The 243,073-nt window shown below is 41.5% G+C and overlaps 6 protein-coding genes and 1 long non-coding RNA gene across 8 annotated transcripts; 4 read left to right on the top strand and 3 right to left on the bottom strand.

Moving 5' to 3' along the window:
• The first annotated feature begins 3,267 nt into the window (after window positions 1-3,267).
• LOC149976664 (uncharacterized) lies at window positions 3,268-4,645 on the top strand. Its single transcript, XR_016487241.1, has 3 exons — window positions 3,268-3,404; window positions 3,576-3,823; window positions 4,322-4,645. It is a non-coding gene; the product is annotated as an uncharacterized LOC149976664 (long non-coding RNA).
• A 9,780-nt stretch (window positions 4,646-14,425) lies between these two features.
• Window positions 14,426-133,565, bottom strand: LOC110491049 (espin). Its single transcript, XM_090201597.1, has 15 exons — window positions 132,646-133,565; window positions 126,486-126,679; window positions 111,761-111,947; window positions 104,326-104,508; window positions 98,362-98,493; window positions 91,367-91,616; window positions 90,343-90,617; window positions 85,413-85,574; window positions 77,418-77,637; window positions 59,834-59,979; window positions 48,443-48,796; window positions 22,728-22,807; window positions 22,559-22,562; window positions 22,366-22,457; window positions 14,426-18,184 (listed from the first exon to the last, which is right to left on the bottom strand). The coding sequence occupies exons 1-15, from the start codon at window positions 132,937-132,939 to the stop codon at window positions 18,037-18,039; spliced, it is 2,721 nt and encodes a 906-aa protein (XP_090057723.1). The 5' UTR covers window positions 132,940-133,565; the 3' UTR covers window positions 14,426-18,036.
• LOC149976663 (espin-like protein) lies at window positions 44,474-45,138 on the bottom strand. Its single transcript, XM_090202614.1, has one exon. It carries the CDS (start codon window positions 45,057-45,059, stop codon window positions 44,556-44,558), a length of 504 nt encoding a protein of 167 aa, XP_090058740.1. The 5' UTR covers window positions 45,060-45,138; the 3' UTR covers window positions 44,474-44,555.
• A 25,027-nt stretch (window positions 133,566-158,592) lies between the features above and the next one.
• LOC110492898 (transcription factor HES-2-like) lies at window positions 158,593-159,937 on the top strand. The gene is made up of 3 exons (XM_021567364.3): window positions 158,593-158,747; window positions 158,862-159,045; window positions 159,166-159,937. The coding sequence occupies exons 1-3, from the start codon at window positions 158,658-158,660 to the stop codon at window positions 159,480-159,482; spliced, it is 591 nt and encodes a 196-aa protein (XP_021423039.3). The 5' UTR covers window positions 158,593-158,657; the 3' UTR covers window positions 159,483-159,937.
• Window positions 159,938-168,192: 8,255 nt separating this feature from the next.
• Window positions 168,193-169,592, top strand: LOC110492897 (transcription factor HES-2-like). Its single transcript, XM_021567363.3, has 3 exons — window positions 168,193-168,340; window positions 168,448-168,543; window positions 168,679-169,592. The coding sequence occupies exons 1-3, from the start codon at window positions 168,245-168,247 to the stop codon at window positions 169,108-169,110; spliced, it is 624 nt and encodes a 207-aa protein (XP_021423038.3). The 5' UTR covers window positions 168,193-168,244; the 3' UTR covers window positions 169,111-169,592.
• A 7,753-nt stretch (window positions 169,593-177,345) lies between these two features.
• Window positions 177,346-188,640, top strand: LOC149976662 (uncharacterized). Its single transcript, XM_090201596.1, has 5 exons — window positions 177,346-177,426; window positions 180,774-180,954; window positions 185,905-185,987; window positions 186,478-187,341; window positions 188,590-188,640. The coding sequence occupies exons 1-5, from the start codon at window positions 177,346-177,348 to the stop codon at window positions 188,638-188,640; spliced, it is 1,260 nt and encodes a 419-aa protein (XP_090057722.1).
• Window positions 188,641-204,321: 15,681 nt separating this feature from the next.
• LOC100301728 (RER1 retention in endoplasmic reticulum 1 homolog (S. cerevisiae)) lies at window positions 204,322-220,265 on the bottom strand. Of its 2 annotated transcripts, NM_001160557.2 has the most exon segments (8): window positions 204,327-204,775; window positions 206,188-206,242; window positions 206,472-206,607; window positions 207,321-207,399; window positions 216,028-216,124; window positions 216,916-217,020; window positions 217,279-217,364; window positions 220,073-220,128. In NM_001160557.2, coding segments are annotated over 7 exon segments (564 nt in total). In that variant the 5' UTR covers window positions 217,360-217,364; window positions 220,073-220,128; the 3' UTR covers window positions 204,327-204,764.
• Window positions 220,266-243,073: the final 22,808 nt, after the last annotated feature.

Below are 243,073 nucleotides of genomic sequence, written 5' to 3'. Positions count from 1 at the left end.
TGCTGTGTCAGCTAGTTAAGATGCGGGAGGGGTTCACCAACACAGCTGATATAACCTAGAGGATTTAGGGAGAATGGGGAGAGGGATGATGTGAAGGAGAGAGACTTATTAAGAAAATAAGGTAGTTAGAGAGACTGTGTTCAACAAATCTGTGTGTGTGTAGTCTCACCTGGTCTCTGTGGTCTTCCTCCATGAATAGTGAACACTGAAGTGGGTCCGAGGTTATAGAAATGCAAGTTGTGTGTGCCTCTGAGTGGTTACTGACTGTATGTGACGCAGACACCTATGAGTGTTATTTTTTTATTTAACTTTATTTAACTAGGCAAGTCAGTTAAGAACAATTTCTTATTTTCAATGACGGCCTAGGAACAGTGGGTTAACTGCCTTGTTCAGAGGCAGAACGACAGATTTTTACCTTGTCAGCTCGGGGATTCGATCTTGCATTCGGTTACAAGTCCAACGCTCTAACCACTAGGTTACCTGCCGCCTCTATCGGAGTGTATCTGAAACATTTAAATATAGAGGGCTATGTGTCTCACCACTTGGTTATTGCAAGGCTAACCCCCCAGGGAAATCATGACTTGGCATTAACAGATAGTCCAGTGAAAATGGCTGAGTTTATGTGGAGTAAATCTGAATATTAGCAGCTGACGAGGGTTTTTTAATTAATGCTTGTGAGACAGGTTCCATGTACAAGACAGGCAGAGAGGAAGAGAGAAAAAGATCACAGAACAGTTTAATTACCTCTGGTTATGGACACTTTTGCCAGCAATTAAACTTCCACGGCCTGTTCCTCGGACAGTGAACATCTGGCAATATCTACATTTGAATAACAGATGACCGTTCAATCTAAAGCAGCAGATGTCATTTTCAGGATACGTCAATACAGCCCAGAAAGATTAACACCAGACTGGTACTGTGGTTGTTCATCAAGTGATGGGAAATATTCAATATGTACACAAAATAATATACTCACCTTCCTTGAAAATCCAAGAAAGCCAATCGGGTGGAGAATGAGGCGTGGAATGGGAGATGGGAGGTAACAACAATTTGTTGCAAGTTGGGGAGGGGGGCTAATAGCTGAACAATAGACTATTCAACCTTTACTAAAGAATAGTCTCATAGCCGAGCTAGGTGTGAACCCTCATAGACCAGATTTTCCCTGACGGCCAAAGGGGAGTTACAGCACTGATTATGCTTCTGACTATGAATGGGCAGTATAAACCAAAGAATAAACTGATAATTGTGCACGACTTCAAATGAAACAGGAAGCAGGTTTTGAACCATCAGTCCAGCGCATTATCGGCAGTGCACAAACGCATGCTCAAGCCGCAGACTCGATAGAGCACGTCCTTGCAGTAGCTTGCTTCTTAATGCAATAAAAGTAATGACTTTTCAAATAAGTTACTTTACACGTTATGTTGGCTGACAATTTGTTAGCTACACTGTCCTTACAAACCACATAGCATATCATTACAGCAGTATGTACCGGTATATTAGCTATCTACCTAATGTTAGTAGTTATACATCAAACTTTCCAGTATATTAACTATAGGCTATACTACCCAACGTTTATTGACTTGATCATTCTTAGCTTAGCTAAATGGTATAGTCGTGTGCGTTCTCAATGGACATTCGGGTGCTTTCGTAAATTTGCTTTGGCTCTCTGATTTCAGAGCACGCTCGTCTGAGTGTACCAGAGCACAGAATCATGAATTTGCGAGCGCTCAACACCCGTTGAATATGGCCGGTGTCAGTAAACGTCGGCAAAAAAACATATATAAATGGAATAAAATCAAATATATATTTTCTTGGTAATATTTTCCGAATATTAGTTTTTCACATAAAAAAAAAAAATCTTCCCTTGTAGCCTCTGGGGACTTCCCACATACCCCTAGGGGTACACATACCCCCGGTTGGGAAACACTGTTCTAGACCAATAAACAACTACTGGGTGTGCAGGCTTTTGCTCCATCATAACACTCCTTATTCAACTACACTGAACAAAAATATGAAATGCAACATTCAACAATTAATGATTTTACTGTGTTACAGGAAATCAGTCAATATAAATAAATGCACTAGGCCCTATTCTATGGATTTCATATGACTGGGAATACAGATATGTATCTGTTGGTCACAGATACCTTAAAAAAAAGGTAGGGGGGTGGATCAGAACCAGTCACTATTTGGTGTGACCACTATTTGCCTCATGCAGCGTGGCACATCTCCTTCGCATAGAGTTGATCAGGCTGTTGATTGTGGCCTGTGGAATGTTGTCCCACTTCTTTTCAATGGCTGTGCAAAGTTACTGAATATTGGCGGGAGCTGGAAGAAGCTGTCGTACATGTCGATCCAGAGCATCCCTAACATGCTCAATGGTTGACATGTCTGGTGAGTATGCAGGCCATTCAGCTTCCAGGAATTGTGTACAGATCTTTTCAGGCAATCTCATCCCATCCTAAATTGGTTTAGACATGATTCTTAGCGCCCCCTGGCTGAGTATAGAGAGATATGTTCTATTGCCCTGGAAGAGGTGGTTTACATGATGCTAGCTCTTTCAGTGAATTGGCTAGCAGAGATGTGAACAACCAAACCCCCTCTCCTGTTAGGAGGGGAGGAGGGGCAGTTTTACAACTTAACACCCACGTCATACATTCCGTAAAGAGACTCTCCCTGGCCATGCAGTATGGAGAGAGAGTTTCACAGTAAGTATTGAGAATTTTCCAGAACATGTGTGGCCATTATACATTTCAGGATAGTCAGCAAAACGAGTGCTCTCTATGGGTGCTCTGGGTCATTAGACACCATTAAACATGTCTGGGAAGTGAACACGACTGGTTATTCCTGTAACAGTGTTATGGCCTAATATGTACTGTTGCTATGGTTACGTCTCTTGGGTGTTTTCCAGAACATGGGTGTCCCTTTCAGAGGAGTTAGCAGGATGACATGTCTGGTTATTTCTGTAAAGTGCCAAGGACTATTGCTATGGTCCTACATGCATGAACATGTCTTAGTTGAGAACATGTCTGTATTTTTGAACTATTGGTGTGGCTCTACAGGTTCCATGCCCTAATGTGAAACCAAACAAAAATTAGTGCAAGGCAATAGGATAACTGTGGATAAATGCCAGAAGGGATGAGTCATTAAGAGGAGTTACTGTGTGACGTCAGGAGGAAAAATGTATAAGAAGTATGTGCCAAGACTGGAAAGATAGTTGATTTCATGAACCAGCTCGGCTTGTATTATTGTAATAAAAGTCTATTTAAACTCACAGGCTCCGGTACTTGAGAAATATGATTGACTGAATATTTCCATGACATAAGACGAAGGGAGGCCCAATTCTACTACATCCCAGAATTTGAGAATGGAACAATATTCATATTTTGGAGAATGTGTAAACGGTCAGTGGAGAAGCCAGCTACGTCCGTTTTGTTTCATGTTTGTGACCTCATGAAAGACAATACAGCCACATTACCCTAACTCTGTTTATATAGGTGCCTCAGTTATGAGGTTTGCATCTAATTCTTGTATAAAAATAAATGAGTAAAGATGAAACTTTTTTAACCCTACAGGCTAGGAAGCGTGAGAGATTAAGCCACACTTGAAATGGTATGAACTCTGAACTATTGATCACCTAAAGAAGAAGTGCATACTGAACTAGCATATATCAGACTGTAGCTGAATATATGCGCAAATCTAGTACGAGAACACTGACTGACATGGATGAATCTCCAGAGTGAGATGAACCTCAGACCACACGACGACCCAGAAGATTCCACAAAGAACAGAGCAAACCAGAGCCTCACATCACCAGCTTCACGTAAATACAGTGCATTGCTTTTCCGAATGAGCCTGGCGGCATATGTATTTATGTAAGAATAGCTTCTCAGCTCCGATAAAGACAAATGTTCTTTATTCTTCCTTCCAAAACCCCCTTCTCTTCTCTCTGAATCTATCGTGTTATAGCCAAACTGTTTTTGTTTAGTCCACTAGGGAATCTTCCCTTCCATTGTTAGTAACCATTATATACTGTTTGTTTATGAATTTCTGTGATTATGTAGTTAGTTAGTGAATAAATAATTGAGCCAATTGGTGTATGGATGATTTATAGTAAAGGCTGAGTTCGTTCAGATAATCAACAATTTACGACGTTCAGATGAGACTGATGTGAGGTAAAGAATAAATAATTAATTAAAAGACTACTTGATCAGGAAAATTAAAAGATTATAACTTTGTAATTTGAAGATTTTCCGTGGTGCCCTGGGGTATTATTCAACTCTATAGTTATTTCTTACAGTTTTTTGTTGTTTATTTTTAGGGACAGTGTCACGACTCCCGCCGAAGTTGGCTCCCCTGCCTGTTCGGGCGGTGCTTGGCGGTCGTCGTCACCGGCCTACTAGCCGCCACCGATCCCTTTTCCTTTTTCTGTTTGTTTTGTCTTATTAGTTGCACCTGTGTCTAATTGTGTTTTCCTGATGTGCTTCCTTATTTAAGGCTAGTAAACCCGCCCTTGTTTTGTGCGGGATTAATTTTGTGTTACGTGCTGTGTCGTTGGGTGTGTTTGTGCTCTGGACCGTGTACCCTGTGTTTTGGGTTGGTCAGTATTTTGGTGCCATATTAAAGTGCACTTTTCCCTTTGGAACTCTGCTCTCTGCGCCTGATTCTTACCTCACACACCCAGTCCCGTGTGACAGACACCCTACACATAGATTTGATAAATCCATAGAGAAACATTGCTATAGTATTTCAACCAGCAATGTAGCCAGAGAAGATCGCAACAGAGTTCAACACCACAACCTATTTTTGGTAGTAGCATGAAAATCATAACAATTAATTGTTGACACTGTTCACAAGTGTAAGTCAGTAAATTCTTCCTGTTTCACTATGGCAAACATATCACAGGTCTCACAATTCATGGCTTCACCGTTCATCTCCAAATCTGACTCCAAACCAGAGGAATCCAACATGCTTATACATAGGTCAGAAACATTCGTCCTGTGACATAAGTTTTGCCGGTGACAGCCAGGTAACCTAGCTATTCGGAGCTAGCCGGGGCTAGCCTGCCAAAGTTAGCTCCAGGAGACGGTAAAATCCAACCAACATGATGTGTTCAGAACAGTACTAACACCGTTGTCCAGTGCTTTCAGAAAGTATTCACACCCCTTGACTTTTTAGAGAGATGGTAGGTACAGTGCTTTCAGAAAGTATTATTTACCTGACTTTTTAGAGAGATGGTAGGTACAGTGCTTTCAGAAAGTATTGTTTACCTGACTTTTTAGAGAGATGGTAGGTACTGTGCTTTCAGAAAGTATTATTTACCTGACTTTTTAGAGAAATGGTAGGTACAGTGCTATTACAGTAAAATTGGCATGCTGACTGCAGGAATGTCCCCCAGAGTTGTTGACAGAGAATTTAATGTTAATTTCTCTACCATTAACCGCCTCCAACATAGTTTTAGAGAATTTAGCTGTAGGTCCAACCGGCCTCACAACCACAGACGTATGGCAAGTGTGGGCAAGTGGTTTGCTGATGTCAACCTTGTGAATGCCTATGTGGGGTTATGGTATGGGTAGGCATAAGCTACAGACAATGAACCCAATTGCATTTTATCGATGGCAGTTTTATTGCACAGAGATACCGTGACGAAATCCTGAGGCCCATCGTCGTGCCATTCATCCGCCACCATCATCCACTGCTGTCACAGCACTATGTCGCAAGGATCTCTAAACAATTTGTGGCATCTGAAACCAGTTTTTCCATGGCCTACTTACTCACCAGACATTGAGCCTGTTTGGGGTCGACGTGTATGACAGCGTGTTCCAGTTCCCGCCAATATCCAGCAACTTCGTACAGCCATTGAGTGAGACAACATTCTACAGGCCACAATAAGCAGCCTGATCAACTCTATGTGGAGAAGTGTCCCGCTGGTGGCAAATGGTGGTCACACCAGATACTGACTGGTTTTCTGATCCATGACCTTTTTTTTAAAAGATCTTTGCAAACCTGGATTGTACAATTCTTCAAGCTCTGTCAAGTTGGTTGTTAATTTTCAAGTTTTACCATAGATTTAAGCCAAAACTAACTACGCCACTCAGGAACATTCAACGTCGTCTTGGAAAGTAACTTGTGTATATTTAGCCCTGCATTTTCTCCCTGTGTCTCTCCCAGTGTCTGGAAAGCAGACTGAACCAGGTTTTCCTCAAAGAATTTGCCTGTGCTTACTACCATTTTATTTTTATCCTTAAAAACTTCCTCGTCCGTGTCGATGACAAGCATACACATAACATGATGCAGCCACAACCATTCTTGAAAATATGAAGAGTGGTACTCAGAGATGTGTTGGATTTGCTCTAAACAAATACTTTGTATTCAGGACACAAAGTTAATTTCTTTGGCACATTTTTGCAGCATTACTTTAGTGCCTTATTGCAAACAGGATACATGTTTTGGAATATTTTTATTCTGTACAGGCTTCCACCTTTTCACTCTGTTATTTAGTTTAATATTGTGGAGTAAATACAATGTTGTTGATCTATCTTCAGTTTTTTCCTATCACAGCCATTAAACTCTAACTAAAATCACCATTGGCCTCATGGTGAAATCCCTGAGCGGTTACCTTCCTCTCCATCAATTGAGTTAGGAAGGACACCTGTATCTTTGTAGTGACTGGGTGTTTTACCGATAGGGGCCCTTCTATGTGCAGCATTGGAAAACCTCCCTGGTATTTGTCGTTGAATCTGTGCTTGAAATTCACTGCCCGACTGAGGGACCTTACAATTATCTGTATGTGTAGGGTACAGAGATGGGTAGTCATTAAAAATCATGTTGGCAGGACGGCGGAGCCGAGTGTACAGAACGGAGTCGTTTATCCCGCTTATACCACAGTTGCCAAATAAAACAATACTAAAGCAAACATTTGCCGTTACCAAAAAATAAATAAAATGTTTATATTTTATAAGCAAATTCATTCTTTCTCATCTTTTGGTTGCTATAGATGCAACCCAGTCGTTCATCCTTTATGTATCGTTTTATTGACAGACATTTCGATACATCCATAACAATGAGCTGATGATCCCCGATATTGCCTGGCATAGCTAGAAAAGTTTGTCTTCGTCAGGACGCTCGTCAACACTGACTGTTAACTAAGAGGAGATTGCATATCAAACACTAGACTAGAAGCTAGCTAAGTAGTATGTTGCTGGTGAACCTGCCAACATGACAACTAAATTCAAAATATGAATAGCTGAAAACAGCTGGTGAAACTAGAAACATGATTTGACAGCATAGCACGCCGCTATGCTGTCAAATCATGTTTCTAGTTTCACCAGGGGACCAGACAAATGCATTCTGCAAAAACAAATCAATGCTTACTAGTTACATTTTTTCTTAATTCGATCTGAATTTACAATGTATTCAGTTTGTGTGGTTGTTGGTTTAGCTTTCTGTAACTTTGCAGCAAGTACGGTCTGCATGTGTAGGCACATATTGCCTTATGATTGCAAGTGTCCTGTTATCTGGTTTTAATGTCCATTCTAGAACGTCCTTCTAGCCAATTAGAAATGAGTATTCAGCAACGCTGTGATATATTAGGAAGGTAATGTTAAGCTCAGCACAGACAATTTAACCAAACTTTTAAATTGTCAGTACTTCCTCAATTCCCGACTTGGAAGACAACATGTCTTCCAAAATGCCATGTCTAGTTGCAGTGGGTTCGTTTGAATTTAGAAAATGCTCCATTATGAAATAAATGTTTTGGTCCAAGAAATAATCCAACAATGTGTAAGCCACCATCTTGTCTTTTTAAAATATTATCTCGTGGATCGAGACAGGTGAGTGTCATGACATGCGGCAGTTTAGGGTGGACACCCGTCTCAATCAATGAGAGAAGATTTGAAATAGACAAGATTTCAGCGTACACATTGTTGAATTACTTCATGGAGCAAAACAATTATTTTATTTAATAATGGAGCACTTTCTAAATTCAAATGAACCCCCAGAAACTAGACATTGAAGTTTAGAAGACTAGATGACTTCCAAGTTGGGAATTGAGGAAGTATCGACAATTAAAATTCTCTGTACTACGCATGAAGGGCGACTGCAGAGCTTGGAGCTTGGATGCAAACATTTAATTACCAACGTTTCGACAGCCAAGCTGTCTTCATCAGGGTATAGTCACAAACACTGCGGGATGACTCGTTTATATAGTGTCAAAAGACACAGGCGTCTGTAATCATGACCAAGAGTGGCCTAATATCATTGGTTAATTATCAAATATTAAAATGGCATATAAAGAACACCATACAAACAACAAATGGATAGAATACGATCATAAATTAATGTTTGACTACACAAGCTTACAAACAATTACAATGGCAGTCTCAATAATCACAAGAATGGCTTCAGATCAAAGTCTACGTTGAGACCGAAGGGAGCAAGGGTCTTTAAGTTAAAGATCCAGGCAGCCTCTCGTTTTAACAATAAATTATCAAGGTCACCCCCTCTCCTAGGAATGGTGACATGTTCGATGCCAATATAACGCAGAGACGAAATCGAGTGGCCTGCCTCCAAGAAGTGGGCCGCAACTGGGTAAGACAGTTTTTTACACCTAATGGTGCTACGATGCTCTGAGATACGTACTTTTAATTCGAGCTTTGTTTTACCCACAATTTGTTACCACAAGGACAAGTTATAAGATAAATAACTGCCTTAGTGGAGCACGTAATAACACCTTTGATTGGGATCGATTTCCCTGTTTGTGGGTGTTTGAAGGATCTACATTTATAAGTGCCATTACATTGAGCACATTGTTCAGGAATATCTTGGGGTGGTAAATCAGAGTGTACCAATTGGTCTCAGATTTCTGCCCCGCGAGTATACGACCAAGGGAAGGTCCGAAAACACATTAGCGAGACTATTATCGGATTTTAGAATGTGCCAATGTTTGTGAACGATTCCCTTAATTTGTTCAGAACGCTTTGAATAGCGGGTAGTTAGAACACAAGAATGCGTCTTTTTGCGAGACTGACCTTGAAAAAGGTCATGTTTTGTTTTGAATTTTCTCAATAGCAATATTAATCTCATCATTTTTGTAGCCCTTCTCCTTGAACTTTCTTTGCGTCTCAGCCATATTTCTGTCGAAATCTGATTGTTTTTTGCAAATTCTTTTGATATGACAGAATTGGCTGTAGGGCAAACTATTTTTCAAGGGAAGTGGGTGACAACTATCATCCCTCAACAAACTGTTACGATCAGTAGGCTTCCTGTAAAGATCAGTGTATAGAACATTATCTTCACACAAGATCAGAAGATCAAGAAAACTGATTTGACGTGCATCAGATTGCATAGTAAATCTCAAATGATCAGAACAGGAGTTAAGAAAAGCATGGAATGCCTGGAGCTGTTTTGCATCACCCTCCATAGAACAAAAATATCATCACTATACCGTTTCCAAATAATGTTAGGCAAGAAAACAGTTAGGCACAAATACATGTTACCGTGGAACCGATATCAACTACTGCGAGTTGAATGCCCTTGGTCTTCAGTCAGCTCAGCTGTCCTAGAACAATATTATATAACTGGCTATAACTTATCCGTTGAGGTGTAGGCTACATGTGGACATTGCACAAATGCCGCCCAGCTTGATTCATTTTCTGCTGTACATATCATATTGATGTGCTTCTAAAGACAGCATGCCTACACTCTACCTAACAAATCAAAATCTGTTCTGTTTAGTGTACAACTTCAGCTGCCTAACCAGTGGCATTTCTATAGTCTATTTGCCCAAATCTAAAGATGTGGCTGTCTAACACACTGGCATGCACAGCTCTCTGAGTGAAGTTCTGTGTTCAAGTCTCCAGTGGGTGATGAAACCGCTTCCATCTGTGTAATGTATTACAGGTTATGAACATGTGCAGTCAGCGGGCAGGAGGGGTGGAGTACATCCATCCTGGATATGACAGTTTGCCTCACGGGTCCATTAGGCAGAATACAATAACTACAGTAAAATAACTAGTACCATTTGATTCAGTTATAAGACAATAAAAAGTAATATGAGTCTTGTTTAATGGTAATGTTGAGTACAAGGTCTTTCCCAATTCAGACATCAGTATCAAATGGTCTTTGTCAGAGGAATGCGTTTACAAGACATTCACTCTTTCACGTCATAGAAAAGCATTTTGCAACGGAAAATAAGTCCACTAAACGACAGAGTATGTTGTCCATTGAAGTTGTCTCTAGGTGCTTTGATATCAGATTCAGGATGAATAATAACTAGGTTTGAAAGGGTTTGATACACCTTAGGCCAGGAGTGTTTCCAATTCACATTACCCGACAATAAAAGCCCTAGCCCTAGGCTCATAGCTTACGAATAGGATCCAGAGTATGACCAGGTCATGAGATCAGTGCAGTCAGGTGTAATGTCCAGGGGCCTCATTTACGTGTGTACATACAAAATATACCCCAAAATGTGTGTGCGCCAGTTCACGCAAACAGGAATTTATCAATGTATAAAAAAGTAACTTGGCGTGAGAATGTGCTCACCTCCCTGCAACTTTAGACTATGCGTACGCACATCTGCTAGTGGCTGAAATATTCTGTTGCAAGCTGGCAAGTAAGTATTTTGTGCAAATCGAGGATATGATGAAAAGGTTATTTTTTAAAAACTGGAAAACATATGAACAAGAATGCACCCATTTGCTGTTAGGGAGAAGAGCGAAAATCTGTTATTTTTAGAATCTAAAATAATTCGACATAGGAATCTTTTTCCTATTTTGTATAACAAACTCCTCACCTTTTCTGGCTGTGATGGGTTCATATTAGAGGTCGACCGATTATGATTTTTCAACACTGAGACCAATTATTGGAGGACAAAAAAAAGCTGATGCCGATTTATATAAATATATTTGTAATAATGACAATACTGAATGAACACTTATTTTAACTTAATATAATACATCAATAAAATCAATTTAGTCTCAAATAATAATGAAACATGTTCAATTTGGTTTAAATAATGCAAAAACAAAGTGTTGGAGAAGAAAGTAAAAGTGCAGTATGTGCTATGTAAGAAAGCTAACGTTTCAGTTCCTTGCTCAGAACATGAGAACATATGAAAGCTGGTGGTTCCTTTTAACATGAGTCTTCAATATTCCCAGGTAAAACATTTTAGGTTGTAGTTATTATAGGAATTTTTCTCTCTCATTTGTACTTCATAGACCTTTGACTATTGGATGTTCTTTTAGGTACTTTAGTATTGCCAGCCTAATCTCGGGAGTTGATAGGCTTGAAGTCAAACAGCACAATGCTTGAAGCACAGCGAAGAGCTGCTGGCAAATGCAGGAAAGTGCTGTTTGAATGAATGCTTACGAGCCTGCTGCTGCCTACCACCACTCAGTCAGACTGCTCTATCAAATCATAGACTTTATTATAATACAATAACACACAGAAATACGAGCCTTAGGTCATTAATAAAGTCAGATTGATTGTTTTTTACAAGATACGTTTAATGCTAGTTAGCACCTTACCTTGGCTCCTTGCTGCACTCGCATAACAGGAAGTCAGCCTGCCACGCAGTCTCCTCATGGAGTGCAATGTAATCGGCCATAATCGGTGTCCCAAAATGCAGATTACCGATTGTTATGAAAACGGCCCTAATTAAATCAGCCATTCCAATTAATCGGTCGACCTCTAGTTCATATTCCCGAAGGAGTCATACAATAACTGACAGTCCTTTTCATACAGGAGTAAAAAAGGCACTAATTTTGTGAGATTTAAAAAAAACAAAAGCGTTTCACACTGATGTACAATGTAGAGAAAACAGCAATTCAAGAGGGTAACATTTGTCCATTTTTCTTTGCCCTATGTCATAAATTACATCGAATTCAGCGTCGGTTGGTGCCGTTTAAGATGAGGGAGGACGATATTTTTTTTTATGAGCATGTCAGTTCATGCTGCAAGAGTTCTGATCGGTTGGAGGATGTCCTCCGTAAATTGTCATAATTACTGTGTAAGTCTATGGAAGGGGGTGAGAACCATGAGCCTCCTTGGTTTTGTATTGAAGTTAATGTACCCAGAGGAGGACGGAAGCTACACCATGGTGTGCCACCTTATCGAGTGCTGTTGAGGTTACTGTAGACCTTCACTGCAAAACTGTATTTTAATACATTAGTTGGTGACGTGAATATATTTAACATAACTTTAATGTTTCACTATTTAGATTTTGTTCTGAAATTCACTGAGGATGGTCCTCCCCTTCCTCCTCTGAAGATCCTCCATTTATATAATTATTCATTAGATTGTTCTCCACAATATTATAACCTTAATATACTTGTACTTGATAGTATTGATGAAATAAGAATGGTCATTTGCTGTGACTGTTGCTAGTTTAGACTGTGCTGCTCTTGGTTGTATCTTTTCCATATTTGGCGTCGTGAGGTGGTACATGATACCAGATCCTTGGCTTTCATTGCCTATATTGGAGATCAATATGTGTTGAGAGGGGCCGTTTCTATGGCGGCACAAATACTCAATACAGGAACAGATTGTCTTCCCGGAGGGTGGATATTGAAATTCAGTCTCCTAGCTTTGTAAATAAATATATGGATGACAACCTTAAAAAAAAGCTCATTCTGATTCATCAGAGGCTGCTGCAGCCCCCCGTACTTCCTGCAGGTCCTTTTCCAGATACAGCATAAATTACTGCTAAAGATTTATCATCCTGTCAACAAAATAGACCGGTAGTTTATGTGAAATGTTTGATAGTATGGGTATGCTACAGTATTGGTGTGAGATAGTTGCATATTTAATCTGAGCCTATACCAAGCCAGGGTATAGAAACCCAATAATATATTGATAAACTAAATATGAAACAACAATTAGTCTTCTGCATGCCATGGCCTAATGCCAATAGTTCCACATTAGATAGCAAATAAGGGCATTATTGTCACCATAAAAAGTGAATGGAAGGTGTTTTTCAGACAGAGTTCTAATGCTCCTTCACGCAGTTTTATGACAAGGTCTGGTTTTTATAACAGGAAACTTGAGCTTGTATGGCGTGGGCAGACTTTCAGAAATGGCGCAGGCAGAAATTGTGTGAAATTTATGCAAGGTTTATAAATGAGGCCCCAGAAAATACATGTATGAATTTTGCAACACCACTTTTGAACCAGTGGTGCCACCTCTAAACAAAACAATTGCATATACCCACACTGAAAACGCCACCATTAAATCAATTAGAAAGGGGTGTGAGTGTAGCGCCCCACGGTCGACGACTGCTGTGTTATTCCCTCTTGACAAAACGTAATTAAAAACTATTCATAAAAGTACAGTACCTGTCCAACTCGAAGAAAGAGATTCTCTTGCAAACAACTTAGTGTGACATAACGTTCAGTTGTTCGGCAATTGTCCAGCAGAATTTCAGAGAAATTGTAGGCTCACAGGCTGACCATACCGCTCGTGAGTGTTGCAAAATAAATTTAGAAATCTGTTATTCAATTATTGCGCCAACGAGCGCCTGCGTTGAAAAAAAAAGCCTTGAACATTTATGGCAATTTAGCTAGTTAGCTTGCACTTGCTAACTAATTTGTCCTATTTAGCTAGCTTGCTGTTGCTAGCTAATTTGTCCTGGGATATAAACATCGAGTTGTTTTTTTACCTGAAATGCACAAGGTCCTTTATCCGCCAATTAATCCATAGATAAAACGGTCAACCGAATCGTTTCGAGTCATCTCTCTTCTTTCCAGGCTTTTTCTTCTCTTGACTATATTGCAATTGGCAACTTTCATAAATTAGGTACATTACCACCACTGAGCTTGTTCGTCTTTCAGTCACCCACGTGGGTATAACCAATGAGGAGATGGCACGTGGGTACCTGCTTCTGTAAACCAATGAGGAGCTGGGAGAGGCAGGACTTGCAGCGCAATCTGCATCAGAAATAGAACTGATTTCTATTTTAGCCCTTGGCAACGCAGACGCTCGTTGGCGCAATAATTGAATAACAGATTTCTAAATGTATTTTGCAACGCTCGCACAGCGAATGGTGTAGTCAGCCTTTTAACCCTTAAGGCACACCTGTTAATTTAAATGCATGAAGCTGGTTGAGAGAATTCCAAGTGTGCAAAGCTGTCATAAATGCAAAGGGTGGCTATTTGAATCTCAAATATAAAATATATTTTGATTTGTATAACACATTACATTGTAATGTTTTTAAAATTGTATTGCTGCCTTAATTTTGCCAGACCCGATAAGCAGTAGATAAATCAATTTACAAAAGGTCAAAGATTCCATTTGACAATCTGAAAATATAGTTTTACATTCATGAACCAACAATCTATGTAAGCAAGGCTGAGAACTATAATATGGGAACAATGAAACAACAAAGTATTGAGGGTTACTATATACTGTAATAAATGTATAGAAAATCTTCGAATGGCAATGACATTTACTTAGTTTTACATTTTCACATCAATATGCCATCCAATGAATTGAATATTTCCAAATAGTTTCTCAACAAGGACCATGAATTTCATTATATATTATGTTTGATACACTTGCAAAAATGTACACCCAATATATATGAAGTAAACCTGTAGCACATTTTCTGACATTGGGGATGCCCATATACTGTTTTATGTTTTATATACACATTCAGAAAGACACGTCTGGCACATTTCTGAGGACCAACAACTCCAGCCACAGCATTAGTGCACATCATCCTACGAAATCAACAATGTGTCAACGGTCATTTAAAAAAAAAGAGAATGCCCGAGTTACGTATAGTTTGGTCCCCTGACCAAAAAAAACCTACAACATTTACCTAGAAAAAAAAAACAGTAGGTGGATTGAAAATATAGTAAGTGAGAGAGAGAGAACTCTCCTCTAGTAAAAGGATCTGCTCATAAAATATTACATTCCAAGGTTTACTGGTGAAAGCCAGATAAAGGACACTGATATATTTGTGGGACTTTTGCAATATTCAGTGTGCTGATGAGACTTCTGTTATGATTGTGCTCCTAATATTTTATACATCGATAAAAAAAAACATGTTTGCTTGTTGAACTCATAGCGATTTGCTAAATATTATGTGTTTTTTAATTAGCATGATTGTGGAGTGTTCAATCCTCTTGAATAACAAGAGATGTGCTTTTGGTTGGACAACACAGTCAATTTTGACATCCATAAGACACATGCAACACAAACAATTCACCATGATCACAATAAGGGCGTTGAAAAGTAAAAAAAGAGTTAAATGCTCAAACTGAACAAAAGTTTGCCAAGACAATCCATCCACCTGACAGGTGTGGCATATCAAGAAGCTGATTAAACAGCATGGTCATTACACAGGTGCACCTTGTGCTGGGGACAATAAAAGGGCAATCTAAAATGTGCTGTTTTGTCACACAACGCCACAGATGTCTCAAGTTGAGGGAGTGTGCAATTGGCAGGCTGACTGCAGGAATGTCCATAGCTGTAGCCAGATACATTAAATTCTCTACCATAAGCCTCCTCCAATGTCGTTTTAGAGAATTTGGCAGTACATCCAACCGACCTCACAACCACTTGTAACCATGCCAGCCCAGGACCTGCACATCTGGCTTCTTTACCTGCAAGATCAAAGAATTTCTACACAAACTGTCAGAAACCTTTTTGGGGAAACTCATCTGCCTGCTCGTCGTCCACACCAGGGTCTTGACCTGATTGCAGTTCGACTTTGTAACTGACTTCAGTGGGCAAATGCTCACCTTCGATGGCCACTGGCATGCTGGAGAAGTGTACTCTTCCTGGATGAATCCCGGTTTCAACTGTACCGGGCAGATGGCAGACAGCATGCATGGCTTCGTGTGGGTGAACGGTTTGCTGATGTCAACGTTGTGAACAGAGTGCCCCATGGTGGCGGTGGGGTTATGGTATAGGCAGGCATAAGCTATGGACAACGAACACAATTGCATTTTAGATACCGTGACGAGATCCTGAGGCCCATTGTCGTGCCATTTATCCTCCTCCATCACCTCATGTTTCAGCATGATAATGCACGGCCACATGTCACAAGGATCTATACACAATTCCTGGAAGTTGAAAATATCCCAGTTCCATGGCCTGCATACTCAGACATGTCACCTCAATGAGCATGTTTGGGATGCTCTGGATTGGCGTGTACAGCGGTTTGTTTCCGCCAATATCTAGTAACTTCGCACCGCCATTGAAGAGGAGTGGGACATTCCACAGGCCACAATCAACAGCGTGAAGGAGATGTGTCACAATGCAAATGGTGGTCACACCAGATACGGACAGCTTTTCTGATCCACTACTTTTAAAAAAAGGTATCTGTGACCAGTCTGTATTCTCGGTCATGTGAAATCCAAAGATTAGGGCCTAATGAATTCATTTCAATTGACTGATTTCCTGATATGAACTGTAACTCAGTAACATCATTGAAATCATTACATGTTGCTTTTATATTTTTGTTCAGTGTTATTTTTTAAACTTTAATTACGTTATCCACAACTAACAATATTAATAAACCCATTTTAAATGACTTATGGTTGCAGTTACCCATATGATATTAATGTACAAAATAACAGATACAGGAGGGACTTTATCTATTTCCTGTTTCAACAATATCTCTGGAAGTTCAGATGGGCTCAATGAAAAATAGCATCATTAAATAGAATGGTCTGGTTCTATATAGGTCTTTGTGCAATACATGGAGATGATATATACAGTATCAAAATGCCATTGCTTATTATGTTGACCATGACATTTTCCATCCTAAAAGCAAACCTACAGTAGAATACAACAGTCTAGTTTTAGAGCTCAATTATCAATGTAAGTGTGGGTGAATCAAATGCAGAGAAAACAGATCGTGGACAGTTTTTCTATTTATGACAAACTGCTCAACCTATAGCAATGACAACTTTTCCCACAATGGCCAACAAGACAGACCAACAGATCAACATTGAGAAAGGTTGTTCAAGTGTGTGGAATTGTATGGGAAATTCCTACAGAGTCATGTTAAATAATGTAAAGTAAAGCTAGTGTATATGATTCAAGTCTAAGGTTCTCATACAGTTGCGATACGTACAGTAATTTAGCCAAATGTTTTGACAGGACAAAAAGGGGTAGGAGCATCTAATGTGCTCATGTTGTCCTTTGAATCAGACACCGCTAACGTTGCGATACGTACAGTTTTTGTCCACGGGACCTTGGTGCGGCCACACAATTTCAGGATGACAGAGCTGCAAAGCATGTTGGGAGGTGGCATGGTCCTGTTTGGTGGGTCGTCACTAGTTAACACAGCCACAAAGTCATAATTATTTTTTTATTTATCCGTTATTTTACCAGTTAAGTTGACTGAGAACACGTTCTCATTTGCAGCAACGACCTGGGGAATAGTTGCAGGGGAGAGGAGGGGGATAAATGAGCCAATTGTAAACTGGGATTATTAGGTGACCGTGATGGTTTGAGGGCCAGATTGGGAATTTAGCCAGGACACCGGGGTTAACACCCCTACTCTTACAATAAGTGCCATGGGCTCTTTATTGACCTCAGAGAGTCAGGACACCCGTTTAACGTCCCATCCTAAAGACGGCACCCAACACAGGGCAGTGTCCCCAATCACTGCCCTGGGGCATTGGGATATTTTTTAGACCAGAGGAAAGAGTGCCTCCTACTGGCCCTCCAACACCACTTCCAGCAGCATCTGATCTCCCATCCAGGGACTGACCAGGACCAACCCTGCTTAGCTTCAGAAGCAAGCCAGCAGTGGTATGCTGCTGGCATATGGCTAAACGCTGCCTATTTCTATGATTTCACGTTTATTTTCAACCTAACCCTAATAACCTTAAATTAACGCCAAAATGCACATTTTTGTAGCTAATTTTGCCTTGGTAGCTCTGGAACCTTACTTTGTGGCTGTGTTAGTGGAAACCTGGTTGGGGTGGGGTGCGATGAGGGTTGGGTATGGGAGGGGATTTTGGTAGTAGTTGGGTTGGGGGTTGGTTGGTTGACATTGAAGGGGGTTGGATGGGGAGGCTCTATCTACTGTTTCGCTATGTCTCCTTTCTTCAGGATGATCTGCCGTTGCCATGGCGCCAACTTGCTCTCGTTGTAACCCATGGTCCGTAGTCGCTCCTGCTCTTTCTTCTCCCCGCTCTCCTTTGCCTTGTTTGCAAGCTCCTCTTCTTTTCTGAGTGCACCAATAAGAGGGAAGGTGAATACAAGGTGTCAGTGTGATTCAATGTGTGACTGTTTCAGTTTGTATTAAGAAACAATTGCCTGATTCTGGGCCAACCCGAACTCTACTGTGGTGTCTCTGATATGTTATTTTTACATGGTAACTATGGTGCATGCGTTACCAGTATAGCTCGCTCGGTTTGGCCCTGTTGAGTAAATTAAAAAGGTCACTATTACCCTGGGCACCAGTCTGTTTAGCTCACCTCTCCTTGTCTGTCATGACACGGAGTACAATGAGTGGAATGTAAGCACAAAACAGATTCTGGATTTTAGGCTAGGTCACCACAGTCAAATGTAAATGTTTGAGATGGGCTTAAATTAGATGGGAGTTTAAACTTTTGGGACAATTCTATTGGTTCCACTGTACCGGGCAAACCAAAGCTCAAGTATTTGACCCTGGTCTGGTAACAATGAATACTTTTGGTACCTCCTATAACTGGTTACCACCTGGTAAACATACATTACGGTGTCATTTCTAAATACATACCAGGTAAAGAGACTTCTGCCTTATGGAGGATTTAACTCACTTTTAAACGTGTTGTATTACAATGAGCAGGATCAATGAGTTCGTTACCTAACGCTGATTGCTGATTGTTAATGACCGAGTCCTATTGTATCAAAAAGGCAGCAACATTTGAGGGCTGATACGTCAATATAATGCCATGCTTGCCTCTAGTTTATCAATTTTATGTGATGTCTTACGAATATTTATTATATGAGAGTTTGACTGCTTCATTATAACTCTGCAGGGGGATGTATGAAATGATGGGTGTTATTCTAATATTACTGACCAGTAGTTGGAAACCTTGATCTTTTCAGTCCATGTGAAACCAAAAATCTGCATGCTATATGGCATCACTACAGACCAGGATTCCCATGCAACCTTTTTATGTGAGTAAAGTACGTGTCGGATAAAGAATGTCACAACAGGGATAATGGAAAACAGCAAATTTTTTGGTAAACTTTCCAAATGTTGACAAAGCAAAACACGCTAGACAATGTGGGATCTTTTTGTCTAGGTAAAATGTATTATGAGAGAAATGGTGGTGTAAATGCGCAAATATTGATATAATAACCATCATATCGAAGTAAACATGGAGTCACGCAATGATATGTTGTGTGGACCTCCCACTACGACTCGGGAAAGCATGCTGTTTATTGGGCTACGGATTCAATCATTTGTATTTTATTATTGAACTCCGTAGAGTTCCGAAACAGGATTGTGTCGAGTCACAGATCTGTGGAAGGGTACGAAAACATTTTTGTAGCATTGAAGGTCCCCAAGAACACAGTGGCCTCCATCATTCTTAAATGGAAGAAGTTTGGAACCACCAAGACTCTTCCTAGAGTTGGCCGCTCGGCCAAACTGAGCAATAGGGGGAGAAGGGACTTGGTTAGGGAGGTGACCAAGAACCTGATGGTCACTCTGACAGAGCTCCAGAGTTATTCTGTGGAGATGAGAGAACCTTCCAGAAGCACAACCATCTCTGCAGCAATCCACCAAATCCGGCCTTTATAGTAGAGTGAACAGATGGAAGCCTTGAACCCAATCTAACATCTCTGGAGAGATCTGAAAATAGCTGTGCAGTGACACTCCCCATCCAACCTGACGGAGCTTGAGAGGATCTGCAGAGAAGAATGAGAGAAACTCCCCAAATACAGGTGTGCCAAGCTTGTAGCGTCACACCCAAGAAGATTCGAGGCTGTAATCGCTGCCAAACGTGCTTCAACAAAGTACTGAGTAAAGGGTCTGAATAATTATTTAAATGTGATATTTCAGTAAAAATTATTCTGAAATTTTTTAAAATGTCTGTCATTATGTGGTATTGTGCAGAGATTGATGAGAGAATCAAACAATTGAATCAATTTTAGATTAAGGCTGTAATGTAAAAAAAAAAAGTCAAGGGGTCTGAATACTCATTCCAGGGATGTTATTTTTACTATTTTTTTACATTGTAGAATAACAGTGAAGATGTCAAAATTATGAAATAACACATGGAATCATGTAGTAACCCAAAAAGTGTTTAACAAATCAAAATATTTATGAAAGCTTGGCACACTCTTGGCATTCTCTCAACCAGCTTCAGCTAGAATGCTTTTCCAACAGTCTTAAAGGAGTTCCCACATATGCTGAGCACTTGTTGGCTGCTTTTCCTTCACTCTGTGGTCCAACTCATCCCAAACCATCTCAATTGGGTTGAGGTTGGGTGATTGTGGAGGCCAGGTCATCTGATGCAGCATTCCATCGCTCTCCTTCTTGATAAAATAGCCCTTACACAGCCTGGAGGTGTGTTGGGTCAGTGTCCTGTTGAAAACAAATGATAGTCCCACTAACCCCAGATGCGATGACGTATCTTTGTAGAATGCTGTGGTAGCCATGCTGGTTAAGTGTAGCTTGATATCGAAATAAATCACTGACAGTGTCACCAGCAAAGCATCCCCACACCAACACACAACCTCCTCCATGCTTCACGGTGGGAATGAGATGTCTGTTACTTGAACTCTGTGACCTTATCCTCTGCAGCAGAGGTAATTCTGGGTCTTCCTTTCCTGTGGCGGTCCTCATGAAAGCCAGGTTCATCATAGTACTTGATGGTTTAAGTGACTGCAATTGAAGAAACTTTCTAAGTTCTTGAAATGTTCCATATTCACTGACCTTCATGTCTTAAAGTAATGATGGACTGTCATTTCTCTTATTTGACCTGTTCTTACCATAATATGGACTTGATATTTTACCAAATAGGGCCACCTTCTGTATGCCCCCCCCCCCCCCCCCCCCCCAACCTTGTCACAACACAACTGATGGGTTCAAACGCATTAAGAAGGAAATTAATTCCACAAATTAACTTAACAAGGCACACCTGTTAATTGAAATGCAGTCCAGGTGACTACCTCATGAAGCTGGTTGAGAGAATGCCAAGAGTGAGCAAAGCTGTTATCAAGGCAAAGGGTGGCTACTTTAAAGAATCTAAAATATATTTAGATTTGTTTCACACTTTTTTTGGTCACTTCATGATTCTATATGTTTCATAGTTTGGATGTAGAAAATAGTAAAAATAAAAACAAACCCTTGAATGAGTGTGTGTCCAAACTTTTGACTCGTGTGTGTGTGTGTGTATATATATACAATACTTATTTTATACTTATTTTCCACCATAATTTGCAAATAAATTCATAAAAAATCCTACAATGTGATTTTCTGGATTTTTTTTCTCATTTTGTCTGTCATAGTTGAAGTGTACCTATGATGAAAATTACAGGCCTCTCTCATCTTTTTAAGTGGGAGAACTTGCACAATTGGTGGCTGACTAAATACTTATTTTCCCCACTGTATATATACAGTGGGGAGAACAAGTACAGTATTTGATACACTGCCGATTTTGCAGTTTTTCCTATTTATTCCCTGCTGCAGTGTGTGCAAACCTGGTCAAGAACTACAGGAAACGTATGATCTCTGTAATTGCAAACAAAGGTTTCTTTACCAAATATTAAGTTATGCTTTTCTGATGTATCAAATACTTAAGTCATGCAATAAAATGCTAATTAATTACTTAAAAATCATACAATGTGATTTTCTGGATTTTTGTTTTAGATTCCGTCTCTCACAGTTGAAGTGTACCTATGATAAAAAATGACAGACCTCTACATGCTTTGTAAGTAGGAAAACCTGCAAAATCGGCAGTGTATCAAATACTTGTTCTCCCCACTGTGTGTGTGTGTATGTGTGTATATATATATATATAATATATATATATACACACACACACAAAAACACAGTCTGGGAAGCACAAATAAAACAAAAGTCACACAGAAAAACAGCTGCATTACTCCACAAAAAAAGCAATACTATAAATTGCCCAAACTGCATCAGAACATCAATTTTGATCCAAAAATACAGTGCACATTCTCTATTTAACACATTGTTATTCGGTACGTTGGAATTTAACTGCCAAAGTAGTTTTTTTCCCACAACACACACAACCTTTTGTAGGTTGTGGGAAAATGCACATGTTGTTTTTGTGTGGATTTTAGAATATTTGCATTTAAAATATGTTGCAAATTGGATGGAAACCAAGTTCATGATAATAGTTTGTGGCATATTATAAATGAACATTTTATAGAATGTTTTCTTACCTTTTTTGCCCCCTGTCCGACCCGGAGAAGTTAGGCACAAAAAGGAATTTAAGGAAATACAGTATTAATACATTAAAAACGTTACTTAACGACTACAGGAAATAATGTGTATAGTGGTTATACAGTAGGTAGCCAGCTATATGCTCTAAATATTTCAGGATCTACATGACTTTTTTTTATCAACCCACCCAACACAACTTGAGGGGGGAAAAGAGAAGATTAAAAAAAAACATTAACCAAGGCAAACAACCAGAGAAATTGACAGAAGGGAGGACAAATCAGAGACCATTGAAGAGATAATGGAGCAACAGTGTAAGCTCCTGATTGGAGTAATGGGATGGGTAGCACCGTCTCTCACTCACTTCTCTTCATCAAGCTTTTTCTTGATGATGTCCCTTCGCCATCCTGGCATGGACGCCAGGCGCGCCACCTCCTCATCCACCTGCAGAGGACCAAACGCACAAGAGCCCGTCACAATGGGGCCCACACTTTAAACACTGTCCCTGCCCAACTCCACTACTACAGTCTTCCCATTAGCCTCCAAGGAACTCAGACCTTTCCCATCCTTTGTTGTTTCTCCAATGATGTAGCTCACAAAGGTGAAGCACCTGATTATGGACCCTTTATAATGCTTACATTGTATGGCTGAACCATACACTGTAAAGAGCTGGCATCAAATACCATTTAAAAAACATTTCAAATACATTATCTGTTGCTTTGTTGAGCTTGCAAGGTATTAAATAGGCATTCCAGCCAAGCTAAAGCAATTTCTAATAAAATTTGAACCCAGGTCTAGACCTTATCAGCTGACTCTGGGCCCAAGAAAGTGAAGGTAACCTGCCTAAATGACTACCACCCTCGGTAGCCATGAAGTGCTTTGAAAGGCTGGTCATGGCTCACATCAACACCAGACCCACTCCAATTTGAATACCACACCAACAGATCCACAGATGATGCAATCGCACTCCACACAGCCCTTTCCTACCTGGACAAAAATAACACCTATGTGAGAATGCTGTTCGTTGACTACAGACACCCAAGTCATAGACTGTTCTCTCGGCTACCGCACGGCAAGCGATACCGGAGAGCCAAGTCTAGGTACAAAAGGCTCCTTAACAGATTCTACCCCCCAAGCCATAAGACTGCTGAACAATTAAACAAATGGCCACCCAGACTATTTACATTGACACCCCCCCCCCCTTTGTTTTTACACTGCTGCTACTTGCTGTTTATGATCTATGCAGTCACTTTACCCCTACTTTCAACTAACCTGAACCCCCTGAATATGGCTTCATTATTGTGTTGCTTTTTATTTTTGACTTCTGTTTATTTTGTAAATCTTTTCTTAACTCCATTTCTTGAACTGCATTGTTAGTTAAGGGCTCGTAAGTAAGCATTACACAGTAAGTTGTAGCATTACACAGTACCTGTTGTATTCGGCGCATGTGACAAATCAAATGAGATTTGGAGAGCCAGTTTTAAGTGACTGAAACCCAGCTCATTGCAGACAGGTTGTGGACAGTGCACACACACTGCCTGAAACCCGTCTCTTTCAGGTCCTAATTAGAGGATGGGAGCCATCTTGGATTTCTCATTTTCACCTGGCTACAGATCCATTATCCCTCGCATCCCTCTTACCCCACAGCGTTTCACTGGCCCTAGCCAAAAGTATCCGTGTAAGCTTAGCTCTCTACACATTGCATTTCTTATGGTTCCCCTGGGAACTCTAGAATGGGAGTAAAAATATGTGATGTAATTTGATAGACATGCAAAGAAAGTGAGACAAAGCCAGTTTAATGCTACCTATACAACAGCACAGCAGCCATTGTAGATTTACATGGTTGCATGCTAATTGCATCATATAAAAGGCCGCAGTCGGAAGGCATCCATTCATACCTGGACGAGTAACAAGAACGGTTGCTGTTTAGGGAATGCATGGAAATTCCTTGAAGTCTTCATGTTGCAAGGCAGTACTCTTGAGCTAATATACTATGAACTGATAGGCAAAGACCAATACTGTGTCTTATTGTATATACACGTGTGAGCTGAACTTGGTAAGAAATTGAAATATGGATTGTTAAATGGTCCTCTGAACATGGTGCCCTTTCTTGACATGATACAATATGGACATTTAGATTAGAGGTGATACAAAAACCAAATTGATAAAATCCACTCAGAGGGAGAATTTCTCATGTCAGCTCTCTTAAGATTCCTTCTCAAAACCCATTGGATGAGAAAGCCAGAGGTCCCACCCCTGTGACCTTCTCCTCCAATGGGTTTGAGAAGGAGGAGATGAGAGAGAGGACGTGAGGAGTATTCAATTAAGATTCTCCTAGAGCCTCAGACCTACTCATTCAATTCATTCAAGGGGCTTTATTGGCATGTCAAATGAACAGTAAATATTACACACAGATCCAAAAGAATAAAGACATTTCAAATGTCATTATGTCTATATACAGTGTTGTAACGTTGTGCAAATAGTTAAAGTAAAAAAGTAAAAATAAGTAAATATGTATTTACAATGGTGTTTGTTCTTCACTGGTTGCCCTTTTCTTGTGGCAACAGGTACCTTGCTCTTGTGATTGCACACTGTGGTATTTCACCCAATAGATATGGGAGTTTATCAAAATTGGATTTGTTTTCAAATTCTTTGTGGATCTGTGTAATCTGAGGGAAATATGTGTTTCTAATATGGTTATACATTTGGCAGGAGGTCAGGAAGTGCAGCTCAGTTTCCGCCTCATTTTGTGGGCAGTGAGCACATAGCTGGTCCGCTCGAGAGCCAGGTCTGCCTACGGCAAACTTTCTGAATAGCAAGGCTGTGCATAGTCAAAGCTTTCTTTAATTTTGGGTCAGTCACAGTGTTTCTGCCAATGTGTATTCTCTGTTAAGGGCCAAATAGCATTTTAGTTTGCTCAGTTTTTTTGTTAATTCTTTCCAGGGGGTCAAGTAATTATATTTTTGTTTTCCCATGATTTGGCGGAGTCTAATCACTACACATAATTTTCCTCCCATTGAATCTCTGGGTTGGTAAAGATAAAGCAGGTGGACTCGATTTAGCTCACCCAGCACACCAGATGTAGCTCACCCAGCACACCAGATGTAGCTCACCCAGCACACCAGATTTAGCTCACCCAGCACACCAGATGTAGCTCACCCAGCACACCAGATGTAGCTCACCCAGCACACCAGATGTAGCTCACCCAGCACACCAGATGTAGCTCACCCAGCACACCAGATGTAGCTCAACCCAGCACATCAGATTTAGCTCACCCAGCACACCAGATTTAGCTCACCCAGCACACCAGGTGGGCGGGATTCCCATATGGAAAAGATAAGAATTCTGTTAAATTATTCTATATGTTCTACCTGGAACTTGTAATTAAGTTTCATAAAATATTATTGTAATATCTGACTTGTATGGGTGGGTAACATTTAGACAGAACAGAAATGTATTGTATAAAAAACATACAAGACATAGAAGGCTTAGCTTACAAGGTCTCATATACATGGGACATACACATTTCAAAGCACTTGCACTGTCTGACATTGACGCACAAAATGTCACCCGTATTGAAAAAAGAAGCAAAGTCCGCCGTGAGGACGAGCAGGAGCTGGAATGCCGAAGGAGGGAGAACAGGGGAGAGGGCAGAGCAGCAGGAGGAGGAAGGGGAAAAGGAGGGAGAACAGGGGAGAGGGCGGAGCAGTAGGAGGAGGAAGGGGAAAAGGAGGGAGAACAGGGGAGAGGGCAGAGCAGCAGGAGGAGGAAGGGGAAAAGGAGGGAGAACAGGGGGAGAGGGCAGAGCAGCAGGAGGAGGAAGGGGAAAAGGAGGGAGAACAGGGGGAGAGGGCAGAGCAGCAGGAGGAGGAAGGGGAAAAGGAGGGAGAACAGGGGAGAGGGCGGAGCAGCAGGAGGAGGAAGGGGAAAAGGAGGGAGAACGGGAGAGAGGGCGGAGCAGCAGGAGGAGGAAGGGGAAAAGGAGGGAGAACAGGAGAGGGCGGAGCAGCAGGAGGAGGAAGGGGAAAAGGAGGGAGAACAGGAGAGGGCGGAGCAGCAGGAGGAGGAAGGGGAAAATGAGGGAGAACAGGGGAGAGGGCGGAGCAGCAGGAGGAGGAAGGGGAAAAGGAGGGAGAACACGGGAGAGGGCGGAGCAGCAGGAGGAGGAAGGGGAAAAGGAGGGAGAACACGGGAGAGGGCGGAGCAGCAGGAGGAGGAAGGGGAAAAGGAGGGAGAGGGAGGAGAAAAGCAGAAGGAGCAAGAGGAAGGGGGAAATCAGGAGGTGAAGAAGAGGGAAAGCAGTCTTGTCCCATCGCTGCAACTCCTGTACGGACTCGGGAGAGGCAAAGGTTGAGAGCCGTGCGGCCCCTGAAACACAACCCAGACAAGCTGCACTGCGTCTTGACACAATGCCCACTTAACCCGGAATCCAGCCGCACCAATGTGTCGGAGGAAACACCGTACACCTGGCGATAGTGTCGGCATGCATTGCGCCCAGGACAAGGATGTCCCTGTCGGCCAAACCCTCCCCTAACCCAGACGACGCTGGGCCAATTGTGTGCCGCCCCATGGGTCTCCTGGTCGCGGCCTGGAACCAGGATCTCTAGCGGCACATCTAGCACTGCCTTAGACCACTGCGCCCTTATATATTGAATGTGAAACTTATAAAGGAAAGCATTTATTTTGTATAGGTTATATTGTCAGAACGTATACCTTTTCTGTAATATTTATAGATGACTCATATTTTGTCTCATATATCATACCATATATATGTAGGAAATTAAATCATGCATGTCATATATGGCAAATAAGTTAACACATATACGCCACTGACACAAGGAAAAACTTGCCAGATACTTAGATTACTTCATCAATTTTTGTACTCATCTTCTGCCATACAAGATTCTTATCAGATTTTCACAATTCTTTACCATACGGGTTGGTACATTAGGACTGATGGAACGGACCCAAAAGTGAAAGACATGGCCAAACGATGCACTGGGTGAGTTAAATTGACAAAATCTAGTCATGCTAGCATTGAAAAGTCGTACTCTACGGATGTCATAGAGCATGAACCTGCAGGAATGAGTCACTGCTTTGATGTTTGCAGAGAACAATAGGGTGTTGTCCAGGGTCACGACAAGGTTCTTTGCACTCTGGGAGGGGACCACTGTGGAGTTGTCAACCGTGATGAAGAGGTCTTGGAGCAGACATGCCTTCCACGGGAGGCAGAGCAGCTGTTTGGTCGAGGTTGCGCAAAAGGTGGTGGGCCGATATCCAAGCCGAGATGTCTGCCAGGCACGCAGAGTTGCATGTTGCCACCTTGTGTGTCAGAAGGGGGGGAAGGAGAAGAATAGTTGAGTGTCATCCAAATAGTAATGATAGGAGAGACCATGTGAGGATATGACAGAGCAGAGTGACTTGGTGTGAAGAGAAAAGGGCCTAGAACCAAGCCCTTAGTGGACACCAGTAGTGAGAGCACATGATGAAGACACAGATCCTCTCCACACCACCTGTTAGGAGCAACCTTCCAGGTAGTGTGCAATCCTGGAGTGTGCAGAGCATGAGAGGGTGGAGAGGAGGATCTAATTGTTCACAGTGTCGAAGGCAGCGGAAAGATGTCGGAGGATGAGAACAGAGGAGAGAGAGTCAGCTTTGCAGAGCATCTGTGACACAGAGGAGAGCGGTCTCAGTTGAGTGAGCCGCCCTGAAGCCTGACTGGTTAGGGTCAAGAAGATCGTTCTTAGAGAGATAATGAGAGAGTTGGTCAGAGACAACACGCTAAAGTGTTTTGGAAACAAAAGAAAGGGACACGGGTCTGTAGTTTAACGTCAGAGCGGTCGAGTGTTAGTTTCTTGACAAGGGGAGCGACTGGCCATCTTGAAGTCAGAGGGGACGCAGCCAGTGGTCAGGGATGAGTTGATGAGGGAAGTGAGGTCTCCAGAGATGGTCTGGAGAAGGGAGGATGGGGTTAAGTTGGCAGGTTGTTGGGCGGCTGAACATCACTAGTCACAGGATGTCGTCTGGAGAGAGAGGGGAGAAAGAGGTCAAGGTGTAGGGTAGTTCTGTTTGAGTTGGATCAGTGGGTTCAGTAGGCAGAGTGAATGAGGTCGTCAACCTTTTTTCCAAAGTGGTTAACAAAGTCGTCAGCAGAGAGGGAGGTGGTGGATGGTTAATGAGGTATGGGAAAGTGGAGAATGGTTTCCCAGGGATGGAGGTTAGAGCAGCAGATACAGATGAAGAGAAGGTGGAGAGGGAGTGGAAGGATAATAGGCCCTCCAGAAGTTAAGTTTCAGCTCAGCTGCCCGCAGCCCTACTGTTAGCACGCAGTCGATCAGCCACGGAGTGGGAGGGGAAGGTCGCGGACGAAAGTGGACCGTGAGAAACAAAGGATGTGGAAAGTGAAGAGAGTACGGTTGAAGAGCCGGAGTCAGGAGACAGAAGGATTTAGCAGACGGGAGAGAGGATAGGATAGGAGAGGAGAGAGAACTGGATGAGAGAGAGCAAAGATTACGGTGGCACATGACCATCTGGGTAGGGGCTGAGTGGGTAGGGTTGGGGGAGAGAAAAGGAAACAAAGTAGTGATCAGAGACCTGGAGGGGGGTTGCAGTGAAAATAGTAGGTGAACAGCCTGTAGTGAAGATTAGGTCAAGCGTACTGCCTGCCTTGTGAGTGGGAGGTAGGGCTGACCACAATTAGTCGACTGGTTGATTGTTAGGCTGTTGGTCAACCGAGATTGTTTTAGTCGAGCAGTAACAAAAATATATACAGTACCAATCAAAAGTTTGGACACACCTACCCATTCCAGGGTTTTACTTTATTTTTTACTATTTTCTACATTGTATAATAATAGTGAAGACATCAAAACTATGAAATAACATATATGGAATCATGTAGTAACCAAAAAAGTGTTAAACAAACCAAAATAAATTTTATATTTGAGCAATCCTTTGTCTTGATGACAGCTTTGCACACATTTGGCATTCTCTCAACCAGCTTCATGAGGAAGTCACCTGGAATGCATTTCAATTAACAGGTGTGCTTCAGGAAACTAGGCGTATGTCGCAAGTCACGACTTCACAGGAGAGCCATTTTAACGTAACCATTTTTTAAATTTTATCAAAATGCATTTTTTTGGCAGAAATTCCTTGTGGAACATGTGAACTTTCATAATAACTTTCATAATAACAAACATGTATACCATCTGTAAATACAAATAAAATGGTTAAATTACAAGCCTAGTTGGTTTAGCCACAGAGAAAGAAGCAACCTTTCCACTAGCCATGATTGGCTGAGATAATTAGTTTATTTTTTATTTTACCTTTATTTAACTAGTCAAGTCAGTTAAGAACAAATTCTTATTTTCAATGACGGCTTAGGAACAGTTGGCTGCACATGCCGAGAGAGGAGTTCAGATTGGTCTGCCATATAGAGAACTTCTGTCTATTTGAGCTGGTCACTCTGTTGGTAATCCTGTCAAACGCAGCTTTAAAAATGTGTTGTGTAGTGGAGCTGCATAAGTGTTGCTCTCCACTTTCTGGAGGATCGAGTATTTTGAAATCAGTGGAATTGGAGTATGATAGCTAAAGAGATGGAAAAAACACCTGTCTCCGGATTACATCTTCAAACAAAGGGCAACCGTGGCATGGCATTCCTGACAGGGTGAGGCGTCCATCATGCATGATGTATATGGGTAAGATAGATATTACACACTTCTAATTTTGACAAAGTGGTTTCATTTCAAGCTGAAGTGTATGGTTCGCTAGCTAGCTATGTTACTGGCTGGCTCCCTAGCCAACGTTACGTGTATTATTTGTATCCCAGAACCGCTTGCTTTGCTAGTTAGAGCTTAATTGTTAGCCAGTTAACGTTGAACCTGGTTGGTTAGCTCCCAGCAGATTCACGCAGGGTAGTAAGAACATGATTTGGCATTTTGTTCATTGTTGTTTAACTAGCTAACGTTAGCTGGCTGGCTCGTTAGCTAACGTTACGTGTATGACGTTATTATTCGTATCCTAGAGCTGTTTGCTTTGCTAGTTAGAGGCTAATGTTAGCTAGCTTACATTGAACCTGGTTGGTTAACTCCCAGTAGATTCGGGGCAGTGTTGCAATCTACTGCAAGTATAGCCTGCAGAGTTCTGTATTACTATCCAAGTCTGTAACCAAATAATTCAAGCTTCTACTAAAAATTCACCTTTCCAGAAACAAGTCTCTCACTGTTGCTGCTTGCTACAGACCTCCCTCTACCCCCAGCTGTGCCCTCGATACCATATGTGAATTGATTGCCCCCCATCTATCTTCTGAGCTCGTGCTACTAGGTGACCTAAACTAGGACATGCTTAACACCCCGGCCATCCTACAATCAAAGCTTGATGCCCTCAATCTCAAAGAAATTATCAATGAACCTACCAGGTACAACTCCAAATCCGTAAACACGGGCACCCTCACAGATGTCATCCTAACTAACTCACCCTCCAAATACACCTCTGCTGTTTTCAATCAAGATCTCAGCGATTACTGCCTCATTGCCTGCATCCGTAATGGGTCTGCGACCAAACGAGCACCCCTCATCACTGTCAAACGCTCCCTAAAACACTTCTGCGAGCAGGCCTTTCTAATTGACCTGGCCGGGGTATCCTGGATTGACATTGACCTCATCCCGTCAGTAGATGATGCCTAGCTATTCTTTAAAAGTGCCTTCCTCACCATCTTAAATAAGCATGCCTCATTCAAAAAATGTAGAACTAGGAATATATATGGTCCTTGGTTCACTCCAGACCTGTCTGCCCTTGACCAGCACAAAAACATCCTGTGCCATTCTGCATTAGCATCGAATAGCCCCCGTAATATGCAACTTTTCAGGGAAGTTAGGAACAAATACACACAGGCAGTTAGGAAAACTAAGGCTAGATTTTTCAAACAGAAATTTGTATCCTTTAGTACTAACTCAAAAAGGTTCTGGGACACTGTAAAGTCCATGGAGAATAAGAGCACCTCCTCCCAGCTGCCCACTGCTCTGAGGCTAGGAAACACTGTCACCACCGATAAATCCACTATAATTGAGAAATTCAATAAGCATTTCTCTACGGCTGGCCATGCTTTCCACCTGGCTACCCCTACCCCGGGCAACTGCCCGGCACCCTCCACAGCAACCCGCCAAAGCCCCCACCATTTCTCCTTAACCAAATCCAGATAGCTGATATTCTGAAAGAGCTGCAAAGTCTGGACCCCTACAAATCAGCCGGGCTAGACAATCTGGATCCTTTCTTTCTAAAAATGACCTGCCGAAATTGTTGCAACCCCTATTACTAGCCTGTTCAACCTCTTTCGTATCGTTTGAGATTTCCCAAAGATTGGAAAGCTGCCGCGGTCATCCCCCTCTTTAAAGGGGGTGACACTCTAGACCCAAACTGCTACCGACTTATGTCTATCCTACCCTGTCTTTCCAAGGTCTTCGAAAGCCAAGTTAACAAACATATTACAGACCATTTCGAATCCCACCGTACCTTCTCCACTATGCAATCTGGTTTCAAAGCTGGTCATGGGTGCACCTCAGCCACGCTCAAGATCCTAAACGACATCATAACCACCATAAGAGACATTATTGTGCAGCCATATTCATCGACCTGGCCAAGGCTTTCGACTCTGTCAATCACCACATTCTTATTGGCAGACTCAAAAGCCTTGGTTTCTCAAATGATTCCCTCGCCTGGTTTACCAAGTACTTCTCTGATAGAGTTCAGTGTGTCAAATCGGAGGGCCTGTTGTCCGGACCTCTGTCAGTCTATGGGGGTACCACAGGGTTCAATCCTATGGCCGACACTCTTCTCTGTATACATCAATGTTGTTGCGCTTGCTGCTGGTGATTCTCTGGTACACCTCTACGCAGACGACACCATTCTGTATACCTCTGGCCCCTCTTTGGACACTGTGTTAACTAACCTCCAGACGAGCTTCAATGCCATACAACTCTCCTTCCGTGGCCTCCAACCACTCTTAAACGCAGGGAAAACAAAATGCATGCTATTCAACCGATCCCTGCCCGCACCTGCTAACCCGTCCAGCATCACTACTCTGGATGCGTGGACAACTACAAATACCTAGGTGTTTGGTTAGACTGTAAACTCTCCTTCCAAACTCACATCTCCAGTCCAAAATTAAATCTAGAATCGGCTTCCTTCACTCAAAGCATCCTTCACTCAAGTTGCCAAACATACCCTCGTAAAACTGACCATCCTTACAATCCTCGACTTCAGTGATGTCATCTATAAAATAGCCTCCAACACTCTACTCAACAAACTGGATGCAGTCTATCACAGTGCATTCCGTTTTGTCACCAAAGCCCCATACACTACCCACCATTGCGACCTGTACGCTCTCGTTGGTTGGCCCTCGCTTCATACTCGCCGCCAAACCCACTGGTTACAGGTTATCTACAAGTCTCTGCTAGGTAAAGCCCCGCCTTATCTCAGCTCACTGGTCACCATAGCAGCACCCATTCGTAGCACGCGCTCCAGCAGGTATATCTCACTGGTCACCCCCAAAGCCAATTCCTCCTTTGGTCGTCTTTCCTTCCAGTTCTCTGCTGCCAATGACTGGAACAAACTGCAAAAATCTCTCAAGCTGGAGACTCATAACTCCCTCACTAGCTTTAAGCACCAGCTGTCAGAGCAGCTCACAGATCACTGCACCTGTACATAGCCCACATGTAAACAGCCCATCTAGCTACCTCATCCCCATAATGTATTTATTTATGTCTTGCTCCTTTGCACCCCAGTATCTCTACTTGCACATTCATCTTCTGCACATCTACCATTCCAGTGTTTAATTGCTATATTGTAATTACTTCGCCACCATGGCCTATTTATTGCCTTAACGCCCTTATCTTACCTCATTTGCACTAATTGTATATAGACTTTTTGATTTATTTTGTTCTACTGTATTATTGACTATGTTTTGTTTATTCTATGTGTAACACTGTGTTGTTTGTGTCGAATTGCTATGCTTTCTCTTGGCCAGGTCGCAGTTGCAAATGAGAACTTGTTCTCAACTAGCCTACCTGGTTAAATAAAGTTTAATTTTTTTTTTAAGTAAAACATTTATGCAGTGTAGTAATTATTTGGCACTATGTTCATTGTTGTTTAACTAGCTAACATTAGATGGCTGGCTTGCTAGCGAACTTCACATGATAGGTGTACAACACAAACTCTTACATGTTGTTTACTTAGCTAGCTACATGTGTTAAGCTGTGTGTTAAGCTATGGTGTACAACACCTGTTGAATATGGCCGGTGTCAGTAAACGTCGGCCAAAAAGAGTAATGAAATTGTTGCCAGCAGAGCTGGTTAGGATGTTTTCATTTTATCCAGAGAGAAACAAATCGGCTAGAGCGTCAAGCGTGGGACTCTCCCAAGAGCGAAACGAGATGGGTGGGGGTAAAGCTTAAGAGGGTGTGAACAATGCTGAATGGGTGCAGACAAAAAAAAATAGCTCTTCACTAAAGGCCATTTTCTCAAAAGTGAGTTTACATGTTTATCAACTTTCAAAGCAGAATTACTTTCTCGTTGTTCCTCAAAAATGCAGTGCATTTCGTAGCTCTGAGTCTCTACTTTTATCTCATGTAAAAAAACACAATTTCAAACGTTGCTACATAAGACCAGATCCAGATGGCAAGAACAGCTCAAATAAGCAGAGAGAAACGACAGTCCATCATTACTTTAAGACATGAAGATCAGTCAATCCTGAACATTTCAAGAACTTTGAAAGCTAATTCAAGTGCAGTCTCAAAAACCATCAAGCACTATAATGAAACTAGCTCAAGAGGACTGCCACAGGAAAGGAAAACCCAGAGTTACCTTTGCTACAGAGGATACGTTTATTAGTTAACTGCACCTCAGATTGCAGCTCAAATAAACGATTCACAGAGTTCAAGTAACAGACACATCTCAACATCTTCTGTTCAGAGGAGACTGTGTCAATCAGGCCTTCATGGTTGAATTCATAAAATAAATCAAAAACACTACTAAAGGACACCAATAAGAAGAAGAGACTTGCTTGGGCCAAGAAACACAAGCAATGGACATTAGACTGGTGGAAATCTGTCCTTTTGTCAGATGAATCCAAATGTGAGATTTTTGGTTCCAACCGCCGTGTCTTTGTGAGACGCAGAGTAGGTGATCGGATAATCTCTGCATATGTGGTTCCCACCGTGAAGCATGGAGGTGGTGGTGTGATGGTGCTTTGCTGGTGACACTGTTAGTGATTTATTTAGAATTCAAGGAACACTTAGCATTCTACAGCGATACACCATCCCATCTGGTTTGCGCTTAGGACTATCATTTGTTTTTCAACAGGACAATGACCCAACACACCTCCAGGCTGTGTAAGAGCTATCTAACCAAGAAGGAGAGTGATGGAGTGCTGCATCAGATGACCTGGCCTCCACAATCACACTGACCTCAACCTGGTTTGGGGTGAGTTGGAACGCAGAGTGAAGGAAAAGCAGACAAGTGTTCAGCATCTGTGGGAACTCCTTCAAGACTGTTGGAAAAGCATTCCTCATGAAGCTAGTTGAGAGAATGCCAAGAGTGTGCAAAGCTGTCATCAAGGCAAAGGGTGGCTACTTTGAAGAATCCTAAATATATTTTGATTTGTTAAACACTTTTAGTTACTATATGATTCCATATGTGTTAATTCATCATCTTCAATATTATTCTACAATGTAGAAATAAAGAAAAACCCTGGAATGAGTAGGTGTGTCCAAACTTTTGATTGGTACTGTATGTGTGTGTGTCCATCTCAGTGAACTAATCCATTCTGGAGGCCTAGACTAAAAGTCAATTTATGCTTGAATCTAAAATGTGGTCGGAGGCTCCATATTGAGGGTATGGACGCAACTGTACCGCATCACCATGCGCCTCCCAAATGTTGTAACAATGCGGAAGGGTGTGTATAGCTTGACATGACTGGTTGGCAGTAGGTGGGGGCGGTACATCCTGTATAAAAACTTCCTGGTCCTGTCCTTCAAGTCCGTGAGTCAACACAGGAAGGAGTAATGGATGGATAGTTATTTTATTTTTAAAGCTGCAATCATGGGACACACAGTATGGATGAATGATTAGTAGTAGACGGGATATAAACAGCACTCCCACAGCAATTGACAAAAGAACATTGTCATCGTATAGTGGATTTAATAATATCTAATCATTCCTAATTTACTATAATAAAAATATATATTGTTTCCATGTAATCCCATTCACAACAGAATAAACTATCATCCATTTTAATATACAAAAGATATCAAATTTAACTGAAAAATGACTCAATGTCACTCTCTTGTGGCGAAGAAATATAATACACATAGAAAGTACCACATTTTCCTAAGCTAACAAAACCAGGCTAATACACTGCTAGCTGGTGCTCATACATTTACACATATACTTTACACATTTGTCAAAATACCTGCAATCATGGCCCACACACAGTATGGATGAGTTGTGAGCCGGGATATAAACAGCACTCCTAAAGATGCATTCTCGAGATAGCTACCAACTTCAGAGGGAACTTTAGCTAGCATAAAACCCACATGGCAAATAACATTTAAAGGATGGCTTATTTGACGCCAAACCAACAACATTAGTTACGAATAACATAAATTGCTAATGTATTATGTAAAATGTGGATTTTATGATGCAATGTCAACTTTATACATTTCTATCCCAGGACCATTCAATTTTCAACTCATCCATAAATCTGCAGTGGATTACCCAGAATTCCATACTTTTATCACTGTGTTAGACATTGTAAACACACTAATACACCAGGAGGTGGCATAACACCCATTTTATGCAGGAATTTAATCACACTGCTACACAGGCACGCATAGAAGTAGGCCTATAGGCTACCTGGACTGTGCGAAAATGTAGGCATAAAAATGTGCCCATTTGGGGCTGATAGTATTTCTGATTGGCTTAACTCATCACCACTAATGACCTGTGGAGCTTCTCAAAGTAATGTTTTCTTCACCTCAAACAGCAAGCAAACAAGGTCTGTTTTTACATCCATTGAGAATGACAATAGTTCCTCAATGTATTTGAAATATCTTTCCAGCTCTCTCACTTTCAATAACCACTCAGCGTGAAAGGGTAAATGAAAGGGGGAAATGTCATGCTCCGATACAGTGGATACATCATAAAATAGGCTTCTTATCAGTGCTTGACTTGGACTGAAATAGGTTCTGGTAATCATTTTGGGTGCTGGTACTGTTTACATTTAGGTGCAGGAGCTCCACAATACTTTTGAGCTAATATTCTATAAGAGGAACGGGGGCTCAAGCAGGAGAAAATTTGAGGTGCAGGTACTCTGCTCCGGTGAGCTCCTGTTCAAGTCAAGCACTGGTTCTTATCCCTTGCGCAAATAGCCTACAGCTGTGTCTGTCACAAGTTCACCGGAGCAGAATATTTTATACAATGTTGCAAGTTTGCTAGCGCAAGCTTCAGGCCGGAGCCAAGTTAATGGTTGATATAATATTTAAAATTCATTGCAGACAGGCCATGTGTAGCCAATATGATTTCTGAGTGTGTGGGTGTCTGTTGCAGTAGAGGAATGTTGGTTGACGAATGTTAATACCCACATCGACTGACTGGCTTTTTGTGGTGTGGTACTTTAGTAGTGCGACAAAGCAAAAAAAAATAAAAGTGTACTATACTATGTCTTACTGCATGGATCAAATTATGCTGTAGCTTGAATTAAAGGACTAATTGAGTATGGGGAGCCTTGCATAACCTTTGACCTTTTACAAAACCGTAGAGCGCCAATCATGAACAGTAGTGATGTGGGAAAAAATGGATAGTTACATATCGGGATAAATATTATTTTGGGCGATATATTGTATCGTTTTAACAATATCACATTATTATTTATGAGGTAGTTGGCTGTATCTCCACCAAAAGTCCAGTATTTTTCCTTCATAGCCTGTTCTCCATCTTCTTTTTAAATAGGGAGCCAATTTGTTTTCAGCACTTAATTCCATGACTGATCTAAACTAGTTCTCATGGCTTTCTCATCCCTCTGCAGACCAACTATCCCTTCAGTTCTGGAAAGAAATAACACCCTTTCGGGTCACGGCATCCCTCTACCTTCTTGGAGATGTCTCATCAGCCGACCTACCTCCCAAACATCATCAGTCCTTTTTAATCGCCTTAGCAATCAGCAAAAAAACAATATTACTCAACTGGAAAAACAGAAACCAATTTTCTGTTTTTCAATGGCCACTTCATAAAGGAATAAATTACAGCATCCACCAAAGACAAGATTAAAATCATTCAACATAAACTGCACCCCAGTACTCAACTCCCGATGAGCTGATCCCCACCTTAGTTTTTCCTCTAACTTGTTAGTACTATTTATTTGCTCATTATTATTATTATTATTATAAAAACAATGGTATCTGTGTCTAATCAGGTTGACATAACCAATTATAACCAATGTCAAATTTGTTATGAAATGTTATCTGCATGTCCGGTCCTGTCTGCCTGTCCCTACCAGTACCTGTTGAATAATTGTCTTGTGTGTCATGTTTGCTTCCTATTGTTGTTTTGGACTCACATCAGGTGAATAGGTAGGTCTGTAGATGTGTTGGCAAGTGGGTGGGTATGTTGGAGGGATGGAGACAGTGCAGAGAACAAACAGAGGGTTGTTGTTTTTGATTGGGGTATTCGGAGCGACTTCACTTTTATAAAAATGTATGCCCAAAACGTCCAATTAGAAAGAAAAATAACCCTTGAACTCATGTCAGGCTCTAAAGAAGATTCTTGAAGAACACGTTTTATGCTACAGGCAGAAAGTTAACACTGTTGATATCTAATGACGAAAGCAATCCAATGTCAAGATTGGCTACATCTGGGGGTAATTCAGGAGGGTGCCCCATGTTTACACATTGTTCAGACAATGCAATCTCCATAGACAAACCTTGTCAGTAGAATGGCCTTACTGAAGAGCTCAGTGACCTTCAACGTGGCACCGTTATAGGATGCCACCTTTCCAACAAGTCAGTTCATCAAATTTCAGCCCTGCTAGAGCTGCCCCAGTCAACTGTAAGTGCTGTTATTGTGAAATGGAAATGTCTAGGGGCAGTTTTTCAGGATACGGGCTAAGCCCCTTTGTTACAGTGAAGGGAAATGTCAACACTACAGCATACAATGACATTCTACACAATTCTGTGCTTCCCAACTTTCTGGCAACAGTTTGGGGAAGGCCCTTTCCTGTTTCAGCATGACAATACCCCGTGCACAAAGCGAGGTCCATACAGAAATGGTTTGTCGAGAACGGTGTGGAAGAACTTGACTGGCCTGCACAGAGCCCTGACCTCAACCCCATTGAACACCTTTGTGATGAATTGGAACGCCGACTGCTAGCCAGGTCTAATTGCCCAACATCAGTGCCTGACCTCACTAATGCTCTTGTGGCTGAATGGAAGCAAGTCCCCACAGCAATGTTCCAACATCTAGTGGAAAGCCTTCCCAGAAGATTGGAGGCTGTTGTAGCAGCAAAGGGGAGGAACAACTCCATTTTAATGTCCATGATTTTGTAATGAGATGTTCGACGAGGTGTCCACATACTTTTGGTTATGTAGTATATTAAAACATTTCAAAAGTGTGATGAGATATATATTGTATATATATATATATATATATAACTGTATGTATTATCAACAATCTAAAGGTTTATTTGATCATGTGAATATATGAACATGTGAAAGTGTAGATGCAAAACAACACAGTAACAAAAACCATGATTCATTTCCACTGAATACAATCCCGCTATCATTATTCAACAAGCTCCTAATCTGTTCTGAAAGGTGTGCATTGTTTACATTCTGATAAGGTCACAGACTGGGTAAAAATGATAGCGTGTAAGCCATTGCATAACCCAGTTGAAACTAACACTGGAGACCTACTTTCCTCATCGTAGAGCTCATGCAACAACCAGCACCATGTGAGGCCGAGGAAAATATGGCTCTGTTCTGGTTAACATTTTGTAGACGGCAAAGTGATCATCGTTCTTGATAATAAAGCCATCTTCATAGTCAAGAATTGTATATGTAAGGAGCAATTGGTTTGATAGTCCATTGTGAGTATCAGGGGAATATTTGTCAAACCTATGTGATGTTACTGTATGCGTATCTGACTAATGACAGCACAGTGCATTTCATGTAGAAGTTGAACTCATACAGAGGTGAAACAACACCCTAAAAATACACTAGTATAAATGTCATTAGAATGTTACTCCAGCATGCCAAGAGTGCAGTGTCTTGGGGGGTCAGGCGTAGGGCCAGGATGATATCAGTATAAATGTCATTAGAATGTTACTCCAGCATGCCAAGGGTGAAGTTTCTTGGGGGGGTCAGGCGTAGGGCCAGGATGATATCAGTATAAATGTAATTAGAATGTTACTCCAGCATTTCAAGGGTGCAGTTTCTTGGGGTTCAGGCTTAGGGCCAGGATGATATCAGTATTGCGATACTCGTTACTATCGTTGCAAGGAAACAAAACACAAAGCAGATTTTAACTTTAGGAAAATCTTTATTATTTATTTTCCAAGCTATACAATATAGAGCAGGTTTTTAACCTGTTGAGTCTCTAGGGGCAGTATTTTCATTTTTGGAAAAAAAACGTTCCCATTTTAAACGGGATATTTTGTCAGGACAAGATGCTAGAATATGCATATAATTGACAGCTTTGGATAGAAAACACTAACGTTTCCAAAACTGTAAAGATATTGTCTGTGAGTATAACAGAACTGATGTTGCAGGCGAAAGCCTGAGAAACATCCAATCCGGAAGTGCCCCAGGTTTTGAATGCGCTGCGTGCCAAAGAGTCCCCATTGAGCTGTGAATGTGCTATGAACCAGCTTATGCTTTCTACGTATTCCCCAAGGTGTCTCAAGCATTGTGACATAGTTTTATGCATTTATGTTGAAGAATACCCGTAGGGGGCTACATTGCGCAAGTGGTCACATGATGCTCCCGGAGAGAAAATCTTGCATAAAGTACAGAGGTAGCCATTATTCCAATCGCTTCTACTGAGAAACCATTGTCCCGGGGGATATATTATCGAATAGATATTTGAAAAACACCTTGAGGATTGATTCTAAGCAACGCTTGCCATGTTTCTGTCGATATTATGGAGCTAATTTGGAATATTTTTCGGCGTTGTTGTGACCGCAATTTCCGGTCGATTTCTCAGCCAAACATGAAGAACAAACGGAGCTATTTCGCCTACAAAAATAATATTTTGGGAAAAAATGAACTTTGGCTATCTACCTGGGAGTCTCGTGAGTGAAAACATCCGAAGTTCATCAAAGGTAAACTATTTAATTTGATTGCTTTTCTGATTTTCGTGACAAGGTTGCCTGCTGCTAGCAAGGCATAATGCTATGCTAGGCTATCGATAAACTTACACAAATGCTTGTCTAGCTTTGGCTGTAAAGCATATTTAGAAAATCTAAGATGACAGGGAGAATAACAAAAGGCTAAGCTGTGTTCCAATATATTTCACTTGTGATTTTCATGAATAGGAATATTTTCTAGGAAGATTTATGTCCGTTGCGTTATGCTAATTAGTGTCAGATGATGACAACGGTCCCGTTCACGGGATGGGGTGTCACTAGAGGTTAAAGGACCGAAGACTTTTGGTCTGCTTAACATTTTCATTTTTGCCATGGAAAAAATATTGCGATACTGGTATGTTCCTGGCCCTTGTCTGCACCCAACTGTTCTCTACAATATTTGACATTTTCAAAGTTTAAAACCTCTCTGGGATAGGCGGGACAGTCGCGTCCCACTTGGCCAATTGCCAGGGGAAATGCAGAGCGCCAAATTCAAATAAAATGCTATAAAAATCTAACTTTCATTAAATCACACATGTAAGATACCAAATTAAAGCTACACTCGTTGTGAATCCAGCCAACATGTCAGATTTCCAAAAAGGCTTTTCGGCGAAAGCATAAGATGCTATTATCTGATGATAGCACAACAGTAAACAAAAAGAGAGTAGCATATTTCAACCCTGCAGGCACCACACAAAACGCAGAAATGAAATATAAATCATGTCTTGCCTTTGACGAGATTCTTTTGTTGGCACTCCAATATGTCCCATAAACATCACAAATTAATTCCGTCAATATATATACAAAATATCCATTTATTTGGCGTGTTTGATCCAGAAAAACACTGGTTCCAACTTGCGAAACGTCAAAATATCTCAAAAGTTACCTGTAAACTTTGCCAAAACTTTTCAAACTACTTTTGTAATACAACTTTAGGTATTTTTAAACGTTAATAATCGATCAAATTGTAGACGGGACAATCTGTGTTTAATACAGGAAGACAACAAACTCACGCTACTTTTCTAGTCATGCGCCTTCTCAAAAAGTTCACTTCAAATGACACGCATTCAAAATGGCCGTACTTCTTCATTACACAAAGGAATAACCTCAACCAATTTCTAAAGACTGGTGATATCCAGTGGAAGCAGTAGGAACTGCAAACAAGTCCCTTCGAAATCTAGTTTCCCAATGAAACCTCATTGAATAGACAGTGACCTCAAAAAAAAGAAATCTGAATGCTTTGTCAGGGTTTTGCCTGCTACATAAGTTCTGTTATACTCACAGACATGATTCAAACAGTTTTAGAAACTTCAGAATGTTTTCTATCCAAATCTACTAATAATATGCATATCTTATATTCTGGGGATGAGCAGCAGGAAGTTGAATTTGGGCACGCTATTTATCCCCTATCCCTAAGAAGTTTTAAACATTTTCCGCAATACTCCGGTTTGATCAAATTATGTTACATAGCTTGCATTGCCTAAGTACTATGTGTTCTATAATGTTTTTAATGACAAACCACCTCCTACACTACATTCTCCAACATTAGGGTCGGTCTTTGGATTTCAAAGAAATACAAACCAATAACACATAAGAAACTTAAACAAAGCACCACTTGCTTTGGTAAACAGCTGAGGGATGGGGCTTGAGAAATACCACTCAAATTGAACCACTCAAATTCATAGACAAAGCTATGGATGCAAGGACTGACCATGTTTTGAAGCCACAGTATAGTGTTTGTTTGAATTTACTTTGTTTACAAACATTGGAGTAAAACAGGCTGAAAGTTTGGGTTCTGATGGGGTTCGACCATTTAAGCCAAAATTTACAAGCTTTATTCTTCAAGAATCAACGGCAATAACATTTATTTAACAGCCCAACAATTGATGAAGCAACTGCTTCAGAATTCAGGGAATCATTACTGGAAGCACATTTAGAGCCCTCTTCTATCATTACATTAGATTGTCTTGTCGACCACTGATATGCAAATAAAAAAGTGCATTGACAGCCGCACATCCAATCACACACTGGATGCTCCTTTCCTTACTAAAACCACGTGTTACCTGAGACCTCAAAGCTACAACCCAGATTAGCTTTCTCTCCCTAGCATACGCCACTGAAGTTAGTTTCCTTGACCACGTCCTTCGTGGCATTGCTGCCTGCTTTTAGCCTAACACTTTTGTGTAAAGAGTATTCCACATATCTTTAGCTTATCCAACTCTGATGGTCAGATAAAGAGTTCAGCCTTTTCCTTCCAGAAGGCAAAGATGAGCTTAATGTATCTGTTGATCTCCTCATTGCTGAACTTTTTCAGTTCATAGATCAGTTTGATTGAGTATTCATTGTGCTCTTCTCTGGGTGGAAATTCATGTACCGGTGTGACTATGGTAAATTGAACTACTCAATACTACTCTGTATTGTTGTCTCTACTGTCACTCACTGCCCTATACTCTGTATTGTCTCCTTTACTGTCACTCCCTGCCCTATACTCTGTATTGTTGTCTCTACTGTCACACCCTGTACTACACTCTGTATTGTTGTCTCTACTGTCACTCACTGCCCTATACTCTGTATTGTTGTCTCTACTGTCACTCACTGCCCTATACTCTGTATTGTCTCCTCTACTGTCACTCCCTGCCCTATACTCTGTATTGTTGTCTCTACTGTCACACCCTGTACTACACTCTGTATTGTTGTCTCTACTGTCACACCCTGTACTATACTCTGTATTGTTGTCTCTACTGTCACACCCTGTACTACACTCTGTATTGTTGTCTCTGTCACTCCTTGCCCTATACTCTGTATTGTCTCCTCTACTGTCACTCCCTGCCCTATACTCTGTATTGTTGTCTCTACTGTCACACCCTGTACTACACTCTGTATTGTTGTCTCTACTGTCACACCCTCTACTACACTATGTATTGTCTCCTCTGTCACACCCTGCCCTACACTCTGTATTGTTGTCTCTACTGTCACAACCTGCCCTACACTATGTCTTGTTGTCTCTACTGTCACTCCCTGTACTACACTCTGTATTGTTGTCTCTACTGTCACACCCTGTACTACACTCTGTATTGTTGTCTCTACTGTCACACCCTGTACTACACTATGTATTGTCTCCTCTACTGTCACACCCTGTACTACACTATGTATTGTTGTCTCTACTGTCACACCCTGTACTACACTCTGTATTGTTGTCTCTACTGTCACACCCTGCCCTACACTATGTATTGTTGTCTCTACTGTCACACCCTGCCCTACACTATGTATTGTTGTCTCTACTGTCACTCCCTGTACTACACTCTGTATTGTTGTCTCTACTGTCACACCCTGCCCTATACTCTGTATTGTTGTCTCTACTGTCACACCCTGTACTACACTCTGTATTGTTGTCTCTACTGTCACTCCCTGCCCTATACTCTGTATTGTTGTCTCTACTGTCACACCCTGTACTACACTCTGTATTGTTGTCTCTACTGTCACTCCCTGCCCTATACTCTGTATTGTTGTCTCTACTGTCACACCCTGTACTACACTATGTATTGTTGTCTCTACTGTCACTCCCTGTACTACACTCTGTATTGTTGTCTCTACTGTCACTCCCTGCCCTATACTCTGTATCGTTGTCTCTACTGTCACACCCTGTACTACACTCTGTATCGTTGTCTCTACTGTCACACCCTGTACTACACTATGTATTGTTGTCTCTACTGTCACAACCTGTACTACCGAGTCTTGCACAGCTTTATGAACAGTATTTTTCTTAATGTCTTCAAAGCTGTCCACCCAGTCCCGCTTCCCTCACTCAATGTCCAGGACCTTGCGGTGGAACTGGCGTTTCAGCTCCCAGCTGTAGCTGTCCGATGCGGTCGAACATCTCGCAGCACAGCAGGTGTCGGAACTTGCGCTCGCTGCGTGACATGGTCATCTCTAGGAGCTGGAAGTAAACCAGCATAAAGAGGTCTAGGGTCAGGGTTTCGTAACTGACCGATGCTTTATTCATGTGTGGAAGGAAGTGCTCTGACCAGTAGATCATCTGGGACTGGCTGAGCTGGCGGATCTGGCGTGTGGGCACCTGGCTCATGATTGTCCTCCAGTGGCCAATCAGCTTCACCACCACTTGCCTGGACTTCAGGAAGAGGAGTGTTTTGTCATCCTGTCTCTGCATGTCTCTGTCCATCTCAGGGGTAAACCAGTTATCGTCATCCAGACCAACCCCTAGACTTCCCCCGTCTGTGTACTTTGGCCTGTAGGACTCAGAGGGTGTACTTTCTCCAGTGTTCCAGCAACAGGAAGACGATAAGCTCATTCTTCATCTCTATGCACTCCCGGACGTAGCTCATGTCTGTCTGCACCTCCAGGCTCCGGATCAGCTGCTCGTTGGTCAGTATAAGGTCTGTAGACAGAACCTGGTTGAACTGATCTGACTAAGGGATCACTTTGTAAGACTGGTATGTAAGAGGAGCATGAGATGGTGTGATTACAGTTTCCTCCACTAGAGAGGTAGAGATTCCTGGACTGGAGGAAGGACTTTGTTGTTAGGAGACTGGAGCACAGAATCCAGTCCTTCTGAATAGTCTCTGGGTGATAACTGGACTTAATCACCACAGGGAGGAACCTCTTGCGCATGTATACCCGGTTTGTTTTGTCGTAGGCAAACTAGGACAGTTTCTGAATCTCATAGTTGGCCTTCAGTTCTTTCACAGAGACATCACACTGCTTGATCTCCTTCTCCACCTCCTCCCTGGTGGAGAACGACTGGGATTTACCAATGACACCAGCGGACCCTCTGGCCCATCCTATTATTACTCACTTCCTACTGAGCTTATCCGGGAGATATCAAAACCAAGAGGTCTATTGTCTTTCCTGCGAGAGTGGATTGGAGGATAACGCTGCTCAAGAGCATGGCTGAGATTTTGCTGCACCGGGCTGGTAGATCTTCCACCTGCTCGTGGACTTTGGGGTTAATGGAGAAGTACTCCTGGTTGAGGGCGGCAGACACGGGAAGGAGTGTTGAAGCTCTCGCTCCAGCTCTTCCAGCTCCTTCTCCCCCACGGTCATCTTGTGCATGACCTGCAGGTTCTCAATTTGCTTCTCAATGCGGATGAGGTCGTCCTCCATCATCAGCTCTCCAAAAGGGCCCAGGATGGCATTGTGGACGTGAGAGTAGTGTCACTCCTGTCCACTGGCCGCAAACTAGAACAGAGGTCAAGGGACAGCAAAGAATAACATAAAAGAGGAGGGAAGGGGGAGGTTCCTTCAGCTTGCACTTCCTGGTGTACTGTACACACACAGCGCATGGTTTAACTTCATCACAAATGATTTACATGGATTTAGTGGTGCACTGCCTCAGTACACACTTCACAACTCCTAGATTAGCTGAGATTCAGGGCACAGCCTTCTCCTTTATGAAAGCAGGGTGGCAAAATCACCAGCACACAACTGCTGCCTGAACATGGCTATGTGGGTTTATGGGATACACTTTTTTGGAGGTCTGCTTATAAACTGCTAACAAATAATTATTTATCAATATTAGTAAATACCCGTGTATGTAAAAATCAATTATGTCAAGAACAAAACAAAAATGTGTGCTGTTGGGGATAATCGAGGACTTGAGTTGGGAAACACTTTTAGAATGTACTCATTGATAAATGAGGAAATTGTTACATCAACATAACATGTATGGGTCCTTCATGGGCTTAATTAAGGCATCTGTCACTATCACTGTCACTTTTATATTATAGTAGCCAATGTCTACCATCTTGGATGGAACAAGTACTGACTGTTAAGACTCTGAAATCTTATTTAACATTCCAGTCAAAACAAAGCAACACGTTTACATCAAATATAGATTATATAAACACATTGCAAATTTCTGATAGGACTACCTTAGTAATAGCACTTAAAGAAGGGCAATGGCAAAGAAGCTCTCAAACTGCTTAAGGGGCATTTTCCCTGGGGAATACATAGGCTTCAGGGTTCTAACCTGTCAATCATGTTTATTGTTCAAGACTGTGACGTAGAAGTCCGTCACTGGCCGAGGGCAGCATCTCTGCAGCTTCCGGGTATGCTGGATAAGGACCAGAGCAAAGGGAATTGGGCTGACTTTGTAGTGCCTGTCCCAAATGGCTCATTGATGTAAATGGGCATATTAAATGGGCATATTAAAAGACACTGTCAGTAGTGATGTAATTTTGTAAATGTTATGTGGTGATATTGTTTAAAAACAGGTGTTGCAATGTATATCCTTTAGTATGTTTAGTTAATGGAAAATGTAGGTTTGACTAGGTAATTGCTTAATTAATTAGGGTTAATTGTTCTGAGTGGAGAGGCTAGCCCTACAAATGGAGCCTCTCTTTCAGTTCATAGAGAGGCCATTTTGGATTGAGATGTGAATGGGGCTGCATTGTTTTTAGCTGTCCCTTAAGGTATATGTTTGATGGCAGTACTGTTGTTTTTGTTCCAGAATCACTTTGTAAATAAACACCCAGAAGCACAGAAGACTATTTGCGGCTCCGCCATCTTTTTTATTTTGATAGAGGTTAAGTTTTCCAGTATAGCCTTCTGGCCTACTCTACGTGACAAAGACACAAGTGTGTTACTTGTATTATGATAGAACTGCTGCCAATGTACAGCATCCTTTATGTTCAAGCTCCTACAGGTAATAATATCAGATAATAAGGGCACAGATACTAGTAGCTAGCAGCCAGGTAGATCAGAGTTCAACTTTACATACCAACCTAATGATCATCAAAAAAATACATCATTAATTCTAATCACAAAACATGGATATAAAAGTGCTTAAAAGTGAAAAATTAAAGACTGCTCGCGTAAAACTCCTCAAAACCAACCAATCAATCATCTGACTACAACCTGTAGGCCGACTTCTTATGAGAGCCAGAAATAGATCAAATCAACAGTCAGATATTGCAACACCAATAAAACATGAAAAGCACTACAACTACAATGTTCTTACTCAAACCAAACCCAGGCATAATAAAAAAAAATCCATCAGGTATCAGGTTGCATTTCAATCCACTGCATCTGCCTATGTTGGCCTTTCATCATCTGCGGTGGAAGGTGGCCAAGCTACAGCGGTGTTTTTCAGACCATGAGACTTCCCAAAATGTGGTCCTCTCACAAAAACACCTAACTTCTGAATAGTTTACAAACTATTATGACCACTCAATGGAAAGGGGAGACTCTCACAAACACAATGATGTTTTACTCTGCGAACTCCATAAGTGCCATGGGACTCGTCTGAAGGTAACCCATACAACGAATGGAAGGATCGAGGTAGTTTTGTGCCAACAAAAATAAGAGGTTAAATATGTGTCCCAAAAAACTAAAATACTCCCTGAGCTTTCTTATTTCTCCTAGATTAGGACAGAAACTTAATTTGCCAATTTTGAATGTGTTATTATGTTTATCAAATGGGGGGGATCCCTTTTAGGGTACTTAAATTCAAAATAAAATAGCTAAATAAAAAAAGGTATGACCATCTTAAAACAATTCCATATGTTAGCTAAGTAAACCCGTTTAAAACACAAAACAAACCCACCAACCCACATTTCAGCCCCCTTGTTTTCCCCTCAGTGCCCATTCTGTGACAGCAGCACAAAAAAAAGAGCTGAAATTGTAAATGTTTATCATCACACTCCTTTCTCTCACACCTTCTCCATTTACGCCTACCTTGCGCCTGTGTTCATCCTCCTCCTGCATCTTCACCTGGAGCTTGCGCACCATCACCTGCCTTTTCCATTCAGGGATGGCTCGGCCCTGCTCGTCGTGTGTGGGCACTAGGGCCTCCACGTCCGCCAGGCTACCCTTCCGGGTCTGTCCCGTCAGGCTTGCTGCCCCGCTGACGTTCTTATTGAGGTGCTGCTCACTGCTCTTGGAGGTGGAGAGGGTCCGGGGCGTGCTGGTGCCCACAGGGCTGGGGGCGGCGGATGGGGAGGTGGCGCTGGCGGCGGAGGGCGGAGACTTGGGCTTGGCTGACGACGGGCTGACCGTGTGGGTCTGGGGCGGTGACATGGGGCTCTCTCCCTTGGGGGGTGGCAGAAAGAGGGGAATAAAGTTCAAAAGCTTCATTGTTCATTAAGGTCAAACAGGAATGTTTTTGGCTTTAACTAAATAGGCTCAGTTGCAATATACATGAACTACACAGGATGTGCAACATTGAGGAATGACAGAAACCAAGACACACTATATATACAAACGTATGTGGATTCAGCTATTTCAGCCACACCCGTTGTTGACAGATGTATAAAATCGAGCACACAGCCATACAATCGCCATAGACAAACATTGGCAGTAGAATGGCCTTTACTGAAGAGCTCAGTCGCTTTCAACGTGGCACCGCCATAGGAGGCCGTCCAACAAGTCAGTTTGTCAAATCAACGGTAAGTGCTGTAATGATGAAGTGGAAACCTCTAGGCGCAACGACGGCTCAGCTGTGAAGTGGTAGGCCCCACAATCTCACAGAACGGGACCGCTGAAACACGTAAAACTCGCCTTTCCTCGGTTGCAACACTCACTACCGAGGTTCAAACTGCCTGTGGAAGCAACGTCAGCACAATTAGTGTTTGTCGCAAGCTTTATGAAATGGGTGTCCATGGCCGAGCAGCCGCACACAAACCTAAGATCACCATGTGCAATGCCAAGTGTCGGCTAGAGTGGTGTAAAGATTGCCGCCATTGGACAATGGAGCAGTGGAAACGCCTGAATCATGCTTCACTATCTGGCTGCCAGGAGAACGCTACCTGTCCCAAATGTATAGTGTCAAATGTAAAGTTTGGTGGAGGAGGAATAATGATCTGTTTTTCATGGTTCGAGTGCGAGCCAGGTCTAATTGTCCAACATCAGTGCCCAACTAATGCTCGTGTCTGAATGGAAGCAAGTCCCTGCAGCAATTTTCAACTGGTGGAAAGCCTTCCCAGAGTGGAGGCTGTTATAGCAGCAAAGGATGGACCAACTCCTTATTAATGCCCATGATTTTGGAATGAGATGTTTTACGAGCAGGGGTCCATATACTTTTGCTTATGTACGTATGTATTTGAAACAAGACTGACTGCCTATAGAATAAAAGGAGAACCTAACAAGTTGCTTCGGTGTGTCACACGTTGCAAACAACAACCGCACAGAGCACCACTCATATTGAATTGCTTACTCATTGGTTTCACTGAGTGGAAGCTTTGGGCTAATTCAGTGTAATGCAACCAAGCGTGGCGGTGAAGGCCATGCCAGCGCTGAGGGGGAGAACAATGGGTTGAGTCATCAAGTTAGCACTCCTCACTTCTTCTCCACGATGACAGAGTGAACAGTCAAAAGCATTAAAAACCACCATGGAGTGACATGTTTGTTGTTAAATGGTCATATTGTGCAAATAAGTGCAAATGGCTGCGCAAAACTTTTGTACTTTTAAATGTTTTTCTTTGTTGGGCATAAAATACTGTAAAAACACCAGGAAATCAGCTCCAAGTGATTTTAATTTAAGAAAATCTGTTTTCGAGTATTCTTCCACATAATAAAGAGACCTGATCATATACCAGATGTAAGCTTGGTTTTATTTAAAAAAAAGTATATTCCAACATATCTGTTTGGGTTTCTTGTGGTGAATTTACAGTCTACAAATTATTTGTAATTGTGTTCCTAGATTGAGAACATAATTACATAATTATCTGCTCAAGAAAAATCAGCCCGCGGCTGAATCTAGTTGATGATCCCTGACATACAGTGTGTGTTGATCATGTGGGATGAAAGTCTCATGTTGCCGAGTGTGTCTCGTCACTTCAATGAGGTTTCACAGGTAAATGCACTGTTAGCACTCAATCTGGGATCCTTCTGATGCCTGAAAAACCCTTTGTTCCAGAATATAATCTTTTTATCAGAGGCCACTGACTGACATTACATACAGTGGGGCAAAAAAGTATTTAGTCAGCCACCAATTGTGCAAGTTCTCCCACTTAAAAATATGAGAGAGGCCTGTAATATTCATCATAGGTACACTTCAACTATGACAGACACAATGAGAAAAAAGAATCGAGAAAATCACATTGTAGGATTTTTTATTAATTTATTAGCAAATTATGGTGAAAAATAAGTATTTGGTCAATAACAAAAGTTTACCTCAATACTTTGTTATATACCCTTGGTTGGCAATGACAGAGGTCAAACATTTTCTGTAAGTCTTCACAAGGTTTTCACACACTGTTGCTGGTATTTTGGCCCATTCCTCCATGCAGATCTCCTCTAGAGCAGTGATGTTTTGGGGCTGTTGCTGGGCAACATGGACTTTCAACTCCCTCCAAAGATTTTCTATGGGGTTGAGATCTGGAGACTGGCTAGGCCACTCCAGGACCTTGAAATGCTTCTTACGAAGCCCAGCTCTCTGCAGGTCATTCACTAGGTCCCCCCGTGTGGTTCTGGGATTTTTGCTCACCGTTCTTGTGATGATTTTGACCCCACGGGGTGAGATTTTTTATTTTTTTTTATTTCACCTTTATTTAACCAGGTAGGCTAGTTGAGAACAAGTTCTCATTTGCAACTGCGACCTGGCCAAGATAAAGCATAGCAGTGTGAACAGACAACAGAGTTACACATGGAGTAAACAATTAACAAGTCAATAACACAGTAGAAAAAAAAGAGAGAGTCTATATACATTGTGTGCAAAAGGCATGAGGAGGTAGGCAGATTACTCCAGATTAACACTGGAGTGATAAATGATCAGATGGTCATGTACAGGTAGAGATATTGGTGTGCAAAAGAGCAGAAAAGTAAATAAATAAAAACAGTATGGGGATGAGGTAGGTAAAATTGGGTGGGCTATTTACCGATAGACTATTTACAGCTGCAGCGATCGGTTAGCTGCTCAGATAGCAGAAGTTTGAAGTTGGTGAAGGAGATAAAAGTCTCCAACTTCAGCGATTTTTGCAATTAGTTTCAGTCACAGGCAGCAGAGAACTGGAACGAAAGGCGGCCAAATGAGGTGTTGGCTTTAGGGATGATCAGTGAGATACACCTGCTGGAGCGCGTGCTACGGGTGGGTGTTGCCATCGTGACCAGTGAACTGAGATAAGGTGGAGCTTTACCTAGCATGGACTTGTAGATGACCTGGAACCAGTGGGTCTGGCGACGAATATGTAGCGAGGGCCAGCCGACTAGAGCATACAGATCGCAGTGGTGGGTGGTATAAGGTGCTTTAGTGACAAAACGGATGGCACTGTGATAAACTGCATCCAGTTTGCTGAGTAGAGTGTTATTTTGTAGATGACGTCGCCGAAGTCGAGGATCGGTAGGATAGTCAGTTTTACTAGGGTAAGTTTGGCGGCATGAGTGAAGGAGGCTTTGTTGCGGAATAGAAAGCCGACTCTAGATTTGATTTTCGTTTGGAGATGTTTGATATGAGTCTGGAAGGAGAGTTTACAGTCTAGCCAGACACCTAGGTACTTATAGATGTCCACATATTCAAGGTCGGAACCATCCAGGGTGGTGATACTAGTCAGGAGTGCGGGTGCAGGCAACGAACGGTTGAAAAGAACGCATTTGGTTTTACTAGCGTTTAAGAGCAGTTGGAGGCCACGGAAGGAGTGTTGTATGGCATTGAAGCTCGTTTGGAGGTTAGATAGCACAGTGTCCAAGGACGGGCCGGAAGTATATAGAATGGTGTCGTCTGCGTAGAGGTGGATCAGGGAATCGCCCGCAGCAAGAGCAACATCATTGAAATATACAGAGAAAAGAGTCGGCCCAAGAATTGAACCCTGTGGCACCCCCATAGAGACTGCCAGAGGACCGGACAGCATGCCCTCCGATTTGACACACTGAACTCTGTCTGCAAAGTAGTTGGTGAACCAGGCAAGACAGTCATCAGAAAAACCGAGGCTACTGAGTCTGCCGATAAGAATATGGTGATTGACAGAGTCGAAAGCCTTGGCAAGGTCGATGAAGACGGCTGCACAGTACTGTCTTTTATCGATGGCCGTTATGATATCGTTTAGTACCTTGAGCGTGGCTGAGGTGCACCCGTGACCGGCTCGGAAACCAGATTGCAAAGCGGAGAAGGTACGGTGTGATTCGAGATGGTCAGTGACCTGTTTGTTGACTTGGCTTTCGAAGACCTTAGATAGGCTGGGCAGGATGGATATAGGTCTGTAACAGTTTGGGTCCAGGGTGTCTCCCCCTTTGAAGAGGGGGATGACTGCGGCAGCTTTCCAATCCTTGGGGATCTCAGACGATATGAAAGAGAGGTTGAACAGGCTGCTAATAGGGGTTGCGACAATGGCGGCGGATAGTTTCAGAAATAGAGGGTCCAGATTGTCAAGCCCAGCTGATTTGTACGGGTCCAGGTTTTGCAGCTCTTTCAGAACATCTGTTATCTGGATTTGGGTAAAGGAGAACCTGGAGAAGCTTGGGCGAGTAGCTGCGGGAGGGGCGGAGTTGTTGGCCGAGGTTGGAGTAGCCAGGCGGAAGGCATGGCCAGCTGTTGAGAAATGCTTGTTGAAGTTTTCGATAATCATGGATTTATCGGTGGTGACCGTGTTACCTAGCCTCAGTGCAGTGGGCAGCTGGGAGGAGGTGCTCTTGTTCTCCATGGACTTCACAGTGTCCCAGAACTTTTTGGAGTTGGAGCTACAGGATGCAAATTTCTGCCTGAAGAAGCTGGCCTTGGCTCTCCTGACTGACTGTGTGTATTGGTTCCTGACTTCCCTGAATAGTTGCATATCGCGGGGACTATTCGATGCTATTGCAGTCCGCCACAGGATGTTTTTGTGCTGGTCGAGGGCAGTCAGGTCTGGAGTGAACCAAGGGCTATATCTGTTCTTAGTTCTGCATTTTTTGAACGGAGCATGCTTATCTAAAATGGTGAGGAAGTTACTTTTAAAGAATGACCAGGCATCCTCAACTGACGGGATGAGGTCAATGTCCTTCCAGGATACCCGGGCCAGGTCGATTAGAAAGGCCTGCTCACAGAAGTGTTTTAGGGAGCATTTGACAGTGATGAGGGGTGGTCGTTTGACTGCGGCTCCGTGGCGGATACAGGCAATGAGGCAGTGATCGCTGAGATCCTGGTTGAAGACGGCGGATGTGTATTTGGAGGGCCAGTTGGTCAGGATAACGTCTATGAGGGTTCCCTTGTTTACAGATTTAGGGTTGTACCTGGTGATGATTTGTATGAGATTGAGGGCATCTAGCTTAGATTGTAGGACTTCCAGGGTTTTAAGCATATCCCAGTTTAGGTCACCTAACAGAACAAACTCTGAAGCTAGATGGGGGGCGGGGAGCCCCAGATCGAGGGATGTCTTCCATTTCCTAATAATTGCTCCCACAGTTGATTTCTTCAAACCAAGCTGCTTACCTATTGCAGATTCAGTCTTCCCAGCCTGGTGCAGGTCTACAATTTTGTTTCTGGTGTCCTTTGACAGTTCTTTGGTCTTGTCCATAGTGGGGTTTGGAGTGTGACTGTTTGAGGTTGTGGACAGGTGTCTTTTATACTGATAACAAGTTCAAACAGGTGACATTAATACAGGTAACGAATGGAGGACAGAGGAGCCTCTCTAAAGAACAAGTTACAGGTCTGTGAGAGCCAGAAATCTTGCCTTTGTAGGTGACCAAATACTTACTTTCCACCATAATTTGCAAATAAATACATTTAAGATCCTACAATGTGATTTTCTGGATTTTTTTTCCTCATTTTGTCTGTCATAGTTGAAGTGTACCTATGATGAAAAGTACAGGCCTCTCTCATCTTCTTAAGTGGGAGAACGTGCACAATTGGTGGCTGACTAATTATTTTTTTGCCCCACTGTAATAGCAATATAAAACTCATCGCCACAGAAGCAATGAACGATATCATAGGCGTATTGTTTCTCATTGAAACCCAGAAGGGGATACAAATACTTGCCAACACAGCAGCCTTTACAATTTCAGATGAGACACCTTTGTGCCACTAACCTCTAGTCTTAGTTGTGGCTTGCAAAAGTATTCACCCCCCTTCACATTTTTCCTATTTTGTTGCCTTACAACCTGGAATTAAAACATGTTTTGGTGGGTTTGCATACTTTTATTTACACAACATGCCTACCACTTTAAAGATGCAAAATATGTTATATTGTGAAACAAGCAAGAAATAAGACCATCAAAAAAAACACACCGTAAAGTCAATACTTTGTAGAGGTACCTTTTGCAGCCATTACAGCTACAAGTCTCTTGCGGTATGTCTCTATAACCCTGGCACATCTAGCCACTGGGATTTTGCCCATTCTTCAAGGCAAAACTGCTCCAGCTCCTTCAAGTTGGATGGGCTCTGCTTGTGTACAGCAATCTTTAAGTCATACCACAGATTCTCAATTGGATTGAGGTCTGGGCTCTCACTAGCCCATCCCAAGACATTTAAATGTTCCCCTTAAACCACTTGAGTGTTACTTTAGCAGTATGTTTAGGGTCATTGTCCTGCTGGAAGGTGAACCTCCCATCCCAGTCTCAAATCTCTGGAAGTCTGAAACAGGTTTCCCCTCAAGAATTTCCCTGTATTTAGCGCCATCCATCATTCCTTAAATTCTGACCAGTTTCCCAGTTCCTGCCGATGAAAAACATCCCCACAGCATGATGCTGCCACCACCATGCTTCACTGTGGGGACGATGTTCTCGGGTTGATGAGGGGGGTTGGGTTTGTGCCAGATATTGCGTTTTCCTTGATGGCCAAAAAGCTCAATTTTAGTTTCATCTGACCAGAGTACCTTCTTCCCTATGTTTGGGGAGTCTCCCACATGACTTTTAGCGAACACCAAACGTGTTTGCCTATTTTTGTCTTTAACTTCATTGGGATAGGGGCAGCATTTTCGCCCAGAGTAAACAGCCTGCTACTCAGTCTCAGATGCTAATATATGCATATTATTAGTAGTATTGGATAGAAAACACTGAAGTTTCTAAAACTGTTTGAATGATGTCTGTGAGTATAACATAACTCATATGCCAGGCAAAAACCTGAGAAAAAAATCCAACCAGGAAGTGGGAAATCTGAGGTTTGTTGTTTTTCAGACCAGCCCCTATTGAAGAGTGGGATATTGGTCATCTTGCACTTCCTACGGCTTCTACTAGATGTCAACAGTCTTTAGAACGTTGTTTCAGGCTTCTACTGTGAAGGGGGGCGAATTAGAGGGGAATGAGTCAGAGGTCTGGCAGAGAGCCACGGGCTCGTGACGCGCGGTCATGTGAGAGTTAGCTCGCGTTCCATTGCTTTACTACAGACAAAGGAATTCTCTGGTTCGGAAAGATTTATGTTAAACATCCAAAATATTGATTCTATACTTTGTTTGATATGTTTCTACGACCAGTAATATAACTTTTTGGACTTTTCGTCCGACCCGCTGGTCTTGCACACGCGTTTGGATTTGTTTACCAAACGCCCTAACAAAAGGAGGTATATGGACATAAATGATAATGAACTTTATCGAACAAATCAAACATTTTTTTGTGGAACTGGGAATCCTGGGAGTGCATTCTGAAGAAGATCATCAAAGGTAAGTGAATATTTATAATGCTATTTCTGACTAATGTTGACTATACAACATGGCGGATATTTCTTTGGCTGGTTTGGGCTCTGAGCGCCATACTCAGATTATTGCTTGGTATGCTTTTTTCCGTAAAGTTTAAAAAGAAATCTGACACAGCGGTTGCATTAAGGAGAAGTTTATCTAAAGTTCCATGTATTATAGTTGTATCTATTATCAATGTTAATGATGAGTATTTCTGTGAATTCATGTGGCTCTCTGCAAAATCACTGCATGTTTTGGAGCTACTGAACATAACACGCCAATGTCAAATTAGATTTTTGCATATAAATATGCACTTTATCGAACAAAACATATATGTATTGTATAACATGAAGTCCTATGAGTGTCATCTGATGAAGATCATCAAAGGTTAGTGATTCATTTGATCAATATTTCTGATTTTTGTGACTCCTCTCTTTGGCTGGAAAAATGGCTGTGTTTTTCTGTGACTTGGTGGTGACCTAACAATCGTTTGTGGAGCTTTCGCTGTAAGGCCTTTTTGAAATCAGACACTTTGGCTGGATTAACGAGAATTTTATCTTTAAAATGGTGCCTAATACTTCTATGGACAGATACTCCAATCTCCACTGTGGAGCTTTGCAGCTCCTTCAGGGTAATTTTTGGTCTCATCGCTGCTCCTGATTAATGCCCTGCTTGCCAGGTATGTGAGTTTTGGTGGGTGGCCCTCAGTTGACAGTTTTGTGGTGCCATATTCCTTCCATTTTTTAATAATGGATTTAACATGGTGCTCAGTGGGCTGTTCAAAGTTTTGGATATTTTTTTATAACCCAACTCTAATCTGTACTTCTCCGCAACTTTGTCCCTGACCTGTTTGGAGAGCTCCTTGGTCTTCATGGTGCCACTTGCTTAGTGGTGTTGTAGACTCTGGGATCTTTCAGAACAGGTGTATATATACTGAGATCATGTGACAGATCATGTGACACTTATAGTCCACCTGTGTGCAATCTAACTAATTATGTGACATCAGAAGGTAATTGGTTGCACCAGATCGTATTTAGGGGCTTCATAGCAAAGGGGGTGAATACATCTGCACTCACCACTTTTCCGTTATATATTTTTTTAGAATTTATTGAAATAAGTAATTTTTTTCATTTCACTTACCCAAAATAGTCCAAATTGGTGATGTCCATTACATGAAATCCAAATAAAAATCCATTCAAATTACAGGTTGTAATGCAACAAAATAGTAAAGACGCCAAGGGGGATAAATACTTTTGAAGACACTGTAGATCCTGGTTATAATGACAACCTTTTCCCTCAGCTACCAGAAAACAATTACTATTTGTTGGTAGTCTACAAATGTCTACAAAGGTAGTCTCTCCTCAAACTCAGGTCTGACTACTTCTACTACTGTCTATGAGGTGAAATGTCACTGATATTAATATTTCTGTCCTCTGCCATTGATTCCCACAGTCAGTAGTAAGAGGAGAACTATTGGGCAATGTCAAAAGGGGTGTATACCACTGTTCTACATCTGCTAACTCCTGCTTTGGCAAGTAGATACAGTAGCATGGCACAGTTTGTTTGAAACTGTCTTATGGTCAACAGACCAAATAATAGGTTGTTGTAATGCCTCTTTAAGAAGGACCGGTGATCCCATATGACCTACAACACATATTACTGAATGAGTCAAACTGCTTTGCTAATACTACGGTATCCTCAGCAACATATATCAAAAAAACTTCTCTATATCACCAACCAAAACAGGACTTTGCATCTACACTCTTAGAAAAAAAGGGTACTATCTACAACCTAAAAGGGTTCTTCGGATGTCCCCATAGGCAAACCCTTTGAAGAACCCTTTTTGGTTTCAGGTAGAATCCTTTTTACATGGAACCAGGGTCCTATCTGGAACCAGAAAGGGTTCTACTATGGTGACAGGAGAATAACCCTTTTTTCAAAGTGTGTATGGCTCTGATGGCTGGAGCCGTTGGTTGGAGCCTGCTGCAGCTTATAACAGCACCAGTTTTCCTTGAATATGTACTTCAGTGGAAGTTATGATTCGCACCTAAGTCAAATTTTCACTTTGTCTCCTATTGACACCAAAGCATGACTAAGTGAAAATTCTACTTAAATTGGAGTTAAGATTTGACCCATTCAATATGATTGCATATTCTGTGGTGTGTGTATAAAAGTGTCTGCTACAATGACCATATCTATTTATATATCTAGTGTTGGTGTTGTCATGACTGCCCTTGGGGGAGGATCATAGGTGCCCCCCCTATCACTCTCTCTCCACAGTTATATGACTTAACGACAGGTCGTAAATTCCTTGAAGAGACCCTCTCCCCCTTTGGACATGCAGTATGGGGAGAGAGGATATCACAGTGGAACAGAGAAGCCATCAAAACGTCTATTTTTGAGAATGTGGAACCGGTCGGTGGGGAAGCAAAGAATGACCATGTTGAATTTGTTTCATTTGGTGACCTCATGAACGACAAGAGTCCACATTACTGTATCTTTGTTTGTATACACTTCCTAATTATGGGGTTTGTATCAATGTTGTATGAAATACATGATTAAGTATAAGAATACTTTTGGAAAGATGATAATGTGATCTTAGTCTTCTAAATGAGAATGGTTTTTCATAGTAACGTAGGATCAGTCAGTGGCCACGCCCCTATAAGCACAGACATTATACCCAAACGTCATGGAACACCCCTTTCCACAGAGTTAATAAAAGGACTTGTGACAAAAATGTACATTTAGTCAAGAGAACGCAGGAAGGGGGCCCCACGTTGAAATGGCTATTACTGTATTGACCAAGCAGACTAAGGCATGAGCCGGATGTTGCAAAATGGTTTAAACTACAACTCTAAAAAAAAAAAAGAAAAAAGACTGATCTCTGATGGACAAACCAGAGACTTTCTATCTACTGACTCACTAGCAGACGGACCGGCGATTAAAGAGAGGTACAACAAAGGCATACACTCATAAATATGTCAATTGCAATTTATTTTAGAATGAGTGGCTGTGCTTGTTCAAAGTATTAGCGAGTGTAGTTATCAACTGTATGTACGTGGGTCCACTGAGTTTCCCGCTCTTGAGCTGTCCCCACCCCTTTCCTTAGTCTACCAAGCTGTCATATCGGTTTCGTCTACTAGGGACTTTTCTTTGTATCATGTTAGTAAACAACGTATGACATATAGTGTGTGTGTTTATTTAGTTAGTAAATAAATAAGCCAATTTTAAATAAAGGTGAAATAAAATACATTTAAAAAATAGTTTATCCCTGATTCATGATTTATGTTAGGGTTTGTGCAGATATCCAAGGGTTTGCGACATTCAGAATATGACTGATGAGGTAATAATACATTAATAAGTGACTAAATCGATAATATATGAAAATATCTGAAGTTACATTTGGGAAATAGAGGCTCTTTAAACATTTTCCCGTGGTTCCCTGACTTCCTAGTTAATCACTATTCCGTGATTATACACAGAGAAATGATCACATAACAGTCTTCACATTTAATAATAGTCACGTTATGACAGTGTAGAAGCCACATACATTATTGCCCGGCAGGCCGCTGTTGGAGAAGACTGTTGTGTAGCCTTTACTGTGTAGGGTGGGCTTCAGGTTCTTCCCTGCTTTTATTTCAGCCAGCAACTCCGTGTTGTCTCCAGTGTGGGACATCATGTTGAAGGATTTGTTGCCTGGGGAGGACAAAGTGAGAGAGAGAGCGAGCGAGAAATACATTCATTAGATTTATCATAAAGCAGCCACAAAAGCACATTTATGCAATAGACAAAAAAAAAAAAAATCTAATTGGAAACCTCAAAAAGAGAAATGGTTGGATGGTAATTGTAAGCTCAAGGAAAAAATGTTAGATATTTATCCAAGACAAAACATTACCAACCACAAGATACAGGATGTTCGGCAAGAATAATTGTGACACATTGAAAGAATACAAACATAACCTAAGATGGAAGAAATGGAAACATTTTGAAAACACTGAAACTATTGATAGAAACCAGTTCTGGGAGAAATGGTCTGAATGGAGAATAGAAGAATGATCATTCAAAATGGCTACATTTGGAAAGATCATCTCTATGGAATAATAACATCTGAATTTAAACCAAATAAATATCCAGTAAAACTCAGCTCCCTAGAAAACACAATTAAACACTTCCAATTGACTATCAAATTACACAAGCTGAATTTTCCAATAAATTACAAAGCCTTAGGGTGGATTTACATGAGTAAAATACATCTAGTGAGATCTATCTCTTCAACATCAAATGTTCTACTTTTCTGTTTACACTAGCCTTGGAGGTGGTGTGGCCAAAGCCACATCCTTGCTTCATGAGTGCAGCTATTAGCATACCATAAATAACATAGTATATAGACAAACAAAATAAGGATAACAATTCAAACTATACAGGAGCTTCTCATCTAAACCATATTGTACATAGCGTTACACACTTGATTAATGTAATGATTCACAAATGTGTGGATATTTTAAAAGCCTTTCATTTTTTATTTGGCTAATGGTATTAAGGTAATTAAGGTTGTTCTTGCAGGGACATGTTGTGTGGGAGAGCCTTTTCCTTTACACTAACACTCAGAGGGTAGTGTGGGAGACGTCTCAGATTTTTTTAAGGTCGGTGCTGCAGTGGATAGCCGTAGTTTATGGGCTCCTGACCAATTCTGCTATTTTGTGTGATTTTTTAGATCTATCTTTATCTATCTTAATTATCTGAACAATTTTGTGCATAATGTCTCTGCCATCATTTCCTATGACGGAAAACAGCTTCTCGACATCAGCAATCACTAACCTCAGTTTGAGCACTGGCTTCATTAATAAGAGCATCAACAAAGTCATCCCCACAGTGATAGTACGTACATATCCCAACCAGAAGCCGTGGATTACAGGCAGCATCCGCATTGATCTAAAGGCTAAGGCAGCGTCTTTCAAGGAGCGGGACACCAATTGGGACTCTTATAAGGAAACAACCTACGACAAGTCATCAAACATCTAAGATCGACTCCTACTACCCAGGCTCTGACGCTCCTCGGATGTGGCAGGGCTTGCAAACAATCACAGGTTACAAAGGGAAACCCAAAAGCCTTCATGCCTTCTCTGCTTGCTTTAAGACAAGCAACACTGAACCATGCATGAGAGCACCAGCTGTTCTGGACATCTAATCTCGCTCTTAAAAGTCTGATTTGAGTAAAACCTTTAAACAGGTTAACATTCACAAGGCGGGGCCAGATAGATTACATGGCTCACAACACCATCATCCCAGACACCCTGGAGCACTAACAGTGCCTTCAGAAAGTATTCACACCCCTTGACTTTTTCCACATTTGTGACCCGAGTCAGGAAACTAGGCATATGTCGCAAGTCACGACTTCACAAAAGAGACGTTTGAACTTTTTTTTTTTTTTTGCAAAATGCGGTTTTTGGCAGAAATGCCTTCTCGAACATGTGAACTTTCATGTGCCTTAATAACAAACTTTTATGCCATCTGTAAATACGAATACAATTGTTACATTACGAGCCTTGTTGGTTAAGCCACAGAAAAAGGGGTGAATCTTCCCAGTAGCCATGATTGGCTGAGATAATGAGTGGGCTGGACATGTCAAGAGACAAGTTCGGATTGGTCTGCCATATTGAAGACATCTGTCTATTTGAGCTCGTCGGTCTGTTGGTAATCCTGTTAAACGTGGCTTTATAAAAAAATGTATTGCGTAGTGGAGCTACATAAGTGTTGCTCTCCACTTTCTGGAGGATCACATTTTTTGAAATCAGTGGAATTAGAGTATGAGAGTTAAAGAGATGGAGAAAACACCTGTCTCCGGATTACATCTTCAAACTAAGGGCAACCGTAGAATGGGATTCCTGACAGGGCAACGCGTCCATGATGCATGTTGATGTAAACAGGTAAGATAGTCTAACTACATTTTCAGATATTACACGTTTCTAAATTTGACAAAGCGGTTTCATTTCAAGCTAGTGTACTGTTAGCTAACATTAGCTGGCTGCCTAGCTGACGTTGTTATAGGTTTCCCAGAGCCGTTTGCTTTTCTAGTTAGAGCCTAATGTTAGCTAGCCTAATGTTTTATATTAATATGTAAAAATTACACTGACATTGTGGTAGTGTGTAAACCAGTGACAACATTTTTTAAAAATTGCAATTGAATACATTTTCAATTTCATTTTTTATTTAAACTTTATTTTACTAGGCAAGTCAGTTAAGAACAAATTCTTATTTACAATGATGGCCTAGGAACAGTGGGTTAATCTCCTTGTTCAGGGGCAGAATGACAGGGGCAGATTTTTACTTTGTCAACTCGGGAATTCAATCTAGCAACCTTTCGGTTACTGGCCCAACAGTCTAACCACTAGGCTACCTGCCGCCCCAATTCAGGCTGTAACAACAAAATGTGAAAAAGTCAAGGGTTGTGAATACTTTCTGAAGGCACTATATTTATGTATGTGAGAATGGTGTTCATTCACTACAGCTCAGTACTCAACACCATAGTGCCCTCCAAGCTCATCACTAAGCTCAGGACCCTGGGACTGAACACATGCCTCTGCAACTGGATCCTGGACTTCCTGACGGCCTCCCTCAAGTGGCCACACTGATCTTCAACACGGGAGACCCTCGGGTGCGTGCTTCGTCCCCTCCTGTACTCCCTGTTCACCCATGACTGCGTGGCCTCACACGTCTCCAACATCATCATTAAGCTTGCTGATGTCACAATGGTGGAAGGCCTGATCACTGATGACGAGACAGCCTATAGAGAGGAGGTCAGTGACCTGGCAATGTGATGCCAGGACAAGAATCTTTCCCTCAATGTCAGCAAGACAAAGGAGCTGATCATGGACTGCAGGATATGGAAGGCCGAGCACACCCCCATCCAGGGCTGTAGTGGAACGGGTCGAGAGCATCAAGTTTCTCTGTGTCGACATCACTAAGGAATTAACATGGTCCACACACACCAACACACTCATGAAGAAGGCAAGACAACGCCTCTTCCCCCTAAGGAGGCTGAAAAGATTTAGTATGGGCCCTCAGATCCTCAAAATTGTCTACAGCTGCACCATTGATAGCAGGCTGCGTCACCGCTTGGTATGGCAACTGCTTGGCATCCAATCGCAAGGTGCTACAGAGGGTACTGCATATGGCCCAGTACATCACTGGGACCAAGCTCCCTGCTATCCAGGAGCTCTATACCAGGTGGTGTCAGAAGAAGGCCCTAAAAATTGTCAAAGACTCCAGCCACCCAATCCAAACTGTTCTCTCTGCTACCGCATGGCAAGCACCAAGTCTGGTACCAACAGGACGCTGAACAGCTTCTACCACCAAGCCACAAGACTGCTAAATAGTTAACCAAATAGCTACCTGGACTATCTGCACTAACCTTTCTGACTCGTCACATATGCGGCTGCTTTTTATCATTATCATCACCTTACCCGTACCTATCTGTACATATCTATCTCAATTACCTCATACCCCTGCACATCGAATCAGTACTGGTTCCCCGGTGTACAGTATATAGCCACATTATCATTGTGTATTTATTCTTTGTGTTATCTATTATTTTATTTTTATTCTCTCTGCATTGCTGGGAAGGGCCCGTATGTAAGCATTTCACTGTTAGTCTACACCTGTTGTTTTCGAAGCATCTCTTTACACTACATAAGTATCTCTCCTGGACCTAGTTTGTGTCGTCAAAAAAGCCCCTTGAAGCTGGAAAGGCATGTGGCCCTGATAGCATCAGGAATGAAATGCTTAAACACAGTACTCCCGAGCTGTAGGATGTCTTCGGCCCTATTCCCTCTACGAGAGATGGAGAGTCTGAGGAGTGGAGTGACTAAACAGATGTCTACTTTTCAATTCACATGACATCCTCTCCTTACCTTTCGTGGCAACCTGACATTCTTGGTCCGCAGTTCAAGTTGACCGTAAATATCCCAGTAGCCACAAGCCAGTAAGTACAAACTATTTAACAACCCAAGCAACTTTTATTCTAAAACGTATTCCAAAATGCAATAATGCAACCAAACCATATTACACTCTTGATTAATGCAGACAATCCACAAGCATGTGCAGACAAAGGGTTAATTTTCCGGTCCATACACATTAAATTAGCTGACAATCCACAGCTAACTCCTGCTAGCTAGCTAACTAAGAAAGCTAATGAACAAACATGCTTCATGATCAAGTAACGTTAGCAAATCGATAAAGTTACCCCCCCCATACGAATATAAATGTTCAGTAAGTTATCATATTGTCATTCATATTACTGCATAAATTAGGCTACACAACTTGGTAAACAAAATAATTTCTGCATCCTCACATAAATGTGCTGACTGTAGCTACGTAAATGCTGATGTTTAACTCAGGGCACACCAACCCTGTTCCTGAAGAGCTACCGTCCTGTAGGCTTTTGAGCCAACCCTAATCTAGCGCACCAGATTCTAATAATTAGCTGGTTGATAATCTGAATCAGGTTAGTTACAACTGGGGTTGGAGTGAAAAACTACAGGAGGGTAGCTCTCCAGGAACAGGGTTGGAGAGCCCTGGTTTAGCTGAAAGGCGCTCTTAGGCTTACACTAGCTACCGTATTAAAGTTACCTTAGAACAAACCAGGCTTCATTTGATCAATATCATGGAAGTCATATGAGGTAAAAGCAAATTGCATTTTAAGAATGCTTTTGATTCCATTTGGCATGAACAACAGAGGGAAAGTATTTGCACGTTTTGTTGATTTTAAGAATGCTTTTGATTCCATTTGGCATGAATCAAAAGCATTCTTAAAATCAACAAAACGTGCAAATACTTTCCCTCTGTTGTTCTGATGAACATGCTGGTTTATTAGCATGTGAATGTTCTGTGTTTGGGTAGAAAGACCATTTTTGTTGCTTAGAGCGTTATGTTTTGTGAGGAAGGTCTGATTACAAAACCCTATAAAGCATCATTGGAGGTAGACTACACGACGTCATTAAATCCATTTATGTGAATAACAAATGTTGCATTAAACTATAAGAGAACAGATTTTTTTGCACAAGAGGGGCCAGGGGTGTGGGTAAGACAGCCGTGCAGTCCAACCCTGTTCAACGTCTACATCAACAAACTACCGATGTTGGACCAATCTACAACTATCGGGGACTAAAAATCGGTGCCTCGTCTGGCAAAACATTTTATTCCATAAAAATACAATTCTCCAAAATAAATATTCCAATCTAAATCTGGTGCAAAATACTCAATTGTGTCATTTTACCAATTTCACTATATTGAAGTGAGGTTTAGGGATCAACCTGCAATTATGATTATAAGCATTGGGAGGGAAAGAAAACAATAGAGAAAGTACCAAATAATGCGTGCAGAGCGGAAGACGGAATATTTGCTCTAATTGATAATATAAAGAAAAGGACACTAACATTTTGGCACTATTTAAAATGAAACCCCAAAACATCCCTTCAATTCAAAGCACTGGAAAGCCAAGAGCTGAACCTTGAAAAGAGTCCCCTATGTCAGTTGTTAAAAACACTAAACAATCAAACACACAGGAACATTAATTAGATTATTACAGAAATTAAAACTTCCTATTTTAAATTGGGAAAATGAAACAAAAACACAAAATGTGCTATTTGGCTCTAAAAAGATCATACAAATTGGCAGAATATCTCTACTCTGTCAGAGATACAAAACAGAGACAGATCCTGACCAAATACAGGCTTAGTGACCACCAATTGGCTATTGAAAAGGTAGACAAAAAAACAGTGCACTTCCTAATCCATTGCAAAAAATATTATTCAGCAAGAGTAATTCTTCTAAGAAATTACAAAAATGACTGTCCCATTGCGCTCTAGCGACTCCTTGTTGCGGGCTGGGTGCATACACGCTGACTCGTGTCGCCAGTTGTTTCCTCCGACACATTGGTGTGGCTGGCTTCCGGGTAGTGAGCAGTATGTCAAAAAGCTGTGCGGCTTGGCAGGGTCGTGTTTTGAAAGATGCATGGCTCTCAACATTTGCCTTTCCCGAGTCCGTACGGGAGTTGCAGCGATGGGAGAAGACTAACAACCAATTGGATATCACGAAATTGTGGAGAAAAAAGGGGTAAAAAGCACACAAAATTAATAGCAAAATGCTAATTTTGGTTTCAACCAGAGTGACTTAGAGAAGCAATTGATGATGATTAAATGCGTTGCTCAAGGGCACAGAGACTTTTCACCTGCAAACTTCTTCCACTAACAATAATAATAATAATAATAATAACAACAACAACACTTTCAGGCAGCTGAGACTACCTTTTCTAGTTATCAATATAATTATTGTTATTACTGACGGGAATACCAACTACATTTTCACTGTGGGACAATGTAAAAACGCACAATTTCGCCCGGTGCTGTCTAAATCCACCATTTTAGACTGCCAACACTCAAGTTTCTGTGGCTTAATGTTAATGACTTCCACATCTACTGACCACAACCACACAACTACTGACCACAACCACACAACTACTGACCACAACTACTGAACAAGTCCATACTATAGGGCCCAAAGAACCTGCAACACAACCACACAAGTACTGACCACAACCACACAACTACTGACAACACCCACTGAACAAGTCCATACTATAGGGCCCAAAGAACCTGCAACACAACCACACAAGTACTGACCACAACCACAGAACTACTGACCATAACTACTGACCACACCCACTGAACAAGTCCATACTATATGGCCCAAAGAACCTGCAACACAACCACACAAGTACTGACCACAACCACACAACTACTGACCATAACTACTGACCACAACCACTGAACAAGTCCATACTATAGGGCCCAAAGAACCTGCAACACAACCACACAAGTACTGACCACAACCACACAACTACTGACCATAACTACTGACCACAACCACACAACTACTGAACAAGTCCATACTATAGGGCCCAAAGAACCCGCAACACAACCACTGACCATAACTAATGACCACAACCACACAACTACTGACCCTAACTCGGCTACTGACCACACAACGACATTCTTATTTCTCTAGCTAGCTAGCACTGTGTTAACAAATATAGACTAACTTGCTAGCATGCCATCCTTCAATCTAATCTGGAAATGTAGCTAGCAAGGTAACTAGCAAGCCAGAAATATTCAACTACGTTTTCACTGTGACACAATGTAAAAACACACCATTTCGCCTGTTGCTCTCTAAATCCACCATTTAAGACTGCCAACACTCTCTGTGGCTCTGTGGCTTAATGGTAATGACAATGGCTTCCACCTCTATATACCAGGGTTTCAGTCCTGCTTGTGGCAAAATAATTATCATACCTTTTTAAGTATATAAATTACAATTACTGTTGGGTTAAGGTTTATTTACATATAGTAGATTGAAGACTACTCCCTCATTCCACTAATACCACAGGCTCTTTGCAATTCTTAGAAGCCCACTGCTCTTACACTGGTAGAGATAGGAACACCAACTTCCTGATAGGTCTAATGTTCAGAATACTCTAAATTAAGAACCCTGAAATGAAGGACCCTGACACTGGTAGACACCTGGCTGTTGAATATTTTCTCTTCGTCAGCAGATAATACTGACGTAAGGCATGTGTGAAACGCAAAAGGGGAGACGAGTGCAGAGAGGAATCTTTTGATGCCGGTTTTATTGTCTTTTTAGAGTACCTGCCTGGCTGCACTTGTAGTAAAATGACACTCTCGTGAAAGGACTATAGTGGGGCCTCCACTTTCCATTTAACTAATCGCCATATGGTTTAGAAACTAAAACAAAACAATTTTGGGCAGATGGGTCATGTGCACCGAATTATATATTTCAGCAAATCTGCAAATAATCTGTGAGTGCAGCATCAAGGGAAAAAACAGGACTTTGCACCACTCTAGAACCAATGGAGAGATAAGATTTACACACTGCCAATTTGCTGCTATTGAGAGAAAGGGGCAGCAAATTATTTCACATTACCAATTCGGAACACAATCAAAATGCACAGGTTGGGGATGCTCCGGCACAGCTCATTGTGTAAAACTAAGATTCAGACATAAAAGTGGAATCTTAGTTAAAACAAAAGGCTGCCACGAGCCCTAATCCCCTTACAACAGAACAGTGCCCTAAAATAGGGTCTGCTAATAATTGTGGTCTTTATTGTTAAATCCGGGAACAAAAGCACTTTGTTTGGAAATTGTAACAGTGTAAAGGACAGTAGAGAAACTACAGGGGGTTTCCATCTGGTAAAGTAATGAATAGGCTACACAACCTGCGATGCCAACAGGTGACAATGTCTATTACCACAATAACAGTTATAAAACAATTGTTATGTTACCTGGGAAAGATACTTATGCAATGCCTGCCATATTGAACAACTAAAGTGATTTATAAAAATGGAAAATGCACTTCGTAAAGTCAATGTAAAGAAATGAAGCGCAAACAACTCAATTTGATCAGATACCACAAACGTATTCAAATAACATTAACAATTAAAAAAAGGTACATTCAACAGGGCTGCCTGAACCCTCACAACAAAATCACCTGCTAAATGCCTCAGACTGACAGCTCAATCAGCAGGTGCAACTCTTACCTGTATGATAAAATGAACACGAGCAAATAACTACAGACTCATCATACCTTTTCTAAGACACCAAAAGGTCAAATCTTTAATATCCCAATGACAGACAAAGCATAAGTCTTGACACAAATAAATAAAACAGTAGGATAGATACATTACCTGCATTTATGTATGGAACTCCTTTGAATTTGACGACCCAGTTCACTTTAGACCATTCATTCATTCCTACCCGACTGAGGCAAAAACAAGACTGCTGCGAGGCAACAGAAACAGGAGGCAACGGCAACAGGCTGACTGAGCAACCGGGGCAAAGCTTCATGCAATCACCCACCCCTTCTTACTCCCTCTCCTCCCCCTCGCTCTCTCGCCCTCCTGCGCTCTCTCCATCTCTATCCTCAGAGAAAAGAGAGCAGCCATCTATAAAAGACCAGGGAGAAATATAAAGGAATCAGTGGTAATTGGCGCTGACAGCGAGCGGCTTGCCAAACTGGGCCTGGATTTAAGATCCAGCCTCACCCCCCCCTTCCCCTTCTCCCGTTTGCCTTACCCTGCCTGGTCCAGCAACACCACATGCTCAAAGAGGCTCTGAGGGTGGATTAGTGGGAGGGAGAGAGTGATCTCAGTCAGTCAAGCTAATGAGCAACCTGACCACCCGCCTACCCCGGCGCAGGCGCACAGAGCCAGTCTGACCATTGATATAAGGCGAGATCAAGAAGCAGGCACCTTTCAGCTCTTAGACACCATCCCGGACCATCATCCATTCAAAAACTAAAAGTTACACGTCACATTCACCAAATTTCTTTAAATTGGACTGATTAACTATGTTTCATACATATATTTACATATAAATCCTCAAAGACCATAGACAAAATATCCATAAAATAGAAACCCCTGACAACTGATGGTATTACTCTGGGCCTACTTTCTTCTAATTGGTCCTAGTAAATCTTCATTGAGGAGCACAAACTTTAGCAGTTCACAAATGCAGACAGGCTTAGGTTTGCATGGTGTGGTATTTTCTCTAGAGGCAAGAACGACGGGTGTGGATTGGTGTGTGTGTGCGAACACTATGTGCATGGTTGTGTTTAGGCTGAGGGTGTGGACATAGGACGTTTGCCAGAAAGGCAATAAGTAGGTGAAATAACTACTGACAGGTGCACTACTCAGTAAATAGCCGTCCACAATGGAACGGTAATGGGACCACAATGTAACAGCAATATGATCACAATGGGTCGGCAATGGGGACCAATGGCACCAGGTTTAGGGTTAATTTCTAAGGGTTATTGCTGCAGACTGCATCTGGGGGTGGTGATTTAACAGTCTTTAGTCTCGTTGACACCCCCCCACATTAAAGGGGAATTTCACCCAGGCTCTGCCACAACATATAGTCATTACTATATTACTATATTCTTGTTCTGAGAAATGAAGGTTATTCCATGTGAGAAATTGCCAAGAAACTGAAGATCTCGTACAATGCTGTGTACTAGTCAGAGTTCCTCTGTGTTCTTTTTCCCATCTTAATCTTTTCTTTTATTGGCCAGTCTGAGACATGGCTTCTTTGCAACTCTGCCTAGAAGGCCAGCATCCCGGAGTAGCCTCTTCACTGTTGATGTTGAGACTGGTGTTTTGCGGGTATTATTTAATGAAGTTGCCAGTTGAGGTTTTGTAAGGTGTCTGTTTCTCAAACTAGACACTAACATACTTGCTCAGTTGTGCACCGGGGCCTCCCACTCTTTCTATGCTTGTTAGAGCCTGTTTGTGCTGTTCTGTGAAGGGAGTAGTACACAGCGTTGTACGAGATCTTCAGTTTCTTGGCAATTTCTCACATGGAATTGCCTTCATTTCTCAGAACAAGAATAGTTTCAGAAAAAAGCTCTTTGTTTCTGGCCATTTTGATCCTGTAATCGAGCCCACAAATGCTGGCGCTCCAGATACTCAACTAGTCTGAAGGCCAGTTTTATTGCTTCTTTAAAATGAGGACAACAGTTTTCAGCTGTACTAACATAATTGCAAAAAGGTTTTCTAATGATCAATTAGCCTTTTAAAATGATCAACTTGGATTAGCTAACACAAAGTGCCACTGGAACACAGGAGTAATGGTTGCTGATAATGGGCCTCTGTACGCCTATGTAGATATTTAATTAAAAATCAGACGTTTCCAGCTATAATAGTAATTTACAATATTAATAATACCTACACTGTATTTCTGATCAACTTGATGTTATTTTAAATGGACAAAAAAAATGTGTTTTTCTTTCAAAAACAAGGACATTTCTACGTGACAGTATCTTGGTCACGTAATGTTTACATATCTTGCATTACTCATCTCATGTGTATATACTGTTTTCTATACTATTCTACGGTATTAGTCACTTAATAATGTTTACATATCTAGGCATTACTCATCTCATATGTATATACAGTTTTTCTATATTATTCTAATGCATATTAGTCTGTCCCGCTCTGACATCGCTCGTCCATATGTACAGTGCCTTGCGAAAGTATTCGGCCCCCTTGAACTTTGCAACCTTTTGCCACATTTCAGGCTTCAAACATAAATATATAAAACTGTATTTTTTTGTGAAGAATCAACAACAAGTGGGACACAATCATGAAGTGGAACGACATTTATTGGATATTTCAAACTTTTTTAACAAATCAAAAACTGAAAAATTGGGCGTGCAAAATTATTCATTATCAAGTCTCCGTATAAATGCACCTGCACTGTGATAGTCTCAGAGGTCCGTTAAAAGCGCAGAGAGCATCATGAAGAACAAGGAACACACCAGGCAGGTCTGAGATACTGTTGTGAAGAAGTTTAAAGCCGGATTTGGATACAAAAAGATTTCCCAAGCTTTAAACATCCCAAGGAGCACTGTGCAAGCGATAATATTGAAATGGAAGGAGTATCAGACCACTGCAAATCTACCAAGACCTGGCCGTCTCTCTAAACTTTCAGCTCATACAAGGAGAAGACTGATCAGAGATGCAGCCAAGAGGCCCATGATCACTCTGGATGAACTGCAGAGATCTACAGCTGAGGTGGGAGACTCTGTCCATAGGACAACAATCAGTCGTATATTGCACAAATCTGGCCTTTATGGAAGAGTGGCAAGAAGAAAGTCATTTCTTAAAGATATCCATAAAAAGTGTTGGTTAAAGTTTGCCACAAGCCACCTGGGAGACACACCAAACATGTGGAAGAAGGTGCTCTGGTCAGATGAAACCAAAATTGAACTTTTTGGCAACAATGCAAAACGTTATGTTTGGCGTAAAAGCAACACAGCTCATCACCCTGAACACACCATCCCCACTGTCAAACATGGTGGTGGCAGCATCATGGTTTGGGCCTTTTCCTCAGCAGGGACAGGGAAGATGGTTGAAATTTATGGGAAGATGGATGGAGCCAAATACAGGACCATTCTGGAAGAAAACCTGATGGAGTCTGCAAAAGACCTGAGACTGGGACGGAGATTTGTCTTCCAACAAGACAATGATCCAAAACATAAAGCAAAATCTACAATGGAATGGTTCAAAAATAAACATATCCAGGTGTTAGAATGGCCAAGTCAAAGTCCAGACCTGAATCCAATCGAGAATCTGTGCAAAGAACTGAAAACTGCTGTTCACAAATGCTCTCCATCCAACCTCACTGAGCTCGAGCTGTTTTGCAAGGAGGAATGGGAAAAAAATTCAGTCTCTCGATGTGCAAAACTGATAGAGACATACCCCAAGCGACTTACAGCTGTAATCGCAGCAAAAGGTGGCGCTACAAAGTATTAACTTAAGGGGGCTGAATAATTTTGCACGCCCAATTTTTCAGTTTTTGATTTGTTAAAAAAGTTTGAAATATCCAATAAATGTCGTTCCACTTCATGATTGTGTCCCACTTGTTGTTGATTCTTCACAAAAAAATACAGTTTTATATCTTTATGTTTGAAGTCTGAAATGTGGCAAAAGGTCGCAAAGTTCAAGGGGGCCGAATACTTTCGCAAGGCACTGTATATAGTCTTAATTCATTCCTACTTAGATTTGTGTGTATTGGGTATATGTTGTGTAGTTTGTTAGATATTATTTGTTAGATATTACTGCACTGTCAGAGCAAGAAGCAGTAGTGTTTGTATGGTTTGTGTTATGTGTTTACAGGTGGTTAGGTAGCCCGAGGACCACACAGTACCTTCCAGACCATGTAATCAATTTAGTCTACCCCTCTTCTCTTTTTACCTTTTCTTTTTGTAAAACTCAGGTTATCTGGAGTTATTCCACAGTGATCTGCTGACAAATACCCCAAAGTGGAGGCATTTTGGGCCCACAAACATTAGGGATCGAATACACCTTGCGGTTATGGAGCACAAGAAGATTGAGGGACAGAAACCGGCAAGGGACACAAATATATAAAAACAAGACTATAACAGTAATGACAACCACCTCATTCTTCTCTCTGCAGAATCTCAAAACATAAAAGACATGCCAAGGTCTACTATTGACAAGAACTACAGTGGGGCAAAAAAGTATTTAGTCAGCCACCAATTGTGCAAGTTCTCCCACTTAAAAAGATGAGGCCTGTAATTTTCATCATAGGTACACTTCAACTATGACAGATAAAATTAGAAAAAAAATACAGAAAATCACATTGTAGGATTTTTTATGAATTTATTTGCAAATTATGGTGGAAAATAAGTATTTGGTCACCTACAAACAAGCAAGATTTCTGGCTCTCACAGACCTGTAACTTCTTCTTTAAGAGGCTCCTCTGTCCTACACTCGTTACCTGTATTAATGGCACCTGTTTGAACTTGTTATCAGTATAAAAGACACCTGTCCACAACCTCAAACAGTCACACTCCAAACTTCACTATGGCCAAGACCAAAGAGCTGTCAAAGGACACCAGAAACAAAATTGTAGACCTGCACAAGGCTGGGAAGACTGAATCTGCAATAGGTAAGCAGCTTGGTTGAAGAAATCAACTGTGGGAGCAATTATTAAGAAATGGAAGACATACAAAACCACTGATAATCTCGCTCGATCTGGGGCTCCACGCAAGATCTCACCCCGTGGGGTCAAAATGATCACAAGAACGGTGAGCAAAAGTCCCAGAACCACACAGGGGGACCTAGTGAATGACCTGCAGAGAGCTGGGACCAAAGTAACAAAGCCTACCATCAGTAACACACTACGCCGCCAGGGACTCAAATCCTGCAGTGCCAGACGTGTCCCCCTGCTTAAGCCAGTACATGTCCAGGCCCGTCTGAAGTTTGCTAGAGAGCATTTGGATGATCCAGAAGAAGATTGGGAGAATGTCATATGTTCAGATGAAACCAAAATATAACTTTTTGATAAAAACTCAACTCGTCATGTTTGGAGGACAAAGAATGCTGAGTTGCATCCAAAGAACACCATACCTACTGTGAAGCATGGGCGTGGAAACATCATGCTTTGGGGCTGTTTTCCTGCAAAGGGACCAGGACGACTGATCCGTGTAAAGGAAAGAATGAATGGGGCCATATATCGTGAGATTTATAGTGAAAACCTCCTTCCATCAGCAAGGGCATTGAAGATGAAATGTGGCTGGGTCTTTCAGCATGACATTGATCCCAAACACACCCGCCCGGGCAACGATGGAGTGGCTTCGTAAGAAGCATTTCAAGGTCCTGGAGTGGTCTAGCCAGTCTCCAGATCTCAACCCTATAGAAAATCTTTGGAGGGAGTTGAAAGTCTGTGTTGCCCAGCAACAGCCCCAAAACATCACTGCTCTAGAGGAGATCTGCATGGAGGAATGGGCCAAAATACCGGAAACAGTGTGTGAAAACCTTGTGAAGAATTACAGAAAACGTTTGACCTCTTTCATTGCCAACAAAGAGTATATAACAAAGTATTGAGAAAAACTCAACTTATTGACCAAATACTTATTTTTCACCATAATTTGCAAATAAATTCATTAAAAATCCTACAATGTGATTTTCTGGATTTTTTTCCCTCATTTTGTCTGTCATAGTTGAAGTGTACCTCTGATGAAAATTACAGGCCTCTCTCGTCTTTTTTTTTTCAGGCTAACTAGTTAGCCAATTCCAGTCATGTGCTAATGTTTGCTAGTAAACCAAGTTTTAGATGGCTGGTTGTAACGTTGTAGTTTGCTATTTAGTAGCTAGCCATATCTACGACTAAAAAGAGAATAGGTTAAACAATAGAGACAAAAAAATTGCAGATTGTAAAACATTATTTTTGGTCATACCTATGGCTACCGGTAGTTGTTTAGCTAACTTAGTTAGCTAGCTACCTAGCTAGCGAAGTTAATAAACAGAAAAATTATTTTATTTCCCTCCCACAACAACACAGTAGTAAGATAGCCAGCAATACACAATATGGGCTTCAGTAGATAAACTAAAGTTAGCTAGATAGCTAGCTAGGTGGCTTGCAGGAAAAATATTTTACTTAGCTAGAAATCGGATTATGTCATCTGCCCTCATGCTGGCATCGGCCATAGCTGAGCTTCTAATGTTTGCTAAATCCAACCCTTTGATTCAAATCATCTTTGCTATATTCAGGTTGAAGCATGTATGGTTGAATGTCACCATGTAGCTAATAGTTGCTCCATCTTCGAATTTGTGTTGATGAGAGGAATCACTTGAAGCCATTGCATCTGGTCAGTTCATTCAGTTTTGCCCAAAGGATTGTTGTATATCCGTATCCGCCTCTTCGAAAAAGCCCAGAGGGACAGGGGCCAGAGCACAAAGCACCGCCCAAGACAAGTTATTTTTTTCAGTCTCTGAAAGACTACGTCTTCTCGTATATTTAACAATGAATCTGCTGATAGGAACGTCGCTGAAAGACGTCTCTCTATCGAACAAGGACAACCATATCTGAACCCACAAACAGTTTAACAGCCTTCGCAAAATGCCACAGAGCTGGACTTCATCAATACACCGCAAGCCGTCATAGGGTGCATCATTCTGCGGGGGAAGCCCTGACCTGCCTTCCTCCTGTGCAATTATGTGTGAAACATCTCACGGTAATAGAAATGCCTCAGACATGATGACCACAAGTCCAGATTCCCCAGGGTGAGATTCCCCTTCAACTCCCTCTCGCCAGGAGGAAACGTGTGTTGCTGGGCATATTGGGACTACTTCGGAAGATTCAGATAGAAATGTGTTGTGCAGAAAGGGTATGTTCAATGCTTCTCTGCCATGTTATTGACCAGAATCATGTCTGCTCTGTATTGTATGTCTTTCTGTGACGCTCTAAACTTTGCACACACCTAATTTGAATAAGCTCTCTAGTCTCTTTGTTCCACACCCATCTATAATTACAGCTTTAATTCACTCTTATTACCTCTTTATAACCCATGTATTGCCCATTTATTACATGCATCAACCAACCAGGGTACAGCCGCTGACCACTTATTTGTTTTGTAGTTTTCTGCCTAATCGACTGTGTCGCCAATGACAAACAGTCTCTAGCAGGCAGACGGTGAGAGAAGCACCATGGCAGGTGGATGTGAAAGAAAGGAGAGGAAGAAAATAAAGGAAATGGTTTGTATGGGTTAAAAGAGAAGTCTTCTGCCCAGAGGGACGACAAGGATGTTGATTTGAGACGCACCTTAATTGCCCATGAGGGGATAAATAAAGTTGAATTGAAGCCACTAGTACTTACTCTTTATCACCCTAAGTGGGCCGCCTTCAGGCTGAGGAGAGAGGGACAGAAACTCCACACCTTTAGAGAGAGAGAAGAGGAGGAGAGGGAGAAGGGGACAGACAGCAGGTGTTCCGGAGGGCAGGAGAGGAGAGGACAGAGGGATAGGACCATTGACACAATTGAAGGAGGAAAAAGAGAGCTTGTTAGTAGACAACCGTAATAGAAGACAGATGAGTGTCAAATTCAACAGGACAAATCAAATATGAGAACGTTTTATCTCTATGGTTTTGACTATAGAGCGGCTGACATCATAGTGCTGACGCAACGCCCCAATGCTCTGGAATGGAACAATTGAACATATTGCTAAAATCACATTTCCCCCAACCATAGAAAACAACCACGATTTTTTGTAACTAGAACAGAGGAGCAGACAGGGCAAAGTGCAACCATGTCAGGTAGTGCCAGTCAGTCAAGAGAGAGAGAGGGGGAAATTAAGGAAATTGCTGAACACTAAACCGGTTCTCAAGGTAATGATAGCCCTGAGCGAGGGCATACATTTGTAATCAGTTATCTGGGACGGTAAAGCCAGACTCATCTCTCGGGCTACAGAATGAGATAACATTGTTCTAGTTTTGCGCCTGCCGCAACTCAGCTTTCCAGGAATTAGTGCACCATCAGGGGTAGTGGAGAAGGAGTCTGTTGACACTGGTTTTGCCATCTGTGAAACTAGTAAATGTAACATGAAAAATAACATGTTCAGAATGGACTGCAGTTACAAGAGGAGAGAAGAAGCACAATGCCAGAAAGAAAGGAAGGGGTAGTAAAAAATAGAGAGAAAGTGAAAACGAGGAAAGAAAAAATAAGAAAAAGAAAAATCGAAAGATCGCAGGAGTGATGACTCACTTCCTGAAGAGGACGAGGGGCGTCGCTGGTTGGTGCTTGAGGAAGGGCTGTACTGGAAGGTGGGCATTTCTGAGGGCAATGGCGGGGGAGGAGGGGGTGCCGGGGTGGGATTGCTGATGGGGAGTGGGGGCAGGGGAGGAGGGAGGGGCAACTCTTCGGTGGTGCTGTTCTGTGGGCTGGGGCCGGGGCTGTCAGCTGACTCCTCCAATAACAGAGAACCCTGATTGGATCATAAAGAATAGAAAATGGTTAGTTCATATCCCACCAGCCAAAACATATAACATGAGGAAAATGATAAGGGTTGCCTGTCCATCTTAAATATAAAGGGCACCATTTTGACAGAGTTAAAATGCAGAGGTTTCAAATACTTGATCGAAAGCACATTTTTCCATTGAATTGCCTACACGGTACAGTTATCTTTAAACCCAAATCAATCCCTTGCCATGGACATTGTGAAAAGAATAAATGCAACTAAAATTGTGACTTTTGATAACATCTCCCCATTTTTGCACAGTCAAAACATCACCCATCCGGATCTTATTGTGATCTCATTCCTTGACAGCTGAGAGGAAGTTGTCATAATGGTAGGAGCCAATGAACCATATCACTCCTGTCTTCGCAGAAATACCTGCTAAGACAGTCCACAGTAGCTGTGCTTTGCTGGTCCAATAACATTATTATAGTGGGAGGAGAGGGGGAGTAATACTGTGACAGATGTATGGTACTATAGTTGACTCTGAAATGACGGCTCAATTAAACATTTGCTGTCTTAAATCTACACAAAGACATTACACCCAGTGGGAATAATAATTGAGTTAATCTAGTGTCCTTCTGGGGTGTGGGGGGCATCTGTTGCTGTGAGTAATAACCCCCCACCCCTCCGCACCACCCCCCACTACAGCTTGACAGTGACACTAACACAGCTGTTGCAGAGTTAATGGACCGTGCCATTTAACCCCCTTCCTCCTCCTCTTTTTACACGCGTGCCTGTTATTATGCCCCTCTTCCCCTATAATGAGGGGATGGGGTCATCCAGAGGGGGGGGGGGTCTCACGGGGGTCGCTCTCCAGCACGTGCCGGGCCCCAGCTGCCGATAATGATTAGCCGGGGGCGACGTGGGGCACCATCTGTCCTGTCCTTGGGGACGCGTAGGGGTTAGGAAGCCCCACGGAGGTCCTAATTGGCTCAATGTAGATTACACCAAACTGATACCCATGAGATTTTGGGCCGCTCCCTGGGGGGCCTGTTGACTGTGCGTGCAAGACCTGATTGATCCGTGTCTGTAGAACTATTTGTCTGCTCAATTGTTTCTTCTGTGTTGACCGCAAAAATTGACATTTAGCTTATTTTATTTGAGACAATATTCTTTAGGTTTAGTGAGTACAACAAAACCATAAAGCCAACATAGATTAGACCTGAAACAAGACATTACCTTTAAAAAGATAAAGCACAGGTTTATACAAATTCAAGTCTGCATTTAAAGCATTTATTTTCCCTGGTAGTGCAGTCAGCACAGTCAGTCCTGGTTAGCTTCACTTTGTATGATATGGAATTGTACTTCGTTTCTTTGGGTCTGTGTTCTGCAGGTGACTTTGCACAGTTAGTGAGTAGGCAACAGATGGTAAACAGGGGTACACAGAGTGAGACACAGGCAAACACTGCTGTCTGTGGTGACCATAGAAATAACATGACTTTCTATAACAATTCTATTTCTATGGTGGTGGCCCAAGGCTAACGAAACACGATGGCCACAGACAAAATACACCTAACTCTGTCTCGCCCTACGTAGTCACACATAGCCCCAGGTGCACAACTCCAGTCCTTGATGGCCAAAGTGTACACTAGTTGTCCTCCTTGCCTTTTCAAATCAGAGACTAAATTATACCCCTGGCCTATCAGTGACACGAAGGCATCCATTAAATGCCAGGGAACAATTCAAACTAGGGATGCACGATATATCGGTGAGCATATCGGAATTATCAAAAAATCCAACACATCGACCCAATGTCTAGTTTAACGCCGATGTCAAAGCTGATATAATGTAAGTAGATGACGTAATGACGCCACGAAAAATACAGCGCTACACAGAACAAAAGCAGAAAAATACTAAGCGCACACTTCCAACAACTAAACAAGTTCAAGTTGAGCAGTCATTTGAAAGAGTTGAGCGAGAAAACGCAAAGGTGAAATCCATTAACGCCACGATAATGGAATTCATTATGCTACTTGCTATGGGCGTCACGATGACATTTGGACCAGCGATGTCAGCCCCATCAGCATGCTGAGTCTGACAGCACAGTGGGTCGACAAGGATTTCGTACTGAGGAAGATTGTATTGCATGCTCAAGAATGTGCTGGTTCTCATACCGCTGCTGCCATTTCAATGGCATTTGAGAACATGTTTGAAACATGAACACACTTCTAGCGCCATTTGAACAACTGACTGGAGAAATAAGCTCATCAACTGCATCTGCAGCAGACGTGGTACCCTCTGTCATGGCATTGACACGCCTGCTCAACAAAACTGCCCACAGGCCGTGGGGGTAAAACCTACAAAAGTACACAAGGCTGTGAACAAGGGATTCAGTGGTGTTCTCTGAGCCTCTTTACTGTCGCCACCATGCTCAATGCTTGGCACAAGGACCGCTAATTCGATGCGGGCAAGAAACAGGGTTAACGTGAAGTGTTACATAGACAGCTGGACAAGATGGAAACGGACACAGTGACAGTGCGCACAGAGGAAGAGAGGCCACGGACAGACAGAGCTTAAACTTCACTACTTGACATGTATGATGAAATCCTGGTTGAGAATAAAAGGACTGAACAATGAAACAGCACAGCAAGTAAGTGAAAGAAATAGGTTTTGATTATGTTTCACTGGTAATGGGGACATACCTAAATGCAAACAAAATAACCTTTTGGTCAGTGTGGTGTGTGTAACCTTTATTTAACTAGGCAAATCAGTTATGAACAAATTCTTATTTACAATGACGGCCTACCCTCTGCCAAACCCGTACGACGCTGGGCCAATTGTGCGCCGCTGGGGACTCCCAATCACGTCCGGATGTGAAACAGCCTGGATTCGAACCAGGGACTGTAGTGATGCCTGTTGCATTGAGATAATAAAGGTTAAATAAATTATAATTTTAACCAGGAAGGGCACTGGCCAAGATAGGTAGCACCAAGTCATTACAAAAACATTACAGACAGACAACATGAAAAACTACAAGTAATCTAGTAAAAACCATTGAATTCACAAGAGAATAAAACAGCAAATTAAAAACATTGACAGGTCAGGGAAACAGCCTCAAAATCCTTCATCAGTGACTTAAAAACACCAATCGGGACAAGTTCTTCCAGTTTAAAAGTATTTTGTAAGGTGTTCCAAGACGATGGTGCAGAGTACATGAAAGCCCTTTTACCAAATTCAGTTTGGACATTTGGAACAGTTAGCAGGATAAAGTCCAGCGAACGAAGAGAGTACCCACCACATTTCTGAACAATAAAAATGCCCAAATTAAAAAGGTAGTAAACCCAAAATGGCTTTGTAAATAAAAGTATACCAGTGCCTGAGCTTAGGAGTGACTAGAGAAGGCCAGCCAACCCTGGTATAGAAAGTGCAGTGGTGCGTAAGGGTTTTGCAGTTTAAAATAAATCTCAAAGTGCCATGGTAAAGAGTATCAATTGATCTCAAAAACTGAGCGGAAGCATTCATATATAATATCCCCATAGTCTAGTAAAGGCATAAATGTAGCTGATTTACTAGCCTCTTTCTGGCTTCCAAAGAAAAACAGGCCTTATTCCTAAAATAAAATCCCAATTTCAGCTTCTATTTTTTTGTAAGTTGTTGAATATGCAATTTAAAAGAGAGGCCATCAATCAATTCAAATTCCAAGATATGAGGTTACAACCTCAATCTCCTTGCCCTGACAGGTAGTAATAGGTGAAAGGTTCAGAGGTCTATTTCTTGCATTAGAAAACACCATTAGTTTAGTTGTGTCAGTATTGAGGATAAGCTTCAATTGACACAAGGTATGTTGAACAGTATAAAAAGCAGTTTGCATGTTCTGGAAAGCTTTTCTAAGAGACAAGGCACAACAGTAAATAACAGTATCATCAGCATAAAAATGAAGTTGTGCATTTTGGACATTTTTGTCTAAATAATTTATATAAATAGTGAATAAGAGAAGACCAAGTACAGAGCCTTGGGGAACACCATTCAAGACAGACAATTTAACAGACATAAGCCCATCAAATTGAGTGCACTGAGTTCTATCAGACAGATAGTTAGGTAAACCATGCAACTGCATGCTCTGAAAGACCTACACTCGACAATCTCTGCCTTAGTATAACATGATCAACTGTATCAAAAGCCTTAGAGAAATCAATAAAAAGTGAGACACAGTGCTGTTTTTTGTCAATGGCTTCAGTGATATAATTTAAAACCTTCATGGCTGCTGTAATTGTGCTATGCTTCTTCCTGAAGCCCGATTGGTACATTGATAAAATAGAGTTAGTAAATAAAAACTATTTTAGCTGTTAACTTACAAGAGTTTCAAGTATTTTCACCAGGGGTGACAGCTTTGAGATTGGCCTATAATTATTTAAAAGAGTTGGATCTCCCCCTTTTAAAAGTGTTAGGACAAATGCTGATTTCCAGATCTTTGGAATTTCATTACATTCCAGGGTTAGATTGAACAGATATGTAAGTGGTTTAGCTATGAAATCAGCTGCCAGATTTAAAAAGCAGGGATCCAAAAGATCAGGACCTGCAGGCTTTATCTGATCTAAGGATTTCAGGGCTTCATGTACCACCTGCACTGAGAATGGCAAAAAGCTAAACGTTTGACTAGCTCTCACTGGTTCATCCACACAGGGTTGTACAGAGACAGAGGACACTGAATCAAACAGCCTACCAGATGATACAAAGTGCTCATTGAAACAATTCAGCATTTCAGTTTTGTCATATATAGCAACAGAGTCCTTCAAAACACATGACGGTAATTCATTAACATTACTGTTACCAGACATAGACTTAATAGCCTTCCAAAACTTTCTAGGGTCATTCAGGTTATCAGTGGTAACAGACATAAAATATTCAGACTTGGCCTTCCTGAGAAGAAAATAACACTTGTTTTGTCACTGCCTAAAAATAAGCCAATCAGCATCAGAACATGATTTCCTTGCTTTAGCCCAGGCTAGATTACGGTTGTGAATAATACAAGACAGCTCAGAAGAAAACCATGGTTTAACCCGCCCTTTAACTCTGAACCTGTGGAATGGGGCATGTTTGTTTACTATTTGGAAAAAAACATCATGAAAGAATTTCCAGGCAGTTTCCACATCAGGGTCAATCTGCTCCAGTCAAAATAAAACAAATCATGAAAGAAAGCCTGCTCATTAAAACACTTCAAATTTCTCTTACGAATAAAACATGGGTTTGTTTTAGGAACCTTAGTATTTCTAACAGCAACAACAGCACAATGGTCACTTAAATCATTACAAAAAACACCAACCGCAGAATATTTATTTGGAACATTTGTCAATATCAAATAAATCAGGGTAGATTGATCTGGGCATTTAAGATTTGGGAAAGTGGGTGAGTTAATCAACTGGGTAAGATTCATAGAATTACAAAACATTTTTAAATCATCAGACACCGGCTTTAACCAACACCAGTTGAGATCACCAATCAAGATCATTTCACTGAAGATTGATTTCAAAGAAGTTAAGACATAAGGTGCGTCAAAGAAGAAAATGCATCACCGAGAGCAGAGGTGGAGGGGAGGGGGGGGGGTCTATAACAGCCAATCACAGTTATAGAGAGGCCCTTTGAAACCTCAATATTCAAAGCAAGAAATTCCAACTGTTTACAAACAGTTTCAGACTTTGAAACACCTTTAGTTGGAATTTAGATTTTACATATATAGCCACACCCCCACCTTTCTTAACTCGATCAGTGCGATAAACATTGTAACCACTTATACAAATATCCTTATCAAAAACAGACTTGCTGAGCCAGGTTTCAGAAAACACAATTACATCAGCATCAGTTGATTTAGCCCAAATCCTAACCCCATCAATTTTTGACAACAGGCTGCGTACATTTAAATGAAAAATACCAAAACCAGATCTTGATTTAAAATCAGAGGGGGTTTGGAGACATTGCATATCAGGGCCAGGGTTAGGTTGCAAGTTACCTGATATCAACAAAAGAAGAATAACTAGGCACCTGGGTTTAATAACCTTGCACGGCTTCTCTTTTTTAAGAGACCTACCGCAAGCGAATTCTACAAGTGAGTTTCCAGACAATACAAAACAGTCATTTAAAACCATTAGACCTTGGTAGTGACACAAATTCGTACTGTTCACATCATGCCACAAATACATCGGCACTTGGACGAGTGGACCGAGTGAAAAAGAGCGAGTTCCTGCAGACAAAATGTCTAATGGACGGGAGAGCACATTGTCAGATGTCCTCACCCAGCGGCAATGTTCGTTTTCTCCAGAGTTCAGTAAAGTTAGTGCACAAAGCAACACCACGAAAATTGTCATTTTCTCTGACAAAAAAAAGAAAAAAATTAGAGGCCAACTCCCATACGGGGAGAGAGAGACAGCGTGTATGCATGAGTCAATGTGAGTGTTTGCGCATGTGAATAGATTGGGTGTTGAGGTCGATAGAGAGAACGTTGAGATTGTTGAGCTGCCACTGACAGCCAGGCGAAGAGCAAAAAGGAGTATCTTGGACAAGACACTCCGCAGACGAAGGAGGAACTCAGGCCAGCCAGAGATAGGGTTACTTTGGTAAACGTCAAGTAATGAAGTGCCGAGTTGGAGGACCCGTGATCTTTACACCAGCACAAACAAAATAGTTTGCACTACACAACAAGGAAGTTACGCAACCATAATTAATTAGGTTATTAGTAGGTTAAAATGTACTAGTCACAGACAAACGTCTTGACATGCTATCATCTTTGAAATGGATATATTTCAAAATCAATGATGTTATGGAAGATGACCAGGTGCCAGCGGGCAGTCATCCTCCTGCAGCTGTAAGTTCAAATCACCATGCAGTGTCTTAGACCGCTGTGTGTGTGTGTATGTGTGTGTGTTAACTATTTAAATGTGGCCTTCTGAGTGGCAGAGTGCATCGCAGTGCTAGCTGTGCCACTAGAGATTCTGGGTTTGAGTTTAGGCTCTGTTGCAGCCGGCCAGGACCGGGAGACCCATGGGGCGGCGCACAATTGGCCCAGCGTCGTCCGGGTTAGGGGAGGGTTTGGCCGACAGGGACATCCTTGTCCCATTGCGCACTAGCGACTCCTGTGGTGGCCCGGGCGCAGTGTACGCTGACACCGTTGCCAGGTGTATGGTGTTTCCTCCGACACATTGGTGTGGCTGGCTTCCGGGTTAAGTGGGCTGTTGGCGTGTTGGATGTGCTGTGTCAAAAAGCAGTGCGGCTTGGTTGGGTTGTGTTTTGGAGGATGCACGGCTCTCAACCTTCACCACTCCTGAGTCCGTATGGGAGTTGCATCGATGAGACAAGACTAACTACCAATTGGATACCACAAAATTGGGGCAAAAAAGGGGTAAAACATTTATTTTTTTAAAGAACTGTACTAGAATGCTCAAAAGGCCGCAAAAATGTAAAATAACAATATCGGGGTTTTTTTGGCAAGGAAAATATTGGATATCGGTATCGGCCAAAAATTTCATATCGGTGCATACCTAATTCAAATCATAGCAATATTGCAGCCTTTAAGCCCTTACTGCAGCCCCCAAAACAAATGTCTCCCTCTTCTACAGTGAAAACACTACGGTCCTGGAGAGGCTTGTGTTCCAGCCCAGTACACCTGTTGATCAACTAATCATGGTCTTAGGTCTGGACAACAATTAGTTTAATCAGGTCTATAGTGCTGGCCTGGAACAAAAGCCTGCACATCCAGTTTGCTCTGCAGGACTGAAGTTGGAGAAGCCTGGTTGTCTGGTCCTGTTTACCTCCTTGTTAGGCACCATGGTTCGGACACCACGGTAGTCAACCGTGTCGCTACCCAGGGCTTTGTAGTAGTCCCCCGTGCTGGGCTGCTTGTTGAAGTTTCGAGACTTTCTGTTGGAGTCCACCCGGTGCAGCCTATCCTGGTTCTCTTCTGGAGTCAGTTGCTGGGTAGAAACAAGGGAGGGGCCAATGAGCAGTGAGTAAATAAATATGTTTGGGTTTGCGTGTTGTTTTTTTTGGCTTGCCATTTGGATCTTTTGAAATACCGACAGTGTGGCCAAATGTGGGGTTTAGTAGCTGTGTGGAAGGAAGACTGAGCTATAAAAGCTACGCTAGTTCAAAAGTAGGAGTAAGATATTTTACGTGATCAGATAGTCTTTTGTTCTATATGATATATGTTTAGGCAAACAGTTGCAAAGCGTAGACCACAGAACATTCACAAAATAAAAATAAGTCTTCATCGCCTAACATGAAACCGATCTCCACAAAAACGACATTGTGTTTTGTCGACATTTGAGGGTAAAAAATATATTGTGTCACCTCTGGAGGATTCAGAGCAGAAGCAGCTTTAACAGCACCAGGAACAAAAAGTAGTTTCGTCTTTGCCTCTGGGTTAAAGCATCACCATTAATATTGCACAAAAGCCTTTGGGATCAAAGACAATAAGAATTCACATTTACACAGTTCCTGTTCGAGGTATGAGAGCCCCCTCGTGACCTCACAGGAAGGGACATAGATCAGTATAACATGGCCCTCTACTGCATCTCCGGGCTGCTCCCTTTCCCATTCCTAGCTCTCTAGGCCACCTGTTGAGAAGAAAGCTCAGACACCTGACAACAGTTTATCCGAAAGGACCCATGTTTCAAAGATAGCTAGGCCTTTTCATGATATTATGGTAGTCCAGGGTTGGGGACAATTCCATTTCAATTCAATCAGTTCAGGAAGTAAAAATGTAGTGCTTTTCCACCTGTGTCTTTTTAGGGGTAGAGTATTTACCTAATGCAAACTATTTCATTAAAACTATTTACATTGCAAGTTTGACTCTAGCAAAAGCTGGGATACGTCTGACTTTCTTTCCATCTCCTCAACTCAGTTAAGCCACTTTTGGCCAGGCTTACTCAATGTGGGGAGCCTAAGGTTGATTGCAGAAGTTATGCTCACAAAAACACAAAAATATGTTGCACTGTACAAAACACCACATGGCACCCGAGCAGCAGTTTGAGGTAAAAACAGTTTCTTCTTATGGGTTCTGTACTTATCACTATAGACAGTAATATATATATATATACACACACACACACACACACACACACACAGAGTATAACCAACCAGATACAGGATTATGCAATATTACTAAGTGTTATGCACATCATCTGCACATCTATCACTCCCGTGTTAATGCTAAATTGTAATTATTTTCACCTCTATGGCCTATTTATTGCCTTACCTCCCTACTCTTCTACATTTACACACACTGTATATAGATTTTTATATTGTGTTATTGACTGTATGTTTGTTTATTCCATGTGTAACTGTGTTGTTGAATGTGTCGCACTGCTTTGCTTTATCTTGGCCAGGTCTCAGTTGTAAATGAGAACTTGTTCTCAACTGTCCTACCTGGTTAAATAAAGGTGAAATAAAAAATACATATTTAAAAAAAAAATGGCTGTTGAGTAGATCATTGTCAAATGCCGTCGCCATTTAAATTGGCATTGCATTCATTTAGTTTTCAAAAGGAACCATGGCAAAAGCTAGAGAGACATTCAACAGATCAATAAATTGTCAAATCTAAGACCGGCAGAAATAATTGACCGACATCCCCAACGTCAGTGACCTCTTCCCTTTGTATTGTCCTGTTGTTTCTTCTTTTCTCTTGTCCTTTGTGGCTTCATGGGTGTTTCTGCATTGTTGGCTCACGTCTGTTGTCAAAGACAAGGTCCCCAAGCAGCACTTTGTGAAGTGTGGGTGTGCCCGTGCATACACACAGTGGGTAATGCATTTTTCATCATGAATCTTGTTCTGGGGCAGCTCTGCAGAGTGGTCACTATTTGCCATAGCCACAAAGTCATAAAACCTTATTTTAAACATAACCCTAACCACACTGCAAACCCTAATGCCTAACCCCAACAAAGTCTAAAGACCAAAAAGCTCATTTTTGTTTTGACATTTTTGAATTTGAATTGTTTATTTATTTAACTTTTATTTAACCAGGTAGGCAAGTTGAGAACAAGTTCTCATTTGCAACTGAGACCTGGCCAAGATAAAGCAAAGCAGTTCGACACATACAAGAACACAGAGTTACACATGTAATAAACCAACATACAGTCAATAATACAGTAGAAAACTCTATATACAGCATGTAAGGCAATAAATAGGCCATGGTGGCAAAGTAATTACAATATAGCAATTAAACACTGGAATGGTATGATGTGCAGAAGATGAATGTGCAAGTTGAGATACTGGGGTGCAAAGGAGCAAGATAAATGAATAAATACAGTATGGGGATGAGGTAGATTGGATGGGCTATTTACAGATGAGCTTTGTACAGGTGCAGTGATCTGTGAGCTCAGGTGAAGACCTTTTACAACATAGACCAGCTGCAAAGTCCAAATTGGCTATCTAAAGGGGTAATTGCTCAGTTCTGCGTCCAGGACAAGACTATAACCACCCTCAACCCCTCCCACCACACGGACAGACCCAGTTATCTGTGTTCATTTAGCTGTTTCAGTCTTTTGTCTTTACTGTGGTCAGCGTGGTCATGCTGTGGCATACATCTAGTTTGCATGGGCAACTACTAGATTAGATCTACGGTTGGCTTCTCATGGTTGCAGAAGCAATGGGCATTTAAGTGTCCCATCATACATTGTAAATAATTTAATATTAAAGATATGAGCAAGTATGGTCCCATGTTTCATGAGCTGAAATAAAAGATCCAAGAAATGTTACATACACAAAAAGCTTATTTTCTCAAACTTTGTGCACAAATTTCTTTATATCCCTGTTAGTGAGCATTTCTCCTTTGTCAAGATAATACATCCATCTGACAGGTGTGGCATATCAAGTAGCGGATTAAACAGCATGATCATTACACAGGTGCACCTTGTGCTGGGGACAATAAAAGGCCACTAAAATGTGCAGTTGTCACACAACACAATGCCACAGATGTCTCAAGTTGAGGGAGTGTGCAATTGGCATGCTGTCTGCAGGAATGTCCAAAAGTTGTTGCCAGATCATTTTGTTAATTTCTCTACCATAAAACACCTCTAACGTCATTATAGAGAATTTGGCAGTACGTCCAACTGGCCTCACCACAGCAGACCACGTATAACCACGCCAGCCAGGGACCTCCACATCAGGCGGGATGGGGATGGGATGGTCTGAGACCTGCCACTCGGACAGCTGATTAAACTGTGGGTTTGAACAACCAAGGAATTTCTGAACAAACTGTCAGAAACAGTCTCAGGGAAGCTCATCCGTGTGCTCGTTGTCCTCACCAGGGTCTTGACCTAACTGAAGTTCGGTGTCATAACCAACTTCAGTGGGCAAATGCTCACCTTCAATGGCCACTGGCATGCTGGAGAAGTGTGCGCTTCACGCACATCCAAACCTAACCTAGCCATTTCCAAGACAGCCATTTCCAAGTTCAAGACGATTTAAGTCAACTTTAACTCGGCCACTCAGGAACATTACATGTTGTCTTGGTAAGCAAGTCCATTGTAGATTTGTCCTTGTGTTTTAGGTTATTGTACTGTTGAAAGGTGAATTCGTCTCCCAGTGTCTGTTGGAAAGCAGACTGAACCTCTAGGATTTTACCTGTGCTTATAGCTATATTCTGTTTATTTTTATCCCCAAAAAACTCCCTAGTCCTTGCTGAAGACAAGGATACCCATTACATGATGCAGGCATCACCATGGTTTAAAATTTGAAGAGTGGTACTCAGTGATACGTTGTGTTGGATTTGCCCCAAACTTAATGCTTTGTATTCAGGACAAAAAGTTAATTTCTTTGCCACATTTTTTGCAGTATTACTTTAGTGGCTTGTTGCAAACAGGATGCATGTTTTGGAATATTTTTATTCTGTACAGTCTTCCTTCTTTTCACTGTCATTTAGGTTAGTATTGTGGAGTAACGACAATGTTGTTGACCCATCTTCAGTTCTCATACTCTTTAAAATCACCATTGGTGTCATGGTGAAATCCCTGAGCAGTTTCCTTTCTCTCCGGCAACTGAGTTAGGAAGGACGCCTGTATCTCTGTAGTGACTGTGTGTATTGATAAACTATCCAAAGCCTAATTAATAACTTCACCATGCTCAAAGGGAGATTCAGTGTCTTCTTGTAAAATGTTTACACATCCACCCTTCTTTGTAAGGCAAAAAACCTCCCTGGTCTTTGTGGTTTAATCTGTGCTTGAATTTCACTACTCGATTGAGGGACCTTATAGATAATTGTATGTGTGGGGTACAGAGATTGGGTAGTCATGAAAAATTCTGTTAACCACTAACTTATGTGATTTGTTAAGAGGACAGCCATTTTTAGACTGGGGGCTCAATGGCATCGAATGGTTAGGTTGAGAGGAAATTGATCTTCTTAATTCCTGATTACGGCATGTTCTCTCAATGGACACAGAAGTCTTCAAAAAAGCTTCTTAATTAATAGGACTGCATGTACAAGTGACTTAATAGTGTGTGTGTGAGTGAGTGAGTGAGTGAGTGAGTGAGTGAGTGAGTGAGTGAGAGAGAGAGAGATATTAGGGTTAGTGTGTGAGACAACATGAAGCCTTGTGTGTGTGCAAGTGAGAGCTTGACAGTGTGTGTGCGCATTTTAATCTCTACACCAGGGATTGGTTAATAAAAACAACAGGACTGTGTCCCTTGAGGAACCTGAGTTGTGCCCTTCTGCTTTTCACCAGTAAAGGAAGAGAGAATGCTCACCACCTCCTCCACGTGCCTCAGGTTGCTCTTCGCCTTCAGATAGATATCGGCTGAGTCCGCGGGGGGCTGTGGCAGAGGGTATTCGGGGGGAGGCAGGAGCGGTTGGGAGGGGGAGTCAGGGGGAAGGGGCATTGGCAAGGCCAGCAGGGGTGGGGGAGGCGGCTGAGCGGTGGCGGCGAGCTCCTTGCACTTGGGAGCTTCGGGCTCCACGTCAGGGTTGAGCATATCCGTGTAAGTATGCATGTCATTTATGTCCGACTCTGCTGGGCCTCCGCCTGCGACAAGGACACAATGGGTCAGGGGTGAGATGGATGAGGTAGCTATAGAAATAGCTAGAATTCCTTGAACAGACATCACCATTCAAGTCAATGGGTGGTTGATGGGTGGACTAACGGCTGTTCTAGGAGTTCTATTTCTAAGGACATAGAAACACCCAGGTTGGGTATTGCACATTATAGCTGTTGGAGGATTTTGTTTCATCTACATGCTTTGTGCACCTGGAAAAGCACTATAAAATCCATTACCTTTTTCAAATAATAGTGCAGGTGTGGAACAAAAGCCTGAACACCCAGTAGCTCTCCAGGATTGCATTTGGAGACACTTAGTTTGGATGCAGTGGTTGACTCACAGACAGATGATTTATCCTACCTGCCACTAGAGGGACGCACTAGTATGGAGCGCTGTTGTGGCATCATACAAAGGAATGCAAATTGTTACATGGAATTTGTTCCAGTCAGATGAGTTGAGGTAGTTCCCACAATTTTTCAATTTTTTCCCCCTGTGTAATCTTAACTATTGTCCTTAATTCAATTTTCCTATAGTTCAATCCAGCTAGTTCAGAAAGTTAATGTGTGTGAGGGAGCGTGTGTGTGTGTGCATGAGTGTGAAATCTGGGGTGTGTGCTGGGGTGTGTGTGGGGTGGGTGCGTGTGTGTGACATCTGGGGTGCGTGTGGGGTGGGGTGCGTGTGTGGTGCGTGTGTGTGTGTGGGGTGGGGTGCGTGTGGGGTGGGGTGCGTGACTAACCGGTGGGGGCTCGTGATGAAGGGGGTGAGCCGCTCCGCTTTTCTCCCATGCTACACTGGCTGGAGTTAGCTGAGTCATAGTTGGACAGGGTGCTGGAGGGCGAGCCCATGTCGAAGTGGGCCGGTTGCTGGGTCTGCCGCGACCCCGCTGGGGACATCGTGTTGTTGGGGGATGACAGGCCCATGTCGGGCTGCTTGCTGTACTCCAGGTCGGCCGATGGGTCCCTGGAAAGCACGCGGTGCGCCACACTCTGGATAAGACAACCACAACGAGGGGTTAACAAAACAAGGTCATCCAGGAACCTAAGGGAAAGGGCAACCTAACTTAGCCTGGGAGTGGGACTGAAAAGGTACATTTCCTGAAGAAAATTAGTGTGCTTGCTTGTCTTGGGGTGTGTTCAGTGAAGTCAAACATTTTGAATGTTATATATCGAAATGTAACAAATAGAGTTGACACGACTTCCTATTCTACACAACGATAATCTTATCTCTTACACATGATACATTTCTATCTTGCTCTACATACTCAAGTTGTACAACTTACTGTACAATGGTTCCTCCTTTAAAAGTTGCGTCACACTCCGGGACACCTTGCATGCTGCTGCAGCATTCTGTGGCACATTATCTATTTGTCAACCATTTCTTCTGTTACTGCAAATTATTGCAAGTTTGACCACCAGAGGGCATCTTTGAGAAGCATTTGATAGTATTCCGTATTGGCATTACCAGAGAATTTAAAACCTTTTTTTGTAATAACATAGTATATGGGATTGATTTGAAGAAATTTGACTTAATTAATTTGATTAATATTATGTTGTTTCTATTCAGAGATAAACGAAAAACGAAACCCTCAGGGGACAGATAGGATGGAATGGAAAATATGACGCTGTACAACGTAGGTTACAGGATTGGAAAATTCTAAGCCTTCATTATTTCTGTAAATCAGTGATATTTATTCCCATGGTAATTCGTTATGGGTCCATAACTAACTCAATATCTGCCATTTGAAATAATATTTTTTATCATTATTTTATTAATGAAATGTGTTTGTTTATTAGGCTACTGTGCAGTCTACAATACATACTGCAGTAAACATGGGAAAGTGCCTAATCCCTTACATAAGGGAGAGCAGGCCATGTCTGTACTACAAAATACGGGGCACGCGGGACACCAGTGTTATTTCATAGTTGTGATCCTGAAATTAGTAGGTGTCCAAACTTTTGACTGGTACTTGCTTAATTAATTTGCTTAATATTATGGTGTTTCAATTCCATGATAATTGAAAAACCCTCTGGGTCTCCGTTAGGATGGAACAGAAAATATGGCGCTGCACATTATCAGATTGTCAGTTTGTAAATTCAGACAGTTTCGCTCTCGTAGCACACACTGGACGTTCGGGCAGAGGAGTAGGGTTGATTTGAGCGTTCTGGCCTTACAACGGCAGTCAAGCACCCAAGCTAAAGTTTGCTAGCTACTTGCAGACACAAATGAGACTACTCTGACCATTTTACTCACCCTAGCAGAGCTGGTAAGGCAGTTTTCATGTTAACCGTTGGTTACTGTGCTGCTGGAAACAATTTAAATTACGCTTTTTGCTGACATTTACTGACCCCGGCCATATTCAACCTGTGTTGAGCGCTCGTAAATGATTTATTCTGCATTCTGGTACACTCAGACGAGCGCGCTTTGAAATTGGTGTAGATAGCCATAGCGAATTTACAAAAGCACCAGAATGTCCATTGGGAACACACAACAACTATACCATTTCGCTAAGCTAAGAATGACGGGAATAATCGTGTCAATTGACGTTGGGTATTTAGATAGCCTATAGTTAATATACAGGCAAGTTTGATGTATAACTACTAATGTTAGGTAGTTAGCTAACATACCGGTACATACTGCTGTAATGATACCCTATGTGATTCGTAAGGACAGCGTAGCGAACAAATTGTCAGCCAACATAACGTTTAAGGTAACTTATTTTAAAAGTCATGTCTTTATTACATTGAGTAGCAAGCTACCCCTTGGTCGTTAGGACAAATCTGGTCTGTGATAGGATGAGGGTTTTCACACCTAGCTCAGCTATTAGACAATTCTTTAGTAAAGGTTGAATAGTCTATTGTTCAGCTATTAGCCTCCCTCCCCAACTTGCAACAAATTCTTGTTGTTCCCATCTCATTCCTTTCCCTCTTCCACGCGTCATCATTCTCATTATGACGTTATAACTACTTACTTTTGGTTCCACTGTAATGTTTTTTCAGACAACTTCACCCAGGGACGGGTGGCTCGCGTCAAATTCGTCATTGGAACCACTCGATATGGTTGGTCATATGAAAACCTTGGGACCCAAAGTTATCTAACTCCCCCTTGTGGTGGTCTGGAACAATTAAGCCGTGACGCGGTGCAAGCTCGCAACTTTTAAAGGAGGAACCACTGTATCTACAATGCACAAAGGTTGTTATGCAACAGAGTTTATCTTTACAAAAGTAATTACACAACCCTATGGAGACACCGCATGATGGTTGTGTAAACACCAGGCAGTGGGGAGATTTAACCTCTTGAAGCTAGGGGGCACTATTTTTATGCTTGGAAAAATAACGTTCCCAAAGTAAACGGCCTATTTCTCAGGACCAGATGCTAGAATATGCATATAGAGTGGGGAGAACAAGTATTTGATAACCTGCAAAATCGGCAGTGTTTCCTACTTACAAAGCATGTAGAGGTCTGTAATTTTTATCATAGGTACATTTCAACCGTCAAAAATCCAGAAAATCACATTGTATGATTTTGAAGTAATTAATTTGCATTTTATTGCATGACATAAGTATTTGATCACCTACCAACCAGAAAGAATTCCGGCTCTCACAGACCTGTTAGTTTTTCTTTAAGAAGCCCTCCTGTTATCCACTCATTACCTGTATTAACTGCACCTGTTTGAACTCATTACCTGTATAAAAGATACCTGTCCACACACTCAAACAGACTCCAACCTCTCCACAATTGCCAAGACCAGAGAGCTGTGTAAGGACATCAGGGATAAATTGTAGATCTGCACAAGGCTGGGATGGGCTACAGGACAATAGGCAAGCAGCTTGGTGAGAAGGCAACAACTGTTGGCGCAATTATTAGAAAATGGAAGAAATTCAAGATGACGGTCAATCACCCTCGGTCTAGGGCTCCATGCAAGGTCTCACCTCGTGGGGCATCAATGATCATGAGGAAGGTGAGGGATCAGCCCAGAACTACACGGCAGGACCTGGTCAATGACCTGAAGAGAGCAGGGACCACAGTCTCAAAAAAAAACATTAGTAACACTACGCCGCCATGGATTAAAATTCTGCAGCGCACGCAAGGTCCCCTTGCTCAAGCCAGCGCATGTCCAGCCCCGTCTGAAGTTTGCCAATGACCATCTGGATGATCCAGAGGAGGAATGAGAGAAGGTCATGTGGTCTGATGAGACAAAAATAGAGCTTTTTGGTCTAAACTCCACTCGCCGTGTTTGGAGGAAGAAGGATGAGTACAACCCCAAGAACACCATCCCAACCGTGAAGCATGGAAGTGGAAACATCATTCTTTGGGTATGCTTTTCTGCAAAGGGGACAGGACGACTGCACCTTATTGAGGGGAAGATGGATGGGGCCATGTATCGCGACATCTTGGCCAACAACCTCCTTCCCTCAGTAAGAGCATTGAAGATGGGTCGTGGCTGGGTCTTCCAGCATGACAACGACCCGAAACACACAGCCAGGGCAACTAAGGAGTGGCTCCGTAAGAAGCATCTCAAGGTCCTGGAGTGGCCTAGCCAGTCTCCAGACCTGAATCCAATAGAAAATCTTTGGAGGGAGCTGAAAGTCCGTATTGCCCAGCGACAGCCCCGAAACCTGAAGGATCTGGAGAAGGTCTGTATGGAGGATTGGGCCAAAATCCCTGCTGCAGTGTGTGCAAAACTGGTCAAGAACTACAGGAAACGTATGATCTCTAATTGCAAGCAAAGGTTTCTGTACCAAATATTAAGTCTGATTTTCTGATGTATCAAATACTTATGTCATACAATAAAATGCAAATTAATTAGTTCAAAATCATACAATGTGATTTTCTGGATTTTTGTTTAGGATTCCGTCTCTCACAGTTGAAGTGTACCTATGATAAAAAATTACAGACCTAGGAAAACCTGCAAAATCCGCAGTGTATCAAATACTTTTTCTCCCCACTGTAATTGACAGATTAGGATATAAAACACTAAAGTGTCCAAAACGGTCAAAATATTGTCTGAGTATAACAACTGATATTGCAGGTGAAAACCTGAGGAAAATCCAATCAGGAAGTGCCTCTTATTTTGAAACCTCTGTTCCTATGCATGCCTATCCCCGATTTAAAGGGATATCAACCAGATTCCTTTTTATATGGCTTCCCTAAGGTGTCAGTGTTTAGACATATTTTTCAAAATAAAAGCCTGAAACTGAGCGTGAAAGATACCATTGCGTAAGTGGATAGGTGGGGGCTCCTAGAGTGAGTTTTGCGCAACAGAGTAAATCGGCCATTGTTTCTCCAGGTCCTATTGAAAAACCTACAATCCCGGTTGATATATTATCGAATTTATATTTTAAAAACAACCTGAGGATTGATTATAAAAAAGTTTGATTGACATGTTTCTGTGGACATTATGGATATTATTTGGAATTTGTCTGCGTTGTCGTGACCGCTCTTTCCTGTGGATTTCTGAACATAACGCGACAAACAAACGGAGGTATTTTAGATATAAAAATAATCTTTATGGAACAAAAGGAACATTTGTTGTTTAATAACTGGGAGTCTCGTGAGTGAAAACATCCGAAGATCAAAGGTAAACGATTAATTTGATTGCTTTTCTGATTTGTGACCAAGCTACCTGATGCGAAGTGTACTTAATGTTTTGTCATGCGATCGATAAACTTAAACACTTGGATTGCTTTCGCTGTAAAGCATAATTTCAAAATCTGAGACGACAGGTGGATTAACAAAAGGCTAAGCTGTGTTTTGCAATATTGCACTTATGATTTCATGAATATGAATATTTTTAAGTAATATTATTTGACTGTGGCGCTATGCTATTCAGCAGTTGCTGATGACAATTACCCCGCTTAAGGGATGGGTAGTGTCAATAAGTTTACCAGGCAGTGGGGAGATTTAACCAGGTAATTATGTTACAAGATGTTACACCCCATTCAGACACAGGTTGTACAACGCATTTGACACAATGGTTGTGATACATCTGATACTGATATTGAAGAGTGTTTGTCTGCACAAAAATGTTTACACAACCATCATGCGGTGTCTCCATAGGGTTGTGTAAACAAACCTTCTTGCCACAGCTCGCATTGATGTGCCATCCTGGATGAGCTGCACTACCTGAGCCACTTGTGTGGGTTGTAGACTCCGTCTCATGCTACCACTAGAGTGAAAGCACCGCCAGCATTCAAAAGTGACCAAAACATCAGCCAGGAAGCATAGGAACTGAGAAGTGGTCTGTGGATATCACCTGCAGAACCACTCCTTTATTGGGGGTGTCTTGCTAATTGCCTATAATTTCCACCGGTTGTCTATTCCATTCACACAACAGCATGTGAAATTTGTTGTCAATCAGTGTTGCTTCCTAAGTGGACAGTTTGATTTCACAGAAGTGTGATTGACTTGGAGTTACATTGTGTTGTTTAAGTGTTCGCTTTATTTTTTTGAGCAGTGTACTATCTTTACATTCAAGCTGGAATCAGGGCTCCCCCATTGTAACTAAAAATGTTGCTGTGCAACTAATATCTTTTATTTTGGGAGCACTGTGCGAGGAAAAAATTATCCAATCATTTATTTTTATAATTGCATAACAATATTACACCGCAACACTTCTCTTCACTGCTCAAACAAGACAGGCTGAAACATTGTGTACAAATCATAACGCTACAAATGTTTAAATGTAGCTAATTAAATCAAATCACATGCCAGGCACACAACCAATCCCTTTTCAAGCATACTTTCCCCAGAATTTTGCCGCCCCTTTCTGTCAGCTAAGTAATGGCATTAGCTAGCTAGCTAGCTAGCTAGCAAGAACAACAAAATGCTGCAGAATTGAAGCTTTCCTTAGCAAAAAACTCATTATGAAATTATCAACTACAACCAGATGATGGACAATGTTGGAAATGCTGCTACCGATCCAAGGAGGGATAAAACTACACACTGTCGTAAGTGTGGGGTAAAAGCAGCAGGGAAAACTTATTTTGCTTCTGGGTCCAACAACCTAAAACACAAGTCATTGCTAAAACATAACTTATGCCAAAAGCACATCAATTTCCTGGACAAGTCCATTGGGGGAAGGGGGCAGGAACAACATCACTACGCCTACTACCAGACAACCGTATTTGACAGGGAACAAGCCGGTGAACAGGCAGCTAACTCAGCTACAGATTAAATTGAACACCGCTTACTGCATTGCCAAAGAAGAGATGGCTTTTACCAAATTCAGACCCATGTTACTCATGCAGAAAAATTATGGATTACAAAATCAACCCAACATATGGAAATTAGGTATCCTGTCAAACAGTTTGCAAGGTTATTTAATTCACCTATATAAAATTGTTTGATGTTGCACTTTTGAATACTGTTATTAAAAAGTTGTTTTTATTCTGTCTTGCCCACTCTAGTGAGTTCTACATCAAGGTAACAGCTGATGACAATTAAGAATGATAGGACAGTAATTTGCAGTAAAAAATAAAATAAAAATCTACATTTTGTCTGGTGCTTCTTACTTTTGAAGTTCGGGGCAACAGTGCTACCAATGAAAAAAGTTAATTTAGTGCCCTGGCTGGAATAGACTTAATCTTCCTCTCATCTAGATATCCCAGCTACCTACAAATTTCACCTGGGTTGTATTCATTAGGCACCAGTGGAAGAAAACGGACTACATTTAATTTTCAGTTGAAACAATTTCACTACAGTGTGTCCTGTCTAATGCATCCTGTGTCTCACCATGTTCTCAACAGTGCACAGGTACTTGGCACACTGGACGTGCCCGTTGTACTCTGCCAAGTCGGCCGACGAGAAGCCGTCCTGGTCCCGTATGCCCAGGTCCACCCCATTCACCACCAGGATCTGACAGCACTAGGAGAGAAAGAGAGAGGAGAGGGACACACTGAACGGACAAAACTTTGTCCATTCTTTTTAGGAGTAAGCCAAATGTCATCGGTAGGTTTGGCCGTTATCCAGATTGTCAAACGTTCATTCCGACATGTTGCTAACCAGGGATATTCGGTAATACTGGCACTGAACACAAGGGCCACTATTTTCAAACCCCACTGAATCCAAAGGTTAGCAATGCTAACAAGTACATGTAAAATCCCACAGTGAATGCTAGCTAAATGCTAACAAGCACATTGCAAACATTTTATACAGTCTCTGGCAAACCACTTGCAGGACAGACATCCCCAGCTCATAAAGTTATACAAGTAACAACAACAAAAAATGCTACTCATACAAAATAAATGTTTGACAGAAGGTTCTTGATCCAGGAGGGGATTCTCTGCTGTCACAAAGAGAAGCGTGTTTTTGCAAGAAGCCAACTACTTACAGTGCCTTGCGAAAGTATTCGGCCCCCTTGAACTTTGCGACCTTGTGCCACATTTCAGGCTTCAAACATAAAGATATAAAACTGTATTTTTTTGTGAAGAATCAACAACAAGTGGGACACAATCATGAAGTGGAACGACATTTATTGGATATTTCAAACTTTTTTAACAAATCAAAAACTGAAAAATTGGGCGTGCAAAATTATTCAGCCCCCTTAAGTTAATACTTTGTAGCGCCACCTTTTGCTGCGATTACAGCTGTAAGTCGCTTGGGGTATGTCTCTATCAGTTTTGCACATCGAGAGACTGAATTTTTTTCCCATTCCTCCTTGCAAAACAGCTCGAGCTCAGTGAGGTTGGATGGAGAGCATTTGTGAACAGCAGTTTTCAGTTCTTTGCACAGATTCTCGATTGGATTCAGGTCTGGACTTTGACTTGGCCATTCTAACACCTGGATATGTTTATTTTTGAACCATTCCATTGTAGATTTTGCTTTATGTTTTGGATCATTGTCTTGTTGGAAGACAAATCTCCGTCCCAGTCTCAGGTCTTTTGCAGACTCCATCAGGTTTTCTTCCAGAATGGTCCTGTATTTGGCTCCATCCATCTTCCCATCAATTTTAACCATCTTCCCTGTCCCTACTGAAGAAAAGCAGGCCCAAACCATGATGCTGCCACCACCATGTTTGACAGTGGGGATGGTGCGTTCAGGGTGATGAGCTGTGTTGCTTTTACGCCAAACATAACGTTTTGCATTGCTGCCAAAAAGTTACATTTTGGTTTCATCTGACCAGAGCACCTTCTTCCACATGTTTGGTGTGTCTCCCAGGTGGCTTGTGGCAAACTTTAAACAACACTTTTTATGGATATCTTTAAGAAATGGCTTTCTTCTTGCCACTCTTCCATAAAGGCCAGATTTGTGCAATATACGACTGATTGTTGTCCTATGGACAGAGTCTCCCACCTCAGCTGTAGATCTCTGCAGTTCATCCAGAGTGATCATGGGCCTCTTGGCTGCATCTCTGATCAGTCTTCTCCTTGTACGAGCTGAAAGTTTAGAGGGACGGCCAGGTCTTGGTAGATTTGCAGTGGTCTGATACTCCTTCCATTTCAATATTATCGCTTGCACAGTGCTCCTTGGGATGTTTAAAGCTTGGGAAATATTTTTGTATCCAAATCCGGCTTTAAACTTCTTCACAACAGTATCTCGGACCTGCCTGGTGTGTTCCTTGTTCTTCATGATGCTCTCTGCGCTTTTAAGGGACCTCTGAGACTATCACAGTGCAGGTGCATTTATACGGAGACTTGATTACACACAGGTGGATTGTATTTATCATCATTAGTCATTTAGGTCAACATTGGATCATTCAGAGATCCTCACTGAACTTCTGGAGAGAGTTTGCTGCACTGAAAGTAAAGGGGCTGAATAATTTTGCACGCCCAATTTTTCAGTTTTTGATTTGTTAAAAAAGTTTGAAATATCCAATAAATGTCGTTCCACTTCATGATTGTGTCCCACTTGTTGTTGATTCTTCACAAAAAAAATACAGTTATATATATTTATGTTTGAAGCCTGAAATGTGGCAAAAGGTTGCAAAGTTCAAGGGGGCCGAATACTTTCGCAAGGCACTGTAGCTAGATAATTAGCTACTAAATTTGCTAACCAAATGCACAACTGCAGAGCATTTTGCACATTTTATACCATTAACTTCTTGCGACTAGGTGGTGCTATTAAAATTTTGGGATGAAAAACCTGTTCTAAACAAAATATTTTGTCACGAAAAGATGCTCGACTATGCATATAATTGACAGCTTTGGAAAGAAAACACTGACGTTTCCAAAACTGCAAAGATATTGTCTGTGAGTGCCACAGAACTGATGTTACAGGCGAAACCCAGATAAAAATCCAACCAGGAAGTGCCGCATTTTTTTAAACTGCCTCATGCCAATGACTCCTTATACGGCTGTGAATGAGTTACGGATGAGCTTACGTTTTCCACGTATTCCCCAAGGTGTCTACAGCATTGTGACGTCTTTTTAGGCATTTCCATTGAAGAATGGCCGTAAGGGACCATATATAGCATGTGGTCACATGGTGTCTCCCGCAGAAAATCTTGCGTAAAATACTGAGGTAGCCATTTTTCCAATCGCTTCTTATGAGAAACCAATTGCCTCGACGGATATATTATCGAATATATATCTTAAAAACACCTTGAGGATGGATCCTAAACAACGTTTGCCATGTTTCTGTCGATATTATGGAGCAAATTTTGAAAAAGGTTTGGCGTTATAGTTGTTGTTTCTCAGCCAAGCATGATGAAGAAACGGGAGCTATTTCGCCTACAAAAATAATATTTTTGGAAAAAAGGAACATTTGCTATCTAACTGGGAGTCTCCTGAGTGAAAGCATCTGAAGTTCTTCAAAGGTAAATGATTTAATTTGGTTGCTTTTCTTATTTTCGTGAAAATGTTGCCTGCTGCCAGCAGAGCCTAGCATAGCATTATGCCATGATAAACTTACACAAATGCTTGTCTAGCGTTGGCCGTAACGCATATTTAGAAAATCTGAGATGACAGTGTTGTTAACAAAAGCCTAAGCTTGTGTTTGAATATATGTATTTCATTTGCGATTTGCATGAATAGGAAAAGTTTAGGGGTATTTATGTCCGCTGAGTTATGCTAATGTGTTTGAGGCTATGATTACGCTCCCGGATACGGGATTGCTCGTAGAGCAGAGGTTAACTTAGTAATATCTGGCTAGCAAACCTTTAGTTGTGAATTCCATACTGTAACTAGATCTCCTGGAGTGCTGCAACAGTGAGTGATCCGGTCTGTGGCAGGTGAAATGAAGAGTCTGCCCTTATCTCTGTAACGGCATTCTTCCTCCTCTTCTGAGGAGGAGTAGCGAGAAGGATCGGAGGACCAATGCGCAGCGTGGTAAGAGTCCATAACATTTACTTTAAGATAAACTGAACACTATGAAATATAAAACAATAAACGTGAACATAACGAAAACCGAAACAGTACCGTGTGGCAACACTCACACAGAAACAAACACCCACAAACCAAAAGTGAAACCCAGGCTACCTAAGTAGGATTCTCAATCAGCGACAACTAACGACACCTGCCTCTGATTGAGAATCATACTAGGCTGAACTCAAAACCCCAACATAGAAAAACACAGACTGCCCACCCCAACTCACCCCCCGCCATACTAAATAAAAACAAAACAAAGGAAATAAAGGTCAGAACGTGACAATCTCCTAATGCAGGTGTTCCCACACTGGGATACGCGCAATGCCGTTGGGGCTACTCCAAATAAAAATGAGATTTGTAGTTTTTTTTCACATTTTCAAACAGTCCATTTATATTTTCCAACGAGGCTATACATTTGGGTGAGGTTTTTTTCCTGGCTTGAGTAGCCTCGTTTCACTGCCAAAAATAAAATTAAACCATCTAGTGTTCAGCGAAATAACAACAATGTCAAATACAGGTAGCCTAGTCAAATAATTAACATCCAATCACATTAACCGTTACCCTCTCGGGGGAATTCCACTAATGGTCCGTATGTATCCAAACATAGCTGCTGCTCATTCCATTTGCTCGAAAATGGATAAATGGTTAAAATAAAGTAAGGCCCGAGTCCATAGAGACACAGACCAGCTCTACTGGTAGTACTGCTACTACTACTAGGACATCATACTGCTACTACCAGCTCTACTGGTAGTACTGCTACTAGGACATCATACTGCTACTACCAGCTTTACTGGTAGTACTGCTACTAGGACATCATACTGCTACTACCAGCTATACTGGTAGTACTGCTACTAGGACATCATGCTGCTACTACCAGCAGTACTACACCTGCACTTGTTGATGACACACAAGTTGACCACATCCAATGCTAGCATCAGTAATTCTACATTTGTTGTTAGCCCAGCTAGCATGGACACTTGGCAGTTGGGAATATGATGCAGCTGAAGAGCTACTGCCCCCTTACCCGGGAAAGCACTGAACAGACAGGGACGTTGGACCATCGAAGAGGCGCACATATGATGAGAACTACAGTGATTTGGGGTTCACTTATATTGGGAGTATGCGTTACAGCTGGATGAGTCAACAGACGTGGCGGGCCTGGGACAGCTCCTGGTATATGTCTGTTACGTTTATGCAGGGTCAGTTAAGGAAGACATCCTCTTCTGAAAACCACTGGAAACCAGGACAACAGGAGAGGATATTTGTAAAGTACTGGACAGCTTTGTGACATCAAATGGACTTGGGTGGTCAAGATGTGTTGGTATCTGTACTGACGGCGCAAAAGCCATGACAGGGAGACATAGTGGAGTGGTAACGCACATGCAAGCAGTTGCTCCCGACACCAGGTGGGTACACTGCAGCATCCACCGAGAGGCTCTTGCTGCCAAGGGAATGCCTGACAACTTGAAATATGTTTTGGACACTACAGTGAAAATGGTTAACTTTGTGAAAACAAGGCCCCTGAACTCTCGTGTATTTTCTGCACTATGCAATGATATGGGCAGCGACGATGTAACGCTTTTACAACATACAGAAAAGTGCACTGGTTATCAAGCAGAAAAGTATTGACAGGCGCACAGTATTGCGTAGAGCCATGTCTACATGGAACTCTATTTCATATCAGGTAACTGATGCAAGCAGTATAAAAATACATCTTCTAGAACAGCGGGGACTGTGAAGAGACACGCTTACACATACACATGATAAGACATGCAATCTACACACACACACATGGATTTTGTATTGTAGATGTGTGGTAGTAGAGTAGTGGCATGAGGGCACACACAATGTGTTGTAAAAAGGGTTTTGAAATGTAATGTCATATTTTAAATTGTATATAACTGCCTTAATGTTGCTGGCCCCCATGAAGAGTAACTTGGGGATCCTTAATGAATACAAATACAGGCATGCGGCTCATATTCATAGCAAACATACAGAAACCAAAAACAGCAGGCGAACAAACTAACAACATCGTCAACGAGAGAGAGAGAGATGGGGAGAAGGAGAGAGTCAGAAAGGAAGAGAGAGACAGTGACAAAGACAGCAACACAGACGAATGTCAGCTCATTAAAAAAAATAGCTGTGCGTCTAACCTTAGGGAGACAATATCAACTTTCCGCTCTCACTCAAATGCATGGTGTAAATGGCTCCCTTGGCTATTTCTGGATTTGTATGAAGTTACCTGTTCGTAATTCCCATCCCCCTTGCTGTCTTGACTAGCCTCACACACAGCACTATACGGTGTCTAACCCCATTGAACCATTGTCATGTGTTCTCCTACAGATCCCTCTCTATGTACGGTTATAAACTGGCAACCCCCCACCACACACACCTCCAGCTCCCCGTTCTCCGCAGCATCGTGTAGCGGCGTTCCGCCCCAGCTATCGGTGATGATCTCGCCACCGTGCAGTAGCAGCCAGCTGAGCACCTTGGCATGGCCGCGGCTGGCGGCGAAGTGCATGGCCGTGGCACCGTCACCGTCCCGGTCTGACAGGCTGATCTCTGTGAAGCTCATCTGCAACGGACAATAGTAGAGGCTGAACAGTATGTAGCGCCAGCTGCCATTTGGTTCGGTAACACTTTGTTAGTTGGCTCCCCTTAGTTTATAGATGTTCAACTTCCCACCATCAAATTGGTATCCATTAACCCTAACATTAAGCATTCTCTATCAACCATTGGTAGTGGATGGGTGTTGCTCTGTAGACTAAAGAGCTTTAACTTCTTTGGTGTAGGGGCAGTATTTTCACGTCCGGATGAAAAGCGTGCCCAGAGTAAACTGCCTGCTACTCAGGCCCAGAGGCTAGGATATGCATACTATTAGTAGATTTGGATAGAAAACACTGAAGTTTCTGAAACTGTTTGAATGATGTCTGTGAGTATAACAGAACTCATATGGCAGGCGAAAACCTGAGAAAAATCCAACCAGGAAGTGGGAAATCTGAGGTTTGTAGTTTTTCAAGTGATTGCCTATCCAATATACTGTCTATGTGGTCATGTAAATCAAATGTGTTATTGTTGTGTATGCATGCATGCATGTATCTGGTGGTGAGCTGCTAATACACACACACACACACATACATACATACATACATACAAACAGTATATTTCACAGGTCACCCCCAAAGCCAATTCCTCATTTGGCTGCCTTTCCTTCCAGTTCTCTGCTGCCAATGACTGGAACGAATTGCAAAAATCACTGAAGCTGGAGACTTTTCATAATTTGCAAATAAATTCATAAAAAAATCCTACAATGTGACTTTCTGGATTTTTTTTCTCATTTTGTCTGTCATAGTTGAAGTGTAACTATGATGAAAATTACAGGCCTCTCATCTTTTTAAGTGGGAGAACTTGCACAATAGGTGGCTGACTAAATACTTTTTTGCCCCACTGTATCTCCCTCACTAACTTTAAGCACCAGCTGTCAGAGCAGCTCACAGCACCTGTACATAGCCCATCTGTAAATAGCCAATCCAACAACATCATCCCATTCATCTTCTGTACATCTATCACTCCAGTGTTGAATTGCTAAATTGTAAATATTTCGCCACTATGGCTAAAGATAAGGGAGGTAAGGTAAGAAACCTCATTTGCACACACTGAATATATACTTTTTTTCTAATTTGTTGTTGACTGTATGTTTGTTTATTTCATGTGTAACTCTGTGTTGTTGTTTGTGTCGCACTGCTTTGCTTTATCTTGGCCAGGTCGCAGTTGTAAATGAGAACTTGTTCTCAACTAGCCTACCTGGTTAATTAAATAAAAGGTGAAATATATATTTTTAATTAAAACGTACTTTGGTGCGAAAAGTGGAAATCAATCCGAAGCATGGAGGCCTACAAACCTGACTCAGTTACACCAGCTCTGTCAGGAGGAATGGGCAGAATTCACCTAACTTATTGTGGGATGCTTGTGGAAGGCTACACGAAACGTTTGACCCAAGTTTAAATTGTTTAAGGCAATGCTACCAAATACTAATTGAGTGTATGTAAACTTCACCACTGGGCATGTGATGAAAGAAATAAAACCTGAAATAAATCTCTACTATTGTTCTGATATTTCACATTAAAATAAAGTGGTGATCCCAACTGACCTAAGACAGGGAATTTTTACTAGGATTAAATGTCAGGAATTGGTAAAAACTGAGTTTAAATGTAGTTGGCTAAGGTGTATGTAAACTTCCGACTTCAACTGTATAAAAGGTCCCACAGTTGACAGTGCATGTCAGAGCAAAAACCAAGCCATGAGGTTGAAGGAATTGTCCATAGAGTTCCCAAGACAGACATGTGTCTAAGCACAGATCTGGCGATGGGCACCGACACATTTCTGCATTGTTGAAGGTCCCCAAGAACACAGTGGCCTCCATCTTTCTTAAATGAAAGAAGTTTAGAACCACTCAGACTCTTCCTAGAGCTGGCCGCCCAGTCAAACTGAGCAATGGGGTGAGAAGGGCCTTTGTCACAGATCTAGAGTTCCTCTGTGGAGATGGGAGAACCTTCCTGAAGGACAAAGATCTCTGCAGCACTCCACCAATCAGGCCGTTATGGTAGCGTGGCCAGACGAAAGGCACTCCTCAGTAAAAAAGCACATGACAGCCCGCTTGGAGTTTTACCATGAGAAACAAGATTCTCTGGTTTGATGAAACTAAGATCATGCTGTTGGGATGTTTTTCAGCAGCAAGGACTGGGAGACTAGTCAAGATTGAGGCAAAGATCAATGGAGCAAAGTACAGAGTTCCTTGATGAAAACTTGCTTCAGAGCGCTCAGGACATCAGACTGGGGTGAAGGTTCGCCTTCCAACAGGACAACGACCCTAAGCACACAGCCAAGACAACGCAGGAGTGGCTTCGGGACAAGTCTCTGAATGTCCTTGAGTAGCCCAGCCAGAGCCCAGACTTGAACTCGATCAAACATCTCTGGAGAGACCTGAAAATAGCTGTGCAGCAACGCTCCACATCCAACCTGACAGAGCTTGAGAGGATCTGCAGAGAAGAATTTAAGGAACTCACCAAATACAGGTATTGTCACACCCTGACCATAGTTTACTTTGTATATTTCTATGTTTTGGTTGGTCAGGGTGTGAGCTGAGTGGGCATTCTATGTTACATGTCTAGTTTTATGTTTGGCCTGATATGGTTCTCAATCAGAGGCAGGTGTTCGTCATTGTCTCTGATTGGGAACCATATTTAGGTAGCCTGTTTGGTGTTGGGTTTTGTGGGTGATTGTCCTTAGTGTCCTGATGTCCTTGTTCGGTGTTAGTTTACACAAGTATAGGCTGTTTCGGTTTTCATTAAGTTTATTGTTTTGGTAGTGTTAGTATTTAGATTCGTGTTTCTTTATTTAAATAAACATGGATTGCAATAGCCACGCTGCATTTTGGTCCGACTCTCCTTCTCACCAAGAAAACCGTGACAGGTATGCCAAGCTTGTAGCATCATACCCAAGAAGACTCAAGGCTGTAATTGCTGCCAAATGTGCTTCAACAAAGTACTGAGTAAAGGGCCTGAATACTTATGTAAATGTGATCAGTTATGTTATTTATTTTTTTAATTAGCAACAATTTCTAAAAAACAGTTTTTGCTTTGTCATTATGGGGTATTGTGTGTAGGTTGCTGAGGGGGAAAAACAATTTAATCAATTTTAGAATAAGGCTGTAACGTAACAAAATGTGTATAAAGTCAAGAGGTCTGAATACTTTCTGAAGGCACTGTATCTCTTTAATTTGACTAATAAGTAGACAATAGGCTGTTATGTAATGTGTAAAAAGTTAAGGGGTCTGACTACTTTGAAGGCACTGTATGTCCTTTATGGTTAAAAGGGTACTAAAGTACATGTAGGTCTGTGGCATCATGACATTTTGTCAGCTGATTGGCATGCAAAAAACTGACCCTTAATTAGCATAAACATGTTTAGCATCTCCAAGCCTCCACTCATTCAAGCCGCTGATGTGCCTTTTCTAACATCTACATTAAAAAATAAAAAGTATTTTAAAAAATGTATTTCATACACACCATTACAATGAACCCATTATTTTAGGCAGGTCTAAAGAAACATGACATAAATGTATTTCAGAAGAACAGAATATGAGCAGGCCTATTGTATGTTATCTGGCTATGGGCCATAGGCTGCAGGCTTGTTCAATTAGCAGACAAGATATTACTAATATATCAAATGAGTTGCGATTTAGAATGGCCCATTCTCAAAGGGTCAGGTGCAAAAAGACATGTCATCTGTATGCAGTCAATAGCGAATGGAGGCCGCTTTCCTACCAATTCACTTTTCAATCATGTTGGATAGTCTACTTCGGTTGTTTCACTCCACTGTTTGAGGAGCATGCAGCCTCTCGCTATGTGACAGGTGATATTCCGCTGAAAACCTACGGTCGTGAGTTATGATGTAGCTAAAAAGGTAAATGTGTGGGCCTATAAATAATGAAAATATAAAAAAACATCCCTTTTACTAGGTTTTTAAAAATCACATTCACTATAATGGTAGGCTAACTCTGTAAGCCACCCTGCACAATCAATGAACCAACAGCATTGCCTAGACCTATACGTTCTCTCCCAGACTCATGAATAGAATGTTAGGAGCATAGCATAACGTAACCAGTCCATCCAGTATAGGACTATCTATACGTTCTCTCCAAGACTCATGAATAGAAAGTTAGGAGCATAGCATAATGTAACCAGTCCATCCAGTATAGGACAATCTATACGTTCTCTCCCAGACTCATGAATAGAAAGTTAGGAGCATAGCATAATGTAACCAAGTCCATCCAGTATAGGACTATCTATACGTTCTCTCCCAGACTCATGAATAGAAAGTTAGGAGCATAGCATAATGTAACCAGTCCATCCAGTATACATAATAACGCAGTCGACACTAATGTGATTACTAAAATGTGTTCATTTTAGAATACAGGCTAGACCAATTATGTACCAAAGAAATCTTAAAATATAATTAAAATGTTTTTCTGCCCATGCATAGGCTATGTACTGTAAAAAAAGCACAATTATTTTAATTCAACTTTTTTTTTTCAGGCTTGAGGTATGCATAAGCTCTAATATGCAAATAGCATTTTCAATGAATCATGACCTTAGAAAGCGCTGTCCATTTCGTTGTCTAACATGTCTAACATGCGCCGCAAAATACATTTAGATATCCATGTTATTCAATTGTTACACCCACACTGCTTGCTTGTGCCCACGAGCGTCTGCGATGCCAAGGGCTAAAATAGAACTCCTTTCTATTTCTGACGCAGATTGCGCTGAAAGTCCTGCCTCTCCCATCTCCTCATTGGTTTATAGAAGAATGTGCCATCTCCTCATTGGTTATACCCACGTGGGTGATTGAAAGATGAACTGTTTTGCCGGTCTTCGTGGTGATACTATGAAAGTTCAAAGATGAAAAAGCCTGGAAGGAGGAGAGATGACTAGAAATGAGTCGGTTGACAGTTATGTGTGGATTAATTGTCGGAGTAGAGGACCTTGTGCATTTCAGGTAAAATAACAACCTAATGTTTACATCCCAGGACATATTAGCTAGCAACAGCAAGCTAGCTAAATAGGACAAATTAGCTAGCAAGTGCAAGCTAACTAGCTAAATTGCCATACATGTTTAATGCTTTTTGACCTGTCCCCAAATTAATGTCATTGGTTCAGAGTTTGTTTTGATATTTTAACATGCGTGTCGTGATCGTGTTTGGTGTAGGGGGACAAAATAAATGTGCGCACGATGGCGCACACGCACGCTGCCGGTTTGGGTTCCGTGTCAGGCATTGAAACAACATTCACACGTTTTCCACTCAGTTTCAACCGGCTGTTGAACTTTTTCAAATTGATCATCAGTGAGGTGAGTTTTAAAAGCATGATACTGTTTGATGATCAGTTTTTGATGTGATTTTCTATTGCATTTATGTCAGTGGTTAGAGGAAAAATAGAGCCCTGAATACCAGGCCATTAGGACCTGATGGAGGGACAGTAGATCCCTGAGTACCAGGCCATTAGGACCTGATGGAGGGACAGTAGATCACTGAGTACCAGGCCATTAGGACCTGATGGAGGGACAGTAGATCCCTGAGTACCAGCCCATTTGGACCTGATGGAGGGACAGTAGATCCTTGACTACCAGGCCATTAGGACCTGATGGAGGGACTGTAGATCCCCGAGTACCAGGCCATTAGGACCTGATGGAGGGACAGTAGATCCCCGAGTACCAGGCCATTAGGACCTGATGGAGGGACAATAGAGCCCTGAGTACCAGCCCATTAGAACCTGATGGAGGGACAAGAGCCCTGAGTACCAGCCCATTAGAACCTGATGGAGGGACAGTAGATCCTTGACTACCAGGCCATTAGGACCTGATGGAGGGACTGTAGATCCCCGAGTACCAGGCCATTAGGACCTGATGGAGGGACAGTAGATCCCCGAGTACCAGGCCATTAGGACCTGATGGAGGGACAATAGAGCCCTGAGTACCAGCCCATTAGAACCTGATGGAGGGACAAGAGCCCTGAGTACCAGCCCATTAGAACCCGATGGAGGGACAATAGAGCCCTGACTACCAGGCCATTAGGACCTGATGGAGGGACAATAGAGCCCTGACTACCAGGCCATTAGGACCTGATGGAGGGACGGTAGATCCCTGAGTACCAGGCCATTAGGACCTGATGGAGGGATGGTAGATCCCTGAGTACCAGGCCATTAGGACCTGATGGAGGGATGGTAGATCCCTGAGTACCAGGCCATTAGGACCTGATGGAGGGACAATAGAGCCCTGAGTACCAGCCCATTAGAACCTGATGGAGGGACAATAGAGCCCTGAGTACCAGCCCATTAGAACCTGATGGAGGGACAGTAGATCCCTGACTACCAGGCCATTAGGGATCTACTGTCCCTCCATCAGGTCCTAATGGCCTGGTAGTCAGGGATCTACTGCCCTCCATCAGGTCCTGACTACCAGGCCATTGGGACCCGATGGAGGGACAGTAGATCCCTGACTACCAGGCCATTAGGACCCGATGGAGGGACGGTAGATCCCTGAGTACCAGGCCATTAGGACCTGATGGAGGGATGGTAGATCCCTGAGTACCAGGCCATTAGGACCTTATGGAGGGATGGTAGATCCCTGACTACCAGGCCATTAGGACCTGATGGAGGGACAGTAGATCCCTGACCACCAGGCCATTAGGACCTGATGGAGGGACAATAGAGCCCTGAGTACCAGGCCATTAGGACCTGATGGAGGGACGGTAGATCCCTGAGTACCAGGCCATTAGGACCTGATGGCCGGATAATAGATCCCTGACTACCAGGCCATTAGGACCTGATGGAGGGACAGTAGAGCCCTGAGTACCAGGCCATTAGGACCTGATGGAGGGACAAGAGCCCTGAGTACCAGCCCATTAGAACCTGATGGAGGGACAGTAGATCCCTGACCACCAGGCCATTAGGACCTGATGGATGGATAATAGATCCCTGACTACCAGGCCATTAGGACCTGATGGTATTTAGAAAGTTGGGTACTACCAAAACATGTCCAGAGTGCATAGGAGGAGATTACCATGACTCAACGGTCACGTGGATTTTGACTGCGGTCAAGACTCATGACTGCCGCTGTGGCAGTAATACAGTCACTGCAACAGCCCTATGTACACCCACAGTGGATTAATGTAGTGCTTGTCTAGGACCCAAACACACAATACAATAGTACAACAAATACAGTAGAAGAAATGACAAAAGCAGACAGTATGAATCAGGACAATGACCTACCAGCCAGACAATGACAGTGTTATGGCCCATTTGGGCGGCAGCATGCAGAGGTGTCATCCCGTCATTGGCTCTGATGCTCGGCTCCGCCCCGCAGTCCTTCACCAGGTATTGGACGACCTCCAGGTGGCCCTCCTGGCAGGCCAGGTAGAGGGGTGTGGCACCATTCTTTGTTTGGGAATTGACAACGCTAAAAGAGGATTAACAGACCTGTATTCAACTTTATTGAATGAATTACCATGTAAAATTACATTGTGATTCTTGAACAACACCCAAAATAGTTGTAAGACAAGAAGAGTGTATAAACATGTATTCGGTTGCCAAAACTTGGGCATTAATGCTATTCGTGGGGGGGGGGGGGGGTTCTGAATACCTAAACTAATCTAATCACTGACAGGTCAACAATAACTTCATAACACCCTCAGATTGGGCTTGGTCAAAGTTGGAACCCTAAGTAGCCTTTCCATGAGGCTCCAGTCCAAGTCACCAAGACTGGGGGAGTATTCTGATTAGCACATCGAGCCAACTCCACCCCCTGGAGCCAAACTCCACCCTCAATGTTCTCACAGTTCCCCAAAGGCCAACAGGATATACCATCCGATGACAATTCCCACACTTGCCCCAGATCTCCTAGTCACAGCGGGAGGTCAAGCAGTGAACAAGTGCTTCCCCTCTAAATCCCATAAGGCCTTTCTTTATTTGGACACTGACTGACAAGCAGGCAATGAGCCCGTTAAGAGACTTACCGCCCCGCTGGTTCTGCTCCTCACTACCCCAGGATTAACCAGGCAGCAGTGTGGTGACAGGCCAGAAATGGAGGGAGGGACGGGGGACAGGTGGGGTGGGTAAGAGGGGGAGGGGTAAAGGACACCCCGTTTCACCTCACCGGACAGAGACAACATAGAACCCAAGCCAACAACTAACTTGACCGAGTAAGCCTCCCACTTTGTTTTGTGTCTCAAAAACATGACAAAACTCCAAACAGTAGGTGTGACCGAGGATTTGGATTTGGGGTGATGCTCCAGGTCAAAACAATCACCCCTTAAATATTTCACCACAGGAAAGGGACCTGCAGTTCTGTCATCAGGAAGTGGGCAGACAACTGCATTATTCAGGAGTGTAACTAAAGTGTAACTAAAGAGCTCTCCTGCATCCCGGGGTCTGGAGAGGGAGAACAACATAGGTTTATGGAAAGGGGCTGGTGCTTATATACTAACATTCACACAACCCCCCTCAAATACTACTGGAGAAAAAATGCACCAAGATGTCCATGTGCTCTTTTGAGATGCCTCATGACAAGGGGGACGACTGAGTTCTAGCCTAAACAGACTCAGGCACTCCTGTAAAGGAAGTGCTTTTGGAGTACAGGTGTAGATTTCAAAGGGCTTGTCCTTGTGAGAGGGTAGCAATACAAAGTGCAACAATAGATGACACCGTCCCACAAACGCACACACCTAATATATATCTATTTTTTTCAAGCTATCAATTAGTCAACTTGAAATTGCCTCCACTATTACTGGATGTACAGTGTACAAATACACACCCTTCTCCCCTTCAAGGCCAATCTTATCATTATTTCATAGATTATCTCACACACAGATCAACCTTTGTGTGAGAAAGATGGCTTTACATGGTCATACTAATGCAAAAATCACTTACATTTTTGACATTCTCAATTATTTAGGTGCTACTATTTCAGTTTAGCTTGCTGTGGCCTGCACCCTTAGTCTCAACAGGTACAGTTGCGGCCAAATACACTGCTCAAAAAAAATAGAACACTAAAATAACACATCCTAGATCTGAATGAATGAAATATTCTTATTAAATACTTTTTTCTTTACATAGTTGAATGTGCTGACATCAAAATCACACAAAACTTATCAATGGAAATCAAATGTATCAACCCATGGAGTCACACTCAAAATTAAAGTGGAAAACCACACTACAGGCTGATCCAACTTTGATGTAATGTCCTTAAAACAAGTCAAAATGAGGTCATTTTGCAGGTCTCTGGCAGTGCTCCTCCTTGCACAAAGGCGGAGGTAGCGGTCCTGCTGCTGGGTTGTTGCCCTACTACGGCTCTTCCACGTCTCCTGATGTACTGGCCTGTCTCCTGGTAGCGCCTCCATGCTCTGGACACTACGCTGACAGACACAGCAAACCTTCTTGCCACAGCTCGTATTGATATTCCATCCTGGATGAGCTGCACTACCTGAGCCACTTGTGTGGGTTGTAGACTCCGTCTCATGCTACCACTGTGCTAGTATTTAAAAAAATAAAAAAATGAAAATGGACATTCAGCATGTCAACACTTCTTACAAAAACAAGTATTGATGAAGTCAATCTCTCCTCCACTTTGAGCCATGAGAGATTTACATGCATATTATTAATGGCAGCTCTTTGTGTACATTTAGGGGCCAGCTGTTTTGCCTTGTTGTGAGCTAATTGTAATTTTCCAAGGTTCCTCTGTGGCACCTGACCACATGCCTGAACAGTAGTCCAAGTGAGACAAAACTCGGGGCTGTAGGCCTTTTGATACTGTTGTTAAAGAGCCAGATAAGCACTTTATTATGGACAGACTTCTCACCAACATGTTTTGACCATGCCAGGGTTACTCCAAACAGTTTAGTCACCTCAACTTGCTCAATTTCCACATGATTTATTACAAGATTTAGTTGAGGATTAGGGTCTAGTGAATGATTTGTCCCAAATATTCAAAGCCATTGGCATGTCATTCTTTTTTATTTAACTAGGCAAGTCAGTGAAGAACAAATTCTTATTTCCAATGATGGCCTACCACGGCCAAACTAACCCGGATGACGCTGGGCCAAATGTGCGCTGCTCTATTGGACTCCCAATCACGGCCGATTGTGACACAGCCTGGAATCAAACCAGGGTCTGCAGTGACGCCTCTAACACAGATGCAGTTTCTTAGACTGCAGCGGCACTCTGGAGAACAAGATTGTGAGAAAAATGTGTAAAGTAATTGGTAAAATTAGTAGTGACTGAGAAAAATAAAAAGGCATAGACAACTGCCCTGAGGAATTCATGATTGTAACTGGATTTTTATTTTTTATTTTACCAGGTAAATTAACTGAGAACACATTCTCATTTACAGCAACGACCTGGGGAATAGTTACAGGGGAGAGGAGGGGGATGAATGAGCCAATTGTAAGCTGGGGATGATTAGGTGACCATGATGGTATGAGGAACAGCTTGGGAATTTAGCCAGGACACCAGGGTTAACACCCCTACTCTTACAACTATGATAGCTGAGGTTCATAGATTGGTATGAATATTAGTTCAGGACCTAACGTTTTAGGGTCCATACACAGATCGGCTACATATTGTAGCTAGCTACACATCCATAGGCGTACAGTTATTTTTATCCTCCACTACACAATAAGTAAATAGCTAGCTAGCTATGTTACATCAGCTGCATTGCAAGGCAAGCTTACACAATTGTACATTACATTTGCAGTAAATGCTTTAGCTAACTAGATTCTTTACATCCACTGTTTCACAAGACGACAGCCTGGTTTACTGGTTCTCAGGAGTCCCTAAAACATTAAACACAAATGACAATTTCATACTCATATCATAACACTAGCTAGCTAGCTGGCTAATGTTAGCTAGTCAGATAAATCGCTATTTAGCAAGTTTCGTCAATTAACTTTATGCCCCAAAAAATATGCAAACGTCTGTCTCTACATTAACTAACATATTCCTCTCAATTATAAATGTTTTGCCTGACTCGTTATGATGTTATAACTACTTTCATTTGCTTCACCGTAATGTTTTGTCAGCCATCGTTGCTGAAGAAAGTCATCAGGGACAGATAGCTCGCGTCAAATTCATCATTGGAATCACTCGATATGATTGGTCATATAAAAACCTTGGGATCCAAATGCATAATGAGTGCTCCAACCCCTGCCCCCCCCCCCCCCCCCCTCCCTCGCAGTGGTCTGGAAGCCAGTGAAGCCGTGACGGAGTGTAAGCTCGCAACTTTTAAAGAAGGAACCACTATTTTTAACACCTTTATTTAACCAGGCAAGTCAGTTAAGAACAAATTCTTATTTTCTAATGAACCCGTGATGCTGGGTGCCTGAAAGTCCCGCGGTGTAAGCTTGCAACTTTTAAATGAGGAACAACTGTAAAAACAAATTCCTATTTACAATGAAGGCCTAAACCAGCCAAACCCGGATGACGCTGGGCCAATTGTACGCCGCCCTATGGCACTCCCAATCACGGCCCCAACCCTATGGCACTCCCATAATTGGCCCCAACCGCAATTAATACATTTGGGCACAGTCGATAGCGTGCTGGACTTTGGGATACAATGTTGAGGGTTTGAAACCTGCTCCATGTTGTTTCATTACATTATTATGCCGGTCTCAGAGCAAAGCCTGGATTGTTACTCGCATCTTGTTCCTCGCTCTCTTCCACACGTCATTTAACAAGATTGTGGGCATGCTGTACTGTTTTTTTCTGTATATATGAATTACAAAATAGCCTTAAATCATGTTTCTAGTCTATTGCAAAGTTACAATGTGTAATCATTGATGTCCCAGGAGTGGTAAACACTGTTGAAGTGAATAATTGTAATACATGCATGCAGACACAGCATCATTCAAAAGACTGGAGTTTGATACACCTGGTATTGGATATGAAATAGCATTTTTGTAAATTACCTTTATGACAAACATGTACAATCGTTTGTCTCTACATTAACTAACATATTTCTCTCAATTGTAAATGTTTTGCTTGACTCGTTATGACATAACTACTTACATTTGCTTCCAATGTAATGTTTTTTCAGCCATCTTCGTTGGAGAAAGTCACCAGGGACGTGGGCTCGCATCAAATTCACCATTAGAACCACTCTATATGATTGGTCGTATATAATCCTTGGGACCCAAAAGCATAATGAGTGCTCCAACCCCCCCACCCCCCCCCCCCCCCACCCCCAACTTTTAAAGAAGGAGCCACTATTTTTGAAAACATATTTACTTAACCAGGCAGTTAAGAACTCTTATTTTCAATGACAGCCTAGGGACAGTAGGTTAACTGCCTTGTTCAGGGGCAGAACCGATTTTTACCTCGTCGGCTCGGGGATTCAATCTTGCAACCTTTCGGTTACTAGTCCAAATGCTCTAACCTGCCGGTGTGCTCTAGTAGGAAGACCACTGTGTGCAGCTCACCCTGCACTAACATAAATAACATGAGCATGTCTACTTCTGCATGTTTTACTAGCAAGTTAGTGATTTCATGAACCTTGTTTCTTATGCTACATATGTTAACGTGGGCTATTTTTAGCACTTTTCTGGGATGCTTGATTGTTTTCATTGCTTTACTGGGAAGCTTAGCAGAAGTAGACATGCTCATGTTATTTATGTTAGTGCAGGGTGAGCTGCACACAGTGGTCTTCCTACTAAGGCCTCAATGCTAACAGTATAACTCTGGTTCATAAGCACATGATAACTGCATACAATAGCTGTTGGATCAGCAGAGGCATTCTCAGCAGTTAGAGGGACATCAAATTAGGTTACTTTGTGTCCACCAACAGCCCTGGCATAATGTACATTTACAATCATTATTACAATTCAGCAACACAATGGTCGGGCTTTGATTAGTCAGTGTCTCAACGCAGCCATATAATGCTGTGAAAGGATCTAGAAACCCTAAATATTTGGGTGGATTCCATCCTCCTACTATTTGGTTGTATAGCCTTTTGCCAAGATACAGTTGAAGTCGGAAGTTTACATAAACTGAGTTTAAATGTATTTGGCTAAGGTGTTTCACAATTCCTTACAGGTCTTGGCTTGGCTGATGTCTTTTACAGGTCTTGGCTGATTTCTTTTGATTTTCCCATGATGTCAAGCAAATTGCCACTGAGTCTGAAGGTGGGCCTTGAAATACATTCAAAGGTACACCTCCAATTGACTCAAATTATGTCAATTAGCCTAATCAGAAGCTTCTAAAGCCATGATGACATTTCTGGAATTTTCCAAGCGGTTTAAAGGCACAGTCAACTTAGTGTATGTAAACTTCTGACTGGAATTGTGATACAGTGAATTATAAGTGAAATAATCTGTCTGTAAACAATTGTTGGAAAAATTACTTGTCACGCACAAAGTAGATGTCCTAACCAACTTGCCAAAACTATAGTTTGTTAACAAGAAATTTGTGGAGTGGAAAATGAGTTAATGACTAACCTATGTGTATGTAAACTTCCGACTTCAACTGTAACTGCCAACAAATTCTTCTTGTAGCGATCAATGAGCTTACTGCAATGTTCTACTTTCAATTTGAACCACTCGTCAGCAGAAAACTGCTTTGATTCAATGTCGAGGTGTGCCCACCACAAACTGCTGTTTTCAGCTCACACCATAGGTTATGGATGTGACTAAAATCTAGACTCTTCACTGTTCACTCCAGAACAATCCAGCATTTTTACTTGAACCATTCCAGGGTGCTTTTTGATGTGTGTTTGGGGTTGTTGTCCTTTGGAAGATCCACAACCTTCAACAGAGACAGTTTTTGGACACTGGTTTGAAAATTGCACTTCAAAACACCTTGGTCTTGCACACATTCAAGGCCCCCAGTACCAGAGACAGCAAAGCAACCCCACAGCATTATCGAACCTCCCCCATATTTGAGGGAGGGTGTTCTTTTATTTGAACACTTCATTTGGGCATTGGTAAACATAGGAAGATCCCACTGCTGAGGGAGACACTCAAAATCCCACCAACAGTAAACAAGCCTACATTTTGGGGGGGGGGGGGGGGAATGTTCAGTGGACCATTGAAAACATTTGAGCTCTTTGGCAGTACAGATCAGCGGTGTGTTTACTGACAACCAAATTAAGCATTCCATAAAAAGACCCTACAATCAAAGATGGGGAGGTTTGATAAAGTTGTGTTGGTTTGCTGCCTCTGGTACTGGGGGCCTTGAACATGCGCAGGGCATGAAATCGGCACATTATCAGGTGTTTTGTAGTTCTATGTTCAACCCAGTGTCTAAAAATGGGGCTCCATTGAAGGTTGTGGGTCTTCCAGCAGGACAACGACCACAAACACACATCAAAAAGCACCCAGGAAGGGTTAAAAAAAGATGCTGTACTGTTCTGGAGTGGCCAGCAAAGAGTTAAGTTTTGGATGTGATTCAGATCTCATGTCGAGATCTGAAAACAGCAGTTGTTGGAGGGCACCCCTCAAATGTTGAAGAATTAGAGCAGTTTGCTGCTGAAAAGTGGGACAAATTGTCAGTAGAAAGGTGCTACAATATGCATTTTGTCTGTAGTTCTCTTGGCCAAAGACTGTGCAACCAGGCACTAGCTCCAGAATGACAATAATTCTGTCTTAATATTATTAAAATTGTAAACTTGTGTTTACAAAATAAAATCTGTGCTGCAATGTAGAAAATCCAATAAGGTGTGGTGACCAAAATGTTCAATTTCAAAAGATTTTTAGATGAACTAGGTAATTATTATTTGAGAAAACTGCAAGGGTGCCTATCTATTTGGCCAAAATGGTATATTTCATTTCAGTCATTCAGCAGACAATCTTATCCAGAGCGATTGAAAAGGTATTGATAAACATCAAGTGGTTAACAGACTTGGATAAACCCAGACAACAATACACCTTGTTAGAAAGTTGAAGTTGTAACAAAAAGCAATACAGAAAAGTGGGAGTGCATTAGGCTAATCCAAATCCTACACTTTAGACCCAGAGAGAGCGAGAGACACAGTTGAAAGTTCACCCACTGTCCCTTAGTCTAAAAGGTTTATTTTATGGCCCTGTCGCTGTGGCTCCCTTGACCACATTCTGCAATTAAGCTCTGGCAAAGCTCTTAATCTGCTCTAATTGATTGTGAAACATGTTCACTCTGTGTGTGACCATCTCGCAGAGGTTTATTGCCGGTTTTCCCCGTCCCTTATGTTCCAGTAGCACTATCAGCAGAGACTCATCCTGTTAGCTTTGTTGAGAGACAGGATGACAGTGGAGGACACATTCACTGATTCAGCCTTATGAGCCCAGGCCCATAAAAAGTAAATAAACATTTTTAAAAGATAAATGTTATTTTTGTATTTTCTCAAGCTCCCTCTCTGCAGCAGACCTACTGTATAGTGAGAAATATGTTTGGAACATCAAATCGCAATATCCAGTCATAATACATATTGTATAGGCATCCAACACGCTGACCAGCATTGTATGCAAAATAAATGTATACGTTATTCAACCATTTCATCCAAACTGCTCGTGTGCGTCAAGCGACATCTGTGTAGCCAAGAACTAAAATAGAACGTGGTTTCATTTCAGACGCTTGACGTGCTCCCTTCAACGCATTGGTTTATACAAGCATATAACCACGTGGGTGATTGAAAGATGAATGCACCTTAAAGTTGGTTGCCAACCACCATATATACAGTGGGGAGAACAAGTATTTGATAACCTGCAAAATCAGCAGTGTTTCCTACTTACAAAGCATGTAGAGAGAGGTCTGTAATTTTTATCATAGGTACACTTCAACTGTGAGAGAAGGAATCTAAAACAAAAATCCAGAAAATCACATTGTATGATTTTTAAGTAATTAATTTGCATTTTATAGCATGACATAAGTATTTGATCACCTACCAACCAGTAAGAATTCCAGCTCTCACAGACCTGTTTGTTTTTCTTTAAGAAGCCCTCCTGTTCTCCACTCCTTACCTGTATTAACTGCACCTGTTTGAACTCGTTACCTGTATAAAAGACACCTGTCCACACACTCAAACAGACTCCAACCTCTCCACAATGGCCAAGACCAGAGAGCTGTGTAAGAACATCAGGGTAAAATTGTAGGCCTGTAAGTAGGAAAACCTGCAAAATCGGCAGTGTATCAAATACTTGTTCTCCCCACTGTATATATATATATATATATATATATATATATATCAATCTATAGTCTACACAACCTTCCCAGCTCTGCAGATTTTGCTGCGAGGAGGCAGAATCATTAGATAATTTATTTTGGTACTGTCCACATGTATATGTAGCTCATTTTTTGGTCACAGGTCCAGGATTGGCTGAAGAGTTGCAACATTTACCTGGATCTAACGCTGCAGATAGCAATACTGAGTGATTTGAAAAGTTAGTCAATCGATCAATAATATAATAATTAATTTCAGCAAAAAAATCTTTCATTTAAAATCTGTAGAAACTATGAGAATATAAAAGGTTCAGAATTGAGGATTGACCACAAGTTCTCAATGAGATTAAGGTCTGGGGAGTTCCCTGGCCATGGACCCAAAATATTGATGTTTTGTTCCCCGAGCCACTTAGTTATCACTTTTGCCTTATGGCAAGGTGCTCCATCATGCTGGAAAAGGCATTGTTAGTCACGAACTGTTCCTGGATGGTTGGGATTAGTTGCTCTCGGAGGATGTGTTGGTACCATTCTTTATTCATGGCTGTGTTCCTAGGCAAAATTGTGAGTGATCCCACTCCCTTGGCTGAGAAGCAACCCCACACATGAATGGTCTCAGGATGCTTTACTGTTGGCATGACACGGGACTGATGGTAGCGCTCACCTCGTCTTCTCCGGACAAGCTTTTTTCCGGATGCCCCAAACAATCGGGAAGGAGATTCATCAGAGAAAATGACTTTACCCCAGTACTCAGCAGTCCAATCCCTGTACCTTTTGCAGAATATCAGTCTGTCCCTGATGTTTTTCCTGGCGAGAAGTGGATTCTTTGCTACCCTTCTTGACACCAGGCCATCCTCCAAAAGTCTTCACCTCACTGTGCGTGCAGATGCACTCACACCTGCCTGCTGACATTCCTGAGCAAGCTCTGTACTGGTGGTGCCCCGATCCCGCAGCTAAATCAACTTCAGGAGACAGTTCTGGCGCTTGCTGGACTTTCTTGGGCACCCTGAAGCCTTCTTCACAACAATTGAACCGCTCTCCTTGAAGTTCTTGATGATCCGATAAATGGTTGATTTAGGTGCAATCTTACTGGCAGCAATATCCTTGCCTGTGAAGCCCTTTTTGTGCAAAGCAATGGTGATGGCACGTGTTTCCTTGCAGGAAACCATGGTTGACAGGAAGAACAATGATTCCAAGCACCACCCTCCTTTTGAAGCTTTCAGTCTGTTATTCAAACTCAATCAGCTTGACAGAGTGATCTCCAGCCTTGTCCTCGTCAACATTCACACCTGTGTTAACGAGAGAATCACTGACATGATGTCAGCTGGTCCTTTTGTGGCAGTGCTGAAATGCAGTGGAAATGTTTTTGGGGATTCAGTTTATTTGCATGGCAAAGAGGGATTTTGTTATTAATTGCAAATCATCTGATCTCTCTTCATAACATTCTGGAGAATATGCAAATTGCCATCATACAAACTGAGGCAGCAGACTGAAAATTAATATGTGTGCCATTCTCAACTTTTGGCCACGACTGTACATAGGTTCAGAACTTTTGTGAAATAGCACAGTTATGTATGGCAAATATTAATCAAACTGGATGGACATCAGAAATAGAGGAAGGCCAGGACTAAAAACAAACAAAATATAACAATTGTAAAATAGATGTCCGTACACACACACACATATTTACACCCCAAAAATATATGGGGGATTGGAAATGATGCAGACAATGACAATGATGAAAGTTGCAATATTAAAGCTGAGCCACCTACTAGAAAAATAAAACAAATCAAATAAAGAAAGAACACTTCTCCCAGTACTTGATATGGGGATATAATCTACATGCATGCAACAGCCTCTGTTTTAAAACCTTTAGATTCAGTCTGTCATTCAGCACTGTGTTTTCAGCACTGTGTTTTCTCACTGGGGACAATTTTCATACACATCACTGCATTTCGTATAGTTCTGCTGGCTGGGAGTCTGCCTACCAGAAGGGCCCAGCATAAGCTACTTTTTGTATTGTTGGATACAGACTTAAGCCCGTTTCAATATAATTGTATAATTAGTCTAAAAGTAGTAATTGTGTTATGTGTTAGATGGAATGGTTTATGTGCATTGTATTTGGGCAGAGGTAAAGTACAAGAGTGGGCCCGTCTCTACGGGCAAGAATGATTCCATAACACGGAACCCAAACCGGCTGCACGTGTGCGCCATCGTGCACACATTTATTTTGTCCCTCCACACCAAACGCGATCACGACATGCAGGTTAAAATACCAAAACAAACTCTGAACTAATTACATTAATTTGGGGACAGGTCAAAAAGCATTAAACATATGGCATTTTAGCTAGCTAGCTTGCACTTGCTAGCTAATTTGTCCTATTTAGCTAGCTTGCTGTTTCTAGCTAATTTGTCCTGGGATATAAACATTGAGGTGTTATTTTACCTGAAACGCACAAGGTCCTCTACTCCAACAATTAATCCACACATAAAACTGTCAACCGACTCGTTTCTAGATATCTCTCCTCCTTCTAGGCTTTTTCTTCTCTGGACTTTATATTGGAATTGGCAACTTAAATAAATTAGGTGCATTACCACCACCGACCTCATTCATCTTTCAGTCACCCACGTGGGTATAACCAATGAGGAGATGACAATCTCAATGAGGTCGGTGGTACAATGAGTAGACGGGAGAGGCAGGACTTGTAGCGCGATCTGCGTCACAAATAGAACTGACTTCTATTTTCGCTCTTGGCGTTTGGGTGCAATAATTGAATAATATAGATATCTAAATTTATCTTGCAACACTCGCGCATGCGACGCAGTCAGCCTGTAAGGGTTGAATAGGAGCCTTAGCACTGTGTCTGGAGTTAGATCGTAATTACGGTCATATCTTCAATGTTTTATACCATTATATATTCTCGTAATATGAAAATACATTCTTAGGGATGGAAAGTGGTGTTAGGTTTAAGTTCTTTGTGTATGAGAATTATCTAGTGGACCGCGGTAGACTGCAAGAATGTGTACTACCTGTAACTTAAGGCTTCTCCTGACTGATAAGACCTGTGATGTGGAGGAGTACCTGACTCAAGCTGGGACGATAACTCCATCTGCCCAGAGATTGATTGTTCATCCTAGACACAGAAGGGGGGCCTAGTCAGAGATTATAAATATATGCGTTTGTGACTTTATATCATGTCTTGAAGCTATAACACCCAGTGTGGTGAATAAATCTAGCCTGAGCTTCCTTTGGCATCTGTCTGGATTATTGAAGCAGACTTTAACCGTATAGAAAACAGTTATTCAGAGACTCACTACCTGAGCTCACATATTATCTGGAGATCCAGTCATTTTCAGAGCCGCTCTCTTGTCTGGCTGGTTCTGGAGGTCCCACACTGACCGGGGGAAAAAAGCTTTTAGTTGTTATGACCCCAACTCATGGAATCACCTTCAGGCCACCTTGAAATTAGATTTGCTTGTTACCATTGAACAGTTTAGATGGAATTTAAGGGAGGTGATATGAGAGAGAGTTGTGTTTGGTTTAATAAATCTTAATGTATTGATATTATTTATTGTATGTTCATAGCGGTCCCTTGCAAACGAGACCCTGGTCTCAATGGTGACACACCCAGTATATAAAAAAATTAAATTGCACCTTGTGTACTTTACTACTCTAATCCTCAACAGTAAGTTAAGACTCAGATGGAGTTCCAAACCCTTTTTGGGGGGGGAAAAGCTGATTCACGGGCTTATAAAAGTGGAACAGTATGTTGTGCTGTCAGAACTGTGAATTAGATGGATGATGTCAACGTACAAGTTTTATAGTGGTTAGCCTAACTCAAATGTGTACAAATTAAAAACAACATAACAAAATGTGAGCACTATTGCACATGAATGTCTTGCCTTGAAGTCAAATGTCAAAACACTTGATCTGTGGAATGGATTTCAGTGGGAATATAGGGCCTTACATTTTTCCTGCACTGTAAATTGAACAAATGTTTAGCATGTAGATTTCCATGGCCTTGAAACCATCGGTCTGTAAATAACATGCTTTAGACAAATCCAATCCTCACCACGTACTGTGCAACTAGCTAAGTCTGGGGAAAAAAGGGAAACTATAAGGAGCAAACTCATGATGCTGAATGCAAAGCTTTTTACATTTCGCTATCTAGTGCTCAATAAAACAAATGAAGGAACGGTGTTGCATGATAAAGGAGACATGCTTCCTTGGGATTTCTGTCAAACAGGCCAATTACCCTTCGAAATCCATAAGATAACATTCTGTTCTACAGTATGTTGCATCATAAACCCTGACATAACAATACTATCTCCCCACAGCAAAAAGCTTTGGTTAAACAATGCCAGAGACAACTAGAAAGCGGTCCAGTTCTTCATGCCCATATTCGTTTCCCTCATTAGCATATCGCTAGTTCGCTACTAGGCTCATCCAAGATGGCGTAGCAGTCAGATGTCTTTGTCCTTCGTCTTGTCGTGTCCCCCCACGTCTGTCCCGAAGCAAGCATCAAAATTAGCCTGGAGCTAGCCCATGCTAGGCCCATTCTCCCGGCTAGCTGAAGAGGCCCATCAGCCACTCCTGGGCTACAATAACTGGGATCCCTCACGACTGGACTACCGATGTAACCTGCTCGAGGGGGTACTCAACTGGCCCCTACGCCACGACGTCCCCTTTACGCCCATCTGCTAGCCGCAGCCCGCTAGCTGTCTAGAGCATATTCGACTGTTAGCTGTATAGATCCATCGGCCAATTTATTGGGCCACTATACCTATTTTGCCAATTGGACTTGGACCCCTCTGCTACTCGGAACCCTACTAATCCATCACAACTGGTCTATTGATGTCACCACACGCAGAGGCTAAAACCGACTTTGTGTTGTGACGTCCTTCTAAGGCCCTTCTGCTAGCTGTCTGAATCGCTGTGTCTCCAGCCAGCCCAACCACTCACTGGACCCCTATGATCGCTTGGCTATGCATGCCTTTCCCTAATATCAATATGCCTTGTCCATTACTGTCCTGGTTAGTTATTATCTTATTTCACTGTAGAGCCTCTAGCCCTGCTCAATATGCCTTAACCTACCATTTAGTTCCACCTCCCACATAATGCGATGACATCACCTGGTTTATATGTCTCTAGAAACAATATCTCTCTCATCATTACTCAATGCCTAGGTTAAACTCCAATGTACTCACATCCTACCATCCCTTTGTCTGTACACTATGCCTTGAACCTATTCTATCACGCCCAGAAACCTGCTCCTTTAACTCCGTTCCGAACGTACTAGACGACCAGTTCCGTTAGCCTTTAGCTGTACCCTTATCCTACATCCCCAGAGGAACAGAGGAGAGTTTTTTTTAAATGTGATGACATTGAAGCAATGAAGAAAACTGGTTGGATTTGAAAAAAGTCCATGTAAAATAATTTTGTATTTATTTTCCACCCAAATTGCAAACTAAATCCAATGACATTGTGACTTTTGATATCACCATGCAGTAAAATGTGTTTATTGACAGAGTTAAAAACCTCTGCCAAGAACATCTAGGTTTTCAGTTTTCTGCTTCATACTCAGACCACTAAGAAAGTCCTAGCAAAATTCTTACTTCAGAAATGTTTTTTGGATAAAAATCTATTTGTGCATTTTAAAGGAAATATATTATGCTAAGGTACTTCATTGTTACCCAGAAATGATTTTAAAAATATATATTTAAACATCCCAAAATTCTGTCAGGGTTAGCCACATTAGCGCTGTTTGTGGATAATAGCTAGGTAAGTGGGTTAGCTTAGTATTAGCATTGGCGCTCTTACTTTGGGATGTGTCTCAACAGGAGTCGGAGGGAGGGCAGGTCTCCCTTGGCAGCAGCATAGTGGACAGCCAGGGCCCCAGTCTCTGTGGACACCCCGGCATCAGCCTCCCCGCTCTTCAGCAACCAATCAGTGATCTCGTGATGGCTGAACCGGGAGGCGAGGTGGAGAACGGTAGCTCCGGAACTATCACGGTCCTGAAAAAGATGAGAAACGTGGAAAATATCAGAAATAGGCGTCAGGGCTTATGTGCCGGGTTAGTTCAGTTACATCCTAGTAGTAGCCTAGATCAAGGACACGTGTTACATCACGTACGTACACAGGACTATTCAATGTCTGGTTTGTGCTAATGTATGCCTTGTATCGTCCAATCAATTCACTGGACTCACTTCACCTTTATGTCAGGAACAAGAGAGTACTATTTCTAAAACAACAAAATAGCTCCATACAGCATTAAAAAATATGACATCATTACTCTGCATTCAAGTAATTTAAAATCAGATATGAAACCATTATTAAAAAGAGATGGGGTGAACCTGAAATAATTTGAAAGATATTATCTGAATTGGGTAACACTGTGCCTGAAACCACTCATAAAAACAAGAGGTGTCAATGACAGAGTGGAAACGAACAAGGACGACCCACCGTGTCAAACTTAATCTAGACTACATTACTAATGGTAAGAGAGGCCATATACAGATGTTTGCCAATTTGCTTATCACTTGCACACTTTGTGGTGGCTGTATAGTCTGTCAACCATGTAAGCCTAGCATTGAATGGTGAACATGTAGCGGTAATGAAGGGAGCTCTTATTAGGCTGCTCCTGTTACTAGCACTAGTTTATTGAGCAGAAAACGGGCAAAATAATAGTAGTAGTTGTCGTCAGCAGTGTGTTTTCATGGACGCAAAGGGAAGCAATGTCTCTGTTTCATAATTTTCCTTCAAATCGCAAGAGGCCGAATGTATCTTACAGGAGAAAGCATCCAAGCGAGTGAACAGCCACCTTCTGTCTTTCTACATGTAGGCCATTTATCTGATGCTGTCTGGTCCAAACGACTATGACATTGTTGCGGCCCATAGCATTGAAGGGATGAGACACCACCGAGCATCTGGCCTCCCTTGACCAAAAAAATAACTAAATTAGCCACATCAGCGTTGAGCTAAACTAGGGATGGTCCTGACGCACCAAAAAACAAAATGTTCAAGGAAGCCAGCTTGGATTTGGCAGCACATCTATCAAATCTCATTGAGAACATACGGCATTGACAGAAAAACTACAATTGTTGCATCTCGTTGTGTTGCACTCCGGTGGCTAGCTAGCTAAAATTGGCTCTTTCCTAAATTAGCCATGGATGTAGATAGGGATTTGGACTTGTGGTTTAACTTAATTCTCTGTACTGGCCAATGATTATGATGGTGATTCTGATCCAAACATTAATTCATACATTGTTGTGCCCCTGGCCTGAGAGGATGGAAGTTCAATATGTAGCTAGATATAGAAGGCTAAAGTTAACTAGCTAACGTTTCCCATGAATGGAAGTTAGGCTAGCGAGCAAGCATTTTAGGCAGGTAGCCTAGGACAAAAAAACATAAATAAATAAGAGTGTACTGTATAGACTGTTGTTAACATGAGAGGAGAATGGCATTGACATTGCAGTGCTGGAATAGCGGAGGCAGCTCCTGTTTTCTTTGCAGTAACTCTCCGTGGTTCTAACGCAATAGTTGTTTAGTGGTCCGAAAATGTCAGAAACATGAACTTGCTTGACCATGCTGTAGGTCATGTAACTGTCTGTTACATGCAATATGCTTTGTGGACTTCACTGGACAGAGGTTGCTATCCAGTGTTGTGATAAAACAAACACAAAAGTTATGGTTGAATTTCTTCTGCCGCTGTTTTCTTACTGTCTCGGCCTATACATCACGGTCGCAAGGCATATGAACTAACGGGTAATAAAACAAACAATGCAATTATCACAAGTTGTAATATTGCTTTTTTTCAGGGGGGTGTTTGGCTTCCCCAGTGATCTTACCCATGCACCGCTACTGGTAGTCGTGCCATTGATTTGGGGAGAGTAACCACTTATTTAACCCCCCTAAAATGTTGGTGGACGGACCATCATGAGAATTTAGCTGCGTTTATTAAAAGTTGCTTGATGATGCATAGTATTAGTGAGAATGATGGCATACAAGTCACTCATCCCTCCTTTCCATGTACCCTCTCTCTAAAGCCTGAGACACGCATGGGAGGACAGCCAGAGGAGTCACTCATCCCTCCTTTCCATGTACCCTCTCTCTAAAGCCTGAGACACACATGGGAGGACAGCCAGAGGAGTCACTCAGCCCTCCTTTCCATGTACCCTCTCTCTAAAGCCTGAGACACGCATGGGAGAACAGCCAGAGGAGAGAGAGGCTCCATTACTTCCTTTTCAGACATTTATGCAAATTCAGTACTAGCGTCAATCCCGCCATTCAAATGAAGGAGCATGGGTGTGTACACCTTAAATAATACAGATCCGAACATGACAGCTTTGGTCGAAAGAGATCATTTTTCTAATTTATGCTGCTGCTCTTGCTTTTCACAAGAGTGGAGCGTGGCGCGTGTATTTTGTCGTTGGCCAATCATAAGTCAAAGCAGCAATAGGCTACAGTGTGTGGCAAAAGTTAACAGGTATCTATCTATCTAATCAATGGAATTAAAATGACGGAATCAAAAGTTAAAGAAGGATAGGTTCCAACGACCAACACCCAACAGGTAGGCTGTTACTTAATATTCTGACTGTACTGCAGACTCAATTAAGCTAACGTTAGCTAGTAAGTCTGCAGTGCATTCAGAATGTTAAGTTGCAACTTCTCCCAGGTTTGTATTTATTAGGGATCCAAACACATTAAGATTACACAGAAAACAGTACATCATAACATTACTACACATCTACAAAACAAACTATATAATACCACCATACAACAATGCACGTGTGTGTAGAGTGCGCATGCTTGCGCGTGAGTGTCAGCTCATGCGTCTTCACAGATCATGCTGTTCCATAAGTTGTATTTGTGTCCGTTTTTAAAAAATCTGATTCTACTGTTACCTGATGTGGAATAGAGTTCCATGTAGTCATGTCTCTGTGTAGTACTGTGTGCCTCCGATAGTCTGTTCTGGACTTGGGGACTATGAAGAGACCTCTGGTGGCATGTCTTGTGGGGCATGCATGGGTGTCTGAGCTAGAAGAAGTCGACTGATTATGATTTTTCAACGCCGATACCGATTGATGGAGGACCAAAATAGCAGATACCGATTAATCGGACGATTTTTATTTATAATAATGACAATTACAACAATACTGAATGAACACTTATTTTAACTTAATATATCAATAAAATCAATTTAGCCTCAAATAAATAATGAAACATGTTCAATTTTGTTTAAATAATGCAAAAACAAAGTGTTGGAGAAGAAAGTAAAAGTGCAATATCTGCTATGTAAGAAAGCTAACGTTTAAGTTCCTTGCTCAGAACATGAGAACATATGAAAGCTGGTGGTTCCTTTTAACATGAGTCTTCAATATTCCCAGGTAAGAAGTTTTAGGTTGTAGTTATTATAGGAATTATAGGACTATTTCCCTCTATTCTATTTGTATTTCATTAACCTTTGACTATTGGATGTTCTTATAGGCACTTTAGTATTGCCAGTGTAACAGTATAGCTTCCGTCCCTCTCCTCGCTCCTCCCTGGGCTCGAACCAGAAACACAACGACAACAGCCACCCTCGAAGCAGCGTTACCCATGCAGAGTAAGGGGAACAACCACTCCAAGTCTCAGAGCGAGTGACATTTGAAATGCTATTAGCGCTCACCCCGCTAACTAGCTAGCCATTTCACATCGGTTACATGAGCCTCATCTCGGGAGTTGATAGGCTTGAAGTCATAAACAGCGCAATGCTTGACACACAATGAAGAGCTTCTGGCAAAACGCACTAAAGTGCTGTTTGAATGAATGCTTACGAGCCTGCTGCTGCCTACCACCGCTCAGTCAGACTGCTCTATCAAATCATAGACTTAGTTATAACATAATAACACACAGAAATACGAGCCTTAGGTCATTAATATGGTTGAATCCGGAAACTATCTTCTCGAAAACAAGACATTTATTATTTCAGTTAACTACGGAACCGTTCCGTATTTTATCTAAGGGGTGGCATCCATAAGTCTAAATATTCCTGTAACATTGCACAACCTTCAATATTATGTCATAATTACGTAAAATTCTGGCAAATTAGGCGGCCCAAACTGTTGCATATACCCTGACTCTGCATGCAATGAACGTAAGAGAAGTTAATATTGCCTGCTAACCTGGATTTCTTTTAAATCAAATCAAATCAAATTTTATTTGTCACATACACATGGTTAGCAGATGTTAATGCGAGTGTAGCGAAATGCTTGTGCTTCTAGTTCCAACAATGCAGTAATAACAAGTAATCTAACTAAAAATTCCAAAACTACTGTCTTGTACACAGTGTAAGGGGATAAAGAATATGTACATAAGGATATATGAATGAGTGATGGTACAGAGCAGCATAGGCAAGATACAGTAGATGGTATCGAGTACAGTATGTACAAATGAGATGAGTATGTAAACAAAGTGGCATAGTATAAAGTGGCTAGTGATACATGTATTACATAAGGATACCGTCGATGATATAGAGTACAGTATATACGTATGCATATGAGATGAATAATGTAGGGTAAGTAACATTTATATAAGGTAGCATTGTTTAAAGTGGCTAGTGATATATTTACATCATTTCCCATCAATTCCCATTATTAAAGTGGCTGGAGTTGAGTCAGTGTCAGTGTGTTGGCAGCAGCCACTCAGTGTTAGTGGTGGCTGTTTAACAGTCTGATGGCCTTGAGATAGAAGCTGTTTTTCAGTCTCTCGGTCCCAGCTTTGATGCACCTGTACTGAAGCTAAATATGCAGGTTTAAAAATATATACTTCTGTGTATTGATTTTAAGAAAGGCATTGATGTTTATGGTTAGGTACACATTGGAGCAACGATACGCACCGCATCGATTATATGCAACGCAGGACACGCTAGATAAACTAGTAATATCATCAACCATGTATAGTTAACTGGTGATTATGATTGATTGTTTTTTATAAGATAAGTTTAATGCTAGCTAGCAACTTGGCTTACTGCATTAGCGTAACAGGCAGTCTCCTCGTGGAGTGCAATGAGAGGCAGGTGGTTAGAGCGTTGGACTAGTTAACTATAAGGTTGCAAGATTGAATCCCCCGAGATGACAGGGTGAAAATCTGTCGTTCTGCCCCTGAATGAGGCAGTTAACCCACCGTTTCTAGGCCGTCATTGAAAATAAGATTGGGTTCTTAACTGACTTGCCCAGTTAAATAAAGGTATAAAAAAATAAAATTAAAAAAATACTAATAAAAATCGGTCAAATCAGTGTCCAAAAATACCGATTTCCGATTGTTATAAAAACTTGAAATCGGCCCCAATTAATTGGCCATTACGACTAATCGGTCGACCTCTACTGCAGACCAACCCCAGAAATTACTTATTAATTATACAAGGGGTCACAAGCTCACTACCCAACAGCTCCATAAGTTCACTACAAAAATTCAACTGTTTCACGTTTTATTGCAGTTCAACAAGGTCACATCGATCAGGCCATTACTTTTGCTTTACTTGGAAGAAACAGCTGCACTATCATGTCACATAAGCACACCCTTAAAAAGGAAGAACAGAGGAATAGTTCAATCAATCACTTTTTGACACATATCGTCTACTTCATTCTCTCTCTCATGGGTACCTGGGGCCTGGGGCCGTAACACTTCAAAATCAGAGAAAGTGTTCAGACAAATAACTGTTTCTCAAGCTGTTGTAAAGCTCATATACAATTAGTCCAGCAGATGTTACATTGTTATACACTATAAGTATGGAACTTAGCACACTGGAGTGCCTGCTGTGGTGAGTAATGCTACACTTCCCTTTGAATGGGGCTTGGTGATAATTACAGTGTAATCACTAATAACAATCTCAGCTGGATATAGGCCTGTGATGAATTACGTGATGACTTTAGGGAACTAATCAGACCATTTAAAAAGCTACTGTACTGTATGCCTGAGGCGAGAAAATAACTTGACTCACCGCGGTATGACATCCCCCTTGAGTCAATAGCCACTGTAAACAGGCCAGGTTACCAGTTGCAGCCGCGTCGTGTGCGGGGCTGGCGCCATTATTCGCCAAACCGTTGCCCGGTAAACCCACTTCTTCCACGAGGAAACGCAGGCAAGTCAGTTTTCCAGTACGGGCTGCATGGTGGACAGGTGAGGCTCCCAAAAGGTCCTTTACTCCGCTGGTCAGTACATTCTCCGCTAATTGCACTTTCAGAGTTTGGACATCCCCCTGCCTTGCGGCAATCAGTGTCCTTTCCACCACCATAACTGCGGCTTGACAACTCCTCAGTATTTATAAACGCACCCTCTAAATGAGGTTAATCTCTATTTAACTCTAGAACTATTTTCTTCGCAGATAAATCATGTGTTCAGTACAGGAACATAAATGCATGTCCAGTCTTTAGAAGCCTATCCTGCTGAATTGACATATCTAAATGCATCTCTAAGTAAGCCTACTTTTTGAGAACGACAAAAAGCCTATTTCTTTGGACATGTCTTTCAGTGCGCATGAATTTGGTCATTTTTCTAGTTAAAAACATATTGTTTTGCTTTATATCCACAGACTTGACCAAGTACCAGTCGTGTTCGTGTAATTGAGCGAATGAAGTTAAAAATTATTGCGTACCGGTGATTTGTAATTGCGCACGACGATAATGTTCAACTGATGGCTACCATGTCCTCCGCTGCCTCCACACCATAGCTCAAACACCCGCTGCAGGGATATTCCCTGGTCTTAATATCGCCTTCTTTCTTAGATATTACTCCGCTTTGAGAACGTTGTAGCCCATTGAATTAGCTACGGAGAATATTGCGCACGGCTATTTTGGCTCATGTGTCTGTGGCCGCAGATTGCGATTTGGGACTCAGCACCTGTTAAATAATCCATCAAGGGAAGATCACTCCTGCAGTAACAGGTTGGTCTCTAGAAATCGGATCAGTAGTTAAGGAGACAGTAGCCAATGTCAGGGGTGGCCAGTCCTCACGGAGAGATACTTGTTTCTCAAGGTTTTTGCACCAACCTACCGCCTTATACACTGACACTGCTAATCAAATATTAATCAGCACCTTGATTAGCAGAATCAGGTGTGTTAGAGAAAGGGTTGGTACCAAAACCTCCAGACCCCAGCTGGTCTGCAGGAGGAGACTTGACCACTTTTTAGTTTGTGATTGTGCTATTTCAGTGTTCGATAAATAACATTGTAGCTAAATCTATCCACCCTTATAAGCAGTAGCAGTGCTTTGGTAAAATCAATGGGGAAGCTAAGCAAAAAAAAGCCATATTACAATTTATGGGGCATTGATAATTGGATTGTTTTGGATTGACTTCAAGCCTATCAACTCCCGAGATGAGGCTCCTTTAACCGATGTGAAATGGCTAGCTAGTTAGCGTGCGCTAGTAGCGTTTCAAACGTCACTCGCTCTGAGCCTTCTAGTAGTTCTTCCCCTTGCTCTGCATGGGTAACGCTGCTTCGATGGTGGCTGTTGTTGCTGGTTCGAGCCCAGGGAGGAGCGAAGAGAGGGACGGAAGCTATACTGTTACACTGGCAATACTAAAGTGCCTATAAGAACATCCAATAGTCAAAGGTTAATGAAATACAAATGGTATAGAGGGAAATAGTCCTATAATTCCTATAATAACTACAACCTAAAACTTCTTACCTGGGAATATTGAAGACTCATGTTAAAAGGAACCACCAGCTTTCATATGTTCTCATGTTCTGAGCAAGGAACTGAAACGTTAGCTTTCTTACATAGCACATATTGCACTTTTACTTTCTTCTCCAACACTTTGTTTTTGCATTATTTAAACCAAATTGAACATGTTTCATTATTTACTTGAGGCTAAATTGATTTTATTGATGTATTATATTAAGTTCAAATAAGTGTTCATTCAGTATTGTTGTAATTGTCATTATTACAAATAAATAAATAAAAATCGTCCGATTAATCGGTATCGGCTTTTTTGGTCCTCCAATAATCGGTATCGGCGTTGAAAAATCATAATCGGTCGACCTCTAATTTCAACATCATCAAATCACATATGTTTAGTCTAATACAGTGACAACTAAAAGATACCAAAAGTATCAGTTTAGTCCAATCAACGATGGACTAATCAATGATTTGGCTGTCCATGGTTGTGATTTCTGTTTGTGCATGCGTTCGTGTAATGCCATCCTTTCTTTCATGTTGAGAAAATGATCTATGACTCCGTCATACAGTATGCTTTTAGTTTTTGTTGTCATAGGCTACCTGGCTGAAATGCTTGCTTGATAGCCTAACTTCCTTTTCATGGGCTACGAGGACCCAGCTAGTTTACATTAGCCTACTACAGTTAGCTAGATATTGATCTTCCATCCCCTCAGGCCAGGGGCACAACAATGTATGAATTAATGGTTGGATCAGAATCACCGTCATAATCATTGGCTTGTACAGAGAATTAAGTAAAACCCACAAGTCCAAATCCCTACATCCATCCATGGCTAATTTAGGAAAAGGACACTTTTAGCTAGCTAGCCACCAGAGGACACCAACACAATGAGATGCAACAGTTACATTTTATTCTGTCATTTGATGTTTTGCTCCTGATGTGGTTGGTGTGAAGCCAAATCCAAACTGGCTTTCCTTGACACTATTTTTTTGGGTGCGCCAGGGCCATTCACAGTTGAGCTCACTCAGTTTAGCTCAACGCTGATTGGGTATTATTAGCTTCCCTTGCATTCAATGCTACGGGCAGCAAAAATGTAATAATATTTTTGACCAGACAGCATCATATAGGACTAGATGGGATACACATACAGAGACAGAGGGGTGCTGTTTTGCTCACTCGGATGCTTTCTCCGGTGAGATACATTGCCAAAAGTATGTGGATGCCTGCTCTTCGAACATGTCATTCCAAAATCATGGGGATTAATATGGAGTTGGTCCCTCCTTTGCTGCTATAACAGCCTCCACTCTTCTGGGAAGGCTTCCACTAGATGTTGGGACATTACTGCCTGTACATGCTTCCATTCAACCACAAAAGCATTAGTGAGGTGGGGAATTGATGTTGGGCCATTAGGCCTGGCTCACAGTCGGCGTTCCAGTTCATCGCAAATGTGTTTGATGGGGTTGAGGTCAGGGCTCTGTGCAGGCCTGTGCAGGCCAGTCAAGTTATTCTACACTGATCTCAACAAACCATTTCTGTATGGACCTCACTTAGTGCACGGGGGCATTGTCATGTTGAAACAGAAAAGGGCCTTCCCCAAACTGTTGCCACAAAGTTGGAAGTACAGAATCATATAGAATGTCATTGTATGCTGTAGCTTTAAGATTTCCCTTCATTGGAACTAAGGGGCTTAGCCTGAACCTTGAAAAATAGCCCCAGACCATTCCTCCTCTACCAAACTTTACAGTTGGCACTATATTACAAGCATTTCATTACACTTGGTTAACATATGTTATTGCAAGTGTATGTGACCAATAAAATTTGATTAGATTTTTGCATTCGGACAGGTAGCGTTCTCCTGGCATCCACCAAAACCAGTATCGTCCATTGGACTGGCAGATGGTGAAGCGTGATTCATCACTCTAGAGAACGCGTTTCCACTGCTCCAGAGTCCAATGGCGGCAAACTTTACACCACTCCAGCCGATGCTTGGCATTGCGCATGGTGATCTTAGGCTTGTGTCCAGCTGCTCAGCCATGGAAACTAATTTCATGAAACTCCTGACAAACAGTCATTGTGCTTATGTTGCTTCCAAAGGCAGTTTGGAACTCGCTAGTGAGTGTTGCAACCGAGGACGATGTTTACGCGCTATGCACTTCAGCACTCGGCGGTCCTGTTCTATGATCTTGTGTGTGTGAAACCAATGTGAAATGGCTAGCTAGTTAGCCGGGTGCACGCTAATAGCATTTCAATTGGTGACATCACTCGCTCTGAGACCTTGAAGTAGTTGTTTCCTTTGCTCTGCAAGGGCCGCAGCTTTTGTGGAGCGATGGGTAATGATGCTTCGTGGGTGTCAGTTGTTGATGTGTGCAGAGGGTCCCTGGTTCGAGCCCAGGTAGGGACAAGGAGAGGGACAGAAGCTATACTGTTACATTGGTGCCGTGACCCAGATCACTGGTTGATGCGGAAAAGGAGGAAGTCAAAAGGGGGGTGAGTGTAACCGGTGTGAAATGGCTAGCTAGTTAGCGGTGGTGCGTGCTAATAGCGTTTCAATCAGTGACGTCACTCGCTCTGAGACCTTGAAGTAGTTTTTCCCCTTGCTCTGCAAGGACAGCGGCTTTTGTGAAGCGATGGGTAACGATGCTTCGTGGGTGTCAGTTGTTGATGTGTGCAGAGGGTCCCTGGTTCGAGCCCAGGTAGGGACAAGGAGAGAGACGGAAGCTGCACTGTTACATGTAGCCTACCACTTCCCTGCTGAGCCGTTGTTGCTCCAAGACGTTACCACTTCACAATAACAGAACTTACAGTTGACTGGGGCAGATCTAGCAGGCCAGAAATTTTACAAACAGACTTGTTGGAAAGGTGACATCCTATGACGGTGCCACGTTGAAAGTCACTGAGCTCCAATTTTTGTGTATAGAGATTGCATGGCTGCGTTTGTTCGAATTTATACACCTGTCAGCAATGGGTGTGGCTGAAATAGCCAAATCCACTAATTTGAAGGGGTGTCCACATACTTTTGACAATGTAGTGTACATTCAGCCTATTGAATTGAAGGAAAATTATGAAACAGAGAAACGAAAATGTGATAATTTTCTGATTTTCTTGGTCAATTTTTTGGGGACGCCTGGCTTCCCTTGACATCCATCATTACACACCACTGCTTTTAAGGGGTTGTAATGTCTTTCAAAGCAGTTAGTCCTATGTATATTTTAATTCCGAAATCCTTTTACATACGAGATAGACTTAGGATTACCCAATATAATTAGAGGTTTGCATCAGGGGACACACATTAGCCAGTAGGCCAGGTAGCCCGTGCTATATCAGAAAACGTTTTAAATCATTTTTGCTCAAATCAAAAACCATATCTTATTGTTGATGTAGTCCAGAAACAAAATGTATGACTTGCATCATGTAAAGGGACCCTGCAATAATATTTATTGGAAGTAGGGGTGGAGCAACACGTGGGAGAGTCGTGCGTTGTCTCATGCATTTGTAGGCCTTTTCAATATAAGGAGATGGCGCTGCAGTGGATAGCGGCTGTTTTACAGGCTCCCGACCAATTCTGAAACTTTGTGTGGGGTTTTTTATTCCTTTTAACTCTGCTTTGTTAGGAAAACGCTTGTAAGTAAGCATTTCACAGCCAAGTTTACAGCTGTTGTATTCGGCGCATCTCACAAATATATATATATATACAATGGGGCAAAAAAGTATTTAGTCAGCCACCAATTATGCAAGTTCTGGAGTGGCCTAGCCAGTCTCCAGATCTCAACCCCATAGAAAATCTTTGGAGGGAGTTGAAAGTCCATGTTTCCCAGCAACAGCCCCAAAACATCACTGCTCTAGAGGAGATCTGCATGGAGGAATGGGCCAAAATATCAGCAACAGTGTGTGAAAACCTTGTGAAGACTTACAGAAAACGTTTGACCTCTGTCATTGCCAACAAAGGGTATATAACAAAGTATTGAGAAACTTTTGTTATTGACCAAATACTTATTTTCCACCATAATTTTCAAATAAATTCATTAAAAATCCTACAATGTGATTTTCTGGATTGTTTTTCTCTCATTTTGGCTGACATAGTTGAAGTGTGCCTATGATGAAAATTACAGGCCTCTCATCTTTTTAAGTGGGAGTACTTGTACAATTGGTGGCTGACTAAATACTTTTTTGCCCCACTGTGTGTGTGTGTATGTATGTATGTATGTATGTATGTATGTTTGTATATATATATATATATATATATATATATATATATATATATATATATATATATATATATATATATATATATATATATACATTTATTTGATTCTCCATAGCATGTATACCTGTGCATATGCCTCTCCATGGTTGACTGTGATAAATTGCAATATGTTTCATCACCAGAGGGTGACAGGAAATCATCATATGTTGGACCACAACTCACACAAGCAACCTAGCTGGGTATGCATCAATATGGGATAAAACAACAATCTGTGAATAAGATATAGCCTTAAAGCCCCAATGCAGTCAAAATGATGTTCCTGTGTTTTATATCATATTGTACAACAGCTGAGGAAACTGTGTTAGAAGTGTAAAAGGGAGAAAAAATGTGATCAGTGTTATTTCCTGATAGTTGCTGGTTGAAAATACAATTTTATTTGACCTTTATTTAACTAGACAAGTCAGTTAAGAACAAATTCGTAAGAACAAATTCAAATTCAGCAGGCTTGCATGAGTTTAGGGTTTCTTGGGAAATTGGCTAATAAGACCAATAACAAAGAGTTCCAAACCTCTCTGCCAATAACAGTTAGTTTTCCGTTTCCACCCCCCCACTCAGTCTTAGCCCTATCAAAATTCTTGCTTGAGAGATGTTTTCTTGACAAAAAGCCATTTTTTTAACGATTTTAATGGAAATCTATTACAGTAAAGTACTTAACTGTTACCCCAAAATGATTTGATATTAATATAAAACGGCTGCATTGGACCTTTAAGTGAGACTTGTATGTTAGGCTGCTCTTTACCCCAAAAGCATTATTGAGGTCTTATAGTTCCTAACATTTTTATAGCCTAATATAATATTTGTAGGCTATATATGATATTCTTTCAGAGACTTGAATCATATTCTATTCGTTTTGTTTAGTTAGACTTGCAAGAATCATGTAATGGACTTTAATGGAATTCCAGCGCTTAAGATGATTTAACAAACGGGTTTAAGCACATAAATATGAGCATTGTTGCTGCGTCATAAGCACGCATACATGTCTATTTTACTTCTCATGTTATCTGGTTTATCACTTTCTGCTCAAGCACACTCTGTTGTTTGGGTCTCTATGGGTTGAGCCCCGTGCTTCACTCGTACCTCATGGGACAATCTGTTGCCATAAACCCAATTGTTATAGACACCATGCGGTTGCTTGCTAAGAGGAGGTGCCTATTAAATGCTCAGTGCGGTCAAAAACGTGATTTCCCGTGTTTTCTATATATTTCCACACTACGAGTTTGGAATAATACTGTGAGATTGTGAAAATGAGGATAATGCCCTTTTAGTGTAAGAGCTGTTTGAAAATACTGCCTGAAGTTTCCGCCTGTTGGATGGAGGCTGTAAATGAGTTAATAGACCAATAAGAAAGAGTTACAAACCTTTCTGCTAATAACAGCTACTTTTCAGTTTCCCTTTCCCACTCAGACCAATCCCTGACAGTCATAGCAAAATTATTGCTTGAGAAATTGCTCTTTGTTAAGTAGCTATTTTTGTTAATTTTTTTATATTTTTAATTGAAAACAAACTCGGCAAGGTAGCCTCTTGTTACCCAGAAACGATTTGATATTGAGATAAAAAAAAAATTAAAAAGCTGCATTGGACCGTTAAAACCCCATGAGAGACTGACAATTAATTGATGGCACAAATAAGGAACAATAGTTTTATTAGCAGAAATAAATTGATATGTTTTGCGCAATCGTAATTATTAGTCTAAAATGTCTAGAACACATAGGCTATAAAAAGAGACCTAAACCTATATGCTTTATTTTATTTTTGTAGAGAACAGCTGCTGTATATAGTCTACCATTTATAGCACAAACATTTCGAGTAATAAGGCTATATAGAGAAATTAAGCACTATAGCGCTAGACTAGTCTTTTATGGGTATTTGTTTCCATGGTCATTTTAAACGCCCCTATTACCCCAAATGTTTGGAAATCCCGATTGAATTGGAACAGGCTTTCTAACGGATTTTCAATGTGAACGTTGACGACGACGTCTGGGAACGCGGGGGTATTCCTTGCACGCGTCTGACGTGTGACAGTTATTCAAATTGGTTGCAATTCCATTCAGAGCCAAACTGAAGGCCCGTTGTTATGGCCATCTGCTGCTTGCCTGCGCGGGAACATTCAAATCAGGAACGCTGCTTCTCCCTGGGGAACTTCAGTGACGTTTTGGTTTCCAATATAGGCCTATTTGTTTTCAACATTTTAGTAACCTATTGAAAATTGTGAAAATTAACAATGTAGGATATTACAAATAGATTTTAATGGCAATTTAAACCAAAATGATGGGTGGAAATAGCTAAATCTATAAGACAGATCAAATAAAACAAAATTACAAAAATAACCAAATTGACTCGAATTAAAAACAATGACAACAATAACATGAGCAACAAATCCCTGCATATTATACCCTGCAATTAGGCCTAGGCCTATATTGTATGTTTGTGTTTTACATTAAAATGAAAACAGTATTTACATTTTATGGCTAAATATAAACATGTTATTAAATACATTTTCCAGTGTAGGTCTACTGCAGTTACCAAATTCCTTTACTAATGGCAGTGCCTCCACACAGCCTCCGCAGAGAGAGGTTGGCCCATCTGTCCAAATGTTCAGCGGGGTGGCGCGTGCCATCAATTAACCTCGGTTGAGCAAACAGCACGCGTGCAGTTGGAGGACTATTCAATGATTCGCTTCTTAAATCAAGAGCTTCTCATATAGCACCTTAAATTCGATTTTGAAATCAAACTACAAATAAATGGCTTTTAAATTCGATTTTGAAATCAAATACAAATAAAACGGCCACCACGTGCTCTTATTTATTTTTTATTCAGAGTTAATTTGGGTGTTTATTGTCGTTTTTTATGGTTCCATTTTCAACACTTTTTCAACACTTTTTTTTTACCTTTGTGACGCTCATTATTATCCCACCTCCAAGACGCCTACCGTTTTACATGTCTTTTGGCACAGTCCTGTGCGTCATCATCTAGTCTCTAAGGAGAGATTTATTCTCAGGAAACCGATACCTTGACCAATTGGAATTTTCACATATAAAATAATCTAATGTAAATATGTTCTCAAGCAAATCACAACTAAATGTTCTTAGATAATTGACAAATAGGATTTATATGCATCCCAACACCATACTTTTCTGCAATCTACAAATGCCGCATTTATAACCCCAATCCATAGCGTACTATACATAAATAACCAGACCAGACACAAAAACTTTAATATTTCAGCATGTATGTGCGTATCAGTTTAGAGGAGTAGCTACATCATGTGAAATTGTCACAATTGAATAAGACACAAACGGCAAGAGATCACTTTATTTGGTCGTCCGGTTTGATCCTCTTGAATACTTTAATGGTGAATTCTCTCTTGACATACAGACGCGTACACACACACGTTGTGAAGCAATACCTAACTGTGTATATCTAACAGGTATACTGGGCGCAGACGTCAATCCAACGTCTATTTCACATTGGTTCAAGGTAATTTTATTGAAATGACCCGTAAGTAAACAACATTGATTCAACCAGTGTGCCCAGTGGAATTAGTCAACCAGAAACAATGGGTTTTTGTTCTCTATATGGGGTTTAAAAGGACAAGGTAACACTGTAATCTACATTCATGTGGTCCTCTGTAGCTCAGTTGGTTTAGGTTGGTGCTATGCCAGGATGGCAGGTTTGATTCCCGGGACCGCATGACTGTAACCCGCTTTGAATAAAATCGTTTGCTAAATGGCATATTATATATTCATAAAGACTAGTCAATTCACTTGAAGATCCATAAAGGGGCAATCTGCTGTTGCTACATCCATTTGTGGACTTGTGAATAAATGATATGTATGCCTACCTATTGATTTTTTGAAAAATATTACTTATAAATGCCTCATGAGCTTAGTTCAATCATCAGAACCCAAAATATACGCTTGTTTTACTCCAATGTTGTAAACAAAGTACATTTAAACAAACACCATGTAGCCTAAAAACATGGTTAAAACTATATGAGTGCCGCTTTAATGAAACATTTGATTAACCACTTTTCCAAATAACTATGGGGTTTATAAATGACTGAGATTCTGACAGTTTTCCAATTATTTAAAAACAGTTAGTGAGTAAATGATTCATGCAGATTTTTTACAGATCAAATATAAATATATAATATAAATATATATACATGTATATTAATTGCATCTTAATGCAATCTCAACTTCCAATTAAAATAATCTGCATAATGTGTTGTAAACTCCTTGTAGACCTAACTCTTATTTCCTCATTTTTTTTGTACTAATAATGCATGTCTTTGACATATTACCATTTCATAAAGCAAAAGTATCTGAGCTGTTTATTGAGATACCACATTGCTTTTATGTATTTGCCACGTGTGTTAAAGACAAAACCACTGTTTGACTTAAACACTTTATAGTATGGTCAGTAGCTTAAGGCTAACTATGTAATTCAAAATGCACTTATTGACACTGCATGGATTGAACTACAATTGGGTGTCATGTTACCTTAGCAGACAGATGTAACCCATTTACTGTAGATACAAGCAATTCCAACATCCATATAACCTTGAGACAACACATTCTTTCTTACTGACCACCAACTTACCATTCCTCTGCCACACCACAGCAATGCAGTCATCCGTGAGTTGCTGGTGAGAATTTACATGGTCGAACTTTCCTCACACACTTGTCCTCCATTTACAATTCACGAATGCCATTAACAACAGCACTTTATCCATGATTGAATTAACACTAACTTGACATAATATGACATTTTGACATGAGTGAACAATAGGAATATGACTAATAACAACAGATATTATAGAACAGACCTTCTACATTCAATAGAGTAACATTAAACGCTCTCGATATGCGTGTTACTTAATCATGCACAAGCACAAGATTACATTGTATCGATACAATAGGCTACTTTCATACCAATATGATTACGATACTACTTTAATGCATTTACAAATGTACTGATAAATGCTAATGACATTAATGTTTATATGGTGCAACATAATGGACCTGCTCTGCCAATTCGAGAGTGCTCCAAATAATAAACAGTTCACACATTCGTTCAAGGAAAGCGTGTTAGTCTTTCCCAAAACAGACAGCATGTTCTGATAATACTATTTCTGATATTATTGATGATTACATACCAGAAATCGGCCTCCTTGCTTTGATGGAGCTTCGATGGAGCAGGAGCGTGGCTTTGCGCGTGGATGGCTGGAACAGTTGATTGTATTGAGCGCCCTTTTAGCGCACGAGGCTGGTGAACCAGTGTAGCTAGGGTGCGCTTTGTGGGCGGAGGCGATTGGTCCACGCCTTCTAAGGCTTGACTAAGCCCTCAGCATCAAAGGTTAATATCTGGAATATAGCCTAACCGTATGCATATTACCATATCAAAACATAAAACATGTTTTATGATTTGTTTCATGTTAAACATATATAACATTAATGTTAAACATACATATCGATGGATTATTTTACAAAATGAGTTATTTCCTTCTCACACTATTTTCAATAAAATAATGTTATAAGGTAGACCTTCTTTTAAAGATGTGATGGCGATCATTAATATGATCATATCGTTGGATACCCATAGCATTGAGCATTGTATTTAGTTTCAGTAGCCTATAGGTCTAATATAACAATATAATGCAACATTATCAAATAGAAAGATACTTCACCCTTCATGAACTATTTGATGGTCCAATTTCCTTCAAATTCTCCATAATTCATTAGATGGACCGGAGGGCCATCTGTCCTTTTGTTCCTCAGGCTCGTGTCGTTCTCGTGCCCCCCATATCTACAGGGGCCGCACAATGAAGACCCTTCAATGCACATATGAAATCGTGCATTCAAAAAACGCGCCATCGAGCCGTCTGTCCAATAACATTGACTATGTCTGATTGCAGCTTAGCCCACTTGTAATTCTGTATACCGAAAGACAATGTCCAATACATAGGATTGAAATATGAAATACTGCATGATCTCTTTAATTTCAGTTATAGAAGCATAGGCTATAAAAAGGCCATACGAGTAAAATTGTAGTTATTACTACCTAGAATAATGCAGACTACCGTGATCTCCTGTCTGATACAGGCTGGTGCGTCAGAGAGACTGCTGTTGAAGGAAATTAGGAATACAGTTTGAGTCGAATGTGACGCCATAGAGCCCTTCGACATGGTTTAAGGGAAAACTCAAGTTGAGGCACCAGATGTGTACCTTTTTAGCTTGGATTTTGGCTTGGGTATTTACATTTCATGTCATTGATGAAGTTCATACGCGTTTACAATCTGTCCACGCTTGGGGACTAAAGGGTGCCTTGGCCTATACTATTACATGATTTAGAAGTGAACGTTATTTGACTTGATGGTGACATGTAAGCCAAACATATTATGCATGAATCCACAATACAACCTTTTGACTTGTTTTTCTAAGTCTCGTTAGAATGAATGCTACGCATGCAATGTTTTCAGGTAGTTCGGTGGCCTACAAACTACAAAGAATATAAAGTTGTCAAAAAGGCTAAATGTAAAAAAAAATACTGAGACAGTCTTCTGGGTTTGTTACATTTATCTTGTAGGTTATTGTGTGCGTCAAAAACACACTTGCGCAACCAACTGGTGCCCGAGTTACCCGGCTCGTGCAGTTCTCGTGACATTCATTACGTAGACAATACGACCCTTCATTTGGTGCTCAATCATTCAATTCAGATACATTTAGTCTATGGACAACTGTAGAATAGATACGAACGAGTTAAATTGGAGTTTTAAAATTGTCCTCACCTACACTGACCATAGATTTCTGAAGAACCTCCGATCAGTTAGACTACAGTCAGTTCAATTAGGAATCGTTGTTTCAGGAGGTCACTCGAATTCGTTTATTGTTTTTTCATGGCACAATCCAAAACAAAAAATATTTAGACAAATTATGATTTGATCAGTCTACAAAAGAGATATTACAGTGTCACCCACTCTCGTATCATATTTTATTCAGCATTGCAGTTGATAAAATATGTTTTATTTTGTTATTAAATAAACATGTCTATACAGTAATACATTAGTCACGTGTCGCTTTGTTGTTCCCCTGTGGACTCGAAATGATGCGGAAGCTTTGTGGCCAGGAGACGCGTCACCTGGTCGTATTGACTCGAGTCCTTCGCTACAGTGTAAAAATGTTACTTTGTTTGCGCTTCTAAGTGACAGACGCTTCATGAAAATGACGTTGGTTTATGCTTGGCAAGCTGATTTATACATTCTTATACCAGTTTCTTGTTGCAAGCTCAAACACCTCCAGAGGCATATTCTGATTGACATTGCACTCACAAAAACAGATGGTAAATATATGATGCACCACAAAGGGCAGTGTAACATTGTACACACCAGATCTGGCTTGTTTAGGGTGTAATTTACTTAAATGCTATATAAAATGTACTTGATTGAGATTTATCATCTGATAATTAGTGTAAAAAGCATTTCACTAAACTACAGTATTGTCATTTCTACAATCTAATGAAACTCTGATAATTATGTATAAAGAGGAACTAGTTTGTACAGATCCAGAGGACTATACATTTTGATCAAAGCAATGCAGTTATATTGTAAAGTACCCAGATTTACAGAGGATTAATTACTTTATGGTTGTTTGGGTTTAAAGGATTCCACAATACTGATCATTTATAATACAACTACTCAATTTTTCCCTATAAAGAGAAAAACATTCCATGTCTCAGTCCATTTGAACTTTGTTTTTTGACCATTGTCTTTCCTAGAGGCTACACAGACTAACACATATACTCTTAGGTTTGCAGTGCCATGTATCAACAATTTCTTGACAGTGACCATTCAAGTTGGCCTGAAATACATTTGAACCATTATGATGCCTAGAATGATAGGGGAGACTTCTGTCAATGCTTCACCACTAAAACATTTAACAGTAACGAAGTTTGGTACTTCATTTCTTCTGCACCTGGACCTATAGGAGTTTGACTTTTTTAAACCACTGTAAGATGAAATGGAACATTTACTAAATCAAAATGCATATGTCTCATTAATAAATACTTTTAAAGAAAGCTAAAGTCAGCTAAAGACTTACGTAAATCTCTGTTACATGCAAACATCTCTGTTGACGAGTCTACGATTGTCACGGTCGTTGAATGGAGGAGACCAAGGCGCAGCGTGATGTGAATACATTCTTCTATTTATTAACAAAGAAACACTAAACTATACAAAACAAAACGTGACATACATACATACATACATACATACATACATACATACATACATACATACATACATACATACAAGTGCAGACACAGGCAACTAACCTTAGACAATAACCCACAAAATACACAAGGAATATGGCTGCCTAAATATGGTTCCCAATCAGAGACAACGATAAACAGCTGCCTCTAATTGAGAACCAATCTAGGCAACCATAGACATACATAACACCTAGACTAGTAAACACCCATAGACATACAAAACCCCTAGACAGGAACAAAAAACACATACATCACCCATGTCACACCCTGACCTAACCGAAATAAAGAAAACAAAGAATACCAAGGTCAGGGCATGACAACGATACATAAAACACTTAACAAGAATGGTGTTCATGGGAGGACACCACAGAAAAAGCCACTGCTGTCCAAAAAAAAACATTGCTGCATGTCTGAAATTCGCAAAAGAGCACCTGGATGTTCCACAGTGCTACTGGCAAAATATTCTGTGGACAGATTCAACTAAAGTTGAGTTGTTTGGAAAGAATGCACAACACTATGTGTGGAGAAAAAAAGGCACAGCACACCAACATCAAAACCTCATCCCAACTGTAAAGTATGGTGGAGGGAGCATCGTGGAGCATTGGGGCTGTTTTGCTGCTTCAGGGCCTGGACAGCTTGCGATCATCGATGGAAAAATGTATTCCCAAGTTTATCAAGACATTTTGCAGAAGAATGTAAGGCTATCTGTCCGCCAATTGAAACTCAACAGAAGTTGGGTGTTGCAACAGGACAACGACCCAAAACACACAGGTAAATCAACAACAGAATGGCTTCAACAGAAGAAAATATGCCTACTGGAATGTCCCACACAGAGTCCTGACCTTAACCTGATTGAGATGCTGTGGCATGACCTCAAGAGAGCGGTTCACACCAGACATCCTAAGAATATTGTTGAACTGAAACAGTTTTGTAAAGAGGAATGGTCCAAAATTCCTTCTGACCGTTGTATAGGTCTGATCCGCAACAAAAGAAAAAGTTTGGTTGAGGTTATTGCTGCCAAAAGAGAGCCAAACAGTTATTAAATAGTTATACTTTTCCCATGAAAACATATGATTGTTTGTGTGTTATTAGTTTAATAAGCACACTGTATTTGTCTATTGTTGTGACTTAGATGAAGATCAGATCAAATTTGATGACCAATTTATGCAGAAATCCAGGTAATTCCAAAGGGTTCACATACTTTTTCTTGCCACTGTATAGCCTACATTAATGTGATTTAGACCTGTGCAATTCATTGAACACTGAATGTCAGTGAATGGACATTTGTCATTCCAAAAAGCTGAACTATTACAAAAATAGTAATTTTTGAAACACATGCCTTATGTCTTCTTAGTCACTGATGCAAATGGTCTCTTGCTCCTTGGTTACACATCTTTAGCATTGTAACGGTTTTCTTGGTGATAAGGAGAGTCGGACCAAAATGCGGCGTGTCTATTGCAATCCATGTTTAATGAAGTAACACACTAAACACAAACACTATCAAAACAATAAACTTAACGAAAACCGAAACAGCCTATACTTGTGTAACCTAACACAGACCAATGACATCAGGACACTAAGGACAATCACCCACGACAAACTCAAAGAATATGGCTGCCTAAATATGGTTCCCAATCAGAGACAACGATAAACACCTGCCTCTGATTGAGAACCACTTCAGACAGCCATAGACTTAGCTAGAACACCCCACTAGCTACAATCCCCATACATACACACCACATACAAAAACCCATGCCACACCCTGGCCTGACCAAATAAATAAAGATAAACACAAAATACTTTGACCAGGGTGTGACAAGCATATGCTTTTTATTTCCTTATTTTTGTAAATACAAACACTAAGGTAGAAAATGGCAGCACTTCATCTTGTGCTTCCACGAATAATTATGTAGAACCTTGTCTATAATATAAATGGACAAAGTTCTACATGATTATGAGTAAAATCAACAATAAAATGTTAATTATCAAGTTGTGATCAGGTTTAGGGAACATGATAAAATGCATTTGAAGCTACACATTTAATTCAAATAAAATGTGCTTTACCAAATCATGTTAAATGGATTGTATTCCATTACAGTGCATTTACTTGAACAAATTATATTGGCTTGACAAAAAGAAAATAAGTAAACTGTTTAGCCAACATGTTTCATTCATGTGGAACCGATGTACACATTTGAATGAAGTAAATTCAAATAATTTCTTCAGTGTAATATTCAACAAATAGCATTGGTTTTTAAAATAGGAAAACGGCGGTACGAGAGCAGCAACACAGATGAATGAATAACAGAACACATGGGAAAATTGAGCTTATAATGTGATCAATGGAAAATAGCCTACATGAAAGTAAGAGTAAACATTGTTTCTAGTTGAGGTTAGTTACAAGTCAAGTGTCCTGGCTTCGCATCAATTAAAAAGACGGACGGACGAGTGACTGAAGTGACCGCCTGGAAACTATGTGGGAGAGCCGGGCAGATCAGATCAAGCAAATTGCATGAAATATCCTGCATGTTTAGGATTGGACAAAACAGATGAAAAGGAGCTTCATGTCAAATAAAATGTCCATTAGTCTCGACTCATATTTTCTACTAAAATGTAAAGTCATTTGTAATAGTTATCGTTTTTTTCCCCAGGGCATCTCGTTATCGTCATAGTTTTTGTCAGGAAAAATAGGTAATTGCAAAGTATTTTTCATCATAGTTATTGTTGACGAAATGAACACAAACCCACTGAATACCCTTTGAGCACAGTCAAGTTAATAATTAAGCATTGGATGGTGTATCATACCACCCAGACCTTACACATATCCAGATGTCCTTCCTAACTGAGCTACCAGAGGAAGGAAACCGTTCAATGGCTTAGATGGGAGAAAAATGTCTTGGTCACTACACAAAACTGGTGTGAGTAAAAAGGAGGCCTGTACTGAAAAAACAACAACATTCCAAAACATGCATCCTGTTTGTAAAACTGTTACTGAAGAAAAAGAACGCCAAAGGAATTCACTTTTTGGCCTAGGTTTGAGGCAAATCCTATCACTAACACCCTGCATATTTTCAATCATGGTGGTGGCTGCATTATGTTATGAGTGCTTGTCAAGGGCAGGGTCTGGGGAGTTTTTCATGATCAAAAGAAACAGGATGGTCAGACAGAACTAAATGTAGTAGATTAGGATCTGTGAAACTCACTCCATAGCCTGAAGTGTCCCCACTTGCACTCCCGAAAGGCTGGCTTTTTGGTGGAGAGATAGGGTCACTCTTTAGGAGGGAAGTCACGTGTTTGCAAGCCAGAAGTCAGGATTTTGAGCCTCGTTAAGAGCCGAATCAGGAGAAAGCTGTACTCATTAAGCAAGCAGTTTGATGTCCTTTAGTAATGTGACCCGGATCTGCATTTGCACATAGCTCAATGCTGTGGTTGCTGTTGAGTGAGATGGGGGATGAAGGTATCATATGGGGATTTGTGAAACTCACTTCTCAACCTAAATCAAATGTTATTTGTCACATGCGCCGAATAGAATAGGTAAATACAACCTTACAGTGAAATGCTGAATACAACAGGTGTAGTAGACCTTACAGTGAAATGCTGAATACAACAGGTGTAGTAGACCTTACAGTGAAATGCTGAATACAACAGGTGTAGTAGACCTTACAGTGAAATACTTACTTTCAAGCCCTTAACCAAAAATGAAATTTTAAGAAAAAAAGGAAGAAAAGTCACAAATAATTAAAGAGCAGCAATAAAATAACAATAGCGAGGCTATATGCAGGGGATACAGGTACAGAGTCAATGTGCGGGGGCACCGGTTAATCAAGGTAATTGAGGTAATATGTACATGTAGGTAGAGTTATTAAAGTGACTTATGCATAGATGATAATAACAGATAGTAGCAGCAGCGTCAAAGGGGGGGAATGCAGATAGTTTGGGTAGCCATTTAATTAGATGTTCAGTAGCCTTATGGATTCGGGGTAGAAGCTGGACCTAGACTTGGCACTCCGGTATCGCTTGCTGTGTGGTAGCAGAGAGTCTTTGACAATTTTTAGGGCCTTCCTCTGACATCGCCTGGTATAGAGATCCTGGATGGCAGGAAGCTTGGCCCCAGTGATGTACTCGGCCATAGGCACTACCCTCTGTAGTGCCTTGCGGTCAGAGGATGAGCAGTCGCCATACCAGGCAGTGATGCAACCATGCTCTTGATGTTGCAGCTGTAGAACCTTTTGAGGATCTAAGGACCCATGCCAAATATTTTCAGTCTGCTGAGGGGGAATAGGTTTTGTCATGCCCTCTTCACGACTGTCTTGGTGTGCTTGGTCCATGTTAGTTTGTTGGTGATGTGGACACCAAGGAACTTGAAGCTCAACCTGCTCTACTACAGCCCCTTCGATGAGAATGGGGGCGTGCTCGGTGCTCCTTTTCCTGCAGTCCACAATCAGCTCCCTAGACTTGATCACATTCAGGGAGAGGTTGTTGTCCTGGCACCACACCACCAGGTCTCTGACCTCCTTCCTATTTGTTGTCTCATCATTGTCGGTGATCAGACCTACCACTGTTGTGCCATCAGCAAACTTATTGATGGTGTTTGGCTACGCAGTCGTGGGTTAACAAGGAGTACAGGAGGGGACTAAGCATGCAGCCCTGAGGGGCCCCCGTGTTGCGTATCAGTAGGCAGATTACGCAAACGTCATGTTAACACCTTACTCTACTTATCTGAATCGGCGTACGGTCAAAATCGGAGTAAGCATATGCCGATTAAAACATCTGGTTTTCTGAGCAATCTTTAGAATTATTAGGGTATGTAAACACCTTACTGGGCGTTTCAGCAATGTATTTAATCTGCGCATGTGCCAGCACCAGCCGAGTGAGCCTCCCTCTTTAGGGCGAGTGAAGTAATTGCAGATCAACTGAATGTATGTGTCTTAGAAGTAGTTTTCACATTAAAACGTTATATGTCCTATCTCAGAATCAAATATGCTTCCCAAAAGTAACATGGCCGCTGTTCATTTTGAAGTTTTCTGCACTTACCAGAGTGCCATCAGGTAGCCCGGCTTCAGATGTGTACGTAAACAGGATTATTAGGGAATGTATCATTCTTGTAAAGCATGCTTTAAAGCATGTAAAGCTTGTAAATCATTATTGTGTGCATGTAACAGTACTCATTGGCTGGTCATCACGAGGGTGTTGGATATAGATAAGTACTCCATCGTTCTGTTAAAGACCTATAGGGAGGGTAGCCTATGACTCTATATGCCACTAGAAAGGCAATCAATATCCGTTATGGACAACAATGAATCCATCATACCACTATAGTTCATTTATGCTAGCAAATACAGTTTTGATGTAGGCCTATACATATTTAACATCTGGATCCATTTAATATTGAAATATTTACATTTCATGATGGCAAATCCATGGCATTCTTATAATATTCAAATAACTGTTCCAACAAGGCTAGTCTACCCCAAATAGAAGCTTGATGTTCCATTTTATGCTTCACTGAATTTTCACTTGACCCCCATCTGTCTTGAAAGGTTGGCTCGTGTCAGTCTCATGCCGTTTTCATAACGAGTTCAATGAGGGGGTGCACTGCGTCTGCGAACCCGTTCAAACCCAGATTCTCACCATTTATGATGCATAGCATGATCTTATTTACAACATAATAGACCAATAGAACAATAATTATAATATTTTCATTGTGTAAACTTGTACCACATTGACGTGAATTAGATAATGAAAATATGCAAATTTGATAAATATTGAATATGGTTAAATTAAATAGTTTCGATCTTCAATGTGCAAAATAGTCATTTGATGCTCTTAACTGGAAAAGGTTTGGTTTATTGCACTGAGTACTGCCATACTGAAATAGATGCACTAGCCTACATCACGTTAACGAACATGGATGTCTCATGTAGCCTATATCCTGATGCACACAGACATTATCCCAGCTAAAAGGAACACTTGTCTGTCTGTTCAATAACTGCTGTGTCACCCCTCATACAGCGCATCCATGATGCACAGCATCTCCGATACAGTGGTCAACAAAAACATGATAATTTCCTCCACATTTTGAGGTATTCCCCAACAAAGGATCACTGTCCATTCAGCTTGCACAGATGGGGTACCCACGCCAAATTATGGACAAAGGGGGCCCTAACAGAAAGCCCTCCAGGATTTTGTGTTTGATATCGAAAGCCCTGTTCCTAAACTGGACTTCACGGCAGTTCATTTGGGTAAAAGGGCGAGTGCAAAAAAAATGCGTAGGCCTATCCATTTCTGGCTATTTTTTTAACTGAACCTTTATTTAACTAGGCAAGTTAGTTAAGATCACATTCTTATTTACCATGATGGCCTACGGGGGCTGGGATTAAAAAATAAATATATGTTCACTACACGTCAAAAGTTTTAGAACATCTACTCATTCAAGGCTTTTCTTTATTTGTATGATTTTCTACATTGTAGAATAATAGTGAGTACATCAAAACTATGAAATAACACATGGAATCATGTAGTAACCAAAAAAGTGTTAAACAAATCAAAATATATTTTATATTTGAGATTCTTCAAATAGCCACCCTTTACCTTGATGACAGCTTTGCACAGTCTTGGCACTCTCTTAACCAGCTTCATGAGGTAGTCACTTGGAATGCATTTCAATTAGCAGGTGTGCCTTGTTTAAAGTTAATTTTTGGAATTTCTTTCCTTCTTAATGCATTTGAGCCAGTCAGTATACAGAAGAAACCAAGTCCATATAATGGCAAGAACAGCTGAAACAAGCAGAGATAAATGACAGTTCATCGTTACTTTAAGACATCAAGTTCAGTCAATACGGAATATTTCAAGAACTTTGAAAGTTTCTTCAAGTGCAGTCGCAAATACCATCAAGCGCTATGATGAAACTGGTTCTCATGAGGACTGCCATAGGAATGGAAGACCCAGAGTTACCTCTGCTGCAGAGGATCAGTTCATTAGAGTTACCAGCCTCAAACTTCAGCCCAAATAAATGCTTCACAGAGTTCAAGTAACAGACACAGAGAAGAGAACAGAGAAGACTGTGTGAATCAGGCCGTCATGGTCAAATAGCTGGGAAAAAAAACTACTAAAGGACACCAATAGGAAGAAGAGACTTGCTTGGGCCAAGAAACACGTGCAATGGACATTAGACCAGTGGACATTTGTCCTTTGGTCTGGAGTCCAAATTGGAGATTTTTGGTTCTAACCGCCAAGTCTTTGTGATACGCGGTGTGGGTGAACGGATGATCTCTGCATGTGTATTTCCCACCGTAAAGCATGGAGGAGGTGGTGTAATGGTGTGGGGGTGCTTTGCTGGTGACACTTTCTGTGATTTATTTTTAATTCAAGGCACATTTAACCATTATGGCTACCACAGCATTCTGCAGTGATACGCCATCCCATCTAGTTTTGGCGTAATGGGACTATCAATTGTTTTTCAAAAGGACAATGACCCAACACACCTCCAGGCTGTGTAAGGGCTATTTTACCAAGACGGAGAGTGATGGAGTGTTGCATCAGATGACATACATCCACAATCCCCCGACCTCAACCAAACTGAGATGGTTTGGAATGAGTTGGACCGTAGAGTGAAGGAAAAGCAGCTAACAAGTGCTCAGCATATGTGGGAACTCCTTCAAGACTGTTGGAAAAGCATTCCAGGTGAAGCTGGTTGAGAGAATGCCAAGAGTGTGCAAAGCTGTCATCAAGGCAAAGGGTAGCTATTTGAAGAATCTCAAATATATTTTGATTTGTTTAACACTTTTTTGATTACTACATGATTCCATATGTGTTATTTCATAGTTTTGATGTACTCACTATTATTCTACAATGTCGAAAATTTTAAAAGTAAAGAAAAACCCTTGAATGAGTAGGTGTTCTAAAACTTTTGACGGGTAGTGTGTGTGTGTGTGTGTGTGTGTGTGTGTGTGTGTGTGTGTGTGTGTGTATACAGTGGGGCAAAAAAGTATTTAGTCAGCCACCAATTGTGAAAGTTCTCCCACTTAAAAAGATGAGAGGCCTGTAATTTTCATCACAGGTACACTTCAACTATGACAGAATAAATGAGAAAAAAAATCCAGAAAATCACATTGTAGGATTTTTAATGAATTTATTTGCAAATTATGGTGGAAAATAAGTATTTGGTCAATAAAAAAAGTTTATCTCAATTCTTTGTTATATACCCTTTGTTGGCAATGACAGAGGTCAAACGTTTTCTGTAAGTCTTCACAAGGTTTTCACACACTGTTGCTGGTATTTTGGCCCATTCCTCCATGCAGATCTCCTCTAGTGCAGTGATGTTTTGGGGCTGTTGCTGGGCAACACGGACTTTCAACTCCCTCCAAAGATTTTCTATGGGGGAGATCTGGAGACTGGCTAGGCCACTCCAGGACCTTGAAATGTTTCTTACGAAGCCACTCCTTCGTTGCCCGGGCGGTGTGTTTGGGATCATTGTCATGCTGAAAGACCCAGCCACGTTTCATCTTCAATGCCCTTGCTGATGGAAGGAGGTTTTCACTCAAAATCTCACGATACATGGCCCCATTCATTCTTTCCTTTACACGGATCAGTCGTCCTGGTCCCTTTGCAGAAAAACAGCCCCAAAGCATGATGTTTCCACCCCAATGCTTCACAGTAGGTATGGTGTTCATTGGATGCAACTCAGCATTCTTTGTCCTCCAAACACAAAGAGTTGAGTTTTTACCACAAAGTTATATTTTGGTTTCATCTGACCATATGACATTTTCCCAATCTTCTTCTGGATCATCCAAATGCTCTCTAGCAAACTTCAGACGGGCCTGGACATGTACTGGCTTAAGCAGGGGGACACGTCTGGCACTGCAGGATTTGAGTCCCTGCCGGCGTAGTGTGTTACTGATGGTAAGCTTTGTTACTTTGGTCCCAGATTTCTGCAGGTCATTCACTAGGTCCCCCTGTGTGGTTCTGAGATTTTTGCTCACCGTTCTTGTGATCATTTTGACCGCACGGGGTGAGATCTTGCGTGGAGCCCCAGATCAAGCGAGATTATCAGTGGTCTTGTATGTCTTCCATTTCCTAATAATTGCTCCCACAGTTGATTTCTTCAAACCAAGCTGCTTACCTATTGCAGATTCAGTCTTCCCAACCTGGTGAAGGTTTTTGTTTCTGGCGTCCTTTGACAGCTCTTTGGTCTTGGCCATAGTGGAGTTTGGAGTGTGACTGTTTGAGGTTGTGGACAGGTGTCTTTTATACTGATAACAAGTTCAAACAGGTGCCATTAATACAGGTAATGAGTGGAGGACAGAGGAGCCTCTTAAAGAAGTTACAGGTCTGTGAGAGCCAGAAATTTTGCTTTTTTGTAGGTGACCAAATACTTATTTTCCACCATAATTTGCAAATAAATTCATTAAAAATCCTACAATGTGATTTTCTGGATTTTTTTTTCTGATTTTGTCTGTCATAGTTGAAGTGTACCTATGATGAAAATGACAGGCCTCTCTCACCTTTTTAAGTGGGAGAACTTGCACAATTGGTGGCTGACTAAATACTTTTTTGCCCCACTGTATATATATATATATATATATATATATATATATATCTTGTTGTGATGTGTGTTTTGTCCTATATATAGCACCCTTACCTGCCGATCGATAAATTATGTCTCCATAATCTAGCATGGGTAGGATGATCATCTGAATCAGGGTTAATTTGGCAGCTGGGGTGAAAGAGGAGTGAATACCATAGAGGAAACAAAGTCTAGATTTAACTTTAGTCTGCAGCTTTGATGTCTGCTGAGAGAAGGACAGTGTTCCATCTGGCCATACAGTGTACCGTCTAGTGCCCTAGCTGTCTCACAAAGAGACTACAAGCAAGGGCAGCTTGCAACAGTGTAAGCCTATATGATAACTTCCATCTCCCTTACACTATAAATGTAGCTAAGGATGCAAAATATATTTACAAAGCACATGGATGGTGCAAGGTCACCTCGAAAAGCAATATTGAATAACCAATGCATAAATTGTTTGGAGAGACTTTGTATTTTCATTTAGCCTAATAAATTGTGTAGCTTAATGTAATCTAGAAGTAATGGACAAAGTATAGGACATATAATTTCCTATACTTTGGCACAGTACATTGTAGCATATAGGCTGCAATTGACTGTTAAGAAGCCTTCATAAGCCTGTTCAGAAGATTTGACAAGCCAACACAGTGCCACCAGCATTTAACAATCCAAAACCAGGTGTATTATGTCACATATTGACTGTCAGAGTTAATGCCTAACCTTAAGAATTTGGAATGAATGCCTGCACTTAACCCTAACCTTAAAAATTGGGGGTTAATGCCTAAACTTAACCTTAAACACTTGAAATTTGACGTTTTGAACTTCAAATTCTGGTGCAAAACTGTTAGAGATGATATTGTAAACCACTGTCCCTACCCCCACTCACCATCATGCAGATGGAATATAGGCTACTGACGCCAAATATGTTTGAAAAAACACGCAGACAGGTGACGGGAGCACAAATCAAGAACATGGGTAAGCAATGGGACACAGTACAAGTGCAGCGCAATGGCAGAGACGTGGGGGATGGGCGTGCAACAGACTCCCCATCTGTTGCGCATCCATGGCGCGTGCTGAGCGCGTGAGTTTAACAGCGGCTCATAGCTGCACAGAGCAAATGAGAGCACTCTATTGACAAAGACTTACATAAAATACAAAATGTATAAATACAACTTCTGCATTTTGGTTCATATAGTGATACATGAAAAGTCCATCTGAGTAGGCTAACACAACGGTGTGTATTTGGAAATAAATTTCCTGTCATGCATTGAAATATCAACAGAATGTAGGCTATTTGACATAAATAATTCATACAATCTACATTTAATTATTGTATAAACATCAATGGTTCCCCTGCATTGCCCCCCCCCCCCCCCCCCCCACATACACACACATTTAAGAAGGGTCTTAGCCACAGGTGAATGTTCTTGTTCAGATAGACTGCATTGAAAACATGTTGATTAGGACAAGGACAAGCAAATGTTAATCCATACATAGCGTGGCTTGGGGATCGGTTTTGTCAACATTTTGGAATCGCTTACTATTTTAGAACGTTTGTCTGGCTACATAAGATTCAGAGTCCTAACTCTGAATCAAGACTGAAGAAAACAAACCTAGACCATAATCTACATTTGAATAGAAGCATGATTATAAGTACTATTAATACAACTTGTTTGGTTGTAAGACTTCCCCCCAAGTGCATTATGTTCCAGTAGCCCACTGTGAAAATAAAGCTATTTACAATGTGTCAAACAAGATGTAGGCTATCTAATAAATACAACCGAATAAACCTTAATGCTGTTTATTAAACATGATGTTATCATACTTTACAGTTTTAGCTTTAAAATGTAATTTCAGGATAGTTTAGGATCCCACGTCTTATATAAGCATTTAGGTTATATGCAAGGATAGAGACGGTGCACATGAATGAATGAAACTTTAAATATTTTTAAAGTTATAGCTACCACAAAATGCAATACCACCAGTGAGACATGCCAGTTGTGGAAGCCAAATGTCAACCCTATATCCCAACAGGCCAGATGGTCAAGTCGAGTGCATGTGTTGCTGTCCCAAAGGCATAGTCACCTGCGTCAAGACTCCAAGACAATGGATGGAGGTCCCCCCTCGACGCGCGAAACTCGCATAAATACAGCGCTCTCCCTCCGCTCAGCACACAGCAGCTCACCACCTCGCAAAGAGCACATCGCCTCTCTCCTAAAAGCACAACTTCTAGCTAAAGACATGACTCCAAGAATCACTCCTGAGACTACCCAGCTTGTCCCCTCAAGGTCCACGGTGGCCCAGAGGAAAGAAGCGAACGAACTGAGAAAGGTAAGAGAAACTAAGAGTCAAATGTGTTTATCATTCAACTCGCTATACTGTAGCTTTCGTTCAATGCTATATACCCTTTTCGAGTTACTAATGGCTTTTTATCGCTTCTTCCAGACACTAAAGCCTTTGTTGGAAAAGAAAAGGCGCGCACGCATCAACGACAGCCTCGGTCAATTGAAGACTCTAATCCTCCCTCTGGTCGGCAAAGACAACGCTCCATACTCGAAGCTTGAGAAAGCCAATATTCTGGAGATGACCGTCCGATTCCTCCGAGATCTCCCTTCATCTTCAGTCAAAAGTCAGTATTATTTCAGAAAGCTAATTCTATCATGTTGTGTATGTGTACCGTGTTGTATTAATATGTTGCACATTTGTCATTGGATCATTAAACTAAACTTTCGCCTATTTTTTCCCCCAGGTTCATCAGACAGCTACAAAGAAGGGTACAAAGCCTGCCTGCAGCGCGTCACCGCTCTGATCCCCAAAACGAACCTGGACAAAGACTCGTGTCAGCGGGTGAACGACTTCATCCAGCAGGCCATGTCTGCGTCCGTCGACCCAGCTTGTCAGAACTGTTGCGCCCAGAGCTCCAGGGCTTTCCCCCAGATTCAGCAGAGACTACTGAGCCTCAAAGCCAACGTTGGCTCCAGAATCGAGAACCACTCGAACTCGCTTCCCAACCGGCCCCAGCCAGTGCCACAAACTATCAATGCTAACATGTGGAGACCCTGGTAGATTAGACAGACGCTCCCTTAGCGAGCATTGTTTTGTGATATATATATATAAACGCTGTTAGATGTAGATATTAACTGGAAGAGATGAGGGAGTTATTTCACGTTTGACTAGTAATGCATTTATTTATTCACAGACAAATCAGATGAGCACAGACTTTATGAGCAGACAAATTCTATGATCTTTGTTAGGCTAAATGCAATCCTCTTTGGGATTTCCAAGATTTGGGTTGTAGACAACACAATTGTAAAACCCCAAGGGTTATTTTGTTTGAGGTTTGCGCTATTGACTTAAGTACTTTTGGTCTGTGCAAAGGAGTAGACTGTAAACACTGTGTGTTATAGTAACGTATTATTTATTTGATGAGAACACAATTTAGTTTATGTGTCTTATGACACAAACGATTTTGTCATTGATCATACACTTTCAATAAAAGATCATTATAAAAAAGAAATAAACTGTTTTGTTGTATTTTCTCAGTATTGGTAACGTTATTCCAACAACATGAAACATTGGATTGAACATGTGTTTATTTGCTGAAATGGCGCTATAGGAATAATGCTAGAACTGTTTGGTTGTTTGCACAGCAGTTGATCCCCATTCGTCCCATTGTGGGGTGTTGCGCTGCTCATAACTTCTGATCGTGAATTTGCTCGGAAAGAGGCCATTTGCTTGTTTGGTTTGGGGGTAAAGTATATAGAGAGGCATTTCAAACAAAACTAATTAAATAAAACATTTGGGTGAACCCATATGAAGAAGTGTAATGCTAAGATAAAGTGCTTCAACATTCACCAGTATGAGTCCCATAATAGCACCATGATGGATTGTAATCTAAATAACCAATATTTATATGCACCATCAACATGATATTTTCCAGAAAATGTTTCTGTATAAAGACATGCTACATTTAGGAGATTATTTTGCCTTCTGGTTGATGTAAAGCCAATGGATGGATTGTTCGGTCTTTGGCCACATTCGTTTATGAGACCAGATTGCTCTTCTTTGTATTTCAACTTTCTCTTTAGGGGTCAGTATAGATTCCAAAAATTGTATTAACAAAATGTGTATTTGTTATTCAAGTTAAAGTCACAACAGCCTGAGCCTGCCAGTTGTCTATCCTGAGCTGAGAGATGGGGCTAGAGAAATGTCACCAAATGTAACCAAATTCAGTCAAGGAGCAATAGGTGCATGGAGTGGCAGGAGTCTATGAGATCTAGATGATAGTTCTAAACAACATATATATATATATATATATATATATATATATATATATATAATATATCATATATATATATATATATATAGTCTGGCACATTATATACAGCACATTAGAGGCTGCTGCTTAGCACTTTAGAGTCAGCTGCCCTATATACATAGACTTGAAACCACTGGCCACTTTAATAATGGAACACTAGTCACTTTAATAATATTTACATATTTTCCATTACTCACCTCATATGTATATACAGTATTCTATACTATTCTACTATATCTTAGTCTATGCTGCTATGTCATTGCTTGCTCAAATATTAAAACAATTCTTAATTCCATTCCTTTACTTTAGATGTGTGTGTATTGTTGTGAAATTGTTAGATATTACTGTACTCTTAGAGCTTGGAATACAAGCATTTTGTTACACCCGCAATAACATCTGCTAAACATGTCTATGTGACAAATAAAATATGATTTGAGTAAAATTACAACAAAACATATTGGCTTCACAACAGATAGTACCCCTGTGAACATATTTCCTTGGCATTTTCATGCATTGTGTCAGTTTCATACTAAGTACATGAGACCCCATTGCGCCAAAATATGTAGCCTACATCCTGTGATGCCATACAGCTATCTTCCCTATGTGGCAGATGGTCTTAAAGGGGTACTTCTGGATTTTGGCAATGAGGCCCTTTATCTACTTCCCCAGAGTCAGATGAACTTGTGGATACCATTTTATTTGTGTCCATTTTATTTATTTTATTTGTGAGAGTTTACCCTCTCGCTCTCTCTCCCTTTAGTGCAGTACTGAAAAGCTTCAAAACAGGTCACTTGACATTGCTGGATGCAGGCCTCGATCTGCTCTGTTGCCAGTGAATTCATAGTTCAGAAATCCCCAAAGTAGATGGAACATAGGCTACTGCTGGTGCAAAAGTTGATAGGCGTATCACAGGTAAACGTAGTTACGCAAACTGGAACAAGAGATGGCAACAAGAGCGAGCTGGTGTTCTGTCCCTGGCTACACTTTATACAGGAAATGAAGGGAAAAAGGCACGAAACAAGATGGCGCCGGAGGGTAGAGCTGCCATCTTTCCTGGCTCTTAACCAACCATGCTATTTGGTTTGTTTTTTCGTGTTGTTCGTAACTTGTTTTGTACATAATGTTGCTGCTATCATCTCTCGTGACCGAAAAGAGCTTCTGGACATCAGAACTGGGATTACTCACCTCAAATTGGACGAGGAGTTCTTCTTCAACGAGAGGGATATACTACAGATACCCGATTTTAAACTGTAATATCTTATGCTTCACCGAGTCACAGCTGAACGACGACATTAATAACATACAGCTGGCGGGTTATACAAGCTATAGGCAGGATAGAACAGCAGCCTCTGGTAAGACGCGGGGCGGGGGCATTTGCAGATTTGTAAACAATAGCTGGTGCACGATATCTAAGGAAGTCTCATGGTTTTGATCGCCTGAGGTAGAGTATCTCATGATAAGCAGTAGACCACACTATCTACAGTTGAAGTCAGAAGTTTACATACACCTTAACGAAATACATTTAAACTCAGTTTTTCACAATTCCTGACATTTAATCCTCGTAAAAATTCCCTGTCTTAGGTCAGTTAGGATCACCACTTTATTTTAAGAATGTGAAATGTCAGAATAATAATAGAGAGAATGATTTATTTAAGCTTTTATTTCTTTCATCACATTCCCAGTGGGTCAGAGGTTTACATACACTCAATTAGTCTTTGGTAGCATTGCTTAACTTGGGTCAAACGTTTCAGGTAGCCTTCCACAAGCTTCCCACAATAAGTTGGGTGATTTTTGGCCCATTCCTTCAGACAGAGCTGGTGTAACTGTGTCAGGTTTGTAGGCCTCCTTGCTTGCACACGCTTTTTCAGTTCTGCCCACAAATGTTCTATAGGAAGGAGGTCAGGGCTTTGTGATGGCCACTCAAATACCTTGACTTTGTTGTCCTGAAGTCTTTTGCCACAACTTTGGAAGTATGCTTGGGGTCATTGTCCATTTTGAAGACCCATTAGCAATTAAGCTTTAACTGACTGATGTCTTGAGATGTTGCTTCAATATATCCACGTAATTTTCCTCCCTCGTGATGCCATCTATTCAGTGAAGTGCACCAGTCCCTCCTGCAGCAAAGCACCCCCACAACATGATGATGCCACCCCCGTGCTTCATGGTTGGGATGGTGTTCTTTGGCTTGCAAGCCTCCCCCTTTTTCCTCCAAACATAACGATGGTCATTATGGCTAAACAGTTCTATTTTTGTGTCTTCAAACCAGAGGACATTTCTCCAAAAAGTACAATCTGACTTTTTTTTATGGCGGTTTTGGAGCAGTGGCTTCTTCCTTGCTGAGCGGCCTTTCAGGTTATGTCCATATAGGACTCGTTTTGCTGTCGATATAGATACGTTTGTACCTGTTTCCTCCAGCATCTTCACAAGGTCCTTTGCTGTTTGTTCTGGGATTGATTTGCACTTTTCGCATTAAAGTACGTTCATCTCTTGGAGACAGAACGCGTCTCCTTCCTGAGGGGTATGACGGCTGCGTGGTCCCGTGGTGTTTATACTTGCATACTATTGTTTGTACAGATGAATGTGGTACCTTCAGGCGTTTGGAAATTGCTCTCAAGGATGAACCGGACTTGTGGAAGTCTACAATTTGTTTTCCGAGGTCTTAGCTGATTTCTTTTGATTTTCCCATGGTGTCAAGCAAAGAGGCACTGAGTTTGAAGGTAGTCCTTGAAATACATCCACAGGTACACCTCCAATTGACTCAAATGATGTCAATTAGCCTAACAGAAGCTTCTAAAGCCATGACATAATTTTCTGGAATTTTCCCAGCTGTTTAAAGGCACAGTCAACTATGGTATGTAAACTTCTGACCCACTGGAAGTGGAATACAGTGAATTATAAGTGAAATAATCTGTCTGTAAACAATTGTTGGATAAATGACTTGTGTCATGCACAAAATAGATATCCTAACCGACTTGCCAAAATTATAGTTTGTTTAACAAGAAATTTGTGGAGTGGTTGAAAAATGTACATGTAAACTTCCGACTTCAACTGTAAGTATCTAAGTAAATGTAGTTGCTAAAATACACTTAAGTATCAAAGTAAATGTAGTTGCTAAAATATTCTTAAGTATCAAAAGTAAAAGTATGAATAATTAAAAATGCCTTATATTAAGCAAACCAGACGGCACAATATTCTTGTTTTTTAATTTACGGATAGCCAGCACTCAGACATCATTTACAAACAAAGCATTTGTGTTTAATGAGTCCGCCTGATCAGAGGCAGTAGGAATGACCAGGGATGTTCTCTTGATAAGTGTGCGAATTGGACCATTTCGGTCCTGCTAAGCATTCAAAATGTAACCAGTACCTTTGGGTGTCAGTGAAAATGTATGGAGTAAGAAGTACATAATTTCCTTTAGGAATGTAGTGAAGTAAAGTCAAAAATAGAAATAGTAAAGTATAGATACCCCAAACAACTTACGCAGTACTTTACACCACTGATTTAAATGAGCTCCCAATGCATGTCTATGGCAATAAAATGGCCATATACTTCCATGGTGAAAATGTTGGCATGCATCTCCTCTTACACTATTTAACCTATCAACACCAAACCAACGTTGAGATGTTCAGACTGACCCAACTTAAATTCATTGCTTTCAGAATTGTTATATAATTTACACTTTTCGAACTACAGTCTATAACCATGTTAAATGTTCATAAACGCTCCATAGAATCGAACAGGAAGTATTTGGATGTGCCACTGCTCTTACACCGTTTAAGCTATCAATACAAAAGCAGCTTTGAGATGTTCAGACTGACCCGAATTAGATTGCTTGCAATTTTTTTTATAGTATTTATACTTTTACAACTATAACCATTTACAAATGTGCATACATTAATATGGGTTTGAATGAGAACCATGGGAATACAGAGGTAGCTATTCAAAATGGTCCTGCTCCTTGGCAAATTAAGCTATAAAAAGCATTTTGGGTATCCTAACTTCCAATTCTTTAAAACCTTTATGAACTAGAGTTATATAAATGTGCACACATTTGCATAAAATAACTCACAGAGTGTAACTATTGAACAAGTAACCAACTTTCACATGTTCAGGCTATCCTAACTTCAAATTCATAAAAAGCCTTTATCAACCATGACTATTTTGGCTTAAAATAACTAACCAACAGTAACTCTTGAACCGTTTATGCTAGAGACACCAAACCAACTTCCAGATGTTTAGGCAATTCCATCCATGCTATCAAATCAATCAATATCTTTCCATCTACCTAATGTTTCTACTATAACCAGTCACTACCATTACTACTGCAGTCATTACTACTACTATTATCATTTATTTCACAACCATAAATACTTTAAAACAAGCAAGCAAACACACCACATTTACTTCAAGAAATGTACTTTCGTACATTCCCCAACCATCCATCCCTCAACCACTCATTTATCTTAACTGCTTCAACTTCCATCTTCAATTACAATTGAAACCTCTTCCACTTCCATAAAAATACTGGGAGTTCTTAAGTGTTCGCATCAAAGTCTAGCTGGTAACCCCTGGATAAATAAACCCATCAAAATACATGTAGAATATTCATCTGTTTTCACATACACTTAATCACAATATATCTGCTGCAACTATATGAAGTGAGTTCTGGCCCCTTTTCCCAGCTGTGTTCCATCCCTAAAACGTCAGATTCTGCACCTGTCACCAGCTCATATCACTATGGTCTGATAAGCTCGACAAAAACGCTTTAGATATACTTTACCGATGTTTTATATCTTACTGTATTTTATGACATGAAATGTTTTGGATGGATCCCAACAAATGTTATAAGGCGCACATTGTACAAAAGAGTTTCCAAACTAATTTGATGTACAATAACCGTTATGTGAGTTATATACACACACACAACTATTGTATTCAACCAAATGACAATACTACTTTACCATCTAATTGGTTTGGTTGAGATACAATAGATCTACTATTGGGTATATGCTACATTGGATCTCACACAAGTAAACCAGACATGACCGACCTGAGAGGTTGTTTTTTCCCCATTCCCATTTGTCTGGCTAAAGAGACGCTGGTCATGCCATGACAAAAGAAGTGTAGAGCCCAACTCAAGCTACGCAGCTCTTCGTCATGGACAGTCGTGGTGCGGCTGACATCCTCCCCCATCCCAAAAGCTGCATTTTTTTCATTCTCACGTATCAGAACATTCTTAGACAATAGGTCACTGTCCATTCAGCTTGCACAGATGGGTTACCCACGCCGAATTTGCTGGGAAGACAAAGGGGACCCTAACCGTAAGCTCTATATGGAAAAGTTCTGGATTCATACAGCCGAAATGTTAATTGAAGGCCCCGCGGGGGTGATAGGGGCGCATGCAGCAAATGCGCGTATCAATTTCAGGGCTTAGTATTGTTCCAAGCCAAGCGTCCGCTTAACTGCATCGTTAGAAGGTTCTGTCCCCACAGAATTAGAACGATGATTATCTTGGAAGTATTTCGATTATTTATCTTATTGAAAATGTTTTGAAACATGCAGACATCACAGGTTAAGTACACATAGTAATTAAAAATGATTTGTGATAGCAAATATCCAGTTTCGAACAATCTGTAAGTTACTTGAAAATATACAAGGCTTATAATGAAAGGCAATGTTATTTGTTTGATTCTGTGTCTCATAAACTACATCGATGCAACCGGTCTCTGAACTAGGGCATCGACCATCATCAATTCGTTACACTTAAACAGGCCTTTACGCACAAACATTGAAAAACACACTTGCAAAAATATAGCTTGGACGCTATAAAGTATGTAAAAGTCAAGCCAACCGGACTATGGCAATATGGAGAGAGCATCTATAGAAAGGGGGGTGTGGGGCGAAATCTATTTTGGCATCCTAGTTTTTAATCATGGATACCATGGAGACCATCACCCAATCGCATGCAGATTTGTAGGCTACCGACGCCAAAATTGTTAGCGAAACATGCTTCATAAAACTTAATGCAGAAATAGTTTAGAACAAGTAGGGTGGGGGCTTCTTCCCTTATAGTAGGGTGACACGGGCTGGTGGTAGGGGGATGGTAGTGGGGAGGAGGGGGACATGGGAGAGGTGGGTTGGGTTGGGGGGTGGGTTTGGGGTCGGTAACATACGCCCATCTGGTCTCCATGGCGCGTGCTGCACGCGTGATTCCCATGAGAACCGTCGAGTTTGATAGGTCGTCAACACTGGAGTAGTGATTGTTGTTAGAAACTGGTAGCCTATGGAAGACATGCTAAAGGCATTTATGAATAGAATAAACGGTAAATGGTTTGTAGGCTATGCCACATGGAATGTATACATCATGACTCGAATCAACAATGGTTTGTCTACTAAATGTGTCTCAGGATATAGGCCGAATGCTAAACTGTTTTACATTTGCTTTGTTCATGTAGGAACTTAAACGAATTTCAGTTCATACCCATCATCTGTCGTGCAACCCCCCAAAGTCACGCCCCTCCCCAGGCAGCACAAGTAGGCTACAGGTAAAGACAGCGTCCGTTAGAAATGTAAGAGGCCTAGACATCACACACTAAGAAAATTGTTGATCACAATTTACAAGCAGATGTTATTTGAAGTTAGCTTGGCTTGGGTATCTGTCGGTGTAGATGTAAATAATGCGTAAAGCCCAGTGCCCCCTCCATCGTCTATCCATCCATAGCCCCTCCACCAATGTTAGACTACGATACAGAATGGATATCAAACAACATCTGTGCAAAACATGTTTAATGCTATCAAACAAACAAAACAAAACGTGAGAGGCTGAACTGTATATTTGAAAAACGTGCATTGAATTGAACCATATCCATCTACAATAACCTGCATCTATTTATCGAATTGAACGTGAAATTGCATACACGTTTAATATTTATTCAAATAACATGTAGGCCTAATGTGTGGTTGATATGTTTGTAAATCACTAACCATGAAAGGTGTTACAATGCAATATGCTTTCCATGGAACATTGGTTATGCGTAATTACGCATGGATATCGAATCATTTAACTTATTTAAAAACGTAAATAATAAGCTGTACATAAAAAACTATGCAATTCAGAATAATCAGACAATAATGATAAATATTTTAAGTTAAAGACTGCTTGTATACAATAGCATTTGATGTTCAAATCACTTTGACCAAAAAGCAACGCTTATTTACGCAGACGTTTTGCAAGCTTTGTATCATCAAATTTAGCTTGCACAAACCATAGTTGTTATGCTTGGATTAAATGGGGAGGCAGATGGTTATTATTGTACACTTGGTGCTCGTGTTGTTTCAAATGCAAAGGTCCTCAGTCAAAATTACTTGACAGTAGCTTGGGGGCGTACCCGTGACGCACAGAACCGACGCTCGAGACCTCCATATAAACTGCGGCCCGAGGTCGTTGGAAACATATCCTCTCCAATCTCAAAGATTCCCACTTGAAAATTGTCCTCCTCCACATACGAGAATGAAAATGATTCCAAATATAACCTCCGAATTTATCCAATCCTTTGCTCCAAAGCCAACTGTGGCCAGGAGAAAAGAGGCGATTGAATTGAGAAAGGTAAGGGTCTAAATAGATACAATATAATAGAAAATACTTTGTGTTTCTAAATTCTCGTGATAAATGGTTTTGCAATGGATTCTAAAGTGTGTGTTACCCTTTTTCAGACAATGAAACCCTTGTTGGAAAAGAGAAGGCGCGCTCGTATCAATGACAGCATCAACCATCTGAAGACTCTGATCCTTCCACTCACAGGAAAAGATGTAAGTTCCAAATAACCAACAAATAGGCTGTGCTTTATACATGTCTAGAATACACAGCTGTAAACATGTCATCATCGAAGTTATGCGTATAGATAGATAGTGGTCTAACCATCACCCTGTTCTCTTTTTGTGCAGAATTCTCGGTACTCGAAGCTTGAGAAAGCTGACATCCTTGAGATGACCGTAAGATTCCTCAGTGATATTCCTGCTGCTCAGAAAAAAAGTACATCAGACAGCTACAAAGAAGGGTACAAAGCCTGCCTGCAGCGCGTCACCGCTCTGATCCCCAAAACGAACCTGGACAAAGACTCGTGTCAGCGGTTGAACGACTTCATCCAGCAGTCCATGTCTGCGTCCGTCGACCCAGCTTGTCAGAACTGTTGCGCCCAGAGCTCCAGGGCTTTCCCCCAGATTCAGCAGAGACTCCTGAGCCTCAAAGCCAACGTTGGCTCCAGAATCGAGAACCACTCGAACTCGCTTCCCAACCGGCCCCAGCCAGTGCCACAAGCTGTCAATGCTAACGTGTGGAGACCCTGGTTGATTCAAGAAGCCATAACGCCAATGTAAATTGTATGATATGTACATGTCGGGGAGACGTCTCTTGTACATATGTATTTATCAATACTAGGCTATAGAGATGCATGCATTGTCATATTGTCTTGATGAAAAGCTATACTTCATCGTTAAATCATGTTAGTTAAGTATTATATACTGAAGTAATTACACACGTCTTCTGTCTTGTAAATGGACAAGTTTGAAGAAATTCTTATTATTTAAGATCTGCATGGATTTTATTTGCTATATTTAGTCCTCTTTGGGGGTTAAATGATAAAAGGGCCACAGAAAACGCCTTTGTAAACCCAAAGGGTTATTAAATGTATGTCATTTGCGCTTTAGACTTCAGTATTCTGGGTCTGTGCAGATAAACGATATGTAAGCACGTTGTGTTATGTTTCTTAAAAACGTAAAATGTCTCTTTTAGGGATGTATTTGTATTACCATTACGAATTGTACATATATTTAACTCCAATAAAAACTACGATACCGTGGTATATTCCTCTTCATTTCAATTTTCCTTAGTTGTCTTTGTTGGTATGACTAGGATATATGTAGCCATAACGTAGGCCTAGACTGAGACAAAACACTATTTCATTTTAGTTGGTAAGAAAACGTATCATTACGCACAGAAGTGCGTGTAATCAAGACGCACCCACCAACTGTTACCCAAACGTTTAAAATGATGGCCTTAAATGGTTAGAAAAATAGTAAACATGCCATTTTAAGGAACAAGGTTTTAGTCAAATAGAAAGCAGTTTGGCAGTTGAGCAAGTGTAACACATGGGGAGCTGTGAAACTTACACCTCTGCCTGAAGTGTCCCCACTTGCGCCAGCGGATAGCTTTTCTCGAGGCGCCGACTGGTAAGACGCTTCAGGAGAGTAGTCACGTGTGCGAGCGAGGCAGAGTTTCGCGCCAGATATTGGCCGAATAGTATGAAGAACAGGGAGGAAGTGGTACTCGCTAAGCAAACAGCCTGAAGTCCTTTACAACAACAAGCACAGTGTCATTTTGATAGGCGCTTGGACTGACAGGTGTTGTGCAGGCGACAAAATCCATTGCGAGCTATGAGGGGTGATCATCGAAGCAAAGCGAGCTATCCTCTCCCTGTGCGTGTGGTGACCTATCATTCACGTGTGGATAAACCTGTGTACTTTGCGTCTGGATAAGCAGTCTGACGAACAACCACCTTACACATTGAAATAGCATGACAGCTTCTATAAAAATAGAAGCTGTCATACTGACAGTGATATGTTAACAAAGATTGATAACTTACAAACATAAACAATTCAACTGTTCCAGCTTGGTCTCTAAGGTTGACGTCAGGTCCTTCCAAATGGGCTGTTAAATAGATTTTCATAGAAGTACTGTGGTGTGGTTACACACACACACACACACACACACACACACACACACACACACACACACACACACACACACACACACACACACACACTTTATTGCACTGTTCACCATCATCCTCTGTGTCTGGCAATACATTTCCCAGTGTGTGTGTGTGTGTGTGTGTGTGTGTGTGTGTGTGTGTGTGTGTGTGTGTGTGTGTGTTATAGTGAGGTTTCCTTACCTCTCAAACCACCTATCAGTGGTAACAGACTGGAAAAGGAGGACCTTCCAAAAAAATTTTGTTTTATGTTCTTTATGTAATGACAGATGCACGATAATAAGCAAAACCACTGACATGGGGATTTTAAAGATGGTCTTAAAATAAAAATTGCTGCACATACCTCTGACTGAAAAGACAGTGTGATAAGAGAGAAGCAGAGTCTTACTCCAGAGCACTTGGAAATGTTTTGTTAAATGCATTGGAAAATGTGGGCTATCACCCATGTTTACATGCATTAATGAGGTAATGAGGACACCATGCCATCTAGTGGTAGATTTGCGCTATTTCAGAAAAAATGACCGGCATTTTAGTTTTTTAAATTGATTTAAATCAGACAGATATAAAACTATTAGTCAACAAATTTGCACAAACCTTCTGGAGACTTGTTCCTCTCCATTTAGTCAAGCAAAATAACATTGACTGAAAAGTTATTGTAGGGAAATAGTTTGAATGTACTCCCAAATCTTTAAGTTGTGTTTACACAGGCAGCCCAATTCTTGATATTTTATTTGACTTTTATTTAACTAGGCAAGTCAGTTAAGAACAAATTATTTTTTACAATGATGGCCTACCCCGGCCAAACCCGGGCGACACTGGGGCAATTGTGCGCCACCCATGGGACCCCCAATCACAGCCAGATGTGATACAGCCTGGACTTGAACCAGGGACTGTAGTGAAGACACTGAGATGCAGTGCCTTAGACCACTGCACCGCTTGGGAGACTATATTCTACATTGTAGAATATTAATGAAGACATCACAACTATGAAATAACACATGGAATCATATAGTAACTAAAAAAGTGTTCAACAAATCAACATTTATTATAGATTCTTCAAAGTAGCTACCCTTTGCCAGCTTTGCAAACTCTTGGCATTCTCTCAACCAGCTTCACCTCAAATGCTTTTCCAACAGTCTTGAAGGAATTCCCACATATGCTGAGCACTTGTTGGCTGCTTTTCCTTCACTCTGCGAGCCATCCCAAACCATTTCAATTGGGTTGAGGTTGGGTGATTGTGGAGGACAGGTCATCTGATGCAGCACTCCACCACTCCCCTTCTTGGTCAAATAGCCATTACAGCCTTACAGTGTTGGGTCATTGTCCTGTTGAAAAACAAACAAGTCCCACTAAGCGCAAACCAGATGGGATGGCGTATTGCTGCAGAATGCTGCGGTAGCCATGCTGGTTAAGTGTGACTTGAATTCTAAATAAATCACAGACAGTGTTATCAGCAAATCACCCCCACACCATAACACCTCCTCCTCCATGCTTTAATGGTGGGAAATAGAAATGCAGAGATCATCCGATCACCAACACCGCATCTCACAAAGACACAGCGGTTGGAACCAAAATTCTCCAATTTGGACTCCAGACCATAGGACACATTTCCACTGGTCTAATGTCCATGGCTCATGTTTCTTGGCCCAAGCAAGTCTCTTCTTATTATTGGTGTCCTTTAGTAGTGTTTTTTGTGTGCAGCTATTCGACCATGACGGCCTGATTCACACAGTCTCCTCTGACCAGTTGATGTTGAGGTGTGTCTGTTACTTTAACTCTGTGAAGCAATGTATTTGGGCTGCAATTTCTGAGGTTGGTAACTCTAATGAACTTCTCCTCTGCGGCAGAGGTAACTCTGGGTCTTCTTTTCCTGTGGCGGTCCTCATGAGAGCCAGTTTCATCATAGCTCTAGATGGTTTTTGCAACTGCTCTTGAAGAAACTTTCAAAGTTCTTGAAATGTTCCAAATTTACTGACTTAAAGTAATGACGGACTGTCGTTTCTCTTTGCTTGTTTGAGCTGTTCTTGCCATAATATGGACTTGGTCTTTTACCAAATAGGGATATTTTCTGTATACCACCCCTACCTTGTCACAAGATGGATATAAATTCCACAAATGAACTTTTAACAAGGCACACCTGTTAATTGAAATGCATTCCAGGTGACTACCTCATGAAGCTGGTTGAGATAATTCCAAGAGTGTGCAAAGCTGTCAAGGCAAAGGGTGGCTACTTTGAAGAATCTCAAATATAAAATATATTTTGATTTATTTAACACTTTTTTGGTTACTACAGGATTCCATAGGTGTTATTTCATAGTTGCGATGTCTTCACTATTAGTCTACAATGTAGAAAATAGTAAAATAAACAAAAACCGTTGAATGAGTAGGTGTGTTCAAACTTTTGACTGGAACTATATATGAAATAACCATACCTGTGAGTCTTAGTCATCAGAGGAGAGACCTCTGGTCTGGCATTTCTCTGTTGGTTTCACAGGGACTTTCACAATGTCTGAATGGGACCATTCTGAAAAAAACGTAAAGATTACAAATGAGAGAATAGCTTTGGAACTCTGAAGGAAGCATGGAAAAATTAAAGACAGAGATGGACTATATAAAGCGAAAATAACATAAAGAAATAGACTATACTGTATATACAGACCTTTTCAGATTTCTGGTGAGCACGCCGTTGACCAGCTTAATGTGCTTGTCTAATAGGTCACCCTGGACCGGAAAACATAAAACCCCTAAAACTAAGGTCAGCTGAGGTGAGAACAGGTAAAATTACTAATGCCTGATATACAGTTTTACACACTATGTTTGTGGATTTAAAATAAAAAGCAAAGAAATGTCATTCTGGTCAGTCTTTGAGCAACTAAACGCCTGTTGAAACATGCATCATGCAGCCATGATATCACTGTACACTGTTGGTAAACACTAACAATGTACAGTCATACCATTGCTGCTGGAACATAAGTCCCAAATCAACCAAAATACATCATATCAATTCCCTAGATTTATGTTATTCAAGGTGTCCTTTCAAGGCTTGGGATGTTTTTCCAATATTGTTGTTATCACAAGAACACTGTAACTGTCACGTCCTGACCTTAATTCCTTTTTATGTCTCTATTTTGGTTTGGTCAGGGCGTGAGTTGGGGTGGGCATTCAATGTTTTTCATTCTATGTTTTGTTCTGTGTGTTGTGTTTGGCCTGGTATGGTTCCCAATCAGAGGCAGCTGTCAATCGTTGTCTCTGATTGAGAACCATACTTAGGTAGCCTGTTCCCACCTGTGTTTGTGGGTAGTCGTTTTCTGTTTTTGTATTCTGTACCAGACAGAACTGTTTAGGTTTCTGAGAAGCACATTCTAATGGCCCTGGGTACTGACATGGTTACTGAGAAAGACATCCTAATAGTTACTGAGAAGGACATCCAAATGGTTACTGAGAAGGATATCCTAATGGTTACTGAGAAGGATATCCTAATGGTTACTGAGAAGGATATCCTAATGGTTACTGAGAAGGATATCCTAATGGTTACTGAGAAGGATATCCTAATGGTTACTGAGAAGGACATCCTAATGGTTACTGAGAAGGACATCCTAATGGTTACTGAGAAGGACATCCTAATGGTCCTGGATACTGACATTGTTACTGAGAAGACATCCTAATGGTTACTGAGAAGGACATCCTAATGGTTACTGAGAAGGACATCCTAATGGTCCTGGATACTGACATGGTTACTGAGAAGGATATCCTAATGGTTACTGAGAAGGATATCCTAATGGTTACTGAGAAGGATATCCTAATGGTTACTGAGAAGGACATCCTAATGGTTACTGAGAAGGACATCCTAATGGTTACTGAGAAGGACATCCTAATGGTCCTGGATACTGACATTGTTACTGAGAAGACATCCTAATGGTTACTGAGAAGGACATCCTAATGTCCCTGGATACTGACATGGTTACTGAGAAGGACATCATAATAGTTACTGAGAAGGACATTCTAATGGTTACTGAGAAGGACATCATAATGGTAACTGAGAAAAACATCCTAATGGCCCTGGATACTGACATGGTTACTGAGAAGGACATCCTAATGGTTACTGAGAAGGATATCCTAATGGTTGCTGAGAAGCACATGCTAATGGTTACTGAGAAGGAAATTCCAATGACCCTGGATACTGACATGGTTACTGAGAAGGACATCCTAATGGTTACTGAGAAGAACATCATAATGGTTACTGAGAAGGACATCCCAATGACCCTGGATACTGACATGGTTACTGAGAAAGACATCCTAATGGTTACTGAGAAGGACATCCCAATGACCCTGGATACTGACATGGTTACTGAGAAGGGCATCCTAATGACCCTGGATACTGACATGATTACTGAGAAAGACATCCTAATGGTTACTGAGAAGGACATGCTAAGGACCCTGGATACTGACATGGTTACTGAGAAGGACATCCTAATGGTTTCTGAGAAAGGCATGCTAATGGTTACTGAGAAGGACATGCTAATGGTTACTGAGAAAGATATCCTAATGGCTAATGAGAAGGACATCCTAATGACCCTGTATACTGACATGGTTACTGAGAAGGACATCCTAATGGTTACTGAGAAGGACATCCTAATGACCCTGGATACTGACATGGTTACTGAGAAGGACATCCTAATTTTTTATTTTTATTTTTTTTTATTTTACCTTTATTTAACCAGGCAAGTCAGTTAAGAACAAATTCTTATTTTCAATGACGGCCTAGGAACAGTGGGTTAACTGCCTGTTCAGGGGCAGAACGACAGATTTGTACCTTGTCAGCTCGGGGGTTTGAACTTGCAACCTTTCGGTTACTAGTCCAACGCTCTAACCACTAGGCTACCCTGCCGCCCCTAATGGTTACTGAGAAGGACATCCTAATGGTTACTGAGAAGACATCCTAATGGTTACTGAGAAAGATATCCTAATGGTTACTGAAAAGGACATCCTAATGGTTACTGAGAAGGACATCCTAATGCTTACCGAGAAGGACATCCTAATGGTTATCGAGAAGGACATCCTAAGGGTTACCGAGAAGGACATCCTAATGGTTACTGAGAAGGACATCCTAATGGTTACTGAGAAGGACATCCTAATGGTTACTGAGAAGGACATCCTAATGGTTACTGAGAAGGACATCCTAATTGTTACTGAGAAGGACATCCTAATGGTCCTGGATACTGACGTGGTTACTGAGAAGGACATCATATTGGTTACTGAGAAGACATCCTAATGGTTACTGAGAAGGACATCCTAATTGTTACTGAGAAGGACATCCTAATGGTCCTGGATACTGACGTGGTTACTGAGAAGGACATCATATTGGTTACTGAGAAGACATCATAATGGTTACTGAAAAGGACATCCTAATGGTTACTGAGAAAGACATCCTACTGACCGTGGATATTGACATGGTTACTGAGAAGGTTATCCTAATGGTTACTGAGAAGGACATCATAATGGTAACTGAGAAAAACATCCTAATGGCCCTGGATACTGACATGGTTACTGAGAAGGACATCCTAATGGTTACTGAGAAGGATATCCTAATGGTTGCTGAGAAGCACATGCTAATGGTTACTGAGAAGGAAATTCCAATGACCCTGGATACTGACATGGTTACTGAGAAGGACATCCTAATGGTTACTGAGAAGAACATCATAATGGTTACTGAGAAGGACATCCCAATGACCCTGGATACTGACATGGTTACTGAGAAAGACATCCTAATGGTTACTGAGAAGGACATCCCAATGACCCTGGATACTGACATGGTTACTGAGAAGGGCATCCTAATGGTTACTGAGAAGGACATGCTAAGGACCCTGGATACTGACATGGTTACTGAGAAGGACATCCTAATGGTTTCTGAGAAAGGCATGCTAATGGTTACTGAGAAGGACATGCTAATGGTTACTGAGAAAGATATCCTAATGGCTAATGAGAAGGACATCCTAATGACCCTGTATACTGACATGGTTACTGAGAAGGACATCCTAATGGTTACTGAGAAGGACATCCTAATGACCCTGGATACTGACATGGTTACTGAGAAGGACATCCTAATGGTTACTGAGAAGGACATCCTAATGGTTACTGAGAAGACATCCTAATGGTTACTGAGAAATATATCCTAATGGTTACTGAAAAGGACATCCTAATGGTTACTGAGAAAGATATCCTAATGGCTAATGAGAAGGACATCCTAATGACCCTGTATACTGACATGGTTACTGAGAAGGACATCCTAATGGTTACTGAGAAGGACATCCTAATGACCCTGGATACTGACATGGTTACTGAGAAGGACATCCTAATGGTTACTGAGAAGGACATCCTAATGGTTACTGAGAAGACATCCTAATGGTTACTGAGAAAGATATCCTAATGGTTACTGAAAAGGACATCCTAATGGTTACTGAGAAGGACATCCTAATGCTTACCGAGAAGGACATCCTAATGGTTATCGAGAAGGACATCCTAATGGTTACCGAGAAGGACATCCTAATGGTTACTGAGAAGGACATCCTAATGGTTACTGAGAAGGACATCCTAATGGTTACTGAGAAGGACATCCTAATGGTTACTGAGAAGGACATCCTAATTGTTACTGAGAAGGACATCCTAATGGTCCTGGATACTGACGTGGTTACTGAGAAGGACATCATATTGGTTACTGAGAAGACATCCTAATGGTTACTGAGAAGGACATCCTAATTGTTACTGAGAAGGACATCCTAATGGTCCTGGATACTGACGTGGTTACTGAGAAGGACATCATATTGGTTACTGAGAAGACATCATAATGGTTACTGAAAAGGACATCCTAATGGTTACTGAGAAAGACATCCTACTGACCGTGGATATTGACATGGTTACTGAGAAGGTTATCCTAATGGTTACTGAGAAGGACATCCTAATGGTCCTGGATACTGACATGGTTACTGAGAAGGACATCCTAATGACCATGGATACTGACGTGGTTAACCTGGATACTGACATAGGTCTTCAGACAATGCAATCTCAACCACACTGCACACTGCCCTAACCCATCTGGACAAGAGGAATACCTATGTGAGAATGCTGTTCATCGACTACAGCTCAGCATTTAACACCATAATACCCTCCAAACTCGTCATCAAGCTCGAGACCCTGCCCTGTGCAACTGGGTACTGGACTTCCTGATGGGCCGCCCACAGGTGGTGAGGGTAGGTAACAACATCTCCACCCCGCTGATCCTCAACACTGGGGCGTTCTGGCGCACCCCAGGCGTTGTGGGGTGCGTTCTGAGCCCTCTCCTGTACTCCCTGTTCACCCACGACTGCGTGGCCACGCACGCCTCCAACTCAATCATCAAGTTTGCGGACGACACAACAGTGGTAGGCTTGATTACCAACAACGACGAGACGGCCTACAGGGAGGAGGTGAGGGCCCTCGGAGTGTGGTGTCAGGAAAATAACCTCACACTCAACGTCAACAAAACTAAGAAGATGATTGTGGACTTCAGGAAACAGCAGAGGGAACTCCCCCCTATCCACATCGATGGAACAGTAGTGGAGAGGGTAGTACGTTTTAAGTTCCTCGGCGTACACATCACAGACAAACTGAATTGGTCCACCCACACAGACAGCATCGTGAAGAAGGCGCAGCAGCGCCTCTTCAACCTCAGGAGACTGAAGAAATTTGGCTTGTCACCAAAGGCACTCACAAACTTCTACAGATGCACAATCGAGAGCATCCTGTCGGGCTGTATCACCGCCTGGTACGGCAACTGCTCCGCCCACAACCGTAAGGCTCTCCAGAGGGTAGTGAGGTCTGCACAACACATCACCGGGGGCAAACTACCTGCCCTCCAGGACACCTACACCACCCGATGTCACAGGAAGGCCATAAAGATCATCAACGACAACAACCACCCGAGCCACTGCCTGTTCACCCCGCTATCATCCAGAAGGCGAGGTCAGTACAGGTGCATCAAAGCTGGGACCGAGAGACTGAAAAACAGCTTCTATCTCAAGGCCATCAGACTGTTAAACAGCCACCACTAACATTGAGTGGCTGCTGCCAACACACTGACTCAACTCCAGCCACTTTAATAATTGGAATTGATGTCAAATATATCACTAGCCACTTTAAACAATGCAACTTAATATAATGTTTACATACCCTACATTATTTATCATATGTATACGTATATACTGTACTCTATATCATCTACTGCATCTTTATGTAATACATGTATCACTAGCCACTTTAAACTATGCCACTTTGTTTACATACTCATCTCATATGTATATACTGTACTCGATACCATCTACTGCATCTTGCCTATGCCGCTCTGTACCATCACTCATTCATATATCTTTATGTACATATTCTTTATCCCTTTACACTTGTGTGTTTAAGGTAGTAGTTTTGGAACTGAGAAGGTCATCCTAATGGTTACTGAGGAGGACATCCTAATGACCCGGGATACTGACATGGTTACTGAGAAGACATTAGGCATCATTATTTCTGAGTTTTGTATCGCGCCTGGCAGGTTGAAATATGATTGTCATGTGTTTGTTTGATGGGCGCTGTCCTCAGATAATCGCATGGTTTGCTTTCGCCGTAAATCCTTTTTGAAATCTGACACGTTGGCTAGATTAAAAGAAGTTAAGCTTGAATTTGGTGCATTGCTATTGTGAATGTATGAAAGTTAAGTATTTCTAATAATTTTTTTGAATTTCGCGCTCTGCAATTTCACCGGATGTTGTCGAAACATTCCGCTAGCGGAACCCCTAGCCATAACAGGTTTGAACCTTTTCTTTCCTAGGGACCCCCTGCCAGGCAAACTTGCAAGCTAGGGACCCCCTCCCAGGCAAACCGGCGACCCAGGGACCCCCTCCCAGGTGACCCAGGGACCCCCATCGTACGTTAGCAAAATAATGTGCATACACAGGTCTTGTCTTATCAGGTGAACGTTAATGGCAAGGAGAAGTAATCACATTTTTAAATGAATAGATTTGATATATTTTTTATTATTTTGGCCTTGGAATAGGAAGTATAAGCTCTAATATAGCCTATTAGCTAAAAGGTAACTCCAAACACATTTTCACTAAGCTGCAGCTGTTTAGCTGGTTAAACAAAGGTTGGCAAAAATGTCCAATTCAAGAGAACTTTCCAGCATGTTATGTCACGAACCGGCTCGTAGCCCGTAACAAAGAGTGAGACAACGTGGAGATAAGGAATAACAAAAATATATTTATTAATTAAAGTAAACTATATACAATTAACAATGGTGTAGTCAGGAATCAGTAGTGTGAGTGGTTGTTTGCATAGATGGTGATAATGAGAGGTGTTTTTGAGGTGCCAAAACGAACAAGCCACAAAATTCCATAACCAAAAAATAACAGTGTCTGCGTGGAGAGACTCTCCTCAATTAATGGGAAAGGTGCATTTATCCCCGGGACACACCGAAACCCAGGTGTGTACCATTTTGCTGCCTGCCTTCCCGGTTCCGCCCACCGACATCCTATTAAGGAAAACAAGAGCAAAGAGAGAGAATTCGGCAGAGTGGGAGGGTCGTCACAGATACTCCAGGGAGTGTAATAGGCCCCAAAATAGGCCTTCACATTTTCTCAATATTAGGAGCTGAGAAATAAGTTGACATCTATTAGTAACAATATATTCTCCTCTTTTCTACTGTAGGTATGTCATTCAAAATGTGTTTATTCTTTATTCTGTTGCTAGCGATATTCATAAAAACATTTGAAATATTTTTAAGGACCCACTGCAATACCTTGGGGCCGTGGACTCCCGGTTGAATACCCCTGGTTTACAGTATCTTACATCTAATGAGGAAATAGGTTTGATTAAGTAATCTTATGGACTTAATCAAGTGGCTCATTGATGTGAAGATCACTCGTGACACCAGGGAGGTTGTTCAGGCTGGTTAATGAGTTGAATTAATCCATTTGAATGAAGTGTCAAAGCCCAGTGAAAAGGAACACACGCTTTGGTCCTGGAACACACTATGCTATAGTAAACTCTACTATGTCACTTTATACTTTTGCTCAGGGAGAGGCACCAAAGACGCACTGCTCAGCTGGTGTTTCTCGAGATATAAACACTCTGCTCTGTTGCTTTCATGTTGGAAAAACCTCCGCTTGGGCGTTGAAGTAGTTGAGTAGTTTCGCTTGGTACTTGATATTGACTGTGCTATTCCATATTCCCTCCCTCCCTCCCCTGCAGGTGGTGTGCATTGCCAGTCTGAAGTACGACCGCTCCTACAGCTGGATGGTGCTGTGGTGCTCCATCGCCCAGTCCATCCTGCTGCCCATGTTCCCGTGGGCGTGTGACCGCTACCGCACAGACGTGCGTATGGTCTGGGAAAAGTGCGTGGCCATCATGTCTAACGATGATGTAGACGAAGGTGAAAAGGAGGAGGTTCCTTCTGTCCACCATCTACCTCATCCACCCCCAGCTATATTGACTTAATAACATGATGGGGTGACAGTTCCAGGGAAGGGGGGGGGGGGGGGGGGGCAAGGGGTATAAGTTATGGTAGAGGTCTGGAAGCCTGGTCTTGGAAAACTGGTCTAGGACCTGTGGTTTGATGCCCTATGGCCTCAGACGTTTGATTGTGAGCGGGGGATCAAGGTAGAGGTCTGCAATCCCGGCACTATCTTAGCTTGGGCCTTGGCTGATTCATGAATGGATGATTTGAGAGGCATCTGTGAATTGAGTGAGAATCATCTCACCTAGGCACTCCTGGAATTCATCTCCAGATATAAAACTTGATTTGAATTCTGAAGGCCTATGGTGACATTCCTTTGGAATAGAACTGTATGGATAGAGCTTCTCAACAAGAAGCTTATTTGATTGTAGATCAACTTAACCTGAAATAAGCAGGCCTAGAAGGTTCTCCAGGAGCAGGGTTGAAGAGATCTTGTTTTGGGGAGGGATGTCTTGTCAGCTTACAACCCTAGATTTGATTCAGTAGGCCTATATATCATTTTACTTTAATGTGGTCATATCTAGCCATCCAGGCGTCCTTATGCGATTGGATATGTGGTCTAATTTATCATGTGACCCTGTTTCTCAGAGTAGAGAGGAAGTGACCAAACAAAAGTGTCTGTAGAAAGGACTTATAGCAGTCCCTCCAGGATTTCACAATTTTTTTGTTGTTGATTTCTACGGCAAAAAATGCTTGATTTTGCAGCAGCTTTTCTGAAATTCTGCGATACATTTTGCGATGTTTTTTTTCTCACGTTAATTTCATATAAAGCAATAAAAAGTCATATGTGCTCAGTTTTAGGATGATTTTAAGCAGAATACATAATACAAAAACATTTAAACATCTAAAGTGCTCAATTCTGTTTATTTTCCTGAACAAACAACTCTCTCATAATTCACTCACAGATTCACACACATACACACACACCTCTCCATCAGACTTGGGGCTTGGTATCAACACGAGATGTACAGTACCTCCCATTCCCACTCACACAGACCTCTCCTCTCCACCAGGCTTGGGGCTTGCTATCAACACGAGATGCACCTCCCATTCCCACATCTCTCCTCTCCATCAGGCTTGGGGCTTTGCTATCAACACGAGATGCACCTCCCATTCCCACTCACACAGACCTCTCCTCTCCATCAGGCTTGGGGCTTGCTATCAACACGAGATGCACCTCCCGTTCCCACACACTCTCCTCTCCATCAGGCTTTGGGCTTGCTATCAACACGAGATGCACCTCCCGTTCCCACACACTCTCCTCTCCATCAGGCTTGGGGCTTGCTATCAACATGAGATGCAACTCCCAGTCCCACACACACACACCTCTCCTCTCCATCAGGCTTGTGGCTTGCTATCAACACGAGATGCACCTCCCATTCCCACTCACACTCTCTTTCTCAAAAACCCCCAAATAGATTCAAAGTTGATCAATTGCTTTCCATTTGAGGATCAATATTTATTTTGCATAAGTTGTCTTCAAAATACTTTAGATTGTGATTTTTGTCTGAAAGGGTCGTAAGGGAGAGAATAACATAAAACATAAAAATGGTGTATTGTGGTTGATATGTACTTTAAAAACAGTATTACCATTTTTAAAAATCCAGAAAGATTGTGCTTTTGTGATCTGTATTAAGTTTTACAGAGAGTTTAAACCGGCAAAGTTGACAAATTGCACTCCGTGCTTTGAGCAGCGCTCTCCATAGACAAACTGGGGAGAGCAGAGTGTTGACCACCCTACTAAAGCCAAGGTTAGCGGAGTAAAAGTTGGAGTAAAACGCCACTCACCTTGATTCTTTCAGTGCTTGCCACAGTCTTCCCTGCTACCACTTCAGTCATGGTGATCTGGCATTCTCATATGCTTTGCTGATTGGAAGTGACTGTTGATTGTCGACCTTCTCTTGTTTCCAAAGACATTTGGAAATAGTTTTGCATGGTCTTTAGCTGTTATTTTTGTTGGGAAATGAGATTGTTGATGGCAGTACAATGAACAGAAATCAATCACCCATCATCTTCACACGTGAATACGCTGAAAATCGATTGGGCCATTTTCCATGGTAACAGTGCAGTAATTGGTCAAAATTACAAACCCGTTTTCGATTGGACCCTTTTATGCACTAAAAGTGCAGGGTTTGGTAAAAAAATTGCGATCTCTCGCATAATATGCTCTGATTGGTTGATTTTGCATTGAATTATGCGATCGAAGAATTGCGGAATCCTTGAGGGACTGTTATAGCCACGTCTTGTGGTTTCATTCTTTGGGGGCTCATTTGAAAGGACCAAATTTATCGGACTGTTGCAGTGGCATAAACGTTGGAAGATATTGCTGGAAAAGCACATACTTTCCCCGTAGCATTTGACTTTGTTTCACTTGAAAGCATTCAAACTGTGAAGTCTTCCCTGGCCTAGAACACAAGACGCAGAGATAAAGAGAGGCTTTATGAAGAACCAAACTGATGCTGGAGGAATATACCTAGAGCCAAAAGCGCATGACATTTCAGCACGATGGTCATATTTCCCCATCCTTTGAGATGCTACATCCATCTTTCTTGTAAATTTAGGCAGACATGATTTACACAAATACAAGCTCCTCAACGAACAACTATCTCAAGTTAGGATTCGGCCCAATATCCTTGTATGAGTGGAAACAAATACTGCTGAAGGACGTATAGTCTTTTATAAATGCACAAAACTGTTCCTGTCCATATAGGCAGTAGGCGTACGTAGCGACAATAAGCAGTAACACCACAACCAATCCCTTTCACACTTCCCTCAAATTATGCAAATGATAGTCATTTGGTCTGTCAAAAGTACAAGTGATCCAAAGGATACATTTTAACTGATTAACTTTAAAGTTAGGTCACATAATAAACGTAGTAGCCCCCATAGATTGTTAATGGTGGATTCGGTTAATTAACATGGACCAGAAAAAAAACTATTCTATATTGATGTGAACTATTCTGTACTGATATCAGAATAATAATAAGTAACTGAAAAATCTTCAATGTTACAAACATGCTAATTGAAATGAACCCTGTGAAATAACTTTCCTTTTCTTACAATGTAATTGTTTAAACTCAACTTGATATCTTCCCTCTCCACTCTTTCTAACCCCCAAACCTATTGATATCTCCCCTCTCCACTCTTTCTAACCCCCAAACATATTGAGATCTCCCCTCTCCACTCTTTTTAACCCCCAAACCTATTGATATCTTCCCTCTCCACTCTTTCTAACCCCCAAACCTATTGATATCTCCACTCTCTAGTCTTTCTAACCCCCAAACCTATTGATATCTCCCCTATCCACTCTTTCTAACCCCCAAACCTATTGATATCTCCACTCTCCACTCTTTCTAACCCCCAAACCTATTGATATCTCCACTCTCCACTCTTTCTAACCCCCAAACCTATTGATATCTCCACTCTTTCTAACCCCCAAACCTATTGATATCTCCACTCTCCACTCTTTCTAACCCTCAAACCTATTGATATCTCCCCTCTCCACTCTTTCTAACCCCCAAACCTATTGATATCTCAACTCTCCACTCTTTCTAACCCCCAAACCTATTGATATCTCCCCACTCCACTCTTTCTAACCCCCAAACCTATTGATATCTCCCCTCTCCACTCTTTCTAACCCCCAAACCTATTGATATCTCCCCTCTCCACTCTTTCTAACCCCCAAACCTATTGATATCTCCCCTCTCCACTCTTTCTAACCCCCAAACATATTGATATCTCCCCTCTCCACTCTTTCTAACCCCCAAACCTATTGATATCTTCCCTTTCTAGATGTCCATCCCTGTTGATTGTTTCGCATGAGGCAAAAAACAAAACATAACCATAGGACAGTATTTTTTTGTGTGATTTTAATGTTGCCAGTTCTCCTCTCTTTTTCTAGAGGGCTTGCCTTGTATATCACAATACAGTTTTATGTTTACAGTATAAGGGTTGTTTCTTGATTCTCAAGCTACTGATTTGCGTGCTACGCTGCCTGTGCAAACAGCCTCCATCCTACCAGCCAACATTTGCCTCAAGATCAGCATTTTACACCGATCTCCAATTGAATCTAATTTGAATTCTTGTTTTGATCCTAAATCTGCTTGACATGTTATACAGTATGTCAAATGATTACTCAAAAACACTCCTTTGATTTGTTGTGTTATGGTTCTCATAATAAGCCCCAGTGCTTAAACGATTAATAGCACTTTCTAGACAGGGTCTCTGAATTTGGAAGCAGTTGTTTTATGTTTTTCTAGTTGAGAAAGGGCCACAGTCATGATTTTCAGTCTGATTATTTTCAAATGCACTGTTCAGCATTAGGAAATTTTTGCCATCTTGCTGCAGAGATAATTTAGTCACGATCTAGACCATAATGAACCACTGAATGTTAAGTTCCCTGTTATTCACAACACTTCAGACTATTCCAAGTTCAGAACAATATCCGACAAACTTGAACAAAAGTAGAGATTTGTGATTGCCACAAAGACAAATAAAGTTAACCAGGAAAGTTGTGCAGATTTCTGGCAATAATAAACCTATAATATATTTTTTAAATGTTCTGTGACATAGTCTGAAGCGATCTGAATAAAAAAAATATATAACACTTAATGGTTCATACTGGAATTATTATTTTATACAAAAAAAATATTAACTTACAAATATCTTTAAGGCTCCAAGTGCAAGAAAGTCTCGAGGGCTTGAGGGCTACAGCGACTCCTTTTTGAATAGGAACTCCAAATCTCCCTGTGGACCCCCCACCCCCCCGAAAGATATTGTTTCTCTTATTTATCCGTTTTGTCTGTCTGTGTATTTCGAGTATGTTGTTCTTTAATGCTGACACGTATGCTTTTCTGCGTTTTGCAGAAAACAGCCAAGATGGAGGAAGTCATGCAGACTTAATATATGACCGACCATATGACTATAGCTCCGTGGCTGATATCATGACGGTAGACCATATTGTCATATTCCAATTCTCAACCGTAGAAAGGGGGGTCCTACAAGGGTATCCATTGCAACGACAGGAAGATAACATGCAGTATTTGCAGTTATATTGCCATTCATTTATTTTAACTTCACATTTCTATCTTAGTCTTGTTTGATCTTGCTGGAATCATTTTACATTTTGAGAGATATTTTCTATCCAGACATGACATTTAAAAGTAAAAAAGCAACAATCTGGCTGTTTGGCAAATATGACCATCAGTAGTTTTGTCACGTTCTTAGTTCTTTTGTTATGTCTTTGTTTTAGTATGGTCAGGGCGTGAGTTGGGTGGGCAGTCTATGTTCGTTTTTTTAGGTTGTGTTTATGTGTTTGGCCTGGTATGGTTCTCAGAGGCAGGTGTCGTTTGTTGTCTCTGATTGAGAATCATACTGAGGTAGCCTTTTCCCACCTGTGTGGGGTGGGTGATTATTTTCAGTTTTATTGTTTTTGTTCAGTGTTCAGTATTCTTATTAAAACAATATGGACACACTGTGCATTGGTCCTCCTCTTCTTCCACCCACGACGAGCGTTACAGAATCACCCACCAACCAAGGACCAAGCAGCGTGGTATCGGGCAGCAGCGATCTCCGGACTCGTGGACATGGGAGGAGATTTTGGACGGAAAGGGACCCTGGGCACAGGCTGGGGAATATCGCCGCACCAAGGCAGAGATGGAGGCAGCGAAAGCTGAGCGGCGGCGATATGAGGAGGCAGCACGGAAGCGCGACAGGCACGAGAGGCAGCCCCCACATTTTTTTGGGGGGGGGAGGCACACGGGGAGTGTGGCAGAGTCAGGTTGGAGACCTAAGCCCACTCCTCGTGCTTACCGAAAGAAGCACAGTACTGGTCAAGCACCGTGTTATGCGGTCAAGTGTACGGTGTCACCAGTACGAACTCATAGCCCGGTGCGCGAAAGGCCAGCCCCCCGCAAGTGCCATGCGAGAGTGGGCATCCAGCCAGGGCGTGTTGTGCCAGCCCAGCGTGTTTGGTCTCTGATACGCCGCTTCGGCCCAGGGTATCCTGGGCCGGCGCTGCATGCTGTGTCTCCGGGGCGCTGGGAGGGTGCAGTGCGTCCTATGCCTGCGCTCCACCCGTGCCGGGCGAATGTGGTTATGGAGCCTAAGGGAGAGGTGCGAGTGGTATGCACCAGATCGCCAGTGCTCACCCACAGCCCGGTTCAACCTGTGCCTGCACTCTGGATGGTCCGGGCTAAAATGGTGATCGAGCCGGGAGGTGTGGTGCCAACGCTGCACACCAGGGCTCCAGTGCTCCCCCATGGCCCGGTCCAACCGGTGCCTCCTCCAAGCACCAGGCCTCCTGTAGGTCTCCCCACCAGGCTGTCTCGCTGTCTCCTTCCTCCAGGTGCTCCCTCCTGTCCAGCGCTGCCAGAGTCTCCCGTCTGTCCTGAGCTGCCAGAGTCGCCCGCCTGTCCTGAGCTGCCAGAGTCGCCCGTCTGTCCTGAGCTGCCAGAGTCGCCCGTCTGTCCTGAGCTGCCAGAGTCGCCCGTCTGTCCTGAGCTGCCAGAGCCGCCCGTCTGTCCTGAGCTGCCAGAGTCGCCCGTCTGTCCTGAGCTGCCAGAGTCGCCCGTCTGTCCTGAGCTGCCAGAGTCGCCCGTCTGTCCTGAGCTGCCAAAGCCGCCCGTCTGTCCTGTGCTGCCAGAGTCGCCCGTCTGTCCTGAGCTGCCAGAGCCGCCCGTCTGTCCTGAGCTGCCAGAGCCGCCTGTCTGTCAGGAGCTGACAGAGCCGCCCGTCAGTCAGGAGCTGCCAGAGTCGCCCGTCAGTCAGGAGCTGCCAGAGTCGCCCGTCTGTATGAGCTGCCAGAACCGCCCGTCTGTCCTGAGCTGCAACCTCTTAATCATAGTATCACAAGTTAAACATATACTGTAAAACTAATTAAAAAAAAAAAAATTACAAAAAAAAAAAATTACTAAAATTAATAGCCCAGGCTTAAATCACTGAACACAACAGGTGCTTATTAGAGACAGGCTTCTAAGGAATAATGTACTTAGATTGTACTTATTTGCTGAAATGTGTTCCGTTGCCCGGCTATTAAAAGTGACTATTTGAGACTCAGCGATTCATTTCAGTTTTACAGTAGTATGAGGCTGATGCTGACTTCCAATATCATTGACTGAACAACTCTGCTAAAACAATGCAAATATGTGCAAAATAGTTGCTCATGCTACTTCGACCTTTTGACTATTGACTCCTTTGTGACTCCTATTGAGTCCTTTTAGACTCCTATTGAGTCCTTTTTGACTCCTATTGAGTCCTTTTTGACTCCTATTGAGTCCTTTTTGACTCCAGACTCAAAGCAAGTCAGTTGTAGAGCTGTGAAATGCTCCACTTTGACTCCTATTTGGACTCCAGACTCAAAGCAAGTCAGTTGTAGAGCTGTGAAATGCTCCTATTTGACTCCTATTGAGCACTATTGACTCCACACTTAAAGCAAGTCAGTTGTGGAGCTGTGAAATGCTCCTATTTGACTCCTATTTGGACTCCAGACTCAAAGCAAGTCAGTTGTAAGAGCTGTGAAATGCTCCTCTTCGACTCCTATTTGACTCCCAGCTGCCTCGTGGGAGTGGCGGAGAAAACTACGAGGAGGAGGATTTGTGTTGATTCAGCAGCGACGAGGTCATCAACTTTATTGACGAGACCCCGCTGCCCAGCCCATGAAGAGCCCTCGCCGCACCACCACCATCTCCCTAATCCCGGACATCTCTGAGCCGCACATCATCTTGTCCTCGCATTTCCCACTCACCGACTTTGAGCATGAGCCCCAGGCCCTGCGGTGCCTCTCGGAGCATGGCAGGAGCTGTAGCCGGGTAGGGCCGCTGGACGGCTTGCACAGGATGGGCTGTTGTAGTGGGGAAAGCTCTGGGATGTGCTGTTCAGGTAAAGGTTCTCTCCGTGAACACCGGCGGGAAAGGAAGCGCCAAGGCGAACTGGTCCCCCCTACGGACTGGGGAGCACTCATCTCATAGGCCTAGCAGGACAGGAGCCCACAGGCCTGGGCCCTGCTGGGGGGCCCACAAACACCTGACTACGGGAGAGAATAAAGGAACACAAATAGTTTTCTAAACTCACCTTCTGCATCGCCCTCAGGATATTTCACATTTCACTCTAATAGGAGTGAAGAAAGTTAATATTATTATTATTACACAGCCATGACATTGGGGTAGTTGAAAGATTTCATACGGGTATATCCTAAATAATTGTTGTTTTTATTCAACCACCCTATAATCCCAAAGCTAGGACTTTGATATTATTGGCTTTGTACACATCATGACTTGCCTACCTTTGCTTTACAACCTGATAGGCTAGACAACATAGCAACTTTGAAAGAGGCTGTGCAATTCCTGGGAGACACATTGGTTTTTACTACACCCTTACTAACACCTCCTTCATATTCCACTCTTTTGTTTTAGATTCAATGATGTCCTTTTGAAATTGGTATTTTTCATTTCAGATTTAGTACAAGATGTTATCTCGTGGGTGCATGTCTTTCAAATCACTTTTGGAGACATTTGAAAAGAGATGAGAAGTAAATGCCAAAACTGTCCATGTTAATTTTTGTTGTGGTTATGACAAGTCTCTTTGATGGATGATCATTTGCTAGATTTTTGGTTACAATTAACAAAGAAGAGTGGGAATGTTTTCAGGAAATATACAAGATGTTATTCATTAAGGAAACCCTCTGACATTGTATTGTGGCCTGCCTACCATTAACATATCCTATACTGACAAACAAAGAGATTGCCTCACAAATGTTCTACGTGGTTGTGTAAGATGAATCTCTATCATGCCGTCCCTTAGACACTTTGGAAAAGCTAACTCGGTGTGGAGTGAATGTGACATGTACATAACGAAAGTTACAGGTACAGTGCATTCGGAAAGTATTCAGACCCCTTCCCCTTTTACACATTTTGTTACATTACAGCCTTATTCTAAAATTGATTAAATAAATAAAAATCCTCATCAATCTACGCACAATACCCCATAATGACAAAATGTATATAAAATAAATAACAGTATTCAGACCTTTTTCTATTAGATTTGAAATTGAGCTCATATACATCCTGTTTCCATTGACCATCCTTGAGATGTTTCTACAACTTGATTGGAGTCCACCTGGGGGTAAATTCAATTGATTGGACATGATTTGGTAAGGCACACACCTGTCTATATAAGGTCCCACAGTTGACAGTGCATGTCAGAGCAAAAACCAAGCCATGAGGTCGAAGGAATTGTCTGTAGAGCTCCGACACAGGATAGTTTCGAAGCACATGGGGGGAAGGGTACCAACAAGTGTCTGCAGCATTGAAGGTCCCCAATAAGTCAGTGGCCTCCATCATTCTTAAATGAAGAAGTTTGGAACCACCAAGACTCTTCCAAGAGCTGTCCATCTGGCCAAACTGAGCAATCGAGGGAGAAGGTCCTTGGTCAAGGAGGTGACCAAAGGCCCGATGGTCACTCTAACAGAGCTCCAGAGTTCTTCTGTGGAGATGGGCCGCAGCACTACCTTTATGGTACAATGGCTAGATGGATGCCACTCCCGAGCCAGCTTGGAGTTTGCCAAAAGGCACCTAAAGAACTCTCAGACCATGAGAAACAAGATCCAACTCTTTGGCCTGAATGCCAAGCGTCACATCTGGAGGAAACCTGGCACCATCCCTACGATGAAGCAAGGTGGTGGCAGCATCATGCTGTAGGGATGTTTTTCAGCGGCAGGGACTGGGAGAATACTCAGCATCGAGGAAAAGAGGATCGGAGCAAAGTACAGAGAGATCCTTAATGAAAACTTGTTCCAGGGAGCTCAGGACCTCCGACTGGGCGAAGTTTCACCTTCCAACATGACAATGACCCTAAGCACACAGCCAAGACAATGCAGGACTGGCTTCGAGTCTCTGAATGTTCTTGAGTGGCCCAGCCAAAGCCCGGGTTTGAAGCCGATCAAACATCTCTGGAGACTCCTGAAAATAGCTGTGCAGTGACGCTCCCCATCCAACCTGACAGAGCTTGAGAGGGATGGGAGTAACTCCCCAAATACAGGTGTACCAAGCATGTAGCGTCATACCCAAGAAGACTTGAGGCTGTAATTGCTGCCAAAGGTGCTTCAACAAAATACAGAGTAAAGGGTTTGAATACTTTGGTAAATTCAGTTATTTTTCATAAATTTGCCTACATTTCTAAAAACCTGTATTTGCTTTGTCATTATGGGATATTGTGTGTAGATTTAAAAAATATATATTTTATAGCACGGCTGTAACATAACAAAATGTGGAAAAAGTCAAGGGGTCTGAATACTTTCCAAATGCACTGTATTACACAGTTGACCTACATCAGGAAACAAACATTTTATGCATGGCATATCTCATTGCAAAGTTAGGTTTCAGTTTATCTAAAAACTCAGACATCATGGGAGTGCTTATGACTGAATATACAGTGGCAAGAAAAAGTATGTGAACCCGTTAGAATTACAGGGATTTCTGCATAAATTGGTCTGGAAATTTGATCTGATCTTCATCTAGGTCACAACAATAGACATAGACAGTCTGCTTAAAACTAATAACACACAAACAATTATAATTTTCATGTCTTTATTGAACACACCGTGTAAACATTCACAATGCAGGGTGGGAAAAGTATGTGAACACTTGGATTTACTAACTGGTTGACCCTCTTTTGGCAGCAATAACCTCAACCAAACATGTTCTGTAGTTGCAGATCAGAGCTGTACAATGGTCAGGAGGAATTTTGGACCATTCCTCTTTACAAAACTGTTTCAGTTCCACAATTTTCTTGGGATGTCTGGTGTGAACCGCTCTCTTGAGGTCATGCCACAGCATCTCAATCGGGCTGAGGTCAGGACTGACTGGGCCACTCCAGAAGGTGTATTTTCTTCTGTTCAAGCCATTCTGTTGTTGATTTCCTTCTATCTTTTGGGTTGTTGTCCTGTTGAATCACTTAACTTCTGTTGACCTTCAATTGGCGGACAGATAGCCTTACAAAATGTCTTGATAAACTTGGGAATTCATTTTTCCTTTGATGATAGCAAGCTGTCCAGCTCTGAGGCAGCAAAGCAGCCCCAAACCATGATGCTCCCTCCACCATAGTTTACAGTTGGGATGAAGTTTTTATGTTGGTGTGCTGTGAATATTTTGCCAGTAGGTGCTCTTTTGCAAACTTCAGACGTGCAGCAATGTTTTTTATGGACAGTGTTTTACATATCGTAGACTCGTTAACAGAGATGTTAGCATCTTCCAGAGAATTCTGTAAGTCTTTAGCTGAAACACTAGGATTCTTCTTAACCTCATTGAGCATTCTGCGCTGTGCTGCAATCGTCTTTGCAGGACGGCCACTCCTAGGGAGAGTAGCAACAGTGCTGACATTTCTCCATTTATAGACAATTTGTCTTACCCCTGGACTGGCTTTTAGAGATACTTTGGTAACCTTTTCCAGCATTATGCAAGGCAACAATTCTTAATCTTAGGTCTTCTGAGATCTCTTTTGTTCGAGGCATGGTTCACATCACGCAATGCTTCTTGTGAATAACAAACTCAAATGTTGTGTTATTTTATGGGGCAGGGAAGCTCTAACCAAAATCTTCAATCTCGTCTCATTGATTCGACTCCAGGTTAGTTGACTCCTGACACCAATTAGATTTTGGAGAAGTCCTTAGCCTAGGGATTCACATACCTTTTCCAACCTACACTGTGAATGTTTAAATGATGTATTCAGTATAGACAAGAAAATACAATAATTTGTGTTATTAGTTTAAGCACACTGTCTATTGTTGTGAAGATCAGATCAAATTGTATGTCAAAACTATGCAGAAATCCAGGTAATTCCAAAGGGCTCACATACTTTTTCTTGAAACTGTAGTTGAGCAGTGTAAGGAAATTTAGCATTATGTTTGTCCTTTATCCCTCCTCTTTAGTCCCAAATTATCTTAATTCAATTGATTTGAAAAAACAAACATCTAAAACGAACTCATCAAGCATTTTTGCTAGATACATGTTGGCTTTCTTGTGGCAGAGAAAAGCAACTATCCCCTCTGTAAGCTCACATAGGCTGTTCTCTTGAGAGCGTTTTTTGTTGTTGTCCAGTACCTGTAAAGGATGCAATTTAGGAAACATATTTTTGCAACATTGGTTCTCACAGGGTTAAGGGCTTAAGTTCAAATCTGTAGTGCTGAAGATCCGCGCTGTTGCACGATTGAAATTTAAAGGCAATGTTCTCGGAGACTGCATTCATGTTAAAAGCTGCATATGTTAGCTTAATCGGAAATTACCTTTAAATTGCAATTGCGCTATGTGGAGGATCTTCAGCACTACGGATTGAATCAAGCCCTTTAGTAACATCCCTGACACTGATTTTTAGCAGTGGTTAAAGTTTGCTCAAGTTGTAGTGGCTGTTTAAAGTACAGAACATTGGATTACAGTTACTCCTGCCCCATAGACTACTACCAGAGTGATGAACCACTTCATAGCATATAAAATACTGAACTTCCCCTTTAACAAAGTAAGTGGACAAATAAGTTGAAACAAACTGCAGTGTTAAGTGATGAAACATTTCAAATTGCATATGCCAGATCCTTGCAACATGAGGCCGTGCTGAAACTAGAAGTGATGGCAGCGGATGAATGGCACGACAATGTGCCTTAGGATCTCGTCACAATGCATTCAATTGCCATCGATAAAATGAAGCTGTGTTCGTTGTCCTCAGTTAGAAAAATGGACCATCTCAAACAGCTAAACCAAATGGAAAGTCTTGGGATTTACAAACTACAGGCCAGTAAGTACCCTGGTTTAAATGGAGATACGGATTTCTCACCTTACCTGTAGGGTCGTGAGAGGTCCCTTTGCTGTCATCTAGTGGACATATTGCTCACTTTATTGCCCTCAGCTGTGTTTAGACTGCTGTGGTCCATGTTTTCTGTGATCTAGTGTATTATAAACTAGATGGCTCTCTTATTCTTACCACTTTTCCCAGTCATATTCAAGACTGGAACTACTTTTCTAGGGGGTCTGATGCTTCTAGCCCTGATTTGCATTTTGATGGTTCTGCAGCCGAAACACGTATGAGTTTTTAACAATTTTTTTTCCATTGAACATGTCATGAAGGCATTTTAATTCATTATATGAAGAGTGCCTTGGTCCTCCTTTCTTTTTGATGACCAACTTACCGCTTTTACCAAAGAGCACCTTCTGTCTACAAAAACCTACTATGGTGTACGTTAGCAGCGCTTCCCTTCCTTCTAAATTTCTAAATTGGTTGTCTGTAGTATATGCCTCCCCATACCATGACCCCACCGCCACCATGGGGCACTCTGTTCACAACATTGACATCAGCAAACCGCTCACTCACAATGCCCTACACATGGTCTGCGGTTTTGAGGCCAGTTGGAGATACTGCCAAATTCACTAAAAGGACATTGGATGTGGCTTATGGTAGAGAAACGTGTATTAAATTATCTGTCAACAGCTCTGGTAGACATTCTTGCAGTCAGCATGCCAATTGCATGCTCCCTCAAAACATGACACATCTGAGCATATTTTAGATTGGCCTTTTATTTTCCCCTGCACAAGATGCACCTGTGTAATGATCGTGTAACCACTCCAGCCCATGACCTCCACATCCGGTTTCTTCACCTACGGGATGGTCTGAGACCAGCCACCTGGACAGCTGATAAAGCTGCACAAACTGAAATTCTGCACAAACTGTCACAGTCTCAGGAGAGCTCATTTACCTGACTGCAGATCGGCGTAGTAACCGACTTCAGTGGGCAAATGCTCACCTTCAATTGCCACTTACATTCTGGAGAAGTGTGCTCTTCACGGATGAATCACAGTTTCAACTATACTGGGTAGATGGCAGACAACATGTATGGCGTCATGTGGGCAAGCAGTTTGCTGATGCCAACATTGTGAACAGAGTGCCCCATGATGGCGGTGAGACTATGGTATGGGCAGTGTGGTAAACCGTGGAGTGTTGGGTTGAGCGTGCAGAGATTGACACAGAGACCGGGAGGCTTTAGTCCGCAAAAACAACTTTACTAAGACAGAAAATAAACAAAGAAAATCACTGAGGCTCGGTCCTTCTCTCCTTTTGCTTGGTGTCAGTCTCTCCTCGTTCTCTCTCATGGTGTGCCACCGTGCTCCTTTTATTTGGCCTCCACGGCCGGTTGGCACTTTCCTCTAATTACCTCAACTGAGAGCTGTCTGTGTCGGGGTGCCCTGCTCACTTATTCCCAGCAGAGGGAGCCAACGTCGCCTCACATACCTCCCCTCTATTACCATCCCCAGGGGTAGACCTACTGGGATACCACAGCAGGCATCAGCTACAGACAACGAACACAATGGCATTTTATTGATGGCAATTTGAATGCAGCGATACCGTGACGAGATCCTGAATCCATTATCGTGCCATTCATCCACCACCATCACCTCATGTTTCAGCATGATAATGCACAGCCCCATGTTGCAAGGATCTGTACCCTATTCCAGGAAACTGAAAATATCCCAGTTCTTCCATGACCTGCATACTCACCAGACATGTCACATATTGAGTATGTTTGGGATGCTCTGGTTCGACCTGTGTACGACAGCATGCTCCAGATCCCGCCAATATCTAGCAACATCGCACAGCCATTAAAGTGGAGTGGGGCAACATTCCACAGTTTACATACACTCAATTGGTATTTGGTGGCATTGCTTTGAAATTGTTTAACTTGGGTCAAACATTTCAGGTAGCCTTCCACAAGGTTCCCACAATGAGTTGGGTGAATGTTGGCCCATTCCTCCTGACAGAGCTGGTGTAACTGAGTCAGGTTTGTAGGCCTCTTTGCTCGCACACGCTTTTTCAGTTCTGCCCACACATTTTCTATAGGATTGAGGTGAGTGCTTTGTGGATGGCCACTCCAATACCTTGACTTCGTTGTCCTTAATTAAGCCATTTTGCCACAATTTTGGAAATATGCTTGGGGTCATTGTCAATTGTGATACATTTCAGGCCACACTAGTTGCCTAGCGTTCTTAGCTATTTTTATTTATTTTTAAAACATTTATTTCACCTTTATTTAGCCAGGTAGGCTAGCTGAGAACAAGTTCTCATTTGCAACTGCGACCTGGCCATGATAAAGCATAGCAATTCGATACATACAATAACACAGAGTTACGCATGGAATTAACAAAACATAGAGTCAATAATAAAGTAGAAAAAGAAAACCAGAAGTCTATATATAGTGAGTGCAAATTAGGTAAGATAAGGGAGTTAAGGCAATAAATAGGCCATGGTGGCAAAGTAATTACAATATAGCAATTAAACACTGGAATGGAAGATGTGCAGAAGATGAATGTGCAAGTCGAAATACTGGGGTGCAAAGGAGCTTGAAAAATAAATAAATACAGTATGGGGATGAGGTAGCTAGATGGGCTGTTTACAGATGGGCTATGTACAGGTGCAGTGATCTGTGAGCTGCTCTGACAGCTGGTGCTTAAAGCTAGTGAGGGAGATATGAGTCTCCAGCTTCAGTGATTTTTGCAGTTCGTTCCAGTCATTGGCAGCAGAGAACAGGAAGGAAAGGTGACCAAAGAGGAATTGGCTTTGGGGGTGACCAGTGAGCTATACCTGCTGGAGCGCGTGCTACGAATGGGTGCTGCTATGGTGACCAGTGAGCTGAGATAAGGCGGGGCTTTACCTAGCATAGACTTGTAGATAACCTGTAGCCAGTGGGTTTGGGGATGAGTATGAAGCGAGGGCCAACCAATGAGAGCGTATAGGTTGCAGTGGTGGGTAGTATATGGGGCTTTGGTGACAAAATTGATGGCACTGTGATAGACTGCATCCAATTTCTTGAGTAGTGTTGGAGGCTATTTTATAGATGACATCGCCGAAGTCGAGGATCGGAAGGATGGTCAGTTTTACGAGGGTATGTTTGGCAGCATGAGTGAAGGATGCTTTGTTGTGATATAGGAAGCCGATTCTAGATTTAATTTTGGATTGGAGATGCTTAATGTGAGTCTGGAATGAGAGTTCACAGTCTAACCAGACACCTAGGTATTTGTAGTTGTCCACGTATTCTAAGTCAGAGCCGTCCAGAGTAGTGATGCTGGATGGGCGGGCAGATGCGGGCAGTGATCGATTGAGTAGCATGCATTTAGTTTTACTTGCGTTTAAGAGCAGTTGGAAGCCACGGAAGGAGAGTTGTATGGCATTGAAGCTCGTCTGGAGGTTAGTTAACACAGTGTCCAAAGAGGGGCCAGAAGTATACAGAATGGTGTTTGTATGCGTAGAGGTGAATCAGAGACACACCAGCAGCAAGAGCGACATCATTGATGCATACAGAGAATAGAGTCGGCCCGAGATTTGAACCCTGTGGCACCCCCATAGAGACTGCCAGAGGTCCGGACAACATGCCCTCCGATTTGACACACTGAACTCTTTCAGAGAAGTAGTTGGTAAACCAGGTGAGGCAATCATTTGAGAAACCTAGGTTGTCGAGTCTGCGAATAAGAATGTGGTGATTGACACAGTCGAAAGCCTTGGCCAGGTCGATGAATACGGCTGCACAGTAATGTCTCTTATCGATGGCGGTTATGATATCGTTTACGACCTTGAGCATGGCTGAGGTGCACCCATGACCAGCTCTGAACCTAGATTGCATAGCAGAGAAGGTACGGTGGGATTCGAAATGGTCGGTAATCTGTTTGTTAACTTGGCTTTCGAAGACCTTAGAAATACAGAGTAGGACAGATATAGGTCTGTAGCAGATTGGGTCTAGAGTGTCACCCCCTTTAAAGAGGGGGACGACCGCAGCAGCTTTCCAATCTTTGGGAATCTCAGGCGATACAAAAGAGAGGCTGAACAAGCTAGTAATAGGGGTTGCAACAATTTCGGCAGATAATTTTAGAAAGAGAGGGTCCAGATTGTCTAGCCCGGCTGATTTGTAGGGGTCCAGATTTTGCAGCTCTTTCAGAACATCAGTTGTCTGGATTTGGGTGAAGGAGAAATGGTGGGGGCTTGGGCGGGTTGCTGTGGAGGGTGCCTGGCAGTTGACCGGGGTAGGGCTAGCTAGGTGGTAAGCAATTAAAGTGGATTTATCGGTGGTAACAGTGTTTCCTAGCCTCAGAGCAGTGGGCAGCTGGGAGTAGGTGCTCTTATTCTCCATGGACTTTACAGTGTCCCAGAACTTTTTTGAGTTTGAACAACAGGATTCAAATTTCTGCTTGAAAAAGCTAGCCTTAGCTCTCCTAACCGCCTGTGTATATTTGTTCCTAACTTCCCTGAAAAGTTGCATATCACGGGGGATATTCGATGCTAATGCAGAACGCCACAGGATGTTTTTGTGCTGGTCAAGGGCAGCCAGGTCTGGAGTGAACCAAGCACTATATCTATTTCTAGTTCTAATTTCTTTTGAATGGGGCATGCTTATGTAATATGGTGAGGAAGGCACTTTTAAAGAATAACCAGGCATCCTCTACTGACGGGATGAGGTCAATGTCATTCCAGGATACCCCGGCCAGGTCGATTAGAAAGGCCTGCTCGCAGAAGTGTTTTAGTTTGATAGTGATGAGGGGTGGTCGTTTGGTCGCAGACCCATTACGGATGCAGGCAATGAGGCAGTGATCGCTGCAATCTTGATTGAAAACAGCAGAGGTGTATTTGGAGGGCGAGTTAGTTAGATGATATCTATGAGGGTGTCCGTGTTTACGGATTTGGGGTTGTACCTGGTAGGTTCATTGATAATTTGTGTGAGGTTGAGGGCATCAAGCTTAGATTGTAGAATGGCTGGGGTGTTAAGCATGTCCCAGTTTAGGTCATCTAGTAGCATGAGCTCAGAAGATAGATGGGGGGCAATCAATTCACATATGGTGTTGAGGGCACAGCTGGGGGCAGAGGGTGGTCTATAGCAAGCAGCAACAGTGAGAGACTTTTTTCTGGAAAGGTGAATTTTTAGAAGTAGAAGCTCAAATTGTTTGTTCTGTATGCACACAGTGCAAGGCACCTAGACATCTGCCCAGAGGGAGATTACAACCCCTTCCAGTTCCACAACGACCGTGGTCACACCTATCGGTGGATTTCGTGACGGATCTTCCCCTGTCGCGGGGTAACCACGATCCTGGTCGTTGGGATCGGTTTTGGTCGGTTGGGATCGGTTTTCTAAGTTCTGCCGTCTCCTTCCTTTGCCCGGTCTCCCTACGGCTCTACAAACTGCGGAGGCCCTGTTCACCCACGTATTCCGGCACTACGGGGTGCCTGAGGATATAGTTTCTGATCGGGGTCCCCAATTCACGTCTAGAGTCTAGAAGGCGTTTATGGAACGCCTGGGGTCTCGGTCAGCCTTACCTCAGGTTTCCACCCCGAGAGTAACGGGCAGGTGGAAAGAGTCAACCAGGATGTGGGTAGGTTTCTGCGGTCCTATTGCCAGGACCGGCCGGGGGAGTGGGCGGTTTAAATCCCCTGGGCGGAGATGGCCCAAAACTCCCTCCGCCACTCCTCTACCAACCTATCACCGTTTCAGCGTGTGCTGGGTTATCAGCCGGTCCTGGCACAATGGCATCAGAGCCAGATCGAGGCTCCTGCGGTGGATGAATGGTTTCGGCACTCGGAGGAGACATGGAACGCTGCCCATGTGCGGCTACAACGGCCCGGAGGCAAAAGGCGAGTGCCGACCGCCACGGCAGTGAGGCCCCGGTGTATGCACCGGGGGATCGGGTCTGGCTCTCGACCCTTCACCTGCCCCTTCACCTGCCCTGCCGGAAGCTGGGTCCGCGGTTTGTGGGGCCATTTAAAGTCATGACGAGACTGAACGAGGTTTGTTATAGGTTACAACTCCCTCCTGATTACTGTATTAACTCCTCGTTTCATGTGTCTCTCCTCAGGCCGGTGGTGGCTGGTCTGCTCCAGCAGTCTGAGGTGCGGGAGGTTCCTCCGCCCCCTCTGGACATCGAGGGAGTCCTGGCGTGTACCGTACGAGCCATCATGGACTCAAGGCGACGGGCGAGGGGCCTTCAGTACCTCGTGGAGTGGGAGGGGTACGGCCCGGAGGAGAGATGCTGGGTACCCGGTGGAGGACATCCTAGATCCTTGCTACAGGAGTTTCACCGTCTCCACCCGGTATCCAAACCATTGATGGAGAAGTAAAGAGGAGGCCACATAAATAAATGCTTGGACCTGCTGGATAATTGTTACACAAAACAATGTAAGTTATGCTATGAATCTATTAGTCCAATTGACATAATAGTGGCTCAATTAAGCTTCTATTCAGATTCAAAAACTCAAGCTTGAGAAAGCAGACATCTTAGAACTAACTTAAACATCTGGGTTTATGGTAGGCTGGCATACCACTATTAGTTATGCTTCTACAACAATTATTCGGTCTACTGTCAAGTGAAATTATCAATATGCATAGTATTTACGCATGGTGCCATATGTCCCTGTCATTTTTTCTAGGCTCTTTTAATGAACTATTAATTGCTTTGTTGTGTAGTATTTTCACCGTGTAGATTTGTATTTTATAAATACTATATGAAAGAACTGCAGAATCTTCTCCTCATTTGATTTGGTATAGGCATTAGTGGGCTGGGAGAGGGAATGGAAGGGATATGCACACACAAATACAGTACGTCTTTATCAATGTAATGATTCATTAACCAACTTCTATAATACAGAATAAAACGCAATAGGAACAGTTATATAATCTATAGGCTTAGGCCTACCTCACCATGTCCAGCTTTAAGCAGCTGTTGTCTTGCAGGTAGCTGGCTTCATTAGGGGTACAAACACCAATGCCAAGGACATCTCATTTGCAGAACATCTCATTTGGAAAGCTCTGTAAGTTGTTTCACGTAAAGGGCACAAAGAAACTAAAAGCATCTTTACCCTGTGAAGACGGAAGGGGCCTCTTCTGGCTGTGCCGGGTGGAGATTATAACAGAACATGGCCAAGATGTTCAAATGTTCATAAATGACCAGCATGGTCAAATAATAGGTCTGGAACAGGCAGCACATCCGGTGAACAGGTCAGGATTCCATAGCCGCAGGCAGAACAGTTGAAACTGGAGCAGCAGCACGGCCAGGTGGACAGCAAGGAGTCATCATGCCAGGTAGTCCTGAGGCATGGTCCTAGGGCTCAGGTCCTCCGAGAGAGAGAAAGAAAGAGAGAAAGAGAGAATTAGAGAGAGCATACTTAAATTCACACAGGACACCAGATAAGACAGGAGAAGTACTCCAGATGTAACAAACTGACCCTAGCACCCCGACACATAAACTACTGCAGCATAAATACTGGCGGCTGAGACAGGGGGGGTCAGGAGACACTGTGGCCCCATCCGATGATACCCCCGGACAGGGCCAAACAGGAAGGATTTAACCCCACCCACTTCGCCAAAGCACAGCCCCCACACCACTAGAGGGATATCTTCAACTACCAACTTACCATCCTGAGACAAGGCCGAGTTTAGCCTCACAAAGATATCTGCCACGGCACAACCCAAGGGGGGGCACCAATCCAGACAGGAAGATCACATCAGTGACTCAACCCACTCAAGTGACGCACCCCTCCTTGGGACGGCCTGAAAGAGCACCAGTAAGCCAGTGACTCAGCCCCTGTAATAGGGTTTGAGGCAGAGAATCCCAGTGGAAAGAGGGGAACCAGCCAGGCAGAGACAGCAAGGGCGGTTCGTTGCTCCAGAGCCTTTCCGTTCACCTTCACACTCCTGGGCCAGACTAAACTCAATCATATGCCCCACTGAAGAGATGAGATGAGTCTTCAGTAAAGACTTAAAGGTTGAGACCGAGTTTGCGTCTCTCACATGGGTAGGCAGACCATTCCATAAAAATGGAGCTCTATAGGAGAAAGCCCTGCCTCCAGCTGTTTGCTTAGACATTCTAGGGACAATTAGGAGGCCTGCGTCTTGTGACCGTAGTGTACATGTAGGTATGTACTGCAGGACCAAATCAGAGAGATAGGTACGAGCAAGCCCATGTAATGGTTTGTAGGTTAGCAGTAAAACCTTGAAATCAGCCCTTGCCTTGACAGGAAGCCAGTGTAGGGAGGCTAGCACTGGAGTAATATGATCACATTTTTTGGTTCTAGTCAGGACTCTAGTAGCCATATTTAGCACTAACTGAAGTTTTTTTAGTGCTTTATCCAGGTAGACAGAAAGTAAAGCATTGCAGTAGTCTAACCTAGAAGTAACAAAAGCATGGATACATTTTTCTGCATCCTTTCTGGACAGAAAGTTTCTGATTTATGCAATGTTACGTAGATGTAAAAAAGCTGTCCTTGAAACAGTCTTGATATGTTCGTCAAAAGAGAGATCAGGGTCCAGAGTAACACCAAGGTCCTTCACAGTTTTATTTGAGACGACTGTACAACCATTAAGATTAATTGTCAGATTCAACAGAAGATCTCGTTGTTTCTTGGGACCTAGAACAAGCATCTCTGTGTTGTCCAAGTTTAAAAGTAGAACGTTTGCAGACATCCACTTCCTTATGTCTGAAACACAGGCTTCTAGCGAGGTTAATTTTGGGGCCTCACCATGTTTCATTGAAATGTACAGCTGTGTGTCATCCGCATAGCAGTGAAAGTTAACATTATGTTTTCGAATGACATCCCCAAAGAGGTAAAATATATAGTGAAAACAATAGTGGTCCAAAAACAGAACCTTGAGGAACATTGAAATTTACAGTTGATTTGTCAGAGGACAAACCATTCACAGAGACAAACTGATATCCTTCCGACAAATAAGCTCTAAACCAGGCCAGAACTTGTCCATGTAGACCAATTTGGGTTTCCAATCTCTCCAAAATAATGTGGTGATCGATGGTATCAAAAGCAGCACTAAGGTCTAGGAGCACGAGGACAGGTACAGAGCCTCGGTCTGATGCCATTAAAAGTAATTTACCACCTTCACAAGTGCAGTCTCAGTGCTATGATGGGGTCTAAAATCAGCATTTCGTATACATTGTTTGTCTTCAGGAAGGCAGTGAGTTGATGCGCAACAGCCTTTTCTAAAATGTTTGAGAGGAATGGAAGATCCGATATAGCAAAGGATCTGAATACTTACGTAAATAAGGAATTTCTGTTTTTTCTTCTTAATAAATGTGCAAAAATGTCTACCTGTTTTCACTGTCATTATGGGGTATTGCGTGTAGATGGATTTTTTTTAATTTATCAATTTTAGAATATAATACATTTTTAGATTAAGGCTGTAACGTAACAATATGTGAAAAAAGTTAAGGGGTCAGAGTACTTTCCGAATGCACTGTAAGTACAAATGTGTACCATTATTTAAACAATTTAATGCACTGAATTAGGCTAATATTAAAGCACTTAAAATGAACTTTTAGCCATATTTAATTTTAATACCAGTTTTAGGAAGAGTAATCCCATGTAAAAAATGTCTGCCACCCCTGTAAATAACGTTTTTCAGATCCAGCCCCTGTAAGAACATAGTAGAATAGCCCCGCTATAATACATTTACAGTACTATGAAAGACATTTCATTTAAATGTGTTATTATTTAACTCAGGGGTCTCCAACTCCAACTGGGTATGCAGGCTTTTATTCCCAAACCAACACTAACAGAACAGTTTACAATAGTCACCTTGGTATTCAGTACAAGCATCGCTTAATTAAAATTGGGCGTTGGGCTGTAAAAAAACAACCCTGCACACCCAGTGCCTCTCCAGGTCTAGAGTTGGGAGTTCCCTGAATGTGGAAAGGTATTTTGTGCTACAGTACTCAGAGAGAAATCCAGTCTCCGGTCTGTTGTAAAGAACTGAGCTCCTGGCATGATGAACGTCAAAGTCCTCCCAGTATATATTCTCCATCCAGTTTAAACTCAGAGGCTGGGCAAGAAAATGATTCAGGTAATGAATTACCTGCAGGGCTAGGAGATGCTGCATCATTGTTTTCTTCAGATACTAAATGTGAAGGCAGAGTGCCTGTGTCCACACCAACTGCTCAGGCGCTGCTGATGATCGTTCCCCCACAGACATCACATACAGTTGAGACGAGCAGCTCCCCTATATGGAGAGCAGGTTGTGGGGTTAATGGCCTTGTTCAAGGGCCCAACAGTAGGGGAAGGTCTTTAAGATGTGAACCCATCAGCCCTCCAGTTGCCAGATCAATTCCCCCTATTTTTCCAGTGCCTGGCCCGGGAATCGAACTGTCCATCTCCGCTGGTCTACCTACCGCCCTAATGGTTACTTCTAAAAGCAGGAATGGATTAAAGTTAACAGACAAATGTCAGTGAGATCCTAAAACATGAAGCAGAAACAGCCACACCTAATTTGAAGGGACACAGTCTCTTTAATAGCATTTGGAGTGAAAAAAATTACACTTAAAAGTTACTAAAATCTTTTTTTTGTTTATAATTGCAGCACAAGAGCAACCAAGAACATGCAATCTCTCATGAGAAAGTTTGTAAATCTAGAAATCAATTTTACTCGTTTTTTTTTTTAATGACATACGATGACTTGGAACACTTGTTTAACAGTTGTTTGAAGAAATGTTTTTTTGAAAATAAATCTCAAAACAAATGTAATCTTTAAAATAGATATAAACCCTTGGAAACACTATGTACTTTGACAGGATTTTTTTTTCTTCCCTTCCCTATTGCTGATCAAAAGGTTTTCCAAAATGTCTCTGGTTACAAAAAATACTACCGCATACTTTTCATAAGATCCCCAGCATACCCCCTTCATACATTAAAAGCTCTCAATCTCACTTTTCTCATGTGTCCTCTGCAAAAGAAGAGAAAGAGAAAATATTTTTGTTTGGAATGATTAGACCACATTTGTCAAAAGAAAAATACAGAATGTGAGTATCAAGCTACTAGATTTGAATGGAATATACCCCAGTTTGTAAACAGTTGCCTAAACTGCTTGTTCAAAGGATATGGTCTTTCAGGGGATAACTTTTTTGTAAGGAAAGAATAATTTGAATACGAGTATGATACTGATGTACATTTTAAGAAATCTGAACCCCAAAAATTATATTCACAGGGGGCGCAAAGCATAAATCTGAAGTTGAACTACTTGATTTGCTTCCCCATAGCTAGACGTAAATTAATCTGTCATTTAGTATCCAGGAGTGCTGAATGACAGTTACAGTTCTCTGCAACTGTACAAGCAAATCGTATGTTTGACATGACGGGAAAGCAAAGGGAATAAACACAAAAGGGATTCTATGGCTACGGAGGGAAAAACAGTAACAAATTAATTAACACTTTTTTTCCTTCTTTTTAGCAGCCACACATCTTGAACTGGGCTATCTTAAACCTCTCTGTACATAATGTTGTAAAAAAACATGACATTTCATCATTCTCCATGATGATATTCTCTGGAAAGTACACCAACTCTGTCCAAGCCATGCAGTGTTTTCACTCTTCGCCAACTTGTTATCTAGCCAATCTCCTATACCTAAATCACTGCTTGTGCCATCAACGGATGGTTGGACTATGGTTCTGAATAGTTCTGATAGGTATTGTATGTAGTGAATTGGTGTTCAACTGAGGGTAACCAGTCACTAAAAATGAACTGCTTTACATAAAGGAACATTTCTGATGTGAGTCTCAAGACAGTGCAAAAGTACACTTGATCATAGACCCACATCAATTTAAATCAATGAAATAAAAAGTACATCTAATCAGGTTATTTCGAAACCTAAGGACCTCCCACAAGTACACGTTATAAACGAGTAGGTACCATGTCTTTAATCAATAGTAGTTGTATTTCGCTTGGAGCCAGAGGAGTTAGAAACGGAGCGTCATTAAGATTCCACAAAGGAATTTCTCCTGCAATCCGTCCAGTGGCGCCCCCTCCAGCAGAGTTCATACTTACCCCAGGGGGTTACAAGGCAAAGGGCGGCACTGCGTTTCATCCACTGACCAAAGACGACGGTATCCCGCGGCTGAGAGATGACTCCCCATAATAACCAAAGGCAGCGTGTTCTCTTGTGATTACGTCAATCCTCAGCACTACTACCATCCAATACTGTCAACATTTAGGATCAAAACTATTTATTGTATCTTTTTTCCCCTCAGACAAATCACTGACCCCTTTGACCCACATATACTATTTTTCCATAACTTTTAATTCTCAATGGGGGGGGGGTTGATTTTAACTAGCAAAAGGTTTCCCGGTTTCTTCCTTGCCTCTGTAAGTCCTCTTCCCGTGTGTGAAGGGGAGGTATCTGTACTTGACCATATGCTGAAAGTAGGACAAGAAAAATAAAATGAGCCACATTCACATGATGTTCTTATTCACTGAATTCTCAGTGAAACATCTTGAAGATTGACTAGCATGATTAACTACAGATACATATCAAGAGCAGAGGATTTAATTAGGATTGTATGACTGCGATACATTTAGCTTTGAATTGCCTGATACAACTATATATCATGCAGAGTAAGCAGCAGCGTCACTGGATTTCCCATACCTTGATCTGCCTCTTCATGGTGATGCAGAAAAGCATGATGAAGTACATTACAAGTATGGGCCAGAACACTGGCACATTGAAGGCTTCAAAGAACGTGCAAATCATGGCGATGACGATGCCTTTTGTTGCCGAATGCCTGAAGACATAAAAGAAAAACACATGTACACATCAACAAAAAAGTCAGCGTTAATGATAGCAAGTTCCTTTCCTGTAGATAGTGGTAAAAAAAAAAAGCACAAGTAAACGCTAAGAAAAGCTAAGAACGAGAGATTTCTGTTTCCTACCATCCAAATAAGTATGGGCAACAACATACTTGTCAGTGCCACCTCCAGTACATATTAGCATTGTTGTTATAGGTTCAGGTGGATAATGAAATGGCCTTGATAGTAAGGAAAGTATGTACAACAATACAGCTTTGCACTGGAAAGAGCAATCCTAGTGCAGTGTCCTATTGGAAATATACTTTCACATCTTCACATTGGTGGGTGAGCTGGCTACTTGGTGAGTGAACAGAATAAAAGGAGAGAATTTGCAAGGGACAGTGTGCAGGAGGTCTTTTGTGAACCAGGCTATTGAATAGTGGGACATAGAACACAACAGCCATTACATGGCTGGACAGTATTGTACATGTCAGTGTACTACGTTAATATGCATGTTCTCACTTTCCATGGATTGTGTGTATTTTCTGTGTGACATTGAATCATTCACTCAAAGATTCGTGGAATATTCCGACAGGACACTGTGGTAGGATGTCAGAAATAATGGGCACAAATGATGCACAAGCCTGTAACTCAGTCCAGTTCAGTGAAAGGCCAAGCTAGAGATGGTGTGGTCCTTGGGGGCTCTCACCAGAATTTGAATTCAGGCAACCTCCTGATGAACGGACGGAACTCCTCGTTCTGCTTGGTGGGGAGCGCCGGGCCCTCATCTACAGGTGAATGGAGGGGGAGCAAAGTTACAGCGATGATCACTTTGCTAGCCAATCAAATGGACTCAAAACAAGAACAGTGACTACAGAGTTTCAAAACTGATCTAAATAGCATCCCGATAAGAGCACTGGTGTAGACACTTTGCATTCGGTTTTAAATACCAAAATGTCACTAAAGGCAGTATTTACATAGTAACCCAAGAGCTTCCAAACAAATACCTTTCTAAGTTACTCTCATCACATTGAAAGGAAAGGAGCTCTCCAATATCTTGTTTTTCTTGTGTAGGGGTTCTTAAACTTTTTCAGCCTGGGAACCAAATTAGAAATTCTGTTTACCTGGGACCCAAGCTTATGAAAACATGCAACTATACGTAATTATCAGCACATTTAATTTCCCTTATGCCTAAAACAAATGCAATATAGACAAGAACAAATAACAATGAAATGAAATACCCATACAAATTCACGTTTATTTTCCCCATTAAAAACTCTTGCATATCTGTCTAAATTGGAACTGTTGCTGTTAAAATACAATAAATAATTTTAATTCTGAACTGGAATAAACAGATTGATCACATCACATAGATGTACAACAGAACACACACACACTCCGTTTGATAATACAACCCTAAGTAACAATTCAGATGAAAAACTGCCTGTAGCTCAGGCCCTGAAGCAAGGATATGCATATTCTTGGTAACATTTGAAAGGAAATACTTTGAAGTGTGTGGAAACGTGAAAGGAATGTAGGAGACTATAACACATTAGATCTGGTAAAAGATAATACAAAGACCCCATATTTTTGTATTTATTTTGCACCATCTTTGAAATGCAAGAGAAAGGCCATAATGTATTATTCCAGCTCAGGTGCAATGCAGATTTTGGCCACTAGATGACAAGTGTAAATGCAAGTTTAAGATTGATCCAATGAACCATTGCATTTCTGTTCAAAAAGTTGTATCAAGACTGCCCAAATGTGCCTAATTTTTTTATTCATATCTTTTCATGTTCAAAATTGTGCACTCTCCTTATTTCACTGTATTAGCTACAGTAAATTGGACAGTGCAGTTAGATTAAAAAGAATGTAAGCTTTCTGCCAATATCAGATATGTCTGTCCTGGGAAATGTTCTTGTTACTTACAACCTCATCTTAATCGCATTAGCCTATGTTAGCTCAACCATCCCGCAGGGGACCCACCAATCCCGAAGAAGTTTTAAACTTGAATCCCCAAAAACATCTGGGTCAGATTCTTTCTTTCTTTAAGGTTGCAGCACTTATCGTCGCCAATCCTGTCTCTCCTCTCTGGGGAGGTTCCCATTGCTCAGAAGGCAGCCACGGTGCATTCATTATTTAAAGGGTGCGATAAAGCTGATCCTAACTGTTATAGGCCAATTCCTAGTTTGCCCTGTTTATCAAAAGTTTTGGAGAAACTTGTCAATCAACTAACTGGCTTTCTTGAGGTCTATAGTATTCTCCCTGGTATGCAATCTGGTTTCCGCTCAGGTTATGGATGTGTCACTGCAACCTTAAAGGTCCTCAATGATGTCACTATTGCCCTTGATTCTAAGCAATGTTGTGCTCCTATTTTTATTGACTTGGCCAAAGCTTATGATACGGTAGACCATTCCTTTTCTTGTGGGCCGGGCTAAGGAATATTGGTGTCTCTGAGGGGTGTCATGACTTTGGCCTGGGGTTAGGTATGACAGTCATAAATACCTCTTCCCCCCTTTTTCCTCTCTCTATCCTACTGATGTTACATTTGCAAACCCCTTGGTTAACATAGAGATTCTGGGAACATCAGAAGGTGTGGGGAAATTAACTATATTCTTGTAATCCGACCAATTGAACATATGCGGTGGTACTTAATGAATATGATGTCAGTTCGGTTGTCATCTGAGACATTCTCATCAATGATAAGATGACAAACTCTACAGTGGAAAGTTTACAGAGTTATCGGATTCACATGGAATTGTTGTTCAATTTAAATGTTTGAATATGAAATTATTCGTGATGGGATGAAATGTGATTTTAGCTTCTAAAATGTGAGATTTGGGTTTTCATAAGGTTAGGGCTCTGCTCAATCAGTGGCCCGCCCCTGTGAAGGGACATGGGCTATAAAACTTTTCAAACACGCCCTCCTCTCCCTTCCTTCCTTTATAAAGCCTTGACGACAATATAACCTCCTGTTCCGAGGATGTGAGGACGATGGTCCGATGTCAGAATGGTTCAGATAATAAATACAGAACAAAGCCAACATCAGCTTGAGCTTTGGTTGCGAATGGTATGAACTTTGAACTCTTATTCACTACAGAAGTGATACCTCCTAGCCGTTGAGTTAGCAACAGCAGCTGCAAACGAAGGTTAGGAAGGAACAAACAGAGTATCCCGTCTATCACACAAAGACGTTACCACAACGTATCCAATTGACCACCAAAGACATTCTTCAAAGGACTTGGTTTGGCAACACGGCCTTCCATCTACCACCAACCTACCGAAGCGCAGCTCAGAGTAAATATTTATTGCATTTTCCTTTTCCAAATGGGCTGTAATTTAGAATGTATAAGACACTGTATTTACGATAGCACAGCTTCTCCCTTTGTTCCTCAGTCTTCCCGCTCTGTCACTCAAACCCAGCCCTTTTCTTTTGTGTAACCAGCTGTCATATCTGTTCCGCCCGCTAGGGACGTTTTCCTTTATGACATAATTTGTAATCAAGTTATAATTAATTATGTGTATGTGTAATTCTGTGTGATTAGTTAGGTATTTAGTAAATAAATAATTAAACCCAATTTTGTATTGCTGATTTAACTTGTTAGCCAGGGTTCGTGCAGATAACCAAGAATTTACAACTTTCAGATGAGACTGAATTAGGATGACGATTAATATTGACTGCTATTGATGTAAAATATTACTAGGTCTTTAAGAGTTTATTCGGAAGATAACAGCTCTATAAATATTCTTATACATTTACATGATTAGCTCAATCAGGTCATATTAATTATGGATAAATTATTTTATAGAATAGCATATCACTTAATCCGGCATAGCCAAAGACACGACAAGGGTCTTTGGCCTGGTTTGCTAACTACCTCTCTCAAAGAGTGCAGTGTATAAAGTCAGAACACCTGCAGTCTCAGCCACTGCACATCACCAAGGGAGTACCCCAAGGGTCAATCCTAGGCCCCACGATCTTCTCAATTTACATCAACAACATAGCTCAGGCAGTAGGAAGCTCTCTCATCCATTTATATGCGGATCATAGTCATACTCAGCTGGCCCCTACCCGGATTGTGTTAAACGCTCTACAACAAAGCTTTCTTAGTGTCCAACAAGCTTCCTCTGCCCTTAGCCTAGTTCTGAACACCTCTAAAAGAAGAATGCCCCTCTCCCCACAGGTGTGATTACTACCTTGGAGGGTTTAGAGTTTGAGGTACTCACCTCATACAAGTACTTGGGAGTATGGCTAGACAGTACACTGTCCTTCTCTCAGCACATATCAAAGCTGCAGGCTAAAGTTAAATCTAGACTTGGTTTCTTCTATTATAATCACTCCTCTTTCACCCCAGCTGCAAAACTAACCCTGATTCAGATAACCATCCTACCCATGCTAGATTACAGAGACAAAATGTATAGATCGGCAGGTAAAGGTGAGTGGCTAGATGTCCTTTACCATTCGGCCATTAGATGTCATCACTGCACTCTATACTCTTCTGTAAATTGGACATCTCTGTATACCCGTCGCAAGACCCATTGGTTGATGCTTATTTATAAAACCCTCTTAAGCCTCACTTCCCCCTATCTGAGATATCTACTGCAGCCCTCATCCTCCACATACAACACCTGTTCTGCCAGTTACATTCTGTTAAAAGGTCCCAAATCACACACTGGGTCGCTCCTCTTTTCAGTTCGCTGCAGCTAGCGACTGGAACGAACTGCAACAACTGGACAGTTTTATCTCCAGCTCTTCATTCAAAGACTCAATCATGGACACTCTTACTGACAGTTGTGGCTGCTTTGTGTGATGTATTGTTGTCTCTTCCTTCTTGTCTTTGTGCTGTTGTCTGTACTCAATAATATTTGTACCATGTTTTGTGCTGCTATCATGTGTTGCTGCCATGCTGTGTTGCTGTCATGCTGTTGTTGTCTTAGGTCTCTCTTTTTGTAGTGTTGTTGTGTCTCATCGTTATGTGTTTTGTCCAATATTTATTTGTAACCCCAGCCTGTCCCCACAGGAGGCCTTCTGGTAGGCCATCATTGTAAAACAAGTATTTGTTCTTAACTGACTTCGCTAGTTAATACTTTTTTTTAAGTACAGTAGCTAACTTTCTTTTGCTAACATTAGCTAGCTCTTAGCTGTGTACAAGGGGATTATTTGAAAGAGAAATTAACATTTACTACTATGAGAGTCAGTTAGTACCTCCTTATTTCTATTGATCATCACCTGTTATAAAATGACAACAGTGCCTTGCTAGACTTATTTTTCCACTGTTGAAGCCCTGTTTCCTGAAGCATTCTGCCCTGTTCTGAAAGACCTCCCTGGGTTTACCATCATGCTGTGGCTGTTTGGTCAGGATGTGTCATTTACATTTTTTGTTTTGAGAGACTCATTACTAAGCACTTCGCGCATAAAACACAGTGGGTGCTCCTCACCATTTCTCAAAGTTTGCATGAGAGAGAAACTCATCGCTGTATTTGCGCTGTATGAGCTCAGTCAGAACTTGTGGCTAGATTTAGTCCATTTAATGACAGCGGTGAGAATAACAAAATCAGTGGCTGACAGCGCATCATCTGCTGCTGAACAACAGCGCTGCAGCGTGTGGGTCACCGAGTGATCTTCAATAAAACTGCAGAAACAAGATCAAACAAAGCAAAGCACACAGGCGTCTCCCTCCCACTCGTGCAGTTACCAAAATGAGCAGAGACACCCCTGCTAAGCAGAGAGAGCACAGTTACCATAGAGCGCAATTGCACTTGGCCAAATCAATTCCGGTAATGAATTAAATAATTATACATTTACTGTGACACATTGCAACCCACCATTAACAGGTGGGGCCGCAAACCATACTTAAAGGCTGCTTTCGTGTACAGAGTAGGGGTTTAATTAGTCACCAAACCATACTTAAAGAAAGGCTGCTTTAGTGTACAGAGTAGGGGTTTAACTATTCACCAATACTTTCTGAGAATTGGTATGAGACGACGACGACCCCCCCCGTCATTCTGAAGACTAAGGTGCCTAGTTTAGGCATAGTGTCTCATTTAAAATAAATATGAGCCTGAATTTCATAAATTTTCACCCCAAATTCTCATTACCAAAATACATCCATATATTCAGTTCCTTTTAGACAATTTTACTTTCGAAAAACCTAATGTATTCGAATAAAACACTGTTGCTGTAGTTTGGATATTACTGCATTGTCGGAACTAGAAGCACAAGCATTTCACTACACTCGCATTAACATCTGGTAACCATGTGTATGTGACAAATAAAATTTGATTAATCATAAATTGTATACCATCTGAAGTTCACATTAAACTAAATATTTATTAAGTAAAAACACTGTATGTGGACATGTTTGTCATTACCTTAAGACTTTTTCAAATTTCTGTAAAAACACATTTTTTAAATAAAGTTTTATTCACCCATGATACAGTACATGACCAAAAGTATTTGGACACCTGCTCGTCAAACATCCCATTCCAAAATCATGGGCATTAATATGGAGTTGGTCCCACTTTGCTGCTCTAACAGCCTACACTCTTCTGGGAAGGCTTTCCACTAGAAGTTGGAACATTGCTGCGGGGACTTGCTTCCATTCAGCCACAAGAGCATTAGTGAGGTCAGGCACTGAGGTTGGGCGATTAGGCCAGGCTTGCAGTCGGCATTCCAATTCATCCCAAAGCTGTTCGATGGGGTTTAGGTCAGGGCTCTGTGATTCGGCCGTTGGACTGCTAGATGGCCAAAGAACGCGTTTTCACTGCTCCAGAGTCCAATGGCGGCTTACACCACTCCAGCCAACGCTTGGCATTGAGCATGGTGATCTTAGGCTTGCGTGTGGCTGTTCAGCCATGGAAATCCATTTCATGAAACCCCCGACAAACAGTTATTCTGCTGACGTTGCTTCCAGAGGCAGTTTGGAACTCGGTAGCGAGTGCTGCAACCAAGGACAGACAATTTTTACGCGCTTCGGCGGTCCCATTCTGTAAGCTTGTATGGCCTACCACTTTGTGACTGAGCCGTTGATGCTCCTAGATGTTTCCACCTCCCAATGACAGCACTTAAAGTTGACCGGTGCAGCTCTAGCAGGGCAGAACTTTGACGAACTGACTTGTTGGAAAGGTGGCATCCTATTACGGTGCCACGTTGAAAGTCACTGAGCTCTTCAGTTCTACTGCCAATGTTTGTCCATGGAGATTTCATGGCTGTGTGCTCGAACAGGTGTAGCTGAAATAGCCAAATCCACTAATTTGAAGGGGTGTCCACAAACAGTTGAAGTCGGAAGTTTATATACACTTAGGTTGGAGTCATTAAAACTCGTTTTTCAAGCACTCCACAAATTTCTTGTTAACAAACTATAGTCTTGCAAGTCGGTTAGGACATCTACTTTGTGCATGACACAAGTCATTGTTCCAACAATTGTTTACAGACAGATTATTTCACTTATAATTCACTGTATCACAATTCCAGTGGGTCAGAAGTTTACATACACTAAGTTGACTATGCCTTTAAACAGCTTGGAAGATTCCAGGAAATTATGTCATGGCTTTAGAAGCTTCTGATAGGCTAATTGACATAATTTCAGTCAAGTGGAGGTTTACCTGTGGATGTATTTCAAGGCCTACCTTCAAACTCAGTGGCTTTTTGCTTGACATCATGGGAAAATCAAAAGAAATCAGCCCCCCAAAAATTGTAGACCTGCACAAGTCTGGTTCATCCTCCAAACGCCTGAAGGTACCACGTTCATCTGTACAAACAATAGTACGCAAGTATAAACACCATGGGACCACGCAGCCGTCATACCGCTCAGGAAGGAGACGCGTTCTGTCTCCTAGCGATGAACGTACTTTGGTGCAAAAAGTGAAAATTAATCCCAGAACTACAGCAAAGGACCTTGTGAAGATGCTAGAGGAAACAGGTCGACATAACCTGAAAGGCCACACAGCAAGGAAGAAGCCACTGCTCCAAAACCGCCATAAAAAAGCCAGACTACAGTTTGGAACGGCACATGGGGACAAAGATCGTATTTTTTGGAGAAATGTCCTCTGGTCTGATGAAACAAAAATAGAACTGTTTGGCCATAATGACTTTCGTTATGTTTGGAGGAAAAAGGGGGAGGCTTGCAAGCCGAAGAACACCATCCCAACCGTGAAGCACGGGGGTGGCAGCATCATGTTGTGGGGGTGCTTTGCTGCAGGAGGGTCTGGTGCACTTCACAAAATAGATGGCATCATGAGGAGAAATTACATGGATATATTGAAGCAACATCACAAGACATCAGACAGGAAGTTAAAGCTTGGTCGCAACTGGGTCTTCCAAATGGACAATGACCTCAACCAAGCAAGTTGTGGCAAAATGGCTTAAGGACAACAAAGTCAAGGTATTATTCTGACATTTCACATTCTTAAAATAAAGTGGTGATCCTAACTGACCTAAAACAGGGACTTTCTACTAGGATTAAATGTCAGGAATTGTGAAAAACTGAGTTTAAATGTAGTTGGCTAAGGTGTATGTAAACGTCCGACTTCAACTGTACACTATATATACACACAAAAGTGTATCTCTAATAGAGCTCAGTATAACTTTTAAATAGCCAACATTTTGATCTCTGAAACCTGCTCATCATTACCCTAATGCACCAACATTTAAAACTATTAGAACAAATAAAATGTACTCTTCAGTTATTTGGGCTTAATCTGGTACTATGCCTTTATCTAAATGTGTACATGAAAATTATTCAGAAAAGGTTGTGTTGTGGTAATGAGAAGTTACAAAATAATAATTACATTTTAAATATTTGTTTTCAGTGTCATGTTTTAAATCAGGCCCTTTCATTAAGTGAGGAATGCTAAAACAAATATTAGAAATGTATTTATTACTACTTTAGACTTCTAAAACTGTTGCAGTACTGATAATTTTTGCATTGGTAGATGTGGAAATTGTTGTAAATTACATAATCTCATTAACAACCATAATTATGAAATAGATAAATAAAGATCTGATCTTAGTGATTCAAGAGGAATTTTTGTGAAGTGCGAGTTTCTTGCGAATCACCCAATTAGAAAATGTCATTTTTTAATAGTCTTTGTTTAGTCATAAGGATGAAAACGTATCCTGATTCACTGGAAAATAAATATTTAGTTGCATTGGACTGAAACATATATTAATCGTCCCAAACTATGTCTCTTTCCTGAATAATATACACACCAGTGTATCAAGGTGAGTAGTCGGCCAAAGATACACACCCCTAGTCAAAGTTTTTTTAATATAGTCTCAGTCCTACATGGAGGGTCTCTTCATGAAGAGAGTGCGAGGAGACACTCCTGTACATTGTTTTATGTGAGAACGTAAACTTCTCAAACATGACTGCAACCCAAAGGAATGTCGTATGTTACAGTCAACTCTAACTTACCTTCGTCAAGCATTGATGGATCCACTTTTGGTGATAGAAAAGCGATGAACAGGTTGAGATGGTAGATTCCCAGAGCGTATGTTACAATATACCAACCCTGGTGGGAGCAGAGAGAACCTATATTAGTGTTCATTGAATTTCGTACATTACATTTTAAAATGTTACTCATTTAGCAGACGCTCTTATCCAAACTGGAAATTAAATAAGCGTAAACATGTGTATTCCCTCACACAATTCACAAATGTATCACATTGACTGATTTGACAAGATCTGGGGCAATACTAGTCTAAAGGGAAAACAGTGGCCTCCATTTTCACACAGACACTCCCAAAGTGATCTTCTACTTCTTGGATGTGTGCAAGTGCATATTACGCCTAAAGGCACATTGCAGAACCCTGGGAGAAAATAGCTTAACGTTCAAATTCAAATGTAACATGATCAGTCATAAACAATAGAAGTCAAATCTGACAAGCCGGTTACAGGCTCCCTCCATTGAGACATACCCACATCTGACAAGCCAGTTACAGGCTCCCTCCATTGAGGCATCCCCACATCTGACAAGCCAGTTATAGGCTCCCTCCATTGAGGCATACCCATATCTTGGCAGATTTGACTTTCGTTGTTATTTTCATCAAAGGAGGAAGTTGTCGCACTGTATATGGTGACGCCAGATTAGAGTCTACCTTCAAAAGACGTCAGATGCATATTCAGTAGAGAAAAATGTTGTGGAACGCTAAGATAGAAATATATTAAACAGATATACCTCTGACATGCTGAGAAAGGAAAAATGTCAGCTCTACTCATGGCACTTCTATCTGTAGTGTTCAGTACCTTGCAACCTCCTGAACGCGACCCAGCATAGGCCCTGAGTGTGGTGTGTTTCTCTACCTGTAATATGTACACTCTGATCATGTAGATGGCCGTTAGCGAAAGTGTGACTCCCCATCGCCCTATGGAGAACGGCGTCGACCTGTCTAGCCATGACTGATAGATCTGGAAAAGACATCAAACAGAAAGACAGTGCACAACCATTACCAGGAGCTCAACAGTAAACATTAGATAAAGCGTCACATTTTCACATCGTCTTATCTGAAGTTCAATTTCTAGCTTTTCAATGCAGCACCACTGTGACAGTGGGTCCAATGGTTATCTTCATCAAAATAGTGGTGGCAGCGTTTCCCTTGGTTTAGCCTAGTTTTCTTTCCTCTTGACATTTGATGAGAGAACAACTAAAGGACCTGGCAGCAGTACCTGTCCAACCCGTGTGAAGAAGCTTCCAATTGTGGATGGTTTCCCATGGATTGATTCACCAACACTGTCCCCTTCTGACATTCTGTCTGCAAGGAGAGAAAGGGGTTGTTAAGAGGCATTACTTGAACAGATTTCACCACCAGGCTTTTTGTTTGCAACGTGAGTATGGATCTGTAGACTAAGTGTTTATATTAAGGTGTTATAGACACAATGTGTTGATGTGGTGTGCTATCAAGACAAGAATGTCTTGCCTGGCTGTGACTCAAAGCATAGCTACATTTGCTGCATGTAAATAATGTGTGGACAGATGAACGTGAGGATATTTCACCTTCAGCTCAGAGCAATTTGGCAAATAGGCTATTGGTATTCAGTACTAACACTGGCAGATCATCCTCACCCAACATGTAGGCTACAGTAATTTTTGAATTGGCTAGCTATATAGCTAGCTAGTTTTTTTTATTCAGTTAGTCCTTTTCCACATATAATAACATGGCAACAACACTCACATACAGCGACAACAAAGCCTCATCAGCATAGCTGACTAAACTCAACTCCATGGTAAAGGAAGTTTTATATATTTTTTTCACCCCGATTTCAAACTTGTCTCATCGCTGCAACTCCTCAGCATGCTCAGGAGGCGAAGGTTGAGTCATGCATCCCCCAAAACAAACCACGCTTCTTAACACCTGCCAGCTTAACCCGGAAGCCAGCCGCACCACTGTGTTGGAGGAAACACCGCTCAACTGATGACCGAGGTCAACCTGCAGGCGTCTGGCCCACCACAAGGAGTCGCTAGAGCGCAATGTGCCAAGTAAACTCTTCTGGCCAAACCCAGATGATGCTGGGCCAATTATGCGCTGATGCGCGTCTCGCCTGATCACGGCCAGTTGTGATACAGCCCGGGATCAAACCCAGGTCTGTAGTGATGCCTCTAGCTGTGCGATGCAGTGCCTTAGACCGCTGCGCCTTTCAGGAGGTCAGTAAAGGAAGTTTCTGATGAGCTCCATGAACAGTTGAGCAGAGACCAGGCTTTTTGGAATTCAGCTCCGACTAAATCGATTTGCCCAAGGTCAATACTTCAACAAAAAATGAAATGCTTACCTTGTACATACGTTTAATCCTCTGTAGTTGAGTGCCTTTGTTTTCTGAAATACGTATTATTTTTTTAAAAACATGAATCAAATACAACCGACTGGTTGTTGAGATTCAAATTGACACGTGCCATCTAAAAGCAACGAGCAAACAAATCGGTGGTTGTATTTGATTAACGTTTATTGAAAATGTATGGATTTCAGCAAACAAGGAAAGGCATACAACTAGAGGGCAAACATTGGTACATCATGGTAAGCGTTACATAATGTAAATGTTTAAGTATTGACCTTGGGAGTGATTCGATGTAGTAGTAGCTGAATTCCACAGAGCCTGGTCTCTGATCAACTCCATGGAGTTGAGCAAAGTCAGCTACATCAACCTAACATCAACATTTGGTGTTAGGTTGATTTGGCTCATGCACTTGGTCAAAAACTATTTTTATTTAGACATTTTTTTGCAAGTACATACTGCGCACAACGGCAGTAAAGACGATATTTTGCTGCGAAACTCCATATTTTGGGTGTGCAATTAACTTATTTTGACATCACATTTGCAGAGCTGATTAATGGGACTCAGACATTTAAGGATAATGGGCGTCAGAGGATACATCTTCTCCTCAAGCCTAAATAGTGGTTTAACGCTATCCCAACTCTTCCCACCCAAAGTCCTTGGCTTGTAATAGTCTACTTGGAAGGTCTACCGGCTCAAACGATACGTTTCATTTCCATTCATGTCAAATGTCACGTTGCTTATCAAACAGTCGTCCAATTATTGTGAGACTTAAGTTAGCTGATAATGACAGACTTGATAGCCGAATTAAACTAAACTCCACGATTTAATAGCGGCAACTAGTGTGGGCAGACTGGAGTTCCGAAGACACACAATTAAATTGATCAAAAACGACATATTTCAGCACCCAAAGAACAGCCCTGAAATCGGTACTATGTATTAAAAACATAGGCCGCCCACACACTAGTCGGCGCGCCACTCCATCGTAAATCGTGGAGTTGAGTCGCTCACGAAACATAATGGCTAGTTAGCTCTCCAACGTTGACTCGTTTACTGCTTAGCTAGCCAACGAATGCAGTTGCTAGCTACTGTAGCCTATTAAAACAATTATTTATTGTGTTTGGGATGAGATGTTTAGCATTTGTGTTTTTTATTCATAGCGCAATTTTGATTAAATGTTTTCCTGTCTCGCAAGCAGGGTGAGTGACGTTAGCTAACATTAGAACAAAGCTAATGAGTGATTCCCCCCCCCCCCCCCCCCAAAAAAAACCTTCCTGGTTCGTGTAGTTTTTAAACAACCACATTTCATTAACAGTGTGTGTGAAACACTGATGGATTCCCTTTACTTCCCATAATGTGCAGCGGGAATCAAATAATCAAACAGTCCAACACTGCTACATCACAGTAGGAAAATGTAGTCTTTAATCTCAATCTTGTCATTATGATGGCTACAAATCAGCGGGAAGTTGAACTACAACCACCAGCAGTAACCTCGTGAATTTGACAACTCACTTCCGGTTAGAAACCGAGCCCTTTTTAGCTAGCATAGGCATAGCCTCTCGATATCATATTTAGAAAGGAATTCAATTGAAATATTACTTTGTTATTGGTCCCCTTAATTCCACTAAAACTAAAGAACATATGTTCACACACCTACTGACAGACATACTGCTGCAAGACAGGTTTTTCTTACCTGATTCTGCCGCTGTGTCACTCTCGGCTCTACCTAACTACCTCTCGGGCTGATGTGAACACGTCAGTACTTCCGCGAGGACTCGCTTTAAAGTACGGCAGGCAAGATCAGAAGAGCAAAGAAAACTCTGGACCGGTGAGGGAGATGCACAGCGGGTTTGTGGCACTTTGCCTGGCCACTGGAGAATTTAAAATACCTACTTATTTGAACTCCAATTTGTATGACACAACACAATTATATGACAGAACAAAAAATCCAGCCAAACCTTTACTTTCAATTGCTTTTTAGTAGCCTAAAATAATGCCCCCAATTAAATAGCCGAATTGTTCTTTATCTCTAAAAATAATATAATATAGCATATGACAGAGTACACATACCTTTTGACAAGTGTTGTTTACTCACTAGGACGAGGGGTCATTAACTGTTTGATGGAACTTACTTACAATGCATTCAGAAAGTATTCAGACGCCCTGACTTTAACCACATTTTGTTACGTTACAGCCTTATTCTAAAATGGATTAAAGAAATAAAAATCCTTATTAATCTGCACACAATAACCCAGAATGAAAAAGTGAAAATGTTTTCAAATGTATAAAAAAAAACGGAAAGGTCTTATTTACATAGGTATTCAGACCCTTTGCTATGAAACTCGAAATTGAGCTCAAGTGCATCCTCTTTCCATTGATCATCTGCAACTTGATTGGAGTCCAACTGTGGTAAATTAAATTTATTGGACATGATTTGGAAAGGCACACACCTGTCTATATAAGGTCCCACAGTTTACAGTTTATGTCGGGGCAAAAAACCAAGCCATGAGGTTGAAGGAATTGTCTGTAGAGCGCCGAGACAAGATTGTGTCAAGGCACAGGTCATTTATGCAGCATTTAAGGTCCCCAAGGACACAGTGGCCTCCATCATTCTTAAATGGAAGAAGATTGGAACCACCAAGACTCTTCCTAGGGCTGGCCACCCAGCCAAACTGAGCTAAAGGGGGAGAACGGCCTTGGTCAGGGAGGTGACCAAGAACCCGATGGTCACTCTGACAGAGCTCCAGAGTTCCCCTGTGGAAATGGGAGAACCACCCAGAAGGACAACCATCTCTGCAGCACTCCATCAATCAGGCCTTTATGGTATAGTGGCCAGACAGAAGCAACTCCTCAATAAAAGGCACATGATAGCCCGCTTGGAGTTTGCCAAAAGGCAACTAAAGACTCTCAGAACATGAGAAACAAGATTCTCTGGTCTGATGTAACCAAGATTGAACTCTTTTGCCTGAATGCCAAGAATCAAGTCTGGAGGAAACATGGCATCATCCCCATGATAAACCATGGTGGTGGCAGCATCACACTGTGGAGGTGTTTTTCAGCGGCAGGGACTGGGAGACTAGTCAGGATCTAGGGAAAGATTAACGGAGCAAAGTACAGAGAGATCCTTGATGAAAACCTGCTCCAGAGCGCTCTCGACCTCAGGCTGAGGTGAAGGGTCACTTTCCAACTGGACAGCGATCCTAAGCACACAGCCAAGACAATGCAGGAGTGGCTTCGGAACAAGTCTCTGAATGCACTTGAGTCCGGACTTGAACCCGATCTAACATCTCTGGAGAGACTTGAAAATAGCTGTGCAGTGACGCTCCCCATCCCACCTGACAGAGCTTGAGAGGATAGACAGAGAAGAATGGGAAACACTCCCCAAATACAGGTGTGTATATCTTGTAGCGTCATTCCCAGGAAGACTCAAGGTTGTAATTGCTGCCAAAGGTGCTTCAACAAAGTACTAAGTAAAGGGTCTGAATACTTACAGTACCAGCCAAACGTTTGGACACACTTACTCATTCAATAGGTTTTCTTTATTTGTACTATTTTCTACAGGCACTTAACCCACTGTTCCTAGGCCGTCATTGAAAATAAGAATTTGTTCTTAACTGACTTCACACATATGCTGAGCACTTGTTGGCTGCTTTACCTTCACTTTGTAGTCCAACTCATCCCAAACCATCTCAATTGGGTTGAGGTTGGGTTATTGAGGCCAGGTCATCTGATGCAGCACTACATCACTCTACTTCTTTGTCAAATAGCCATTACACAGCCTGGAGGTGTGTTGGGTCATTGTCCTGTTGAAAAACAAATGATAGTCCCATTAAGCGCAAACCAGATGGGATGGCGTATCGCTGCAGAATGCTGTGGTAGCCATGCTGATTAAGTGTGCCTTGAATTCTAAATAAATCACAACTGAGTCACCAGCAAAGGACCCCGACACCATAACATCTCCTCCTCCTTGCTTCATGGTGGGAACCCCACACGCGGAGATCATCCGTTCAACTCCATATGCAGAGATCATGCGTCTCCCAAAGACACAGCGGTTAGAACCAAAAAATCTCAAATTTGTACTCCTTATGGGGTATTGTGTGTAGATTGATGTAGGAAAAAAAAAAATTAATCCATTTCAGAAAAAAGCTGTAACGTAACAAAATGTGGAAAAAGTCAAGGGGTCTGAATACTTTCCGAATGCACTGTATGTGGCAGATGTTAAGTGGGTTACTTGGGACGACCCTAAACAAAACCCTAACCCTTAGCCTAAACCTGACTTTAACCATAACCCCTCATTAAATTGATCAGAAATACTGTGTAGACATTGTTAATGTTGTAAATGACTATTGTAGCTGGAAACTTCTGATTTTTTTATGGAATATCTACATAGGCATGTAGAGGCCCATTATCAGCAACCATCACTCCTGTGTTCCAATGACACGTTGTGTTAGCTAATCCAAATGTATCATTTTAAAAGGCTAATTGATCATTAGAAAACCCTTTGGAAATTATGTTAGCACAGCTGAAAACTGTAGTCCTGATTTAAAGAAGCAAAATGAAAGATTAGTTGAGTAGTTGAGTATCTGGAGCATCGGCATTTGTGGGTTCGATTACAGGTTCAAAATGGGCAGAAACAAAGAACTTTCTTCTGAAACTCATCAGTCTATTCTTGTTCTATTCTTGTTCTGAAATGAAGGCTATTCCATGCAAGAAATTGCCAATAAATTGAAGATCTTGTATAACGCTGTGTACAACTCCCTTCACAGAACAGGTAACAACTAAACATAGTTAGTTGATTAGATAAATAACAGTCATCAGATTAATGAAAGTAAAGTCATGACACCCTGCATACAAATACCTTGATATTTGGGTAAGCAATGATTTATTGTTAACAAAACATATGACTGAGTTTGTTAAACTAAGATTCAAAGTGTTTTTTTTTCTTCTTCTACAGAAACAGATCTTGACTCTCCCTAATCTGCAGGAAGCCACTAGGTCATTTCAGACAGTTGTTATGGGACCTTTTTACTGAAGAATGTGTCTTTTTTTTATTACTGTGTTTTGCTTTTTGTGTATTTTTTTGTGTATATAAATGTGTAGTTTAATGTGTTTATTGTATTGTGGTGCTATACAGGTCTCATCTTGAAGAGACCTTGGTATCAGTGTTGACTTTCTGTCAAAATCAAGGTAAAGAAAATCTAGGAACTCTTACTCTTGAAAGTTGTAAAAGTAGAATGCGCAAGGTGCAATTTCAAAATTGGGTAGTGCATCATGTCAGTCATTGCTTACGTTATAGAGCTATTTAGAACTTGTCAATCAAATATCCCATGAAAACACATTAGACACAGCAAAATGTTTTATAGTGGAGCAGCGGTCTAAGGCACTGCATCTCAGTGCTAGAGAGGTCACGACAGACACCCCAGTTTGAATCCAGGCTGTATCACAACCAGCTGTGACTGGGGTCCCATAGGGCAGAGCCCAGCGTTGTCCGGGTCTGGCCGGAGTAGGCCGTCATTGTAAATAAGAATTTGTTCTTAACTGACTTGCCTAGTTAAATCTAAAAATAACAAAGTGTATCTCCAGCAACAGTGCTTGTGCCCATAGAAATAGGCGCGATCGCGTGCATGTGGGGCTGAGTGAAATGGTGGAAGGGGTCCTGAGCGAAAAAGTTTGGGAACCCCAGATTCAACCAGTGTGTGGTCAGTGGGTACAAATATTTTTAAAAGTGACCGGGATTGCACAATAGTCGGGGACTTATTTCGATTGTTCTCCCTATATTTTTTTGCATAAATACATGTAAAGTGTGGTGTACTGCAGGGCAGCTCCCTAGGCCCTCTACTCATTTCGATTTATACCAATGACCTGCCACTGGCATTAAACAAAGCATATGTGTCCATGTATGCTGATGATTCAACCACATACTCATCAGCAACCACAGCTAATGAAGTCACTGAAACCCTTAACAAAGAGTTGCAGTCTGTTTTGGAATGGGAGGCCATGAATAAACTGGTCCTTAACATCTTTAAAAAACTAAGAGCATTGTATTTGGTACAAATCATTCTCTATGTTCTAGACCTCAGCTGAATCTGGTAATGAATGGTGTGGCTGTTGAACAAGTTGAGGAGACTAAATTAGTTATTGTTACCTTAGATTGTAAACTGTCATGGTCAAAACATATAGATTCAATGGTTGTAAAGATGGGGAGAGGTCTGTCTGTAATAAAGAGATGATTTTTTGACACCACACTCCACAAAGCAAGTCCTGCAGGCTCTAGTTTTATTGTATATTTTATTGTCCAGTCATATAGCCAAGTGCTGCAAATAAAGACCTAATTAAGCTGCAGTTGGACAGGAACAGAGCAACACGTCTTGCTCTTTTTTGTAATCAGAGGGCTAATATTATTACAATACCTGTAAGATGGCGCCGGAGCAGAAGGCAGACGTTTTACGTGCCCCCAACCGATTGTGTTTTTGTTCGTTTATCTGCGTTGTTTGTAACCGTCTCTTATGACCGAAAGTAACTTCTAGACATCAGGACTGCGATTACTCACCACTGACTAGCAGAATCCTTTTTCTTCTTTCACGACTGACGAGCCCGAGGCGGAGAATATACGGCTACCTAGGGAACAGGCCTCAACCCCAGTGATCTGCGTGAAGAGGAGGTGGAGGAAGAGAGTCCGGAGGGCGGGCTGCCTTCTGAGGAGTCGGAGGTGAACGAATAAACCCCCACTCCCCTCAATTCTGCTAGAAAACATGCAATCTTTGGACAACAAAATGGACGAGCATTTGGGAAGATTAAACTACCAACGGCACATTAAAAACTGTAACATATTATGCTTCACGGAGTCGTGGCTGAACGACAGCAATGTCAACATACAGCTGGCTTGTTATACGATGTAGCAGCAGGATAGAACAGTGGCGTCTGGTAAGACAATGGGTGGCGGTCTATGTAATTTTGTAAACAACAGCTGGTGCACGATATCTAAGGAAGTTCTGAGCTATTGCTCGCCCGAGGTAGAGTTTCCCATGATAAACTGCAGACCACATTACCTACCGAGAGAGGTTTCATCTATATTCTTTGTAGATGTTTACATACCACCACCGTCAGAGGCTGGCACTAAGATATCATTGAATGAGCTGTATTCCACCATAAGCAAACAAGAAAACGCTCACCCAGAGTTGGTGCTCCTAGTAGCCAGGGACTTTAATCAGGGAAACTTAAATCAGTTTTTACCAAATTTCTATCAGCATGTTAAATGTGCAACCAGAGGGAAAATAACTCTGGACCACCTATACTCCACACACAGAGATGCATAAAAAGCTCTCCCTCGCCCTCCATTTGGCAAATCTGACCATAATTCCATCCTCCTGAATCCTACTTACAAGCAAAAATGAAAGCAGGAAGCACCAGTGACTAGAACAATAAAAAAGTGGTCAGATTGAGGAGTACACCACATCTGTCATTGGCTTCATCAACAAGTGCATTGATGACATCATCCCCACAGTGACCATAGGTACAGTGCCTTGCGAAAGTATTCGGCCCCCTTGAACTTTGCGACCTTTTGCCACATTTCAGGCTTCAAACATAAAGATATAAAACTGTATTTTTTGTGAAGAATCAACAACAAGTGGGACACAATCATGAAGTGGAACGACATTTATTGGATATTTCAAACTTTTTTAATTAATCAGGAGCACTGTGCAAGCGATAATATTGAAATGGAAGGAGTATCAGACCACTGCAAATCTACCAAGACCTGGCCGTCCCTCTAAACTTTCAGCTCATACAAGGAGAAGACTGATCAGAGATGCAGCCAAGAGGCCCATGATCACTCTGGATGAACTGCAGAGATCTACAGGTGAGGTGGGAGACTCTGTCCATAGGACAACAATCAGTCGTATATTGCACAAATCTGGCCTTTATGGAAGAGTGGCAAGAAGAAAGCCATTTCTTAAAGATATCCATAAAAAGTGCCGTTTAAAGTTTGCCACAAGCCACCTGGGAGACACAGCAAACATGTGGAAGAAGGTGCTCTGGTCAGATGAAACCAAAATTTAACTTTTTGGCAACAATGCAAAACGTTACGTTTGGCGTAAAAGCAACACAGCTCATCACCCTGAACACACCATCCCCACTGTCAAACATGGTGGTGGCAGCATCATGGTTTGGGCCTGCTTTTCTTCAGAAGGGACAGGGAAGATGGTTAAAATTAATGGGAAGATGGATGGAGCCAAATACAGGACCATTCTGGAAGAAAACCTGATGGAGTCTGCAAAAGACCTGAGACTGGGACGGAGATTTGTCTTCCAACAAGACAATGATCCAAAACATAAAGCAAAATCTACAATGGAATGGTTCAAAAATAAACATATCCAGGTGTTAGAATGGCCAAGTCAAAGTCCAGACCTGAATCCAATCGAGAATCTGTGGAAAGAACTGAAAACTGCTGTTCACAAATGCTCTCCATCCAACCTCACTGAGCTCGAGCTGTTTTGCAAGGAGGAATGGGAAAAAAGTTCAGTCTCTCGATGTGCAAAAGTGATAGAGACATACCCCAAGCGACTTACAGCTGTAATCGCAGCAAAAGGTGGCGCTACAAAGTATTAACTTAAGGGGACTGAATAATTTTGCACTCCCAATTTTTCAGTTTTTGATTTGTTAAAAAAGTTTTAAATATCCAATAAATGTCGTTCCACTTCATGATTGTGTCCCACTTGTTGTTGATTCTTCACAAAAAAATACAGTTTTATATCTTTATGTTTGAAGCCTGAAATGTGGCAAAAGGTCGCAAAGTTCAAGGGGGGCGAATACTTTCGCAAGGCACTGTACATACCCCAACCAGAAGCCATGGATTTCAGGCAGCATCCGCACTGAGCTAAAGGCTGGAGCTGCCACTTTCAAGGAGCAGGATTCTAACCCAGAAGCTTATAAGTACCTACAACCCCTCTGACGCTCGTTGGATGTGGCAGGAACTGCAAACCATTACAGACTACAAAGGGAAGGACAATCGAGAGCTGCCCAGTGACACGAGCCTACCGGACGAGCTAAACTACTTATATGCTTGCTTCGAGGCAAATAACATTGAAACAGACATGAGAGCACCAGCTGTACTGGAAGACTGTGTGATCATGTTCTCCGCAGCCAATGTGAGTAAGACCTTTAGACAGGTCAGCATTCACAAGGCCGCAGGGCCAGACGGATTACCAGGACATGTACTGCGAGCATGTGCTGACCAACTAGCAAGTGTCTTCACTGACATTTACAACCTCTCCCTTTCCGAGTCTGTAATACCAACATACCATAGTGCCTGTGCTCAAGAACACTAAGGTAACCTGCCTAAATGACTACCGACCCCTGGCACTCACGTCTGTAGCCATGAAGTGCTTTGAAAGGGTGGTCATGGCTCACATCAATACCATCATCCCAGAAACTCTAGACACACTCCAATTTGCATAACACCCCAACAGATACACAGATGATGCAGTCTCTATTGCACTCCACACAGCCCTTTCCCACCTGGACAAAAGGAACACCTATTTGAGAATGCTATTCATTGACTACAGCTCAGCATTCAACACCATAGTGCCGTCAAAGCTAATCAATAAGCTAAGGACCCTGGGACTTCCTCTGCAACTGGATCCTGGACTTTCTGACGGGCCGCCCTAAGGTGGTGAGGGTAGGTATCAACACATCTGCCACACTGATCCTCAACTCAGGGGCCCCTCTGTGGTGCGTGCTCAGCCCCCTCCTGTACTCCCTGTTCACTCATGACTGCACGGCCAGGCACGACTCCAACTCCATCATTACATTTTCCAACGACACAACAGTGGTAGGCCTGATCACCGACAACAACGAGAGGAGGGAGGAGGTCAGACACCTGGTGCTAGGACAACAACCTCTCCCTTAACGTGATCAAGACAAAGGAGATGATTGTGGACTACAGGAAAAAGAGGACTGAGCACGCCCCCATTCTCATCGTTTGGGGCTGCAGTGGAGCAAGTTTGAGTGCTTCAAGTTCCTTGGGGTCCACATCACCAACAAAGTAACATGGTCCAAGCACACTATGACAGTTGTGAGGCGGGCACGACAAAAATTTACCCCGTAGGAGACTGAAAAGATTTGGCATGGGTCCTCAGATCCTCAAAAGGTTTTGCAGCTGCACCATTAAGAGCTGGGTGCATCACTGCCTGGTATGGCAACTATTCGGCCATCACCCGGCAAGGCACTACAGAGGGTAGTGCGAACGGACCAGAACATCACTGGGGCCAAGCTTCCTGCCATCCAGAACCTCTGTACCAGCCGGTGTCAGAGGAAGGCCCTAAAAATTGTAAAAGACTCCAGCCACCCTAGTCATAGACTGTTCTCCCTGGTACCACACGGCAAGCGGTACCGGAGTGCCAAGTCTAGGTCCAAGATGCTTCTGAACAGCTTCTACCCCCAAGCCATAAGACTCCTGAACATCTAATCAAATGGATACCCAGACTATTCGCATTGCCCCCCCCTTCCCTCTCCACACCACTAACACTCTCTCTTGTCATCTATGCATAGTCACTTTAATTAAACTCTACCTACATGTACATACTACCTCAACTAACCGGTGCCACAGCACATTGACTCTGTACTGGCACCTGCTGTATATATTGTTATATTTTACTGCTGCTCTTTAATTACTTGTTACTTTTATCTCTTATTCATATTTTTTGAAACTGTACTGTCGGTAAGGGCCTCGTAAGTAAGCATTTCACTGTAAGGTTTACACCTGTTGTATTTGGCACATTACAAATAAAATTTGATTTGATTTGCATACCAGTCTCTCTTGACTAAGAGTTGAGGAAAGATTGACTGTGTCACTTTTTGTTTCTATAAGAACCCTAATGTTTTGGAAATTCCAAATTGTTTGCATAGTCAAATTACACACAGCACTGACACATACACTTACCCCACCAGAAGTTTAGCTGTATTATACATTTATAATTGTAAATATGATGTGGTATGGTGGTATTATACATTTAGTATTGTAGATATGTAGTGGTGTAATATTGTGGTATGGTGGTGTTGTCACGGTATTCCTCCTCTTCATCTGAGGCGAGAAGGATCGGAGGACCAATATGCGGCGTGGTAAGTGTCCATGGTTTTAATAGGAAAACTCAAACATGAACTAACTACAAAACAAAAAACGTGAAATCCAAAACAGTCCTAACAGGTGCAGAAAACACAAAGACAGGAAACAATCACCCACAAAATACCCAAAGAATATGGCTGCCTAAATATGGATCCCAATCAGAAACAACGATAAACACGTGCCTCTGATTGAGAACCACTCTAGGCAACCATAGACTTACCTAGACAACTAAACTGAACACAACCTCATTAATCTAATAAAACCCCTAGACCTTACGAAACACAATAAATTACCCATGTCACACCCTGGCCTAACCAAAATAATAAAGAAAACAAAAATAACTAAGGCCAGGGCGTGACAGGTATTATACATTTAGTATTGTAGATATGTTGTGGTGTAATATTGTGGTGTACTGGTATTATACATTTAGTATTGTAGATATGTAGTGGTGTGGTATGGTGGTATTATACATTTAGTATTGTTATTTGGAGTAGTGTAATTTTGTGGTATTATACATTTAGTATTGTAAATATGTAGTGGTGTAATATTGTGGTGTACTGGTATTATACATTTAGTATTGTAGATATGTAGTTGTGTGGTATGGTGGTATTATACATTTAGTATTGTAGATATGTAGTGGTGTAATATTGTGGTGTGGTGCTATTTTGCATTTATTGTTGTAGATGTGTAGTGGTGTAATATTGTGGTTTGGTGGTATTATACATTTAGTATTGTAGATTTGTTGTGGTGTAATATTGTGGTGTGGTGGTGTTATACATTTAGTATGGTAGTGGTGTAATATTGTGGTATAGTGGTATTAAACATTTATTATTGTAGATGTGTAGTGGTGTAATATTGTGGTGTGGTGGTACTATACATTTAGTATTGTAGATATGTAGTTGTGTAATATTGTGGTGTGGTGGTATTATACATTTAGTATTGTAGATTTGTAGTGGTGTAATATTGTGGTATTGTGGTATTATACATTTATTATTGTAGATGTGTAGTGGTGTAATATTGTGGTGTGGTGGTACTATACATTTAGTATTGTAGATTTGTAGTGGTGTAATATTGTGGGGTGGTGGTATTATGCATTTAGTATTGTAGATTTGTTGTGGTGTAATATTGTGGTGTGGTGGTGTTATACATTTAGTATTGTAGTGGTGTAATATTGTGGTATAGTGGTATTATACATGTATTATTGTAGATGTGTAGTAGTGTAATATTGTTGTGGGGTGATACTATACATTTAGTATTGTAGATATGTAGTGGTGTAATATTGTGGTATTATACATTTAATATTGTTGATATGTGGTGGTGTAATATTGTGGTATGGTGGTATTATACTTTTTGTATTGTAGTGGTGTAATATTGTGGTATGGTGGTATTATACATTTTGTATTGCAGATATGTAATGGTGTAATATTGTGGTATTATACATTTAGTATTGTAGATATGTAGTTGTGTAATATTGTGGTGTGGTGGTATTATACATTTAGTATTGTAGATATGTAGTGGTGTAATATTCTGGTATTATACTTTTAGTATTGTAGATATGTAGTGGTGTAATATTGTGCTATTATACATTTATTATTGTATATGTGTAGTTGTGTAATATTGTGGTTTGGTGGTATTATACATTTAGTATTGTAGATTTGTTGTGGTGTAATATTGTGGTGTGGTGGTATTATACATTTAGTATTGTAGTGGTGTAATATTGTGGTATGGTGGTATTATACATTTATTATTGTAGATGTGTAGTGGTGTAATATTGTGGTGTGGTGGTATTATACATTTAGTATTGTAGTGGTGTAATATTGCGGTATGATGGTATTATACATTTTGTATTGTAGATATGTGATGGTGTAATATTGTGGTATTATACATTTAGTATTGTAGATATGGAGATGTGTAATATTGTGGAATAGTGTTTTTTTACATATAGTATTGTAGATAATTATCGGTGAAATATTGTGGTATAGTGGTATTATACATTTAGTATTGTCGATATGTAGTGGTGTAATATTGTGGTATTATACATTTAGTATTGTAGATGTGTAGTGGTGTAATATTGTGGTTTGGTTGGTATTATACATTTAGTATTGTAGATTTGTTGTGGTGTAATATTGTGGTGTGGTGGTGTTATACATTTAGTATGGTAGTGGTGTAATATTGTGGTATAGTGGTATTAAACATTTATTATTGTAGAAGTGTAGTGGTGTAATATTGTGGTGTGGTGGTACTATACATTTAGTATTGTAGATATGTCGTGGTGTAATATTGTGGTATTATACATTTAGTATTGTAGATATGTAGTTGTGTAATATTGTGGTGTGGTGGTATTATACATTTAGTATTGTAGATTTGCAGTGGTGTAATATTGTGGTATGGTTTTGTTATACAATTAGTATTGTAGTAGTGTAATATTGAGGTATAGTGGTATTATACATTTAGTATTGTAGTGGGGTAATATTATGGCCTGGTGGTATTATACATTTATTATTGTAGATGTGTAGTAGTGTAATATTGTGCTGGGGTGACACTATACATTTAGTATTGTAGATATGTAGTGGTGTAATATTCTGGTATTATACTTTTAGTATTGTAGATATGTAGTGGTGTAATATTGTGCTATTATACATTTATTATTGTATTTTTGTAGTGGTGTAATATTGTGGTTTGGTGGTATTATACATTTAGTATTGTAGATTTGTTGTGGTGTAATATTGTGGTGTGGTGGTGTTATACATTTAGTATTGTAGAGTTGTAATATTGTGGTATAGTGGTATTAAATATGTATTATTGTAGATGTGTAGTGGTGTAATATTGTGGTGTGGTTGTACTATACATTTAGTATTGTAGATATGTCGTGGTGTAATATTGTGGTGTGGTGGTATTATACATTTAGTATTGTAGATTTGTAGTGGTGTAATATTGTGGTATGGTGGTGTTATACATTTAGTATTGTAGTGGTGTAAGATTGTGGTATAGTGGAATTATACATTTAGTATTGTAGGTGGGTAATATTGTCGTCTGGTGATATTATAGATTTATTATTGTAGATGTGTAGTTTTGTAATATTGTGGTGTGGTGGTACAATACATTTATTTTTGTAGATATGTAGTGGTGTAATATTGTGGTATAGCAGTATTATACATTTAGTATTGTAGATATGTAGTGGAGTAATATTGTGGTGTGCTGGTATTATCCATTTCGTATTGTAGATGTGTAGTGGTGTAATATTGTGATATGGTGGTATTATACATTTAGTATTGTAGTGGGGTAATATTGTGGTCTGGTGGTATTATACATTTAGTATTGTAGATATGTAGTGGTGTAATTTTGTGGTATAGTGGTATTATACATTTAGTATTGTAGTGGTGTAACATTGTGGTTTGGTGGTATTAGAGATAGAAATATATGTATTTCCCCTTTGGATGAATTGCGTGCCCATAGTGAACTGAATCAAAATCTGTCCTAAATTGCTAATATATGCATATTATTATTAATATTGGATAGAAAACACTCAGAAGTTTCTAAAACCGTTTGAATTATGTCTGTGAGTATAACAGAACTCACAGGGCAGGCAATCTTCCAAGCTAGTTTTGAAATCCTGAAAGTTGGTGCAACTTTGACGTCATCGCCCCCTCCCTTCCCAACAAGTTATGGATCTGGAAACACTTCCTACGTCTTCCACTAGAAGTCCTCATTCAGTAGAAAGTGTGACCTAAGTGAACTTTGACCTAATGGGAAGGAAAGTAGTAGGTGTCGCAAAAAAATTCCATTTTGTTGAGGCGCGTTTGCGTTTGAGTGCTTCGGCTGTTCCAATCAGCCCCAGATGAAAACGAATGATCCGGTTGGAATGCTATTGGATCTGTATGATTATAACATCCTGAAGATTGATTCTGCACTTAGTTTGAGCAGTTTCGTCGACCTGTAATATGTCATTTGGAAGTTTTGATGCAAAGTTGTCCTGGACCAGAAGTCATTTTTTGGGCAATTGAGCTGAAGGTGGTAGCAAATGCTGCTACTTGGACACTAGAATTGAACATTATGAAACAGAACGATTTATTGTTTTGTGGTGTAATATTGTGGTGTGTTGGTAGTATACATTTAGTATTGTAGATATGCAGTGGTGTAATGTTGTGGTATTATACATTTAGTTTTGTAGTGATGTAATATTGTGGTATGGTGGTATTATACATTTATTATTGTAGATGTGTAGTGGTGTAATATTGTGGTGGGGTGGTACTATACATTTAGTATTGTAGATATGTAGTGGTGTAATATTGTGGTATTATACATTTAGTATTGTAGATATGTAGTGGTGTAATATTGTGATATGGTGGTATTATACATTTAGTATGGTAGTGGTGTAATATTGTGGTATTATATATTTAGTAGTGGAGTAATATTGTGGTGTGATGGTATTATACATGTCGTATAGTAGATATGTATTGGTGTAATATTGTGGTATGGTGGTATTATACATTTAGCATTGTAGATATGTAGTGGTGTAATATTGTGGTGTGGTGGTATTATATATTTATTATTGTAGATATGTAGTGGTGTAATATTGTGGTTTGGCGGTTCTGTACATTTAGTATTGTAGATATTTAGTGGTGTAATACTGTGGTATGGTGGTATTATACATTTCGTGTTGTAGATATGGAGTGGTGTAATATTGTGGTATTGAGGAATTATACATTTACTATTGTAGATATGAAGTGGTGTAATTTTGTGGTATGGTGGTATTAAACATTTATTATTGTAGTGGTGTAATTTTCTGGTATTGTTGTATTATATATTTAGTATTGTAGATATGTAGTGGTGTAATATTGGGTTATAGTGGTATTATACATTTAGTATTGTAGATATGTAGTTGTGTAATATTGTGGTTTTGAGGAATTAGACATTTACTATTGTAGATATGTAGTGGTGTAATTTTGTGGTATGGTGGTATTATACATTTAGTATTCTCGATATCTAGTAGTGTAATATTGTGGTATTATACATTTAATATTGTAGATATGTTGCGTTGTAATATTGTGGTGTGGTGGTATTATACATTTAGTATTGTAGATTTGTAGTGCTTTAATATTGTGGTTTGGTGGTATTATACATTTAGTGTTGTAGTGGTGTAATATTGTGGTGTGGTGGTACTATACATTTAGTATTGTTGATGTGTAGTGGTGTAATACTGTGGTATGGCGGTATTATACATTTAGTGTTGTAGCAATGGAGTGGTGTAATATTGTGGTATTGAGGAATTACACATTTACTATTGTAGATATGTAGTGGTGTAATTTTGTGGTATGGTGCTATTATACATTTAGTATTGTAGTGGTGTAATTTTCTGGTATATTTGTATTATACATTTAGTATTGTAGATAGGTAGTGGTGTAATATTGTGGTATAGTGGTATTATACATTTAGTATTGTAGATATGTAGTTGTGTAATATTGTGGTTTGGTGGTATTATACATTTAGTATTGTAGTTATGTAGTGGTGTAATATTGTTATATGGTGGTATAATACATTTAGTATTGGAGTGGTGTAATATTGTGGTATTATACATTTAGTATTGTAGACATGTAGTGGAGTAATATTGTTGTATTATACATTTAGTATTGTAGATATGTAGTGGTGTAATATTGTGATATGGTGGTATTATACATTTAGTATGGTAGTGGTGTAATATTGTGGTATTATATATTTAGTAGTGGAGTAATATTGTGGTGTGATGGTATTATACATTATACACGTAGTATTGTAGATATGTAGTGGTGTAATATTGTGGTGTGGTCGTATTATACATTTACTATTGTAGATATGTAGTGGTGTAATATTGTGGTATTATACATTTAGTATTGTAGATATGTAGTAGTGTAATATTGTGGTATTATACATTTAGTATTGTAGATATCTAGTAGTGTAATATTGTGGTATTATACTTTCAGTATTGTAGATATGTTGTGGTGTAATATTGTGGTATCGTGGTATTATACATTTATTATTTTAGATATGTATTGGTGTAATATTGTGGTATGGTGGTATTATACATTTAGTATTGTGGATTTTTAGTGGTTTAATATTGTGGTTGTGGTGGTATTATACATTCATTATTGTAGACATGTAGTGGTGTAATATTGTGGTTTGGCGGTTCTATACATTTAGTATTGTAGATATGTGGTGGTGTAATACTGTGGTATGGTGGTATTATACATTTCGTGTTGTAGATATGGAGTGGTGTAATATTGTGGTATTGAGGAATTATACATTTACTATTGTAGATATGTAGTGGTGTAATTTTGTGGTATGGTGGTATTAAACATTTATTATTGTAGTGGTGTAATTTTCTGGTATTGTTGTATTATACATTTAGTATTGTAGATATGTAGTGGTTTAATATTTTGGTTTGGTGGTATTATACATTTAGTATTGTAGATATGTAGTGGTGTAATATTGTGGTATTATACATTTAGTATTGTAGATATATAGTGGTATAATATTGTGATACGGTGGTATTATACATTTACTATTGGAGTGGTGTAATATTGTGGTATTATCCATTTATTATTGTAGATGTGTAGTGGTGTAATATTGTGGTTTGTTGGTACAATACATTTAGTATTGTATATATGTAGCGGTGTAATATTGTGGTATAGTGGTATTATACATTTAGTGTTGTAGTGGTGTAATTTTGTGGTGTGGTGGGATTATACATTTATTATTGTAGATGTGCAGTGGTGTAATATTTTGGTGTGGTGGTACTATACATTTAGTATTGTTGATGTGTAGTGGTGTAATACTGTGGTATGGCGGTATTATACATTTAGTGTTGTAGCAATGGAGTGGTGTAATATTGTGGTATTAAGGAATTATACATTTACTATTGTAGATATGTAGTGGTGTAATATTGTGGTATTAAGGAATTTACATTTAGTATTGTAGATATGTAGTGATGTAATATTGTGGTATAGTGGTATTATACATTCATTATTTTAGATGTGTAGTGGTTTAATATTGTGGTTTGGTGGTTCTATACATTTAGTATTGTAGATTTGTAGTGGTGTAATATTGTGGCATGGTGGTTTTATACATTTAGTATTGTAGTGGTGTAATATTGTGTTGTAGTGGTATTATACATTTAGTATTGTAGTGGTGTAATATTGTGGTGTGGTGGTATTATACATTTAGTGTTGTAGATATGGAGTGGTGTAATATTGTGGTATTGAGGAATTATACATTTACTATTGTAGATATGTAGTGGTGTAATTTTGTGGTATGGTGGTATTACACATTTAGTATTGTAGTGGTGTAATATTGTGGTATGGTTTTATCATCCATTTAGTATATTAGATTTGTAGTGGTGTAATGTTGTGGTATGGTGTTGGTATTATACATTTAGTATTGTACATATGGAGAGGTGTAATATTGTGGTATGGTGGTGGTATTATACATTTAGTATTGTACATATGGAGAGGTGTAATATTGTGGTATTGAGGAATTATACATTTACTATTGTAGATATGTAGTGGTGTAATTTTGTGGTATGGTGGTATTATACATTTAGTATTGTCGATATGTAGTGATGTAATATTGTGGTATGGTGGTGGTATTATACATTTAGTATTGTAGATATGGAGAGGTGTAATATTGTGGTATTGAGGAATTATACATTTACTATTGTAGATATGTAGTGGTGTAATTTTGGTGTATGGTGGTATTATACATTTAGTATTGTAGTGGTTTAATATTGTGGTATGGTGGTATTATACATTTAGTAGTGTAGATTTGTAGTGGTGTAATAATGTGGTATAGTGGTATTATACATTTAGTATTGTAGATATGCAGTGGTGTAATATTGTGGTATGGTGGTATTATACATTCAGTATTGTAGATATGTAGTAATATTGTGGTATGGTGGTGGTAACGTGGGATGGGGAAAAGGTCCGATTACGGTCCCAATTGCTTACTCAGGAATCCCATCTTGCATCTGATGAACTCCGGAAGTCCCCGTCCTCTACGTCCCCAAGAGGATTCGAGCTTACCCGAGTACCTCCAAAAGCCTCCGGAGACTGCCAGTTCACCTCTTCCCGAGCCGATGCAGCTCGGCAGGGCTAGGCTGTCTCCAGCCTAACGTGTACGCAGACTTGAGACCTAGAGTTGTTTGTATTGCGGTACTGCCTGTCATTATGTGTCTATCTGTCCCTTCAAGAGCCCTAGCTCATTTGTTGGAGTGAGTACTCTGGTAGGCCTTAAAGATAATTTTTCGGCTCCCCTTGCTCGCCCCCCTCTCTGTGCCATCCTGCGGTGGGGAAACCAGTCCAAATCTCTCCAGGTACTCATCGACTCGGAGTCTCATGGAAGTTACCCTGGCATGCGAGCTGGGCATCCCCACTCAACCCCTCTCCATTCCCATGGGTGTTAGAGCACTGGATGGGCGCTCTATAGGTCGGGTCACACACCAGTCCACCCCCGTCAACCTACGCGTGTCGGGGAACCACAGCGAGACAATCCAATTCCTGCTGGTTGAGTCTCCGCAGGTTCCTGTGGTATTGGGATTCTCTTGGCTCCAGCGATACAATCCCTCTATTGACTGGGCTACTGGTGCCATCGTGGGCTAGAGCCCGTCCTGCCACACTCATTGCCTGAAGTCAGCTCTGTCTGTCCCAGGACATCTTCCTGGGGGCTTGGAAATTGCCCCGGACCTTTCCGCCAGCTCCGCAGAGTACCAGGAACTCCGGGAGGGTTTCAGTAAGACCCGGACCACTTTGTTTCCGCAGCACCAACCAGTATCCAAGAAGGTCAAGCCTGAGGCGCTGGAAAGCCGCTATAGTGCCGCGGCTACAACCCCGGAAACCGAGACCTTTCCCCCCAGTTCCAAGATCATTAGCCCCTCTGCTGTTCGTCCTGTTGCCCGTACCCTCCATATTCTTCCTACCTTTTCTGTGTCTAGAGTTAAAACCATGTCTGACTCCCCCTTGTCTCCTTTTCGCAGGATCTATTTGGAAGAGGGGAAGGAAGGTCTCGTGATCAAATCTATTTAACAAGCTATCGTGGATTTTGAAAGATGGTCGATTGATTGGGATTTTAATTTGTCAGTGACGATGTCTTGTTCTTTTCAGAGAAGAAATTACTGATAATACCGTTTTATTCTGTATGGACAGCCCATGGGGAGGGTTTATAAGTACAAATATTTGGTCTATGGTTCAATGAGCAATATACAGTACATTCGGAAAGTATTCCGACCCCTTGACTTTTTACAGATTTTGTTACGTTACAGCCTCATTATGAAATGGATGAAATCGTTTTTCCCCATCAATCTACGCACAATACCCAATAAAACTGGTTTTCAGAAATTTTTGCATCTTTATAAAATGTTTTAAATATCACGTTTACATAAGTTTTCAGACCCTTTACTCAGTACCTTGTTGAAGAACCTTTGGCAGCAATTATTCCATTTAAGAATGATGGAGGACACTGTGTTCTTGGGGACCTTCAATTCTGCAGAAATGTTTTGGTACCCTTCCCCAGAACTGTGAGTCAGTCAACACAATCCTGTTTCGGAGCTCTACGGACAATTCCTTCAACCTCATGGCTTGGTTTTGCTCTGACATGCACAGTCACCTATGGGACCTTGTATGGTCCTTTCCAAATCATGTCCAATCAATTGAATTTACATCAGGTGGACTCCATTTTTTGTGTATATATATATATATATATATATATATATATATATATATATATATATATATATGTGTGTGTGTATAGATATAGTTTTGGGAAGTTTGTTAGGACATCCACTTTGTTCATGACACAAGTAATTTTCCAACAATTGTTTACAAACAGATTATTTCAATTATTATTCACTGTATCACAATTCCAGTGGGTCAGAAGTTAACATACACTAAGTTGACTGTGCCTTTAAACAACTTGGAAAATTCCAGAAAAAAATGTAATGACTTTAGAAGCTTCTGATAGGCTAATTGACATCATTTGAGTCAATTGGAGGTGTACCTGTGGATGTATTTCAAGGTCTACCTTCAAACTCAGTGCCTCTTTGCTTGACATCATGGGAAAATCAAAAGAAATCAGCTAAGACCTCATTAAAAAAAGTAAACCTCCACAAGTCTGGTTCATCCTTGAGAGCAATTTCCAAATGCCTGAAGGTACCATGTTCATCTGTACAAACAATAGTACCCAAGTACAAACACCATGGGACCAGTCCTATATCGACATAACCTGAAAGGCCGCTCAGCAAGGAAGAAGACACTGCTCCAAATTTGCCATGAAAAAGTCAGACTACGGTTTGCAACTGCACATGGGGACAAAGATCATACTTTTGGAGAAATGTTCTCTGGTCTGATGAAACAAAAATATAATTGTTTGGCCATAATGACTATCGTTATGTTTGGAGGAAAAAGGGGGAGGCTTGCAAGCCGAAGGACACCATCCCAACCATGAAGCACGGGGGTGGCAGCGTCATGTTGTGGGAGTGCTTTGCTGCAGGAGGGACTGGTGCACTTCACAAAATAGATGGCTTCATGAGACAGGAAAATGATGTGGATATATTGAAACAACACCTCAAGACATCAGTCAGAAAGTTAAAGTTTGGTTGCAAATGGGTCTTCCAAATGGACAAAAAAGCATGTGCGAGCAAGGAGGCCTGCAAACCTGACTCAGTTACACCAGCTCTGTCAGGAGGAATGTGCCAACATTCACGCAAGTTATTGTGGGAAGTTTGTGGAAGGCTACCCGAAACGTTTGATACAAGTTAAGCAATTTAAAGGCAATGCTTCCAAATACTAATTGAGTGTCTGTAAACTTCTGACCCACTGGGAATGTGATGAAAGAAATACAAGCTGAAATTCTAAAAAAATAAAGGGAACACAACACAACACAATGTAACTCCAAGTCAATCACACTTCTGTGAAATCAAACTGTCCACTTAGGATGCAACACTGATTGACAATACATTTCACATGCTGTTGTGCAAATGGAATAGACAACAGGTGTAAATTATAGCAAGACACCCCCAATAAAGGAGTGGTTCTGCAGATGGGGACCACAGACCACTTCTCAGTTCCTATGCTTCCTGGCTGATGTTTTGGTCACTTTTGAATGCTGGCGGTGCTTTCACTCTAGTGGTAGCATGAGACGGAGTCTACAACCCACACAAGTGGCTCAGGTAGTGCAGTTCATCCAGGATGGTACATCAATGTGAGCTGTGCAAGAAGGTTTACTGTGTCTGTCAGCGTAGTGTCCAGAGCATGGAGCATGGCGCTACCAGGAGACAGGCCAGTACATCAGGAGATGGAGGCGTGCGTGGCCTCGCAGTCGTGGGTGAACAGGGAGTACAGGAGAGGGCTCAGAACGCAACCTTGTGGGGCCCCAGTGTTGAGGATCAGCGGGGAGGAGATGTTGTTGCCTACCCTCACCACCTGGGGGCGGCCCGTCAGGAAGTCCAGTACCCAGTTGCACAGGGCGGGGTCGAGACCCAGGGTCTCAAGCTTGATGACGAGCTTGGAGGGTACTATGGTGTTGAATGCCGAGCTGTAGTCGATGAACAGCATTCTCACATAGGTATTCCTCTTGTCCAGATGGGTTAGGGCAGTGTGCAGTGTGGTTGAGATTGCATCGTCTGTGGACCTATTTGGGCGGTAAGCAAATTGGAGTGGGTCTAGGGTGTCAGGTAGGGTGGAGGTGATATGGTCCTTGACTAGTCTCTCAAAGCACTTCATGATGACGGATGTGAGTGCTACGGGGCGGTAGTCATTTAGCTCAGTTACCTTAGCTTTCTTGGGAACAGGAACAATGGTGGCCCTCTTGAAGCATGTGGGAACAGCAGACTGGTATAGGGATTGATTGAATATGTCCGTAAACACACCGGCCAGCTGGTCTGCGCATGCTCTGAGGGCGCGGCTGGGGATGCCATCTGGGCCTGCAGCCTTGCGAGGGTTAACACGTTTAAATGTCTTACTCACCTCGGCTGCAGTGAAGGAGAGACCGCATGTTTTCGTTGCAGGCCGTGTCAGTGGCACTGTATTGTCCTCAAAGCGGGCAAAAAAGTTATTTAGTCTGCCTGGGAGCAAGACATCCTGGTCCGTGACTGGGCTGGGTTTCTTCCTGTAGTCCGTGATTGACTGTAGACCCTGCCACATGCCTCTTGTGTCTGAGCCGTTGAATTGAGATTCTACTTTGTCTCTGTACTGGCGCTTAGCTTGTTTGATAGCCTTGCGGAGGGAATAGCTGCACTGTTTGTATTCGGTCATGTTACCAGACACCTTGCCCTGATTAAAAGCAGTGGTTCGCGCTTTCAGTTTCACACGAATGCTGCCATCAATCCACGGTTTCTGGTTAGGGAATGTTTTAATCGTTGCTATGGGAACGACATCTTCAACGCACGTTCTAATGAACTCGCACACCGAATCAGCGTATTCGTCAATGTTGTTATCTGACGCAATACGAAACATCTCCCAGTCCACGTGATGGAAGCAGTCTTGGAGTGTGGAGTCAGCTTGGTCGGACCAGCGTTGGACAGACCTCAGCGTGGGAGCCTCTTGTTTTAGTTTCTGTCTGTAGGCAGGGATCAACAAAATGGAGTCGTGGTCAGCTTTTCCGAAAGGGGGGCGGGGCAGGGCCTTATATGCGTCGCGGAAGTTAGAGTAACAATGGTCCAAGGTCTTTCCTCCCCTGGTTGCGCAATCGATATGCTGATAAAATTTGGGGAGTCTTGTTTTCAGATTAGCCTTGTTAAAATCCCCAGCTACAATGAATGCAGCCTCCGGATAAATTGTTTCCAGTTTGCAGAGAGTTAAATAAAGTTCGTTCAGAGCCATCGATGTGTCTGCTTGGGGGGGGATATATACGGCTGTGATTATAATCGAAGAGAATTCTCTTGGTAGATAATGCGGTCTACATTTGATTGTGAGGAATTCTAAATCAGGTGAACAGAAGGATTTGAGTTCCTGTATGTTTCTTTCGTCGCACCATGTCCAACAACGATGAGACGGCCTACAGGGAGGAGGTGAGGGCCCTCGGAGTGTGGTGTCAGGAAAACAACCTCACACTCAACGTCAACAAAACTAAGGAGATGATTGTGGACTTCAGGAAACAGCAGAGGGAACACCCCCCTATCCACATCGATGGAACAGTAGTGGAGAGGGTAGCAAGTTTTAAGTTCCTCGGCATACACATCACAGACAAACTGAATTGGTCCACTCACACAGACAGCATCGTGAAGAAGGCGCAGCAGCGCCTCTTCAACCTCAGGAGGCTGAAGAAATTCGGCTTGTCACCAAAAGCACTCACAAACTTCTACAGATGCACAATCGAGAGCATCCTGGCGGGCTGTATCACCGCCTGGTATGGCAACTGCACCGCCCTCAACCGTAAGGCTCTCCAGAGGGTAGTGAGGTCTGCACAACGCATCACCGGGGGCAAACTACCTGCCCTCCAGGACACCTACACCACCCGATGTCACAGGAAGGCCATAAAGATCATCAAGGACATCAACCACCCGAGCCACTGCCTGTTCACCCCGCTATCATCCAGAAGGCGAGGTCA

Source organism: Oncorhynchus mykiss, chromosome 16 (assembly GCF_057628025.1).
Source record: "Oncorhynchus mykiss isolate SJ-2025 chromosome 16, ASM5762802v1, whole genome shotgun sequence".
Lineage (NCBI taxonomy): Eukaryota > Metazoa > Chordata > Actinopteri > Salmoniformes > Salmonidae > Oncorhynchus > Oncorhynchus mykiss.
The sequence above is the reverse complement of the archived record's forward strand: the minus strand, read 5'-3'. Positions and strand labels throughout refer to the sequence as shown.

What these genes read in the sequence shown, in the direction of transcription:
- LOC149976663 (XM_090202614.1), bottom strand. Translation starts at nt 45,059, where the DNA reads ATGAGCTTATCGTCTTCCTGTTGCTGGAACACTGGAGAAAGTACACCC.
- LOC110491049 (XM_090201597.1), bottom strand. Translation starts at nt 132,939, where the DNA reads ATGGTGGTGGAAAGGACACTGATTGCCGCAAGGCAGGGGGATGTCCAA. An exon ending in CGGAGAACGGGGAGCTGGAG is followed by an intron (nt 98,494 to 104,325) that starts GTGTGTGTGGTG and finishes TTTCTCTCCTAG; the next exon opens with TGCTGTCAGATCCTGGTGGT. An exon ending in GCGGCCTGCCGGGCAATAAT is followed by an intron (nt 48,797 to 59,833) that starts GTATGTGGCTTC and finishes CCACCCCCCAAG; the next exon opens with GGAGAGAGCCCCATGTCACC.
- LOC110492898 (XM_021567364.3), top strand. Translation starts at nt 158,658, where the DNA reads ATGACTCCAAGAATCACTCCTGAGACTACCCAGCTTGTCCCCTCAAGG. An exon ending in AAGCGAACGAACTGAGAAAG is followed by an intron (nt 158,748 to 158,861) that starts GTAAGAGAAACT and finishes CGCTTCTTCCAG; the next exon opens with ACACTAAAGCCTTTGTTGGA. An exon ending in CCCTTCATCTTCAGTCAAAA is followed by an intron (nt 159,046 to 159,165) that starts GTCAGTATTATT and finishes TTTTTCCCCCAG; the next exon opens with GTTCATCAGACAGCTACAAA.
- LOC110492897 (XM_021567363.3), top strand. Translation starts at nt 168,245, where the DNA reads ATGAAAATGATTCCAAATATAACCTCCGAATTTATCCAATCCTTTGCT. An exon ending in AGGCGATTGAATTGAGAAAG is followed by an intron (nt 168,341 to 168,447) that starts GTAAGGGTCTAA and finishes ACCCTTTTTCAG; the next exon opens with ACAATGAAACCCTTGTTGGA. An exon ending in TTCCACTCACAGGAAAAGAT is followed by an intron (nt 168,544 to 168,678) that starts GTAAGTTCCAAA and finishes CTTTTTGTGCAG; the next exon opens with AATTCTCGGTACTCGAAGCT.
- LOC149976662 (XM_090201596.1), top strand. Translation starts at nt 177,346, where the DNA reads ATGGTTACTGAAAAGGACATCCTAATGGTTACTGAGAAAGACATCCTA. An exon ending in TAACGATGATGTAGACGAAG is followed by an intron (nt 180,955 to 185,904) that starts GTGAAAAGGAGG and finishes TGCGTTTTGCAG; the next exon opens with AAAACAGCCAAGATGGAGGA. An exon ending in CTCCAAGCACCAGGCCTCCT is followed by an intron (nt 187,342 to 188,589) that starts GTAGGTCTCCCC and finishes TTTGACTCCCAG; the next exon opens with CTGCCTCGTGGGAGTGGCGG.
- LOC100301728 (XM_021564391.3), bottom strand. Translation starts at nt 217,359, where the DNA reads ATGTCAGAAGGGGACAGTGTTGGTGAATCAATCCATGGGAAACCATCC. An exon ending in TCTTCACACGGGTTGGACAG is followed by an intron (nt 217,021 to 217,278) that starts GTACTGCTGCCA and finishes TGTCTTTTCCAG; the next exon opens with ATCTATCAGTCATGGCTAGA. An exon ending in CCATGAAGAGGCAGATCAAG is followed by an intron (nt 206,243 to 206,471) that starts GTATGGGAAATC and finishes TCCTACTTTCAG; the next exon opens with CATATGGTCAAGTACAGATA.